The sequence below is a fragment of the Paralichthys olivaceus genome, chromosome 6 (genome assembly GCF_024713975.1).
Source record: "Paralichthys olivaceus isolate ysfri-2021 chromosome 6, ASM2471397v2, whole genome shotgun sequence".
Taxonomy (NCBI): domain Eukaryota; kingdom Metazoa; phylum Chordata; class Actinopteri; order Pleuronectiformes; family Paralichthyidae; genus Paralichthys; species Paralichthys olivaceus.
The window spans coordinates 21,525,912-21,766,965 of NC_091098.1; the positions used below are offsets into that span (position 1 = coordinate 21,525,912).

General features: G+C 42.0%; 11 protein-coding genes across 59 annotated transcripts in view; 6 read left to right on the forward strand and 5 right to left on the reverse strand.

Annotated features, from left to right (window-relative positions):
- The window catches only part of dlgap4a (discs, large (Drosophila) homolog-associated protein 4a), a 70,850-nt gene extending 64,717 nt beyond the window's left edge, over positions 1-6,133 (forward strand). For all 11 annotated transcript variants that reach the window (XM_069526481.1, XM_069526482.1, XM_069526484.1 and 8 more), the window contains 5 exons: positions 14-111; positions 913-1,349; positions 2,728-2,819; positions 3,231-3,383; positions 3,726-6,133. In XM_069526481.1, coding sequence (XP_069382582.1) covers positions 14-111; positions 913-1,349; positions 2,728-2,819; positions 3,231-3,383; positions 3,726-3,950 — 1,005 coding nt within the window. In that variant the 3' untranslated portion in view covers positions 3,951-6,133. The remainder of the gene's footprint in view (positions 1-13; positions 112-912; positions 1,350-2,727; positions 2,820-3,230; positions 3,384-3,725) is intronic.
- Positions 6,134-8,355: 2,222 nt separating this feature from the next.
- LOC109635149 (6-phosphofructo-2-kinase/fructose-2,6-bisphosphatase 2-like) lies at positions 8,356-20,715 on the forward strand. 2 transcript variants are annotated; one of them, XM_020096107.2, is made up of 17 exons: positions 8,356-8,505; positions 9,450-9,656; positions 10,598-10,723; positions 11,608-11,704; positions 11,875-11,941; positions 12,031-12,105; positions 12,194-12,250; positions 12,337-12,461; positions 13,181-13,388; positions 14,122-14,268; positions 14,358-14,462; positions 15,167-15,296; positions 16,816-16,878; positions 16,970-17,034; positions 18,186-18,386; positions 19,028-19,083; positions 19,173-20,715. In XM_020096107.2, exons 2-16 carry the CDS (start codon positions 9,578-9,580, stop codon positions 19,079-19,081), a joined length of 1,599 nt encoding a protein of 532 aa, XP_019951666.2. In that variant the 5' UTR covers positions 8,356-8,505; positions 9,450-9,577; the 3' UTR covers positions 19,082-19,083; positions 19,173-20,715. The 2 variants fall into 2 exon arrangements, with proteins under 2 accessions (XP_019951666.2, XP_019951667.2); XM_020096108.2 differs by having other exon boundaries at positions 8,374-8,505; positions 9,543-9,656.
- A 909-nt stretch (positions 20,716-21,624) lies between these two features.
- On the forward strand, positions 21,625-26,921 carry LOC109635257 (complement component receptor 1-like protein). Of its 2 annotated transcripts, none has more exons than XM_020096327.2 (11): positions 21,625-21,792; positions 21,885-22,082; positions 23,018-23,117; positions 23,190-23,263; positions 24,099-24,323; positions 24,774-24,968; positions 25,494-25,590; positions 25,687-25,760; positions 25,838-26,017; positions 26,104-26,289; positions 26,737-26,921. In XM_020096327.2, the coding sequence occupies exons 1-11, from the start codon at positions 21,738-21,740 to the stop codon at positions 26,760-26,762; spliced, it is 1,410 nt and encodes a 469-aa protein (XP_019951886.2). In that variant the 5' UTR covers positions 21,625-21,737; the 3' UTR covers positions 26,763-26,921. The 2 variants fall into 2 exon arrangements, with proteins under 2 accessions (XP_019951886.2, XP_019951887.2); XM_020096328.2 differs by having other exon boundaries at positions 24,777-24,968.
- A 2,785-nt stretch (positions 26,922-29,706) lies between these two features.
- On the reverse strand, positions 29,707-96,660 carry scube3 (signal peptide, CUB domain, EGF-like 3). 2 transcript variants are annotated; one of them, XM_069526955.1, is made up of 23 exons: positions 96,431-96,660; positions 78,192-78,314; positions 75,195-75,320; positions 66,707-66,841; positions 56,733-56,879; positions 55,263-55,379; positions 50,492-50,539; positions 45,872-45,988; positions 43,816-43,938; positions 39,260-39,376; positions 35,383-35,505; positions 34,703-34,819; positions 34,510-34,605; positions 34,299-34,415; positions 33,637-33,798; positions 33,327-33,530; positions 32,560-32,721; positions 32,293-32,460; positions 32,034-32,195; positions 31,749-31,946; positions 31,483-31,635; positions 30,993-31,072; positions 29,707-30,504 (listed from the first exon to the last, which is right to left on the reverse strand). In XM_069526955.1, exons 1-23 carry the CDS (start codon positions 96,528-96,530, stop codon positions 30,352-30,354), a joined length of 3,048 nt encoding a protein of 1,015 aa, XP_069383056.1. In that variant the 5' UTR covers positions 96,531-96,660; the 3' UTR covers positions 29,707-30,351. The 2 variants fall into 2 exon arrangements, with proteins under 2 accessions (XP_069383056.1, XP_069383057.1); XM_069526956.1 differs by lacking the exon at positions 50,492-50,539.
- An 8,780-nt stretch (positions 96,661-105,440) lies between these two features.
- On the reverse strand, positions 105,441-111,935 carry LOC109634995 (specifically androgen-regulated gene protein). Its single transcript, XM_020095872.2, has 4 exons — positions 111,799-111,935; positions 108,662-108,788; positions 107,740-107,902; positions 105,441-107,647 (listed from the first exon to the last, which is right to left on the reverse strand). The coding sequence occupies exons 2-4, from the start codon at positions 108,764-108,766 to the stop codon at positions 106,056-106,058; spliced, it is 1,860 nt and encodes a 619-aa protein (XP_019951431.2). The 5' UTR covers positions 108,767-108,788; positions 111,799-111,935; the 3' UTR covers positions 105,441-106,055.
- A 2,214-nt stretch (positions 111,936-114,149) lies between these two features.
- LOC109635140 (ankyrin repeat and SAM domain-containing protein 1A) lies at positions 114,150-172,005 on the reverse strand. Of its 30 annotated transcripts, none has more exons than XM_069527430.1 (29): positions 171,429-171,981; positions 161,907-161,987; positions 161,525-161,681; positions 160,139-160,201; positions 151,753-152,049; positions 150,719-150,794; positions 150,522-150,623; positions 150,343-150,429; positions 150,029-150,198; positions 149,602-149,664; positions 148,968-149,094; positions 147,991-148,034; positions 146,718-146,811; positions 142,683-143,176; positions 133,525-133,581; positions 132,096-132,165; positions 128,264-128,379; positions 121,265-121,363; positions 120,880-121,026; positions 120,495-120,602; positions 120,098-120,268; positions 119,860-119,997; positions 119,695-119,766; positions 119,491-119,577; positions 118,964-119,101; positions 117,909-118,091; positions 117,505-117,603; positions 116,684-116,778; positions 114,150-115,476 (listed from the first exon to the last, which is right to left on the reverse strand). In XM_069527430.1, exons 1-29 carry the CDS (start codon positions 171,605-171,607, stop codon positions 115,473-115,475), a joined length of 3,618 nt encoding a protein of 1,205 aa, XP_069383531.1. In that variant the 5' UTR covers positions 171,608-171,981; the 3' UTR covers positions 114,150-115,472. The 30 variants fall into 30 exon arrangements, with proteins under 30 accessions (XP_069383531.1, XP_069383539.1, XP_069383541.1 ...); XM_069527429.1 differs by lacking the exon at positions 114,150-115,476 and adding an exon at positions 116,093-116,251; XM_069527438.1 differs by lacking the exon at positions 117,505-117,603 and having other exon boundaries at positions 128,264-128,376.
- taf11 (TAF11 RNA polymerase II, TATA box binding protein (TBP)-associated factor) lies at positions 171,855-175,443 on the forward strand. 2 transcript variants are annotated; one of them, XM_069527453.1, is made up of 6 exons: positions 171,855-171,878; positions 173,023-173,200; positions 173,690-173,820; positions 173,931-174,018; positions 174,522-174,618; positions 174,752-175,443. In XM_069527453.1, the coding sequence occupies exons 2-6, from the start codon at positions 173,039-173,041 to the stop codon at positions 174,880-174,882; spliced, it is 609 nt and encodes a 202-aa protein (XP_069383554.1). In that variant the 5' UTR covers positions 171,855-171,878; positions 173,023-173,038; the 3' UTR covers positions 174,883-175,443. The 2 variants fall into 2 exon arrangements, with proteins under 2 accessions (XP_069383554.1, XP_019951654.2); XM_020096095.2 differs by lacking the exon at positions 171,855-171,878 and adding an exon at positions 172,550-172,817.
- bltp3a (bridge-like lipid transfer protein family member 3A) lies at positions 175,444-195,276 on the reverse strand. Of its 4 annotated transcripts, none has more exons than XM_069527421.1 (23): positions 195,154-195,276; positions 193,653-193,825; positions 191,403-193,128; positions 189,169-189,331; positions 187,374-187,412; positions 187,043-187,134; positions 186,766-186,955; positions 186,364-186,504; positions 186,107-186,277; positions 185,328-185,508; positions 185,113-185,196; positions 184,390-184,560; positions 183,729-183,847; positions 182,616-182,757; positions 182,153-182,346; positions 180,855-182,062; positions 180,540-180,721; positions 180,324-180,463; positions 180,011-180,161; positions 179,588-179,853; positions 179,174-179,282; positions 178,933-178,997; positions 175,444-178,008 (listed from the first exon to the last, which is right to left on the reverse strand). In XM_069527421.1, the coding sequence occupies exons 3-23, from the start codon at positions 191,444-191,446 to the stop codon at positions 177,892-177,894; spliced, it is 3,969 nt and encodes a 1,322-aa protein (XP_069383522.1). In that variant the 5' UTR covers positions 191,447-193,128; positions 193,653-193,825; positions 195,154-195,276; the 3' UTR covers positions 175,444-177,891. The 4 variants fall into 4 exon arrangements, with proteins under 4 accessions (XP_069383522.1, XP_069383523.1, XP_069383521.1 ...); XM_069527422.1 differs by having other exon boundaries at positions 195,177-195,259; XM_069527420.1 differs by lacking the exon at positions 195,154-195,276 and having other exon boundaries at positions 193,653-194,163.
- On the forward strand, positions 194,253-201,219 carry LOC109635275 (protein ILRUN-like). Its single transcript, XM_020096358.2, has 5 exons — positions 194,253-194,416; positions 197,018-197,172; positions 197,284-197,481; positions 198,226-198,551; positions 199,149-201,219. Exons 1-5 carry the CDS (start codon positions 194,253-194,255, stop codon positions 199,182-199,184), a joined length of 879 nt encoding a protein of 292 aa, XP_019951917.1. The 3' UTR covers positions 199,185-201,219.
- Positions 201,220-203,065: 1,846 nt separating this feature from the next.
- On the forward strand, positions 203,066-209,850 carry LOC109635292 (SAM pointed domain-containing Ets transcription factor-like). Of its 2 annotated transcripts, none has more exons than XM_069526922.1 (6): positions 203,066-203,345; positions 206,364-206,791; positions 207,439-207,636; positions 207,745-207,789; positions 207,884-208,018; positions 208,613-209,850. In XM_069526922.1, the coding sequence occupies exons 2-6, from the start codon at positions 206,374-206,376 to the stop codon at positions 208,789-208,791; spliced, it is 975 nt and encodes a 324-aa protein (XP_069383023.1). In that variant the 5' UTR covers positions 203,066-203,345; positions 206,364-206,373; the 3' UTR covers positions 208,792-209,850. The 2 variants fall into 2 exon arrangements, with proteins under 2 accessions (XP_069383023.1, XP_019951956.1); XM_020096397.2 differs by having other exon boundaries at positions 203,068-203,345; positions 207,881-208,018.
- Positions 209,851-210,025: 175 nt separating this feature from the next.
- pacsin1a (protein kinase C and casein kinase substrate in neurons 1a) lies at positions 210,026-238,432 on the reverse strand. 2 transcript variants are annotated; one of them, XM_020096393.2, is made up of 11 exons: positions 238,235-238,432; positions 232,540-232,610; positions 221,416-221,545; positions 218,480-218,636; positions 218,092-218,327; positions 216,845-217,000; positions 216,149-216,324; positions 214,860-214,980; positions 214,660-214,766; positions 214,137-214,333; positions 210,026-212,745 (listed from the first exon to the last, which is right to left on the reverse strand). In XM_020096393.2, the coding sequence occupies exons 3-11, from the start codon at positions 221,473-221,475 to the stop codon at positions 212,636-212,638; spliced, it is 1,320 nt and encodes a 439-aa protein (XP_019951952.1). In that variant the 5' UTR covers positions 221,476-221,545; positions 232,540-232,610; positions 238,235-238,432; the 3' UTR covers positions 210,026-212,635. The 2 variants fall into 2 exon arrangements, with proteins under 2 accessions (XP_019951952.1, XP_019951954.1); XM_020096395.2 differs by lacking the exons at positions 232,540-232,610; positions 238,235-238,432 and adding an exon at positions 225,038-225,273.
- Positions 238,433-241,054: the final 2,622 nt, after the last annotated feature.

Sequence of the window (241,054 nt, forward strand, 5' to 3'; positions counted from 1 at the left end):
AATGATTGTTCAGGTGGATTGCATACTTCCAAATCCAAGAGAGGAACCACTATCACTGATTGCGCCCCTGAAATTTCAGTCAATTGGAGTTCAAGTGGAGAACGGCAGGCCGTAAGTATAATCTCACATTTCACATTAACAGTGAATGAAAAGCCATAAGTGATGATTTGATAGTTTATGTGTAATCCATTCTTCAAAAATATGTTGCAAGGAGGGCAACAGGCGTAAAAATGAAAAACAAAGAAAAAGAAAACTAATATCTCCTGGTGAAAAGAGGCGTCATACACATAGAAGTCACAGGTGAAGATGTCAAGAAAGTTGGTGGTGATAAGGGCTGACGATGGTGTCTGGATGCCGTAAACATGATCTCTGCAGCAGAGTTAATGCGTCACTTCCTGTCTCTGCCTGCCATTTTATATGATATATTGATACCAGAATGTATTATAATATTCAGGCTGGTGTCTGAGTGCACTTTAGTAAGGTCATTCAGCAGCAGCAGTCAGCCTGGCAGCAGGACAGCAGCCCAGCTCCCTGATTGATGCCCTTTTGCTCTTGCTTTGACTGTAGTGAACTGAACAAAGTAAGAAACTGACCATTCTAAAATTTCCAGTACTCTGTAATGCCACTTAATCACATTTGTTTGACAGTCTGTTTCCTTTTCTCCTGCTCATTATCTCTGAAGACAGCAGCCTGCTGAGCTTTCATGTTTTATACCTGGTTTGCCGCTAATTTCCATTTCTCTTGGTGCTTCTTTGAAACACATAATGCTGCTCCATCATCAGCAGCCATGAACGTCGTCAACTAAACCCACTGACCTCAAACTGTTTCAATGGAATATATTTGATGCATCAAATCATTGTCCTATTTATGTAACTGTGTGTCAGGAGCTCATGTGTATTCATGTCTCTGCAGTTTAAGCCGAGAAAGCAGCATGGCCTCCAGACAAAACACAGAGACTGAGCCTCAGGAGCCCCAGGATGCCGCACCCACAGAAAAAAACACAGCCAACTGCACCAACAGTAAAACGGTGAATACCACTGCGCCCAATGGACCGGACAAAGCCATGGAACAGCAGCCCCTTAAACACACCTCAGCCCCACCCAGGATATCCACCTCCCCTCCGCAGAGTCTAGACCCGGCTCTAGACCCCTCCTCATTGCCACCACCAGACCCCAGCTTGGGGTCTGGAAATTGCAGCAACCACGGAGATAATATTCAAACCAGCACACCAGCTTGCCTCCGAGACGGCAACTGGTTTCTGAAGCTCCTGCAGGCAGAAACAGGCCGCATGGAGGGCTGGTGTCAACAGATGGAGCAGGAGACCAAAGACAACAAGATCTCAGAGGAGGGTAAGTGACATAATTACATGACGTAACTATCAAAACATTTAGGTCCTGATAATACATTTGCATAAAATACAGGTTCATTGTAAAATACTTTCTTTTATACTTACATAAACAGCATGTGTCTGTGTGCTACATGCAAATCATGTTTGCTGTAACTCAGTTCAGAGCATGGTGGTAATGGACAATAATCTGTAAATGTATCTTGAAGAAACACATGCATTATCCCCCTTTTCAACATTTGGCTAGACTTTGCCTTAGACCATCCTTTAAGTTAGTTTGAACAATAATACAATACTAATGTATAGTATTTTAAAGTCAAATGAAATATGGACATAATGAAATTGTCAAATTAAATGATATTTCCTGTTTTTTTTATAGCTAATTCCCTTTTGTGGGGATCATCGTTCCTGAAACAAGTTCTCCCCAAGCTCAGTTTGAACATGAAGTACAGAGAATGTTAAAATATCCTATGACCTGAAATTGTAATGTGTAGCAATAGTATATGCTAGGAAGCTTTAAGGTGCAGGAAGAGACATATATATATATATATGCACAATATCACTAGATATAATGGATAGCACAGTGGTCTTCTGTCTAGAAGAAGCCATGAATCAAACATAAAAAATTGAGGCACAATATAAAAGTAATAAAGTACAGTAAATAGCCTGTCAGTGAGTGATGTGAAGAATTGAATTGACGTCCCTGTTACTCGAGTTCACAGACAGGGGATTAGGTCAGGTGACTTCCATGTAGACTGTGGACAATGAGGCCAAACGTGATGAACTCAATCCTGCTATTGACTCACAGTATTGCTGCTCGTTAGAGAGGGAGTAAGTCTTGTTTTAGCTTTAATACAGCCACAGCAGAGTCATTTAGCTTCCTCTTCTCCCACAATACCACTCAGGCTTTTAGGCCGATGTATCTCCGCAGTGTCTTAAATATGAATGAGCACAGAGGAGACCAGCAGCCGAGGCTTCGTCACATTATCATTCCTCCTCCTCTCTGTGGACCTGAATTATGAATTTCCATTTACATGCAAATATTAGGCATAAAATAGCTGAATAATGAGCTGTTTGTTGTCCCTTAGATTGAGTTGATAAATTACTTTTAAGGAAATCATTTACTGTCACAGAATATTACATGGTAAATGTTTGCATAAATATTTCATTACTAGACCTTCTGGAATAAATTCTAAGCCGTCACCCCCACTGTCTTGAAATAGCTCCCTAGCCCCTCAGTTACAGTATCTCTCAAGTGCAAAAGGACTGGTGTCTATATCCTACAGCAGTTTGTGACCTCTTTGTGCTTAAATGTTTTTTTTCTATGCTCATTCTTGTCAACCAGTTGATGATTAATAATATTCTCTTCTCTGCTTTGGTAGTGTTGGGGACAATCCGCAGTGCTGTAGGCAGCGCTCAGCTCCTCATGTCACAGAAGTTTGAGCAGTTCAGAGGGCTCTGTAAGGAGAACTTGGTGAGTGGCTCCATTACATCCTATTGAATCTCTAACTATCTCTCTACATGTTTTTTCATTGACCCCAATTGCTTTCATCTTTGTGCTGCCAACATCATTTGTCATTCACACTGATATGCAGGAGTCGTGATTACATTACATTTAGAGAGGAAGCAGAAACAAGAAACCCTTTGATTTATTCTGATAGATGATCGCTCGGCTTACTTGACTCAATTGTCTGCTCTTCCTTCTTGTCATGCATTCTCTATCGCAGGTCTAATATTTCTGGAATGTAAAAATCTTAATAATAATTTGATTAGTGTCAATTGTCTTTTTTCTTCATCCATTTTCTTGAAGAGAAGCTGCCTGGGAAATTTGTGTGTGTTTATGGGGAAGGATGTGACTAATCCTCTCTCTTCTCTCTTTCCCCAGAACGTGAATGCCCACCCACGCCCAACAGCACAGGACCTCGCTGGGTTCTGGGATCTGCTTCAACTCACAATAGAAGACATCAGCATGAAGTTTGACGAGCTCTATCAACTGAAAGCCAACAACTGGCAGCTTCCTGAGAAATTGGAGAAGAAGGTGATGTTTGGTGCCACAGAGCATTCAAGTTATTTCAGTGATAACTTTGATAGAGGTGGAAGAATTATGTTTTATTTAATGTCGACACAAGGGGTCAAAGGGAAAATCGGCATCTGAATAGTTTCTGCCAAGTTGTAATTATTATACAAAACAACCTGTGAAAAATATTTTGTTAATTAATCAAAAATTTAAATGATTGTTGCATCGGTTAACTAGAGTATTGATGAGTTTATATTCAAGTTAGCTTACAAATAAAAATATATCAACCCCACTGAAGGTTTTGTTTTCAGCTTGTAGAATGCTGCACCTTATCCCTCCTCTTTTCTGACTTGTTTTCTTCAGGATGAAAACAAGCAGCTTCCATCATCTGTGCCAAAGAAGCAGTCAAGGCCCAAGCTGTCAGCGGGCAAGGACAGGAGTGTGGACTCGGCTGTGGACAAGCAGCGACAAGAAGCCAGGAAACGGCTGATGGCAGCAAAGCGTGCGGCGTCAGTACGACAGAACTCCGCCACAGAAAGCGCTGACAGCATCGAAATCTACGTCCCCGAGGCCCAAACCCGCCTCTGAGGGTGAACCAGCACCAATGATCGAGGAATATCATGACTCACTTTAAACATTCATTGACACAAACACACAAACAGATCTGAGACAAACACGCAGACATACAACGGATGCACAGAGGCAATCCCTCATAGCAGAGCAGCTCTTGATGGAAGAAACTTTGGGATCACACGGAAACAATCCATAAAAATACAGATCGGACAGAAATAACATTGACAGATGTTTAATACTATTGTTATTATTGTTATTATTAATGATTATTATCTCCTAAAGTATATCAAGACTGTCTTAAATGTGCAAGGACATCCTGTACTTTGTGAGCTGAAGAAACTTGGTAACCCAGACGTTTACTCTCTTAAAACTCCCTTCACTGCTGAGTCTACCGGCAAGTTGTGGCTGCCTGGTTTACGAGCCGCGCTACCATCCACACACACTCAGGACACACATGCAGGTGTACTCACTGTCCACAGAGTCTTCCTGTTCTCTGTTTGTATTAGGCTGCCCCTCGTTGGGTGTGGTGTGTACGCTTTACTCTGTAAGAATTATAAGATGGCGATAATGTACTCAGAGGTTTAAAAATGCAGAGAACCAGAGGAAGGCAGTAGCATATATATTAAAAATATCACACTACTACAATGTTCATTTTGTAAATGTTGTATACCAGATTATTTGTTAGAAAGAGGTCAGTGTTCAGTACCAAGGTAGTTTTTTATAGATCGAGTACATGTACTGTCATGATATATTAGCACTTGATGCAATCATTCACTCCACCTCTCTCTGTTTTCCTCCTCTTCACAAACACACACTGCACAGTCTGTGTCTGTGAACACCCATTGTTAAAGTCTTACATTTGTTTGTTTTTGTGAAGCGATGCGAGGACCGACTGTCCAGCCAGTGAGCTACAGAGGAATGTATGACATGTATGCATTTACGGCTCATGTTGACTTGATCACTGCACTTTCCATTCACCTCAGATCAAGTTCGCCCTCCTTTTGTTTGCCTGATAATTCTGACACTCACTGCATCCTCGTGTGATGCAGGGGACCAAGACTCACCACTTGATATGGCATTCCCATTCAACCAGACTATGTGTGATTGGGTGGGGGTTTTCTTGCTACTTGAAAGGAAATGGAATAACAAAGCAATAATCAAGATAGAACAAGCAATGCAGTAGGTACCCAGTCTTAAATTATTTAATTAAACTTCTTAGCATGAAGGATGAATGTTTATTTCTTTTCTGAACTCACTGTCCTTGGAGAAAAACCAAATCTCAGGTCTTAAACACTCGCCAGTGAAAACCACTATGAATTGATTATTTATTCTGTAACCTCAAATGAACTGGCTACACGCTCAGAGCCGTTGCCAAATTTTTCTAATCCAGACCTACTCAGTGTTCTCGAGGAAGAAAAGTAAGTTCACCCAAGGTTTGGTTCAGTGAAGCACAGGCGTAATTTGAATGCTCAAATCAGCCGCCTCCTTCACTCTCCTTTCTAGCAGCTTGAACTCCCACCCGTTTGTTGACAATGAATAACTGTGGTACATTTCTAATTTAAATTTTAATGTCATTTGACGCCTTTTGTGACTTTCATCGGAAATGAGGTGAACCCAAATAATGTCTTGACTTCTGTAATTATAAAAGTTAATGGTGCTGCGAGGGTATCGTATCGTGCCAAGACAACAATGATCATCAACATTTCAGTGTCATTTGATACAACCTTTATTTAACGTGATTATTTTATTTAATCTGCTCATGAGTTCAACTGTGTGTGTGTGCATTCTCAGCTAAGTTTGTTTGTGTTTGCATCAGCTCACTCCACATATGCCATGCCAACACGTTGAGCATGGGACCGGTATAGTTTCCATGTTTCTGTTTTCTTTCTCACAAACACAAGTGCCAAAGGAACACGAGTGGAACAAGGCATAGCAATCGTAGGTTGACTCACTAGTTTTTTCATCTTTTTTTAGTAAGAGCTGGCTCTCCCCCTACTGGTCAGTCCTTGCGCGACACTCCAGACATCTTATGCTCCATTTTGAATCCTTAATTTACATCAGACAAAAAATCAAGTTGAGCTGGGAATGCTGACACAATACCAAGTTGTTGATTTTATTATTCTCTTATTTGTATTACATCAACAGTGGACATGTGCATTTCATTGTCCAAAGAAATCATTAAACATCCCTTTGCTACATGTCCTGGTCATCATTCTTGCTGTCGTTTTTATTGCACTCATCCACATTATGACGGTAATATTAACTGCTGAGTTAATATTACACACAAATAAATCATTAGCTTTAGACGTGTTGTCATTAATGTGTAATCTCTAAAAGCATGGCCTTCTTACATATAAAAATACACTTAGATCCTTGCTGGTGAATTTTCAGTACTCCTTTAAATGGGTCTTGCAAATGATCTGAAACTATTCAGTCTGTGTGAGGCATTCAGGGTACGTACTGCACGTAAGAGTTTATGACTGTGATGAATGGTGGAAAGTCCTCTCACTACTTTTTCATATCATTTGAGAGCTGGATCCCTTTATTTGTCCACATACTGAACTTTAAGAGAGCATGACCTGATCAGGGAACTTCAGACGGTTCGTTTACCAGTACTTCCTGAGTTTCAAAGGGCTACAAAATGGACTGACGGTGACCAGATTTTGCAACTCTGGAGGCAGATTACGTGGAAGTGCTGCTCAACCACAATGTGGACAAAGCACTGGTTGAGCAAACCTTTTTCTTTTTAGAATTTACAGAACGGTCTGACACATAGTCAGTGTCAGTTGGGTCAATGTGTATGCTTAATGGACAGAAACACGCTGAGAATCATAAACCCATTATGACTTGTGCATCCACCCTTATAGCAGCCATCTGTCCCTGGCTACACATCCTCTCTTTGGCATCTGTCTTCTCAGTGATCCAGCTTCGGGGAATGAGCAAAAACTATGTAGTTCCAGATTATCTTGTACTGACAAATATTATTTTACAAAATAAGCACATATCTTACAAAGGGTTGTTTAATGTAATGGTGTATTAGTTAGACACTGTGAGGCTAGTTTCCTTCAAGAGAATAAAGAATTGTGATTGCAATGAGTTATGTGGCATATTTTCTGTATGAAATAAACTGTAGAATTAAAGGGGAATGCCACTCAATTTTTTGAAATGCATGTTCTTCCTTGGATATGTGTTAAAAACGAATTACCTCGATTCTATTCATTGTAATTAGTGAATAGAATTAGTGCCCAGAAAAATCTCTCTTTGTGATCCCAAAGCAACTTATGTTTCTTTTTTGTGCAGTTGTTTTTATTGTTTTATAACTCAAAATAAAAAAGGGTCAGCAAAACACTCCATTTGGTCCACCTTAGTATGTGGTCATACAAGCATCACTTAGAAGTAACAGTAATTCAAATTAAAGCCGCGAGCAGCAGCAAAGGGCCCTCTCACCTTTGTGCACTTTGGGGGTTGGGGTAAATGTCCCACACATCTAGTGCTGACTGATAAATTGTCTTTTCACACATAAGAACACATGGTAAAGATAAACTGAACAAATAAGAAAAAATTATTAAGTTGGGATGAAAACCAAAACCTGGTGATGTAAAGACTTCATACTTCATCAAGCAAAATTCCAAATTATGATCTCACTGTAGCATTTCACATTCTGTCTGCACACTAAATTGTATAAATGTAGTTAAACTTCCCACTACTTTTGTTCGGAGGCATTAGTGAGGACCTCACCCAAATACCATATAATCCCATCAAATATTGCACCTTTATAGCTTTCTGGAGTGTGGCCCAAATGTTCACAAAGTTATGTTATGTTAGGCCCCTCAAAAACATTAACAAGTAACATGCGATGTTTCAATATAGTGTCTGATTTCAATTTTAAAAAAAGTGAATATAGTAGTTCCCTTTTAGATTGAATATTCTTAAATAATAAGAAAACCAGTCGATGTTCAAATATTCTATATCCATCCAAAATAATTTTATACTAAGGCATTCAAAATGACTAATGTCTCAGATTCCTTGCAGCAAAAACCACAATTTATATATTTATTTCCCCTCCATTTTCACAAAAACTCTGCATGTGCAAAGTTTCATAAGAAAACTAATGGTACATTTATTTCATTATTAACATAAGATTATGATCAAACTGTGGATTCACATGGAAATAATATTTTCCCTTGCGCTGAATTCAAAAAGGACAGGAGATGTTGTACCATTAGACACATGCAGATTCTTCAGTGTCAGTAAAAGTCTATTTTCATTCAGTAAAAACTGTTTGTCCTTTCTAACCCAGCTGTTTATAAGCGATGTTTTATTTTTTAAATCTAATGTCCTCATTCCTTCACAGGAGAGATTTTATTTTGCCGGAAGTTGACTGTGGTGAACTTCCGGCAGCAACAGCCAGCACACCGGGGGGGCGGAGCTACATCAACCGAGCAGAAGAAGCAGAAGAAGAAAAAACAGAAGAAGAAGAAGAAGAAGAGTCTCCCCCGGTGGAAGCTGGTGATGGCTGCTGTTTAACAAACAGCAAAATCAATCAAATCAAACACCTGCTTCCTGTTCGGTGAGTTCACATCATTCATGTTAAATATCGACTCTTCCGGGACGTTTGTTTCCTTATTTGTTTTTAGCGACATTCGCTCTGAGAGGAGCCGAAGTGATGAAGTTTGAGAAGTGTTGCTGCAGCTCATCTGTGTGAGACAGGAGGGGGTTCTACTGACACACAATGGCGACAGGATTCCTTAAGGTCACTCATGCATCACTGATATTTTACTCTTAGTGCAAAGCTCTGACTTTGTGGTTTGCACCGTGTGAACAAAGAAAGCATCACTCATGAATCACCTGGTTGTGTTTGCTCTCATTTTATCTATCATCAAATGATCTTATTAACCAATAACTAATGTCAAATCTCTCCTGACTGCCTCCATGGAAGTCTGCTCACAGAAATGATTTATTTTTTTCATTCACATGAAACTGAATGGAACTGATCAGTTTGCAGGTTCATCTTGTTTTGTTTTCACTGCTTTTCTTGGTCTCACATCAGAGTCACTTTGATCTGTGTTAGTTTTGGACTGTTGGTCCATTCAAAAATAAATTTAATAGAACCACTTTGTCCTGTAGGATATTGTCATTTGGTGTTTTGTGTTTTATTGCTGCCTAATACTGAATATCTGAGATTTGTAACAGTCAGTGAAGAAAATGACAAACATATGGAATCAATCATTTCAGCAAAAGAAAGCGGTTCTTCTCGTCCGTTAAGCTGTCATCAACACTTGTTTTGGAATTTTTATTACACAGAATTGTAAATTAATAACTTGTTTTTCCTGTCGATCAATGATTAACGTAGGATTAAGGAACCAGTTTGCAGGTCATGTGGTTAATGTCTCCACCAGTGTCCTACAAGGAATTCTGTGTTTTTAGTTCAAAGTCTTCAGCATCTTAAAATGTATCATCATCTTGGATCAGAACACAAGTTGGCATCTGACAGTGTTTCTCTGCTCTGTGCAGTGTTTGATGTGATACAGCAGCGTCCTGTCCTCACCAGAGCAATGCTGACCTCATCACACCAGTGACCTTATAGTTTGCCATTCCCGCTTCCAGCAAGACAGGCCAGCAGGACCCAGATCAGCCCCGTCATGGCTGCCCGGCAGCAGAAACCTGCAGCTGCAGTGGAACCTAAAAGGACGGACTACAGAGCCAGCGAGAAGAAGTGCTGTGAGTGGTTTGTCTTTCCTCTGACGGTGAAATGTTGAATCATTACCTGAGGCGCTAACCTGTTCTGTATTAATGATTGAACTCTGCACGTTAACTGTGATGTTGTGATCTGATGCTGTGTCTTAATGGTTCTTTAGCAGAGAAAGATAAGGTTACAGCAGCTCTCATGTCAGCTGTGACGTACCTTCTGCCATTGTTAGGAGAAGTACAGTGCATGGGTCTGTTTGCACAAGCATACATTACCACACACACACACACACACACACACACACACACACACACACCTTTTGAAGGAAAGCACTACTGAAAAAGGTCAACACTCTGAGTCTGCCACTGTTAGAGTCACTGAGCTCAACTTAATTATAACTTCACAGTCAGATTTTGAAGAATCTGTTAATCAGAAAATATATGAATGAATTGATTTCACCAAATATGTATCTTGAGCACAAAATGGCTGCTGCCTGTTTGGTCTCAAAGTTTCAGATCTTGAGTCAAGTCTGGTCTGGCCTTTGTTTTGACTTTTTTTTTCCGCAGACACAGACAGAAGAAGGAGAATGGCTGGAATATTTTCCACTGCATGTTCCAGCCAGCACAGGACACAGGATAACTCAATTTGGTTGCTAAGCAGCAGGACTTTGTGAAACATTATCCAACAGCTGAGAGGCGACAGCGTTATGACGAATATTTTAAACTGAGAGTTAGCCAGCCGGTAGATGAACTTTGCATGTGTGACTCCGGATTATTTCACAACCCTCTAACTCCTTTGTGACAATTTGTATTTGTGTGGTTTGTTATTCAAACTATGTAAATAGTGTGTATATCTGGCCCCTTATCACCAACATCAGCTTTTAGAGTTGGGATAAAGTTAAAGTGAGGGCAAATCTGAAACTCAGCTCGCTTAATAATTAAAATCTGTGTTTGTGTATGTGCACAACCTGCAGCTTGGGCTTCCTACATGACCAATTCTCCGACTGTAATCGTGATGATTGGGCTGCCCGCAAGGGGGAAGACCTACATGGCCAAGAAGCTGACACGCTACCTCAACTGGATCGGAGTGCCAACTAAGGGTCAGTACAGAAGCAGCACATGTTTGAGTTTTCTGCATGTCCAAGCATTTGATTTGTTCACAGAAAATAAAAGACAAATAACAAAATGAAATGAAACATCTCTGCTAAGGTCCAACAATCCTCTTATCCCACATTTAAGATCACACACTAGATCTGGATTTTTGTTTGGATCCACAACAAATTTCAGACACTCAGATATCTGTCCCCTGAACACGCATGATTTTTTTTCATCAAGATCCTTGAATTCGCTCCAGCTCGCAATGTTAAAGAAAGAAACAATTCCTTGAGTCGCCTCCTGATCCGGATCCACACCAAAATTGAATGAGTTCTTTCCTGACCCATAGTGCATCCTTTCAATAAGTCTTGAAGTAATCTGTCCAATAGTTTTCCTTTAATCCTGCTAACCAACAGACAAAAATGCAGACAAAAACACAACCTCCTTGGGGGAGGTAATAGGTTAATTCTGAATTCAGCACCATTGTGAGGCCTGTGAAATGTCAGAGTGGTTTTACAAAGAAAGCACTGTGTTGTTTTTTAAAGGGACATGTCTCTGTTTTCAGTACAAACATGCAGGTAAAATAGAGCGGGGCCATGATACACACTTAACCTAACCTACAGGAAAACCGATGACCTTCAGGGATATTATGAGCCACACTCCTGTGCTTGAGGCACTGTTGTGTTAATCTGTTGTTATATTTAAGTCTCTGCTCCCATTGCATGGCTCTGTTTGTAGTTGTGCACTTAAACTGTCATTTGAAAGGAATGCAGGTGAACATGTTTTGCAGACGCAGTTGAGATGAAGGTCACCACCTTGACGGAGCTCAGACAGCACATGAATCCCCTCTCCTGTCGTTCACTGACTCTCTGGCTTGTTTCTCTTACAGTGTTTAATCTCGGAGTTTATAGGAGAGAAGCAGTGAAGTCGTACAAATCGTACGACTTCTTCAGACACGACAACAAAGAGGCAATGCAAATTAGAAAGTGAGTCATAAAAACAGATCCTCTTTACATTCATCTCTGGTGTAGCAGACTCATCCTCCACTGCTTAACACCTGCTCTGCTTTACATGTATATCATGTTATTATTATTATATGCTGCTGAAGAAGCATTCAAATAGCTCATGATTTCCCCTGATAATTGTGTTTCCACAGAAAGTGCGCTCTGGTGGCACTAGAGGATGTCAAAGCATATCTGAATGAGGAGGGAGGCCAGATCGCTGTGAGGACACACAAAAAAAACTGAAGTGAATTCTCTGTTGATTAATATTTTGTGTTATTTTTAGTTTATTTATCTAACGTTGTTTTCAGGTGTTTGATGCCACCAACACCACCAGAGAGAGGAGGGAACTCATCCTGAATTTTGCCAAAGACAATGCATGCAAGGTCAGAAATTCATTGATGATTTAATCGTGGACCTGATTTTTACACCATTTATGAACTAATAATTGATAATAACGATGTCTTTTGTCAGGTGTTTTTTGTAGAATCGATCTGTGATGATCCAGACGTCATCGCTACAAATATTCTGGTAAATTATGCATTTGTGTTTAGTTTTTTCCTGCTTTGTTATCAGTGACACAGTAAGTCATGGCTACAAATGTCTCTTTCATGAAGGATGTGAAGGTGTCCAGCCCAGATTACCCTGAGAGGAACAGAGAACGTGTCATGGAGGATTTTCTGAAGAGAATAGAGTGTTATAAAGTCACGTACCAACCTTTAGATCCTGACGAACATGACAAGTAAGAACCTTATTTTTTTGTTAAGAATGTAACTATTTAGATTTTCTGTCTTGAAATTGGTTACACCTCTCACCACGAACACAATCTATGTAAAAGTCAGTCAGAACGTTCTGTTTCTAGTCTCTAATTCTTGTCTGAAAGAACATGTTGTTGCAGAAGTTGTCCTGCAGGTGGACACAAGAGCTAAATCTGAATTCAGACGACTATTGTGCACTGTATTGTCTTTTATTTACTGACACACATTAAATCCAAAACTGGGAATGATTGGACGTCTTGTTGTCATAAATTTAGGTCATAAAATCTGATTGTTTAGAAATTAAACAATCAGAAGTTGTAACTTTTTAAACTCCTGCTCACTGGATAAACTGTAGGTGGCAGTTTGTTTTCTTTATTAATCAACTGCTGATATTTGCAAATCCAAATTACTTATTATATATGTATTTAAATAAAGTAACACAACTGAGACTCAGTGGTTACTTTCTTATGTTTAATTGCAGTCAGGAGTTGTTGATCTTGTTGCACCTTGTCACTGTTAATGAGCTGAGCTGCTGACGCACAACACTGCAGCATGTGATAAAATATCAGGATATTGTGGCTGCACTGAAAGTACAAGATATTCTTTCCTAATCCTTGTTTCCCTTTTAAATCTCTCCAGCTTTGTGTGTGTGTGTGTGTTTTTGATTCACTTTCTGTCGTCGTCTTCTCGCTCTGACCGACAGGAACCTGTCCTTCATCCAGGTCATAAACGTCGGCCGTCGTTTCTTGGTGAACAGGGTGCAGGACTACATCCAGAGTAAAATAGTCTACTACCTCATGAACATACACGTACATTCCCACTCCATCTACCTCTGTCGCCATGGAGAGAGCCATCACAACGAGGAGGGACGCATCGGGGGAGACGCTGAACTGTCAGAGAGAGGCAAACAGGTTCTTCAACATGTCCTCACACTTAAAGATATGTGGATGCTAGAAAGACCGCAAAGTCTATAGAAGTCTTAAAAGAATTGTTCAACTTATTTAATTAGTTAGATGAGAAAATGTATAACACACTCGTATTTGTCTTTATATGATGAGGTCTACAAATTGTCTGATACTGATGTCAGCATGAATAAAAGATTCTTGATTGTTTTTAGGGGTGTGATAAATGTGATGTCACCACCACAAACATTTGGCATTTATTTTTGTTCCCTGGTTGCTTGGCAACCTCATGCAGATCACTGGTGAATAAGCATCTCAACCACAGTGTGACGCTGTTACATTTTAGGGATTACACGAAGGAGATTTATCTTTCGTCTTGATCTTTAGAAGTGCTTGAAGCTAAGCTAAGGTTGCTGGCTTCACAATTACTGATTAAGAACAACTCGTCTAAATCTTGGCAACAAAGCAAAAACCAGTCCTTTAAAAATGTTCAGTACAACTCAACAAGCTTTGACAAACTGATTTTGTCCTAAACTTTAAAACAACATTCAGGCAGTCTCCATTCACCGATGACATTTAAAAGTATTAATCAATGAAATCCTGCTTCTGCAAATCAGCTTTAAAGCCTTTAGGGAAGAGCTATTATACTCTAATATTCATTTCATTTACTACGTAGTTTCTTTTTATGTGACTATGTTTCAGTTCCCCAGTGTAAACGTCCCTTTTCTCTGTCTTTCATCAGTTTGCAGTAGCTCTGAAGGATTTTGCTAAAGAACACCGCCTGTCAGACCTGAAGGTTTGGACCAGCCAGCTGAGACGGACCATTCAGACGGCAGAGGAGCTGGGAGTTCCCTACGAGCAGTGGAAGATCCTCAACGAAATAGATGCTGTATGTCTTCTTTAACGCCACAGACAGACAGATGCACTGTGAGGGCATGTCATAGGTTTTTCAGTGTTATCATTTCTTTTGTGTTTCAGGGTGTGTGTGAAGAGATGACCTATGAGATGATTGAGGAAACGTACCCGGAGGAGTTTGCGATGAGGGACCAGGACAAGTATCTCTACCGCTACCCTGGAGGAGAGGTGAAGGCTCTTTCCTTACTTTACTCTAACGGTGCTGAATAATAATTTGTGATGTTGCCAGTTTGAGTGTGTTGAGGACTTGTGTAACTGACCTTCACTGAGTTGAGGGTTTGTTAAGCTTGTTTGGGAAGTTAAGTACACTTTTCTATAGCTGCAGGGTTAAAGTTAGTGGAACTCCAACCTTTCTTTCTTTCGCTATGTGGAAATAAAAACATGCATCTGACAGGTAAAGGCTTATTTATACAGCTTTTTCCTATGAAAAGAGATTTGTCCATTTTAATCGATGTAACCATTAATGCCCAATTACATCCTTTGCATTGGCATGGTTGTAAAGCAAAATATCCACTAGAGGGCAATGCAGAGTCAAGAGTTTCTGACAACACACGGAGATGAGGTGGCATGTACCTGAGCGATACATGCCTGTAGTTTCTTACCAACTTACTCCACCATTATCGAAATTTCCTCCTTGTGTCGTCTTGATTTATCTTCTACATTGCCCTCACCCCACCCCCAATCATTTCCCGTGGTGCGCAGGACTATTGTAATTGAGTGGAGACCACAAATAATAGATTTAATATAGCGAATGTAACTTGAAGTAAAACAGCATAAGAAAGTGACATAATCCGCATTTGCTTGTACATTGTGTGTTAGTATATCTGAACCAAACCAAACTCTGTTATTGTGCCTTTCCCCTCTGTCTGCAGTCGTACCAGGACTTGGTTCAGCGGCTGGAGCCAGTGATCATGGAGCTGGAGCGACAGGGCAACGTACTGGTCATCTGTCATCAGGCCGTCATGCGCTGCTTGCTGGCCTATTTCCTGGATAAGGGCGCAGGTTACGTACATGAATGACCAGAAGATGCTGCACATTATGAAGACACGTTTACCTTATTCTGTTGACTCCTCTAGTATAATTTTACTAGAATTATATGATAATTACCACCAGGCAAGACTTCTCCAGAGAACAGTAACTGAGCTTAAACTGGCAGAACTGCTTCACTGAGTAACTCAAGCTCATATTGTTTGAGTGTTGAATGTTTCTGAGGGAGATGATAAAGACACACTTGAGAGATATTAAATGGCCCTAACGACCAATTTACATTTCTAGCACTTTAATGGGAAATAAGAGCATCTGCTTTCATGATACAAAGATAACTAGAAAATAAATGCCTCAGTCCAATTAGCAGATTTACAGAAAGACTTTTGCCAAAGTGAAGATTTTAGTGGCTGAGTGCTTTGTTGAAGCCAATACAACGATAAGGCCTCTTTTTTATTTGGGTTGTTGGAGAATGTCACATGTAGCTCGACAACATTGAGACATTTTTTTGTGGCCTTGACTTATATTTTCCCATTTCCTCTGCTTCCACTGTGCACTGTAAAGTGTGACAGCTGCTTGTATTCTGTTAAAAATAATTCGGAACAATTAAATTAATTATCGCACACTGTCGAGCACAGCGTGACTGCTCAAGCTTTATCCTCTATGGATATCTTCACTCATGCACAAGCAGCACCTGAGTCTTAGACAAAAACAATCATTTCTTCTGTGGAAATGAACTGACTGGTTTGATTAAGTATTTTTCAGGTGTCGTCCAATACAGTTTTACAGCTTGTTAGCCTGTTAGCTTGTAAGCTGCGTTAGCTCTATTCGGTGAAAGAGACACAGAGAGCAGCAGTAGATTACTGACAGAGCTGGTAAAAACTTTTTTACGGTCCAAAGAAGGAAACACTCAAAATGAACACTGTAAGCAGATAACCTGATCACTATAACCAACTTATTTAAACGATTCTGTCCAAAGCTTTTTGATCCATATAAACAGTTGATCACTATATCTGTGATCACCATACCCAGTTTCCACTCTATTCAAATTCAGGTCAGTGCCTTTAGATATCCAAGCTGTATTTATTTAAACAACAGCATCAATAAAGAAAAGAAAAATACAAAAAATGTAATACACCCAGACAAATACTGTTCCGCAAAGAATCGAGGCTCAAAACAGAAATAAATAGAATTTAAAAATAATAACATCAAAAGGCCTGATCCTTAACTTGTCATATGGCAGACAGAGGGGTGCATCAGTCAGCAGAGGAAGTGGTCATTGTTGCAGCATCTGTGTAAATGCTCAATCACAGTTAAACCAACCATTGTGGCTGCAGCTCTGACTGCTATGTTTTCCCACTGGATCCTCCCAGAGGACATGTAGCACCGCACACTTAAAATAGGCTTTTACAAAGCACAGCATGAGCTCTGCAGTAGTTTAACACTGACATCACTAACATGAGCAAAACTTCCTCTGATTTAGAAAATATAAGACGACACAGAAAGTCTCAAGTTATTTTTATTTTCCCTGTCACAGATGACCTCCCTTACTTGAAGTGTCCGCTGCACACCGTCCTCAAACTCACCCCTGTGGCTTATGGTGAGACTCACGACACGGTTCACAGGTTAACTAAATGTTTCCCGGCACATTTGTGAAGCTTTTTTCTCTCTCTCTCGTCCTCCTCTCCTAGGCTGTAAAGTGGACATGTTTGACCTGAAGGTTGAGGCTGTCAACACTCACAGGGACAGACCATTAGTAAGTTTCTTTCTTTGAATGTAATGTAATTTCTGTCTTATCTGAAGTTGTCGCCGTCCACCCAGTTCACTGCGATGCATGCGTTGAACTCAGGTCAGGGTTATATTCACAAGCTCAAACCAAAATTACACACGGCAGTTTCAGCTTTCTGGAACCAGATATAAAAGCTTCCCAGGTCCAGATACCACAGCCTAAAGCTCTGTTTGCCCAGAGGGAAATCTTCACACTCATTCTTCTTCTCAGATGAATAAGAACATGTTTACGCTTTGTCTCTTTGAAAAGTGCTTGCAGGCAGATTTTGATAGCGATGAACAGAGCTTTGTTTGCTGTTTTCACATTCCCTGGCCTTATTCCTGCTATTCTTATTACGTATTTGGTATTTTGGTGGCAGGATGTGTCTGGCGTATCTGTAAACAGGGAGAGATTGAGATGCACTGGGTGTGTTAGCTGCAGGGATTGACTTCACCAACCAGATAGTAAATATTTAATTTCATAGGATAAACGTACTTAATGGGAAAGATTAAAGTATTAAAGTATGTCTGGATATCCCGTGACTAACTCTCCCAGTACATCAGTATAAGTAACTCTCCTCAGAGACTCTTCAATCCACACCCAGAGCCACAGGATCCTCTAAGGGCACTGATTTCATGTTTCTGAAGAATTGATTGGTCAGTGGGTGGAGGTCTTATATAGCTTGATCCCTCATCTCCAACCGTTCAGCATAGTTACCATGGTGATTTACCCCGAAACAAAGTGAATGAGCTTCATAGGATTGAAAACTCTGAATTAAACCTGAAGTTACCCTGATAACCACAACTCCTGCTGTTAAGTACAGGGCCCATGTCTGTCCCCTGGTTGTCGTTTGTGGCGAGGGTTTCAATCCTAGACAGAGTGGGTGTGAACACATAAAGACATTTACTGAGAAACCCTGTTGTTAAATGGAGTGAGAGATATCCTGTCTGCTGAGACCAACATTACAATGGCTTCTATATTTAGTGCTGGTTGTCTCAGTAGCTGTTTTTCTTTCTTTGCCTTCTCACAGTCAGTTACACAGGATACAGTGATTTCAGACCGAGGAGAGATTTAATTAGTCCCACATAAAAAGATGTAAGAAGTTAATCAGTCCACCTCGTGTGTTCTTCACTGAGCAGAGTAAAGCCCGGACAGATGTTGTGCCGCCAGCTTTCCATAGAAGAAACAGCTTCACTCCACTGTCCAGCCAGGACCAGATTAAACGTCCCCGTCTTTATAGCATGGGCAACCCTCCACAGGCCCGCATGTCCCAGCCCCCCACTTTACCCAGCATGCAGTTCTCTGAGGCTTCAGAGGGGGCGGAGTTGCTGCAGAGCCAGGTCAGTGTTGTAAATATAACTGTAAATGATAGTAAAAGAATAACTCATGAACTAATCAGTGAATGAAAATTCAAATGTCAAATTAATTTAAAGATATAATCTGTAACATTTCTTCATTCAAATGTCTAAAAACAACTTTACTCTTATCTGTCAGTTGCTCATTTTATCTTTCAGAACCTCAGTTTTCCTTTTAACGAATAAAAGAGTCTGACGTCCATGTATTTCTTTGTCGTTTGCAACATCAGTTGTTAACCAGTTTTATTACAGAGTATGTATTTTAAACTATTTCATCTGTTTCAGGCCTTCATATATTCAGATGTGTGAGATCACAGCTCACATACAAAAACCCAGTTGTGCTGTTGTTTTCCTGTTAATGGATGTTGACCACAAACACCAGTGCCCTTTACAAACATGTTGAATGTGTCGAGTTAGATGTTATAGTTTTTTCCTTGTGTTGTTGCCCACAAAGTTACTTTTATTTAAGTCTTACTTCAGAAACAGGGAGTGTTTTACTTGAGCTGGTGACCTCAGATTTTAATATTAGCTCGAGCTCAGTCAGTGCCAGTCAAAACAAACTGCTCATTCCTTTTCTGGTTTGATGTTTTCCTGAAAGTCTCTGCCTCTCCGTTTGCATCTCGCAGGAGTCTCTGAACGGTTTCAGTGCAGCAGACACAGACGACTGTGTTCACAGTTAGAGGTATTTTCAGAGTTTCCCCTCAAATCTTTAATGTGCAACACCTGAACTCTCCACCAATAATATCTCACAATCTTTACCATTTATTTCAGGCTTTTCTTCACTTGAATGTCTCACCACTTCTGAGGACCAGCCGTAAAAATCGCTACCAGCTTCTGCCATGACAACTCAAACACTATAGTGTGCACCATGTCTGTATTACAGTATTTATGTGTTGTCTATTTAGTTTAGGGGTTGGAGATCTAAAGAGTTTTATTTTATGATCAATCTTGAAGTAGTCCAATCACAGAGATTGTTATATTTTATGTCATTATTTAGTTTTCTGTGAAGTTTATCTGGCAGCGGTTGACACTTCCAAAGAATATATGATAAATCTGTTTAACCACATCAGGAAGCATTTGACGGAACATGCCGAGTGTCTTTATCTCACCAGGTCCCGAAACATAAAGGATTTTAGTTGACTGACGCATCGGACCAACATTGAAAAGCAGCAAGCGATGGAAAGAGGTGGCTGAGGCCGTCACGTACATTTGCGTGACCATATTGAAAACTGTCTTTAAAGCAATATTGTGTTTCAAATGGTGCAAATAGAAAAGTCCATGGGCTGGTTTGAGTCTGGATATTCTTGACTGTAAATTTAAAAATCCACAATTGAGATCACACTTCATGATTGTGTTTAAAAAAGATTGTGATATCTTTGTTTTGTGTTTTTTGTGTGAAAGCTTGCCCACCCGTAGTTCAGTTAATGTTGGATAAGGAATGTGTGTACTGAATGAACTCAATGCCTTTGCACAACAGCCTTCAAAAGTGCTCTGTAATCCAGCTCATATTAATGTAAAGATATGTAGGGACTTTAGTTTGTACAGTAGTTCACCTGTCACGTTATGCTGTATTAGATGTAGGAAACTGTGTGAAGTGTGTACCTCAGGAGAGTGCCTCTCTAGAATGAAACTACATGCAGCCTTATTTAGTTTGAATCTTTCTTAAAATGTACTTATTTCAACATTCCCAGGTAATGTGTATCCTTCCTCTGGTTGTTTTATTTTTAGCTGTTTTTTAAGCATATTAAACGTTAATTAGATTTTTGCCGTCGGCTGGGATAAAAATGAATGAAACCTTTTTTGGCCCCTTTAAATAGTGTAGCAGCTCCAGTGTCTCTGTGACACTTATTCCACTCATTGTCTTAAATGAACAGCTTGAACACTGTGATACTAAACATGCTAATCTTATTTGAACTTTACAAAATGGATCGATATTTCAAACGTTAAATGATAAAGTTTTGAATGACACGGGGTATTTATTAAGCTTCGATGCCACCTAGGTTCTTCGTGTATAACTTACATCAATTATCTATACCACAAGAATACTGTATACTCAGTACTGCCTAAATAGTATCCATATAGATGACATCCATTCATTTGACATTTATTCCTGATGTTACATGTAATCTTTTGGGAAAGTGCCTTGCAAGGCTGTGACAGAAGTAATCAAGATTATTTTAACATGTACGCTACATGAAATTACAAATTCTGTGGATTGGCAAAACATTCGGATGTTTCTAAAAAGCTGTAATGTTATTGCACACTGTTGTGTATGTGTATCATTAAATGAAGATCAGTTTAAACTATTCTTACATGGAGTTTTGTTTTGTTCAGAGTATTTTGACCTCACTCATACACATTACATAAACACAAACAGTTCATCTCATGAAATCAGTCAAGTTCATACAGAAGAGAAACAAACTATAGTCTTTCTTTAACAGATATTGGGCAAAGCACCAGATTTTAAGGTAATTTATAATAATTAAAAATTCATAACACATTTAGTTTCCCCGTGTCTATGCATCTGTTCATATCCCATTCTCGTGAACACTCTGAAAAACCTTAACCTTCTTCAAACTTGGCACAAATATTCACTAGAAATCATAGATGAAATTATGATATTTTGTTGGTCGAATGTCGCTCTGACATCACATGATATTCCTGCAAATGGTTTATTCCACTGTGACATAATGTTCTGGGCATATCTAAGACCATCACAGAGGAACAGAAGGAAATATTGTGACCACATTATGACACAGTAACTGTAGTTAGAGATATGGAGGAGGAGGAGAAGGAGGAGAAGGAGGAAAGGCTCAAATTATCAGTTTTTATTTAATCTGCAAGTTGCTTTGACGTCTGAAATCATCTCAGAGTGGAGTCAGATAAAGAAGCTGTGATTATTTCCTATGACTTGAGCAAAAAATAGGCTACGTAGATTTAAAAGAAAAGAAAGTTCACTTGTGGGAATTTGATCTCCACATTCATGTACTCTCTACTTCTCTGGAGCAGTACAACAGATTAACATACCAACCATATCACCAGCATGCTTCTCCAGTTTAACTCCCTGAATCCAGTCTTCATGTTGTTCCCACAGGTTTAGTTTAGTCTCTTGTGTTGTATCAATGTTTTTTGTCCCTGCAGCTTCATGTTGTTTACTTCTTGTCTCTGATAGTGTGGCTTCAGTCTGCTGTGCCTGTGTGTGTGTGTGTGTGTGTGTGTGTGTGTGTGTGTGTGTGTGAGAGAGAGAGAGAGGGAGAGAGAGAGAGACACCCCTCCTGTATAAATGACTCCATCTGTTTAATCCCCTGTTCATTTAGTTTCTCACAGGACACAATCATGAGGAGCGTCTGCTGGGCAGCTCTGGGTTTATTCTCTGCTCTGCTCGCTTCAGGTAAATTTTTACCCTCAAATAAGAAACAAAACACTGAATGTGATTATTTCTGATATTGTCCATTCATGGTGGTTGATCTTCCAAAATAAAAGCCCAGATGACAAAGAGATGCTCTGCACCTCGGGAGCCGCCGCACACCAGGCTGGAGGAGAAGTTCAGCCGCAGACAGAGCTTCAGCAGCGGGGAGAAGGTTCAGTTCAGCTGCGCAGAGGACTTCAGTCCCTCCAGAGGAAGCGGCTCTGTGCAGTGTCTGGGAGGAAGATGGACCAAACTGACTCTGAAGTGCGAGAGTAAGTTAAAGACACAATTATTATCCTCTGATGTCAGAAATAAAAGACAAATACACTGTTAATGTTGACTTTACGTCATTCAGTTTGAGAAGTAGCTTAACGACCCCTGGCGGCCTGATGGGTGACCTGCATGTAATTCTAATACTTGAATTTAAGGACAACCAATATTTAACATTTGCTTTTTAACATATGCATTACAAAAGGGATGGCTATTTTTACAAATTTGTATTTTATCTTCTATAAACCTAAATATTAACACAGGATTAAAGGATGTGGTTAAAACTCGTATAGCCCAAATTCACAAATCACAATTGCTCTCATAGGGCTTAACAAGGTGCAACATCCTCTGTTCTTAACCCTCGACAAGAGTAAGAAACAACTAACAAAAAACCTTTAACAGGGGGAAAAAAACAATATGTATGTGTATATATATATATATATACATATATATATATATATATATATATATGTGTGTGTGTGTGTGTGTGTGTGTGTGCTTGGATTTATATTTGACAATGTCTTCAGATTATGGTATCCTTTAACATGTATATAACATGTTAAAGGCCTGTGTATGACAGGGGAATAGAAATAAGTGACCACCATTATCTAGTATGAAGTTATCTTTATAGGGTATTTGATGTTTAATAGCAGAATTAGTTTTTACTTGTAAAGACTAATTTATTTCCAGGATCCTCATAGATATGAAAGAAAATAAGGAATATCTCCCATTATAACAGGGAGTTGTCCCAGTGTTGGTTGAGTTGGAAGGTTGTTTGCATTACCTTAAGGCACTTTACGTTGTGAGGTCAAGACCTTTAAATATTCAGGTAATCAGATTGATTATTTGCCCCTTCCATCTCTCTCTCTCTCTCTCTCTCTCTCTGTCTCTCTCTCTCTCTCTCTCTCTCTCTCTCTCTCTCTCACATTTCTTACAGAGAGATCGTGTGGAAGCACCAGGGATCTACAGAATGGACAGTTGTTCTATGAAGGGAATTCTTACGTCGGGGAGAAGGTTTATGCAACATGCAATGAGGGGTAAGTCATACCTGAGGACGCTCATATAAAACCTGCTCAGCTGTGTTTGACTGTGCTGTTCCATGTTGACAGATACACTCTGAAGGGACTGAACTACATGATATGCAAGAAGTCTGGATGGACTGGTGAATTCCCGACATGTGAAGGTGGGCAGTGTGATTATCTGAAGCTCAGTCATGTTCTTTACACACTGTGGTTGGCAGAAACCTCGAGGTGATTTAAACTGGGAGGTATCGTGTCTGTTAGAACCAGTCCCTCCCTGAATGTGACGCACAGTGACGCTGTTTTAATGATTTAATTAATCCCTTAATTCACTATGTGAATAAAGCTGTGGAAAGTGATGAGATGAGTATGAGTAATTCAGACTAACGTCACGTCAGTGTTTAGTGATTCTGTGATAAGCACATTCTCCTGCGTGTGTGGCAAGGCTGTAAGTTTCTGATTTTCTCAGAACGCCTCCAGCAGAGTTGTGTCGTCTTCTGTAATATAAATTTTTCACAACTCCAACTTTGATGTTCCTTTAACTTCACAGTTTGCTTTCAATATTTTCAAAGCTTTAAACCTTGAGTAAGTTAAATAATACAATTACCAACAGAAGGATGGAACAAAGTACATTTACTTCAGTACAAATTTTAGGTGCGTGTACTTGAATATTTATATTTTCTACCTATTTGTACATGTCTCAGAGAAATTTTTCTACTTTTTACAAAACCCCAATAAACTGCTATTTACACATGCATGTATATGTGTAATGAGTATTCTCCTGTGTGACGACTTTCACGTTTGGTACATTTAACTGATTATATTTTGATGTGGGACCTTTTCTTTTTTTACATTGTTGTATTGTTACTCGTTAACTTTGTAAAGCAATTTCTGTAACTTACCGTGCAGCACAGCAGGTTTGCTCCTTGTGTTTAAGTAAACGATCTATTCAGGAGGATCAGAACCACATGTCAATAACTGAGATTATTGTCTCATCAGAGAGGGCGACCACCTGCTCCCCCCCTGCAGTGGCCCAGTCTGTGAAGGCCGGTGGGAATGTGTCTGTGTACCAGGCGGGAGATAACGTGACCTTCACCTGCAGTCAGGGTTTCCAGCTGGATGGAGCTCCGCAGGTCACATGTGGCCCCGGTGGACGGTGGCAGCCTGGGCTCCCTCGGTGTCTGCCTTCGGCTGAAAGACCTGATCAGTCCTCTCACAAAGAAAGTACGTTTTCTTCTGGATGAAGAATTATCGCTAGAAGTTATGTCTATTTGTTTGTTTGTGACCATGAGACTTGATGACAGGATGAAGCATGAGTCAGGAAAGAACCCATTTAATTTGGCACATATCTAGATGAAGGGAAGAATCCTGGATTAACTTTTCATTTCCTAACTCTGTGAGAGAGGAGACGTTTTATGACATTTTCACCAGTTTCCCAGGGAATAATTCATGGAACTTGAATTTTTTTTTAAACATATTTCATTCATGAGCCTTTTCAATTTGTTGCAGATCCAAATACAAATCTGGATCCAGCGGAATTAAGCATGTTTGTTTAGTGTTTTAAGGCTTTTTACAATAACAAATGAGACCACAAACCTGTAACTACAGTCAATGTGTGGGTGAGATGATGTGGATTCACTAGAAAAACATCTGAACTGACGCTTTCCTCTCCAGCAGGAACATGTGGCAAACCGCTCCCCATCAAAAACTCCAACGCCAACCTCGCTGACAAGTATATCACCATGACAACCTTTGCGTCTGGTAACAGAGTCCAGTACACGTGTGACGTTGGATACGCTCCAACTGGAGGCAGCAGATATCGCACCTGTAGGAATGGGAAGTGGACGCCGCTATTCCTGAAATGTGAACGTAAGAACTTTTAGATTCTTTTACAGTCAAACCTTGGTTTAAGGTTTTGAACATTAATGAGCAGCTTATCTTTGAATCCTAACGTCATGAGCAGTAAAGTATTGGATTCTGATAAGAAAATAAATTAAATTGGCATAATACAATTTAGTTAACTTTGTTCAACAGTTATATTAAGACAAATGCTGACTTTAATTTATTTGTGTATTACCAACCGAAGCAATTTTGTTTGAGGAAAGTTGATGCAAAATTTTTCCTTTTTCAGTGTGGCTCACTTGATGGAGGAAAACTGCACCATTTTGTATCATCTCCAATGCACACTAAAAACATTGATTACCAAGTAGTAATACCACAAATACTTTTTAGTTTTTAACTTAAAAAAATCAATTCATTACTAAAATAATACATTTTTAGTTGGTTAACATTTTTCTTTTTCGGTTCAGTGGACATAAATATAGAAACAATATTTTTCAAGTTCAAAATGTCCTGACAAATTCTAAGATTTCTTTCTGTTGTTGTTTTCAAAAGCAAAGGAGTGTGGCTCTGCAGGAGAGGTTCTGAATGGACTGTTCACGTACACTGGATTAGAGTTTGGAGACACTGCTACAGCCGTCTGTAATGTGGGGTGAGACGACACCAAACAATTCAACTCCTCTTTTATACTGACTCTTGTTTTCTACATATTTAACTCCTGCCTTCTCTTTTTATGTCCTGTCCGCAGGTATATTCTTGTCGGACAGGCAACCAGGAACTGTTTGAGTAACGGCTGGGATGGACGTGTTCCTGTTTGTGAAGGTGCTGTGAACAAACGAAAACTTTTCAATCATAAACATATCCTGAATCTCTTTGGTAATTTTTTGCATCTCCTCCAGCTGTGGTGTGTGCGGAGCCTCGAGAGGTGACAAACGCACAGAGGAAAAACTTTCAGGAGCCACCGTACACGTACAGGAGTGTGATTAACTATCAGTGTCCTGCGGGATCTCTTGTTGGACAGAGGGAGATCTGGTGCACTGAGGACGGGACGTGGAGCGCACCCCCTCCTACATGCAAAGGTCCGAGATAGACACAGACCTTTTTTTGTACAACTTTCCTTCTTCATCATGAGAAATCGTTTTAATTTAGTTCCCTGTCTTTGCAGTGATGACATGTCCATCTCCAAATGTGGCCAGCGCCTTCTGGACGGGCGCTCAGAATAACCTGTACCAACACAGGGACACTATATCAATCGAGTGTAACCGAGGCTACACATTGATTGGCCCGAGCACCGTTACCTGTGGTCACGATGGTCGATGGTCCTCTGTTCTTCCCAAATGTAGACGCGCATGTAAGTAAACAGCTATTTGTTGAAGAGACTTGATGTTTTTACTTAAAGGTTCAGTGTGTAGAATTTTAGATATCTAGTGTTGGAATTGCATGTTGCAGCTGAACACCCCTCACCTCACCCTCTCCTTCCAAACATGAAAAAGAAACTGTGGTAGCCTTTAATTGTCATAAAAACTCAAAAGGTGTTTAGTTTGTCCAGTCTGGACTAATGTAAAAAACATGGCAGCCTCTGTAGAGAGGGTCCCCATAAAGTATTTGAATATAAATGGCCTTTTCTGAGGTAAAGAAAACTAGAATTCTCAAATTTAGATGAAATGAACTAGTGAAAACATCATGAGGATTATTCTACATTCAATTTCAGCCAATAGTTCCCTTTCACCTAAATCTTACGCACTAGACCTTTAAAGACATTTTTAAAACAGTAACATTTTAATGTTTTTTTCCTCAGGGCGTCAGAGCAACCGGAGGTATTAAATCCAGAAATTCGACAGCAGTCAGAGGAAGGTGAAAATAATATCAAGTCATTCCAAAAGAAATGCCTCGTTCTTGTAAACCCACATTTCAATAATACACCAATAATCGTATTTGCTCATGAAACTTCATATAGAGACATTAAAATGTGTTTGAAATGAAGCTGAAGTACAGTTTGTTTATTTCAAGAAGCGTTCTGGGCAGCGACAAGTACAAACTTGTTCCATTCACCTCTGTACATTTTTTTTTTCTTTACAGTTGATAATGTTACTGTATGTGTATCATCTCTATAGACTAAACGGTGAGTGAGCATTTCATGGACAAACAAGCTACAAGAACATAAGAACACCAATTCCATTCATTTAAAAAGACAATACAAAATCCAGACATTTTTTTTTTACATGAGCAATAACAATTCAAGTGCAAATATCATTATCAACTCTATGATACATCATAGCAAACTCTTGTTAAAAGGCAACAATTAAAAACAAAAAACTACAGGTTGCAGGAAAAGGTGATGATTTTGGTCGGGAAGGGGGGGGGTTTGGGGGAATGAGGGCGTGTGGGCAGCAGCACTGGGACGCTGCGTGATGACGTCTGCACAGAGAAATACAAGTAAAATCAGTATTTAAGCGAAAAGTGTATAGAGGGGTTTTATTTTTTCATGGCTTGGGCCAGCATTGCCCTCAAATTTGACAATGTGGTCAAATTCCCTTTGTGTCATCCTAAAGCTCAGGTACACGATACGACTTGTACCATCGCGAGTATTTTTTTATTTACATTTACAAAACATCCTCCCTGAATTATTATTTCGTTATCAGAGAGTGAGCGCCGACTCGATTTTTAATTTCTTTCGAGGGTTGAAGGGGGTGGGGATTATCATTGTCACGTACCAACCACGTAGCCATCTGCACTGATGACACTGATATTAAAGGAGTAGCTCAGACATTTTGGGAAATTTGCTCATGCACTTTCTGGCCGAGACTCCCGTCACCACTGTGCTCGATCAACTCTCCCGTAAAAATCACACACTAAGAATTTATCAATTAAGTCAAAAAGTCAGAATGTGTTAATTGAGCTTAAGAAATGTGGTTTGCAGAGCAAGGCTAGTTTCCCTCCATTTCCACTCTTTATGCTAAGCTAAGCTAACTATCCACCAGCTGTGACTTCCATACGGACGTGAGATCAACCTCCTCCTTTTTCACAAATGCCAAATTCTACTCCTTGACTACTTACATGAAGCAAAGTGTCAGATTTTACTAAACATAAATTATTTCACCCTGTTTTGGTCGCTGTTTTAATTTCACAACATATATATCTACATATTTTTAAACACATCAAATACCTTTTTTTTTTTTAATCACATTTCGACAGACTTTGTTTTTTTTATTTTGCTCATTAAGAGTAGAATGGAAAATTCTGTCGATTCGAGAATTAAGTTGAAATATTGTGAGGATAAAGTCGTAATTGTAAAGAAAGTCATAATATTATGAGAATAAATAAAAAGGAATAAAGGAAATCAGCTGCTATGAGAAGCTGCATTCCACTTCGTCTGGATCCAATCAAACTCGTTGTCTCTTGAAACACTGTGAAACCACTTCAGATTCAACCAAAAAAACAAACTCGACCACCACACACAAGAGACAATTTCCTCCAAGTCCATGTCTGTGTACTTCTTTCTTTAAAAACAATCTTTTTAAAATCCTGATACATATATATGTTCTTATAATGTGGTGCTGATGAGCCAGAAGATTATTTTGTTATTTGTGAATGCTTTGTGAAGATGCTCCCAATTCCTCATTTTAACGTCGGCAACACTCCCCCTCTAACGTGACGCGTGGCCTAAAATATGTCTTTTTAATTGTCATAATTTTACGACTACATTTTTTAAAAAAAATCAATCTCAACCTGATAAAATTACGACTTTATTTTCGTAAAGCTCACAACTGAATTCTCCAACGATTTTCTTTCCCTTTAGGTTACCATAATACTTTGTCGTATAAGAGAGACACGATGAATCCGAAACCTCTTCTGCCCATAGCGACGCATATTTAATACGAGTCTCGACAAGACTGACGCCCACTTCAAACAACCTTTTCACAACCGTTGTGTGGGTCACAACAGAGCGTAACCAAAGTTAAAGGTGTTGTCTTCTGTCGTTCATTGCACTTGTCGTGAAAAGGTAGGATGACGGGTTCTAAATCTAGTGCACAAAACAACTTGACCTTTCCCCATTTTTGGGGCAGTCTTTGGAAGAGCTGTCTTCATTGGGACAGAATAAAATGTGAGCAGGGTGAATGGAAGGGCGGGCGGGGCGGGTAAGTACTAGGTGTCTTTGGATTTGAAGACGGGCGGAACATTAAAGGGTGGAAAGAGTGTTTTTTAGGGTGGGGGGGGGTCCTGCGTAAACAAATTAGGATTAAAGAATTCAACCCTCGTCTAATTTATTTTCATTATTTACAAGATTGTTGAAAAAAACAAAACAAGATAAAACTGGAAATCCACTGACAGGCAATGTGAGATTATCAATTTATCAACTGTGTGTGAGAAATAAAATGTTTCAGATTCCGAGCTTCCGCTGATTTTAAAACCTACAGACTATTAGTGTAGAGTAGATCAGAAAGACAATATGAGATTGAAGAATTAAAGTGACCTTTTAAAAGAAGCAGCAAACGTAATGTCCCTCAAAGACATTTCTCTCTCTCTCTCTTTCTCTCTCTCTCACTGAGACATGTTCCACCATACATCACATTATCTCATTTCTGTGGCTCTCACTATTATTATTAGTTTGTTATTCGTCTCCCAAATGATCGCGGGTGTTCCTGGAATGATATTTGCTTTTTAAGTTGGCTTGTAAAAGAGCAACAGACGTGATTTCAAGGTTGGAAAACGCCGGCGCGGTCGAGTAAACAGACGGAACAAAACATAGATGAACTGTTTTAACAGTAAAACTCATGGAAGTCGCTCTAAGAGCTCAAATATAGTAAGGCTTTAAATGACCTGGAATGCAGCTGCGACATGAGATTCAACAACGGCTCCTCCTCGAGGGCAGCACACAGACACTGAAGGTGGAACCAGGGTTACACAACACTTACACAACACTGACACAGTCATACTTAATGGTAGAGTTGGAGCTGGAACTCAGACCACTCATTTAAGCAAATACAACAACAACAAGCTCTATCAAGCTCAAACCGCACACAAAACATCACTCCTGTCTGAAGTCAGCGTTTCTATTGTTTTTTTGTGTGTGTGTGTGGTTTCGTTTCACAACACAAAAGAAACCAAACCCAGTCACACACTCTACATCACCACTGAGGGTTTGAGCTCGGGACTGCAGACCTGTGCGGAACGGAAACGGACAAAAAATTAAACCTAAAACACAAATAATGTTCTCTTCAGGTCTGCATAGTGTTTATTGTCAAAGCCTATGGAAAATACGAGAGGGTAAACACGGTGGTATGTTTTGTGTTTCATTTTCTTTCTTTTTTTTTTTAAAGCCCTGTGAGAGTAGCGGGATGTGGCCTGTAAGGCGAAGGGGGGATGTCGGGGGGAGGTCACGATCCAATGCGCCGGCGGCCGCGCGACCTTTTTACTTGTATGGTCGCAGGAAAGCGGAGACTTTGCTGCTTATGAGACGTATGAAGGAGCGGGGAAGCATCTCGTTGGACTCCCGAGTGGTGTACTTGAAGTAGTTGTTTGGGTGAGCCAGCACGTCAAAAAGAGTCTTAATCAGTTTTTTATCCTGTAGAGAAATAAAATGATGTGTTAACTTTACACAGAAACACACATTTCCATGGTTATGATTACATGTGAAGCTATTACACTATGCGAGGAAATAAATGACACCTTCTATATGACATTAACATCTTATTATTACTATTATTATTACTATTAATGCACTCATGCAATCATGCAAATGAATGGTTGATTAATCTGATGATCATTTTCTTCATTGATCTCATCCCGAAATATTTAGTTAAATGTAGGAAATCAAAATACTCAATTAAAATATATAGGAAAAATATCAAAATAAACCAAAAATGTTCATAACTACATCAAAAATAAAACTAACAATAATCAGTTAATCATATAGAAATATAATAGATTTAAACCTTATAATTTCACTTAAAATATGTAGAAATATATCAGAATAAAACCTAAAAATTATTCCGATGATATATATTAAACATTAAAAAAACTAAATATAGTCCTAATAAAAAAATTGCAAACCTTGAGGATTTCTTGGTGGTTTTCTGAAGCGTAGAGTCGTCCGTCTCGCACTATGTCCTCTACAAGCTGTTCATAGTCCTCTGAATTCACAAACACATGGGAGACAACACAGGACACAATAATTAGCCACCGTGTGACGTGCTGAAAGACATGGCATGCACATACAAAACAGGCTTAGTTGGTAAATAATATAATACACAGGCATGGCCAAAAAAACAACTGCAAAATGTCCTTCTAACTGCATATCTTATTACAACTCTTAATAAAACAAATATCAAAAGCCTGCGAGCCAAGATACTGATTCTGAAAAACATTGATATTAATAATCTGAAAACCTTGACAAAGAGAAAGAGTAAGAGGAATATTGGTATGTGGTCTTTCCAGAGCTACAGTCTATAAGGTGATAATAAACTTGTCATATTTAAAATGTGTTTTATAAAAATATTAGTAGTTAAAAACAGCGGCTGCGATAAATGGGCGTGTCTCATACCATCATAAGTAACGTAGGGGATCTGGAAGCCCCTGGCGCTGTTGGCCTCGTTGGACTTGAAGTTAATCCACAGACGTCTGGAGCGAGCTGTGAAGGCGATTGGCCGCTCGTATGTCTGACACGTCTCATAGGTGGTGATGGATGTAGCTGACCCTTGCAGGGGCACAGACGAGACAACGGTGACTAAACAGGTTTTCAGAAGCGTTCCTTACATGGTGCGCTTTCTTTTTAACAGTGAACTGAATTTGGACGGAGAGGACACTCACAGTTCTTCCTCATGACCAACACATCTCCACACTCGTCCTCGGAGGGCAGGAAAATCTCAGGCACCACGATAAGGATCTTGCGTTTGCTGGGCGGGTTGATGTTCCAGATACACTCCACGTTGGCAGGGTAATTACCGGGGTAGTTTGGTGACTCAATGTAACCCATGAACTCGCCCATCTCTCCACCGCATTGCCTGTCTAGACGTACACAAACGAATACACATTAGATTCCAGCTGCTGGTTGAGAAATCACACCCAACCCTAAACCGTCACTTCCACACTCACTCTTGCACTGCGATACACTTGTGGCACCATCAAAGTCCGTGGTGGTGTTCCCTGGGCAGGAGATACAGTAGTTCTGCCTAAACTCTGTCTGATAGGTCCCCACAGGGCAGCGGATGCACCGGTGTACTGTGGTGTTGTAGTAATGACCGGGAGAACACTGAACTGCAGGGTGAAGTCGAGGAAAAACACATCAGTGGGTGCAGCTTTGTTGATTAGAAGAATATATCTTCCTGCCTTTTCAAGAAGAGCAAAAGCTGACCTTTGACCTCGCAGTCATGGAAGGAGCTGGCACCTTCCCGCTTGGTGCCCAGTCCTCCGCCACAGGGGAAGCACAGGGTCCGTCCCAAATCTGGCTGGTAGGTTCCCTGAGGGCACGGCTGACACGGTTTGAAGCCATCGCTGGAGAAGGACCCTGTCGGACACTGGCCTGGATTCGATTTGAAGAACACAGAGTAAGTTTGCTTAGGACAGCAGCTCTTAACTCCACCAGAAATATACACCTCGTTAATATTGTCTCTGGGACTACCTGCACAGGAGGAGATGTTCCGTGCCCCGACAGGCCCGTGGCCGTCGCTGCCAGGGCAGAGGTCACAGGCCAGCTGCCCCTCCCTCTCCTGGAACGTGCCCGGTGGACACTGGATGCAGCGCTCCTGCTCTCCGTGGTAATACGACCCCGACAAACATCTGACTGAGAGAATATCCACAACGCATCCAATCAGAGATTCAAAAAACATTAATGCAAACCTTTAACTATGTTTTTATTTCAGTTTTCTTCACGACCCTGGCACAGATGATCCATCAAACATGAACTGTTCACTTTACTAGATGCATGTGAACAATCTAATGCAATTCAATGTGTAAATCCAATTATACATTTATTATCATAGAGATCATGGTTACAGTGGGAGTTGAATATATTTTCTTGAAAGGTGTTTTAAATGTTATTCTCCTTACAAATGACATCTTAGAAAAACGTCTGAATAAAATGCAGTTCTCTTCCTCCACTGACTATGACCTCACATCTCACTGTATAATTGAATTACCACTACGTGCTCAGTCACAGGAACCGGTTTGGCATCAGGAGAATAGACGTCATGGCAGAACAGATGAATTGGAATTGGTCAGTAAAGTGGATAAAGAGTGTATACTTCATATCAAAAGACACTGTATTGCAGATGATGTGTTTTTTGATATTAGATTAAATTCAGAGTCTGTGGTTATACTTCTCACATCTAACAGATTTTGCACTAAAACAGCTGGTTAGTCAGCCCTGGTCCCGCTCCAGGGTCTTACCACATCGGCCGCTTTCCCTCTCCCAGCCCGGGCCGCAGTTCTCTTGAATGGGAGCAGCCTGGGGAAGTTTTTGGGCGACCTCGTATTCCAAACCAGCGACTCGGATCAGGAAGCGCTCCTGGTTGATGGACTTCTTCAGAGCTTTGATGTACGTCTTCACCTGCTTCTCCATGCGCTGTCTCAGGCAGCTGAGATTACAACTGCCTGGTTTTAGGTACATTAATGAAAAAAAAAAGAATAATGACTGAAATCTGTGACACAATACAACAGCCCTGAGGTCAACACTGCTCTTCTGAGTGACGTGACTGACCTGTGGTGTCTCCAGGTTTGACCTCAGCCTCCAGCTCCAGAGTTATGCGAGTTACCTCTTTGTTAGACGGGTTACGAGCACGTCGTCCTTTCGCTTTCTTTGAGGAGTCACATTTGAGGTTGACAAATGTTACGAGGCAGTTGCTGCAGGGCTGCCCCCCTCCTGTAAACACATGATATCACAGTCTGTGTAAGAGCTTTTATTTATAGGTTAAACATTTGTAGTTTCATTAGAGCAACACCTAATTGATTAATATGCTGATTATTTTCTTCATTGATTAACTACACATCTCTTTTATTAAATTTCTCATAATTTGCAAAACAACATTCAATTAAAATACATAGAAATATGTACAAATAACATGAAAATATTCAGTTAAAATGTACAAAAATACATCTAAACAAAACATTAATATATTCAGTTAAACATATAGAAATATATAAGATTAAATTCTTAGAATATTCAGTTAAATTATGTAAAATATATCAGGATAAAACTGGAAAATACTCATATTAAATATACAGAAATATATCAAAATAAAACAAAAAAAACTAATTTAGATAAATATAGAAATACATCAGAATAAAACCTAGATATATTCAGATAAAATATATAGAATTATATTAAAATCAAACCTAAACAAAACACACACACAAACTGACCTGGTCCTAGTGTCCGTCCCCTGTCCTCCGTCCTGCCGGTCAGTTTGGGGTGCAGGTGACATTTGGCGTTTTTAATCTTGAAAGAAGCCGTCTGCTTCACTGGAGGAGCCAGAGTCTCTACACACAAACACAGCAACAGCGTGTAAGAGCACACAGAAACAGTGTGGAGTTGAATTGTTGTTTGATCATAAGAGTCCAGAGGGAATCGAACCTATGCAGCTCTGACTGTTGCTGGAGTTGAGCCTGGAGGGAGACTTTCCTCTGAGGATGGGGATACCACAACTGACCGAGTAGCTGTTGTCCGACTCTGGAAAAGATCACAAACAAAAATCAAAGAACTCTTTGAGTTTCAGGGTTTTACTGTGTGACATCACATGAGTAGACTCTCGCTGGGAGGGACGTACCTGCCAGATAGTGAGCTTTAGAGGCACAGGTGAGGGAGCAGCTCTCTTTCTTGCCCGTCTTGCTACAGGTCAGTGTTGCTTTTGGTGCCACTAGTCCAGGAAGACACTTCACGAGTTCTGAGGGGAAAGGTAGGTAGACACCTCATTTACATTTTAGACCACTACAGAAAATAAACAATACAAAAATAAGAAACAAAAACTTGCCAAATTGCAAAAAAGGCTTTGGAAAAAATACAGTTCACAAAATTTTATTTCAAGTAAATGATTCGATGAAAACAAATAAATCAACTAAAACAAGAACAGCGGTAGGTAAAATAAGATGAGATAAAAAACTAAAAAAGCTGAGCTTTAGATTATTCTGTGTGTTATTCCATGGATTTACTAAGCTCAGTAAAAACAGTGAACACCTGCAGGGGATGCAGTGATTTCAGCTAATTAGATGGGAGCCCACATAGACAGCAGATAAATAAAGGCCAGTGTGTTTCTGGTCATCCCACCCTGGCTTATAACGCAACATAATCTTTACAATGGCAATAAGGTAATATCTGTAAATAAAATCCACATTGTTGACGGAGAAAGCTGAGAGAGAGACACACACATTTCTTCACAGCCAGAGGAGACTGATGTGTGTAGAGTGTGACTCGGTGCATCAGCCACAGAGGGGCAGTGCTGCTACGTACCAACGCAGTCTTTCCTGTTCCAGTGCAGCTTGTACCCTGGTGGACAGGTACACTCGTAGCTCCCCAGAGAGTTGATGCAGCCATATTTACACCCCCCACGATTAATGCTGCATTCATCGATATCTGTGAATAGAAACGTTTTGCATTTAGACATTTAGTGCGTGTGCAAATATGGGAGGAAAAAGAGTCTCACAACATCAGAGGAACGGATCAAAACAATCTGGAGTTCATTTTGTCGAATGAAATAAAATAAAAGCAGTCAGTGAGGAGCTTGTATGAGGTCAGCTGGATCCATCCTGTCAGAGAGTCACATTGGGGGAAGATTAATGTGTTTGCGTGTAAACAGAAGTGATTCCGTGTTTTGATGTCGCTACATTTAATTTCATGGTCAAAACTGCTGCGCTCCTCAGTGTGGGACGACTTGTGGTGGGCAACAAATTATAATCACCTTATCAAACACATGCGGAGCTCAAACCACTAAAAGCATCCGGGATCCAGATGCAGGCTGGCCGCCATTGACGCCAGACAGAAAATTAGCCTAGCGAGTCGAGCCGAGGACGTGCCAGGCTGCGGACAAGTGGTGGAGACACCGGGAGAGAGAGAGAGGCGCAGATAATGGCAATGATAGATGATCAGGCCTGCTGATATGAAATGCTCTCCCTTGTCTCATTCAATTATTCATCCTGATTAAAAACAGTCTGTGCGCCTCTGCACTCCCAGAAGAAGATGATGACTTCATCAGCAGCGTCGTGCCAGCCGGAGCTGCTGGTGAGCGATGCGCCGCTTATCCACCGCATCAAAGCCCACAATTTAAAAGACAAAGAACTCTAATGAATATCTGATGGAAGCTGAGCTCATCTGCCAGCAACTGCTGTTTTGACTTCTTTGTTCCTCCAGCACTTGCAACCAAACAGACGTATTCTGACCTTTCCCCACATCTCTTTGGTCTCTTCATTCCGTGCTCTTAGAGAACAGAGAGAAGAGCTCAGAGGGAAAAAAGGACACAACAAAACAATCTAACCTTTAATTCAACAACTGCTTAGTGTCACGGAGAGGAATTTCAGGGCGGGTTCGGGAGCTCATGGAAACATCAACATCTTCAGATTTTAATCAATTTTGTGAGATTACTCATCAACATCAGCAACTCCCAGTGCAACCAACATCCTCATGTGAGTTTTAAACTGGCAAATCTGAACAGTCAGGTTATTGTTACCTCCGATAAGAAGGCCATGTTTTTGTCTGTTAGTTTGTTTGTTAATGAACAGCATTACGCAGAAACTACTGGACTGACGGCCTTGAAACTTGGTGGAAGGATGTGGAATGGGTCAGGGTACAACCCATTTAATTTCGGTGAGGATCAGAATCAGGTGACAGATCCGGGAATCTGGTTTTTTTAATTTTCATGAATGTGTGTAATTTGGTGTGGATTCAAATAAAAAAAAAATCCAAATCTAGTGAAATGAATGTGGTTTCATAAGGGGACTGTTGGGCGGAGGTATAGGTGAGTTACAATAACACAACTTAAACTCTTCTGAATATGACTTGGATCTATAAAAACATACATTAGCCTGCAGATGAAGCAGCTCTGTTGAGCTCCACGCTGCCTGGATCAAATGACGTAAACTCTAAATCACTTACCAAGTCGTCTTTAGCTGCAACTGCCGAGTCTATTTTCCTACCAGATAAGCAAAATATGTGTGGATTGTTTTGCTAGCTGAGAGGGAGAATGGCTGGATATACTCTCACTTGGGAGGAATGTTGACAGGCCTCGGCACAATGCTTGACAGCAGGTCACTGACCTAATTGGTTTTTTTAGGGTGAGTCTATTGTTAAACACTGAGCAAAGCTTTCTGCCTTGTTTGACATCTATATTTTGGCTGATAAACCACACTGGGAATAACTTCACCTTGGTTATGGCCAGGAGTGAAGAAAGTACAGCAGGGAGCGCCATAAATCTCTGGGGTTATCTAACAGTTCCGACAGTGCCGATGAAAGGCGAGGGAAATCATTCATCACCGCACCGCTGGTGTAGAGAGTCATTTACGCCTGACCATCTTCTCCTCACAGCAGCTCAGTGAGGCCTGATCACCGTCCATCATGTGAGTAAAAGGCCTCACAAATCTAATTCTGGAGCTTTTATTCCCTGGACTGACAGCGAATACAGCTGCCTATTGTGGAGCGGATCCTATGACCTACAGTTAAAAGGCATTGTTATCTTTATCAGATCGTGAAAGCGGAGATACAGACAGGAAACATCAGGTAACCTTTTGAGGGTGTAATTAACTGCACTGATGTGTTTGTGCAGACCTGACAATCCCACACAACTTAACTTTACCACTCTTTTGTCTTTGTTGCAACATTCCTGATCAGCAGACTTGTCAAAGTACAGGCAAAAAACCCCAACGCAGAACAAATCACTGTAGAGCTGTGTATTTTTTAGATTTGAGTGCATACGTAGTCTCTCTCTGTGTCTCTCCCACCACTACTGTGAGACCCTGAGGCGCTGGAGACAGCAGCAGATTCTAACTGGTGATACACACTCCATCAAAGAGCCGCCACAACATCCTGATGTGTTCTGGCGGGCCTCTTTCAGCTGCCTGCCAGGCAGAGCCGACGCGCCCCCGCACACCTCCTGACACCAAAGGCTACTTCTGCTATTTGTTCCACACCAGAGTACTTGTACCTGCTAATGTTTGATGGACATGGTCCTCCTCTGCCTAACGCCGATGGTTTGTCATGTTTTAGTCCATTAACTGCAGCGCAAATCGTCTACATTTTACATTACTGCCAAGTGTAGCGTAAGTTCTCAGATTGATTTCCTGCCTTCCAGGCAGCCACCTGTTTCAGCTCATTTCAGTCCATTTGAAAATCAACTTGCGTAGACTTAAAGCAGGCTTGAGATGAGTAATCCATCAGAGCGAGCATTTAGCTACATTTAGTTTTATCCTTGAACGCAGATGTATGCGGCAACTCTACCGCGCTGATGTTTTTTCAAGGACTGTGACATCCAGATTTACGAGTGAGTTGATGAAAAACAAATCGCAGTAGTGTTGGTTTCTTTAGTTTCTTGTTATTCTACAACTTGTATGTCTCTGATATTAAAATAAAATTATCTTTTTAAATGTTTAAATGTTCACTTGATAGGAACAGTAATAATAAAATACTTTGATGGACAATCTGTCAAGATGATTCAAGTTCACACATTATTCATCAATACTGATTGTGCATGTGCTCCTCAGAGGGTCCTATTCACCGGGTTGCGAAGTTGTTGAACGCTGTGAATGTGTTGCATTTATGAATTTAGGACCGTGATGCCTTTTCAATATTTACATGATAACAAAGAGCAAACACAAAGTATCAGGTGTGACAGACATATATATTATTTACAATATATATATATATATATATATATATATGTATACAATCTCAAATCAACACCAGTCGGGATATTTCACTCAAAGTCAAAAGCATTAACCCATTAACCTCATGGTGGTGCTGATTAGTTATCATTACCATTCATTCTCTACTTCACTACTCATTCAAACCCTTATGATGTTACTGACAGGAGCATCACTTAAGTCACTTTGATGGCTTAAAACACTTATAAAGTAAAAACCCAAATTAAAAGACTGAAACATGCTTCGGAAATTAATCTGAAATTATCTCAAGTCGATAAAACACTTTAATTTATCAGTTAAATCTCAGCTCTGGTCCCATATAAGCTGTCAGAAGAAGTTTAAATTAACATTAATTATCTTTTTCAAGTGTTCTAGTGTTTTTCCTGCCAAACATAACAGCGACTGATTGAAGGTTAACAAAGAAGTGCAGGATGCGGCGGAAGAGTGATGGGGAGAGAGAGAGAGACGTGCTGGCTCACCTCCACAGTGGGCCAGGCCGTACAGGACGTAGCCTCTGTGACAGAGGCACTGGAAACTCCCGGCAGAGTTGACGCAAAAGTGGTCGCAGGCGCGGTCGAAGGAGCATTCGTCGATGTCTGTGTGGACAGAAAGACAAGCTGTTAGAACCTTCTGCATCAGTTCAGCAAATTACAGAAAAGATCTTTCCATTTCAAAGAGGATTCTCCCGCATCATCACAGCATGGGTTCCTGCTTTCATGTTTTTTATTGCGTTCGTTGTTTGCGATGGGTCAAATCACAACAACCAAAAAAAGGCAGCTCTTGGGAAAAAGAAGACGTCTCCTGTTCTGCGCCTGGTGGCTGACCTCCTGCTGTCAAGCAGTTTTCCATTTTGATTCTCTAAAATGCAATTCTCAAAGTACTTTTGAAATAACAAGCGGAGACAAAGGAACGTCTGCTCTTCACCTGATAATAGGGACTAGTCCTCTTTTCTCCTCTTAACTGCAACATAAATGACCCAGAATTGTTTGAGACCCTGTAATCTGACGTTTTTACTCTTCTGTTTACACGGTCAAATAAATATATATGCATTGAAAAATCTTCTTTTTTTTTAAAGAAAAGACAAATGTAGAATGTCTCAGTGTAATCTCTGATCTCACAGAATCTGATGAGATTCTGGGTCTGGAAACATTCTGGTTTCTGTTTCTAGTTTGACAGATCAGGTTTGAGCAGGCTTTGGTTAGCTGCGGGTAAACAGTCCATGTTGAGAGCACACACGTGGACCACATTGACTGAGGTAGATCCATACTACTACATTTTCTTTTAAAAACTGTGCTTTTAGTGTTGTAAGACTTACGATTTAACTGCACAACAGCTGTTTTATTCCGGAAGGGGTCTTGGATAGTGACAAAACAGCTAGGGCCATATTCCTGCTCAAAAAAGACCCAATAAGCAAGCGGTTGTGAGCGTCTACGTCATCATTTCTGTCTGACTTAAACATATCTCAGGAGTTTTCAAACTAAAACAGGGCAAGTGGAGTTTCCCAAGAATATTGGCCCTTTCCCCCGAAGGCTAATTCGTCATCAGATGATAGCGGATTGGCCCAAGAGGTTGGTCACAGTGGGAATGAAGATAAGAAGAAACTTCAGACGTGCCAACCTCGTCAAACCTGCAGATCCACACTGCAACAGCTCCTTCCTGTCTGTCAGTATCTTATCCTCTTCAGCTCCTCTGCTCTCTTACATGTGCATGCTGATAAATTGCTTTTAAATGTCATGGGCTCAAAGTCTGTTCGGATTGATACATGAAGCTACAGGAGACGGATGACATTTGGTTTTATTAGCATCAAAGTTTCCTCTAATGTCAGCAAGAATCTGTGTCAAGCCCGGGCAGCATGCTAGGAGAAAACAGGGATGTGCTACAACTTCCCTGGATGTCTAATTGGTTAATTAAAAAAGAAAAACAAAAAGGTTTGCAGGATTTTCCCAGGAATATTGTGCATTTCATCCTTTTCATCCACTACAGCGCCAGCCACTATCAAACAGACGACACAGGTATTTCACAGCAATTACAGGAGTGCAGTTAAATAATGGGTTACCTTGAAGAAAGCAAGAAGACAGACCGATAAATGTCTGCATAAATACCCCATGCTTTTTTTTATCATAACCAAATATTCACACCATGCATAATCCTTCAGAGGCAGCACAGCTGAACTCTGTGCAGACCAGTAAAAACACTTATTGAGGTTAGTGCTTGGCAGATCACCAGAAAAAGATGAAAGGGTTCCATGATTTAAAGCTCATTAAGTGATCAGTTTACAAGCTCTGGAGGAGATCCACAGGTTGATGTTTAAACGTTTGAAAACCCCCGGATTGCTTCGTTGATGGACGCGTGACTTAACGACACCTCGTCGAGGTTAATAAATCCCCTCCTACGAAAAAAAAAAGAATCACAATTCAAATGGAACAATCTTCTAAAATTTCCAAACCTGGTGCACCCGCAGATCAAAAGTGACCTCAAACAAAAAATGAAAGCAAGAACAAACTCTTAAGAGTCCCCAGTATTTGTGGCCTCAGGTGATTAATAACAGCACTGGTAGATGAGAGCAGCATGGGCTGGCACACGCTCCATGAGCCATTGCAAAACTGATTGTTTTGGGCATATTAAGTATAAACTATGCTCGGTGCACTTTTAAGTGAAGAGTCTAAAACCCCCTGGGAATTAGGGCGTGGTGGAGTTTTCTGAGTTTTTCATTCACTAAGTGACGCCAGAAGTCGATCTGCAACTTATCATTATATTGTTCTGCGTTTTCTTTGTGCCACGCAGAAGAGTAGAGTGTGGAAGACATCTGGGAACTACAGCCCCTATTTACCAGGGATCTAAGGTGAAGTATGCAGCGGTGGGGTGGACCGCGTCATGAGGCCACGCATATGCAGGGAGTCAATGGAAAGATTAAGTGAGAGCAGTCATATTTTCAACCTATAGAGACTGACGGACTAAGATGGAGTTTCCATCAATTATTTCCTCTCTTTGTTCTCTCAGTTTATCACTTTAATCTCCGCCCTTGCTCAAAAATAAGGCAAATGGCAATCGGCTGAAATTCAGGAACAGGTCACTGCTGTTTATACAGAACAGATAAGAGTTTTATCAAAGATGTTCCTTCTGGAGAAAACACGAGGGCTGATGAACATCTCCCTAAGTGCCCTCATGGGGATTAGGAGTGAGGAGGAGGGTGTCGAGGGCGGAGGAATGCCGACAAGGGCTCAGCAGACATGTCTCGTCCTGACTCATGGGCCACGGTCCACTGACAGCAAGGAAACACCATGACTGTTTAAACCAAGATAAAGCCAGAGTTCAGTTTACATATCTCAGCACCTCGTGGAGACGGCAGACGCCTGGTTAAGTGTCACTGATGTCACCGTGACACCACTAACAAGCAGCAGCAGCATCTATTACCAGAAATACAGGGCCTTTGTAAGCAACATTACACAGAACTACAGGACAAGTCACCACAAAACTTGCTATACTTGTGGTTTATGGGTCATTCATGGAACAAGCCATTCAATCTTGGTGTGGATCAGAACCATGAGATAAATCCAGGAAGTTTTTTATCAATTAATTAAACATTGTGAGAGAGGGCGTTTTTTTTTTACATTTTCCCATCGAATCTTGACACAAAAATAAAATCAGGCATGTTTAAGGGACTGATAACCCTTTAACTCTAACCTGACCCCTAACAATTACCCCAACCCTATTATTTTTGTAATTTGGTGCAGCTGGATGAATTTGAGGGGACTGTTGGGCCCTGGTAGAGGAGTGTTCTTCGGAGTTCCATTCTGGTTAATGCAGTTTTTAATTTGTTTTTTATGTAGCCACATGCTATAAACTTTGAATACCATGATTATCCTGCCATGTCTGCCAATGTATTGTTACATTAAGGAAAATTTGAAGTTTCAAATTCAGGATATTTTTGCAGCATCGATTTTGACCATCACTTTTGATCTGAAAGTCCAAAACTAAATCCCTGTATCAAATCACAGATTTGCATACTAGCAGAAGATGGTAAAAATCCTAGAAGCAGCAGCAACAGAAGAGAAATCATTAGGATAAAGTTAAACCTCCACTGAGAGGCATTCTGCTCTTTTTTTAACCCGGCTCTCATTCAGCGAGTGAGAAAAATGACAGGAATGAGAGAAGCGAGGATAAGGAGCAGACAGGTGACTCAGTCGTGTGGAGTGTGTGAGCCTGGCAACACCTCATTCAACAGGAGGTGAGCTTTTATCACTGCCCTTCTCTCCAGACAAAACACACAACACCAAACAAGGACAACGCTGTTCCAAGTTGCCCCCTTGCACCCAAACAGCACATGGCTGAGTTGGTTGTGGCTCAGTGCCACAGAAAACAAGCTGTGATTTACATTCCTACATGCACAGACCACATTTTCTCAGTTATCGGTTATTTTGGCAAAATAAACTTTGATTGTTTGGCTCCAAATAATGAGAGAAAGGCATCCCACTAAAAGTAGATACAAAGTGACAACAAAGTGGCTGCGAAGCACAGCGACGTGGTGTATTTTTTCGTTGACCACATATGATGTTTGTGCGTAGCCGTGTGATTCAGAGCTGCATTTCTAAGCCCATTGCATGACACTGATGTGTAGCAGGCTGGATATTGATTGACCACATCAATACAGAAAGGAGAATGAAAAAAAGAAAGAAAATTGTCATCTGTTTTTCCACCCAGAGAGAGACTCTGAGCTCGGCTCCGCATTTCTCGTCTGCCGCTCTTCTTTCACCAGACTCCTCTGTAGTGGCTTGATTCTTTTAAGAGGTTTTAGAGCTGCAGCTTTAATTCCCCACACCTGTGTTCGGCCACGGCAAACTCTTTATTTGTTCTGCAGCTAGTCCTCCCGGCTCCTGCTGAGTGATGGCTGCCACCAAATAGAACAGAAAAACAAGCCAGGGAGCTCCGCTTTGGCTTCTCTGACGCCCAGGAGGGAGACGATTATTGTGCCACTGTATTGAAATGTTCAAAAACAAGATGTTGATTTAAGTGACAAATGAAATGAGCTACCTACCTTGACAGGTTCTCTCATTGGTCAGAAGCTTGTAGCCTTTCTTGCAGCTGCACTCAAAGCTGCCGACGGTGTTTCGACACACATGATCGCAGCCGCCATTGTTCAGGCGGCACTCGTCAATGTCTAGAATCGTCAAGAAGGGTGGACACATCAGACCATTACATGAGTTGAACACACAGTGTTTATGCATCATCTTTGATATGAAAAACTTGGGCGCTAACAGCTGCCTATTTGTATATCCAGCGGATGCAGAGCAACATTAGCATTGATTAGCTGGAGGTTATGTTTTCAGCCCTGTCCACTTGTTGGTTGGTTTGTTTGTTTGTAGGCAAGATTAAACCAAAACTACCCGACCATTACTACTGGAACTGGTGGAAAGATGCAGTATGGGTCAGGAAAGAATCCATTACATTTTGGTGCGGATCCAGGAATTTTTTATCGACATTATATCAACATAAATTAGATTATATTTATGAACATTGCAAGATAGATTTTGTGAGTAATAGTTCATGGATCCTGATGAAAAAACAGTCTTATTTAGGTGTATGTGTGCAATTTGGTGCAGCTTGATTGAATTTAAGGGGACATGATGTTTTTGGCCACAGTTTGCTCTGCTTTGGTCTCCACCAACTCCCGAGAAAAAGATTTGGCTCATTAGCTGCTAAATGCTCCACTATGTTCACCAGCTAGTTTCCGACTTTGGTGCTGGGTAGGTAGCATGAGCTCAGTGTATTAAAACATTCTTGCTGAAAACAACAAAACAATGAAAGCAGTGAGAGCGAAATCCAAGTGGTGTAAAGTTTTGGGCCATAAAAATGAACTGAAACGCTGCAAAGAGCTGAGAGGAACTGCAGAGTTCGGCTTTACTGATAAATAACAACCTCTCAAGTACAAGTAATCTTGATTATAGCAGTTTTAACGAAATCTAATGAAAAAGTTGTTAAATCGGAACAACGTGCTAGAAATAATAACATAGAAACAGACATTACATAAGATAATTGGGCTAATTCTGTGTAATGTCTGTACAGGCGTGTCTTGCTGAAACTAGGAATGAGCTTCAGGACTTTCCTTAATGTCCCTCAGAATGGCTGAAATCTGTTTGCGTCTGGCTGTAATGGGCTGCAGCTCTCACACAGCAAAGCCTCAACGCAGTGCGACCTCTAAATCATCATTCCGATTACTCCGCTCTTTATTTCTGCAGCCAGTATTGATATATCGTGTGCGCATTCCTGCGTTTGATGGGTCTCTGCCTTGATAGGTCTGGCAGCAGATCTAATTAAGTCTGAATTATCATCACAAATGAGGCATTTGTCTCTGGAGGGAGTCTTCATCATCTGGTTAAAATAAAATGCAACCGAAATGGAATAAAATAATCCCTTCCTCGTCTTTGTCTCTGTTCTTCAGAAGTGTCTGGCCTGCAGCGAGCCCCTGTCTTCTTTTGCCAGTGCTGCCTGGATTTGTTTTCCTCCTCTTCTTTCCTCTCAAACCAAACTAATATAAGCCAATGTATCTAGGCTTGTTGGTATAACATTATGAGCCCTAGAAAGAACACAGATTTCTATCCCCCGCTCCTCTGGAAACAAAGTTTGTCCTCAAGCTCTCCAAAATTGCCTAATTCATAACTGTCAGTGATGACTTTAATCCCTTAGTCTCCTGATATAATTCTCCGTAAAGCCTGGAATTGATTTCATAAGACATAACATAAAAAACCTGCATGTTGCATGACGTGAGAATGTTCTGTCAACACCAGAGAGGGAAGACAATGAAGTCAAGAGATCGAGTGGCATGATAAAAATATTACTATAAAGGCTGAAAACCAGAGTGTATTGAAAGATTGGTGGAGCCAGTGAGGATTTATTGATATAAATTGTAAGAGCACTTGATAAAGAGAAAATCCAACTAGCCGTGGTGTTAACGTGGACGGAGGCCACAGTGTTATTTCTCCATAATAATACCACTGATAAGCTCCAGGAGAGACGCTCTCCGACATGCAGCAGATCAATTAGATGGCCAGGTGCTGGCTGAATGCCGTTTGGAACCGTGGGCGATGCTTTACCTTTGCAGGTCTTGCGGTCGGGCTGCAGGGTGAAGCCAACGGGACAGCTGCAGCGGACCCCCGTCACCGAATCATGACACGTGCTATCACAGCCACCATTGTTCACTGCACAGGTCTCTGCAGGGGGAACAAGCACTCACAGTCAGACAAACCCCTGGAAACAAAAATAATGCTGTAGATGCTGTCCTGACCTACTTATTTCTTTCCCCATCAAAACATGCATGCTGGTGTGATAATACAAATGTGAAGACAAACCTGTATATATACAGAATTCTTAATTTTTTTTTATCTCACAGGAGATGAAAATAAGAAGCACAGCAGGGTTAAAGGTGTTCAGAGGTAGAGAGGAATGAGGAGGAATGAGATTGACAGTGAAGGGATTGGAGAATAATTAAAGGACACAGTCCTAAGGAGGAATAACACAGCCAGATATAGTGTGTACATGTGTAAATGTAAGTGTGTGCATGTTTGCTTCACTTTGGTCAAGGTGAATGACAACCTCCAGATGTCCTCAGCACTATAGGACATATGCCCCCCCCCCTTCCTCCAACGTGAGGCTTTGACTTCCAGACACACGCGGACAAAACCACCACTTTTTTCCTGATTTTGACAAAACCTTCCAGGCATTTTGGGGATAAAAAAGCAATTTCAGCTACCTGCGCCCCTGCGTTGGCCAGACTGAGTCGAGAGGAGAAAAAAAAAAGGGAGGCACTCAGTCAAGATAGCAGAGCCGCGGCCTCTTCTCTAGACAGTGACAAATTTCACTGAGACTTTCATTTTAAGCAACTGTACAGGAGAAATTCATTCTCACAGAAGAGAGGCTGGTGTCCTGCCTTAGAGAAAAGCCTCAGAACAACAGAAAATCTTTGCAACCAGGAACAATCTTTAACTCGCTGCACGGTAACCGGTCATTCACACAGCTCATCGCTCCTCACTAATGGGCTGGATGCTGGCTGGCAGCTTCTCTTAAAAAGGAGCTGGGTTAGTCGAAGGCTTCACACTGGCAACGAGATGGCCTCTCTCACACGTGGCACTAAAGAGGGAATGCAGCTGCACAGTTTCTTTTATAGGGAGTGAGGATCCCTTTGGGGAAACACCTAATCCTCTTCGCTTAAATCTGAAACTGCAGCGCCTGCAGCAGTCGTAATGAAAGTTTTTAAAGCCCTTTCTCTCAAATAAAAAAAGTGGCTTTAGATTGGAATTATGTATCAAAGGAAAACAGGTGCTTACAGCCATGTAATGGAAGGTTTTATAGCTGCTTCACAGACAGAAGCTGAAAACAGTGGATTGCATCGCTACAGGGTGAACACATACAACAATACACTGGGACCAATTTCGAGTAAATTTTAACATACACAGAGTTTAAAAGAAATAACTGAGACAACATTATAAACAGTGCTATGATGGTCATCTTGCTGTAAATGAATTGCCATGAATTTGAGGTGTTTGTTGATCCGTTATCATTTCCACGTTGGTCTTTTAGTTTAGTACAGCTTGTTGTACTAAAACTACAACGAATGGAGACATTAAAAACTATGCATGCTGCTAAAACATTTCTCAAAACAAAACTTATTTTACAGCACAGCAGAAGAAGCATTACATGAAGGTATATAAGACCTACCTAGAAGTGTACACATCTAATACAAAATGTTACAGTCAAACTTTACTTTTTAAGACCTGGTTGCTGATCTCTTTCATCAATTACACTTTTAAGTGTTTAGTTTGTGTTATTATCACAGAGACATTTTCCCTGATAATCTATATAATTCCACATTTCTTCCTGTAGCTGATCCTCCAGCAGTTAAAAAAATTATTTACTTACTTTATCAAAGTAGACAAATGCTATAATGCAATAAAATGCTCTGAACTGAGTTTATCATTGTAATTAAAGGCATATTTTACAGCCATTTAAAGAACAAAAGCACAATCTGCTTAATACCTATTCAAATTTGAATCTGCTAGATTTGGTTCCCTCGAGATGGATCAACAGAGGGCAGAGGGGGTGGAGGGGGCTTCCAGTTAATACCTCCATCACAACCCAGGCTTCAGAGCATGGCACTGTGGCTTCAAATAATTGCAAAGTGTGAGCAGAGACACTTGGCAGACGAGACAATAAGACAGTGTCAGGACATGTCTCCGAAACGCTTAGTCAGACAGCCATCTCACCAAACTGTAATGATCATGCATTAAGAGAGCAAAGAAATATTTCTGACATTATGGTTTTGTGAAGGCAGGGGAGAGACACACACGCTCTGGTATGTGTGTGGGTTTGTGTGTTTTGGATGCACACCAGCCACATCCACAGTGCACCAGGTTGGGATCTGCAATTACAGTAACAGTGGGCAGACTTTTGTAAATACTCTCTGGGGTGATGTGTCGGGTGTTTGGTCTAAGGCTGAGCCTCGGCAGTATACGTTTCATACGAAGAGGTCCAGACAGTGTGCATCATCTTTCTAGCAGAAGCCACAGGATTTATGGCTGCACCACTTCTTGCCTTACATCAGAGCTGTTGACAAGCAACTTCTGCGTGAGCTGTCATCAGCCATTTATAATGAGCATGAACAGAATGCAGCAACGGGTGAGAGGACAGAATTCACAACAAAAGAAAGGTAAAAAAAACAACAATTCGCTGAGAGTTTGTCACTGGGAACAAATTAGTTCAGTGTTTCCTTGACCAAACAGCAAACATGCAGCTATACACAGTAGAGCAAAGTCAATCTGAAGGTGCAGGAGGTCGTCAGACAAAAACTTGAATAAAGCTCTGAAGTGAATGCTCTCTCAATAACACAACAATAAAACCATTAAAAGAACTCTACTAATATTCAAACACAGGGAATCAGGGGTCTGGATGAAGCAGGATGCAACATATGTCTCCTGCTCTCAATGTTTCTATTTCAGAGAAAGAAAAAAAATAGGCCACAAAATCCTGAAATAGGGCATCATGTTGTATTGCAGCATGTGGGGAACACAGCACTTGTGTACCTACAGTCGTAACAACTACTTACTTACAAAACACTATTGTTTTTACTCCTTACCTTGAATGGGCTTCTCCTCTGGGAACAAGCCTCCTCCCTCTGTTTCTTACATGAAATAATTAAATCCCAAGTCTCTTTGATGTATCAAGGTTTGATTCATCGCTCTCAGATTTATGAGTTTATTTTCCCACAGCTCGTCCTGAAAATTCAGTCTATTTGCATTCGGGATATTATCAAAAAAAAGAGCAAAGTTTGGATTCTTTTCTCTCCCGCCACATGAGCTCCATTGTCCATGATGCAAACCCTGTGAAACAAATTACTTTTGCCCACAAAGTAGAAAAACAAACTGGACTGGAGTGATATTGATTATTTTCACTGTTTCAGGCCACAAGATTCCACATGTATGAAAGAGCAAGTTAAGAGGGATTCTGTGTTTTTATCTTTTATGTGAATTATTGCTGCATCCTGAGCTCATTACAGCTCTGTCACCACAGCTAATAGGCCACAATGATGGAGTTTAGAAACTGTGACCGAGGGTTTGAAACAACAAAAGATTAAATTCCCTCATTTCACTTCAAAACACACAAAACTGAAGTCTTTGCTCCGCCTCTTTAAAACCATCACAGTTAATCTGATAGGGTTTTAACATTTTCGACAAAGGCTACTTATGTTAATATTTATAATTTGTTTTTGGATTTGATAGGGACAGTGCTCATTAATCAAAAGACAAAATGATTTAAAGGTTAACTTATAGGCTAATTTTCATCTGTTGTCCCTATTGCTAGTTCTTACAAGGCAACCTGAAATAAAATAAATGATCTATGTTATATATTTACACATATCTATTCATAATTCATTTGAATTAAGCATATCATCAGCTAAATGTACTCAGACGTATCAAAAGTAAAAGTTGTGGCTCTGCATGAATAAATAGTATTATTATAAAGAATGATATTTATAAATCATAAAGTAATATTTAAGACTTTTCTTTGACTGTTGATGTTTTTGTGAAATAGTGACTCATTTTGCTTCTTTGAGCCTGAAGTTATTTATATGAAATAATCTAAGAGTATGGTATGGTATAAGAAGGGCATGAGGGACATGAGGGGCCCCAACTACACATCGTTTTACTATAAGGTGGCACGCGTCAAAAATATTAGGAACCACTGATTTAATCTTACATAACCTAAATTATGTTTTATATGTTTATTAGAGTTTTTTTATGTAAAATCTGAACCTGAAAAGTGACTGTCAGATGAATGTGGTGGAGTATTTGCCTCCGCTTGCTGTAAAGTATCTGAAACTGTACTTAAGTGCCGTATTTGACTCTGACGAATACAATCTGGGCCGTGTTAGATCCAGTACATCTCCATCACTTCACATGATGTTCGTAATGCTGCTCGGAGGCTCCCTGTTTGCAGCTGTGTTTGGAAAAGGTGTGGTTTGACACGGGCAGCGGTTGTTATTGAGAGGGCATTCACAGAAGGAAGAGGAGGTGTGGAGGGGGATGTCAGAGGTCAAAGGTCAGAAGGATGATGCCCCTGTGGGGAGGGGAAGGGCCCGGTCAGTGTCTGCTAGGTTAGCTTCCTCTACTCCCCACACCCACAGACCCCAAGAGAGAGGAGTCGGAGGAACACATATTTACCATTGGGGAACAGCTGTGGGGCTGCCTGGGACTGGACACTCCTCTCTCCTGCATGCACACGCACACCCACACACACGCACACATTTTAAAAACACCACTTTAGTTCTCCGTACACTTTGCGTGTTATGTAAATCATGAGCATGTGACAAGATCTGAATGTCCACCTTGTCCCGACCCCTGATGTCCTGCATGGCTTATGGACTTTAACTGAAGCAGCATCTTTGAGAGTTAGTGGAAGGCTACAGGTGTTAACCATAATAAAGTGATCAGAGCTGTGAATTCTACTGCTGAAGATATAAATATATTTCTTTTGATTCTGCTGGTAATTACAGTGAATTTTATGAAAAGCTAATTAAGTTGCACACGTTTTGTCAAATTAATTTTACTGAAAATAAAAGCAGTTTTGGATTTGTCTTCTTTGGGTAGACAACAGGATCAGTTTCTTTACATTTTTATATAATATTTGACACAACATTGTTTAAGCCACACATTTCGTTTGTGACTGTTGATGCAGAACGGAGCCCCAGAAGGGTCAGAGCAGGGATTCTTTTGAGGATTACTTTTATGGTCCCCCACAATATGTTTTGCATCTCACAATACATATTGCGTAACCTTGAGATAGTTTTGCGTCACCTCTCAATAACTTTATTCCTTCTGAGTCATATGAAGTATTGGTCCCGAGTGAGAGTTGTGTGTCCCTGAAACACATTGTTATTGCTTTTTCCCCCGGGGTCCCGATGGGTCTGCAGTATGGATCAGCTTATTGATTTTGACTTAAACGAATTCTTAAAGCAGGAGGTTTCTCCAGAAGAGCAATATGGTGATCTGCAGGATGGCGTCTGATTCATGTGGAACCAGTTACTGTTCTCGGGACAACTGCCCGGATACAGATGACTGCGCACTTGCACACCTATAATGAAATGACGATGTTGCATGATGGGAACGGGAAAGTATTAAGAGATAATGCAAAAGATATTGCGAGGGAACTTAAGAGCAATCCTCAAAAAATTCTTGTCGTGACCCATAGGGGGCTCCATAGTGCAGCCACAACTTGTCTCCGAACTTCCTAAAAGTTCAACTATCACTAACTAACTTAGTTGTGTGTTGGAAATGTCAGAGATGCGTTCACATCATCCCGTCTACCATGACAGTTTGTGTTCTAACTTCATTAATATGTAACACCTGTAGCTTTTCTGCTCCCACGCAGACACCGGTTCAGTGACGAGAATAACTGTGAGCAGAGTCCATAATTCATGCAAAGTATCATGAGCTGAGGAGCAAGGTGGATAGCATCAATGTGAGGCGATCATCTCTCCTGATTTAAACACATCATTAAAGTCCATTTATGCCCACACGAGGTGATAATGACATGAGAGAATGACGATATCTTGTCGCAGCAGAGCAAACAGCAGTGATCATTTTCCAAACGCTATAACCACGCACTGCTGATGACTGCTCCTCTTTGAAAATAAGGGAGGACGACATTTCAAGGCAAAAGTGTTACCCCTCAACATGCAGTCATGCAAGCAGATATTCCGCACGGTGCAGACAAAGTGCAGTGTTGCTGTTTCTAAGTGAGATGAGGCTTTGGCGAGTTAGTACGAGCACTGCGAGCCTTGACAGACAGAGTGAGTGGTGGTTAGTGCTGCAAGCTGAAAGACAGGGACAGCAGGAATCATGTCTGTGCTTTATGATAGCTGTTATGGTCCAATCATTTCAGGATCAATGTTATTACGCTGCTATGGCAAGTCTCTAAAGGCTGTCAGATCCAAGTGCCTTTTTGTTTATACTGATGTGAACTTTACTTTACTGCCTGTGAATTCAATAAATTCTACAAATTAGATTTTCCCACTGAATGTATATCCAGCTTTAAGTCTCAACTTCAAGTAACATAAGCATGTAGCTCATGTACATTTAATGTCTTGAAAGAATTTCAAAAATTACAGAATTTATCATAATAAAAAAAAAGAAATCACTTTCCACCCTTGGAATTATTTCACATACTCTGAGGTGGTAGTACACGGATGCCCGAGTCTGACAATGACAGGTCAACACCACAAAGCATGCTCAGCTCACATGGACCGCCATGTTTCATGTCCCAGTCCCAACATGCACCATCCAGAAACAACCATCCACAGCAGTTAGAGGGAAAGAGAGATACCTCTGAACACACAGACGTGAATCCACAGACCACCCGAAACGAGAGCGCTGTGTTTATGTCACGGGCATGTGCACGTAGAGACTACACAGGGGTTACATGCATGTGATGCATTCATGCTGGATATGTATTGTATGTTTGTGCAGGTTGTTTGTTTAGCTTTCTGTTTGTGTTATAAGATGCATCTCTCGCTCTCTTACTGTGCGTGTGTGTGTGTGTGTGTGTGTGTGTCCAACTCTTCAGATGACTGAACTCCTGAGCATGCCTGCATCTGTCTGCTATTTGTGAATGTTTATGATTTGCTGTGCTAACAGCATGAATGCTTCCACATGATGGCTGCTCCCTCCTGAAATTTCTACTTTCTTGATTCACAGTCATTACATCCAAAAAATGAACCACATTTATAGTTTTTTGGGACTATTTTAGTCAAAATCATGACTTTTGAGAAGTTGATTAAACGTGTCTCTTAAAGTGTGTGTTGACGTGTGTGTGTTTGAGAACAGTCCACGTGTGGAGTCCATACCAAGCCTTCCCAACATTAACATTCTCACCTACAGCTGGCACAGTATCAACAGGGGTGAGACAGGAAGGATGAAGCAACACTTCCCCACCGCAGCAGAAGGATATTGTGTATTATTACAAAATGCATGAACGAGCCCGGGTGAGGAGAGACACCACGAAATGAATGAAAAAGTTGCAGAATGCATATGAAACACCCGACAAGATGGATTGAACAGTGAAGCTGCAGCATATGGAAGAAAACACCGCCACAGCGACGGCAAGAGCCACTGACGAGGATGTGTTGGATCATGTGCCAGGTTCTTTTTCGTGTAGGTATTTAAATCAATACTGAGGTTAAACACGAGGGTATTTTCATTTCGTGTAGTTGCTATGGATACCATCCACATTCTTAATATTACTACTATTTCTGAATGCGGTGGCTAAAGGTTAATTATCACTACGTGCTATATGAAGACAGCAAAATATAACAACCCCAGCGAAGCCATCGTCATATTCCTTGTGACAATTAAAACAATTTCGAAACTTAATACAGGATTAAAATATGATTTCTCAGCTCCTAGAGAGACCATTTCTTTTAAGCCTTGGAATAAATAAACATGGGTTCTCTTTCTTCAAAGGAGAGGTAGCTGTTGCATTTGGTAAGAAGTCATACATTTCAAAAACAATGCCAAGGGTTGAGGTTTTTATACTTAAGTCTGGCGCAGGAACTTGGAATATGTGTTTAAACCTATGCAGCTTTTGCAGAAGTGCAGACGCTGCTTTTTAATAGTGTTTTTTATGGTGGAAACCCCTCAGAATTACAGTCCTAGTGCACAGTAGTGCTGCCTCACTGAAGGTCTTCCAACGTTCTTGTCACTCACTCTCCCGTCAGCGGCTCATTTGGCACATTGTTTGTTTTATAGAGGTTTTATTAACTAATAGAGCATCTGGGAGATGGAGCGCCCCTGTGTCGACCACAGAGCGGCTCTCCCTCCACCTCTGTAACCCCAGACTCTGTGGGGGGAAATCAGAGATCTTAACTGGAGGACTGCTTCCTAATCTGGCACACTAAATGTGCATGTGCTCTGCCTTGGAAATAAAGACGGGCTACGGCATATAATTTGGTCGCGGTCAACTTTGTGGCGTCCCCCTAGCCTAGCAGGGTACAGCAATAATGACAGGTTGGCTGACCAGACCTTGACATAGGTCTGGCTTTCATCAGTGCTGTGGTAATAGAAACACTGAGCTTATCAGCCACGGCCCAAATCAAACTCTCTAAGTTTGACAGCCACTGAAACCAAGTGACCGCCTCACCAGTCTGCTCTGCAGGCGCAGTATCTAATTCCATTACTGTGTTTGTCTTCCTGACAATGAAAATATGTCTTCCCAGAATCACAGAGGCTCACGTTACAAAACCAGCTAATTAAGACTCCAATGTCCTGGATGAATTAAAGAGGTTTGTAATGTAAGCAGAAAAATATTAATGAGACTTTAAATAGACGGATAAAATAAAGGCCTGTCTGCGTGGCTGAACACAATCCGCACACATCAATCGTGACCTCCGCTTTGACTTTTGTGCACCTGCAGGTCCCATCTGATGCACAAATTGCCCTTCAGAGCGGCTCAATATGCCCGAGTGGCCGAATGATTTTTACTCAACTTAAGTCAACCCAGGCAAACACTGATAAATGCCAGCGGAAGGTTAGGTCAGGTGTGTGAGTTAATCCCTGATGGGAAGCAGCACAGGAAGTGACCCAGGGGCTAATACAAGGTGTGCGTCTGACTGAGTGGCTGAGAAAGAGAAAAAAGGGGGAGAGAGCTGTTGCAAAGTGTCCAGTGAAGGAGAGGAGGAAGAGGAGGAAAAGCTGAAGCAGATGCAGGGACTGAGAGGTTACTGGAGCAGCAGCAGAGGGGACAGCATAGTGGGTGGTAGCCTTTTGTCCTTGTATGTCACAGATCAAGAGGAAAAGACAGAGAATCTCTCACTGTTACACCGCATTCCAGAAGTTAATTCAATTTGCTGTTTGGGCAGCGAGTTAATCGTTTGTGACTCAATATTTTCTCATTTGATTTCTTCCCCTCGGCCGTAGTATCAGGGGTGAGATGACTCACCTACACAAGTCTTTCCATCGCTGTGCAGGACAAACTTCATGTGGCACGAACACTTGGGGCCGTGGTCCGTCTCCTCGCAGATGTGCTGGCAACCCCCGTTACCATAGTTACATGTCACTATCAAAAGATACACAGATAACATACACTGTACATAAACAAATATATTTTTAAAGTATTTCCTGTGCATTTTATACCTTTTATTTAGAAGTGGGCAGCAGAGAGGCGACGTGAGGATGGAGAGTAGAGACTAATACATATTTGGTTGTATTTGTGTTTTCTTTTTTTACATTTTTTTGACATAAGTTTTGATTACAGCATCTTAGCAATCTTTTTTTTATTACATATATATATATTTATATTACTACCTACTATCAATATTGGCATCAGACCCCAAAAATCCTCTAGTTGCAGACCAGTGTCAGCTGAATGTTTGCAAAGGTATTATTTAAACTCTTCAAATCTGTTCAATGCAAAAACAGTACAGCAAACAAATGGGACCTAAAGACATTTTTAACATATCGGTTGTTTATTTAACACTAAGTGCAACTGGTCTTAGATTAAGGTCAAAATCTGTGACCCACAATATGCAGAAGGTCATGATATGATTTACATATTCGACGCCTTAAGTGGTGAATGTACAGCATGTTAATCACTGTCATAGCTTCCATTCATTACTCCACATACTAAATCTTTTCATCCTTGTGACTGAAGAATTACTTCGGGAGTTGCGAAGGATTTGAAAGGTCATATTTTAAACTCTCCAGCAGCTGAAGCGGTGGCCTTGAGCAAGAGGCTGAACTCACTCACTCTTTGTAAGTCACTCTGAAGGGTGCGATTCCTGCTCTAAGTTTGTGTGTTCATGCGTGTGTCTTTGCACATCTTTAAGTGCAAATACATTTATATGCTGGCGGCTGAAGGAAGCATTAACCTTGGCACTTTAAACACACCTGTGATGACAGAGTGAAAAAGAGCCCGAGCGAGCCAAGCCTTCCACCGCCATCCTGTCTGCACCCTACCATCCCAGCGCCTTTTGCCCTTTTCCTGGGCTGTCACAGAAAAACTATAGAATAACACTTCTCCAATCCTTATCCAAACACAGACAAATCCCCCATCAGCCCCGGCCCCAGCCCTGACAGGATGATCTCTGTTGCACAGCAACAGGAAGTGTGCGCTGTCCGTCAGAGCGGTCCCCTTCGAGTAACCTCCACACTTGCCCTGGTTGTGTAAATGATCGCTCCTTATTTGATAAACATGTTTTTCTTTTACGAGGACTATTCAGAAGATTAGTCACAGCCCGGTAATGTAACGTAAATGTCAGTAACCGGCTTCAAATCTGTTGGAGAGGCATTTGTGGAATGAGTGCAATTATCCGACATCGGCAGGTTTCCAACCCCAATCACCTTCTTCATGAGGAGCCTATAAATCCTCCCTCCGTCTGGGGGGGGGTGTGTGTGTGTGTGTTTGACTTACATTTGCAGTCCTTCATGTTACGGGTGAGCTGGAACCCAGGTCGACACTCGCAGGAGATGCCCCCCTTCTGTGTTTCCCTGCAGATGTGTGCACAGCCGTGGTTCTTGTCCATACAGGTGGGTCCCTCCTTTGCACCTTCTGGTTGCACTGTGAAGTGAACAGCACGAGGAGAGAGTTTAACCTTCACTTCATTTTGTTTATAGCCATTCACAAAGTTCAGAGATTGGTCTTAAATTAGAATTTACAGGGTTGGCAGAAGGAGTGAAAATCTTTAAATGCCCGTCATGCATTCTTACCCTGAGTACCACATACTGTATGCCTACTGCTGGTGACATGACATGCCCCGCACCCCGCTACAAAGATTCAAGCACTTGTTGGAACACGCTCACTTGTTTCAGGCTATAAAAAGGAGGCTGCCAACAGAAAGGATAAAACTCCCAGCAGGAGCTGATCCAGTAGACCTGTAATTTTAATTGAGGTAATCCCCCATAAAGAAGAGAGAGAGAAAAAAAACCCTCCTTTGTTAAAATCTCCCCGTAGAGACTGAGTTTAAAAGCACTTAAAAAAAAAGGCATCTTGAGTCAAGTCAAGGTCGAAGCACTTCAGTTAAGACTCTAAAAACACAAAGTGAGTATATAAATGATATTGAAAATAAATGCATTTAATTTTTCACAGCTTTGCTAAACATGGCACACGGCGATACATAATTCCTGTGTGATGTATAAATGCTTGATGAACAGACGACCACTACACATTTGACTTGGGACCCTCATGTCATGAATTATGATACACACACACACGCAGCCCTTCTTGCACTTCGCTCCGATCTGTAACAACGCCGCTGCCTTTGAGGAAGAACACAGATATTTGACTTATTTGTGGTGAAACCTCACCACCGCTACCGACGCAGTGACAAACCCCAGATCTCCTGCTCATTAAAACAAAACAGATCTCTCCTCCTGCTCTTCTGGTGAACAGGGAGGTGGAGGACTCCTCCATTAATGTCTCATTAACTTGCACTGAAGGGTGTTTTTAAGTGGAACTTCCTTAATTAGTCAAACTTTTCGGGTGTAAATTTGAGCGTTAGTGTCGACACCTGTGCACGGATCCTCTTACATCCAAATGTGGAGCATCGGTCCGGACAAAACCAAGAGCATTTTCAAGAAGTTTATGTTTTTGTCTGATTTTGTTTGATCATTAGCAGGATTACACATTAAACTACTCCACTGAGTTTCATGAAACTTTGTGGAGGGGTGGGGGTATAACCGAGTAAGAACCCATTAATTTTTTATGCAGCTCTGCATCAGGGCGAGATCCAGGAGTTTTATTCTACTTACTTTATATGTGAAATTTGGTGCAGATCCAAATCCAAATCTAGCAAAATTAAAATTGATTTCAAACGTGGACTCTTGGGCCTTTGTTCACGGAATTTGAGCAGCTCTTACACATTATTAAAAAATATATATGTATTTATTAAACATTTAGGATTGTAAATAAATATTAACAGATGACATTTCGGAGCAGGATAAATGGGCGAATTCCGGAATCATTTTAACTTACTCTAGAAGAGCGACATAGAACATGAGCCTTTGTGGAGGGATGCGTTCTCCATATGCTCCAATGGTTTTTTTTTTGGACTTTAATTTGTGCTACCATAACTTCTTTAATTTAACAGCTTTGATTTTCATACGTTGATTCCAAAAACAATCATGCGCTTTTATACATTTCCACTGCGGATGTCAAAATCATTTGACCAAAACCATTCTGAATTTCTCTTTCCTTCCAGGAGCTGACAACGTGAGTGATTTAGACAATTCTGACCTCCTGCTTAAATACTTTCCATCACTTTAAGTCTGTCAACGCATGTCTCAAGGTCATACAATCCTCTCAGACGTCACCCTGCCCGAGCGCTTGTCATTCTCGCAGACGGCATGAGCCTTCACACACTAACTGCAGCAGCAGCCTGTCACGCTACACAAACACTGGACCGGCACGTCAGCTGACAGGAAAAAGCCACGACACGACTGAGTGAAGTGACCGTGAATGAGCATCAACAGAGCAGCTGCAGAATTCACAGCGAGCCACATTTAAGTGGGAAGAGGAATTCAGTGGTCCCTTCTCTCCGCTCTGTGTCTTTCTGAGGCCAGCGCAAGAAACAGACATCTGTGAACTTAACAGAGGATTGAATTTCCAACCAAGCAGCCCCAACGGACTAAAGATTACTTACTAAGGTTGTGATATGGATCCCAAAACTCACTTCACTCCACCTTCATTTTCATGCAGCCCCTCTACCCAAATGCTACAGACCCATCCATCAATAGCATGTGGAGCTGGGGCCAGAACCTGGGCCTTCATCTCTCTGAGGACCAATAAAAGCCAAAGTGTTGACACAATGGCCCTTTTCTCCAGGCCAGGTCCAGCTATCATCCACCGTGTGCTGTTCCCTCTAACCGGCTGCCAAAGGCCTCCAGTTTTTATCATTACTGAATGATGGGAAGCAGGAAAAAAAAACATACATTCATTAGGAGGTGGACACAAAAAAACCCTCTAGATCACATATATTACGATCAACTAAAACAATCTGCTGACCCATAAGACATAATTCTTCATGTAGAAACTAATAAAAATTATTACAGACCACTTTATAGGCTGAGAACTGGACGGGAAATAGAGTCCAACGCCTTGGAAATGAGAATTAGTCCTTCAAATAGCTACCGAGGGATAAACCAGAGAGGATATAGGTTTTAACACAGCTTAACGTGAACAGATGCATGAAAACTACTGTAAAAAAGGACCAATGCAATAACTGGGAAAACAAGTGGGAGTGTTCCCTCTGCAAGTGACCACAACTAAAGGTCATGACCTCTGGGTCCACCACAAGAAGGCGATGCTGTTGCCAAGAGCCTGTAAATCTCGTGCTTGATTTACACTTCAGCCGCTATAGGGATCTGTTAATCAAACAATAACAGAAGAAATAGTTTGACGATGTCGTGTGCTACCAAGGAAAATTGCAAATTCAGGTGCAAATCATGCTCACGGATAAAGTGATGTATTAAAGTTTTATTCACTTTATGCACCAAACAGCAATGAATAATGGTGATCCATTACGAGTGACCAATACAAACACTGGACAGTCGACTGGCTAGCAGAGAGTTTTCCTTCATCCACAGGAATTTATAGTTATTCCTTTTCATCTGCTCTGATGTACTATACAAATAAAGTGTATTATTATTGCTGTTGTTATCTTGAATGAAACTGGAAATGTGTACCCTGGGTTTGAACATTGTTGGAAATGTTTTAAATGATGTAAGTAGTACACAACTCAACAAAATATATAACATCAAGGTAAAAATGTTTTTACATCTTTAAAGGTCCAGTGTGTCAGATTCAGGTGAAAGGGATCTATTGGCACAAAGCCATGACAAGCAGTAAGTTAGCTTAGCATGAAACCTGGAGAAAGACAGTGACAACACAAACAGAGGGGAAAACAAAGAAGAATCTCTAATGTGAAAATATCTGAGCTATGGCAGAAATGAGCGTGTTCATGCAGGATCCTTTCACTCACATTAAGAAACTGGCTGAGAAAATAGGCTCTCAGTGTCTGTAAGAACACAGCGTGACTGTAGACAAGACTTTTTTTTTAGGCATTCTCAATATAATTGACCCAGTAAGATTTTGCTGCGCAGGCGAAATATCCAGTGCGTACCTTCCCTATTCTAACCCAGAGAAACAACTGCATGATCCTCTGGGAGTAAAGTGACCATGGTATGTTCAGATTTCTTTCCATCTCAGAATCAATTTGTGTGCCTGTCACTGAGTGAGATCAGCCTCCGCACCTGCAGGACATGGCTTTAAGTTCAGGCCACATCACACCGCTCTGAAAAACCAGCAGGTCAGGACAACAGGGGACAAAACAGAAGGGACGCAAGGATTTACTGATGAAGGTAACTCCTGCAGGCGAGTCAGTGGGAATGAATAGCACTTTGGAGAGACTGATTGGAGCTCAAATCACTATCTCAGGCAGGGGCTGTAATTTAAACTCTATAGCTTCTGAGCCAACTTGTTTCTCCCGCTCCCTCAGAACCAGACGTCCACTGAGAACACAATATGCTCAGTCACAGTAAAACATCTACATCTTGCAAGAGAGGATTTGGTTGAACTACATGTTGTGCTACAGGCTCTGCTAGACTTCTTTCTGAGGTAAAACCCGCCTACCAAAAATATAAACAACAGTAAACTTTCAATAGCAGAGTGTAACTTTTAACTTGACCTTAGGGAGCTGTGCAAAAGCATGAAAAGTTAACATGGGTGCCCCAGCTGAGATGCCGACTCCTGTGATCCTAAAACAAAAGCTCAGAGGAGGCCACAAGTTCTTCACCACAGCGCTGCGAGCCCTCCTAAACCTGAGGAACATGTAGTGGAGAGACTGAAACAATGGGGCTGAAGTAGAGGAAGGCATGCCAAGGGTTTATAGTCTGTCCTGAGTGCTCAGGGCAGTGAAAAGAGGGCTCATGCTCCAGGGTTGAGACGCTGTCATACGTCTCTCAGAGGAGAACACGGTCCCCTCTTTGCCCAATGCTGGCTGGAGAACATTAAGCATCTATAGCTAGTGTTGGTTAAAGAAGGGGCCTAAGCATGGAGCCACCACACTATTAAAGCAGCATTCCTTCCTCTTAGATAATGGGCCCTTAAAAGTTTTAATGGGAGGATAAAAATGTCAGCGCATGGAAAGGAGAATGGGAAAGGAGCTGAACCGGATTGGGTTGGGCTGAGCTGCGACGCAGATGGTCAGGCAGCGACGGGGCAGCCATCTGGTCAAGAAAGTAAGAGCAGAGAGAATCCAATCCAACTGCTACTGTTTGGTCTGTCGCACAAGTGCTGATTTTCTCCTGCTCCTAAAGGCCTTGTGGAAGCTGCGCACGCCGTTTTCCAGTGGAGCCACTAAAAGAATAAACAACTGGAGAATGGAAAAGACAGCAGAGAGAATTCTGGACAGATACTTGTCACTGCAAAAGTGCTTAATGTACAACTATATATTTATATATAGCGCTCCTGAGATCCAAACTACAGACATTTAACATGCACAGTGTTCCAAACTCTAACTGGTGCAGCTGAAATACTTTGGGGGAGCAGGCTGTAAAGGAGACATGAATACAGTGGAGACGCTTATGAAAGGCTCTTGAGGATCTATGTGTATGTGTGTGCATGTAAGCATACATTAATGTATGTGTATGCATTTACACAAGTTTATTTGCATAATGTATGCATGTCGCACGGGCATTTGTGTGCGTCCGCCCATCTGTGTCACTGACAGTCGTGCAGCACCTGCTGGGGACGTTGCCACTTTTCCTTTCACTCCGATTCTATCAAGGTCACCTCATTGTGCATTCCCAAAGGGCATCCTCCCAACAGACCAGACAACACGGCCTCAGAGCACGAGCAGGGCTGCTACAGCTTTCTTTAATATAGAGACACAAAAAGATACGAGATAGTGTGTGTTATCACAGAGCTGCATTCTTTCCCTAAAATATCAAAGGGAGAGGCAAGTGAAGAAGGCGTCTGTGTCTGCAGGGCTCAGTCTGGCCCGCTGGTTAAAGCCATGACAGCCAAGTGTTAGTGGAAAAACCCCACTGGCACTCAGGCAGTCCGCAGCAGCATGCTGGGCTGGCTTAGAGATGGCCTTCAACAAACCCACGAGCAAAAGGGATGCCCATCTCAAATGAGGTAAGGAGAATTCAGTGGCAAGGCAGCCAACGTTTGCTGAAGCCCAAGCCACTGGTGTATATTTGTTCAAGGGTGGGGGCGAGGGGGGGGGGACATGGGGCCTGTGAGAGTCTGGACAAAGAGGGAAGACGAGGGGAGATCATCCCGAAGGAGACGGGCAGAGAAAGACGAGGACAAAGACAGGGCGGACCGAGAGACATGAGAGGGACATGAAAGTGTCCCGTAGATGTATGTCCTCCCTGCTGCAGAGATGTAGCAGTGGAAGCACGAGGCGTTCCTCTCGCTCCACTTCCCCAGAATAGGAAAAGAGCCTGGTTATACGGTTGGGCTGCAGAGCAATGGAGCAGCGACTTCTGCACTTGTAAAAACAGTTTTGTGGCCAATGCCCAGACAGAGAGGCAGGCCTGCTGAGAACCACCGAAGGGAACATGTAAGAACCATGTCGGCTCCTGCGTAGTGGGACAACCACACAGCACAAGACAAGAACATGCATGATAACCCATAAAATGCCTTTTCACCAACTTTTGACTATGCAATATTAAACAGTGCATCACTGGGATGATGGAAACAGGCACTTGAGCAGCGCGATACTTCCTGAAATGAAAGTGAGCAAAAGTTGGCCAATTGGATAACACAATGTAGGAATGAAAAAAACTAACTTTAAAGCAGGTTCAGTGACCCTGTGCCTGATTTCATACAGAAGGAATGTCATGGCTGCAGGGCAGAACTAACCGAGAATATGATGCAGCCATTTATTATGGATTTGATCACATTTATTGGAAAATTCCTCGCACTGCTGCAGTTCTGGCCCATAAAGATGCTGCAGTTCTGGCCAGCGAGTCGACATGCCACGCTCTGCATCTAAATGTCATAACAGAACAGAACAGTGTCTGAATGTGCCTCCAGCGGGATTAAATTGAAAATTATTGAGTTGTACGCCTGTGTGATTATGTCCGTCATGTCGGCATCTGAATTTGAGAAAGAGAGAGCAGGAGAGGGAAGAGATTGGCTGCACGAGGGGTAACAACCCCTTTGGGAAGCAAATGAAAGTTGTAAATACAGGAAGAGGTTTTCATTGACACAGTAAACATTTCCTGGAAAGACAAGGCCTAGAGAGCTGCACTCATATCCTCAGCCAGGTGCTGATAAAGAACAACAACACTGTTAGAAGAAAATTTGACACTTTTCTAATATGGTAAAGACAACTGGGACAATTGCCGTCATCGATTAACCTGCCGTTTGATTTTTCATAAACCAATTTCTCTATAAAGTGCAGCTCAGTTCATCAGCAGGAAGGTTCCCAGTTTGTTTCTGTTTTGGGACTGAGACGACCCTCAAAAAGATAAAGGAGTACAGATGATTGATGAACGGATGTAGTTTCTCTTTAAAATGTTAGGAAACGGCATTAAATTCTCTCTAATCTAATCGAATCCAATAAAATAATGTGTTTTTGCATGATAGACTTCTCTCTGGATTTAATTTATGCTCACTGGTTTGTGACTGTGCACGCTGTTTGCTTATTAGTAGATTTATACCGGCAGTGAAAGGTGACGTTGGGGCCTCAGGGTTCATGTAGTCAAAGTTTTCCCTGCAATGAGCTTCAGATCGTAATGTAATCATCAGGCTGCTGTGAACTTTAAGACTCTTTACTGATGTGCAAGTCTTTCCATACAGTCCCAGCCTCACTCTGCCATATTTATAATGATGATCTTAGTAACAATTACTCAATCTCTATATGCGTCTCTTAGGTGACTGGTGCTACTTCAACATCTCATTGAGCTGACTTTCAATCTTTTAATATTTTTGATGAAGACAAAAAGGACTGGAAACATACATTGCTGTGTGTGACTTACGTAACACCTCATCAGTGCACACTTAAGGTAACTGCCCGAGCGGATATTCAGAAATGTAGAGGGCTGAAATTATGGATGTGTGGGTTGACTGAGCCTGAAATTCCTGAATTCCAATGTGCTGGATCCCGTCTCACACACATACGTCCCTGTTATCCTCCTATATAAGAGAGACAATAAATCAAACGCAAAGAACTGGAACCTTTCTTGACCTAAATGGCATTCCTATCAACCGCTAAGCACCTTGGCTGGCCTTTCAAAGGCTTTATTTCTTGACTGGAAGAAATGTTTGGGGAGAATAAATGAACTGTTACATTCTGGCCAGCGAGACAATGGAGCCTTCATTTGGCCGGAGTTATTCCTGTTCAGGGGGGAAGGGGCAGGTCTAATAAGAGACAGGCCAGCAGCAGCCTTGTCATTAGCTGAGAGGCTGGCAGACCCCTGCTGCCTAATTGGCACCGGCTCACTGCTAACAAGAGCTCACCAGCAGGGGAAACAGCCTGGTATCACCGGGCGCTGCGGTGACCAGCTCTCCACCGTCATCAGAAAGACTCCCAGAAGTTGCCCAGGGTACACCTGACCCGTTAATGAAAGAAATGGAAAGCTGATGTCTTTTTAATGAGAACAATAAAGCTCATGAGAAAACGGCACCCGGGGCTTTGCACTTAAAAAACAGAGAGACTTGGCAGAATGGATGGAAGCGCTGTATTAAAAGCGACTTGGCTGGGAGATTAAATCAGTTTTAATTTTCTCAATAATTATTATTTTTTCTTTCTGGAGCCACCTGTGCATAATTCTTCAGTAAGCGGGGAGAGTGGCGTTTGCAACGATTCTGCCGGCTAACTGTCCAATAACTTGGCAAAGCCACATCCTCACCACCTCCATTTTCCTGCAGACACATAGCGTAATAAGAGCAGTAATAATAAGCCGATGAGTGCTTGTTCTGTCTGTTAGTCTTTCAAAAATAATGAAACAATGACAGGGCGGCTATCTGCCGAGTGGAGGAAGTTTATAGACTGATGGCAGCATTAATCTCTTGATCCAAATGGGCTTCATCTGGAAGCAATAAAGACAAAATGAATATGAAAATGGAAGATTAACGGGAACCGAGGGCATTTATTGAGAGGGAAAGAGGAGAAAGGAAGTGAAAGAGAGACAGAGGGAGCGTGGCCAGACGGGGCCGGTGCTCGCAGTCTGCCTCCAACACCGCTGATATAGTTGTGGCACTTGGAAACACATGATCCAGGTTTTCGCTCCACTCAAAAAACACTGCGTTTATGAAATGTAAACATTGACAGTTCACAGGGCCAGACTGATCTCATAAACCAGACTTCCAAGATCATCGGTTCACCATCCAGGGGACTGAGGAACATCATCGTGTAATGAGTCCCAGCACGAGCAGTTATCTCACAAAAGGCCGAGACGAGGAGGGCAGAGATGAAGAGACACTCGGGTGCTGTCAGTTCATCTCTGAGTCAGAGAGGCTCGGCTGCAAGAGACCAGGAACCTAAAATGTCCACAACCCGGACCTGTCAGGGCTGAGGAATCTGAAGACAGCTGGATAATTACTTTTTGAATAAATGTGCTTTGTGATGGTGATGGCAGCTGTTCATTTTCTCTGGTGTTGCTTTTCAGAGCAATGATGAAAACTACTGAAAAAGTGAAGCGGCAGGGTGCGCTGTGAAAATGCTTTATTTTGTAAACACTCAGCGCAACTGATCTTTTATTATGAAAAAAATTATTTATTGTTTTTGCAATTTAACAAACTGGAGTGAAATTGTTTCAAACTACAGCCACTGTTGTTGTTTTATAGACTTGTAAAATCCAGACAGAATGCAAATATCAAAACCTTATTTCATCCACGAAGTTATGAACGTTATGAATGTATGTGGTGCTGCCGTGTCTGATGAGTGAACCTCAGAGCAGGCTGGCTCTGTACTTTCTCCTGTCACGTCTCCATCCCACAGGAATGCTCTAAAAACAAGAGGCGTGTCTGCCCGAGGCTACACCTTTAATTGTTTTCTCTGCTCACAGTACCCCGCAGGCCAATCTCATACCACGATACCTTAAAATACTGCCAAGCACTAGATTGGTTCAATTTTGAAAACGGTGGGTGGAAAACAAAAAAAGAGATTCCTCCCTGCTCGTTTTATTCCCCTCAGTCTGGAGACACTTACCTTTGCTCGCCTTTCATGGACGCCTGTTATGGTCGCTCCCAGAGTTTAAATCTACACAACTCAAACCTGCAGATCCAAATATTACATTACAGATATTCCACCACATGCTTTACATTCAACCTGAAGTCACCACCACTACGTGACATGTGTCCTGCTATTCTCCATGAATAAACAGTGCGTGAGTGTGCATGCAACTGTGCATGTGTGTGTGCATGTGTTTAACCTTTAGGCCTCTGGATGCAGGTGTGCTGGTTGTCACTGAGGAGGAATCCTTCTCTGCAGCGGCACTCATAGCTGCCCATCATGTTGACACAAATCTGCTGGCATCCGCCGTTGCCTTCCGAGCACTCATCCACATCTGCCAGGAGACAGACATAAATTCAAAATTAATAACATCACTTTCATGACAGAACAAATACTACATGGAAAACTGTTTGTCTGATGGTTGTCTGCAATCAAATCAAGACCCATTTAGAGCTGTAAATCAAAAACTGCCACGGTTTATAGGAATGCATATATATATATCTATATTCTGTTCATTTACAAGTATAATGACATTAGGGAATGTAACCTACTAAATACAGGAAAAATGATTGTTTAGAAAAATACAATTTCCTGAACCAACAGCACAGTAACTTGTGAGACTGTGTCATATTTAACATTTTTCCCCTCGGCCAAGGACGTTATGTTTTTGCCCATATCTGCTTGTCTGTTTGTTTGTCAGCAGGATTACTACTGAACTGATTTCCACAAAACTTGGTGAACGGATTGGACATGAGCCAAGAGAGAACCCATTCAAAACCAGAAATTTCATGCAACTTGATTGAGCTTGTTTACAAAATAAAAACAGCGTTGGACAAACTGACTAAAATCCTCACTCCTTAAGACACGTGGATAGCATGGCTGTAAACCTGCTCTGTATTACAAATTTGAAAATGGATCCTGTGTTTCTATTGTACATTGTCATTTATTTGGCAAAATAAGCAGAGGTGGAGCTATGATTTCAAATGTCACACAAACAGAAAACGCACGGCAGGAAAAAAAAAGTGTTTGGATATTTTGAAAAGCCAGAGGAGTTTGTCTTAAGCCGTCTGAGAAGGCCATGTCTGTCTTAATGGTTATCAGAAATGGCAGCCGACCAGAGGTGCACTAAAAACCTCCAACTGTGCAGCACTAAGCCATAAAAATGCACATGCAGCACAATCCCCTGGCAAGAGGGGAACCTGATCCACCTTGGGTCAGAGTACCTGCTGATGACGAGTGTCTGTCAGCCCCATGACGGGAGGAATGCAAGGAGAGGGAGGAAGGAGGAGGATGATGAGAAGGAGAAAGAGAAAAAGTCGAGATTGGAAAGAAGGGAGCGTATTAGGGGGGTTAGTGGGGGTGTGCAAGGTAACAAGCAATCATATGAATCCACCTCAACAACTGCATACGAAAGCAGAGTGTTTACAAAGGTGTCGCCTCAGGCCTTGTTCTCCCACAGGGAACGACAGGGAAACTGGCCACAAACGAGAGCTGCTGACTTCATTTCCACTCATAATGAATTGTGCACATCCAGGTGTTCTCTACTAAAACTTTTTCCTGTTCCAAGTCAGTGTGGGACTTGACAAAAGAAGCAAATGAACATCCATTAATCTTTTCAAAAACCTTTTAAAAATGAAAGGATTTTTTTGCAGCTTTCATGGGGTATGTCGTGCTGCAGAGCTTGGCGGCCTCTGTTGTGCATGACTACGCTGTGAGGCTTCCCCCCGGAGACCTGGGCTCTGTCCCTCACCACCGACCACACTGGAACCTTATCCATCCCTCAGCTCGATGCATCAATAATCTGCTGTATACACAAGACTTTTTTTTTTTTTTTTTAATAAACCATCATGCGAAACTAATTTACTGTCTATTTGTCCAGTCTGAGACGGCCTGGAGATCAAGTTTCATTTCTGGGGAATTCTCAGCCCAGCAAAGTTAGAAGTTAAACGTTGCTCTGTCCTTTCTTCTTTTTCCACAGAAATTCAGACAAACGTGGATCCACCACGTCTCAAAACACGCACACACACAAAAAAATGGCACCTGATTAGACAGAAACCTCTGGGGGGTGATAAGTAGGTCACTGGCAGGTAGCACTCATGACCCCCATCAGTTTGCCAAGTCTCCTCTCCTCTCGCATTCCACGAGCAAAACTGTCTCGTCCCTCGAAAAACAATGCGTCATGTCAGCTGAGGTCGATGGGGTAAAGCGTCACTCTGCAGCCAGCAAAGGGAGTGTGAAGTGTAGAAATAGAAAATGTTGGTCAGACTTTCATTCAACTGTGCGGCAGCTTTGGTGTTGACCCAATGGTTTCATCTCTCCACCATGAAAGTGGCAGCAACAGAGCAGAGACCTCTGAGCTGATGAAAGCTGCCGGCAACCTACGCCTGCACCTTTGCAGATAAACTGTTCACAGGAGCCCAAAAAAAGGGAAAAACCTACAAAAAACATCCTAACACATGCAACACACACACATTAACCCCAAACATGTCAATGCTGTACACAAATACACAAGTCCTCAATGCATGCACGAAATGCCCATGAGATATGTGACCAGCTTCAGCCGCCCTGGGGGAATTCTCTTTCCAGGCCCTCAGCGCATCAATGGAGGTTTCATTTCCTGATTCCTTCATCCATTCAAATGAGGCGTCGCCTGTCAGTAGATTTCTCCTGTTTAAATAGCTTCCATAATTGCCTGTGTTGTGTGCTGGGCAAGGCTGGCGTCCAAAACAAATATTTCCAAGCGGAAAGGGGCTCTGGCATTGGCCAGAAGAAGTGCTCATGTTATTTGGACTTAAAACATATTTAAAAAATTCTCTTGAGAGGATGGGGGGAAAAAGTGTCTTAATCAAGTTAAAAGAGCTGCCTCACTTCAGAAAAATGAGACGCGTCTCTGCTCTATCCTTGCTTTACTCGGGGAGACGAAGGGAAAAAGTAAAAGGTTCAAACGGAGAGAGATTAAGAGATTGGTTGTGTTTGCAGAGGCCATGTCCGCTGGTTTCTCAGATAGCCTTGACTGTATATATAACATTTGGCCTTGTGCGGAGCTTTAGAGCCAAGTAAACACGGTGGTTGCCTTGCAGAAACTCCTGAACATATATTGGAGAAATGCTCGACTGCTCTCCTTTATTTCTAAAAGCTTGAGCAACTTTGGGGGCATTTATTGGCCCCAGAGGTTTTTTTTTTTTGCGGGGGGGGGGGGGGGGGTGAAAAACTGCTGCTGTCTGTCATCAAAGCTGTCCATGCATCCATCCCACTGCTCGCTTTCTGTGTGATTCAGACAGAAAAGTCTCTGTCGTCTAGACGGCCCAGAGACGAGGAAGTGAGTGGACGGACTCCGGCCTCTTTGGGCATTTCATTTACAGGAGTTGAGGAGGCGCGCACTCTTTAATAAGGCAGCAAATCGGAGCCATGTGCAGTGACAGGGAGCGGAGCGGCTGGCTGGTGAGGCGGGGGGGGGGATTTCTGGCTTCTCTCAGCATCAGTGAGTAAGGAGTGGCACATACACAGCCAGCTTCAATTAAAACAAGATCCTCTCTTATTTTAAACAGGATTACACAATTTCCTCCTTCTCTCCGTCGCTTCTGGAGTTCAGTGACGGTGCAGCTTTTTCAGCCACTTCACTGAATAGAGAGCAGGGCGCCGGGTTTGAACCCTGAACCTGCATGAGAGTGAGGCTGGAAATGGACTTGTGTTAACAAACTGTCAGCTGAGCTTGTATAAAATAATGCATTGCAAGATGTCGTGAACTTTCACCTGCAGAAGACGCACACTCTCTTAAATCCTGTGTGAGAGTGTGAGCGACTCTTACAGGCTGAAAGCTGAAGTATCAAAACACTTAAGTGTAGATTTATTGGATTTATTAGCTCCTGTACTTCCTGTCGGCCTGAATAACTGAGTCTAATACAACTGATTCACATCTGCTAAGCGTCTGCATAGAAAAAATCTGTAGCGTTTTATTCTTACACCAGCAGCAAGGTTGGATTTTATGCTTTTACATAAACAAAGCTCATTTCACTTTGATTGAACTCAGGCTTGTTCGACTTCAGGCCCGTCTCCCAGGTAACCACTTTGGTAAATAAGCACAGACTCTGCGTCCAATCTCTTGCTGAGTTCTTTCCTAAATGAAAAGCTATGAGCTAAGATCATGCTAAATGGCATTTCTCTGTTCCTCCAAAACAAGTCTGGAAGTATTTTAATAACAAAACCCCAGGATAAGTGTTTGGGTGGACAGCCCTATGCCAAGCAGAGAAGAGGCCCTGTGCTGACGTCTGATGGCTCCCAGTCTGCTGCATGCTTACATCCCTGAACGCAATCTCAGGCTTCAGTTTCCCCCAAAGCCCTGCCAGTGGGCGCAGCTGGAATTGTTCATTTCATGGTGCACAGGACTGAAGAATCCTGAGAGGAGCGAGACAGTGAGACAGCATTCAGGAGACGGCTAATGCACCGATCTGAAATCTAACTCATCACTCCGGCTCCTCTCCTCTGAACTGTGGAGAGACACTCGTGTCCGAACCTGATCCATGCATGTTTTCATTTGTATTAAGGGAAGTGAGGAGTGTCTGTGCAAACCCTGAGCCCCTCTGGCTGTAACAGGAGTTAATCATCATTGTCCCGACTAAATCCTACATATTCAGGAGTCAGAGGTGGAAGTTAAGGGCACCTCATCCAGGCTGGGATCAGATATTTTTGACTGGAGCGAGGGGTGCAGAGGTTATCACCACTGCCTCGACACATTTAAAAGGAATGCTTTTAAAAGGCTGCAGAGCAAATCAGCGTGATGCTCTTTGATGGCCACTTTTTCCCATCAGAACCTGGTCAATAATACATCAGTCTGAAACCTCCTGTTTGATTAGCCAATGTGGCAACAAGACCCCAAAGGACAACGAGAGCGTGGATACAGGCTCCGAGGGCGACGACTTAGAGAGACACACATGTCTGATGGAAACGCTTCATCTATCATCAAACAGTCTGAGGGAATCTTTCAAAGTGATTTGCACATAAACAACATTTCTTTACAATTAGAGAAATTAAAGACTAAAGACTGTCAACAGATCTGACCTTTTTCTTTCCTCTGCTTCAAGGCTGTTCTTCAAAAGCTCATTTCAAAGCTGCAGTGACATTGCTTTTGTGTTATAGATCACGTTACGTCTTTTGGGAAGGTGAAAGTAAAAGGGCATTCATTTCCCTATAGATTGCATGGGGAATTGAGCTCTGCTGAATCAATACAAACCAAATCACTGTTGGTCAATAGGAATCAAAGAAACATGGACTTTTGAGCTGTGTGTGTGTGTGTGTGTGTGTGTGTGTGTGTGTGTGTGTGTGTGTGTGTGTGTGTGTATGTGTGTGTGTGTGTGTGTGACCACTTCCCTGGTTACAGCGAGCAACATGTGATGAATGGATGAAATAAGGTAAGTAAACGTTTCAATGACATAAGCTCATCTTTTACAGCGTGGTGGCTCTCTGTGGAACATCTGTATTGTCCATTTGGAGCCTGCCTTTGTCTCTCCCAGAGTCACATTAAGGCTGCGTGTTATTGTGGCATTTCCACTTTATGTATATAAAGTGGAAACAAAGTGGAAATATCTCTGTTGCTCCAGATAGAAGTGCAATGTTGTGATTTGTGGTTATGAGGACTGGGGGAGTATTTGCGCAGATGCTAATGATATTAAGCTACTTGAGAGAGTTTAACGAACTAGTAATGATAAGAGGGTATTTGGGTTTCTGTCGGACCTCAACCAAAACACGTAGGTCATAAATGTGGGGACGGGGGTGCTGCAGTGGGGAACTAATAGCCTTCCTGCATCTGGTTTTCATTGAAAAGAGGATGTGTGTTTTGGATTAAATTGACATTGATTCCTCTGTTTTTCCTAAGACTCGAAAAACCCTTTACAGCCTCGCCATGAAAGAAGTGCGGTGATTAAATGCCATCCCACCCTCACCCTCAAGATAACAGTAATGACAGTTATAAAAGATGTAATCAACTTCTTATATGCTTCACTTCCTCTCTTACGTGTGAGTTTAGAGAGGGTACAAAAGCTCCCTGTGAGGTAAATTATACAGTGAGTGACATCTCACTCGGCGCAGACAGGAGCAGTGTGCTGTGATATTGCATCGCTTCCACCTTCCTGACTCCCTGACATTGTTGTGGGGTTTTAGGGCAGACAGGGGAGACCCCAGAAGCCAGAGCATCCCCAGTGAGGCGCATGAGGCAGCGTTCTGCTTCACGCTCTGCCGCCTCCTGCCACCGCCCAATGTCATTATGCTGCCAACACATCCAATTACAAGGAGCTGTGCGGCACGCGCGACAGCGAGCAAACAAAGGCGACATGGACGGGGATGCATGTGCACCAGCCGAGCTCGTGTCACTGAGCTGACAGCCCCCCGACGCAGGGTGCCGACTGGCTAAAAAAAGGCCTCAGAGGGCTGAGAGCAGGAAGTTATGTTCCACTACTGAGAATTTATACTGCAATATTAACCTGAAGAGCTGAGGAAATAAAACTACATAACCGGAGCTTGGTGGAAAAACAACATGGGGTAAATCTAAAGAGAAACACTTTAAAGATCTTAGACTCTAAACTCAGAGTGAACTTTTTAGGATCAGGTGAATGTCTCCTTCTCCGCAGCCTCGGGCACATCTGGTCTTTAAGGGCTCTGAGGGTTTGACCTTGTCTGGGAACCAGCCGCTTAGGCTCTCCACTCCACGACCAAGGGGAATAATCTTTTCTCAGGGGCCAAAAAGGAGCTTAAACCTGGAAGAGGAAGCTGGGGCCTTAACATTAAACCCCGGCTCAACCTCTTCCTCTCTTCTCTTGTGTTTGTGCTGGGGATTATTTCCTTAGCTGAGCAGCGCAGGGGCATTAGAATAAGTTAAATTCTCAAGAAAATTAAGTCTTTAGAGTCCTTTCGAGTCTCAAGGCAATAGTAGGATTTGTAGTTGACAGCTGCATATACTGTATATATCGTTTAGCATTATGCTCCATCTGCTGCGCTGAAATGAAAGACATATTTTGTCATTGAATAAATAATTGAATGGATATCTTTACAGGCATACAAGAGAAACCTTCCAGGGTCGTCTGTGCGCTCTCGCACGGAGCAGAACAAGAAAAAAAACCTCTCTCCGTGTTTGATCGTGTGCTTCACAATGACAAATGATATCAAAGCGATCAATGGATGCAACTCTTTGATGCAACAGTGGCAGCCACACAACAATATATTGCGATTACACACCTGCACGCAAGGCCAGAGCCGATCCACGGTGAAGCAAATGATCCACGCACAACTGAGCGCCATTGTTAAATGGTTTGGAAAATAGCCCTGCTTTACTCTTACACAGGAGCAGGAGAGAGAGAAGGAAAGGGATGAAGCGAGAGAAATATCAGAAGGGGCGAAAGAAAGAGAAAGCGGGCCCATCGTCGAGTCATAACAGGTTTATTATTATCGATCTAAAGACGTGTGTTTTCCATTCCAGTGTGCCTTAATCCCAGCATTACATTCACTTCATCAAGTAACTGCGGGACTGATATGACTGTTGCCTTGTGCGTGTAAAGGCTCTTTGGCAGTGAATCATTGTTAAGTGCTGACAAGTTTTTTTCTGTCATCGCTTCACCTGAATGTGAAATCCGCTGAAGCGGCCTGCTACTTTCCTCTGCAACCAACTCACAGCAGCGACCGGGGTTCGCCTGCTTTCAGTGTCTAAAACCTTTTTCAGACATGACCTGTGGAAGTCCAGTGGGTCTCTGCACAGACATGTTCACAACCGCAACAAAATCTCTGCAGCATTAAGGTAAGGGGTGGTGCATCATTCCACTGCATCTTCGTCGTGTCTTCTACATGTACGTCTCAGCTTTTTCACACTGAGATATTTGTCATGAACCCCCCCCCCCCCCACTCGGAGGCCAGAAGGAGAAAGTCCGCAGATAAACCGGAGGCTCTGCACTCTGAAGATTGCGTTATCACCTCCTCCGGAGAAAGTGTGGAGTTTAGTGCATGTGTGAAGGATGATTTCGGAGGAGCGGCAGGGTCTGACTTGGAGGGAATCATTACAGAAGGAGTGAAAGGTGGGTGGATGGGGGACAAGCAGCGAGATGGACAGAACCGGGTGGTGGGGGAGGATGATGTCTATGTTTAGCAGCTCCCGGCCGCAGGAAGAGCGCTGTTTTTGTTCCCTTCATTTCATCTCCTTTTTAAGTGTAACATGTTCTCTGTGAAGCTATATGAATGGCACACTGGTGAAATATTAAACCATGGGAAAGTACGGTCGGCTGACGGCTCACTCTGAGCTCACAGCTCAGGGTCAAGCTCACCCTCTTTCTTCAGATATATTACACAAAACGTCTCTTTTTTCACGTTTAACGAAAACACCCCAGAGACTACCTGCAACATGAAACTAGGAAATGGCTAATATGTGAAGCCGCGGCCTAATAAGAGTCCAATTCAACCCTGAAACATACATTACCATCCATGATGTGACATGAGACGTGCAGAGTGAAGAATTTATGCAACCACATGGGTGATGTCAGGTGGAGTTTGGATTTTGACACCTGCAGTTTAATGTATACGTTCTCCTGACAAAAAGCCTTTTATAACGACACGTTCCTGCATAATTAACCCAGCTGCAGAAGACATAGGGGGGGAAACAGCCCCTCACACTCACAAACTCATTATACGGCTGCACATCACATACTCACCGAGACAATTGTGCCCGTCATGTGCCAAGCGAAAGCCATCATAGCATGTGCACCTGTAATTTCCTGGGATGTTGATGCACTCATGGACACAGCCGCCATTGTACTCAGTTGCACACTCGTCCACATCTGCAGAGAGAAGATACACAAGGATGTGAGCATCTACTTACACAACTTGAAACAACCAAGATTCATGCAGGACTTGTGATTACGGAGCAGACTCAATGGAAAAGATTGAGAATATGAGAAATGCAAATTTTTACTTTGTTGTTAGATGATAAATAATAATAATAACGATAACAACTGAGCAAACTTTTCTGAAAAATTTACATTGACACATACATAAGTTTGATAAAATGACAGGCGATGGGGACTATAACCTATACTGCTGTCAGCCACTAGGAGGCAATCAATAGTATTTGGCTTCACTTTTGGGAGCCACAAACTGTCACTTTAATAATACATTATGTTCTAGTTTTGTTATATTACATTAAAACAGAGATATGTGAGCTTTACAGATGTTGGTAGATGAATTGTTGCTAGGTGATCGCTGTTTTTGGTCTTGGTGCTAAGCTAGGCTAACCAACCCGCCAAGAGCACTATTGATCTGAACATTTACTGAAATATCCATTAAAAATCTGAGCTCAGTTTATTTATTCGGTGCAGTTTTACAGAAATAGTCTGTTTTGTTCGATCTCTCGAGAGAGCAAATATGAAAACCAGGGACCACAGATGTTGAAATTTGTAAGTTCACTTGTTGCTGATGTTGCCAGAGCTTATTGTTTTATTTTTAATTCCTAATAATGATAACCAAGTATTTATGCCATATTTAACAGTCAAAAATCTGTGTGGTTTCCCACCAAGACATTCATTCTTTATGTTAACACAGACTGTATCCAATAAATTATAGAAATTATTTATATAGAACACATTTGTGGATTATTAGAAATAAAAGGGAAAGTATAGTTTGTGTTTAATATGTTTCATCAGAGAGGAATTTCCATTAAATTAGCACCGACAGTATTGACATGGCTGACATTACAGACTGACTGGCAGCCAATACTTAATAACAGGCATCAGACAGATGAATCAATGTTACCCTGAAGTTCATCTGTCCTGGTCACTGAAACTGAGGGAAAGTGATGCACAAAAGAAAGAGCAGAGGCAGAAAGATAAAGAGAGGCTGCAGATCGCTATGACAGCCTGAGTGGAGTTGTCTGTTATGGTTATGATGATGGGTGGGGGGGCCCATACTAAAGAGACCCAGACAAGGCGGATTGAGAACACAGCGCACTTCCACTCAGCACTTACTGGTCCTTTTAGGGCCGATGATCCCAGTGGTTGGGCTCCTTTCTGAGCCCGTCTCACCCTGGGACTTAATTGGACTTGACAGCAGATGGATGGGAACGCAACAAAGCAACACTCTGCAGCTCCTGCCTCTCTACTTCTTCCCACACATCTCTGTCACTCCTCCATCACAGCGCACAGTCACCCGTCAATGTCCGACCCCACTCTAAAGCTGAAACACCCACCGTGTTAATGCAGACATTATTCTCCTCCGGCAGCTTTGAATTAGTTTTTATTTCACAGCTCGTCTATGTCAACTTTATATTCACATAAGAGATGCTTCTATTATTGAAGTTTGTATATAGTTTAATTCTAAGCCCCAATCATTTTAGATTCAATATTGCATTTTAAAAAAATCTAGTATCAGTTCAAATTATAATTGTGTTGTTTAAACTTACTCAAAAAAGCGATTGAGAATGAAAAGTTTCATACTTAAGATAAATACAAAATGATAAATACGAAATAAAATGACCTTTAAATTTCATTTAAATATGATTCAGGAGATTTAGGAGTTTATTTATCATTATTATTATTATATATTGTGTTTTTTTTTCACTTTCGGCACAAAAGAACTGAAGAGTGGACGATAAATCTACACTGTTCTGTGTAATGACACATCATACTTCAACCCATACAGACAGGCCCACAGCTACACTGATCAAAGCCTTTAGTTAAAATCACTAACACTTAAAGCTCTAATCTGAATCATAGGCTGCAGAGACAGAGATTTGAGACATAACAGCTCCTCACAACCTGGAAAATAAGAACTTTTCCTTCTTTCACTGTCTTCATCCTTTTTTTTAACACAAACTGGTGTCCGCCCGCAGCACACAGACCTTTTTGTTAACATTTTATTTCGACAGACAGCTTGCTGTTAAAACCATCACCAGTTACTTAAACACTTTTTGTGTTTCTTTCTCATTTTATCAGCGCAGCTCTTGAAATTTTCAACAAGCATATCAGTCTCGAGGAGCCATCAGCTAACCTTCAGTTCAATGGAAACCCAACCTTGCATATATTTTACAAAAGACTCAATAAAGCAAACTTTTTATAACCTACGGGCAGAAGGCCATGAAAAACACTCGGTCAAGTAAATGAAAGAATAATAATAGTGGGGGGAAAAAAATGACATTGAGAAATATGGTTTTGTAATAATACTAATAAAAATTGTGGGATATAATGATCCGGAGGTTTTGGGCACATTGAACGAGGCAAGAAAAACAGATTTGTGTCTGACAGTCTACGAGGCCTGCCTCTGGCTGTGGAAATATCTCTGACTGCTTGGCAGGGCCTCTGACTGCCGTTTCAGCCGCTATCTTAATTCTCTCCTCTAACATGTGCAGGAAATTTACTGCTTCATTTCATCTTGTCACAAAGGAGCATTCTGCACCTGGCTTTCCCCTTTCTCCTTCCGCCACTCGCTCCCTCATCTCCTCCTCCCTTTTTAAGAGTCTTAAAGCTAATAAGTTGTGTTGAGTGAGACACAGGCTCTTATCGCGCCTGTCACTGGCCCAGGGGCTTACGTTCACAGAGATATGAAAAAAATCAACACTAGAAATGTGGTTTTACATCAGCGTACGGTAAAAACCCAGCAGACGTTCGTGCCTCCAACCACAGGAGGAAACAAGCACATTAATCCCGTCACTCTTTTACCTTCACAATGTTTGCCGTCCCCTTTATAGCCCGACTTGCAGATACATTTGTATGACTTCAGGGTGTTCTGGCAGATGGCATCGATGCTGCAGTTGTCAAGCGCCTCTGCACACTCGTCCACATCTAGAGAGAAGGGAAGAGGAAGGGGTGGTTAGTTAAAAATGCTGTCTTCATGCTGGAGTCACATTTTATTGATTTTCTCAAAGTCAAACATGGACTTGAGCCACTCAATTTAATAAGTGAATCACTGTCCAGAAACAATAATTAAAAAAATAAAGTTCCTGGAATTGGCTTTTGACAAACAGCTTTCATTGGACTAAAATCAAAGCAAGATTAAAAACATGGTGAAAATGTGCATTAAACCTAAGTGGAAATGAGGCTCATTCATTTTCAGTATCTGGTCAAAACACATTGGACAAATTGAAATTCTGATGGTGCCACTAGAGCAAAAATCCAATTCTTACAAAGGGGAACGCAAGTGTATGTATTGAATTTCATGGCAATCTATGAGATGTGTGTTCAGACGTTTCAATAAGACAGAAAATGTTAGTGTCAGTGCGGCACTACATGAAAAGTCAGGGGATCACAAAAGGCAATATGATTCATCCTGTGGACAACGTCTGTATAAAATGTCACGGTCGAGTCATTCATGAAATAGTTGAAATATTTCCGTCTGGGGCAAAGTAGGGGACCGACCGACAGACTGACACCGTGCCACCGTGTGCACAGGGCTATAAACCAATCAAACTGTGAAAAATCACATTTTCTCCAGCAGCACTGATTCCAAACTATAAGTATAATGTGCGGTGAGAAGTTCAAAGAATAACCAAACCTACTTACACTGAATTCTACAGCTGCTCGCCCTGAATATCTGATGTGGACAGAGACAGAATAGTATGAAAGTTAACTGTCGTGTCACTGCTGGATTGCGTTTGAAATTAAAAAAAAAACAGAGAGTGTGAAACGGTAAGAATGAAAATGGATTTAACAAGAAGAACTATGATCAGGTTTGCCTCATGGAGCCCCTAATCCCACCAAATCCCAGTTAACTAGCCCAGGTGTTTGGGATTACCCCCCTGCACACAGGGGAAGGGCAGCTTAACAAGGTTTACATAGCTTCCAGTATCCACTCTTATCACAAACCCTCTGCAGGAGCCGGCTGATCCCACTGGGAAATGACCTGCGATCTAAACCCCTGAGCTTAGTACATTGACTACATCTGCCTGTTCCTGGAGGACACGGACTCTGCTGCTGCGATGGGAAGCAGGACAATGACAGGGCAGCGTTCACAAAAACACTGTGGAAAATTTGTATCACAAAACCGAATCTAATACAGCTATGACAACACCTTTGGGCAAACGCAGTGGAAACATCACGATCGCAGTTTATTAACGCTGGGATTTGTCCTGGAGGAGCACAGAGCTGCAAGGTCAGACGTTAGACGTAGAGTCCAGTAAGACGCATCCTGCTAAGTTTAACATTTCACTAAAAGGTTTGCAGATGTTCCAGTGATACTTGATGACTGTGTGAAAACTGTTAAGGGTCTGAATCAAGGTTGGTTTAATAAGGCTGAGTCTGTGCAGCCAGGTCGGCTCAGGCACAGATTCGTTATGAGCTGATGCTGCAACAACAATAAATGAAGAATAAGTAAAAAGAACTGAGTGAAATCTTTAAAAGTGACAATTGCAGATGTGGAACTTGACAATCTATGTTATTATTTTGCAGTAGCTCTATTACTGACTACTCATTATTTGGGTTTTTTCAGCCTTCAGAACCGGTAATGATGTAAACCAAGTGGCAAAGACACGGAAAATAGACTCAGAAATGTCGCCAACTCACTTGAATGAAAATTACTTGCAGAGTGCATGAGCCAAGAAGACGTTTCCTGGTATTTGGGGGATTATTTTGTGATATGTGGCACATTTAACACTGTGTATAATACAATACTAATGAAATCATTTAAATTCAGTAAATATCAGTCCCCTGAACGTGTCCATTTTCATCAAGATCTATGAATTATTCTCAGAGAAATCAACATAAGGTTGAAAATCTTTTCTCACAATGTTAACAATGGATCTGCTTCCTAATCCTGATCCATACCAAGATTTAATGAGTTCCAAGTTTCATGGTAACACGAGCAGTAGGTTTTGCTTAATCCTGAAAACTAACAAAATAACAAACAAACCAACCAAGATGAAAACATAACCTTGTTTGCTTTAAGTTTTGAAAAAACAAAGATAAGATAATCCTTAATTAGTCCCACAATGAGGGAAATTGCAATATTACAGCAGCAAGAGTCACACATAGGCATCAGTAAGTAATATAAATAACATGCAACGCTTAAATTTAAGGATTATAATACAATAGTGCAAGGAAATATAAAAAGAAAGAAAATAAATCCATCCCCAGTGTTATTTAAAATGTCTAAGTCAGGGTTAAGCATATAAATATGAGACATGCAAAACATGTCAAAAGAACACATTCAATATCTGATTATAATAGATTTTGAACCTCAACACTGGGCTGTTGAAAGGTTCCACTTCACTTTGCACTGTTGGCCTCACTTTATCTTCAAACACTCTTTGACAGAACTTGGCATTCAAGAGACAGCCAAACAACCCAAAACCATGAAATTCCACCACCCTGCTGCACAGATCTGATCTCGTTCTTCTTCTGAAAAGCTGCTTCGCTCTTCGCAGAACATGATAACTCAATGTATGATCTGTCCAGAGCACGGAAGGCCTGGTGATGTTCACTGTATCTTGCTTTAAGTAAATTCTTTTTTGGACTGAGACGTTGTTTGCAGGTTAATTTTGTGGAATCTGACTCCAACAGATGCAAGTCACCTGCAGATCCTGCAATGAAAACTTCGTTTTGCATCTGACGATCCAGTTTTGGAAAAAGTGCAATCTTTTGAAATGATTTATTTCAAATATTTGGATATTTGTCAGACTCATGAGCATCCAAACCTTTTTCAAATAAAGGTTCTAGATCTTGGCAGGATGACACCTCACACATTAATAGCACCGTAGCCTTGATGCCAGAGGTTTGAGTGAGACAAGCACTCCCTGTAAGGAGGCTCTGATCTTTGTCTTCTCATCTGGACTCAAATTTTATAGATTTCTATAGGTTATCAGGGTGTTTATATTTGAATATATATATATTTTAAGTTTTCCATGTGACTGATCTGTTTTGTACAGCTACATTTTTTCTGTCGTTTGTTGAAGTATATCACTTTTATTAATAGCGAACATTTCTGAGGATCAAATGTTTGCCTGTTCAAACATGTTGAAGAAAAGTCAACATTTTCCATGGGGTGCACTTTTCTGCAGCACCTGGTAGAGTCGTGCAGGGCTCACTCCCTGCTAAGTTTCCACAAAGCCATTTAATGACGCAGGAGCCCTCCGAGCCCTCCATTGATTTATATTATGTGAGAACAATATCAATTCACCTGAAGAGCAGCACGGGTCCTTTCTCTTTATACCGTCTGTCTTCCAGGATAAGAGCAAGAGCTGCCAGGTGAGCAAGTGTTTTTCAATGGAGGAAGTATTAATCACTACAAAATATCTGTCTCACTGTCAGGTTTCTTTGTGCCGAGTCTCCGTGGTAATTATTATTCATTATGACAGAAACTCAAAGAATCCCTCTTTTCATCTTGTTATTTATGTTTCCATCTGGAGCATCGGTTCACTTTATCTTTCAGGTCTGCAGGGTTGTCAACTCTTGTGCTTTTACTTTGAATCGCACACACAGACACACAGACACACACAGACACACACACTGCAGCTGACACTATAACAAACATGCCTCAGGCCAGAAACTACAGTTAGGATTAACAGTGTAACACAATCAACTGTAAGTTTAAGCAGTGTTTTTCCAGAGCTGTGATACACAATATGCACACACACAAACACACAAACACACAGACACACACATATAATGTCACTTATCCATGTCTTCACCACGTCCGTGTTTTTACCTCATTCAAATTTCCATCTAAAAAGACTTTGATGCTGTGGCCGCTGCAGGCAATTGTTGAGTGCAAAATCAAAGCACCAGATACTGAGCTGAAAGCATCTTTAATGTTACGTAACTGGCATGTTATGATAACAGTAACATTTTTAATGATGGTAGAGAGCTGCTCCCTCTGCACGTCAGGTTTTAAAACCAACAAAACTGCCTCTATGTTTGGTGAAAACCACCTAAACCAGTGACATTATGTAACGAACTGTGTCAAAACCTGCTCCCTCCTCGAAAAAATTCCCTTCCAATCAATCAACGACAGCTCTACAGCACTACAACCGCATCTTTGTGCAAATATTACTTTGACACAGTTATAGCACAAGCTGACACTCCGCTCGTCTGACTCACCGGACGTAAGGCCGCGGGTACAAGCCGGCCTTTGGTCACTTATTTTAGACGTAATTCTCCTCCCCTTCCACTTCTCTCTTGTTTGATTTGAGGAAATATAAAGATGGACGACATGACTAGGCAAATTGCAGTCTGGTGGCTGGCTACAACCCTGCCTCCTCCGTGTTAATGGATGTGCCAAACTAAAAAGTCAAGATCATGTTGCCAGTAAATCTGTTTTGATTTGTTAATTGATGCTATAGAAACAGCATGAAAGTCATGAGTGACAGCTGAAACTAACTCATGATTGGTCGAGAGCAGAACCTCAAGACCGCAGCTCCATCCCCCGATCACTACAGCGTAGACTCTGGCTCCAGAGGAGGAAGTGGAGACGTGTTGTCCATCTTTATATTCAGTCTATGATTGCACCAAATCAAGTTTCTCCCCGACATCTTCTCGATGCATTATCGCTGCGTCCTGGATTAAGTGCCACCCAGGAGAATTGTGATTGGTTAAAAAAAGAAAACACAAACAAGCCAGAGCATTTTTTTCTCCTACAGCAGAATGATAATGGCTTCAACCAGAACACTCCCCAATGCTGACACAACACTTCACTAACAACGAAAATCAACATCTGAGAAATAATTTAACAGCCAGTGTAAACAGAGAGGGATCTGTGCATTAACAGGGACTCCAGGAACTGATCACACATCCACAGTCCTTTGACTTTGGTGTGAGCTCCACAGAATGAAATAAATACAAATTTAGAAATCCTGGCCAACAAATCACAATCATCCATGTCCGTCAAAGCATTGTTTAAAAGATCCAGCCATGAAAGTTACTGTTCTGATGGACACGTGAACAACAAAGGCTGAACATGCTGCTCTTGTTGGACACCCAAACTGCCTGTGCCATGGAAATAAACATGTCAGAACGAATACGTCTTTTGGTTCAGTCCAGAGGACGCTCCTGTGAGAGCTTGAGAAAAATACAGAGTTTCAGTAATGCTGGCCTGGTAATTGACTCATGCCTCAGATGAAAAGATTGTGTTTTTCATTGAGAGTTTATTTCATTCTTTTGAGCTGAGGAGTCACAGTTGTTGGGAACAAGTAAAGGCAGCGGAAGACGGAGCCAGCGCTTCCAGACAAGGATGAATAAACAAAGTCCAAACAACAAAAACTGAAGAAGAAAGAGATGTTGGGCAACGCTCAAATGTTTTAAACAGTTTCCCCCGGGGGGGATGTGTCATTTTGAATATTGCTGCTGCTGTAGCTCTCCCCTCTGGTTCATGCACTTGAGCATATTAAATCCACAAATAGCTCGAGTCTGTGTTTAAACCCACTGACATTCTTGGAATATTGAATTCAATGATTTTGTTGGATGAAACCGAGTCGTACAAAAAAAACGACGCATGTTTTCTCTCTCCTGATACCGATTTACTTCATGCTCCATTTGTACGCTCAATAAAACTCTAAATTTGCAGTGTGTCAAACGTCCAAATCCCTCAGTGAATTGTTGCATAGTCCAGAGCAAACTTTTCATTTGTGGAGAGAGGAGGAAGGAGGGATGCAGGCCGAGACGGGCCTATAAATGGGATTTATTAGAATTGTATTAAAAGTTGCTGGATAAAACATTCTTAAATCCTCAGAGGTGACAATCAGGAAAGTTAGTCTTTAAAGTCATTGGTTCATTTATTCCAAAGCAGTCCCCACATGTAAATCGGAGGGGGCTGCTAAGGGCTGCTGGCCATGGAGGTGAGACCTTGTCAGAGTTGCTTTCCTCCCTGATTAATGGGGAGGCTCTGGTATAAGCAGTGTATTTAACTGGGCCAGCTTGAGGGGGTGCGACCAGGAATCAGACTCAGAGGGGAAAGCGCGAGTGTGTGGGAGAATTGTCGGGCTGAAGGTGTGCAGTTCAAACATAGGGTAATGTTTACTTTGAGTGTTGAGACCCTTGCTGTTTGCTTTGCCCCCCCCCCCCCCCCAACCCATCACCTTTCCTTTAGATACAGAAATAGACTGAGTGGAGCTGGGACACCCATAGGTGTAGCTTTACTCGCACCGCCTGCAGCCAGCTCCAAAATAAGGGTCAGAAATATGGACCAAGTGATGCATTCAGTCAGTGAGAGCAATAAAACATTCAGCTGTGTTTTCCTGACAGAGTGACCGTGTGCAACATTTGAACATTTGCTGGCTTTTTTGCATTCGAGACAAAATATTCTTTCATGACATTCTCAGAAGAAATGCTTCATTTTCATGAGCCCCTCGCAGCAGAGGAGGAAGGGTGTCGGGTTCAATTCCATAAAAAAGGTGTTCTTGGGATCACAGTGTTTGTCATATATGTATAATTACACAGGAACAAGTATTGTAATTATCCCTCTTAGAACCACACTTACACTATACTTAGGGTTGCGGTCTTGCAGGATGGGGATAAGGTCAGGATAATTACTCTAGGTACAGAGCAGTATGGCTATAGTGTGTATATGCAAACCTCTCTTGTCTATTAGTTCTAAATTATCCATATTCTAGTCAAACTACTTCAACTTGTTGTAAAGCAAAGCAGCAGATCTGTAAACATGACTCATTTCTGCACACACCACCAGACATATTTAGAGACAAACATATTCTACACTGATTCATTTTTTTCTTAAAATCCCATTTGACTGGTTTACAGCCCCTGCAGTGTCGCCAACAGGAGGGTGCGTGCGCCAGAAATTATGTCATGATAGTTTTCACTTCAAGCACCACAGCTCCAAAACCAGTGGCAGCTCTTGGTCTTGCATCTCAGTCTTTCCAAAATGGATGCATTTGAGGGAAGACTGGCAGACTGGCTGAGCAGGTTCCCCTTTACGAGCATCTCTGCGACTCATTGAGCTGGGATGACTGTTCCAATTCATCAAGCACCAAGAAACTGAAAACTATTTTGACTTGGAACTAAGCCACAGTAAAGATTCACATACAATAATAAAATGTTTGGCAGCGTTTACTATTGTTGTTAAGCTGCCTTCTTTCCTTAATTTCTTAGGTCGTTACCAACAGATGATTTAGTTTGTACGCCCACTAGTGGTTCTGAGCATATTGCATCACAGAGTGCATTGAGTGCATGCTTGTAGTTAGCGCACCACATGTGGAGCATGAACATGGCTTTACTCTGTCTCCTCACAATGTAGGAACATGCAAATATTGTTGATCTAAAAAAAAAATGACTATGAGACACAAGATGTCTCCATCTTCAGGGAAAAAGTCAATTCTCAGTGTGTGTGCACTGATGGCTTCAAGTTTCCACGTCACACTTGTGTAAGTGATGTCGTATGTTCACTTTGCAAAGATAGATTCAAGGCAAGCACAAAGAAACTTTTCCCTGTTCTGCAGATGAATGTATAAAATCTACATCATTCTGCAGAGTGAAGCAACAAGACCTTGTTTCCATTGGTTAAGTGTATTTATAAAATATGTGACATTTAAATTAGCATACATAGTGTGAATACATCCAGTTCTATTTGTAGCACACGCTGATATAATGTGATGTGAGTCCTTCCTTTGGTCCGGGGGCCTGAAAGGAAGTGAGGACCAGGTTGCGGACAGGACAGGAACTACAGCTGCTTGTCGCAAAACATTATCACAGCACAGTGTGAAAATGTCGCAGATTTCTCAAGTTGTGCAGGACATGAGACTCGCTCAGCTCCCCCTTCAAAAAAAAAAAAAAGTGGTTTCGATGAAATGCAGACGTCAACATTAACACAAAATTTAGCATCTAACCCCCCCCTCGGCTGCCCAGATCCCCCTCAAGCTAATGAAGGGACACACTGTTGGCTGTCCGGCAAGGCTCTACAGAGTTGTGAATAAAAATATCAACTGCTTCCATTCGGGATATTTACACTCATCCTTCACACACTCTAAATGTTTAGGAATCATGACCACTGACTGATCCTGTGCTTTCAAAATCTGTGATCACAACTTCAAAACCCCGGGGCCCTCCCTGCTTATGTCCACCAACCATGAAGCCTCAGATTAATCTGAGGAACATGCAGCTTCAGCAGAGCGACATTATGTTCACATGCATACAGACTTTAACTGTGTCAAATCTATGCCTTGTTTATACCGACCCATGCTTTCCTATTTATTCCTTATGTCTTGTGTTTTTATTAGTGTGTGCAGCACCTCGCGAGGTACAGTTTACTTTACACAATGATTACTACTCGGATCATCGTGTAACGTCCCAGAGAGAGTTTTCCAAAATGTGAAAAATAAAAAAGACCCATGATGATGTCATAGTGATGTTATCAGGGTCTCTTTCTCGGCCGGAGCTGGAGGCACTTTTTAGAGGAAGCATAACTGCTTTAGCTGCCTTTGCTATAAATATGAAAAGGGAAAAACACACAGTTAGCCAGTCGGCTGTTTTTCTTTCCACTGTTTGTATAAAGTCACTTGTCATAACTATTCATTTCCATTTGCTTCTGTCACTGAAAACTCCCCGAGCAAAGTGCAAACACACACAGAAACCAGGTGACCCAATCAAAACTCCCATGATTCCACGCTGCTTCACAATATCATCTAACTAATTTAGGTCTTTTGATTGGTTTGTTGTTCTGACTGAGAGACCCCTAGTTGCATATTATGCATTTAAAATTTCATTTGAAAGAGGTAGAGAAGACTGCAGGGCCGGGTTCAAACCTGCAACTTCCGTACATGGGTCGCCCACTCAACCAGGTTATGAGTTATTGGATGACCCCGTTTTTATGGTTTTTGAAGTTTGATCCAACCTATGCTGCAATAATCGTCCCAATTCTGTTTGATTCAAATTAATATAATTCCTCCAACTGCAATATCAATTTTCTGAAATTTAAAGTGACTCTAATGTCCATCAAGTAGGTCATGTCAGCAGAATAATGCCAAAATTACAGAACTGATTTCCATGAACATTTTGTAAAGGGCTGCGGCTTCACTCAAGGAAGAACTACATGTACTTCTGGTGCAGATCCAGACCAGTTGGCAAATCCAGGATTTCTATTCATTAACATTGTGATGCCATTTGTTGACATTTTCCTTGATTCCTCTGAAGAATTCTTGGATCATGATGGAAAAAAATCTGAGATTTATATTTATGAGTGTGTTTCAATTAGGGGAAGATCCAAATAGCAAATCTGGATCGAGTGAATTTTAAAATGTGGTTACATAAGAGGACTGTTGGGCCTTGGCGGAGGTATGTGATAAAGCGAGTTCTGCTTCTCGCTTCCCCTTTATTTTCTAAATTAATAATTTGGTCTTCATTACCTCAGCGCATAATCGACCTGCAATTAATTAGTGTCAGTGTTTTCATTCAGTGCAAAATAAATTCTCAATGTTTTTATTTGTTCATTCACTCATCAACATCATTTAAACCACAACATATGCCAAACAACTGTCTATTCAGTCACATGTAATATTTTGGTGCACACAAACAATTGAGTTTCCATAATGAAGTTTATTAAAGTTTATCTAATCTAAATATTTACTTTGTAGCTAATTCATTTCCCATCAATCAAAAATGGAAACTATGGAAGCCATTGTTGACTTGAATATTTACGTTTTGCTCCGCTTCAATCCAAAGTAATAAAGTACTTAATTTTTTTAATATTCTACATCTCTCAGCTTCTGTATTCAACAAACTTGTATATAATGGATGTGCACTCTGGGATGCCCTTATTACAACTGCTTGACAATAGTTTGAGCCAACACATACAAGGTCTTTGCACTTCCTCAATCTGTTACTGCTATCATGAGACTCTAATGGTGTGTGTTTTCCAACAGCACAGGCAGCGACAGTGACAGTGATGAATCCGGCGACTGCAGAGTAAAGAGCGAAGTGAACTCACCTCGTGTCATTTATAAAACATCTCTCGAGGAAGCTCAGGCTCGAGCTGCGTGAATAAATAATGGAGATTCTCTGTGATTTTGATCATAGACCGAGCATCTGGTGCTGGTCCTTTAGCATGTGTGGCCTTAATAGACTGTGACTCACAGACCTCCGGACCACCTCCAGAAGGAAAACACTTATTACAGTAATTAAGTGAATCATAGAGTAATACCCACAGAGCACAGAGAGAGGCCGACATGACACACACATCAGTGTCAGGGGTCTAATACATACAACACTGAATAATTGAGCGTAACTTGTAAGCGTTTCCCATAAGGTCCCGAAGAGACAAGAAAATAATTTGTTTTTTTTAACCCTCCATGTGGCATGTGTCCTTCACAGGTAATGATTTCTTGGCCTCATGCAGCATATTTTATACACGGGAAGGGTGGCACTTAGTCCAGCTGTGTACCTTATATTTATACAACCAGAGCTAACTGACATGACACCCCCCCTCTGCACACAGCAATTACATTCATTGGTGGTTGCTTTTGCCAGATACAGTACCATCTATAAAGATGGCAACGCAGCAATTACAGCACAAGTGTGATATTTTTAGATGTTTCCTGTCAAACTGGGGTATAAAGTGGTTCTCTGTGTAAGCTGTGAAGCAGGCATTAACTACTAAAGCTCAGAAAATGTGAAGTTCAGTGGGCTGGAACTGACTGGATGTACGCGTCGTTTGAATGCTGAGAGACAGCACCATCACTCCGGGCAAACATTTCACTTTAACAGAAGTATCAAGCGTTTAATGGCCTCTCAATCAAAGTTGGTACTGTATTTCTGCCAGACTGCATATGTAGGACGCCACAGCGAGAAATAATAGAATCTGTAAAGTTATACCTTTGCAGAGCGAGGTAAAAAAACAAAGGGTTCATGTGGAGATGTAATCGGGTCCGAACTTTACCGCAGTTTGCTTTTCACACATCGTGAGGTTCTCAGCAACAAAGCTGCCACATTATTCAGGCGAGAGGTGGAGCAGCCGAGTGCAGCAGGCAGAGGCAGGAAGTGACACATTAATTCCACCGCAGCGATCAAGTGATTTTCTTGATAACACACAGACACTGGCATCAGCTGTTATCAAACTCTCTTGACATCTTCGTCAGTGACTTCTACATGTACGACTCCCCTTTTTCAAAGAGATTTTTGTTTTCTTTTTGATGTTTTTTTTATTTTTGCATCGGTCATCACTCGCTTCTTCTCCTGACTTTCTGCAGCATTTATGCTAAGAGGCTAGGTGCAGATAATCTGGAGGCTCTCACTTTGACATTGATGTTCACACATACACCTCCTCCAGAGAAAATACAGAGAATCTCTGGAGTTCAGAGTATATCTGAAAGTACTATTACAAATATTTACATAGGACTGAGATGTGAAACAACAAGAGTGAATCAGCAGCCAACTGAAGGATGTAGGGCTGCAACTTAACATTGTTTTCATCATGGAGTAATAATTTTGCCAGTAAAATATAAAAAAATAGACCACATGCACAAAGAGTACAGATACAAAAAGGGCCAATTAACAAGTATAGCAAAGGAAATGTCAAGCATTATCTTGGTCTTCTGTGATAGTAAACTAAATGTCTTTGGGTTTTGGACTATTATCTGCTCTGGGAACCGATGAGCATTTTCTGTTATTTGCTGACATTTAATAGAAAATAATCAAGTTTTCCATAATGAAAATAATTGTTAGTTGGAGCCCATAAATGCCTGTATGACGAATGGTTACAATTTAAACACAAGAACAAACATTACTTGCCATTAATCATATTTACAAGCTATTCCAGTCTACAATAAATATATATTTGGAGTTCAGCAGAGGTGATTAAACACTGCAGAGGGTCATATGGTTTTTCCCAGGCCTCTGTCCATTGAGGAAGTCTCAAATTCATCAGTGAAGTCATTCCTCTTTCTACCCAGAATGCATTGGCCAGGGCCCACCACATAAATAACTTTCCTCTTTTTTTTTTCATCTGGATTCCTTGATGTATTGGGTTGGATTTTTCCATTACTAAGCAGAATAAGAGCATTTCCTTTCACTTCCAGCAGTCTCTAAAGCTGGCGCTCACCATCAGGAATGTAAACACACACAGTCTGTAAACAAGGCTCTCTCTGACCCCCAACCCCCCTCCGACAACGCTGACCACCGCAGACCATCCTAATGATGTCCCTCGCGGACCCCCCCACCCCCCTTCAAACTCTCAAATAGAGACGCAGACCCATTATTCAGCCAAGAGGTCACAGGAGGGAGCGGGGAAGAGGGCACGAGAGGAGGAACGATGGTGTGGAGTCAGTTGTGGGCCTAAGAAAGTGCAGAGGCTGAGGTGACAATCTCACTGATACCTTCTCCTGAATCACACTGTCCCCAATCAGTGAGTAATGGAAAAGAAAAACAAATGTGGGCTCAGCAGTGGGAGGGAGCGGTTAGAGAATTAATGATCTAAGAGTCACTGCAGCTGGTTAAGGGAAAGCACTGAGGCTCCTCAGCGAGCCATCAGTGCTCGTGGAGGGGGCTCGAGACTGCGGGGTCAGAGCGCTGTCGACACCGACTCCATCCTCCCCCGAAACCAACAGGGAAGTTGTCAGCGCAGCGCCGCATCTGCACGGAGAACAAAGGCCAGTGACGGGGTGAGAGGGAACGAGAGGGGAGAGATGGGAAAAGGGGAGAGTTTTCGGATGTTAACCACAATGCCACAGTTGAGAGAAGCATCACAGGCCTCATTTGGAACATATTGTTCAGTTTAAAGCCTCGATAAATAAACAACCTCCACACAAGCTCCGCACTCCTTCCTCATGAGTGCGAGGGTTCGAATTTTCTTCACCGCTGGACACTGGTGCAAAACACAAAGCGGTTTGGACGACTGAAATTATATTTATTCCCATTGTCTGTGGCACAACATGAAATGTGGTGACAAATAGGGTCATGAGGGCCTGATTGTGTGACTTTCTGCTCAAGGAGAGGAGAAAAGGAACCATGACAGAGGGATCTCAACAGCTGATGGGGTCCCCTGGGGAGCAACAGGGAATCTGCAAGCAGGGGTGTTGTAGTGGGGGGGGGGTGGGATGATCTACCCAGGACCCCACTGAAGGAGGGGCTTCAAAAAGCCTGGAATTAAATGTTTGTCTTGGTTTTATTCCTAAGTAATTAATATCATGAGTAAATTCTCTCAGCTGCTTAAAACAGTTGAAAGATCCAGTATCCAAAAAATAGTAGCGGCTCTCTGAGGTCTCCAGCTGCACCAAAGGTATAAAACGGTTTGGTGTGTCCGACCGCCCGCGCACTGCTCTAATCGCAGCTAATCGAGCAGAGCGATGGCTGAAGCTGGAGTTAACGTGTTGTGAGTCAGGTCTCTACCCGAGAAAGCAGAATCAGGATATCAAAAAAAATGAAAGAGAGGAAAGGGAAAGAAAGCAAAGTGACTGAAAACTGACAATCTTATTTGAGTTTGCTTTCTTTCCAATTGATTGAAGGCAAGAGCATATTTGCATTAAATGAATCCATCCAGCTATACTGCTTGTCCTTTGAGGGTCATTGGGGAGCTGCAGCCAATCCCGGTTGACAATGGGCAAGAAGCCGGGTACACCCTGGAGAGGTCCATAAATGAATCAATGTCATAAATGAATCAATATCATATGTACATATATGACGACATGAAACATGTGAACCTCAGTTACAGAAACGCACATCAAGAGCAGCAGCAGCAGGTCCCCCATGTATTGACAAGGATGTGAAGCTTATGAAGTATAGTGTTGGGTAAAGTTCGTACAAGCAATCATTTTACATGGAGGTGCTGAGGAGCTCGTGGTCAAAACCTTGCATCAATATTTATTCCCTTTTCCAGTAAGCTAGTACAACATGTTTGGTAACAGTGCTGTTGTTGTAGTCTCAAGATTCATATGATACCACTGTCTTCATGCTGGTTTAAACACTAAGGGGGCTTTCATATCCACCTTGTCGGGTCCGGACCTTCACAACTTTTGATGTCTAAACCTAAATATCAGGTGTGAGAGGTTGTTTGCCGTGTGGAAATACTTTGTTGGATTACTGCAGGAAGTTGAGACAGTTCAACAATAGAAGAAGAAAAATCAGCTCGCAGGATTGCTTGTAGTCTTCACCTCTGACAATATAATAAGTACAATAAACAATAAGGATGTTCATCTTGCTGGTAGTGAAAACATATTGATATTACACTGGCAATGAAATAAAAAAACAGATTAATTTATCATTTATTCATCACTTTGTTTTGTGTATTTGTTTAAATGTAAACTCATTTGGAACTGCACTTGAAATTCTTCTTTTCGAGACCTTGAGTGGGGGAAGTCAGATATTTTTAAGGCCAGAATCTTTGACACTCTGTTGCAGAGAGGAAAATGTCTTGGTTTCACATTCCAGCAGCACAGGATGAAAGTGAGCGACTGTCCAGAACGAAGGCCCTGTGAATTGCCTTGGGTCACCGCTTGTGCCAGACAGCTCTGACTTTACATGTGCCTGTAAACATGGTGCTCGATCTGGACGTAGCTGCAGCCTGCCCTAAAACTCAACTCAAGTGTTTGTATAAAGCTGCGGCTTGGCCACACCGAAGCGAGGAATTAGATGAACTGAGCACAATACGCCAGAACCGCTCGGTTTTTTAAGGATTCTTCCAATGTAGTGGAGCCTCCTCTTGGGAAGTGAAAGCTCTTCTGCCTGCTAAGTGCAATCATTAACATCCAGCCTCAAATCACTCATCGCCGTCATTCACTCACAACACACCCATAGATCAAAGTCGCCTTTGTGATTATTACCACATTGCTCTTGGACAGAATCTTTACCAAATGTTTTCACCATTCACATAATGCCAAGAAAATAATCTCCCTGCTCTCTCGGCTGCTTTGTAACAACATGTACAGTGGTGCCGGCGCACCACTTGTCAAGCTGATGCTTTTTCTGAGTGTGTCTACTGAGCAGTGAGTGAAGCTGGATTAATCCCCTCCGCTCTCTCATCAGCGGGTGACCGAGGGCTACCCTGAGGCCTCACCTGCCTCCGTTGCTCTGATCGTGGCAAGAACACAAACGTCTGACACTGCGAGTCTGCTGCAGAGAGCGGGAACGACAGACTGAGACGAGCTCGGCTCTCGTCACAGGAGGGTTCTTGTTCAGGGGAATATTCACACGTTGGGAGCTCATCTGCTTTGATTGGGATACACAGGGAGAAGCAGATGAGAAAAAATAAAGTCTGACACGTCACCGGAGTCACATCCTGATCCACAGTGTTCTTTACTTCTCAAAGTCACAGGGCATCCCGATGAGGAGAGGAAAAGTATTTTTTTCCTAGTTGACCTGAATACATCTTCCATTCGCCAGCTGTTTAAATTACTCTGAAGAGGAATTGCGCTCCGTTACCCTGGCAGACAGTTGGGACTTTTGTGTCTGCTTGGTTTTAGGCACATGGAGTCTCTGAGGGGATAAGTGTCGCAGCTCGACAAATACCACTGTCAGGACTCGGGGCGACGCAGAAACCACACCGCCCGAGTGGAGGGGATGTCAAACTGTTAAACGAGGCGACCAGCCATTTTCAAAGAAGATGGTGCAGCGGTCTCGGTCTGTCTGTCATTTTTTCACCACCTCTTTTTCCAGCTGAAGGACAAATGCTCATGAGTTCAAGGCCAAGGGGACAAAGTAAAAGCCCAGTTTGAATGGTTCTCTTATGCAGGTGTAGATAATGTATAAACCACCGCAGATACAGCCCACACACACAATGACACTTGCATTCTTACACAGACCTGCTGCATATCCAGCCAACGCAAAGTGGGCTGGACGGGCCTGGAGGAAGCATGGCGAAGGGGGCAGAGGGGAGCTGTGCACGTCCTTTATGTTGCAAAAAATATAAATAGCACACTGGCCGCCGGGGAGCTTTCTGACACAGTGGGTGTAATGCAGTCGTTGCTTATGGCTGACAGAGAAAAAAAAGCGCAGCTACTTCATTAAGTGGAAAGGAAAGGAAGCTGGGACAAAGCAAACAAAGCAGGAGTTGGGTGAAAAAGAAATGGGGGTGAGTGGGTGTTGGGGGTGGGTGGAAGGGTGGTGGTGGTGGTGGTGGTGTGTGTTTGGGGGGGGGGGTCGTTCACACTCGGGCAGCATCTTGAGGTAAGCCTCCCCGTCACTTGGGCCTCATATTGCCAGGGCTGCTCGGTTCCCACAGTGTGTCCGGGCCCCGACTCTGGCCTTCCTCCCCGCTCAGGCAGCCCTGCGTCTTTAGACCCCCAGGCCCCGGAGCAGAGGTTACACCAACACAGCCAGCCACAGCAGCATGTCAGCCCCACACCAACCGTTGCCTTGGTGCCGCTGCATTAGCGAAGGAGCTCCCCGACTCTGTTCGAGGGGAAAGTGATTTGCCATGACGTCTATGGCTCTCCCCTCTTTCCTCTCCTTCTCTGTTCCTCGCCTGGTGCCGATCGCTCACACTGTCTCGTCTCTGCACCCTTAATCTCTCCTGTTTCCCCCGGTCTCATTTTTCCCCTCTTTGTCATTCCCTCCGCCACATCCTTAAATCTTCCCTCCCTAATTCCACTGCTCCTTCACTTTTTTTTTTTCCTGGAGTAATGACTGATGCCTGAAACTCTGAGCCACGATCAGACTGACAATGACGAAAAAAAGAGACATCTGCGTTAAATAAATATTCAGCTGATAAATTGTGCGTTTTTCACCTCTCCCTTTCTGCATTTTTCAAAATTGCTCCCAGCTTGCCAACGTGTCGGTGCCACAGAGTTGCCACCAACGTCAAACGCTGTATTTATTTTCAGTCAGGCACAAAATATGCTCACAAATAACTTCAGAGCCGCACAGTTAGTGTCACTGCAGGGCTGCTGAACAGGAACCGGAGAAGAAGCCTACCAAGTGGCCAACTACGGCGTTTCACTGTGTGACCAGCAAACAGGTGCACGCCACCACAGAGCGACTCTCATACAGAAGCATTCCACACCACAATGAAGTGTGTAATCGATGTTGTGGAAAATAAAGTGAGAGAAAAGTAGTTCTAATTGCAAAATGTAAATATTGAGTTTTCCCACAAGTGGGGGCAGACCACCCAGGATGCAAAATAGTCACCCACCCCCTTTCTCTTTTTGCCTTGTCGACCGCCTGAGAGATGTCTTTTTGTGTGTGTGCAAAACATCACCAACCACAATCAACACACACCCTCACACAAACCGTGATGTGTCTTTGCATGCAAATACTTTCTGGCAGCTCCGGCTTGGCATTTGTATTGTGGGAAAATTAAGTGATGAAAACCTGCAGGGGGAAAGAGGGCTGAGTGGATCAGAAATTGAGTGTATAACACCGTGTCTGTCTTGTTCCTGTAAGGTGCCAGACTTTTGATTCAGGGCGGCCTCTCGTCTGCTCTGAATAATTTCTCACAAGACAGAGGAGCAAGAGGGCGGCCGGCCGGGAAGAACTGTACTGTAGCTGCAGTGTCTGACAGACACAGGCTCCTCCATGTGTGTGTTACAGGCCGGTGTCAAATACTTGTCTGGACTGAGACAAATACCTCCTGCTAGTCCCACTTCAATTACCTGCAGGATTAGCTATGACACATAACCGTTCACACTGCTGATGCTGTTTGAAGATCACAGACAACAGCAAACTCCCAGTGAAACTTCATTTAAGCCTCATTATGTTTCCTTCCTTCTCTGCTTTGGTAAATCTGCATGAATATAAGGAGCTGAGCAAAGTGGCCCAACAGGAAAAGAAATGGATCTAGAGAAGGTGGCTGCTGGGTTTAAACTAAGAAGTAAAAAAAAAAAAAGAAGATGGACCAAAGTCCACATTCCAAAATAATCAATTTACAACTTCATTTCCACTCATTTAAACAACTGATCCTGATATTAGTGCCATCTTTCCAAACGCATCCAAATAAACCCATCTAAGCGGAACCCAGCAGTCCAGCAGGAGCCAGTAAATGTTCCCTGGACACACCACGAGAGAAATAAAAAAGCTGCATTGAGGTGAAAACTTACCTTGAGTGGTTTTACTTCCTGAAGCAGACTGTTGGACAAAAGCGACCAGGCAGAGACCTACAAATCCAAGGCTTGCGCGTATCAAAGCGTGCACGTACATGTTAACTTTCACTGTAGTTGAACACGAGCACTTTCTGAAGGTCTGCGATGCGCAAGGAGCGAGTGTGTGTGAGAGAGAGAGAGAGAGAGAGAAAGAGAGAGAGGGAGAGGGGGAGAGGTATAAAGGTCTCTTGTTATTCCCTCTGAGCACCCGCTGACAGTGTCCTGTGCGATCCTCTTCCCTCCGTGCGCCTGCTTGTTTGAGTTTGAAGTGATCGGGGTTGCGGAGCGGAGGAGGAAGGATTTTCTGTTGTCATGTTTCGAGTCAGACCCAGTGTCAGTTTAAGAAAGGAGAGAGAGGGAGAGATGGAGTGCAGCGGTGGGGTCTGAAGGGGGAGGAGAGAAGAAGACGCGTCCTCGCCGCGCTCCTGACTCCTCCGCCGCTCCTTCCCTCCTCCATTGATCCCCCCCCCCCCCCGTTTTTTATTTTTTTTATTTTGTTCTCGTTCCGCCGGACCTCTCTCTCAGGTGCCGGTTGGACTGAAGGAGAACCTGGGGGGTCGACCCCATGTGGGCTCACCTGGCCATGTGCTGTGCCACCTGCGCCACCAGGGGGGAGAGAGCGCGTGGCCGGTCACGTCTGCGCAGTTAGAGCCATGGCTGAAGAAGAGGAGGTGGGGGGACGAGAGGGCGGATGGATTCTTAAACGACACAGATGGAAAAAGTAATAGCCTCGAGATTGCATTTTGTCCTCACTCCGGCAGAATGTGCAGGAGCTCATTCAGTCCACCTAATAAACCATTAAACGCGTATTTTCATGGGGTCACGGGTGCAGCATTGGTTTGGTGGTGTCTACCATATCTCACATTAATGCTGCCAATAAAGAAGAGCCTCAACAATAACTGTTGACATTTGAAAAAGTCAAATTAAGACACAAACAGTTTAATCAAGGGGAGTGAGATGAGAAACAACCCTCGTCCTCTCTGCCCAGCACCACGAGGGAAGTGAAAAGTTCAACACACAGAGCAAAAGAACTAAATTGCAAAACTTTATTTGAAAATAGAAAATGAAAGCCTACTTTTTTTTTATTTCATACCTCATGATTTCCCTGCATGTCGTCCTTATTCCAAGGTCAATTGAGGGCTCGAAGCAATTTCATGTTCCTGTAACAAGTGGAACTGGCCCCGCGTGAAGAACCGAGATCCAGGTGAGCCTGTAACTTGTTAGAGGAAAAACGCATTCGAAGGAAAACTCTTTTTCTTTTCTCAACAGAAAAGGGCCCTGCAGATATTAAGTTAAGTTGAATGAATAAACGACACCAGCTGTTAAAAATGAACCAGCTCCTCAGGTATGAAAACTAACAATCAGTAATTGTTTACAGGAACGCTGATGAAAGCCTTGTATGATAATCATATGGTATAAAACAAAAATGCAAATTATATCTTGTGTAATCTGGTTGCAAAACCATGACCAGCACAACATTAGTCACCCATTGGTCCTGAGCATTGAGTTCTTCTCTACAGGAGATCCAACTCTACTGCCACATTTCCCCCCCCATCGATTCTTGCTCCTGGCTTTAAATGACTAAACTCTGCTTGGTGTCATAACTCAGTCATAATGAGCTCCACTCAGGTACATTTGAGGCATGTTGGGAAGAAAACTTTCATGCCAATTATTTCAATAAAGGAGCTGGTATCATGCATTTTTAAGAGTTTTGAAGCTGAAGATGCTTTTTCTCTCCTCACCCACCGTCAGCTGTATATTCCTACAAATCACTGATCATGAGGCACAGTGTGCACACCATTACCCCCCAAGACCTGCAGAGGAATGAGACCCGAGGAGTCACATGAATCAAAACAGACCTCTCTCCCATTACCAGCAGCTCGACCCACTGTTCCACGTCGCACAGACACTAACATTTGATTTCAGGAAGCGTCCTGCAGAGGAATCTAGTCCCACACCTGCTTCCACCTCCTGCATTAGCACCTTAATGAATCTGCTGTGTTGATGCATTTGTGTTTCCATTTCAATGTACAGGCAGATTACACTATAATTATCACTCCTACACCCGTGTGTAATTTTTTTTCTCAATCAAATATAATTAGGAGCTCACAAAGATGCTGATTGGAGATAATAACTCTTTATTCAGATGATGCAGAGGATCTGAGCCACACACACGCATGCACGCACGCAAACACACACACACACACACAAACACAAACACAAACACACACACACACACACACACACACACAAACACACACACTCTGAATCGACTGATGCCACAGGGAGAAAAGAAGATTGTTTCTCATTATCTTGCATCTTATCAAAATAATGTCATTACCTGCACTTTATTACATGTCAAATTGTAACCGCCTTCAATTCAAAGGCAGATATTTCATGAACAGTTGTTTGTTATGGATGGTTTTTTTTCATGCTACCTCTTGTTTTCGCCGGAGACTTGAGGCCCTAAATAAACAAGAGATTTAGTACAGGGAGAATAACCTGAGAACACCCCTTCGCATCCACAGAAGAAGAAAAAAAAACATGTAAATCCACAGCACAAAGTCAAGGAGTTCAGTGTAATTAAAACAACATCCGTCAGGAATATGGAAATATCCCATGTCCCTGTGTCCAAATCTCTGGGTAATTGTGAGCACTTGTATAACCAAATGAGCTCAGAGTCACTCGGGGAGTTTGAGAAAGTCAGAACACTGCTGCCACTGAGCCTGCGTACGAGTCACACTGGAGGATCAGTGCGTTTTTTCATGGCAACACTTCATTAAAGACAAAGGGCTGGTTACACTACACACCAAAACCGAGCTATTTTTTCACCAACACACACCCAAGGGAAACACAGGCTATGTTTAATTTATGATGCGCAATGTAAAAAAAAGGCCTTTGGCGACACGCTGGGTGTCTGGAGACCGGCGAGGATCTTTTGTGGATGATAAGTCAAATAAGACTTTATTATTTTTCTGCTTCACAAACAGAGAGACTGTTTTCGTGCAACATGTTCATGAGATTTTCTGCAGACTGACTGACCACAACCTGCCGGGACTTAGTTCACATACAGACCCAACTGCATTCACGCATTATCTGCTCGGCACTGTGCCAATGGAGGGGTGGGTGAAGTCTTTGAGTCCACAGAACACTTTGGGATTTTCAGGGCTAAACAGTGTTGCAGCAAAATCCAATATAATTGAAGTAACTGGCGAACACTTCTTCAGATATAAAAAAACAAAAGAAGAAAATCATAAAAAACCCACGGTAAGTAGTGAACATGAACGCAGCTTGGAGGCGTTTTACATTATTCTTCTGTAGGTTGCAAGTTTCTTCACTTGTATTGGATTTGGCTGTAACGCTGTTTACCCCTGAGACTTCACCCACCCCTCCATCGTCATAGTGGTGAGAAGATAATGAGTGAATTTTCATTTTTCGGTGAACTATCCCTTTAAGGGCATTGACAGTTTGCTCCATTTTCTCTTTTCATGAGCTGAAGCGTGGCACTATCTGGATCTTCATGAAAAATGTATGATTGTCAGAGATATACCGCGTTTAACGACCGCCACAGCTGATCTGTCACCGCCGGCAGTTGTTTGGAAAGTCCAACATTTTTTCCAGTTCTCAGGAACCAGGAGGCAAAACATATCTTTAGACAGTTGATTTAGTTGTTGTTGTCATCGGCTTCTTTTAATTTTTGACTCTGAAAAACACAGACAACACCCCAACAGCTGTTGCTGTGAGATAAATGCAAGATGGATGCATGTTGGGAGCCGTCTGTGAGAGCCACCACTGTACCTCACTGCATGCTAATGAGCTGAGAAGTGAGGTGCCCTGCAGAGAGCCTAATGTTCTCCTCCAGATGGTCATACACAGGGACACATCACCTCCGCTCCTCATTTACTTTCTTCCAGTTCCACATTTACACTCTCCGATTGTCAGAAAGATTTATGTGTGAGAATGCTGAGGCTTACAACTCGGAACCTTTTTACTCTTTCTCCCTCTCTGCTCTCTTCTCTGCGGGGGCTTCATATGTGAGGTTACCAACACCACCGCAGGCCCAGCGGGGTCTCTTGGTACTCACCATGCCAGCACCACAGGGGAGCAGAGTGGCTTGCTGAGTTCCACACTTTAGTGCAGGCATCCCAGCGAACACTGTGGGCTTGCCCCAGGAATGCCTTCTGACCACAGCCTCAGTCACTGGCACTAACAGGGAGCAGGAGAGGGAGAGTGGAGAAGGAAATGCAGTTATCAAGTTGGATGAAACAGAGGTGACACACACACACACACACACTCACTGTAACTTAAAGCATCACGACGGCTCCAGTGGCACAAGTGCATTGAAGTTGAGTTGCATTTGTAATACCACACCACTGGAAGTGTCACATGAGTTGAAAGCTAATGAGTGTTATGACCGCAGTACCCTCAGGCCGGGGGTGCATGAGGGATTGTTTTTCTTGAGTCCCAGTCCCACATCACTTTATGCAGCAGCAGCAGCAGCAGCAGCAGCAGCAGGGAGGTAGACGAGGTACGGACCGGCTTGTTAGCTGCGTGAGTGAGCGTGCGAGTTGCTGGAGGAGATGCAGGCCTGTGTGCGTAAACTCTATCTGGTGCGTGTGAGTGTACACCTGTAATCAAGTGGACCCATCACGATCAAATGAGACAGGGAGGCAGGGAGACATTGTCCTGGTTGGATCCATGTAAGCCCCACTGATGAGCCCGCATCATTCAAAGTATCAATCATCATCATCATACAACAAAATGCTATAACAGCACACACCGGCCCACACAGAGGAGAGAGATAATACCCGTATATTTTAAGTAAACTCTTGATGACACAGAACTGGGCCGGGCAAGCTTAAACCCCAGCACACTCAGCAGTGGCTCTGTGCCACTCTGTCTCCACTAATCCTCCATGATCAAGTCATATCTGGAGAAAGGGCCGAGGCGCTCGGCGGCCTCTTTCAGACAGACAATGTGCACTGTAAGTAGGTAAGTACAGAACAGGACCAGGACGATGGGGAAGTCCCATGAGCTCACTGTCTAGCCTGATTGTGCTGCAGCTACGCCTACCTGCTCCACCAACTAACAGCAGGGAGTGTCTCTGGGGAGCTTTGTAGATGTGTCGTAAAATATTACAAAACCTAAAATATTTTGGGAGTGAAAGACCAAATTTAAGATCCCATTCAAACCATGTCAGGCTCTCAAAGCCAATCACGAGTTATGGTTGTGTTTAAGGGTCGTTGTGACACTCGTTTGAGTAAAACCTTCCAAAATATCGCCCACGTTCAGCTCTTACATTCTTTGCTAATACTCCGACCTGATTCATTTCCTCTGGAGGGAACAAGACAAAGTGATTCTGTTTGGAAAGATTAAAAAATGCAACTGAGCTCTCGGAATCACTCTGGTTCAGGCCCATGGTCTGTCTGACCACATAATCAGTATGAGAAATAAATAATGACTTGTTCTATCCTCAGACAAAACGAGTATCTGTAAATAAACTTAAGACATGAAGAAGCAGCAGGTCCTGTGCTTAAGTTTCATGAGACAATTCAGGGATCAACAGCAGAACCAAATTCTTTTTAATTACTGAACCAAAATTCATTATTGCAGAAATCCCAGATTCTTTCCACATTTTTGACCGACCGCACTTCTTGGCAGTGACGGGCAGATAAAATGGAAACTGCGTCGAAGTCATTTATTTGGGTTCAATTTTTCTGTTTAGCATTTTTGGCACCGAAGGACTCAATCTGCAAAGTTATGTCCCTTTGGCTGAATTCACAGGAAACGGACTTGTTACTCTTTCCCCACTTTTGTTTGGATGATAATAAAAATATCATACTGCTGTTTATTATGAAATATGAATTTTTAAATTCCTGTCTGGTCTGAACCTTGTGACGTTGATGCAGCATCATGAACCGAGGTTGGAAGAGTTCACTTTGATTCATAAGGTCATGTCTATGTTCTCCAAAATGTCAAACTCTTGTCACTGTGCGTTTTTGTATATAAAGATGTTAACTCTAAGTGTGAGCATGTACATTTATAAAGCTGAAGAAAGTCCTTTATTGAGCACATGAAGACAAAGTGCAGGTTTTTCTCTTTCTTTTAAAATGTCTGGCAAATAAAATGTAAACTGATTCAAGGTTTAATTGTGATTTGCTTTGTTTTGTTTAGCATTTTTGTCTCCAAAGGACTCGATCCAAAGTTATGTCCCTTTGGCTGAATTCACAGGAAACTGACTCTCTCCCAGTGTTTGTGTGGATGATAATAAAACTGTTATATCGCTGTTCATCATAATCTAATGAATGTTAAAACAAATCTAACACAGTCTAATCATTTATGCCCTTTCAAAACAAATTGTCTGCTTGCATGACCCCATAGGACTCATGTATGAGTGTGAGGAGATTTTCATCATGAATCTTCAGGGTTTGAACTCGTCAGGAAAAATAATGCAAACAAATGACATCTGTTGAGTTTCAACACAGATGCAGAAAAATGTATCATGTGACATGTTTTGCAATTTGGAATTCATGTGAGTTGTAAAATAGAAATGTTTAAACTTTGGCAGAATATAATGTGAAAAACCATGTCTCTGAATGTATAGTATTAAATCTTACCATCACATGAACAGTCTGGAGACACAAACATCAATCTGCACTGCCCTCTAGTGGTGGAGCTGTTTCTGTGGAGCAGTGTGACACTGAGGCCCAATCCAGACAAACTGAGACCACAAAGCCCCCCCACTTCTGATGCTGAAAGAAAATCAAATAGAATCACAGTTAGACCATTGTTGTGTCACATGAGTTGAATGTTGCTTGTTAACCTGAATTTGTTCTTCTCTTTTTAACTGATAGTCAGAATAATAACTTTATTTGAACTATATAGCAAACAATAGAAATAAAAATAATACAAATACAGATAACAACAGCAACAGACGTCACATTATATTATGAAAGCTAATTTATGATCTTGTCTAATATCTCAAGTCTCATGGCCAAAATAATATGCTCACTCATTCTCTCTTTTCTCTTTCATATACACACGTGTGGAAAACAGATACAGATATAAGTGTGCACATTATTTTTGCCACCTGATAAAAAAAAAGTCACTGAATGAAATCAAACCTTGTCCCTTGAGCCTAACTATTAAAGTTCTATGATCTCAGATCGGATCATAAACCAGTGAATAAGAAAACTACAACTTACTAATACTAATAATCTACAGTTTTCTTACATTTGTCATAAAGTTGTTTCCTGTTTACTGTTACATCAGCTTTTCTCATCTCAGATTCCATCTTGTGTCTTTGTTACTTCTTTCACATGGAGAACGCAGCATGTAGACGTTGTTGGTCACAGCTGAGCTATGGAGCCTACCAGGGTGACAGTGAAAGTGACAGGAGCTGTCACTGAGTCCTCGTCAGTCAGGTCTGCTGGCAGCGGGTCAACAGAGCAGGTGGAGGGGAGAGACAGCTCACATACCAACATGCCGCAGAGCAGCACAAAGCCGCCTGTGTAGGTTCGACAGCACGAAGCTGCTTCCTCTTCCACTGGCTTTCGCTTCAGCTACACGACAAACTGATGAAAATGCAGCCCAATGATTGTGACTCTGATAACAGCTTGTGGTGTCTGAGTACAATGAATACCCACACGTCTGCATATCTTTCATTTACAATATTCAAAGCAATATTCAAATTATTTTTCCACCTAGCTCTCATAACCTCTGACTGACAACAATAAAGGGTTTAATACATACACACAAGCATATCATGAAAAAATTCTCCTTATAGATGAAAGTAGATAGTGAATGGAAACACATGCAGAAAGGAAATGTTGGGTGTGATCAAGAAAACAAAAGCCTGAAGAAGAGACGATGGGCAGGGCAGGGCAGGGCCACTCAGAGTTGCACTTGGCATGGAAGGAGTTATTTGGAGACCAATTTAGAAATGAATGTGTGGATTTAATTAGATAAATAAAAGCGCACATACCTCCGCCAAAGCAACAACATTCAATTCAATCAAGCTGCAGCAAATTTCACACACTCGTAAATGTCTGTTCCCTGAATGAATTTTATTTCAATTATTCTCTGGGAAAACAATGAAAATGATGAAAAACGCCTTTTGTCACAATGTTAAAGAAAGCGAAATAAAAAATCCTACATTGAAAGGTTTCCTCCCTCACACACATCACATTCTTACACCAAGTTTCATGAACATCCGTTCAGTTTCGTGTAATCTTGCGTACAAATGAACCAACAAACAGGGAAGGGGTTAAAACACGACCTCCACGGTCATAAGAGTAATGTCACAGCACTGCACCACCTGTAAAATGCTGGTTACTTGGATGTTGCTGTCTGAAAATCCAAAAAAGGGACTTGGTGATTCTAAAAGTTGTGCCATGTTCTCTACAAGTTATAGAGTGTATGAACCTGGGGACTAACGCCTCAGAGAAATATCTTTCAAATTAATCAGCAGCTGACCTTCACAGCAAATTACAGGTAAGAGCAAATCTATTTGTCTCTAAAAGCCTGCAGCAGTGATAAAATATTTTTTTCCAGACAGGCGGCCCGGCGGCTCATAAACGTACCAGCCGGAGCAGCGGAGGTGTTGCATAAAGGCTGAGGCAGGAGCTGAGACAAACAGGTTGCACCAGTTCTCTCACCATCTCATCAGATAAAGGTGCTGAAGCTGGACCAGAAAACAGGAGCCTCTGTATGTGATTTGACATGAGGCCGTCACATGTCACTAGTGAGTAATGTAGGACGGAGTATGATCAAGACTAAAAAGGAAGAAAATAAAAGTGGTTCAATCAGCTCGTGTACGACAGACCCACAGTGATGCTGCTCTGTAACAAGCTGGTGTGTTTTGACGGCTGCGTCACTGCAGCCATGAAATCCTCGTGTCTCAGATTCTTATCACTGTGTGGCCAGGGACTATTTGCATTGAGTTTCAGTGACCTAGAAAAGCACAATGAACTGTTTGCATTTTTATTCATTTAAGATCAAAATCCTTCATTTACAAACCAAACTACAGTCAATAAATAGATTGGATTAACTTAGAATTAAACCTGAATATTGGCCAGTGCTTGTTGGAACCAAACCAGACTAAACCTTTGAGAGAAAGCACCATGACCTTTTAAAGTATATCAAAAGCAGAAGTTAGACGGGAACCAGCCTCACATTGGTTCCACTGAAGAGCCTGTGAAACCAAACAGTGATAAGGACATGTCATACCTGCAGTATACAAAACAAATTAAAATGACAAGTTATTATTACCTCTTGACAGAAACCGCTTTTAATTTACAAAGAGAACCACAGGGACCGTGAGAGAGTCAGGAATGTCCAAACAGTTCTTGCCAGTATCGCAGAAATAAAAACACTGTACAATATCAGTAACAAGTGGACTTAAGAGGTGTGAATGACAGTTTTCAGGTCACGTCAGTCCGTCTCTGGTTATAAAAGCTTGATGCAGTAAAATAGAAAAAGCATAAATATGTAGTAAAGATGCTTCCCCAGAGGTTTGCAATGCCTTCGTCCTGTGTATGAAAGAGAGTCTGCAGGGACACGAGTAGATGAGGTGCACGATGCATCAGTCCCTGAGCAGCCCCAGCTTCTTCAGGGCCTCACGGCGATCCTCCTCATTTTCTGAACGGGGGCAGATCAGCACGCTGATGCCTTCTGATCGAGGCAGCTTCTGAGTGTCTCTGGAGTGCTGATAGACAGTGGGGCCCGGCAGGGACCTCCGTGGAACCTGCAGGGACCTCAGTGAGTCTGGATCTTGATGGGTGACCGCCCCTCTCTGAGTGCTTGAAAACTCCTTCCCGCTCCCCAGGGACGCTGGACGGGGCCGATTGTTACGCAGCTGCCTGGGGCTCAGCTCACCATCGTTGCTGGAGCCTTCCATTGCCAAAGAGCTCCTTAGACCCGGGCCGGCACGTTCCAGGGTGGCCGATTTGACACCTACAATCCTGGGTGGGGTTAATTTCAGTGGGGTTAGAGGAGGCGTATTCTGCTGTGCCTGAACGTCAGCATTGGAAACGCCTATGGCAGCAGACGGTTCATAATCAGACGTCAGAGGTCCGATTGGGTCACTGAAATCTGCAGGTGCTGGGAGAATATCTGGAGCTTCAGCTTCAACTGATGGTGGCACAGCAGCTGGAGACAGTAGGGGGAAGGAGACTGGAGGTGGGCTGTTGACATGAGTGATAGAGGGCGGTGTGCGTGGAGCTGCTTGGCTGCCTGGAGAATGAGAAGCTCCCCATGAGCTCCTAGTTCTGGGAGACAGTCCGGGGCTCAGGGCAGGACCTGGATCTGCCTCATCACCTTTTAGCAGGCCGAGCTTTCGGAGCGCCTCAAAGCGGATTGGGTCCAACATCCGGTCACTGCTGGAGGCGAAAGAATGTCCTGAGTTGCCATCAGAGCCGGACGCTGACGCCTTGTGTGACTTCAGAATAATGTTGGCAGGAAGCTTCTTGGGCTTTGGGGCCACAGCAGGTGGACTTCTGGGCTCAGCAGCCATGGGAGGACTCATCTGGGGCTCAGCAGACATGGGAGGAAGACTCATCTGGAGACCAGCAGCCATGGGAGGAGGACTCATCGGGGGACCAGCAGCCATGGGAGGAGGACTCATCTGGGGCTCAGCAGCCATGGGAAGACTCATCTGCAGACCAGCAGTATTGGAAGGAGGACTCATCTGGGGACTAGAGATGATGGCTGGTGGACTCAGACCGGGCAACACTTCAGGTGGGGGCATGTTTGGACTTTCCTGGGTCATAGAGGAGCTCTCTAAAGTCCTCTTCACTGTTGCTCTCTGACGTAGTTGTTCTAAGTCGATAGGTCCTCGTGGCTTGTTACTGGACAGATGAAGTTCCCTGAGTTTGTCTAGGTGCACATTAGGGCGTGGTTTGTCCATGAAGTCTGAGGGAGGTGGGATCAGAGCCAGATGTTTTGCAGAGGCCACATTGGACTGACCTTGGCGAAGCCTGGAACTAGTGACAATTTTAGGATTACCATTTCCATCTGTGGTTACGCAGAGAGCCTCAGACTGAGGAGCTGATGGGGGGGTTTGAGAACCACTGGGCTGAGTCATGACGTCCAGCGATGATGGGATGAGATCTTCTGTGGCTGCTGCCGAAACAGGATGCGACGGTGGTTCATGATCAGGCTTGATGCTGAAAATGTCTGAGAAAAAGAAAAACACAATTCCTGCAGTTAGTTCACAGGAACGAGACACGACAAAGATAATCCCTGAGCAGAATGTCATGAACACTCACCATTCACATTTGTCCGACCCATTTTGTCTGCCTGTAACCCAGCATCTGGTTCATCGTTGGAGAAGCCGCTGTCCTCCTGCACCTCCAGAGCCTCGATGGTTTCCTCCAGATACATGAGACAAGCTCTCTCTTCTGCAGATAAGTGCTCCATGCTGTCTTCACTCTGCACACGGAACAAGACTAGTTTTAGTATTTGGTATTTTAAACTCTTCAGTCACCATTTCACCCTGAACACAGCCATGAGGGACAACACAGCAGGAATAGGTCAAAGTTGTTTAGTGTTCAAACAGCTACAAAGGAACAAGTAATCACAGCGCAATGTTTCTTTCACTGCACTTTGACTTGTCAGAGGAGTTTCAGGTGAGTCCAGGAGCCTGGGTACAGCTCCTGATCGTCTCACCCCTGGGCATCTAAAAAAAAAAAACTCGACTCTCACTGGAACCTCCAGTCTGAGCAAATATTAGCATTCAAACAGATTCACTTCCTCTCATCGTCTCTCGTGTATCTGTCTCACAATGACTGTAAAAGTGTTACGTTGTTTCATGAAACAAGTGTCATGGTGAAGAGTTTGAATATGTTGTGTCTGACAATAAACAGAAAAGCTACAGAGTCACTGAAGGTGACTGGAGCACGAGTGATTGAACTGGTTGGCTGATAAATATATACATTTTATTTTCACAGTTCAAGCTCTATAGGTTTGATTCCATATGTATTTTTCAACGTTTTCACTGTTTTCCCAGGGACTGATTCATGGATCTTGATGAAAAAACTAAATCAGGCATATTTAGGGAACTGATATCTACGAGTTTGTGAAATTTGGAGCATTTAAAAAAGAACTGTTGGGATTTGGTGGAGGTGTGTGCTCTAGTGCTCATCCTCCCAAAAAATCCATCTCAATCAGGCGATCTACTGCTGCACTTACATAGCCAGAGTTCATGCTGATTACACTCTCGCAGCTCCCAGCACTGTCCATATTGCTCAACGATTCCATGGCAACACCGCGTGGCCACGTGTCATTCTTCGTCATTGCATAAGGAAGACGACGAGGGCTGAGGAAAAAAGAGAGAAAAGGAGGCACAGTTACGACAAAATGTTTAACTTGCAGGTTTGAGACGGTTTCAGACGAGAAAGTTTCAGAAGAGAAAAAGCTGCAGTTTGAAGTCTGTCACAAAATTAGTCAGCAAACGAAACAGCTATTAATGTCAAATCTTTCCATTAGTGAGACAAATTTATGCCATAAATGAAAGCTCACAGTTAAATGATCCTCCTAACGTAATAACTCTCCTATTAACGTAACAAGAGGCAGTTGAGGAGCTGAATGCCAGTCACTGTGATGTACTGAATATAACCAGATATGCTAATTGAGTCGTTAAACAAATTAATGGACGTTTTATTTACTGACAAGACGTGGCCTGTTTCAAAACGAAGACATTAACACGAAGATGGATTTTCGTGAGATACAAAAAATATCAAATAATAATCCCCTGTGATCCAATATGTTTATGTTATAGAGCTGACACAACAAGTTCAACAAAAATCGTGAATCCTTTGTCATTTCAGTCGCTTTGTCGCTTTGCCATGTCACCCAGAGAGAAATGCTCATCTTTGTTTGTGAGCATGTGTGACATACTTCCTGTCATGTTCAGTTTGTGTAAAGACAGTTGATATGAGCGGATCACGTTGCAGCACTACGCTGCTCGAGTGTCTCCTGCACATTCTCCTGAGTCAGGTCGGAGTACAAGCGTGCAGCCACAACCTCAGGGGATTATTACAGAATCCTCATCTGCTACAGGAACAACAAGGACGAGGGATTTTCAGAAATCCAAACTAAAAACACTTAGTAAAACAAACAGGGTGGGAAATGAATTCACACGAGCTGGCATAAAAGACCACTTAATGCAAAGCAATGACTGTGCCAGAAGCAAAGAGCCGAAGTGAGCGATAGTAAAGAGGAGATCGTATTTGATGAAGTCAAGTTCAAACACTCACACAGTGGATTTTAGTTAACTAGGTCACACAAATGCAATATCCTGCATTCAGGCCGCACAATCAGGCTCAGGTGTGCGTGAGGAAGTAGAGCAAAGTTAACTTTATTGTTCGTTTTTATCTCAGAGAACGTTTGATTAAACCTGAATAAGTGTCCAGATTTTCCTGCATGGGAATGTGGGGATTTTTCTGCTCTGGGAAAATTTTGATTCCACAATTCAAAATGAGCACATGGTGGATAATTTAGAAAATGTGTTTTGATTAAATGAACTACCTTTAGGCCAAAAGTTAATAAATTCAGTATTTTTCCAACCCAGCTGCATTCCTGGCAGTGAAGGGAAACGAGTAATTCATAAATAAGATCTGTGAATGAACTAAGTAGGAAAATTCAATTCAATTCAAATGATTCATGCATTTTATAGTTCTTATTAAAATCTTCTGAATTACGGCATTTGGACCGCAGAGTTTCATGAAACTTGTTTTACATTTTGGACGTTTCCCACCATTCTGTCGTAAGCATGGATAGAACGTTTTGTTAGCTCTGTTGATCTATTCTAGAAGCAGTGGATCCCCAACATGTACGCTTGTAACTACAAAAGTAAAGAGTTTGCAAACAGTTCAAATAGACATGTTTGTCTTTCATATCACTTTGATTATCACTGTTTAAATAAATCCTGTCCACAGCCAAACCCTAAACAAATCCTCATTGTCTTGAAGCGAGCAGCAGGTGCAGTGAGATCTTCAACGTTTAACAAGAGATAAGTGTTGAAACGAGAAAGAGGAGGAAGTTGCTGCTCTGAGAAAAACAAAACCAGATTAAAGTTAATGGATTTCGAAAGACTCTTGTCATGGTCAGATTTTTTGTGACTCTGTATGAGAAAGATTTTTTGCAGTCATCTCTCTGGGGTCTGACCTCTGGGTGGGTTAATCTAGAGTCGGCCTGCTGGTAGAGGACACTGACATTTTGGCCTGTTGACATGGAGACAGTGGGGACAAACCTGATGACCAACACCCACATTCACACATGTTTTCTGGCAACAAAAGCAGCCACGAGCCCCGCAGAGAAAGCTGCTAATGACTGTAACCTCCAATTAGAGCTGTTCGGATCAGCAGAGCCACAAAAATCCAAACCTCCAGCAGCCAACACCTCTCCACGCTGAACGAGGCAGCAAACCTGTAGGGCAGCCGCGGAGGTAAAGCTGGTTCACTACACCCACAGCTGAGTCAGGGATTTAATAGAGACAGGAATGTCACTTTGCTTGCTTCCATCGCTTTTCAAGGAACTCTTTAATTCAACCAAGTGTTCTGCTGGGACTGGGCGTTCCACCTGAGTCACATCTTGGCAGATGAGGTGTTTGCAGCCCCGGGTCTTTTAATGAGTTTTGCTGTGAGAGAACTCAGACTCATTACAAAACCCAGGAATCATCATTTAGAGTCGATGATGACAGAATCAAGCATGTTCCTGAATCGGGGTCCAACAGAGCTATGTGAGGTATGCGTTCAAGGGCAACCAGTCAGAGAACTGGTTTAATGATTAACAGTAAACACAAAGCTCGTGTATGAACAGCAGGTTGTGAAACTCTCAACCTGAACAGATATATTCCATTAATGTTTAGCTTGTCCCACTAAAACCAACATTATTGACACATATGTACAAATATTTGATCGTTTCTCTGACTCACTGAGCCACGAAATGTTGGGTGATTACACATTTCTCACATATTTGGAAAAGAAACACGAGCTTTAATAGAATGGGAACTTATTAAACACTGTTACTCAGGATTTCTCCATTTGTTCTGAACTTCTCTCGACCCAGATATTGAACTCAGGACCATACTGATATTTTGTGCAAATAGGGACAACTGTCATTCACACCCCCACAACTACAGGAATGAAAAAATAAAAGCCTGGGTGAGTGTAACTTCCTGTCAAAGTTTGTGCAGAACAAGTTAGAGGCTGGTTCCATTTCCAGAAGGCAGCAAAACAACTTTTCCCCCTGAACTTGAAACAGCCTCAACAGGAAATACCCCAGAAAAACCAACTCTCACTTCAGAGTCACTTCCTCAAACTCACCGGAGATGTCACAGAGGAGAAGTTCCAGCTGATCTAGGAGCAGTTTTCAGGTCTCAGTCCATGTTGGGGGTGAAACTTTCTCCTCTCTCCTGCAGCTGCTGCGTTCCAAAGAAACTACAGACGACCACAGACAGAACAGGTACTAACACTGACAGGTGAACCAATTAGCGTCGAGACAGGTTAGTGAGTGGCCAATCAGCGAGCACCTGAGTGAGACGTCATCAAGGAAGAGCCCAATGGCAGCAGGCGCTTAGAAACTCTATACATTTATGTCTGTGCATTGATGGTGTAGTTTATAGACTATATATATATATATTAATATGTATTATTATTATATAGTTTGTTGAAACATATTTATAGACAATTATTATGGCGCAACAAAAACTGAATCTATATTAATTCTTGAATTTTAGGACAAATATGTTCCATAAATACAGAAAGAGTTATGGGTTATATATAATGTATGTCAAGTATATTATATCGAATAATAATAATAATACTAGTATTAGAGCCAATCATGAGAAGAGGATGACTTTGTTTTTCTTTTTGCATATCAATAAAAAAAGATTTACATATTTCTTGTCATTTGTTTCGTTGACAGGGACGATGCTCATCAATCAACAGCAAAATGGCTGTAAATGAGCAGAGTTATCTCAACAGGCACTTTTTATCTGTTTTTAAAAAGGCTAACCTAAAATAAAATGGCTGGTCATAGTCAACACTTATAAGCAATACATACAGGCTAATATCCAGTCAGGTACAATGCAATAATAAGTAACAACACGGTTTGTTTAAATTTATGCCTGGAAGTAAAACTCTCCTCTACATGTGTGAGCCTGTTTTCAAACACAAAATCCAGCTGGGGGACGTGTCATTAGTGTGTCGGTGTTAGGTTATAAAACAAAGAATTGAACTAAATTACATTTTGGTCTAATGAGGGAACAAGATGTCCAAGGAACAAGAGGATTTTACATTTCAGCCTGCAGGGAAACAAACTTGAGTACAATTCATCCAATTGTGTTAATGGTATAATTCTTATTAATGCCCTGATTTAAAACTTATAAAGTATAATTAAAAGGGCTATATTATGTATGAGGCTGTCTCATTAGGAGTTGGTACCATAAAATTGTGTATCCTAAAAACAAATTACAAGTGATTAGTTTTACTACTTATTTCCATTGACCACAGGCTGGTTTGTGACTGATGGAGTTCATGAATCTCAGCACGCAACAAGCTGATGTGTTTTTCCAAGAAATAGCATCTAGCATAGCAACATATATATACGATACTGAATATCTATGAAAGTTTGCAGATGCAGATGGTTCATATTCACGTCTGGCACAGAACAAATCATCATTTGATAGAATCTTACTTAACCAGCGTCATTTTCTGTGTCCTGAAGCAAGACCCAAGAAAATAACATTTTATGAGATTAGTTCTATGATTGTAAAAATTATTTAAAAAAGACCAAACAAATAATGGGAATCAGATGAAGAATACAACATAATCATGGACTATTGTCTTTTAAAACAAGTTTTGTTTTAACGTTTACTAGAATGACATTAGATACAACACAAATATACAACGACCCGTTCCAGGTGTAACCCGCCTCTCACCCAGTGTCAGCTGGGATTGGCCGGTGACAGATGGATGGATGAGTCATTACTGCTGCGATATATTGCAGAAGTTGGCTTTTTAATTATAGCTGTGGGTATTTTCTCCTGTTTACTTACTTCCCTTCCTGACAAAGACGTAAATTACCATCATGCACAACTAGGAGATAACATTTGAATAATGTTCAAAATTTAAATTCCAGACACGGAGGTTTCAACAACAGTCTTGGCTTAAATTTAAAAGTATTAAAGGTCTTTAAATGCAAACATTTTGTTAAATGCATTTGGTTGTATCCATTAAAAGTGCTAATTGTATGTGCTACATTAATTTGAATGCAAAGAGTTGTACTGTAGAAACAGGTTTGCTCTGTTTAAGTAATGCCGTCAGTGCAGCTTGTACCTGCTGCAGTATTTTGACACTTGGACTGACAGGAGAAGCTATGAGGAGATTTTACAGTCGGCTTATGTGCGTGTTAACACCTGCACTGGGCTCTGAGAAGCTGCTGTCCATCCTCCAGCAGAGAAGTCTTTATGAAAAGAACGTGGAGGGCAGAGAGCAAATATTTCCTCTTGGCACCGACCTTGTTTACCCTCCGAATATCTGAAGGCTTCAAAACCAAGCGTCGGGTTGGCTGCGATACCTGTAGTGCAACTGTGGGTCGTCAGACTCTGTTCCATTGTTGCAGTAAACAAGATCAGTGACAAGACAAAGAGACAAGAGGGAAAACAGGGACAACATTTCTAATTGAGCCATTTATTAGTTGAACAATTATGAAAAATATTCATAAAAAAGACTGGAAGCCCAAGATTATTTACAATCTTTTTTTTCTGAAGTGAGGTCCCTCTTCTGAGTCATAGTTTTCTTAGCCTTTTTTTTTAATCACAGGGTATTTATTCACGATATGTTTAACTTTATAAGACATAGTCCTTTTCTCTCTTTTGACAAGCGTCAAAAATTACATACATACATACATACATATACATATATATATATAGATATCTATAAAAGCAAAAATCATTCAAGTATCAAAATACAGACTGCTAGATTCATGTACAATATCATTCTCATCATTGTTGTCATCAGATTAGTCCCAGAAATATCTCTATCTCCTGATCCTCAGCGATGTGCAAAAGCAGAATGGAACCAGGCCGATGGCTGAAGGTGCCAACACCAGCGAGCCGAACACAGCATACCATAAACTTAACGAACTGGCCTGACAAGGTACCACATAAACAACAGTTAAACCAAAACGACCTGACTACAGACCCATAAACACATGAGCCGACAGAAATAAAGTACCATTAACAGTCAGCGCACTGGGGAGTTAGTTTGGAGAGACTTGCCCTATTGTTCTGTTCTGAGGCTAAAAACTAAAGACGTACCAGCCTGCGTGGCAGGTTTGGTGAATAATCTTGTCTAGATTAACAAAGACGCAGGGAGGGAGAGAGAGAACCACGCCTGATCCAGTTCCTGCATCAGGACACGTCATTGTCCTATAAAACAATTAAAACATACAAAAACAAGACGAGAGAAAACTTTCAAATCATATAAAAGCCCCCCCCCCCGTTACATCACCGTAAACCAGTGTTTGTAGTGTCACTTCCTCCGCCCTTTCTAAGTTTATCACAGTTATATACGTATGTTGTGGATGAGAACTTGAGTTCATCAAAAGACGCTACAGTGTTTTGATCAAGGAGAAATAATCCAGGAGGGAGTGTGTACCGACAGTGTGAGGTCTCTTACCGATAGTTTGTACCTTTTTATCATAACAACAACAAAAATCATCTGCTTCCACTTTAATTACAGGTTGTGCATTAAAACCTGCAGGTACATCCCCCGACGAGCAGGAAGTTAATGGAGGCGTGTGTGGAGTGATATGGGTGAGGTGAGGGAGCGTGCAGTGTTGAGAGAGTCTCCGGACCCGTGCGTTACTGAACCATCCTGATGTGATCTGCTGCGTGGCAGGTGGCTCACGTTTCCAATGAATAGAACAAACAAACAAACATCCAACCCACCATGCAACAGGGCTCTTTCTTACTGGCTGGGAGGGGCCACAGTGTTCAGCTATGGGGAAGGGAAACAAACACAAAACAGGGAGGTTACGACAAAGCAAAAATAACAACTGAACATGATGGTGATGGATTATCCCCAAGTTATAATCTCGTTTCACTGTCGACAGTGATATTAACACAGTGGTGAAGACACAGAAGGCATTTGTTGTGAAAAGAAGAGAAAAAACAGACGAGACAGAGGAAGATGCACTTGTTCTCACACACTTGGGGATTTGGTAAAAGTGCTTAGTTACAGTTAGTTCACTCCAGAAGAAGCAGCAGGTTTGAATCCTGCTCCTCTGATTGAAAGAGAAAGGAGGGCATGCCAGTCTTATGACAGATGGGGCTGTCTATTTTCTGGAGCAACATGGACCTCTTACATGCAGGTCCATATCAAGCTCTGTGCCCTGTTTTGTACCCCACGAGAACCCCCCCCCCCCATGATAACTTAAATAGCTCGTAAAGGACTTATCACAGTGCTACGATCTCATCCTCCTTTGGCTTTGAGCAGCACCACCAACTGTGAAGAACACCCCCCCCCCCCGACTGTGTAACCTCCACATAACCACCACGACCTGCAACCTGCACCCCGCCGCTTCAGAAAACAGTCTGCAAATTCCAACAGATGCAAAGAATTACAGGAGCAGTTTCTCCGTTCCCTCTGGAAACACGTCCATCCGGGTACGAGCGTGTGTGCTGCCTGCGGGGGGGTCACTCTCGGCTGAAGTAAATCAAGCACCGGTCAGGAGTCGAAAGATCAGAGTGACAAGCCTCAGAGTGGCCGTCGCCTAACAGAGCAGGAAAAGCACCAAGAAGAGCTTATCACCGAGAGTTAATACCAGGATGTGGACGTGGAGGGGAGGGGGGGAGAAAAGGAAACAATGTGCACAGAGTTCAGGAAGCAGGCAAACAGAAGGAGTATAAGAGTGGAGGTGAGTGGCAGAGACTGGTGAGTGATACCAGCGAGAGGAGGGTTGATAGCGTGGAAGGGTTGCACTAGTAGCGTGTTGTTGTTGTTGTTGTTGTAAAAGCAGGACACGCGTGGCGGCCGAGGGGAGACGGGGGAGGGCGGGGGTCCAGCCCAGAAAGAGAGAGAGAGAAAGAGAGGCAGAGTGAAAGGCACACAGAAGGAGGGGGAGGTGGGGAAGAAAGGTGAGAGCAGGCCCAGGTTGAGAGGTCAGGAGGAAGAGGGGTCCACTCAGAATATGGTGGTCTCATACTTGGTGCTGATAGTGCGCTTGGATTCCTTGGGGTCCACGAGCCATGTGGCGCTGCCCTGGGACTGAGCGTCCCCCTCCTGGTCCACAATGTCCCCCTGTGAACACAAACAGCATTTATATGAAACATATCACCTTTCAATAAATAGTTAATAACCTGGTATAATGTAGTTTTAAACAGACAGAAGTAATGTCAGGGAAGAACTATTCAAATTTGATTCAGAGACAAATAAAAGTTACATCCAAATCCAAACTTGTTCGTAAATTGTTTTTGAGTGTTTACTCATATCACCTCATCAGCAGCTAGAGGCCTCCACTGTTTTGTCAATGTTCAAATTTTGTCCGACGACAAGTTGAATTTGATTTAAAGGACCATTTGTCTATTGGTGATTTCAAGACTAAGAAAACTAATTTAAACTAATTTAACTTACTTACCATTTTTTTTTAAAACTTTTAATAATGGGATTTTATACAAGTCCTGTATTCAGGTCAGTTAACACAGTCACTCTAATTTAGTTACACATATAGTGACATTCTCTCTACACCAGGTACTGCAAGGACTTCTCTATGCGGATATGTAGTTCTGTGTTACTACCAAACTGTCACTAGAGGGCGCTCAAGTTAAACCTGACATTCAAAACATGTATCCATACACATAGTATAACTTATTTTTATATATACATGTATATAAACTAAATAATTTCACAAATAAATAAATTGGAAACGTGCCATGTGAGATTTTCTGGGAAGTGAGTGTGAAGATAAAATCTATAAAAGCAGAAAAAGCATGAGGATGAAGCTGTGACAGGAGGAGGAGGCAGCACCTGGGCAGCAGGGCTGGAAGAGTGCAGCAGTGGGCAGGAGGGACGGTGGGAGGTGCAGGTGTAACAGTAACAGCAACGACTGTCGACAGGAGGAGAGTCCTGGGAGAGATAAACACCACCAGGAGGAGGGAGAGAGGGAGAGAGAGAGAGAGAGAGAGAGAGAGAGAGAGAGAGCGAGGGAGAGAGAGAGAGAGTGAGAGAGAGCGAGGGAGAGAAGAGGAAGAGGAAAAGAAACAGAAGTAGAGACAGAGAAAATGACACAGATATGAGCAGCAAGCATGAGACAGGAGGCGTCTGGTTAGCGTGTGGTTGTGCTGGGCAGCTCGCAGCTTATCTGCAGATTTATGTTGATGCACAATCAGAGTTGCTGTGTAGTGATACAATATGTTCCACGTCAAACTCACCCCTGACTTTCGCACGCTGCCTCGTGGTTTGGGAACCGGTCGGCTGGACTTGATCTCTGTGATCTCCGAACCAGGTCCCGCTGGGAGGCTGTGGTGCTGTTTGGTCCTCTGGGCCTGCAGAGCCAGCTGATATGCCACCTCGAACGCCTGACCCAGGGTCAGTATAATCTCATAGGTCAGATTCTATGGAGAGAAAAAATTGTGTGAAAATATTCTGATTTCGAGCCTCAAGGTCAGTTTTATTTTCTGCCAGGAGGAAAAAAAATTGTACTCAGTTTGCAGCAAGACAGCAAACAGCTTCTCTCAGTACATACACCTACTGCATCTACAGCTTCCAAATATGAACAAGCACTCAAGACAGATGATTTAAGATTCAAACTACACGGCTTAAGATTTAAACAACTCATCTGCTCTATGTTCCCACTTGTGTCTGAGGATTGTGTCTGGTTGAAAATAACAGATTTCAACTAATGCGTGTTTTCAATCAGCTTTTTTTTCCATCCCAGCAGAAGAAATGACAGAGCTCAGAAAACTACAGTAACTTCCACAAAAAGTGTGTCACTGAGAGCTGCCTGGAATGACCGCGGCTGCATCATGAGGCAGATCAGCAGGATGATCATCGGATCTCTGGGAGAGGGACAGAGTAGGTAACGGACGACTGGTTATCATGGCCAAGAGTCGCACACGTGTCTATAAGGAGGCAATCAACCGCTGCTGAAGCGTGACACCTTAAAGAGATAAGGCCGTCTGGAGATAAGAGTGTTGATTGTGAAGCCTGTCGCATCTGCTCCGAGTAAGGACAGGAAACGATGCTGGCGGAATTCAAATGAGCCAGAGGGGAAAGTTTTTGAACACTTCCCAGAAGTTACTTTCATTTTTAATCTGGCTTCTTTTAGACATGCACTGAACTATGGATAGTTTTTGAAAGGGGCTGTATGTGAGAACGCAAATGTCCAAGTCAGTTGCTATGGACATTTTCTGAAACATTTCCTGCCCGAGCACAAGTTAAATGCATTCTTCATGTGTGAAAGGAAAATTGCGAGCACCATCCTTACCACGTCTACTGTGCTGAACACGTGGCAGTAGTGGTGGCTGGTCTGCAGGTCCTTGGTGATGTAAGCAAACGTACACAAGTCCTCTGGGTCCTGGGCTGCACATGAAATATTCCGGATCTCGTGCTCTGCAATGATGTTCTGCACCGAGAAGAGATGTATGAATCAGTAACGGACTGAAAATGACACTTTAACAAGAAAATGAGGTTTTGTCACAAGTCATAACACATTGTGAAAATACGAGGTGACAGGAGACAGCCAGTAAAAAGACACTGCGGCATAAAATGTGTTTCACAGCCATCAGAGGAGAGTGCAGACATAAAAATGAAAAGACGGCTTCCATTTTTTTTATTAATGCCAAATAAATGTCAATATGAAGAGACTTTCATCAGAGAAGGAACAGCGTGATGTCTGAGTGTCATACTTTCACAAAATATTACTAGAATACTGAGTTCAAAAGAATGTGCAACACTGAAGATAAGAAGGGTGGAGAAGTTAACTTCAGTTCGATTAGACATGTAGAAATAAACCTTATTGGCTGCATCGATGAACTTCACACCCTTGTAGGTGATTGAAAGGACGATGGTCGGGACCTTCCTCATTTGTTCCGTCGACTTCTGGGGACCACAACAACATTATAGATCAGAAAGGAGGACACATTGATTTAAAGTTCGTTCATACGCACAATGTCATGTTTTTGTTCACTGAGAATGGAATAGCAAATTTTAGCATACCCGCATTTTGGCACAAGCATCCTGCGTGGACTCGGTACCCCGCAGATCCTTAATTAGCATGGAACCCAGGTACTGAACAGGGAAGAGCAGAGAAGAAAACTCAGGCTTGTTGTTTTTGTTAAGTGAAAACTGGATAATTGAGGAAAGAGAAAGGCGTAAATGTACACTGGCTTCGTAAGCGCAGGATTCGAAGATGAGCTTCTCAGGTTGGTGATGCCAGTTCTGGACGGGGGCGTAAGGCGCAGCCAGACTTGGAGGACGCAGGGTCAGACGGGGCTCTCGATGCCGCTCCTCATGCCGCTCCTGGATAATCAATGAAAGTGTTATACAATCACTGGATCACATAGAGATCCTGGACCGTATGCACTGCTGAAATGTCAGGTGCAGGTAAAACCACACATACATGAGTTCTGTGTCGTTCACTGTGATATCTCTGGGTAACGTCATAGTCGGTATCTGGTGCTTTTTTCCTCCCTGGCTCTACTATAGGCAGCAGAGGGTCCATGGATCGACCCGCGTAGGACTCCATCTGACTGAGGGGAGACGAGGTGTGGGATCCAGGCAGGTCTTGGCACTGGAGAGAGTCGGACATAGTTAGTTGACTAAAACAGTGATTGTACTTTAGCTTTTAACAAAAACTTTGCATTGAAGGCTTAAATCAGTGAATGAATCCAACAGAGCTGAGTCAGACCGAAGTGAAATCCATCAAACTCCTGTTTATCCCTTTTTAAAACATGTCATTTCAAAGTGTATGAAGATAATATGTGAGCATGTTGGTGCTTGAGTCTACAGGTTCTCACCCTGATCTGAGACAGGCGGGGAGGTTTGACTGGAGGCTCCTCATATGGTCTCTCTGCTAAAGAAGCAATGATGCGTTTCCTGTGACCCAGTAGGGAGATCTTTAGAACCTGAGGAAAAAGAGGAAAATACTGAGCGACACAAGAGGAGGTAGGTGCTAGAGAGGTGGAGACATACCAAGGAAAAACAGACACTCCTACTAAACATATCCTAACAACCTTTGACCAGTATTCAAGCTTTGAACTAGTCTATGTGTCTTCACCTTCAGAGTTTGAGTCTCCTCTGATTTCACAGTCAAACTTTTCTTCATTCTGAATTTTCACAGTTAAGAAAACTTATTTCATCCTGTGATACCAATCATAGTGCAAGTATGTCACTGGGACTCACGTTGACAATCTCTAGTTCCCACAGGTTCTTCACACAATCCAGAGTGCGGTAGCCGCTGGCCAGGAAGTTGTGCAAGTACTCGTGCAGTCCCAGATTCTCCAGCCAGGAGGACAGGGTGCTGCTGCCATCACAGCCCAGAGCTTTCACCTGGAGGAGAGAACTAGTTACACATATAGTAGTACTATATATTTTAGTATGTTAATCCCAAACTATATCTATTAGATGTTATAAGGCACTAGGGTAATTGTACTGTAATGTTCTGTCAGGGTACTGAGGGGAGATTATCATCTTGTGTTCTAACACCAGAGACAATGCAGGACCTCGTATCAAAGTCGGAAGTAGTAATGAGTGATTCTGAAGTAATAATAATAATTTGCTTTGTCACCTTAGGTAACGACCGTGCTGCGTGCAGGATCTTCTTCCTGTGACTTGGGTCTGTGATCCCGATCTCTCTCAGGTCCTGGTCCTCCATGACATTACTGCCCTGCACAACAAAATATAGAGAACAGCACAGTTTAGGGAAATGTGAATGAACTTGAATCCCGGTGCCTGTGAGAGACGTCTGAGGAAATCAAACATAAAACATGATGCCACCTGCCAAATAATGTACAACCCTGTAAAAGAAATCAAGTCACATTACATGATCAGGCATTTCTATGTGCGTTACACTGCAATCATCTGTGAAAATCTAAAACACACTTGTCAATAAAGGTTAGACAAATCATCCATGAGAAGAGCCTATGCTGCAGGGTAAATATTGATCATGGGCAAATGCTGCCATCGCAGAAAGAAGGTCAATTATTCTAGCGTGAGATGTTTAAACTCCTTCCTGGAGTCCAGCCCACTGACTGTCGGACCGGGGCCATGTCGATAACCCCTTAAATGAGACGTAAGCGTGTGTGGGGGAGGGGGCCCACGGGGATGTGTGTGTGAATTATGGCCAAACTCATCTCTGGTTACACAGAGTACCACCTCTGAGACCATGTGGCAGGCGATTGGATAATGGAGAATGGAGCGATAAATCAATGTCAGGGCTGCAGAGTGGTCAGCGATGTGTGATGGATGGGATGAAAACGTTGCTTCGATAGCTGACTCTATCTTCAGGCTGTGAGGAGAGAAGTCAAAACACCCCCCCCCCGACTTGTGAAGGGAGAATACTTCTACATTAAAAGTTATTTAATATGAGCAAAGTCCTGATAGCTGAGCTCACAGTCGAAACAAAAATAAATGATCACAAAGCATCATGGGTCAGATCACGGGTGAATAAGAGGGGAGGGTGTTGAGCCATTAACACTCACTGTGTTACCTCCACACGAGGGGTCAGCAACCAAATCTCATCTGTCAAAGTATCATGATGGGAGCTGCTGCCCTCAGGGAAATGTGACGGCCCCATGCAGCTGACTCCTCAACACGAATCTCAACTTAATCCTATGGTGCTCACCTCTACACACACACACACAGGCACAGCAGCGACGGGACAGAAGAGGAAGCGTCTGTAGGTCACAGCTGAAGGCCTGTTTTTCATGCAGGAGCCGTCGATGTAAATGACGGATGAGGAGAGGGGAGGAGGGGGCCTGAGTGTGTGAGGGAAGAACCGCAGAGTAATGCTGCCTGTGGTATCACAACATTGATTACAATTTTGCTCAGTAATCTGCCTAATATGATGGTGATTAGCGGCTTGCATTCTAAAATCTGAGTCAGACAGAAAGACGGGATGAAAGAAAGAGTGTCCGCACCATCTGGGCAGATTGTCGTTCATAACTATGACGTCCAGTGTTTTGACATCGTGACGCAGCTCTTTCTCTCTCTTAAACCTTCTTCGCACTAAACTGACAAACTAAAGCCCGTTATCTCTGAGCGGCGCCGCGCTGATCGCTGCCTCTCCACCTGAGGATTGAATCTATTTGGGGAGCTGGATGGATAATTGTGCTTTCACAGTGCATGGATCATTGCTTTATTGTCCCGCTGGAGATTAACTGATAAATTGCTGTGTGTTGTGTTGCTGTGGATAGGTAGACGTGTTTCATGCATATTTTGGGTTATGTTTCCACCCTGATTACGGATGACAGATTATGATGACATTCATGGTACGGATGAGGGAAGAACCCATTAAATGTTGGTTCAGATCTGGATCAGGAAATCTTTTTTTTTTCTTTCTTTAACATTGCAAGATAATGTGTTTTTTTTTTTAAGTTTTCACAGAATAATGGATGGGTCTTGATCAAAAAAAGATCAAGCATGTTTCTGAAACTGATATCTGTGAGTCTGTGCAATTTTGTCCAGCTGGATTGAATTTACGGAGATCGTTGGGCCTTGGCTGAGTTATGAGCTCTCCCGAGTGCTGCTCTAGTTTATTTTGTTGCTCCTAAAGTTTCCTGTTTATTGGGATTCACTGACATTTCAGACAGCAGATATCACCTGTCAAAATGATTGTTGTGAAAAGAGACACTTATGTTTTCAGAATGAAATGTCTGTTGTGAATAAAAACAAAAATAAACTGTCTGATTTCAGACCCTTAAATATGAGGATTTGCTGCTTGTCTTGGTCTTATAAAGTAACCTGAGCTTCACTTAAAGTGTCACCTTGGACTCAGGGTAAGCACAATGAAAAATTCATTAAACAATATAAACAAAAAATATTGGGCAGATTAAATAATAATGGAATAATCCACATTTCGCTGCCTGAGAGAATGCATGGACTTTAAATGTGAACCTTCTGAGGTGAAAGTCATTTGAAAGGGATCATCTCGCCTTTGAAAGTTTAACAAACATAAATATTCTGTTCACCTCTGCACTATCTTGATCAGCCGTTCATCTCCACAAAGAAAAGACAAAGGGACTCAACAGGTTTAAAAAGTGAGGACGCACAACAGCTGACTTCAGCACAACATGGGTGAAAATAATACATTAGAGTAGCGTGACCTCGGCGGTTCTATGTCTTTGCTTGTGTGGCCCATCCATCTCTGCGTCTGCCTCGCCCTGTGCTCTCATTAAAATGCTGCTGCTCTCTTCTCGGTGTAGCCACAGAACAGCCACGCTGGTCCCCCTGGTTTAAAAAGCACTCTGAATCCAGGCCAGGGGCTCGGGGGCACGGATCATTCTGACCGTCTGAAGGACAGATAACAGCCACACTAAAAGTCATAGTTTGTCGTCCTTCACAGGTTGTCATCAAAACACATGGGCCTGTAAAAATATACCTGTGACACAACGTCCAGAGACAACACACAAATCTGTGTATTTGATCCATATCCTGCATTACGTTTTTAAATAGTTAAATGGATGAATACATCACCACCATCAGCACACAAGAAAAAAATCTATTAATCATCCCAAAGCTTTCAGCTTCTAATGTGCGAGGCCATTACTGAGTTTCCAATTTGTCCGCAGGCTTCAGTGGCATCGACTTGTCTCAGCAGCGCTGTGGCAGAAAACAGGAGGTAGAAGACTCTGCTGACTGGAGATATCATGTGGTCTGATGTTTCTCAAACTTTTCTGATTCAAATGTATTTTTTGTTTTCATCTGAGCTTCTTAGTTGGCAGGATGATGCAAAAACTACTGGACAGATTTCCTGAAACCAGGGGAAGGATGAGGTATGGGTCATGAAAGATCCCTTTATATTCTGGTGTGGATCCAGATCAAGGCGACAGATCCAGGAATATTATTCCACTTTCTTTAACATTATGATTTGAGAAATTTGAAAGAAATATCACAGATGTTGACTTGTTTGACATTTAGGGGGCTGATAAGAGTGTCATTTGGTGCAGCTTGATTGAATTTAAGGGGACTGTTGGGCTGTGGTGGAAGTATACGCTCTGCTGAGTGGGATTCTAGTTCTACGCACCAAATCACCTCCACCAATTCAGCACTTGAATTACATTTGTTCCTCTCTGGATGGCTCCATGATTGAACACCACACTCGACGTGTTGGTTGCATACAAAGTAACTTGGAGCTCCGTTGGCCGACCCTGTCACAGCTGAACAACACATTTTCCAGAAGCTGAGCCCAGGAGCCAAAGCAGAGCAGCAAAAAGAGCTGTTTTCTTTCTAACAAGCATTACCTGTCAGGGCCGGTGGAGGTCTGAGAACAGCTCGGCTGCACGGGAGCTTGTTTCATCAGAACATTTGCTCTAAGAGTCAATAAAAAGAATCTAATTGGTTTCAGAAGAGGCTCGTCTCTGCCTCGGTGCTTGAACACAATACAATCACTGCAGCCATCGATCCGCAGACAGAGACGGCAGCAGTCTGACCGGCTGAGTAAACACTGTTTAATTAGTGATCTCACTGCACAGGGGCAACAGCAGACAACCCATTTCTCAACCCATGTTTTTCTGGGTTTTTTATACCCAAGGGAAGATTAAACAGAGCCTGATGCTGAATCTTTACATTTGATGAGTGAGAGAGTAAATTAATTCAACATTCTCCGTTTTTGGGTAAATGATCTGTATTTATATATCACTTTTCTCAAAGTGCTTTAAAGATCAGTTTTAGCCATTCACCCACACATTCATACAGAGCATCTATGTGCAACACTTTCTCTGTGACTGTTGCAGCTACAGAGGAGAGGTCATGGAAGTATTAGAGTCTTAATTAGGTTCCAGTCATCCTTGACGGTCCACAAATTGTGTATACTTGCAATATCGTTGTACGCATGTGATTTAGATTGTTTAGAGTTGATACCCTAGAGATTATGTGTGAGGCTTTGTTGCATTAGACAATAATATCTGTCTGGCTACAGAGCCCACAATGCAACATTACCTTTCCTCTGCTGTATCCACTCTAATACCCAAGCGCACATTAAAGACAATTAGAAAAAGTTTAGCCCAGACAAGGTGACTCGTGGCGTTATTCTCAACCAAATTGTGATTTTTAAAAGGTCAACATTTGCTGTGGAGAAAGACGCGTGTTTAAAGGTTACGGTTCGTTTCCAAATCCTCAAGCGATCTCGGGGGAGCCAGGTGGTTTGTAAGCCGTGTTTAAAGATAGAAATGTTGCCAGCTCTCCGCTCAGATGACTCGAGGCTGAGGAGGGAGGGTATGAAAAACTAAAAAAAGACAGAAAGAAGATTAAAACTGGAAAGTAACTTCAGAGGCTTCAACACAGACTTAAACATGGCTGTCGTTGATGCTGGGAGAGTCGGAGATAGAGGGAGAGAGAGGGAGGAATTTGCTCATTCGGAGGTTATGTAAAGTAGATTAAAGGTTTTTTGTATCATTGGAGAGTGAAATGAGTCAGACATAGCTGGCACATAGGTCCACAAGAGTGTAAAATGTTCTCATGTGTCTTAGTGTTCATTGGTGTGATGTTTCTGGTTTTGTAATGCTTGTTCCACAACAGTAGCTGACAGACATCAACATTGTTGTCCCTGGTTAGTGAGACAATTCTGCTCTCTGGAGGTCAATAAGTCCAAACAAGGTGAGTGTGACACTTCCAGACGGAGGACAAACCAAAAGAAACACAACTCTCTACTTTGACTGAATTTCATCATAATGGTAACTACTGAGAGAACGGGGGCTCAGATTATTTAGCATGAAGATTAGTGTCATTTCTCATCTGCATAGGCAGTGCACTGTGTTCATTTCATTTCACTGTACGTTGGGTTTAGTTTATGGCTGCAGTTGTTATACGTTTTGAAGTAGCTGCTTTTGAATTTTAATAATTTCACGGCCAGTAAAGTCTGTACAAGAACTGGAGTTAAACATTTATTCTGCTCTATAGGCTCACAGGATATCAACTGGATCACAAAAATGCCATTGTGCTTCAACATAATAATAAATTGCAGATATCTACATTTGATCACACAAGTTTTTAAAAGATATGTCAAGAGGACAAGAGTTTGATGTGTGGCTTCCATCAGCAGTAGACATAAAAAAAGAAAAGATAATGACTTTAATTATTCAAACGCTGGTTTGTTGCTACATATTTTTACATTCTGTCTTTAGAAAGGTCACAATTCAGTGAGATAAAGATAAAACTCCTTCAGTATTATGTCAAATACAAGGATTGCTGTGTATATCACATCCCATGTCTGGAATGAGGGCAGAGCTGTGGCCCATGTACCCATACTGTTTAAGATCTTCAGAAAATGGGGACATGTTAGACTTTTTGAGACTAGCACTGCACTAATTATGATGATTTAAAAAGGCTCAACAAAAACCTGATTTACTCTGATGTATAAATAAGAAAACACTGGATGGTTTTGTCAGTATTTACTTGGATTTCTTTGTAGTAAATAGTAAATGCATTGACGTGATGTTATGTATTTTGTTGTATAAAGTAATGAAAGTCATTAAAGTTTGTTTTCCCTTATTTTTTTAAATGTATATGCAGATCTGGGATTTGTGGTGTACTGTAATCCAATGTGCGGTAACTAGTTGTAAACACAACACATCATAGATTCTTTAAAGCATGTAATGTTTACTGGACATGTAAGGACAGATGGGAAAGATGCTGGGAGTTGTGTTCTGCCTGCATGAGACCGTTTACTGTTTCTCACCAAACACAATCAGTTTGAAATGAGATGAAAAGCTGAACACATATGGCTCTTTATTAAAAGACAAGGCGCGTGATGGGCCTGATGGAGGAGGAGAGAGTTTTCTTCCCGACACATAAGGTGACTGTCTCACTTCCAACATTCCCGCTGGCTCAGCCCAACCAGCTGGGTCCCCCATCCTCTCCTCCATCAGTCCTCATTAGTGACAAAAGCACCAGCGCCAACTCATAGTGGCGTCGCTCTATAAACTTGTCGGCTTGGCAACTGCATCCCATTGCTCACTGAGACGCTCCTCCATTCCGGGCGGGCAGCAGCTGCCTCTCAGTGACTGTAAGTGAGAGGCCATGACAGCGGCCTCCTGAGCTGAGACAAAGTGTCTGAGAGTCTGACAGGACGAACCTGACTCACACAGAACCAGGCGATAGGATATTAAACCTGATGTAAACAAGACATCTGACGACACAGATCAGGCTGCATGTTGTCTAGTTGAATGGAAACATCTTATAACCGATCAAAAGACACAGAAAGGTTGTGTTGGGAATCAAATAATGAATATTGAGAAGATTATAAAACATGAGATGTAATGAGTGATTTTGAATTATGTGTTGAACCCACCCAGAAAATAACTGTTCATATAATTAAGTATCATAGCTACTGAAACACAAGCCAGACTCACGGTGGGAGAGGTTGAGTTTCAACTAATTAAGAGTCAGGTGCAGGTAATGGGATCATCTATCAACTAATGGTGAGTAACATCAGCTGGATTAATGCACAAATATGCAAACTGGACTTAAGTAGTAGTAAGTAGTGACAGAAGATTATAGAAGTGAGAAGACCACTGTCAACAGAGTTAAGGACAATTTGGACATTATATAAAAGAAGTAAGGAACTCACCATATAGTGCAGGTCGTCGAACCCGTTGAGAAGCAGCTTGCTCTCGTACTGTGGGAGCCCCACATGCTCGAGCCAGTCTCCCACGGGCTGGTCCAGCAGCCGTCCCGCAGCACCTGCTGACAGGGGAAAGCGCTTCAGGAGGGAGAAACCTTTCAGCCGGACACAGCGGCACTCTGACGATGAGACGTGGCATTGCCACATCATTCTCGGCCAGCAGAGCCGGGCGCACCAGCAACAGGAGGGCGGAGGAGACAGTGTCCTCTGAGGACAGGGCGTCGGCTCCCGCAGGGAAGCGGGGGCCGAACCAGAGTCACCCAAGATGGATTATAGCACCCCTGATCTCAGGGGTGAGGGGGATGATAAAGGGATATGAGCTGGTTGACTACCAGCTAACAACAACAACACAGTGCTGCCTCACCTAAATAAAGAAAACGAGTAAAAAAACAGTTCATATCCAGCCATCAGAAAAATTCTAAATGTCCCATGTCAAGAGATAGAACTTTTTTAAAAGCCTGCAGCTGATTTAAATGAGCTCCAGTTCTGTCATGTAGAAAAACTCACAGGAGTCAGAGGAGAGCCGCCGCTCATAACAGCTTTTTTCAGGGAGAGTGATTTGTTTCGGCTGAGTGTGAAGTTGTTTGGAAACTTGCGGACAGAAGCGAGAGACAGTTAATTATCAAAAAGGCTCATCCCTGAATCGCAGATGCAGCTCACTCAGCATTTAATCCACAGGACAGGAATCCTGCACACATGGACAGCAGCAGGAAAATGTGAAGCAGCAGAGACTAACCTGGGACACGACTGCAATGAGCAAAGACTGATCACAAGCAAAAGCTGTAGTGACGTCTGTCAGCAGCCACAGCTGACAGGAGTCTAACCTATAGAAGGGACATGATTTCCACTTCTCCTTTTACCAAGTTACTGTTTTAACTCACTTTGAAAATGCAAAAATGACATGAATGTATTATTACTAGTTTGGTGAGGTTGTTTTTAACTATTGATTTGATCACCAAATTTTGAGTGCATGGCAACACATAAGGAAATCTGCCAACTCACAATAACAAACTAAAATAGAATGAATGTGTAAAATAAACATTTTAAAGCTTTGCATTCCCTTGTCGCCGCCCTCATCTCCTTCTCTGCTCCAGAGAAGTCTCATTTTTGATCACTCCAGAAACTCGGAAATGTGTCAAGGTAAAAAAAAATCCACTCAGGGATCCAATCAGCTTCTTCAAAGAGCACTTCAGTAATTGCTGGCCCAGAGACTGAACTCCTCTGCAGACGAAAGAGTGTTCAAAGTGTCTCGCCTCAGTCTGGCAGTTTGTGAGATGTGTTCAAGTCCAGTAAAAAAGAAAAAGCTTGTGTCGTCGTCTCCAGGCTGAAGAATGGACAGATTCCGAGGTGGCGTCCTCCTATTGTCCTGACTGTTCACAATGCTGCTGCCTGCAATTCCTCTCTCCTCCCTTACTCTCTCTCTCTCCCCTCATTGCATGCGCTTCCCCACTCCTCCCTCTCTCCCTCACCACCACCACCTCTCTCTGAAACACTGCAGGTGGCTGCTCTTTGTCAGTGCTAGCTACAGACCCCCCACCCCTCATCACTAGCATTGGCTGCAGCTTCCTTTCTTGTATCGCATCATACTCTTCCACTGCATCTGTCACTCTAATGTAGAAGTCGATCAGAGGGGAGAACAGTAAAAGAGTGGCTGCAGGCACAGAGTCATTCAGCTAGACACATCACAGCTTTCTACTCAACGCTGGACTGAATCAGAGAGGGGAGGGGGTTGACGGTGATGCGGCTTCTCGCATGTGCATCACACAGAGAGCTGCTTCTCCAGCGAGTCCCTGAGTGGCCTCGGTGGGCTTCTTCATTGAGATGGAGCTGTGAGCATGGTGGCTGATGGGCTGAGGCTCGACTGCACAGAGGAGTGGCACGTTCAGAGCAGACAGATGCAGCCCGTAGAGGGATGCTCACTATGTTGCTGCAGTGGTCTCAGCTTTCCTTAAGTCTACAAAGCAAAATGAGCTCATCCCCCTGACATACAGTACGTAGTGGTTAATATTTAAACAGCTCGCTCAGGCTGGGAATAAAGAGACTGCAAACTTTGTGCTTAGGTACAGTGGATCTGCGGCAATACTTAAATATATTATAATGTGGCTCAAGCAAAGAGTAAACTGAGAGGGAATGTGGAATAATTTTGCTGAAGAGAGGGAGTCGATTGTCTGGGATACAGCTACAGTCCCCGGGCTACGTCCATCAACCCAGACGACAGGCTTTGCAAAAGCCCGGTGAACATGATGTGAACAGGTACGGAATCCTTAACACAAAGACGTGGCCCGGCCCTTTGGTTTAAAAGCAGGCTGGTGTTGTGTTATACAGCACAGCTTGGAAGCACTGCCTGAAAAAAACCTGGACACAAAACCTGTGGTTTTCCAGTCGACTCTCTGACCACAGGGCAAAAAAGTCTGCTCAACAGCATTGATCGGGCGAACGAAGACCCCCCATTTTTTCCATCATAGTGAATAACCTTCAGTGGTACTAAGGTAAGGTGTAGACTGCCCAAAAGTAAAAGTTTATTTCACCCAAAACTGAAAAATAAAGTCAGAAGTAGAAAAAAGGCCTTATTCAATACATGAATAGTAAGTGGGCTTGTTAATGAGAATAAGGCAAAAATAAGGCAACAGCTTTCTGCAGCAAAGGAAACAAATGAAACCCTTTAAGCAAAAACAAAGCTCCTTCTGTCGATGACTTAGAAACTGTCTGTGCAATACTGTGCTGCAGGAAGTTGTACTGTATACTGTTATCAGGAGGGTGAGGAAAAGGCAGACTGGGTGGTCATGAGTTCATCCTACAATAAGTCCCAGATCATTTGTCTCCAGACTTAAACCTCACAGAGCTGGTGTGAGATTAACTGAGCAACCTGTGAGTGCAACACTTTTGTGGGAACTTGTGCAACAGGATGATCTTTTATGAACAACAGTGAAACCCTAAAAAAAACAAGTTCAACAAGAGGATTTCTTAATATCTTTCTTTGTTTGTTTTTTTTTAAATCTCTCAATTAGTTCAAGTCTTTCATTTTAGGAACACTGAGAAAGTATGGACATTTGAATAACAGCTGGGAAAGTTTTTTCAAATAGGACTTCTTCCAGCCGTGTAACTTACTCTACAGCTGCAAATACCAATTCCCTTCCTCGCCTGCTCTATTAAAACAGACCAACTGTCAGCCTGCATTATGCTTTAGCAACCGATTCTCTGTTGTTAACTGAATCTCAATTTGTTTCCAGCTGCATCCTTCATTGACCGTGTCTCTCAGACGCCGATTTGATTTTCCCTGAGGGCCCCGATAAGGATAAAATATTGGGGATGATAAAGAAAATTCAAGCAGGTAACGGGTAAAGAAAATGTGAGTTCTAGGTCCATAGGACGGCAAGTAAGGATCCATTGTCCTGTGATAATACACACATATGTGTCACAAACTTAGAAAGGCTGGTTAAAGGTTTAGAGGAGATGCATGCGAACAAATGGAGTCTAAATCTGTCCACTAAAATCGCTGCCTACAGCCAAATGGGCAATTAAGGTTTTTTATGTTGAAACCTAAAGAGTTCTCATGAGATTAATAATACAACATGAGGTGAATTTATAACAGAGGTGAGTAAAAACAGATAAAATCTGCACAAGGAGCTAGAAAACTGGAGCATGAAAAAAAGGTTATTTGTCCACCTCACAAATTCAGCCTCCATTAATAACTCATGTTTGAATTCAAACTATTTAAAAGTGTTTCATTCTAATTAACATTGGATATCGCTAAAGGGGAATAATGATCATACTCTACCTGGCGTAGCATATTGTTGATCTCTGGAAAAATCAATGCCGGCACCAATCAGTGTCATGATCTTCTCGATCTGAGGACAAAGATTAAAAGAGAGAAAGAAATAAGAAGCTGCAGAAGCCGACACAATTTAACCTCCACCTCTCACCAACAAAATGCAGAAACCTCCCCATGCCTTAAACAATACACCACCAAATACAGTCACTCTGCAAAAGCAGTGTTGAACTTCATTGAGAGAAGAGTCAGTTTTATGAAGACACATAAAGTGTATTTGAAGGGCATCTTGAGCAGCTGCACTATGGCTGCATGGTTGCATTTATGCCTCGTTTATTGCCACAGTATTACAGTGACTTACACAGTCTTATATTGGAGGAGTAACTGACACCGGGCTGCAGGTATAGCAGCATCTCAACTGCTGCCTGCAGCCAAAGCAATAATGATTTACACTGACACTCGCTGGTCTCACCATCCGGCATCAGGAATTACAAAGCAAAAGGTTTGTCAGGGCGATAAAAAAAGAGAGAGAAGGTGTGACAGTGTCAAAAAGTGTTTAAAAAACCAAGTCAGGTTAAACTATGACTATAATACAAATCACAAAAAGAGTTTAATTCATAGAAGCTACAGAAAAAAAACTACAAACTAAAACTGAAAAGGCCCAGAGTCCCATGTTACCAACAGTTTCATGCATTTCCACAGAATGCATGAGAGCATCACTAGAGTGTTGTCTCCCAGCTTAGCCCTTGATATCAACATGCCATACACATGCACAAATGCAGATGCAACATATCACAACAGTGTTTACTTAGAATGCGTTCATAAGGGCACCGCAGCAGCATTGGGTCATTGAGCTGCAATATTACACCTGTCACAGCACAGAAACATGGCTCACGCCCTTTCCACCAGTCCAGGGTTGAGTATGCAAAGACTATGGGAGTGCAGAAAATGAAAAGGTAGAAACTGACAGCGCTGCTATCACACCTGTCAGGTAATGTCGCTCCAACTCTTTTATAAACTTGAGTGAATTGCTATTTTTTATGCCATTTTGGAAATGTTTTAACTGAAAGCAATCCCTGATGACTGAGTATAAGTCCTGCCTGCTCCTCTAAAAGCCCCAGACAGGTTATTGGTGTAGTCTACATGTGTAAGGGTCCTCTCATCATCAATCCGTTTAGTCGTGAAATAGAAGAGAAATGTCTGTCAGACTGATGCTTCTTTTCAAATGTGCTGCTGTTAGACTGGATAGTTAATAGAACCTTAAACTCCTCGACTTGGATGGAAGAAGAAATGAATAATCACTGAGATTATGTCATTCCACCGGAGTTCATTAAGCCCAAAGGAATCCCATCTACCTCTACCAAGAACTCCCCCGGAAGAGGACAGATCCAAACCCCAAAAGGACCAGGAAATGATTTTATGAAGATGGACTTCTTACGCTGTCAAAGGAATTAGGTCTTCGTTGTTTTGTGGTGGGACAGGCCGTCGGTGTCTGCTGAGAGAGAATTCAGGGTTTTGTTTTGTCCCAGGTCTGTAAACTGTGCCAGTAATCCACCAGCAGAGTTGTTTTAACTTTTCTGTTTGATATAAAGATCCTTTACACGGTTGATCCTGAAAGACTTTTTTTAAATAGACAACTGTACAATGCGATTAAATTATTGAATAATTACTGAGGTTGAAGAAAGTTTTGGAACGAAAGAGTCAAAAAAACAAAACATGTAGCATCAATGAACCTGAGGACCACACTCTGGACTACAGCGTACAGAATAATACATCGCTCTTATTTCAAAACTTTCTTTCCTTAAAGATATTTTTCAGGGCATTTCGCCTTTATTGATGGGACAGTGCAAGTGTGAAAGTGGGAGAGAGAATGAGGGTAAAGGGCTGAGTCGGAAATCGAACCTGCGGCTGCTGCAGGAAGACTCCGTATGCAGGGCGCACACAGGCACCTCTAGTTATTTTCACATTCAACATGAATCCTCAGCACAGAATAAAGAATGATGATATGAGGTCTGATCATTTTAAATTCAATTCATCTGCCGGATGCCACTTCTCCATACTGTCGATAAGAGACCATATGGTGGGGAACTCAAACGCACTCAACAAATAACCTCCATCCATCAGCAGCTCACGATCACTTCAAGAACTTTGGTGGTGAATTGGCAGAATTTCTTGTACCGGAGCTATAGACCCCAATGAGTCAGCAAAACAGGTTGCTGTTTGTTCTGTGTGTGTGTGTGTGAGACCAGCACTTTTAAAGCTGCATTAGTCACAATGTTATATGTCATTTGTTTATTCGGCATAGTAAACACAACGAATAAAAAGCACTAGTTTAACTGAGGGATATGATCTATTATTTCTTGGCTTTGCTTTAAGGAAACAGTCAACACCAGGAAGTCACTGCTACTGGCCACGAAATCATCAGTCACACAACCCCCTGTGGTTTTTCTAGACATGAGATAAAATCTGTTAATTAAAGCTTCGCCCCTGAAATAGTCCACTGAGGCGTCATACTTATATTTAAACATATTTACTGTTTGAGGGAGGTATTGACCTTCTAACTCTCAGCAAGTAAACAAGTGTATTCCCGACTATTCAGTCAAGAATATTCCTTTTCTCAGTACAAACAGCTGAAACAATAAAAATAGCACGAACAAAGTGACCTATCTCTCGCTGCAATGAGGTAACTCAGTTGTAAATGAGAGACGTAAAAGAGAAAAATATCCTGCATGTTCATTGGCTATCGCTCGTGTGCAGCTGGGCAAGGATATCGATTTAATAATAAATACAAATCAGAGAAATCTTAATGTGACGTGTGCATTTAAGATAACCAACATTTTTAGGCTGTCAGCAAAGCCAATTATTAAGCTGCTGATGAACAGAGCTCTGCGAAATCACGCTCACTCACACAGCTATTGTAAGTCCTGAGATAAGGAGTGCAGGGTAATGCTGGTGTCTCATAAAGTGGTGGAGGTCTGTACTGAAGGGAGGATAATGCTCCTGTCAGGGGCATCACTGCAATGAGCAGAGTGGTACCAACATGTCCTACAATACTGAAGCAGGGGCTGTAATAATCTGTTCTCCTGATTGTCACATCTGCAACAACCTCAGGGTGCCTTTCTGAACGCCTCGAGCTGCCATGCATAAGAACAAAGAGGAGAGTGGTCGCATTTTAAACACGCTCACGCTGCAGGTAAGGTCAGTGTATCGAGCTTTGGCATTTAAACGCAATGCAAATGAATGTGGATCGTAGACTGTGTATAAAGATGGATGATGTGACAGCTCCCAAAAAAATGACACCACTTTATTGTCCCACTTGGTTGGGCTATAGTTTAGGTTATTAATCCCACCTCCTCCATGTTAGTGGATGGGACATGGACCAAACTCAACTTCCATTTTTCTTGTAACCTTGGTTTTAATTATTTATTTGATGCCATAAAGAGGGAAACATCATGACTGACAGAGACTGAGCTGCAATCAGTGGGACCTCGATACCTTGGCTCCACAACACTATCACTGCTGCATAGATGTAGCTCTAAATTATGGCTGTGGGTGAGTCTATGGTGTGGATGCAATAACAAAAAACAGAGCTGCACACAGTCTTGCTGTGTTGGCTTCGCTTGTCCACTATAATGGAAAAGGGAATTCAGCTGGGCCAGTGAGATTCAGAAGCAGCTACCGTGACAGGCAGGTGTGATACACAGTCGTGTTGGAGCTAGGTAAATATATCCTATCAGGGGACACAGCCCTGTGATTTCCTCAAGGTAAAACACATCCACAACAAGAGAAAGCCGCTGAGTGTCATGGCCGAGGACTGAGGAGCCGTGAGAATGAATAGAGGAGCGAGGGAGAGGAATGTGTTTTTGTGCTGCAGGATGGAATCAATGCAGGGAAGTAAGATGGAGAGGCGTCCATTGTGAGGGGGGCTCACTAGAACAAGGGGAAACAAGGAGGGTCAGAAGTCAGCAGCAGGGTGGAGGTCAACAGCTGAAGAGCCAGCAGTGATGAAAGTTAGTCAGAGTGAGATTAAAGACACACAGACCCGTTTATCATGCTTCTCACAGCAGGCCTTCTGCACTGCCATGACACCGGAGAAAAACTCGACTGCTATTTTACCGGTATTTGAAAGCATAGCTTTTTTTTCCATTAACAGCCTTGACAAACTGGAACAATACGCAACTGAGGCGCAGAAAGGAGGGCAGTGGGAGAGCTAAGCTAAAGGACGCCTTGTTAGTGCCTGTGCAGGGGGAAACAAAAAGCTGCTGCAAAGAAAGTGTGCCCGCACCACCGGCCTCAAATTGGCCAGCTGGCACCAAAACAAGCGTTGGAATTAAAACTGTTGACCAGTGAATGGCATCAAGGGTAACACAAACACACCATCATCTAAAAGGAGGTGCCAACATCTCAGTGCTACATTGGGACAAAGCAGTGTCAGCAGTGCCATTAACATCCTCCTGAAATAGCGCAACGTCACGCTTGTGCTTTTAGGAGCAATGTCCCTCACAAACAACTCCAAAACTTTGTCTCCTCATCCCTCAAAGGACGTCAGAATATAGATTTTCCAATAAGTTAAAATTCTTCATTCAACTTAGAGCGGAGAAGGCTACAGACTCTCTCCACAGACTAGAGGTCTGAGCCCCCTGTGGCCGTCCAGTGCTGGCAGTACCAAGCCATGACCCACACCAACAGGCAAGTCATCTTCATGAGTGCTCCCCACAACAAACCACAAGGCCTCACACAGAGTAAAATCTACCACAAGTCCACAACGAGGTTCTGAACATTACAACACAAAACAAAAAAAACAAAGAAATGTTGCATGAACTGTGGCAGTAAAGAAAACACTCATAAATTAGACAACAAAGGCTTCAATTAGCACATAATCAAACTGTCTTTATAAGAAACATAATATCCACAGAAAGGCTAGAAAGCATCAATTCTTTTTTCATTCAATTGATTCAGTGCAGGTAGACAAGATTAATGAGCCTCCAGTGAAGCTGCTGCCTTTAAGGGAATCAATACTCACAAAAGCTGGTTTCATAGTGACTACTGGATCTGTGGAGTGCGAATGGCAAATGAGGTTAGAAGAGAAGTGGGGCTGCGGATGACGGGCAGCCCTCTCCCTCTGTGTCCGTCTACAGCCGTCTGTTTCCCTTTCTCTCCTCCCATTCGTGGAGCTCAGTTTGCTGGCCCACACAATGTGCCCCCTGGATTGTCATCTCAAGTCTGATTCCAAGGACCAAGACCAACCCACATTAGCATGCGCTTTACACACCAGCACGCACACGCACACGCACACACTCAGAGCTCCTTAAATGGAGAGATGCATAGGCCAAGACCTCATGCAAGTCAAATCTCCTTGTCTTGAAACCAGAGGCAGAGTATCCGAGGGTGTAGCTCAAGCGGAGAGGGGGGGTGGAGTGAGACGGATATAGAAAAAGAGAAGATGAAGTGAGAACTGGAATATTTAGAGTGAAGATTAAAAGAAAAAAAAGATGTTCTTTGAAAAGAATGTGTGCATGCGTCAGGGGTTGGGTTCGGTAACGTTCTGGGACTCCTTGGGCCAAATGCTGTCATACAGCTCAGTAGAGTGTTGCAGAGCAGTCATTCGTGACAGGCAAGATGGCTGCCACACAGAGAGCGGCTGCAGATGGAGTGATATGGGCCGAAGAGAAGTTGGAGAGAGCAAATAGAGAAAGGGAGTTTTCAATTTCCAGTGGACAACTCCTCTAACATCATTAAAGAGAGTGCAGGCTGGGTTACGCCCAATCAAACTTTAACTACTTTCCCCACACACTCCGCTCATTTGCTATGCACTTTATGTCGCCAGTGTGAATATTTCCATTTCAAGCGAATGCAGGCTTATTTTCTGAAAGGAGAGGAAGAACGATCCGGGGCTCTCGTCTCTCTCGCCTCTTGCATTCAGGCATCTGAATCACTATTCAAGTGAGAAGAAATAGGCATCCGGGTTCATTAATATTAACTACATCCCCTAAATTGCACAAAAGAGATTGCCTCGTCAAAAACGTCAAATCTCATTTGGGAAAATAAGTGTCAACACGCACCCCATCATGGAATCATTAGAAAAGGTGGAGTTAACCACAGGAAACTGCTTCTTCTTCGTATCCTCTCTGAGGCAGCAGGGCTCACATTTTGTTCTCTGCAGCTTAGGGCTGCTGCTTTTAAAATTCAGTAAAGCTTTCTTGCATAAGATGTGAGATGTGTTCACACACAAATACAGTCTGTACCCAGTGTGACAGAGAACATGACAAGGGACCTGCACATACTGTTACTGATATCCATCAGAGGCTCAGTTTCTGTTTCACATTTTATTCTGCAGTAGTTTTTTTTAGACATCAACTAACTGCATTGAGTCATTTGTTATTATGATCTTAAAAAAATCTTATTTTATAGCCAACAGACTGGAGAGTAAATAAGATGCACTCCCATGGGATGAATGAATAATTAAGGGTGAATTGTGGTCCTCTATGCCAGCAGCCTACTTTAAGATTTCAAACACGCCTTTGAGCATTCTGTTGAACTTCAAGCTGGTCAGTTCACTGGGTAACATACGCCAGTATGGTGCATACAGCAAATGAGGCCACTGCCTGACATGAATCTCCATTTCCCTGATGAGAGCTTCCTCAGTAAGAAGCCAATAAAACAGCTTGTTCTCCAAGAGGACAGAGATACCTGCTGTTCGGCCTCTTCCTCTACAGACATTCTCTTTAACAACCAGATCAATTCTCATGCTCATCAGTGCACAAGCACCAGGGAGAAGACAACACACCAGCACCAGGATTTTTTTACTGGCTGCTGAGAGCAACAGGGAAGAGCAGCAATCTCCAATAACAAAGGAATGTCATGGCTGCATTACTGCTGTCACGCTCACCGAGGCCACGTCCCTCAGGTGCAGTCTGAGGAGGTGAGGTGTTCGTTAAACTGGGTAACTCGACTGCACAGTGCCACTGACCACAGAGTGTGAGAGGGGAAATAAAAGATTCAGGCTCTCATGATGTTCCCTTCACTTGACCTTCTACTCCACTGGACCATAATGTTCTGCAGAGGGAGGATGATGTCTGGGATAAAGTCTCTATATCATCGATAAAATGATCAATAACTTAATAATATTACACTATTCATTTTTGATTTAAATATGTAAGTACTCCTGATAGAGCTGGAGCGATAAAGCAATCAGGATGATGTTAACTCAAAGCTAACAGGTCTGACATGTTGATTTTATATAATTGTAAAATGTGCTGTTTGGTATTTATCACATTTCTTTGAAAAACAAATCCAAGGGATGAGTCTCAAGATGTTTAAATTGTACGCCTATGAAACAAACAGTCACTACTGGTCATTGTGGGTGGGTAATTTGAAAGAAGCATGCGATCAGCAGACTATGCCACTCATCTCGACACATTTCTGTATAAATGATAGTTAACAGTTATTGCAAAACAAAAGTTGCAACCACAAATAGTTTCATGAAGATCTGAACAACTATTATGTTAAAATCTAAAATATTGCTAACAGTATCTACCTCAAGAATCCAGAAATGCTCAGGCTTCCATTTGTGACACGTGTGGTATAAATAATGAATCACATTATTGAGGATTCATTGATCTCATTGAGCCTCTAGTTGCAGTCATAAGTACTACAAACAAACAGAATGTAGAGAAGCACATTGCAACAGCATGCAGGAATGTCGTGATGATTACAGTAAGGCTCCTGTTGGCTAAAATTGAAAGGCTTAAGAAATCTTAACAAGTAAACAGGTCAAACTGTGGTGATGCTAAGTGTTTCACAATACAATGGAGCTGAGGTGTTTACCATAACAGTCAAATACTATAAATTAATTTCTCTGTGAGTGTTTACTTGGCAGATGTGTGAGTTAAAGTTATGCTGTTGATGAGGGCTGAAGTAAATCAAAAACACCTTCGTTGTGCTGCTCTCAGAGACCAACTTACATACACTGACTGAACACAGCAAAGGATGAGTCATGCAGCCGAGGTTCTGTGTTTTACCCTCGGGCCAGAAAGGTGTTCTGAACTTTTGAACTCTCCTTTGTATATTAACTTCTCTCCATCTGAGCGTTGATGGGACCATTTCCAGACAGAACAATTATCCGGGGTCGATTTGCTGTTGTGCATAAAAGTGCTTCAAAGAAACTCCTCAATTACAGCCTCCTTGTTGTGGACTGGAATACTGCATCACTAACAAACAGCTGCAGCAGCAACATCCACATCTGGCTCAGTTCATGACAGTCACACGCTAACTATAGGCATGAGTAAATTAGCACATTTAAGAAGCAAGCACATGTCTACAGTGGAGGCCAGTATTGCAAAAACACTGCAAAAACAATAAGTGTGTAATTCAGGTGTGGTTGTGTGGTGAGTCGGCCCAAACACGATTGGACCAGAAAACACAAATCTCACATATGACATCACATTTGTGCAATTGGCAAAGGCTTCTCTCTGGGGGAGGGACAACAATAAAGTTTCAGTACAGAAGCACAATAACACATCGCAAACTAATATTTGCATCAGTGGTGCAAGTCAACAACAAAGTTTTATAGATGTTTTTTGTATTTCATTGAATTCTCCTCCACAGACTCACATCTACAACTCAGACCTGCCCTGCCCACTATAGAACCACCTCCACTCAGACCGTCTGAAAACAAACCACGGCCCACAGAAGCCGAGACATCGACCTCAGAGTCTCTACCATCTCTTCTCACCGAGGCCAATCTGAAAGGGCCATGTAAAGAAACACTAGGCAGCAATACGATCTCCTCACTGTGGGGAGAAAAAAGCATCAGGGCTCATGATCAGTTCTGGATGGTCTGGCATCAAAACTGCAACGTGTAAGTTATCTCTCCTCAACTGTCCTGCACTGCGATTGGAGTGAAGGGAAATTGTAAGATATAAAAAAAAAAGAGTATGTTTTCAATAGAGCAGAACACAAACAATACAAAGGAACATTAGTGAGACAACAGTGGATACGCTAGATGAGGGTGGATTACATTAGAACTTAACTGAGAGGCTTAGAGGAAATCATTAATCTTGCCAACTGTAAGAGGATTGTTGAAAGAAATGGTGAAAGAGCATGAAGAGGAAACTATGTGTACGCTTATATGACTGCATATACCTCTGCTCACTCGTTGTGATATATATGTTCTATTATTCACAGCCCATACATGTTATTATTACCTCCGCCGAGCAGGCTGTGCTTTCACCCCTTCTTTGTTTGGTAGAAGGGTTACGAAAAAACCACCTGATGGATTTCCACGAAACATGGTGGGAGGATGGAATTTTGCCTTGATTGAGACAAAAGCGCCAATCCATGATTTTCTGAAATCACATCTTGAGATGTTTTTGACTGTTTATTTTGACATTTCCATAATTAATGGGCCCCAGAATTGGTGGAATTTGGTGCAGCTTGATAGAATTTGAGGGAACGTTTGGGCCTCAGCGGAGATATGTGCCATTCTACTCATTTAAAAGAATTATATTGAAATGCTATGATGCTTTATATCGTTATTTTTAAATGATCCCATTTTTGCTTAGTGATGTAGTTTGTGTGTTGTGTTTGTACGACTGGTCGTCCATCTGAACTGAGACTCAAGGTGGAGTCTCAAGCCTGAGGGGAGACGGATCAGCAGCCTGTGCGTTCTCTCTGAATCTCAATTTCTAAATCTCTGTCTCTTGTCTTGGTCTGTGGTTTTATCTCCATCCCCTCTCGCTGCATGTGGCTCTACTCAGCTCTTTATCTTCATCCCAGACAAAGCACTTAGGGGCTAAATGGAAGGCTGTTTGCTAAACAAGACAATATTGAGGACAAAAGTTCATCATTTTATTAAACATTTCTGTTTTAATTAAGAGATTTCTGTGCGACATTAGCAGTAAATATATTTTTTAAGAAACAAACTGTACTAATATGGTTTCATGAACCGGTGCTAACACACTTTCCAACACAGTCACTGTGCTCGCCGATGGTTTGTGTTCAAGACAAGGTGAAGCTCAAATTCCACAGCGTCCCCCTCTGGACAACAGGTGGGCTTTGTGTTGACAGAGTTCACTACAGTCAACAGAGTTCTCCTTTTCATTCATGAGCGTTTCAGTTGTGAACTTGTGGCTCCAGCGTAAACACAAGCTGAGTCAGGACTAACAACTGAAGCTTTGTCTTTTTTTTTTTTTTTTTAAGTATAAGAGAGGAATCCTGCACAATATGTTCTTTGGATTCATTCTCTGAATCTACTGAGATTTAACATGTTTAGTTCTGTACAGTCTGTGTATATGAACTCTTATTGTAGTAGGCTTTAAGTCTGAAGGAACAATAAATATAAAATTATGTTTAAATGTGTTTTTTCACATTTTGTTATTGTATCTTGCTCATTTCTTTGTTTTTGATGGTTCCCACTTGTCAAGTATTTTGAGTTTTTTTAAAGAAAAGTTTTATTATTGTTTTATAATTGTTTTTCAATTTTTGAAATAGAAAATATTGTTGTGATTACTGAAGAAACTGTTGTATTTATATATATTTAACCTTCAAAGTACACAAGCACAAAATCCCTAATAAGGTCAAAGACCAAACACTTACCTCGTCCCATTCTGAAGTGAAAGAGGGAGATTTCTCAAGCCTCTTCTTGCCAGTGCTACAGTTAGAAACAGACTCGCTACGGCTCCCCAGTCCTCCGTCCTCCTCGCTGGGAGGTGACACCAGTAAGTCTGAGTCAGACTTGGAGAGGCTGCGTGCCAGTTTCAGGTCCCCAGGAGGGCGCATCCTTCCGGCAGACAAAGCCGCGGCCCCAGAGTCCCTGTGATCCTTGTTCACAGTTGCATAAATTGCTTTTGGGTCACAGTCTGTGAGGATGGCAGCCATACTGGGACGGCTAGGTGGCGGCGTGGCTGCTGCTACTTCCTCTTTTACTTTGGCAGTTTTCCTTGATTCTTTCTGGCCCTTGGTGGGGGGCAGAACACCTGGGAGCCTGAAGGGCTCCTCGCCGGAGTCTAAGACAGGAGAAGATCCGTGCAGGAGGCCAGTGAACTGCTCCGGGACACCTGATCCCTGATCCTGGCTGAGCTGGGAGTTATCTAGAGGGAGAAAGATACAAGGAATGAACAAAGTTAGGGAAAAAAGTGAGCAGTTTGTAAAGGGTTGGAGAGTGGACTTCTAACTGAGGGGCAGATCCTTAGAGCAGAGCTAATAAGAAACCGCCCACACAAGCCCTGAAACAGATCTGTAATTGTTTCCTACGGGGAGTGACGGAGAGAAACAAGAGAGAGAGGAGAGATGGAGCAAAGAGAAGGCGTATGTTGGCTGAAGAAATAACAAAATTCCAAACCCAGCTTGCAGCCGTCTGACGATGATGTGCTGGTGCCTGAATGCCTGTGTTTTGTAACAGGGAGATGAGGTTAGTCATCTCTGAGACTTGCCTCACCTCAGAGGCCCACATGTCTTTTAAGTTCTGACCCACAAAACGACACAACACTAAAAATCCCCCCTAGGAAGCATCGAAACCTAAAATTATAAACAACATACAACAAACAGACCAGAATAAACAACAGAAAATGACTGAAAGCAGTTGGAAATATCAACAAGAGGAGTGAAACTTACATTGGCAGGCTTCTCCAAAGAAAACAACTCCTTAATGAGGCCAAGCAGCAAGTGCAATTAAAAACAATTTGATTTTTCTCCTCCCTCTCCCTGAGGAATTACTGCCACCTAAGCCTCTTTTCCACAATCAGACAGACCTCGGCTTGACGGTGCCTGGTAGAGGCGACGCTTCACCAAAAACACGACGCGGTTCCCGGTTCATCTCTCATCTTCCTCTGCACTGCAGCGATGGCTGTTGTTGTCTGCCGTGTGACCATCAGCCCTCTGTGTTTTCTGGCTTCTAATTCTAGACCCTAATGGTGGTTCAGGAATGGAAATTTGAATCACCCCATCCTCCTGCAGCCAGACTCCTGATAATTAGCCCTGTGACACATGGTGAAGGAGGCTGTGTGTGTGTGTGTGTTTGTGTGTGTGTGTGTGTGTGTGTGTGTGTGTGTGTGTGTGTGTGTGTGTGTGTGTGTATGTGTGTGCGGACCGTCTCTGTCAGGGTGACAGGGTCATGGTGTTTGGTGACAGGGAATCTGGGGCAGTCGCACCACAAGAAAAGCAGCGACCTGTTGCAACACTACGTTTGTCCTTCACGAAAACACAACCTGCTGTTCATGGAAAGATCGGGCTAAGATTAAAATGTTACAGTCCAGGAGGGGGGTAATCTTACAACTGTTTGACACGCAACGGCACTCTTCACCAAAATGCCTCATTACTGTTTCAGGGGCAATTTACAGTGAGGGCGGGTGCCAACGCCCTGGAATCCCTTTTCAAGAGTCGCTACAGACTTGAACATCGAGGGGAAAAATGTGTGAGGGTGTTTGTTATAATAGTGAGTGAGTGAACTGTGCACATATGTCAGGATCACAGCCAACTTCAAACACCCACCCTCTCCTTGGCAGCGAGGAGTGTGAACGCCCTATGAGCACATCAGTGTGGCTCCAACAATCTCACACCGAGTTAACCCTTGCCAAGGCCACGGCATCCCTCGCCTATATGTTTCTGTTGTGGAACATGCGTACGGACAGTCACAATGCATGAGGTCACCACAGCGGTGAGACGTGTATTTAATTTGGCTCTGTGAACTCCATATCTCAGTAATGATGTCATGTTTGTTTTGCAGACACTGCAGTGCCGGTGCTGGCTGTCACTCCACCATCTGCGTGGTCCAAAGTCAATTCCAGCTCTGCCCTGGGAAGAATAGACCTGTTTTTATAGGATATTAAAAGATATTCTTGTCTCCAGGTCATACGCTGCTGAAAGTCAATGAGGAACTAAAAACCATCTATATGTTGATATGTAGACATTTTACGGTAAAGCAAGTAAACAAACACCTCTATTGACAGGACCGATCAATACAGAACAATATTCCCTTTACTGAAAGCCACTGCGTTGTCATAGTCAACTGTACCTAAAGGAATCGAAACTGACATTGTAACCTCTAACCGACCTAATCCTCACTTGTTAAAGGTTCAGTGTGTAAGATTTAGGTGAAAGGTAGTTCTGGCAGAAATGGAATATAAAATATTCATAGTGATGTTTTCACTGGTGTGTTTCATCTAAATTGTAGGAATTGTTGTTTTCCTTACCCTAGAATGGGCCTTTTATTTTGAAATAGTTGAAATACAAACTGGATAAACTGAAACCGTTTGAGTTTTCATGATAAATGAAGGCTACCACAGGTTCCCTTTCATGTTTAGAAGTGGAGGATGAGATGAGGAGTATTCAGCTGCAACATGCAACTCCACCTCTAGATATCACAAAATTCTACACACTGTACCTTTAAGTCGGGCTTGCGCAAGGTTCTGTTACAAACGTTAACAAACAGACTGAGGAAACTATCACTAACAATCACAAGTAAACAAGCAAACTGTGGTACTTGACCTGGCATCATGGTGAAAGGAAGGGTTGAGTTTATTTATTATGCTCACTGCCCATCTTGTGGCTAACCTGTGTTTTCTGTCTTTACATCCATCTGTTGTTGTTTCTCTGATGCACCACAGTTTATTACAGCAACACCAACAAGTGTCCACTTCTGGAACAACCATTCAAAGGTTGGACTGCAGAGGGCCAAACCAAAACTGTAAAAGCTTTACGTCCAGTAAATGAAACTGAACCCCAGCCCCAGTCCTATGTTTACCCTTTTTTTATTACTGCCTGTGGAGAATCATAGGATACTACTACCCGTGAGAAATGTCCCCTGGAAACCCAATAAAACCTCTACACAGAGGTGGAAATCTGGGGGCAATATATTCCTGCTGAGGACAGCAATGTGTTTGTGTCAGATGATACAACGCCCTGTTATCGCTGACCATGCACGTACAGTATCCTCCACCTGCTACAGAGTGTACTGAGGTCTGGGCCCTGATTTTTCCACACAGGGGAAGAAATCAGACCTGAGATTGTTACGAGAACCACATTCACACAAGTCTGCATGTCCCCATTTAATGTAAAACATTAAAGAAGGAACCCTCAATTTAACTTAGCTGATGTGCAAAAACAGAGGATATATTTTCACATCAAGCAAGCTTGTGGTTTTTGTGGCTTTAGAAAACAGGAAAGGAGAATACTGTTTGAGTCACACAGGCCAATATGCAAAGAAGGCAGTTCCTCCTGTGAACAACACTAACAACAGGGTTCTCTCTACACTTCAAACAGGCTGCAAAAACATATAATACTCAATAAAAAGAGATCTGTACGTATCTTACCATCTGATCAAGAACTCAGTTTCATATTGGCTATGAAATAAGCTTGTCCACATGCCTGGGAACGTCAATCAGCCGGCTCCTGACAAGCCAAATCCACCCTGTTGCCTGCGGATGCCAATCACGCACTCCCTGGCACGGCTAATCCAAGCCAGGCCATCTCAGTGTGCAAACTCAAACGCATTTCTCCCATTTCACTGACATGCCTCGCCCGTGATTCTCAACTGTAATGTGACCAGTCTGTCGTTATGTAGCCTCACAGCGTTGCCGGCTGCAGTTGTTCCTCATTACGTTGCAAAAACCTGAGGACGGTGGTCACACTCACCTCCTGATAGCCGTGGGCCGACTCGTCCAGGGGGGTGCAGGGAGTCTTTCGTCTTGCTCGGGGCTCTGAGGTCGGTTGGGGCAGTGGGTTTACGCTAAAAGAGGAGGAAAGAGTTTACTAAGTGGGCCAATGAAAACACACCTTCCAAACATGTTATGTGGAGGCAAACAAACGTACAGGCATCATCCACCTTGCCAGTTATTCATCCAGGATAATCATCTAGCTAGCCTGACACAAAATAACGACACCATCCAACTGATTTCCTGCGTTTCACTCATGGTGGTAGTTTTGTTTTTATGAGCCATTACGTGGCTCTGCTCAGGAGGCTGCACAGAGGACACGGACCTGCTCGTTTATTATGATTAGGCGGCTGAGGAGCACAGCTAATCCAATAGGAGCTGGATATAAAAGATGTGAGCTGATATTGTGGGCAGCAGGTGTGGTTGCAGATGGGTGGCAGCAATAATAAAATCTACTAACCGTATGATAAATATGAAAAGGCAATAAAATAAGATGTGATGGGCCAATAAATAGAGGAGGCAGGTTCACAAAAGGACATTCAGTTATGAGGGCCAGTTTAAGACAGCCTCTGCTACTGCCTGACATATGACTCAATATCTGACTGTGAAGAAGCAATCGTCTCTATTATATAACTCGCTGTGGTCACACGGTCATGCTCCAGATATGAAATTCAAATTTCAGCTGGGATACTGTTCTCTGGCTGTCAAAACTCAATCCATATGTTTTTTTGTGCAACTTGTGCTTGTGGAGTTCCCACAAAAGCAGACGGGGGAAAAAATGTGGGAGTCATTTTTGAAGGGGTAAAGATGTGAAGACACAAGAAGAATGAATAGATAGAAAGTAATCTATAGAGTTTTAGTTAGTGACATAAATAATAAACTTGAACTATATTGGTGACACCTTCCCCCACCCCAAAGCAAATCATTGAGAAGACTTTCAGTAGAAATAAATCAATCTAATCAGTTCATTTTCTTTGAGTCCAACTGAACATTTCTACCAAATGTAAAGGAAATTGACATATTGTGTTCACAAGAATGGAACCAACGTCGGACAACCAGAAAACATAATGGCCTCAAGAGTAAAGGATCGATTCTAAAATCCTATTAAGTGTCCAGGATAAGACAGCTCCCTCTTTAACCAGTCTCACACTCGCAACATAGAGATGAACGAGTAGCCACTGAGATGTAAACAGTATACGGAAAACTCAACCGTAATGCAAACAATAGAACACATAAGGATAATGAATAGATACCTGAGGTAGGACACTGTTGGAAGACTGTATAGTGGTATTCTCATCTGTGGAGACAGAGAACATAGAGTTAGGACAATGACAGATTATCTCCACAGTTCAATTACTCAACATAACTTCAGCAGTTGTGATTGTCAGGAGAGAAAATGTGAAAGTGATGTAGAATTAGATTGTGTATTATGCATGGAGACATTATCGGCCCACAAGTCAGACAGACTTTAGATTTATCTTCCTGCCATTTAAACTTTACTGCGTGTGCCGACATGATAAAGCAGTTTAAAGAGAAACAGGCAGAAAACGAATCGTCCAACTCTTCTATCAAACTGAAAAGAAGACGGCGGCGTCTTTCCCCTAATGGCATCGTTTATCCACACAGGGGAGGCTTGATGACATCAGCCATCAAACTCCAAGCCTTCAGCTCAGTGACGTTTTTCTACTGGTGCTGGTGAAGCTGAGTAGTGGAGGGCCCAAGGGGACGCTATTAAAACCACTACATTAACAGCTAGGGATCAAAATGGCCTCCTAATTTAATCCCATTTAATCCAATTACATGCTGTGCCATTCACCGGCCACAACTGAGGAGGGTCTGCTCTTGTACAGCACAGGCAGTCGTGGTGAGGTTGACAGTGTGCATGGGCTCCGCTGATGATCGGGATGGAAGAGTATCGAGGCTCAGGAAGCAATTTTTTAAAGATTTTGGAAAATGGACCTTAGATTTACGGGCATATCCCTCATAAAGTTTAAGATCTCATGCACACACAAATAACACTTTTTTAAAACCTGACCCATTTAATAGTTATTATTGTTTATTATTTATATTATTGACAATTTAAGAATTATTGCAATATTCTTTTCAATTCTAAATATATCTGCCAATGACAGAATTGGTCATTTTTGACTCCTAAAACATTTGGCTCAGGCTCTAGACTTTTTCATACACTACTTCCCTTCTTAAGCGTGACATTAAAGCCCACTATTACCTTTGTGTGAGTGGTACTCCTGGCTGGGCGGTGGGACTTTGGTCTGTGCAGTCAGCAACAACTCATACGTGTGATCCTCCTCCACCGGCTCGCCTCTTTCATCAATGCTGCTGTTAGTATACAGCGCCTGCAGTAAAATATACAAAGAGAGCAGAGGAAAGGATGACGTTAAGGGAAGAAGGTGACAGTCATTTCTCATTCAAGTGTTCACAGAGACGGTTTTATGTAAGATCCAAATGTGTCCTTCAGTGAGGAAAAAGCAAAGATGAGGAAAAGTTTTTGTATGAAATCACTTCCTCAAAGTTACTTCCACAATGAATCCTCTGTGGTCAGCCACAGTTAAGACCAGACAGATTCTTTTATTTTGTCCTCACTCCTTTTCCACTTCACTTCTCCTTTTACGCCCCCACTTCCATTAATAAGAGAGAAGAGAGAAATCCAGAGGTGACCGTCAACAGTCCCCTTGTCACTGTACAAACCCACCACGTCCAATGCCTTTGAAAATTATAACTATATATAACTGCTAGTGATACTATCCTGACCATTCATGCACTGCTACAAATTGTACAAATGAATATCTGTAGTGTTATAGGTGCCGACACATTCTACTGGATTTAAGCTCTTGGTTCCTCACCTCTGAGCTCACCTCCTCTTCATGACCAGGACCAGGATGTGATGTGTGGACATGACGATCTTTCTAGAAATGATAAAGAATATCATTTCTAATAAATGTATGATTGCTACTTGTGTCCTTATTACTTCAATGCAAGAGCAAGGCTCAGATATGCAATGCAAAGTCCCCGTGCACCACAGAGCAGAGTGTAATGCTGGAGGGGTTTAGTAGCCCAGCTGTGCTGCCAGAGGAACACTATCACCCTCTAGTGGGAGATCAGTATTCTATCTCCCATAAACCCCTGAGATGAGCTACCCATTCTAGTGTGTGTGTGTGTGTGTGTGTGTGTGTGTGTGTGTGTGTGTGTGTGTGTGTGTGTGTGTGTGTGTGTGTGTGTGTGTGTGTGTGTGTGTGTGTGTGTGTGTGTGTGTGTTAAACCTCTGCTGACCTTGCCAGCTTCACTATCCGGCCGTCCAGAGTCTCTGTCAGAGGACTTGCCGCTGGTGAGGCTGTCCAGAGAGTGACAGGAGGTGGCTTCAAACAGAGCCTCGTATGGGCTCTCCTCCTCGGGCCCCAGGGTCAGCCCCGAGATCAACTCACTCACCTTCTCCAGATCACCTAGGTCCAAATATACACAGACACACAGAGTTTTTAGCTGAAAAATCAAAGATAACTCTGTTGTTTTTTCTTATCCATTGTTTCCTGTTTTATTTGCTGACTGAATTGTTGCTACCGCAGTTTAACCACTTTTTCCAGTCTTACCCTTTTTGCGTGGGCTTGGACTCTCCTGAGGCGGCGGTATCGGTGGAGGGGGGAGGTCAATGTCAGGGGGTTTCCCAGTCATGTGACCTACAAAAAGACAAGCAGGAGATTGTACCACAGCTGGCAGATGTAAAATCAAGAGGACGCTTCCTTCCACAGCTCTGTGTTTTCACATTTACCTAAAATTAGAGCAACTATTTGTCTGCTCTTCTGGGAGGGCATGTCCTTGACAGTGTCCAGTGCTGACAGGCCCTTCTGGTCAACGATGTTCACGTCGATACCTGGAGAATGACGACAAGTATAGTTAATGGAGACAAAAGCCAAGTGTCGTGAGGGGATTTTTGCTGAATCATTTATTGTGGCACTGAGGTCTGACCTGCACTGAGAAGTTTCTGCACCACATCCGCCTTCCCAAACAAGGCCGCTTCATGGAGGGCGCTGCCTTTCTCTGTCTGAGCAGAAAAAAGAAACCACAAGCATTAAGCCAGAGGCAAAGAGAGAGCTGGGACAAAGTGAGGACACTGATCTGGATATAATTATTTGTCTCTATATATCGGCCCTGTGTTACACTGGCGACTTGTCCAGGGTGTAAACCCGTCACTTGTCCAATGTCAGCAGGGAGTGATCCAGTGTGACCCTCAAGGGATAGGTGGTACCTGTAACAATCTTGTTTCAGCTACGTCACTATGACGGACAGTGTAGAGCAACTACTGAGTTTATGCCCACCGGCTGGTCCACTTCTCTACTGAAAATGATGTGGCTGAGGAATCAAAGTGGATCATTTCGCAGTTCACAGGGCCATGCTAATTGAAACCTGTGGGGTGTAAGGCCTGAAGGACGCTGGATAGATACCCCATCCTTGACTCTGAGAAAAGTAGGGCGAAGTAAAAGGGGAAAGTCTCTCCAGACAGATGGATGGCACAGTTTGGTGCAGTGTCAGAGCCACAGGGTCTAACCAGTGGGAGCAAGGCTGGCTATGCTTAGATATCACATCAGTTCCTTTGCAAACTGAGAGCTTAAGAGTTTTATATTTAACCTGGTAGGGTTAGTAGGAAGTAGTGAGAGGAAGTCGTGCAAGACCAGATTAGGTAACACAACATGATTTGTGCCATTACAGAACATTAAGAAACACATGCACGCTGAAGCTTTTAGCTCCACACACATACTGTATACACACATATAGATCAAAGCAACACTAGGTGGTTTTTATATATTAAAACAACAGCTTCAAAATAATTTTTACAGCTAATACACAAACTTATAACAGGGCGAATAGCATGTCTGTCATTGCCACAGTGCTCCCTGGAGGCCTGGAACTGCAGTAGACTCTAGTAAACCGTGCTGGAACATAACGACCTGCTTTTTGGCATACGTCACAGACCAACCAGAATATTGGAGCATATTTCATACCTCATAGTTGATGTCCATGCCGGCGTCCAGCAGCACCTCCACCACAGACAGGTGTCCATTCCTAGAGGCCAGGTGAAGTGGTGTGTGTTTCTTGGTGTTACAGCTGAGCAGGTTGGGGTGGGCACAGAGCAGCAGCTTGACCACCTCCAAGCGCCCATAGAGAGCCGCCAGGTCCAGTGGGGTCTCGAACTTGTTGTTCCTCATGGTGGGATCCGTCAACTCCTCTAGCAACAGCCGCACCACCTGGAAGTGGCCGTACTGGGCAGCACAATGCAGCGGCGTCTCGTTGTCATTGTTCTGTTCAAGGGAGGGGGGGCAGATAGACGAGTGAGAGGCGGCACAGGAAAGAAACGCAGCAAACAAAACAATAACTAGATGTAAGTAATGAAGAAAGGAAGGGTCATAGTTTGATGAAGGAGGAGGAATAAGTGTCTCAGAGGAGTCATTGGGAGGGTCAACCAATCAGTGCAGATATACAGCCCACCACATTAGAAGGTTAAAAGGTCATAAAAAGCACCAACCACAGTGAAACACATAGTCAGGCCTGAGGGGGAGGTATCTGGCAGAGTGGGACTCTGGCTCGGCCTGAGTGGAGGACTGGCAGACATGCGTGGACTAATGAGGGCAGGTGTTGGGGGCTACGCTAAGCACCACGGGCAACGGGGCGCTAGCAGAGGGGCAGAGGCACCGAGGCAGGCGGAGAATTAGCAGACATGGGTCAAGAACAGCAGTGGTGTTGTGTAGTTACAAAGAGTGAGACTGGTGTTCATTATTCTCCTCCTGTCACGTTGGAGCGTCACATCCATGAAGCACAACTCTCGTTCATCGCTGGTCCCTGCACACCAACAACAACAACCATGGGAGATTTCACGTGTGTGGAATATTGATGACTGCTGCACAGAGGCCTGAACTGTTGAGTTAAGATTTAAAAGTGTCATTAAGACTTTTTTCTATTAATTATTATTTTCTTCATGAATAATTCCCAACGCAATTTCCAAACCCCCAGATCTCCTGATTTGTCTGATCAACAATCCAAAACACAAATAAAAACAATTTACTAAATGTAAAAAAAACTGCATATCATCATATTTAAAAAAGCTGGAGAATATTCTGCATTTTTCTCAATTAATGACTGAAGACTTCAACAATTAATTGATTGTAAAAACTGTTGCCTGTTAATGTACTGTCAAAAAACAAATCTAGGAATAAGACAATAGTATAAAAACTTATCAACAGCCAGTAAACAACTGGTGTTCTTCATATTCAAAGCGACAAATCATCCAGAGCAAAGAATAATCTCATCTCTGCAGCGTGACAGTTTTCCTACAGTGCAGATTTTTTATCTGAAAACAAGCGAACACATGAGCCGACGAAGCAGCAACAAAAAAAAGCAGTAATTAGAGCGTTAACTCTGTAAGTGGTGCTTATTGGATCTAATGACTCTCGTTCAACAACAAGATCAATGCCTGAACAGACCTGAGATCCTCCAGCAGTGTTGATGACCTCTACCATGAAGAGCCAGCAGGGGGCAGACCCTGCAGCCCTGGAGCTTAAGTAAGGTGATGGCATTGGGAATACTCATAACAACAACATGGATATGGGGGGGGGGGGCAGAAGCAGACTTCAGAAAAACATACAGGAAAAAACCACTATGCTACTTTTAGTGGAAAGTATTAGGTGCATATGTCGCTGCTCTTAACCACTAAAGGTGACAAAACTGCAAACATGATGTAAACAAAGGCTGAATAACCCCACAGCTCCTCTAAAGCACTTTGTGACAGAAACATCAGCCATTGTGGAACCACATGCTCCGAGAGTCAGTCATTCCAGACGCATAGAGGCACCTACAAAGGGCCGACAGCTGGCACGAGAAGCCTCCACTCCCCCTTCTAACATGGACATGCATGATGCCAGGTCGGGCGCCTCCCACAGTAACATGCCAGCTGTGCCACAGAGGACAGGGGATCATGGTGCGGACGGGGGCAACGGAGCAGATTTAGACAGGTGTCAGTCAGCCCTTTCACAAAGATCTGGGACCAGATGGGATCAGCAGGTATCTCCTTCATTGTTACAGAGAGAGAGAGTATTGTGCTCGTACTGGCAGAGCAGGTTGCAGCTTGATCCGAGAGAAGAGGTGGAGCTTAGGGACGCAAAAACAGGACAACTGCCTGTCAAAGGAGAAAGCACAGAGGCTGAAAGAAAAAAGACAGACGACAACTCCTCTGGGGGGAAATCCACTGAGCTAAACAAATAGAACAAAGGTTTTAAAACATTTTTTTCTGAGGACTGCCGTCAGATTTTGATTTATGGGAAATCAGGTCGACTGACTGAGCAAATTCCCGTCTTAAAATAATTTTATCGCAGAGCTTTACATGACTTTACCTTAAATCTAATCATTGTTTTCACTCAGCTCTGTATATGTGGACAAAATAACTCAACAATGCAAGGATGCTTTTCCCCCAAACTTGGTGCTAATATTACTCTGAAAATCACATTACAAATAAAGATTATTATCATTATTTTTCGGAGGAACAGTAGTAGAGGTAATAATAGTAGAAGAAATGTGTTTGATTTGTTATCAGGATACTTGTTCCTCTTCTCTACAGTCCTTGAGTCAAAGCTAAATCGCATGTACACACACACGTGAAAAATCCAAATAAACCAACTCTAGATGGATTGAAAGTTTGTAAATGTGTGTATTCGTGACAGATGAAGTATTTGTGTGCAACGGCCTGATACTTTGAACAGAGTGCTTATGATCATGTTAATAGTGTCGCTCTTGCCAGTGTGGTGGTCAGTGCTAGGTCGTGATGTGTCAGCCAGCATCTGATCTTATTAAACACGGCTGAACAGCCGCTTGACCCACAGACAGGAATCAAGCAGACGTGTGACACCCAGCCTGGCCCCGCCTCTTCTATTGCAAGGTATGCTAGGCATGTACCTCGCACAGGCGCCTTCCACTGAGGTGAAGTACCCAACACCTCCACGACCTGTGTTTTCACTTTATTGTACACTTATAAATGTGAAAATATAATCCTTCCAATTGGGGACAGACCAGGAGCATCTTTAGATTTAAGAACCAACTTTTGCTTTTAACATTGAACCTTTTTAAAACTATTATTAGTTAGAAAGCCCAGCAGGATAGAAACAAATCCAAACTTAGTATTATATGTTATACTAAAAGATTTTCAATGCAACATTCTTGCATAAGAAAGGCACCGTGAGGAGATTCCACATGAAATCCCACGACATGAAGACCAGGATCAGCCTCGTCTCCACTGTAACACCACGTGCCGCATGAGCAGTCAAACAATGTACCAACAAGACAGAGCTCTGAGGGCTTTTAGGCAAAATGGCACCAATGACTCAAGGCCTAGCTGGGAAAAAGATTAGAATTCATATGATGCAGCCAAGGCTTCCTGGACAGTCCATGTTTTTATGGAAATCCTGTCCTTACTGTGGCGTCGCAGGCGGTATAAAACCTCATCCTGATTTAGACCTCAGCTCAGTGCATGTCAAACGAGAACAGATTAAGATCTCCACTGGCGTCTGCTGATGATTGATAAACGCTGCCTTAACCAGCAACATCTGGAGATTACACTGCATTGTGTTGTCATGCTGCACAATATTCTGACAGGGGCAAAGAGGTAAAACAGCGGCAGAGAGAGAGAGAGATAGAGAAAACCGAGGATGTTACAATTCTCACAACCTGAAGCTGGGAGATGGTAACACGGTTTGACTGGCGACCTCTGTCACGTGATACGCTGGCTGGCAGCAGAGCGAGGCAGCGGTTACGTCATCCTCGCCTCCGGTAGTGGTTGTAGTAGCAGCGGTGGGTGGTAGTGGTGGTGAAGGGGTGGGCAGAGCAGCTGTTGCAGCCAGTGTGCCAAAGGCCTCCCCGTGCTCGCTGCCTGCTCCCCGTGCTCCACCTCATCTGTAATCCCACCAGTTTGTGTGCATTCATATAAATAATAGATCTCACACACGCACGCAAGAGGGTTTTCTGACATTTTCCATTTGTGAGATTAATAAACAAATATTTGGATTATTATTTTACTATTTAAGATAAATCTCGATTCTAAAACCAAGCATTGTTAAATTACTATTTTATACAGATGGGTGTTTGTGTTGATGTATGTGTCAACAATTCTAACTTCTCCCATCAATACATATTTGATATTACTATAAATGTGTTTTACTATATTATCTGTCCAAGCCTCCAATTAACGGTGCTCACAGGAGGTGTTACAGCTGTTGATAACATCAATGACCAAATATATCTGCTTATATCTACATATAACAAAGTTATAAACACATTACATGTTTAGATGTGAACGTTGCATGGGGGGTTCACACATTTGTATACATGTTTTTAATGTATTTGCAAATGCTGAAGGAAGTGAATGAATTGATCAGTCAATGCAGTGAATATATATATATATATATATCATTTCACTGTCAAAGGTTTTTATTGAAGAACAATGCAGAATGTTTCTTGGTTTCCAGTGTAACTTTAAACTGCTTTTCTCTCTTTGGTATTTTGAATTCAATATATTTTTGTTGTTAGCAGCATCGCCTTGTTCTTTAGGAAAGTGAGTTAATGTTTATGTTAATGTCTGTTTCTCAACATTTGTCGTTGACCCAAATTCCAACTGTATTTTGCAATAAAAGCAGAGAAACCGTAACGTAAATGCTGACTCTAATTATAGATTTTTGCTTGGACACCGTCACGCATTCCACAGTAACCAGACCTTGCAGTCCTGTAATGAAATGACTGTCTGACTGGCTTCCGGCCATAGATTGTGAATCTCTGTACAGCCAACTCTCTCCCTCTCTTTTACAGTAAAGATAAATTTTACTCTTCATATTCCTTCACTGGTGCGACCGGTCCAACGTGTACCCCGCCTCTCGACCAATGACAGCTCCAGTCCCATGGCGGCCCTCAGAGGACAAGGGCCACAGTTAACTGATGGATACTCAGCTTGATTAAATTGGACACACTTTCCCAACATAATTTAAAGGCCTTGAAGTAGACGATTTACTGCAGAGCAGCTCTGCTCTGAATCTCTTCTCATCCAGGGAGAATTGGCTGTTACCAACATAAGAGTCGTCCTAAAATGTGCACAGATGAAAGACAGTGAGAATAAATTCTGATCCATCTTTTAAATAACAACACGTCCCCCTGAGCGCTCCGACCACTTCTTGGCACAACATTTGTGGAGGATGAGCAGAGAGCAGAAGGTAAAGGGGGGGGGGGCTATGATGATGTGTTGTAGAGGGAAGAGCTGGACACTGAGGTGACACACAGATAAATGAGCACGCTGGCAGACTGTGAGCAATGTGCCTGCAGGAAAGAAGGGAAACTCTGCTCCACTTGATAATGAGGTGACCGAACAAACGACTTCTGGTGCTGCCATCAGAAACTTTTGCCCACATGTCTGAGATGCTGCACTGAGAAAGATGCACGACCCATCCATCTTTAACAATTCACCTCTATTTCTATTTTGACTTTTCTCGAGCAGCAGTTTGAATTTGTCCGGGGTAGTGTACAGTGCATGATGCCGTCTGGGTTCACGTTGATGGCAGAGAGTCTTAACATCTGAGCCTGGGTAAGAGGATCTCATCTGAACACATATTGTATCAGACATGTGACCTATATAGGAAGATGAAGCCTGGGTGAAAGGGCTACGGCTTGTTATGAAGTAATAAACAGAAATATGGTAATTAACAGAAATTAGGTCAATAAAAACATTAATAACCAGCAGTTGCTCCTGGAAACTGGATTTGTATGTATTTTTCTCATATTAACTTTTATGCATAATTTTTAATTGTGGTTCATGTTTTTTTGCTGAAAGCTTCATTCTAAAGGCTTTAGTCACATTTTTAGTTTTATTAATTTCCTTTGCCATTGTTCCTTAGAGATCATCCTTAATAAACAATAACATTTGGCAGCTATGAGTGGTAAGAAGCCCACTCGTCCAATCAAAGTCTGAAGATATTTTATTTAAAATGGCCTAAAATCCTCACATTTGTGTGCCTGGAATGACTCTACTTATCAATAGAATGATATTAACATTCTCCAATTGAACTTATTCAAATTTGATGATCTTGTGCTTTTTCATGCTGTTAAAACATTTATCAATTCTGTATATTTCATAGTCTAACAGAAGAATTGATTAGCCTAGGATTTGATTCTCAGATTAATCCACAACAAAAAGTTAATCTTTAGCTACAGTCTTAATTAAATAAATCAAAATAGTTATTATTATTTTTTAGCGCCTAAGTCTACGCTTGTTTTTAAGTCAAATTCAGGAAGAGTTTTCAGATGCAGTGGTCAGTGGAGGTCAGATCCTCTGGTTGGTGGTTAATCCTCCCTTATTGAGGCATGTGAAGCATCATCAAAGTAACCAGCTCTCCCTGGACACAATGAGTGAGAGAGCACAGAGGTGAAATGAATAAACATGAGTCTGACTGGCTTCCTGGACCAGGATGAGAGAGAACTGGATCCGGTCCAGACTGATTCCTTGAGTGTCCCTGATGGGGACCACTGAAGCCTTATCACACACCTTTCATGTCTGACAAGCTCACTCCGCTCAAACACCACATGTCTCCACTGGGGAAACTCACCAACACTGTACGGCCAATAAGCCGTGACACTGTTACTATGACAACGTCACCTCTTCCTCTCTCGAGCGAAGCAAGTTCAGGAGCACAAACTGGGAGGAGGAGGAGGAGGAGGAGGAGGAGGAGCAAATTCACCCATTTACACACTCAAAGCATGGACATCTCTTTGATGCTGATGCAAAGAGACCGGTGCGGCAAAAAAAAACTCCCATCCTCCTCATGAGAAGAGGCGCTCTGCACCCCACCCACCCAGTCACATGATGCCATCAACCATGACCACAACCAGGGCCAGAGGCTCCACACCGCATCCACGATTTTGTTTTATTCATAACAGGGCATCAATTATTCAGGCCCATAACCAGGTAGGGGCTCCCGAACTATCCTGAAAGTGTTTGCATTAAGATATCATTCACAACGAACCACAAGAGTCAATATGAAACGCCTCAAATAGACTAAATGAAAAGAGACAAACGCAGCCACTGCAGGAAACTTTAACACATGTATGTATAAATTATTAAATTATCTGATCGTATTTCTCTTTTAGTTTTGTTTCAACTTTAAGGAGTCACATATTTTTTTCATATTTGAAATAATTATTAGTTCCATTTCAAACATGCTCTGAACTCAGCATATTGTCCTAAAATTTAAGAGGCTATATGTGAGAATGCAGATGTGTGAGTCAGCTGCTCTCTATATTTTCAGGAACTTTTCCTGCCAGTCCCCCAGAAAAACTTCCTCAAAATTTACCGTAAGAGAGTGAATGTTGTTGATGATGCAAAACTGAACAAAAAACCCCCAAAAGTATAAATAGGTCTCAGGGATGAAAGAGAGAAGTCAAACACATAGAAGAATCACTAAGATGTCAACTTTGAAAGACAACAAGATCCGAGAGCTTATGGTGATAATATTTTCATGTCTGAAAACAGATTTTTATGACAACCTACTTCCATATTGGAAAGAAATTTTATCTCATCACACGTCTGCCTCTTAATTTCTTTTTTAATTTAAGGAATTATATATTTTATTCTTTGAAACAATGTCTTTGAAATAATACAGTAGAACTGAACACTTAATCAGACGAAAATGAACTGACTTCAACTAAATTGTATTAATCACAGTATCCTGCAGCCAACAATCAGGATTTATAGAAGACTTCCTGTAAGCTACCCCATCGTTCAACCTTCCACTGTTGATTTTCTAATACGGTAATGGGTGTCGGAGTTTTAATTAAGAGAGCGGTTTGAATCAGTCAATATTTTCTCCTCCTGCAGCCAAAGACTTTGGTGACTGAGGCTGCATATTACACCAGTTTTCACTTAATGTTCACTGAATTTTTCCTCAACCAGAGGAGAAGAGCTCCAACACACAAACTCGAAAGTCACCTACTGGGACACGGAGGCATTAACGAAAACTTTCTAGGGCATTTCCATCCAGAGCCCAGTTTATTCCTGACCCTGATCAAAAAGGCTGCAACAAGAGTGTTGTAACATGTGATGGGAAGATTAACATCGGTGGAGGGCATGCTGTAAATGCAGTGTCACTTACGTCAAACATAACAATTTAGAGATCACAAGCAAACATGAGTAGAGAGCCAGAGGACAGAGATGTACTGATAGCCAGGGAAATTAAAAGCCTCCCCCATATCTCCAGAACAGCAGCAAGCAGCAACAGACCAAACCCAAGCACATCAAGCCAACACAGCAGTAAAGCGAAGGAGCACGTCAAAAAGGAAATTGTTGTTTCTGCAGCACTGTGTACACACCTTGGCATTAATATAGGGGTCAAAGGGCCCACAGCGTTTGAACTCTTTATGGTCTAGAGAGCTCTGGGAGGGAGAAAGAGAAGAAAGGCTGATGGCTTCTGTTCAGACAAGCGATGAACGAACGAATGATGATCACAAATGAGTGCAACTAAAGGAAAATGGGAACTTAAAAAAAATCAGATTTGAGTTAATGAACAGTCAGATGTCATGAACAGGCAGTGAGAGATGACACAAAATGAGACAGACACCTTTTTAATCTACTTTTTGTTAAATCTCAGATTGGCCTGTTATGGTTTTAATTTCTGATGCTCATCATGGGTCATTTCTCCTCATCACAAATGGGACAAGCTGGAGAGTTTGGAAGCAACCAAACTAAAAATCAAACACATGAGTTAAAACAGTTAAAATGGTTAGAGCAAACAAGCACTTATCACACTGACATGGCGTCAATGCTTCAAACTGAGGAGTCACGGTAAACTTCACAAAGCGCTGAGTTTAATGCACACTTCCTCTTTCAAATATAAAGCAAGCCATGCTAAAGTAGAATTAACAGCAAAACATTTAACTGTGCTTTTAGTTGCTAAAAATATATCCTTCCTCCTTACCAAAAAAACAAAATCAACTTCTTTAATTCCCTGACTAAACCATATGAACTGTCATAATGAAAGTTCAAGAGGTGGACAAATCTGCTGAAAAGCTGAACTTAAACGTCTTTAAAAGAAGAACCTTCCACAAAGTGCTAATGTGTCAGTCACACAGGCTCAGTTCAGACCTGGTGTTCACATCTGCCCCGAGAGTCTCCTGTGACCACTTGTCATCAGATCTCACTTCCCTGCTCTATATGGAAATAAACAAGTAATTTCTGTTTGCTGTTAAGTTTGAGTTTGCAGACGAGTCCTGTGTCACTGTGTCTGTGTGTCAGCGTGTGGGTGTGAGAGATGTCGCCAGAGAGAGGTGTCAGGAGAGGGAGTGAATCTGAAAGAAAGATTTTATCAATTTGAGAAGTTTCAACCATGCAGTGTTCAGTGTGGTGGTATTGTGGTGGTGGCTACAAACAGCTTCACATATGGGCAATAAGAAATTGAAACATTTATGAAACTGTAGTGGGTCAGATCTAAGACCTCCTCCACATGTGGTCTGAGTGATCGGATCTTGACCCACTTGGCCTTAACCAGACCACCTGTGATCGGATCCCTCAGCACGGACGTTAATACCAGGTCTGAACGGGGTCACTGGCTCTAAACAAGCTGAGGAACAAATCATTGACGTCAATTCTCACATATTATCATCAAATAAAAATGTGTTTGAAAACCCAAAACCAGAACTGCAGTAGTCAAATCAGATACACACACACACAAGCATAAAAGAGAAAACGCTGTGCCTGACCTGCTCGTTGAGCTTAGGGTTTGACGGTCCTTGGTGAATGAGCAGCTTGACAATATGTTCGTCCCCCTTCCACGCTGCCAGATGGAGCGGGTAGCAGCCCTTGTTGTCGGCGATGTTAGTCGAGGCCTCGTTTCGTAGCAGCGCCTCCACCACTTCGCTGCGGATCAATCGAGGGACAACGTGGGTCAGAGAATGGCAGGAGCTTAAACCACACTAATAAATACACACTCGTCCTTGACAAACACTCAATCAATAGCTTTAGTTTCCCCCGTGGGACAATTGTGTGTGAGGGCAGAGCTCATTCAATGTAGAACATAATGAGACGCTGCACAGTCATTTCTTCAATTCTCCAATTCCCAACAGTTATTTATCACTGATCTACCTGTGTCCATTCAGGGCAGCGTGGTGGAGGGGGGTGTATCCAGTGCTGTCCACACAATTCACATTGGAGCCTCTCCAGATACTGTTGAGAGGAGAGACGATTGTTATTTTGGTTCCATAACAGACTCAAACACACACACACCAAATAAACAGTGCCTATCCCTGTGTACAGTCTCTACTTGTAGGTGTGACTGATCACTATCTCAGCGGCTCGTTCGCATTACACAGCCCAACCTCCTGCCAGACGACAGGGATATGAAAACATGGGGCCGGGAACAGCAGCAGCATCGACTGGGAGGAACCAGGAAGGACAAGAAACACCAATACCACAGAGCAGCAGCTACGGTGAGCTAATTTTATCTAGTTATGCAGATATGCAACCCAAGCCTGATCGTTCTGAGCCAAGCACTGAATTAGAATGGGCTTTGTGTCATGCAGCGTAAGAAACAACAAACAAAGCTCTGAGGCCGAGCCAAAAACAAGCAGCGGAGGGGTAAAGTGTAAAGCTGGCCCAGCATCAGCCCGGCACTCTCATCCACTTGAGCTGAACTCGAGCTGTCAGCTCAGATTGGCTTGTTTCTTTTAATTCACAAACAGCTCTGTGGTGAAGGCGGAAGAGAGCGGCGATGGGGGGGCGGGGGTTAAGAGAGATGGAATGAGTAATTCAAGAAGCTGAAGGATGTCTGGTGAGACTGAGTGCCAGGCCGGGGATGTGAGGCTCTCTGAAAGACCTTAACACATCCTAAATAAATCATTCGATGTGGAAATCCCAACACTAGTGAACCAAATATCTAAAACCAGGGTCTGAAAAACAACGGGAGCAAAGCAGTCGGGCCTCACACAGAATCCAACATGAATGGAAAAGAAATATATTTTTCTTTTTTTAGAATCTATTTACTTAGCTTTTGATATATTATAGAAAATTGTCTTAAAAACCAACGAAAGAGACTGATTTGGCAGCAGGAAGAATTAATTAATTATTACTGGCTTAAATTTTAATGCAAGCAAGAAAAACTTCTATGATTGAAGCGTTTGGAGAGAGCTCTGCTGGGAGGACGAACAGCATCAGAGGCTATTAGCTGGGGAAAAAACAACAGCTCCAGCAGCAGAACACACTCACAGACACAGTATGAATTGATCCGTGATGTAATCGGTGTAGAAGGTGTGGCAGCAGCATGCTCGGCCTCCTCGCATCAGCTTCAGTGCAACTCTTGTGACTTTGCCTCACTCGGTTTTGTCGCAGTAATGGCCATTTTGCCTCCCCTCCCCTAAAATACATCTCCCATAATAGCTCTCAGAGCAGCCTGCAATTACACAGTCAGAGCTGTCTCATTAAATAAGTATCTCGGAGGGCTCCACAGCCTGCGGAACAATGGGCCTGACGGAGCACAGACACACAGGGATGCACCACTCTCCTAGTCATAACCTAAGCCGTTTATTTCTTACAGCAAACCCCCCCCCCATCTCTTAACCGACTCAGGGAGCCATGAAGACATGAGACATCAAACGCAGGGTGAGCTCAAAGGAAACACTACAGTGGGAAAACGTGGAGGAAGGAAATGCTGGGGATTGATGCGTTTCACTTCAAATAACTGTGAGTTCAGATCATGTCAGCTCGTAAGGAGTCATACGTGCACACTTCCTCTCTGTTCCTCCTCTGGACCAGCAACCAAATTCGTAGTAAAGAGGGAGGCAGCCCTGGCTTGCATGTGCATGGCCGCTGAACACATCAAAGTGGAAAACGGAGACAGAAACAGACCTTTCGTTGCTGTCCCAGATAAAGGAGTTATGTAACGGCTTACAGCAAAACCCCCACATACACAAATTAACATAAACACGAACAGCAGCAACGGCGACTTTAGAATTCAACAAAATCAGGCATGGGGCAGTAATGATTATCTGAGTAATGCAAGGAGGCATGCCATGGGGTCAGGCATATAATTAACATGGCTGTGATTTTATTGCAGTGATTGTCATATCATGCAAGTGAGCATCAGGACGTTTACTGTTACACTACGGTGGAAATGTGAAGTTTTCATCTTGTTTTATTTTAGACAATCAACTGCTTAGTCATGCGAGCTAAACCTCCAGATGTATCACAAGATAAATTCCATGACGTCTCTTTCCTATTCTGATTGTAGAGAAGTCCAGAATAAAGGGTCAGATTTACGCTGCGTTTGACACTGGACAGTCTCAGCAGTTATGACACAGATGTGACATTGCCAGAAGTTCCACAAATGCCACTCAGAAACACAAACACTCACTGTCACATCAGCCCAATGATCAATGAAACCTCAACAGGGGTGAAAAGCATCACAAAGCACAATAATATGCAACTCTGTGGTTTTTCCGGAATATTAGGGCTCTAATCAGACACACGGGTGTTAATTAATCCTATCAAAATGATCTCCATGTAGAGGAAATGAAGCTGTCTGCCTCTCTACTGTCATACCATTTAAATGTGCTTTAAGCAGGGCTGCCTGTAGCAGCAGCTTTAAGTGAAGTCAGAAAGTGTTACGTCCTCTCTGCATTTTGGCAGCATGGCACTCAAGGGCATGAGTCAGAGTGGTGCTCGACAATCCACTTCATCCTCTTACTACGGCTCACAACCAACCTATCTGGGGGCCGGGGCTTAGGCCCGGAGCGGGGCAATGGGCAAAACAGAGTTGATTTAGTTGGGGAGGGGGCACATTCATGGGAACTGACTGAGGAATTCCTGTTTGAAAAGCTGTGCTAATCCTTAATTTCCCTGAGGGAATATCAACGGGATGAAGCTGAAGTTTGAAAGAGATTCTGGGGGGCTGTAATTCTGTGTTGTGCTGTGTGTAGCCAGTGTGAGAGCAGGAAAGATAATAACATTCTCCCTCTTTTATACATTATCTACATTAGTTTGCTAATGTTAGTCACACATTGTGAATACTGCTATTTTAAACAGATGATTTACAAAATATGTTGGTTTAAACATTAATCTCCACTGGGTTTTTTTTCCTGAAGTTCAAATGTCATAGATCTCCCGCACATAACACTGCATTTTAGTATTAACTCAAATACCAACTCACTATGGGCTCCATTAGATGATGCACTTCCATCACATTTGTATCGATAATATAATTCTCTCTCCGTCCATAGATGAGTAGTTCATTTGTGACCATTTGTGTATTTACCTCTGCCAAGGAGGAGATGTTTTCATGTTAGTGTGTTTGTCTGTTAGTTAGCAGCTTTACACAAACATTTCCAACAGATAACCACAAAACTTGGTGGAGGGATGCAGTTATGGGCCAGGGAACTGTGATCATGACACAACAAGCTGGATGTTAAGTGGATGTTTGAAACCAAATAAATATTCCAAATTCAATTCTAGAAGAAACACTGTTATGGTCATTAAAGTGCCTTTAATACCTGCTGTATCAAAACAAAAAAACTGTTTTTGTCTTCAAATTAAAAAATTGAGAAATGATGTGTCAGGCTGCACAGGGTTAAAATGTTATTCAGTTACCTTTCCTAATATAATGTAGAGGACTAATAGAGCCACTGCCTTCCAGAGCAGCTATTTTTGTGCCATTTATTCCGTTAGGCTTGAACATGTTGAATATTTTAGCAACAGCAGGTATTCAGAGTAAATGTTTGTATTTTAGCCATATGCCACAAACCCAAGATAATTCCACTGGAAATAAAAGCCATGATATACGATAACTTGTTTACTTGTGGAGCCCTGGGGAAAATTCAAGGCAAAATGCAGCAGTGAGTTTCAAATAAAAACCCAGGTGAGTGTGAATCCGGTGTCAAATAAACAGATTTGTCCTGCAGCCTATTAGCAGTGTGACCACACTGCCAGGGGATTACTCTCGCCCGGGGCACTGAGCCCAGCAGTGACTGGCGCATGTCAGCCACCGTGAGGGAAAATTGGGCTTAATTATGCATACGGCTGGCGGGTGCCGAAACCAGATGCCCTGCTGCCAAACCGCCAACCTGAGCATCTGCTCCTCAGCGGGAGAGAGTGAAGTACCTGCCAGAGTCCTGCAGGCCTGCTGAAGACTCCACTCACTGACTTAATGAGCTACATCTCCCTCAACATGCCAAGTTAGAACTACAACTGTAGTGAAGCAGTGCACGCTCATCACGGAGGCTGTGACAGGACAGATTAAAAGGATGACACATCTACAGTCGTGAAGCAGCATTACAAGTTAAGCAGAAACAGATATTGAAACAAACCTAAAATATATGACACAAGTCTATGACATGTCTTCAAACTACTAAAACGTTGATGTTTGTAAGTGATTATTCGTAGGCTAAAAGAAAATGTGTGATAAACCTTTCAACAACCCAAACGTATGACCATTTAGAGGTACAGAAACCGCTCCAAGTAAATCTTGAAACAAAACTGAATGAAATAAAGCCAAAGAAATGGAGGCTCATTTGCCAATTCAGTCTTAACAAAACCTGATTGAGCCGTCGTGGCCTGGAAACGCACCATAATGAGCATCTGTGCTGCAGCAGGAGGTGTGAATAAACTGGGAACCCCCACAGTCTATGATGAGAGCAGTCCAATGAGCTCCAGCACAATCAAAGTGATGGGCATGAAAAAAACTAATCGCAGGATGAAAAGATGGAATTAATGTAGAAGAAAAGAAGAAAAGCGATCAGGAAGAATGAGATGGGACGGAAAAAACGAGGAAAACACTTTAAATCTCACCCTGTCTCAGAGAAGCTGCCATTTCCCACAAATTCACAGCAGACGACACTGCACGGCTACACAGATCTCACTTTGTCACACCAGCATTCGCTGAGCAACTTGCTTAGAAGAGCGAGTTGATATTCAGTACGTCTGACAACCAACTTCTGGAAATGACATTTTTCTAAGTTTAATCATTTAACTTTTAAACTTGTATTTTTGTGAGTATGAAACAAAACAAATTCTGTATGAGATAAAATAAGAAAAGAAGCATTTCATGGTCACAGTCTGTTGCCAGTCTGCTTAGTCATGCTAAGGCTAACACAGCCCAGAGCATGCCTCTTTTATATGGTTTGCAGAAACAGCAGAGCAAAGGGGAAATTTAAAGTAAAAGATCTGGGCTTGATAGTTTCCTTCGCGAACAGACTGAGGGCAGTGCCATGAGTCTGTACAATGTGTTTGAAGTCTGGAGGTGTAGTGGAGGTGGGCTTGGGCCCAGCAGGTGGGCAACAAGGCTGCTGAGAGAGGCAGAGTGGGAGAGAAGGGAGACGACGCCAACCAGGAGGCCAGACAGACTGAAGTGTCTGGGTCTGGAGGCTGCAAACACATGTGGGACTGCACAGGACACGGAGGTCTGATGTCTCGGGTCAATGTGGTACTTTCCTCCTATTAGTTGGTTAAAAAAAACAGACGCCACACACGTAGATAAACCACAAGCTCAGCAGCCTTATCTTTTCGTCCGTTTGTTATTATAAGGTTTTCAGTGACTGGGGTGAAATAGAGTTCACATAAACAAGCACATAGAAGAGTCTGTACACATGTCTGTGTGTCTCTGTCCTGCTCACACATGAGCAACTTCCTTTTAATACAAGAAGCACAGTAAAATGGGAACTGTAAAAATAACAGTGACTTTTCTAAGAGACAAGAAAATATGGGAACTAAGGGAGCCTTAATTGTTAAGCACTTTACTATTAATAGGGTTATTAAAATAATGTAATTGTATAGTTATAATTGGGAACATTGCTTGGTTTTCCTACAAGATATATTTTCTACTTCCTACAACTCAAGGGCAACCATTTCCTCTGCAACCTAATCAAGAATCCCCTGACCCACTTGGATGAAAACTATTTTTAAACTAACACCATTAGGTTAAAATAAAAATGGACACTACATTTGTCAGTTTATGCTCCCTCCACACACACACACATATGTGGAATTCATCACTGCTACTAAGTGCTTGCTTTCTCAGACTACACAAACGGGCCGTAAACATAATGTGCCGAGCAGAGCATCCCGAACTCAGATGCTCCAGGAATGCTAACAGAGTGGTGTTAGATTTCCCAGCTTCCACCGCTCCCTCCTGCGTTGAACCAGCTACAGTTTCTTTCAGTTCACAGGTCAACAACTGATGAAATGTGACTGCCAGGCCTGCTGCGTGCTAGCTTTGAGCTACCTAGTGGGGATCTGAGGATCTGGCCATTGCTGTAAAAGTGAGAGAAACCGCCTTGTTAACACTGTGGCTGCACATACAGCAGGGATCAACATTGATAGCTACTAGGAAACCGAGCCAGAAATGGCGGATGTAATGGGACGGAATGATCTGGAGTTGTGCCCGAGTCTCTTAAAATGCAAACCGAGCCATCACACTGATAGAAAGTCTTCCCTCCCTAGCGTTTAGAAAAGACAAAACATAATACAGAAACGATGATTCCAAAGGAATTCTTCATCGCAGCAATTTTGAGACCGCCTGACTTGTTTCAGCCGATATTAATGGCAAACATTAGCCTGAATCAGGCTTCTCTAAATAGGTGGTCCAAATGACAGCTCAATTTTCTTTGTAACTAAAAAGTATATAATGGTCTTTAGGGACTCATATGAATGTAAAAAGCCGCCATTCTGCGCTTTGTCAGCTGGACAAAGGACACGGCTGTGAATCTGGGAGACGAGTCCTCATCTGGCTAAGCTCTCAGAGCGTCTGTCCAGAACCCCGTGCATTCCTCCTGTTAAGTTCCCCTCAGTGGGCAGGCACTCTCCCTGCCAGGGACTTGTCTTACCTCCAGTCTGATTGGAGCAGTTGCCTGTGTTTGGACAACCTGGACCAGGAAGTGCTGCTGAAGAGCTCTTCCTGTACACCTCCAGGATCTAAACAGGTCATGGGACCAGCATATTGAGGTAAACAACCCCTCAAGTTCGCCCTGTGAGAGGCCACAATATGGACTTACCAATTCCAACACACAGTATTGGTACAAGCTATTGTAACCACCACTGCACGGTGGCACTATAAAAGCACAACCATGACCTTCCTACTTGAAGAGAAGCCCTGCCCAGCTCATTCTGGTGTTAATGGAGCACCACAGAACAAATGTTTGGGGCGGCGACAGTGTTAAACATGCAGGGGTCAGTGCTGATCCCATGGCAGCCGCCGGGATGCAGCCTCCAGGGAAAGCAGACATTCCGTAGAGCAGAGCTGTACAACTGCCTGGTTACAAAAACACAACAAGTCTTGACATGCGGCCCATTCCAGAGCAAGAACACTAAAAAAACCAGTAGAAACACACACAACATGCCTTCAAAGCATGGTGATGAAGGCCATTAGGTTTGATCGTATATCTGGATGACCTGTGGTGGCCCACATAAGGCCTAACTTCCTGCTGTCACAACACAGCAGCAGAGAAAATCTAATTCAATGACTGTCTCTGGCTACAGAGCAAAATTGTGAAATAACACAGAAACGTTCCTACGTGATGACTTTACAACCACAACAGGCTAAAAATCTGCTAAAGACAGCCGTCATCCCTACAGATCAAATCTCCTTTGACAGGATTACAAGTCTACACTTTCCAACTATGGATGATTAATAAATTACAAAGACATTCTGGTAAAAAAGGAAAAAACACACACATACACACATAAACGCCCACAGCCACTGTAGTCATTCACTGTGAAGCTCTTAAACGTATATTGACATTTACATCATGCAAACTAAATCAAATGCAGACAATAACAACAAATCCCTGGGCGGCCCTGTGGTCAATAATCTCACAGCTTGTTATATTCTGAGTCTTTCCTCTAAACTCAGGTGTCAAGACGCAACATGGTCTGCTAGGTACAACCACCATTAGTCAATTCATTTCCAACAAAGACTGGCCAATAATTTCCTAGACTCAGCATTGCCTCACATTGATTGCTCAAATCCGAGCAGATGACACAAGGGCACTTCGGTCCGCCCACAGATCTGTTAGCAGAAGACAGATCCAGCATCGACTGTACAACATCACTGAATTGGATTCTGGATTTTTACAAGGGGTTTAATGTAATTACCTTGAATACACTGAACGATCCGCGCTGAGTAACACAGTGATGCATCACCTCGGACCACGTCATCACACTTGTCCCTCAGCAATACTCTGTTTTGATTGAGGGACGTTCACCTACATTTGCTCCGTACTAAAATAAGGAAGCTTTTGACACACAGCTCTTACTGAGCATAAGTTTACCAGCTGCAGTTTGATTTTATGAATAAGGCAGACGTGAGTGGGCTCTGTCTCAACAATAACACTGTTAACATTGCATATAGCACGCTGGTTATCTCAGTTAAGGCTATGCTGTAAAACTGGAGCACATGCTTACTCTCTACAGCCCAGGGAAATTCAGCAATTGTGTTGTGGTAAGCCAATAACTCTGATAACATCAGCAGGACAAAATGAAACTCACAACTTATCAGATCAATTATATTCGGGCTGTGCATTAGAGGGAGGTCTGTCCAAGCTTTATCTTATTAATACAGTGAAGAATTTGATGCCATCTTAAATTACCAAAAACAGCACAGGACCATGGACTAGTCACAATTTGACCAAAGCCTCTTTCGATATGTCACAATCAGACTAGGGCTGGTGATGCTATGGCCATATCAGTCGATATTGATAATTATCACAATAAAAGTCACATTACTATTTAAGTGTATTAATATAAAAGTTATTTAAAGGGTTTACACTCTTCTTTATGGACAGAGAATAACAATAGCAAATCAGTTTACAGATCTGATGTACAGTAGATCAATTTATGTGTTGTACCTCGGCACTGTCCTTGTACAATGTATAACCAATACATCAATGTACAATGAACCTTTCTTATACTGATATAGATGAAAATGAAATTATTCTAATTAAAATCACATTTTAATCTGAGTATACACAAACTGTGGTATGTGAGGAGGTGACAGATATTGTGTATTGACTGTACTTTGCTTTATTCTATGGAGATTAGTAATTATAAGGAGAAATGAGCAGGACAAAAAGAAAAAACCTCATGTGAGCAGCTAAACCTCTCTAACCTTCATGGTAGGTCCTTTTCATGATGTGAAACCCACATCAAATGCTAACCTCACCAAGGCCTTTGGTCTTTGAGGTAAATAGATGGTTAAAGGGATTTTTCTTTTTAAGCGGTACAGTAAAGCTTCTGACAACTGGATCTCTACTCCTCCTTCCCCACTGAGAGCTCTCAGGTCTAGACTGTGTGTAAGCTATTAATAATACATGTGCGCCCGTTTTTAAAGGGAGAAATCATGGGCTGCTTTATTGCACATTTCTCTAGTTAAATTGCACAATTGCCTTCTGGGCTGTTGGTGCACATTACAGTGAAGCTGGCAGGGACTGAGCTGCCTGGGAGCTAACAAAGAAGCATGGCTCTGCTCCTGCGAGGCTGGTTCGGTTTGTTTGTTTGGCAAATGCAAAATCATGACTGTGACTAACACTGATATGGGAAATATAACCAGCTGTAATAGTGACCGATCAGGGAATATTAGACGGGGAAGACATTGGCTCCCGGTCAGGTACACCCGCCTCTGCCTACCTGAGCAGACTGGAGAGCGTGTGAGAGGAGGCTCCGTGGCCGCCGCTGTTGCCACCTCCGCCGGTGCCGGACGACCCGCCGCCGATGCCCGCTGACTGTCGCTTCCCGGATAAAAGCTTCTCCACGGCGGCCAGGTTCCCCGTGCGCGCCGCTTCGAGGAGCTCCTGCTCCTTCCCCATCGCGGATCCCGGAGAGAAGAAGGAAAAAAAAGAACCCGGAGGAGGCGCGGGGAAGAGAAGGAGAAGGGAAAGGGGGGAGGAGGGGGAGTCGGTTGCGGGAGTAAAATTCCTCTGCGATCCCGATGTCAAGTTATTCCTCACGGCTGCTGCTGGAGCTGGAGCTGGAGCTGCCGCCGCTGGATCCGTGAGTCCCGGTCCACGGTGCCGCCTCCGCTGCCGCTGGAGCTGCCGGGGAGAAAAGTTTGGTTCAGCCACACGGAACCAGCATCGAGTAAACTTCCTCTGACCAGTCCGCTGCGCCTCGTCCGTCACTTCCTTGAAACTGCCCTTTCTTCGTTCTGCTCAAACCTCAAACCCTCCACACACACACACACTCACACACACACTCTCTCACTCACACACGAGCCCGAGCTGCTGCACACACCAGCTGGATGGGTGAAAGTAAAATGGTGCCTGTGCTCCATAGACGCTCCTGCACCCATCCAGCTCTTTACAGATCTGTTCTACCACCACTCCTACTTTCCACATTTCCAAAACCTAATCTCTTTAACTTTGTGTCACTCACCTACGTCATCATCATTATTATTAAACTTGAAGTTTGAATGTATTCTTTAAAAAAAAATGCAGTCACTTAATTAACATGGTAGTAAGCAATGAGGGAAATAAAAAATAATTTAGCTCTTCAGATTTACACATGAGTGTAAACTGGGACATTTCATCACATGTTATCAGGTGACAATTAACAGTTTATCAGGAAAATTAACGGAAAACATCGAGGAAAACTGTAAAAGTTTAATATGTAGTGTGATGCAAATGTATGCACACGATTGTTTTACTAGATTATAGCAGAAATAAACTGTACGTTTCTTGTTTAGTGTTTATTTTTCACGTATTTGGCACAAGTAGTTCTCGTTGTGCCTGCTTGGTGTTAATAAAGTTCTTACAAAGCGGAAGCGGAAGTTAAGGGTACATGCTAACGAAAGTTAGCATTTTCGTTGCCACCGGTGCTCCCAGGCTTAGTCTGTGCTTGTAGTGAATTTGCGGTGTTCACAGAAGAGTCGCGTGTATTTGTGTGTATGTTTTAAAGCGTTAAACTGCGTAAACTAAATGTGTTTCGCTAACTAGCGCCAATCACCGAGGTAGTGTTAGCTTAGCTCCACTGTTAGCTTGGTTGTCGCTAATGCTTTGTTGACGCCTGGCTGCAGAGACGGTAGGTGCATCTTTTAGATGTTCATCCAGAGGTTTTATATATAAATGTCACAATTAACACCAGCTCTCAAACTATTTGTTCGTTGGGAGTTTGTAAACATGTCGTGCAACGTTTGTTGAGACTTGAGCTGGGCACTGAAGTTAAACTTAAATCTTATCCTTTGTCAAACTAGTGATTTATCATCCATGTCGTTGTCATTTCACAGAAAGTGAAGCTGCATCATGGCGGACCCTGCACGTATCAAATCTGATGACAAACCTGAGAGAACAACTTCTGCCGCAGAGGATCATTCTAAAGCAGAAGAAACCGAAGATGCAGCAAAACCCGCGCATGAAAGCAAAGAGTCGTCCTCGCAAGATCAGTCCAAACAGGAGGTTAAAGCTGTGAGTTGTGCTGCTTCGTTTCTCTTATCACCAGAGGAAGAAATGGATTTCATATTAAAACACCTGTGGACCCTTCCTCTTATTACTAAATAGCTTCACACCACCTTAAGACACATTTGTTCACACTAGTGTCAATATGATGCTAGAATGGTTCCAATAAAAGAACACTACTACTACTACTACTACTACTACTAGTACTAGTACTACATTATCTCATTGTAAGTATTGAAATGACAACATTCTTTATATCCTGAGTTAGATAAACAATAATTATCTAATTTCCCATTCAACACAATTAGCTAAACACAATGTAAACATCTTACTTGTTAGATGTTGCTTTAGTACAAGCAGCCATACCAAACATTTTTAATGAATGAACAAACAAAAAGGCTAATTAGGTGTGGGGTGTGTGTGTGTGTGTGTGTGGTTTCACAAATGTCATCCCCTTGTTTTAAGTAGCTATAAATAATTTCATCTTCCTCTGTGAAGGAAACAGCAGCTGGAGAAGATGAGGAGGAAGGAACCTCCGGCCAGCCTTCTTCCAAAAGACTGAAGGTGGAACCAGAGAAGAAGAAGGAGAAACGTCTCAAGGTTGATGAGGATGAAATACAGAAGATGCAGTAAGATCAACATTTTAACTGAGCAGAACATTCTTCTAATTCTTGAAATTTGAACAAGCTTCTTTTTGCTAAACTTCACCATCACATTCTGCTCCTCCTGTTTTTCTAAGGGTTCTGGTTTCGTCCTTTTCTGAGGAGCAGCTGAATCGCTATGAGATGTACAGACGCTCGGCCTTCCCCAAGGCTGCTATCAAAAGGGTATGCTGTTAAAAACATTGACACATTGTTCTTAATTTATGAAATAATTTTACTAACTCATTATTATTATGACTCATTATCAGATTAACTCAGAAAAACTTCAGAAGTTTTTGAAAATGTTCTGAAATTCATCATCATGTCACCTATAGCACTCAACAGGTTTCACTTTGTGAAAATAAATCACAGACATCTCTATACTATCTAGATGAAGAACAGGAATGATCCATTATATCTAGAATACTGAATTGTTTCCAGTAGTAGTAGACTGCGATGCTGCAGACTGCCTTTAGTCACAGTGTGAAGTTACATCATGAGTGTAGTAATCTCAGCCGGCAGGCATCTCATCGAGGTCACGACCTGCCCTCAATGTCTGAAGTTGTGAGTTCAAATCCTGGTTCTTAACTCTGCTCATGTCTGTTCAAGCAAAATGCATCAGGAAATATTCTTCCCCTAAATGCCCGGCACCCTGCTGCTTATAACAGCTATAATTCTTTTTCTTTCAGCTGATCCAATCCATAACAGGATCATCGGTGTCTCAGAATGTAGTGATTGCCATGTCTGGTATTTCAAAGGTTTTTGCTGGGGAAATTGTTGAGGAAGGTGAGTGGCCGACTTACAAAGATTGTTCAGACAAAATAATTTTAAATATATATTTAAATAAGCTGACTTTATTTGAACTATTTCCCAGAGTGAACAATTTTCATTGTCATGTCGTTTTTCTTTGTCCTCACAGCATTGGATGTTTGTGAGAAGTGGGGAGATACACCACCTCTTCAGCCCAAACATATGAGGGAAGCAGTGAGGAGGTTGAAGAGCCGAGATCAGATTCCCAACACCAAGTATAAGAACATTCTCTTTCACTGAGGCACCAGAGTTTGACATTGTTTGGGGATCATGGAGACAGAGGATCAGCTGCGATGAAAACGTTGGGCCATCACATGTCAAAATCCGGTCACGGGAAACCACGTTAACGATGCTGCAGCCGACCAGTGGCTGATAACTCTAGCTCAGTGTTGACTGCAGCTCTGAAGAATGGTGAACGCAGCAGCAGAGTAAACCTGCCATTCACCTCTTGTTGTCAAAGCATAATTACATTTAAATTTTATAAAATTATATTCATGTATTATGGTTGTAAATAGTTTTTCCTTGAAAAGTAGTAATGTTTTGTTTTGGTGCCATAGTTATTCTTTATGACTCAGTGAACTTTGGACACATGGTCACACATAAGATTGCATCAGTGGTGAACCTTTGTCTCTTGTTAATTTCCAATCTGTGAGCGTGAGGAGGACATTAGGTTTTATTTGGAAATATGTGACACTAACTCCTCCAGTACTAGTTCAATGACTGTAACGACAGTTTGAACAGACCATGTTTTATACCTCTGAAGAATTGCGTAATCTATTAAATCACAAAGGCACAACTGAAGAGTGTTCAGCAATTCATTTATTCTGTCACTGTTTTAAAATATGTTCCACATACTTTGGTTCACAGAACCAGTTTTATATCAGTCTCGATGAAGTGGTAAAGACGATACAAAATTCAATGTAATTCTACATAAATGACAAAAAAATACTGTCCACAGGGGCTGCGACATCTGCGCCACTCTGGAAGATATCACAAGGAGTCCGCTGCAATCCTCTGAAGTGATTTACATTAAAACAAGTGCAATCTCCAGTGAAGTTACTACACAAGTGCAAGTAATTCACAAGGCATATACAACATACACGACTTCAGCACATGCATCTGGAGAGAGAAACACCCTGAAGTGAGTCCTGCTTCACCCTCTGTCCATCTCCCTTTTTATTTTATTTTTTAATGGCACACTGGGTTAGGGTTGAGTTGTCATGGAAACCCAGGCTTGCTCTGGAGTGCAAAAGGAAGTCAGCAGTTATCAGAGCACCAGTTTATCTGCAGATCAGGGAAGCTATGTTACACTGAGGCCTGACAGAGGAGAGAGAAACTCTACAGCTACATATGTTGCATCCAGAATGGGACGTTCAGTTTCGTACCACCACATCTTTGTTTACTGAGGCCATGCAAAAACATAAAACACCAAGAGCTGAGAAGAAGATCACAACTACAAGTGACACTGAGGTTAAAGGGCAGAATGACTGCCTTGTTACACCGACAGATTGAGGGGGAACAACACTAAAGCCTAACAGACGAGTAAATTGATTTTCTTTGATTTAAGTATTAAACGTCAAACGTGTAGTGTTACTGTTCGTTGTCATGTTTTTGGTTAAAACTATCTGTCTTTCTATTGCTTCAATATTTTACATTCCTCCTTAAGAATGGAAAAACATCATTCATAGCTTGCAAGGCAACCACAGATTAAAAAAAGAATTATGAATACTAATGAAGTTAGAATGAGCAGTGCTGTGGTGAAACACAGCCACCAGAGGTCTCCAGGGTACAGAATGAGACACTGACATGAACTGTGGATGAAACAGCTTCAAATCGGACAAAGTACCTCCTGAAAGGGAAAAAACACTGAACAACTGATTTAACAATAACATTTGTACCAAAATTTGAGATTTAACACTGTGAAATATAGGTTTTTGTTGTGGGTTTGATAACATACATAAAACTGTGAGTGTGAGCAGTACCGTAGCTTTTTTAAATGTCACTTTCTGTGATTGATATGGCTTCAATACACTGTCGTCAATCTGGTCGTACAAAAACACAAATCTAAATAAATACACATGTAAACCAACAAACACAGTGAGTTCTAAGTGGATCATGTCTGATCACTCAACAGGATCAATGTGTACAGAGGTAATAACACAAGCAGTCTGACTTGTTTCCTGGCAAGCTACAAAAACAAGTTTAACGAGGGTCAAGTATTCTATCTCTGGTTTGCTGGTAAAATCCCAAACCTCTAACAGCAGAGAGTGAAAACCAGTTACAATACTGAAGGTACCGTGCAACCTGCTCTCCAGAGCCCGGGGGGGGGGAGAATGAAAGGCGTGTCGTCTTTTGAGTGGACGCTCACCCACAGAGACGCCGTTTCACAGTACAAAAGAAAAATGATAAACATTTCACAACTCGGAGAATAAAATAACACTGGGGAATGATTCGACCTGCTTTCTCAGAACAACGAGAACTTGATATGTTTGTGTGACAACTGGTGTTAAAAGAACGCAGGTACTAACTGTGAAACATCCCTCGCTCTACGAAAGCAATGTCGTAATGCTTCTTCTTTTGTATTAAATTAAAAAGTGCATTGATTTCCCTACCTATTAAATCACATCAACAACAGGTGATATCTTGTTATAATACTTTTAAAAGAAAAGAAATAAAACATGGATCTATTGTATGTTACACTCAAACTGAGGAACTCTACATCACTTAGTTATGACTATCTGTAAATGTGCTATGTGTAAATTAGCACTGTTCACAAAGCATGCTTGACAGTTATGTGTTTTTTGTAGAAGGAGCAACTGGCGGCTGTCTGGCAGTGTCATGTGAAGAGGAGGTTTTGGCTTGTGCCTGACTCAACAACTTCGTAACACTAATATTAAAGTGGAGAGGATTAAAGCTTAATGATATTTACTCTTGCATGCTTTGTGACAAACACTGAAACCACACACTGAGTTTACTGTCCACACTAATTTGAATGAGAAATAACCACAATAATGTACCTATAAGTTAGTCCACTAGCTTTAAGTAGTTGTTATAAGGGCTCTTGTAATCTCATGAGTTGCATGATAATAGAATGAGATGTGATCCAAAGCCTCAACGTTCATTTTCTTCTCAAACATGACTTGTGCCCTGACATCGTCTTTACGTGAGTCTTCATGTTTCCTGACCTTCCTCCCGATACATCTGATCACAGTCAGACAGCAGGAGCACTGATGATCACTGGCTCACGGGTCAGAGAGTAAACGTGGGGTCATACTTTCTGACTTCCAGAAGGAGGCGCTCTCTGTCATTGAGGGCCTGGGTGAGGACAGCCTGGGCATCAGAGAGCTGTGACTCCAGAGTTTGTCTCTGTAAGCGCAGGATTATTGAATCGGTTAGTTTCAGCTGCAGGTAATGGAGGCGCTGCCTACGTGCTACACGCCAAGAGGGCAGATATCAGATTCTGATAGACAGCAGCAGGTGTAATTACGATACCATTACACAATCTTGTATACAGAGATATTCAACACCTCTGCTGTGTGTATCTTAGAGCTGACCAGAGACCAGACATCAGTAAACAGCTGTAATTAAGACATATATCTGAAACTAATCTGAAGGAATCAAACTCAAACAGTTTGACAGTTTGACTTTTAAGTTCTAAAGAACAACACAGAGCCCTACAAAGCTTCAGTTGACTTCACTGTTGCTTGTTATCAAGGTTTCCTGGAAGCTTTACGTTGACTCCACACCTGAAATCTAATAAAAAATTACTAAAACTAAAATTTTCCTTATTTTCATTTGATGCAAAAACCGTGACAGTGCTACAGACACGACCGCTGCACTGTTAACACCAAGGTCCTGTCCTCAGGTTTATCATAAGTGACCATATTGACTCTTTGAGAATGTGGCCTCAGCTTTGCAGGTCATGCCTTGCTGCATATGTCTTTGCATAATCTTTTTTGTGTGTGGTTGTGAAATATACTTTACCATCTAAATTGTTGTTTCATTTTCAGATCAATCTTTGTTCCACAAATATTAAAACATATTGAGTGACTCTTTGGGAAGTGCATCTCAAAATTAACTTAATAGTAAAACTCCAACTGGGACTGTAATGCTTAGGTTTTTTTTAAAGCACTATCAGATAAAATAAAACAATATATCCACAAAAACAACCTCCACAGTATTCATGTTCTAATTATTTATAAAACCTTGTCTGTGGCTCACTGCTGCAGATACACTAAGCAGATGCACAGAAGTATATAGTTGTATTTTGTTGGTTTAGTTTTCTCCTACCTCTTTCTTCTGTTGAACAGCACAGGAAGTGTCTGTGTTGTCTGGTCCAGCCACAGGAGCACCTGCTAAGGATTTAATTAAAAAAGAAACTGTGACTATCACTTTCTGTTCATCACTCTGTGACTATGATACAGATGCTCTAAGCCTGAGAACGTGTGACTTCAAGGTTCACAAACCTGACGAGCGTTTTGTTATGGTGAGCAAAATGAAAATAAAAAATAATGAGTCTTTTCTTGCCGACCTTTAAGCCTCATGATGCCATCGTCACTGCGCTCCAGGAGAAGCTGATCTACGATGAAAGTGGCTGGGACAGGTTGAGGGGCTGTGGGATAGTTTCTAGGGCCATCATCCTAAAAAACAAAGAAAAAGGGATCCTGGTAATTCACATATCACCACATAAATCAACATTGGCTGCCCATTACTGCTTCATGCTTTTTTACTCCAAGAGTCTGTGCACAGATTCAATTTCATTTACTTTTAAAAACCAGGATGAGCTACAACAAACAACAAAACAATGGTTGAGGTTGTTCAGTTCAGTGGAGAAAAACATGTTTACATCCAATCATGTAAAATATTTAACCTAGATGTAAAATGCATTTTCTACAAACATCTGAATTTAGCTTGACCCCAAATCCAAACATTATCAAGAACCAACCTTCATAGTGATGGTGATGTTGCTCATGTGTAACTTCATCGGTTGACCATCAACACTGAATTCGTCTTCGAGGAAAGGCCCAATGTTAGTCACCGTGGAGGCTAACAGCTCTGCCTGACAGTTTTGAACTCTCATATCCAGGAATCCCAGAGACTCAGCCAGAGAAGAGTGTCGGGCTGCAGACGGACCCATTTCTGCTCGCATGCGCAACACTGGAGACGTGCTGCTACCTCGCTTGTCCTTTTTCTGGACTGGTCCATCTGGAGCTGCAGAAACAAAGGAAAAGATGCATTTGTGTGAAAACGTAACGCTGCAACCAGTTACTGCAGGTTTTCTTTTTTTAGTTGAGAGAATATACAGCAATGTTTTTTAAGATTAAATGTAGAATATTGTAGAATATGATGTCTACAATAACCAGTTTACCTTGTATGAGTCCAGTCAGCACGTCAGACACCCTGACGGTACCCATCTGCACAGGGCTCAGATTCTGGGCTTCAACAGCCAAAACTTGGTTTTCTCCCTTTACTTCCATGGTACATGCCGCTCCACTCATGATCAGTAACAACACCGAGGACTGTAACAACAGCACAATGAAGTCACACTGTAATTGATTACTCTTTGAGATATTATTTGTTCAGGCACATAAAAGAACTTCAATGTTGAACTCAATCTATTCATGAAAGTAATCAATTAATCATTTATTTGTATAGATCTTTATAGTAGAATCTTAACCCACCATGTCCTGAGACACGTCCTCAGTACTTTGGGACAGGGAGCTGCTGAGGTCAGCTGAGGAACCTCCCTCTGTCCCTGGGGCGGGGCTTCCCCGGCTGCCTGCTGGAGTGTTGTTGGGACGCATGGACTCCACACCTGACTCTGGAAACAAAATACAAAGCATCAGTTGGTGTCACCTGAGATACGGAGAGAATTTGTTCTGGAAACTTTCAAGTACCTGAGTCCATGAGAATAACAAAATTTTCGCTGACATCACTATCCACATGATTTTCATCAGGTAGGCTGCCCTCCAAGATTGCACTATCAAAGGAATGCTGGGAAGGCGACTGCTTCATGGATTGGTGACGCAGGCTGGCAGCCAACGAGGGGGAGGACTCCTCCGAACGCTGGACCTGTTCCCTATGAAGACACAAATAACACACAGTGGTTAAGGGACAGCCAGTGAAAGCATGCAGTGCACAGTAGGGGTCCAAGCACACAAACAATGTTATTGTTGTTACCAACAGCCCAGCAGGAGAGCATTAGCACTTACTTTGCCTGTGGACTGAACAGTTTGCTCATCCCGGAGCCACGACTCAGGATGCTAAATGCATCTTTTGTTATTGAAAATGCCCCTTTTGTCAGGTCCAGCGAGGCACTGATGGCATCTTTAGTCGCATCCTTGGTGACGTTAATGGCGCTTGACAGCTCTCCCTCCAGGCTAAAGGTGGACGGCTCACGGGAGAGGGCAGGGGAGTGTCCAGGTGTCAGGGGAGGTGAGAGGACAGCAGTGTCCACTTGTGTTTTCAAACCGTCCTGCTCCGCCCCCTCCTCCACAGCCTCACACGCCTCCTCCACCACGCCGTCGTGTTCATCCTGATCAAACGCAGTGACGGAGGAGATGCCGTTTTCCAACCCACTGTCCTCCAGGACCAACTCTGCTGAGTGATGAATCGGAGAAATATCAGAGTCTGTCATGCTGTCTGTTTCTGGAGTGTGGGGGACCTCTTCCTCTGGCTCTGAGCTGACTGGTGGCAACAGGAGACCTAGTTCTGCTGAGTCCACCACAAGGGCAACGCAAACAGAAGCAGGTTTGTTTGTCTTCTGGCCACGAGCCTGTTTAACATCTCGCAGATCCCGGCCCAACTCTGCCCCCAACCGAGCCATGGAATCCTTCATTCTCAGCAGTGCTACATACTGGTAGTGGTTGAGCCACAATTTCACTGGAGTGATGGTGTGAACCAGGAAGTGGATAGAGGCAAGCGAAGCCTCTTCCTGTTCTGGAGAATGCTGGTGGGCTCTGCTGGGACTGGAGGAGGAAGACGATGAACCGTTTTTAAAGGCAGCAGGCTGACACATCCACACAGACACGGCAAAGGGCTCGACAAAAGGCTGGGTCCTGCCTTTGGGGAATCGCCGAGCTCCATCAAAACCCAGGGTTACACGGGACAGACTGAGGGACCAGACGTCCTGGGATCGTAACTGCTTTCCATCTAGAGGTTGGGGCTCCGTCTCTTGAGAGTGATGTAGGAAGGAGGATGGGATGGGGTGGAAGGCACTAAGGTCTCTGGGGTAAGAGCAGCGTGATTCGGGTTGGAACAAAGAGCAGCTGGCAAACTTGTCATAGATGGTGTGGAGGTCAGCTTTAGAGCCATGGGGACAGAGGCGAGTGTTGCTAAGAACCATCTGGGGAACAGTAATGCATAGAGACTGTGGACGCTCTGGATGGTCCAGTATGGAAGAATCCAAGGGAACGATCAACTACAAAACAAAAAATGACATTACTTTTAAAGATTTTTTGCAACAAATACTAAAAAAAATAAAAAAATAAACACATACTACAAACTCCACCTTAAGCTGAACTGCATCCATGCGGACGTCTACATGCTCTTCAGCCTTGCTACTGTCTTGCAAATGGTAGAAAGCTTTGACCTGGTCCAGCGTGTGCAGCAGACCCCTGGAAAACAGATTGATCCACAGCACACTGGCTGGGTCCACACACAGCTGCAGGCTGTTTAACTGGGCATACAGGTTTGAGGTGGGCACTGGAACAAAAGAAGGCAGGAGATCATAAATTATAAACATAGGACACAACCAATCACACAAGAAAGTAAAAATAGCTTTAACATATCCAAAATAAATATGTAGGTGGTGACTAGTTTTAAAGCCTTCTGTCATGTATTAAAGCAGAAGCACACATCTGTTTTGAAATATAACACAATAAGTGTCCTCTGACGAAAATAGTTCCAAAGAATGTGAGTAAAACAGACACATTTCTCATAACTGTCTCATAAACAAAAAGATAAGTTGAAACCTGAGAGACTTGGGTTGTCAGGAAAGTAGTACTCAGTGAACTGCAGATGAATTGCTGGTACGCTGTCTGGCAAACGCAGTGCTTTACGATTACAGGATAATAAAGACTGGGTCTTCTTGTTCTGTCGGCCCCTGGTAGACACCTGCAGGTTGAGGGGCAGAGGATAGAAACAGTGGTGGAAATATCTGAATATGGGATTTGAGACACAATAAATCAATTTCTTAACAAAAGTAAAAATATGCTGCACTAACCAGAGCTAAAACATCAGTGACTTCCTGTCATAAAGTGGGGGTGGTGTCCACATATACAGAATTTCCCCTGAGAGTCTCTTGTTCTGACAAATGAGGAACTACAAGTGTTTTTTACTGGAAATAAACCCGAAAGTTTCATGAATTGAAAAGTGAAAATGCAGAAAGTGCCCCAGGGAGTAACTCTAATAGAAGGGGGGTTTCTCCGTCTTGGATGGGTTTTAGTAAAGCAACACCAATAAGTAGTCTTTGGTTAAAAGGGTGATTTGATGCCAAATATTTACACATCATCACATTAATATGTAAAATCAGCTCCTGATCAAACAGACTGAATGGCTGAGGACTTTGATCTGTTCCCTCCATAAGATCTGTCATGCAGATGCTTCAAGGCTGATAATCTCACACACAAGTGATGTTCACACTGCAGCACATGCGACTACTTTCAGCAGGCTAGCTAACTGTGGAGTGAACGTTAGTAGGAAGAGCAGACTGTCCATCTCTCTCCATCTTAAAAATGTCCACGGCAACTGTGTGACATGGTTTTAATATTTTTGAAATTGGAGATTTCATATCTGCAGTATATTTAGTGTTAAAGGTTCAGATACACTATTGTCACAGAACTATTTTCAGCGCCCACTCATGTAATCTACTGTATACTGTCATTAATGTAATCCACAGTGGGGACCTGATGGTCACGTCTGGGAATCATTCAATCACTTTTTGAGTTAATTCTTTAAGATACAATTTTACAGGAGTTGCTGATCTGTTCTCTGTGGTATGATCCACGGTAGATAACCGCCTTTTATTGAACAGTAAAGCTTCTGTTAAGGCAGGTAAATCAAATCAGCTGATGATAAAGGCTTGCCTGGTGTATGTCCACGTCATCCATTCTGACAATTACGCAGCTCGATCGCAGCCTCTTCAGTGATGACCCTGTCGGAGCAGTGTTCCTGGCGGTCGTCTGTTCTTTGTCAGACTGTCCATCTGAGTCATGTACACAGGAGAGTAAACACTGAAAATAACTCGCTTCTGCACAAGCATAAGAGAATAGACTGATTTTACAGATTACAAATCATAAAAATGTTATTCTTAGAGAACCATATGTAGATTTGTATGTCGTGGTGTCTAATCACCACTGTGCAACAGTTGTTATTTATATTGTGGTGTTTACAGCATCTTAGTTGTTTTTCTGGCATTTGATTGTAGCTATGCAGATTCAATATAAGCACAATTTTAAGTCCACTTCCCTTTTTCATCGCTTTCAATCATATCACGCAGTCTCCCGCAGCTGGTGGAGTTTCCTCAGTTGCCATGGAGATGGACTTTTTGACATATGTTTGTTATAGCATTTTCCAGACTATTTACTATCAGTGTCTTAAAGATGCCAACAGATCCATCTCCAACCAAATTTTAGAAAGTGGATTTTAAGTTTGAACTGTAATCAAACCATTAGTCATTGTATATGTTTGTCTCTATGTTCAGCAATGAGGATTAATGAAAATTCAAACCTTTACATTGATTCCTACCTTGGCCTGCCTTGGCAGGAGAGTCTTTGGTTGGCCGGGGCACCTCAGAGTGTGGCCCTGGTAACCCAGAGGCCTCCACTCTCCTGTGGTACTCCTGCAGCAGTTTCCCAGCCCACTGGGCCTGAGCCTCCATGGCTCCACTGTGACGCTCCCAGTGTCGACATCCATCAGCTGTGTTGGAGAAAGATGGAAAAGCAGCTCTGATTCAGCAATCTCTTAAGAATAGTTTTAAATTATTACCTGCTTCAGTCTGCAAATGATTATAACAATTACTGGATTAAAATATATGAAAAATAAACAAACCAAAATGGCAATTGATGGCTAAAATGTTGGAAGTCATGCTTTACCTAAATAAGGTATTTAACCATTTAAAACTTAATTAGATCTCTTGATGCAAGTCTACAACCCAGTAAAATATAGAAAAGCAAAGGAGTCATAATCCAAACATGTGGATATACAGAATAGAAACTGTGTATTCAAAAGTCTGTAATCTAAAATAAAAGCTTTTTTAAAACTTTGTTTAATTGACCATAAAGGGCTTGGAGCAATTCAGGAATTTCACAAAGACTAATGGCCCAGGGCACACTCTCTCAAGCCATTAGTCTGCTTGAATAGTAATCCTCCTAACAGCCACTCTTAACTGGACGCTGTGGTTTCAGTCAGTCAAGTGCAGAGTCTCAGGGTAAGCTGCAGTTAAATTATGGTCGCAGTCATCACACTCACCAGGTCTGTGGATGGGGTAGTAATCAAAACCCAGCTTCCTGAAGGTCAGCTGCATCGCACCCTGCAAGCCCGGAGGAGGCTCATCTGTGCAATATCACATTACCGTTAAAACCACCACCACATAAAATACTAAGCAGTTTACTTAAATGTAAGGGTTATAGGAGAATTTATGCACGCTGGTACTTTTAGCACATGGTGAGTTCTTCCCAACAAACCTTCATCCATTGAAGAACTATCGTTGCATATGTGTAAGTCCAAGCGGGATATGAAGGTGTGGTAAGAAGACTCCTTTACATCGTAGAGATCAAAGTATTGACTCATGTTGTTGGGGGTGCCAGTCGGAGCAGGCGGGGGCTCCGTCCACAAGCTGTGGAGGCCAGGAGATGGAGGAGCCGTCTGAACAACAGAGGAAGGAAAACATCTCAAAATAAACAACCAACAAAATTAAGAAAAGAAAAAGTTTCTTGCAAAACATATTCTCTCTGCAGAAAGCTCCTGAGTCTTTCTCAGTGTCATCGTGACACTGAATGAATACATAACTGCAAACCAATCTGGAGTCTGACATTTTATTGGTGGATGCACTGAGCATGTTTTATTTTTAGTAGCAACTTTATTTATACATTATGCATAGACAAGAACAAAATCAGCTGAAAGTGGCTTTCACACAGTAATTTTCTTCATGTGTGAAGAGTGTAACTTTAAAAAAAAGACATAAAAATGAGTTGGTATAATGAAACACTTGAAAAAATAGTGGAACTTCTTTAATTTAAATAAACCTACAATTATAAGTGTAATATTTTGAGTGATTATCGCTAGTTTTGTTTGTTGTTGTGTCACTTTTCTTGCATTTGGGTTTCATTGGCAGCTTAATGCTTGAAGTTAAATTGAGGTTTGTCAAACATCAAAACTTAGCTTAGATGTTTTAATCCCGACATTGGCCAAGATTATCCTGTAAAGACGTGATGTAGTTCAGTGAGCAGGAAGGAAACGGTACCTGCAGGGATTGAGCCGTCATGCTCTTCCTCTGCTGAGCCGACTTCTCCATGGCCTCGCTGAGAGATTTGGCGTAATGAATGATTGCTTTGAGTTGAGAGTCGGTCAGCACCCACAGCAGGTCGTCCAAAATAAAAAGCAGCTTGGACGCCAACACATTACAGTCCTTTATCTAGATAGAGCAATGAAGAATTAAAGTTAGGACAAATCGCTTGTGATATTTAACCAATTCCATGAATAGTAGAAACACAGTCGTACTTTGCGTTTTAGAGCGATGCGAATGCGTCCTTGGTTGGTGATGAGACGTAACGGGGTGCTGCCGAGGTCCTGCTCGTCACTCTCAATGGCATCAGCCTCGATTCGCAGACTCTGCCAGTTGATTTCTTTGAATGTCAAAACCTAATAGAAACAATAAACTAATCAAACAATTCAACTTCGATCAAATACAAATTTCCATTATATAAATGTTAAATGGAATTATTGACACTGGTGTGGTAAGGCTAATATATATTTTTAGACAAACAGAGAAATAAAAAGCTATTCCCTCTAAGTGGATTGTAAGATCTCATTCTGAAAGGTTGCTCATCTCAAGAAGACAGAAGATTGTATGTAGTTGGGCATTACTTTCAGACACCTAGGGGACAGGGGAAAGAAGTGTACCTCTCCCCTCTTGGGGTCGGTGATGCGGGTGTAGCGAAGGTCACTGCGCTGCCATTTGGGGTTGAGGCTGTTGCCTTGTAGCTGCCAGAGCTCAAAGGAGGCGTGGAAGGCTTGAGCCTGCACCTTGATGGTAATGGAGTTGATTCTAACAGACATGCCCTCCACCACTTTCTCAGCGAAGCCGTACTCACTGTGAATGCACGATACAAAGATAAATGAAGGCACTGTCTACTAAGTACATGACATGTGACATTTATCGTCAGATACACAGACTTACCTCTGGCCTGCTGTTATAGCGATAGGAGAGGGGCCGTTGGGTGGACGAGGCTCTTCACATGTCCTCATCTCCACCTCTACCTTATCCAAGAACTGCACAAGAGAGGAAACCGATACACAGCATACCACTGAGATAGGGTACATGGAGACGGCCTAATATTTACAGATGATAAGCACAAAGGACGCAGTCTATGGTGCAGTATAACAGTAAAATATCTGTAAAGGGCACTGCTGGAGCCAGATTTCACTTATTTTGGATTAGAACACAGGGGAAGCTTAGTGTTTAGCATTTTTGAAAGGGACAAGAATAACATTGTTTTTTTTTTTTTTACCAGGCAGATAGGGCTCGTTTTCAACTTCGTCCATTGTATCTGAAAAGAAAGGACAGCAGGGTCAAGAGCGTCAGTCACGAACACATTCTGCACTGTTTGTCATTCACTGAGCACAACGACACAGTGAAGCTCCAGCTCCCACAACATGAAGCAAGGGCAACAACAATAACAGTCATATCTGTCAAACTGCCTGTGCTGCTTTACAAACAGCAGCAAAGGCACAACACAGGAAATTAGAGAAAAAAATTATGATTTTATGATAAGACAAAGTAAAATAAGGACAATTTAGAATAAATAAATATCTTAAAAGATACTAATGTCCATTATGTTTGGGATCGAACAAGGTTAACAAATATCAAAAGGAAGAAAAGAGGATTACAGTCAGATTGTACAAAAGACAATTTATAAAAAATGTTATGACATGACATTTTTAAATACGTAAATTGACCCACCCACTGTCTGAGCATGATTAACTGGAATTACCACCTTGCAGTTGTATGCCTCTGTTAACCATATACGCTTACTATCTCCCCTGAAATCATAATGCGTTGTGTCACGGCTGTTTCCATCACTGAGGCATTGAAATCAACTAACAAACACACTTTATCTCTGGGAGCCTCACAACAAAAGAGTGTTTGTATAAACTAATATTATGGTTCAAGATATCTGGGTTTTCAAATTAAAGCTTTTTTTGAGACGTAAGCCTGAGGCTTTTCTGAAAATAGAAAAAAAAAAAACATTTTAAGAGTGACAACAAACCTCTTTATTGGGATGAACTGTAATTATTGCATCAAGGTTGTAGGCATCCACCAACAAATCAAGTAACAATTCACATTCAGGTCAATCCAGAGATGACTTGGGAGGAATTTAGTGTCTGAGGTTGCAGCGACCTTGACCTTTGACCACCAATTCCCATCAGTCAAAGGGACAGCTTGTGCCAGAACTAATGAAAATCTCTCTCGCAGTTCCTGATGAATCACGTTCACAGAACATCAGGTTCATCTTGAGTCCAAGTGAAGTTTGGAGCTCAATTTGAAGTACAGACGGGACGGACAGATGGACGAATATATTACCTCTAGCTACAGCTGTCACTGGTGTGGAGACAGATAAAAAGAATGCTATAAATGAAAGCTATAAAAATAGCTTTGGGTTTATTTGGTCAATAAAATACAATACAGCTGCAAGCATAAAACAAACAAAGATACATACATATGTTATACATATGTGTCATAAGACAGACTACTTTAAAGCTGCTTTTAAATCAAATCCAGGAGAAATTGAAGTTCAAATTGTAAAAATGTATAAAGCACATTAATGGCAATATGAGCAATGTTACTGAATTTAACAAATTGCTTATATACTTCATACATGTAATGTTCTGGGGATTATTTGAGAGCACAAAACAGTGATCATTAAACCTCAATGTACACCAGCAGCCAGTATATCTCAGGATCACTTTAGCCTCTGGCCTGTTGTGTCCCTCTGAATCACGACATGCCTCTCCATTATCAACAACCAGCGCTGGTCTGGGAGATCACAACATCCTCTGTGGTGCCTCCAGCAATTGTGGTACTGCCACTGCTTATTTGCTCAATGACTCTACACACTTTGAAAAGCACCTCTTTGGCATTAATAAACAGGAAACCTTTGATTAGTATGAAAGTCAACAATGAGAAAATAGTCAAATTTACATAATTCATGCAGCATTTCTGTAGCAGGTGTTTCCATAGAAAAGAGAGAAAGCCTCACTCGTCAGATGAGCTACACAATCAGGTTTGACTGGTCAGGAACATACCCTGATGGCGGCTTTGTTGCAGTAGACCCGTGTGACAGCCAGCCAGGTCGGCAGGTCCAGCATGTTCTGCAGAACCTCTTCATCGAGTTCAAGGTTGGACAGCTGCCCCTCCCCCTTCAACGTGCTCAGATTGATCTTGTCCGGGGACAGGTTCTTGGTGAACCTGAGAAAAGGAACCCGATAAATATGTTCAAGCTGTTTGCTTTAGAGGTGAAAACACAACGTAACTTTTATCAGGGAAACACCAGCATACGTCACTGATGACAAAGGAGATAAAGATGAATTATGCAGCTTGACTAAGATGGAATGCATCTGAATGAGTCATCCTGACTCCTTTACTTGAGCCGCACACAGCTGTGCTCCTCAAGTAGGTTAAGAATGCTAACACAGCGAGCTCCAAGACCCGACAGTCTGACGCACAGTGAATATGGAGCAATCCTAGCAAAATTATTCGTCACAAATTTTAATTTTGCATACGACACATGATCGAAAACTCTTCTGATAAATCCATGTGACGTTTTGGAAAGCCACCAAGAAATGTTGCTGAAAAAGCCACAGAATAAGTGGCATTCATGAAACTTGAGTGTGGCTCACAGCTTGAAGACATGAGAATAGAGTCAACTGTTAACACTGTTTGGCCCAACTCCACGCCGCACCTGATAAACCTGATAAGCCGGTCAAAAGCTACTCAGCATAAAAATAACGGCTCAACACAACCTGATCTACTGCTTTCCTAAAACTAATGTTTCATATTAACTCCTACTCGTCAAGGGCCGTACATAAATCAAGCTCGAGGTATAAAAGCACGTTGACATGTCTGAACATACAAAACAGGTTTGACTCAACCGTACGACTTAATCAGTTTTCAAACAATCAGAATAGATAAGAACATAAAGACGTGATTTGTTTAGTTTGCATGATTAAGAATTAAACATTAAAACAAAGACCATAGTGTTTCTGTTATTTCTGAAATTAAAAGGCTAATTGCTGAGATTAGCATGGTTTAAAAAAGGCAGAAATTCCAGAGATTCTTTAGGTAAGAATAGAAACCATTGTGATAGTATCCTGCAAAGCACAAATGTTTAGTTGAATAATTGCAATATCAAAACAGTTTTTTAAAGCAATCAACACAGAAGGATCAGCCTTAAATTCCATTTAAACCCAACAACCTCCACAAGACCTGTAAATGTAATGCTCCATCTGTGTGTTTACGGCAAAACATACAGTGGCTGTGAATTCGTAGATGTATTATTGCCCATTAACGCCGATGCTGAGTCCTATCTGGTGCAAATAACGGTTTTAATCATTCAGTGACAACAAGGAGGAAAATAACACTCAGTTAAAAGAAAGCCTCTGATTCAGCAAACACATACTGTACACACTCAAGATCACCTTTAGCCTCCTTTTAAACACATTTCACCCAAATGACATTAGCTCACCGTCAGCTGTGCTAAACTGAGAGCGACAGAAAACACAACACACTCTGCCTCAATAACAACTAAGAAAGGAAAAAGACCCAAGAGCGAGCACGGCCCTGTGAGGAGGGTATCAGCAGACATTCAGGGTAAAGACATGGTGTAGAGGACCTCACTGATGAAACCACAGGAGCAGTACGGAGACATTTGATGTTGTTTTTACGTTTGAAGAATCGGTCACCATTTACTTGACTGCAACACTGTTTACCCCTGAAACTCCAAAAGTGTTGTGTGGACTCATCCACCTCTCCACTGTCATAGTGGTGTGTAGATAATGAGTGAATTTTCATTTTTGGGTGAACTATCCCTTTAATGTGTCCACAGACAGACATGGGGGGTTATTGCTACTTCAGGTGCAGCAATTAAATAATAATAGTTATATTTAGGGCCCAGAACCATTAGGATCTATAAGTAGACAGTTGAGTACAAGTAGAGGAAGCATTAGATCATTGAATGTAATATATCAGCTTTCTAAAGCACATTTAACTCAGAATACAGACGCTGTTATTATTCTTATATTCTAATAATTGTTATTGTTAACAACACACACACACACACACACAGTTGGTAAAGTAAAGGTGTGTTGAGGTGATGTGCTGCCTTCACTGTCTCTGTGAAACCTCCTCATGTCCCCTCGTGTTCCGCGGTGACCAGAGTGTGAATCAAATGACCAACACAGTTCTCTGAGTTTCTCACTGACGTTCGAGCCATCCTGCAGCCGAGCTAACAGGCTAACACGCAGACAAACCGGACACTCACCGGGACAAATGTTTCAGGATTTGCTTTTTGATGATTCCGGCCATCTCTCCTCAGCTCCGCGTCGCAGCGGAGCAGCTTCTCCCGGTCAAATAAACATGTATCAGCCTGAGGGAGCCTCCATACTGAGCAGGGAGCTAACTGTGAGCATCTTCAGCTAACTGCTGCTGCTGCTGTTGCTGCTGCACAGCTATACTCCTGAACACTGGACACACACACACACACACACATAAATACACACACACACACACACACACACACACACACACACACACACACACTAAAGCAAGAAAACAAAGCGATGCTAAAAACACGATGCTGCCATCTGTCGGATATTCAGGGAAAAAACGTGTGGGTGATAATAATAAAAATAATTATAATAATAATTATAATAAATATAAACTTAATTTCTATTACACTTTTTCAGAACTTAAAAATAATAGAAAAAGACAGATCATACTTCGTCAATGCAACAAAACAAAACTGATGAAATAACAGACAAAAGAAGAATTAAATATAAAAAACTATGAAAATAATTTTAAATATATAATTGCTTGTCTCTAGAGGTAAGTTTTTAAGTGCTTTTTAAACTGACACAGTGATTCAGCTGAGGAGCTAAAACCAGAGGTTCCCCCATGGTGAATTGAAAGCTGTGCTCTCTAACCTAAGATTGTCACACTTGAATAATAATGACAGAGAGAGGCGTGAAGGTGAATCACTGCTTAAACTTAAAACTTGACAATTCATCCCCTCATTTACTGACAGTTATGACCGTATGAGAGAGCACATCGATTCCTAGATCACCAAAACTTACAAAACAACTACAGGACTGGTGTGAGGCAGAGAGAAGAGTTACGGTCAGAACAGCATGTGACTCAATATTTCTGAACGCTAGACGTGCCAGTTAAGAAATAAACAGCTCAGGGGAGATTTTTCTCCCACTCCATATAAGTGCAGAGGGGTAGGAGCAGTTGAGTGGGTGATGGGACCATGTAATTTTCTATGTTTGCTTGTATTCAACCTTGGATATTGATTTATGGAGATAACTAGTGACTTTCAAATAAAAACAGGAGTTTACCCAGTTTTTTTTCAAGCACAGCAAGTGTCAGTGTTTCAAAGTATATGTGGTATTTCTCCAAATACATATAGCACATATACTGTGACTTTTGGAATTTCCCTCCGGGGATTAATAAAGTAGTTTTTCATCGCTATGGCAAACCATGCAAGGAGCCTGCAGTCTTCTGGTGACACGTGGCTGGGATATGCTGGGTTCGTGAATGGTTCTGGCCTAATGGCTCTTTCTCGCCAGGGGCTGTCAGTCTACGTGGGGCCTGCTTGGTTTGCTGAGTAAAGGTCAGGGATTATGAATCAAGCCTATAAACGGTCATTAATGCTCAATTTTCAAGATTCTGATGCAGAAATACAAACAACGGCAATGTCACAAAATCCAAAGACAGAAAACCCTCATAGTGTATAAATGTGAGGGAGACAATCTTTTAAAGGAAATTAGTTTATTTTGAATCGTAAGTGACAAGTTACAATCCAACTTGAAAGACTTATCTTCTTCTTCTTCTTTTTCTCCTCCATTTGTTTCCTCTCCTCTTCCAGCTCTTCCTTTTGCTCCTCTCGTTGTATCTTATAGTCATTGAGTTCCTTCACCTCCTCCTCCATTTGCTTCCTCTCCTCATCCAACTCTTTCTTTTGTTCATTGAGTTGTTTCTTGTTCTCTCTGAGTGAGCGTTTTTAAGAGAAAGACATGAAAATAAAAATATATAAGAAAGAGAAACAAAGGGACAAAGAGAAATGGTAATCATTTTTAAAAGTATATTTTGTTATTATTTCTGTAACTCCATAATTGACCTCCTATTTCCTTGTGTGTTATCTTCTCAAATAAAACAAGATATAAGACAGAGGCCTATCATCAACTTAACCCGAGATCCTGCTGAACAGGTTATAGACAGATCTTCCATGTGAATGGACAATATGGTACATTCTTCCTGTACAGAGATCATATTGTTCATGAAAATAAGATTTTACTGTGAGTGCAAGAAGTTACAAGTAGGACTTTCTTAGATAAACAAGGATTGAAAACAGATGGAGAACAACATATTTGGTGGGCTCCATGCCTGTGTTTGCCTTGGGCAAATTGCTAAATCTGCCACTGACCAGAACTCATAAATTATAATCATGGTTTGGACAATAAGTCAGTATCTAGTACTTAGAAGAGAAGTTAAGAAATATACTTTCTCTTACCAGATTTATTGTCTGTTGTCTGGCTGCGAGCTGTAATTTGTGTAGACTTTTTATGACAACTGAAGGCGACCACAGGTTCTCCTTCATGTTTGGAAGGGGAGAGTGAGGTGAGGGGTATTCAGCTGCAACATGACACTTCACCACTAGATGTCACTAAATTCTACATCCTGAACCTTTAAGGAAAGGAAAAGCTATTTTATTTACTAAGCACCTTTTATACAGGGACATAAAAAAATAAATAATAATAACACAGAAATCGCAGATAAGTACAATTTTTTTCCTAAAACAAATAAAAAAGAAAATGTAAAAAGAAGTAGAACGAAACAAAAAAAATAGATCCGTGATATAATACAAATAGAATAAAATAGCTCAGTTCATGAGTTGACAGTGGAACCACAGTGTGTTTATATAAAGATAAATAGTTTGTACAGAAAAGCAGAAGTGAAGGACAGAGGTCAGTGTTTCCAGGCTGCAGGTGGACGATGAAATCATGTGACATGCGCACTCGGCCCTGTTGTTTGAGTTTTGTTATGACAAGTCGAGGCCTCGGACTAAATTAGTAGCGTCGCCCCCCTCCGTGTCTGTCCGGGCGAATCCGCGATGGAGGGCATGGAACTGGACCTGGACCTGGACCAGGAGCTCATGCAGAAATTCAGCTGCATGGGAACCACGGACAAAGACATCCTGATATCGGAATTCCAGAGGCTGCTCGGGTTCCAGCTCAACCCCGCTGGATGCGCCTTCTTCCTGGACATGACCAACTGGTGAGCCCGGGGACTCGCGTGGCCTGCGGTGCGCCTCTCGGTGTAGATACACCGCGCTAGCTAGCTTCTGGCGCCGCTGCTCCCGTCGTACAAGGTCACATCGTGAATAAAACAGCGATTAAAACCATCGTTATTAGTGTTTTCCTTCGCGGTGACACGCTGATTTACGTTAGCTGCGTAAACGTGGGGGCTGACAGCTGAATACGTTGTAGCAACGTAACCAGCTGAGTCAGTGTAGCTCCGACTCCTGATTTCCAGGGACGGACACAGTGCTGGCTAGTTAGCTCAGCAGGGTTTATTTCACAATAATCCAAGTCAACAACACAAGCTGGCATTAAAATGTCTGCGTTTATTTCGAATGGATGTAAACGAAAGTACATTTTAAGGGTGGGGGGGGGGGGTTCCTGGTTGCTGTGCGCTAGCTCGCTGCCTGCGCCACTTTAGCATCAAGCTAGCTCTGGAGTCGTCACGTCACTGGACTGACACTCGTGATTAAAATGTCTTTTCTCTAAAGATTTGGTTTATTTATATCGATCGACTACAGGAGACACCGATCGCTTCTGTTATCGACTAACACGTCGATCGCATGATGATTGTCTCTGACGACAGCGAGGATCGCTTCGGTTGCGTAATATCGGAGACTCTCGGTAGTAATGTCCTCCCGAGGTGTGTGTGTGTGTGTGTGAGCCTGGTTAGTGTTGTACGTGCAGATCGCGTGTTAATGTGCAAGTCTTCACCTTGTTAGACTAATAGTTGATACCTGCAGCAGCTTGTACAGTGTCCCTGAGTGTCAACAAACACATCAGGTCATTCTGAGATCCTCCTTCCATGTTCATATCTTGTCAAGTGTGTGTGTGTGTATGGAAACCGAAAGATAAGATGGTCATGAATTGTCACATATAAATCATATATCTAGAAATTCAAACGAAATGGATGAAAGCAGCAACAAAGGAGAAATAAAAGAAACAAACAATTAAAGGTACAGTTTGTAGAATTTAGTGATATCTAGTGTTGAAGTGTCGTGTTGCAGCTGAACACCCCTCTCCTCACCCTCTCCTTCCAAACATGAGAAAGAACCTGTGGAAGCCTCCAGTTGTCATTAAAACTCAAAAGGTGTTTAGTTTGTCCAGTCTGTACTAAACATGGCGGCCTCCGTAGAGAGGACCCCTTCGATGTAGTATTGGAATATAAAGGGCCTTTTCTAGGCTAAAGAAAACTACAGTTCATTCAATTTAGATGAAATGAACTAATGAAAACATCATGAGGATTATTCTACATTAAATTTCTGCTAATACTTCCTTTTCAACTAAATCGTACACACTGGACCTTTAAAATGAAGATGTGACAGCTTATTTTTCATTCATCAACCAAACCAAACAATTTTAAATGCAAAAGCATCTCAAATCTTGAATGCAAAGGAGCAGAAAGAAGAATTATCTTATATGATCTGGCCATTTTTCACAAGACATTAATTAACAAAGCAAATAATTAAAACCATTTAAAAGTTAAGATAGCTGTAGGCCAACACAGTCCCTCACATCCCTCTATTAGTTCCTAAGTTTCAATTCATTTTCAATCCATTTAAAGCAGCTCACAAAATGATTTACCTGCCAAACTGTACTTTAAAGGTTTCGCAAACAATTGTTTTAATCGCTTTTTGGTTTTTGGAGAGGGAAGTTGTTGACACATACTGTTTCATCTCTTTCATAAATACAAAGAATTAGGCTTTTTTCTTTGTTGGTGAACTTACAGAGGAGCAGGCTGTGGGCAGTGCTGTAGACTGCCTGTAGTAGAATCACGTGATGTTGTGTAATAGCTCCTCTGCAGCGGGCTGGCTAAAAATAAAAACCACTGGTTTATGGAGGAGCAGCACGTCAGGGAAGCTCCTCGTCTGCATCTCGTCTGCAGACATCTTAGCTGTGGTTGCCCTCAGTATTATGCATTTGGATCAGTCAACATGCTGCCATGAATGATTTACTGTAGTGGGTATTGTACAAATCAGAGTCACACTAATAATAACATCACTGTCACTAGAAGAATATTTCTATTTTTCCAGAGATCCAGGTACTCAAAGGCCCGGGGCACTACTAGAGTCTTTCAAAGGCACAAGTGCGCTCTTGTTGTTTCCACCATTCAGAGCTAAAAGAGCTACATTCAATAACTGAAGCTTCCATGCTGCTTTACAGTAGCTAAGAGATATGCTAAGAGATATGCTGCATGGGAATTGTATGCATGACATTCGTGTTTTTGTCTTATGAGTTTGTTAATAAAATATGTTAGTTTAACAAAACAAGTCATTTGAAGATATCAGCTTTGATCCTAATCAAATTATAAAATGCTTTTTGTTACTTCTAAATATTTATAGATCAAACAGTCAATCAAAACAAAACAGATAGAAGGTTAATTGATAATTAAAATAATCCTGCATGTTGTTATATAATGCTAACAAAATGTGTTTTATTTTCTTGGTTAAAATTATGAATTAAATGTCCACACTCTGTATGGATCCCATATTTGGCCTAAGCTCATTCGTAACTGTGCAGTTATACTTTACTTAAGATCTGGACTGATCCCCTCGATCTCTGCCTTCTGTTGTCTCAGGAATTTACAGGCAGCCATCGGAGCCTACTATGACTTTGAGAGTCCCAACATCAGTGCGCCGTGCATGTCCTTGGTGAAGGATGTGACGATCGGTGAGGGCGAATCAGTTCCACCTGACACAGCTTTCACAAAGACCTGGAGGATACAGAACACAGGTAAGTCTGCTGGATTAATGATGTAACACCGAGCTAATTCTACATCTAAATGTAAAACAACTGCACTCTCATGTCATGTTGAGTTCAGCAGAGTTGTGTGCTTGTTTTCAGGTGCAGAGTCGTGGCCTCCTGGGGTTTGTCTGAAATATGTGGGAGGAGATCAGTTTGGTCACGTGAACATGGTGGTGGTGAGATCTCTGGAACCGCAGGAAATGGCTGATGTTAGTGTACAGATGCAGAGCCCTGTGTCTCCTGGCATGTATCAGGGTCAGTGGAGAATGTGCACAGCTACAGGACTATACTTCGGAGGTGAGGACAGCAGCCATCACACCACAGAATTATTGCTTCTCAGTAGACATGTATGATAAAGAACGGTATGTAGTATCAAACTCAAATTAAACTAAAATGTACTTATTGAAAAGCAAGAGAGACAAAGTATATATAAGTACCTCAATGCCATTGGTTTGTAAAGTAACATTGAAGTTACCAAGACAGTGCAGCTCCCATCATCATTAAAGGTTGTCATCCTGACTTTTGAGCTCCCAGGCTTATTGAGCCATCTTTTTATTATTATAAGTCAACATGCAGATGAATGCAGCCAAGTAGCATTAGGGAGCAGTCATCATTTAAGATTAACTACCAGATAATACCGTATGCATTCACTGCAGTGCAAACTGCAGTACGATAGGCCACTATTAACACTCACAAATTCAATTAAGAGCCATTAATTCACTGATTCATGTCATCCTACAAATTCAACATGTATGATGGATCCTAACAGGAAGTCCCTCAGGACTCGCCCAGTTACAAATTTAGCAGTGGGGGGATAAATTCTACTTAACCTTAATATTTAATTCGGTGTTCATAGCGATAATTCATCACCTAACACCATCAGTGTCTTAGTGGCTTTAAGAGAAAAATAGAACCAGACACCTCGAGCACTAATAATATCCAAGGATTTCTGAGATGTGTGGTCTATTCACATGATACGTATCTTTTTTTCGTCCTTCTGCTGGTTAATGTAACCTTTGGGGTTTTTGTTTCTCTTGACAGATGTGATCTGGGTGATCCTGAGTGTGGAGGTCGGAGGCCTCCTCGGCGTCACACAGCAGCTCTCCTCTTTCCAAGCTGAGTTCAACACCCAGCCTCACCGCAGCCTGGAAGGAGACTACAACCCCTTCGCCTCGCCAGAGAAAAGCAAGTGCCCCAACAGCAACAACAACAGCCTCCATGATGACAGCGGTCACCGGGTCGAGGAGGAACATTGGCAGGGAAACCCAAACCAGCAACAGCAAGATCAGAACGGACTTTCACACAACTCTGTGGATCTAGTAGCAAACAGTCTACAAAGCAATCTATCAGTAGTCTCTTATAACCAGGTAAGATATGATCATAGAGGAGAACATATTGAATCAGGGTCAGGGACTTTCTTCTTTTCTTATGTTGTTTCATATTTCTATAAAATAAAGTGAAAGATTAAATTCAAAACCTGAATTAAAAAAATAATCTATAAAACATTAGTTAGCTAGCAATGCAAACTCATCACTCTGCATTTATCTAAATCAATATGTGTATATTTTCCAATAGAAATATGCTGTTTTGTGTTAAAGTAAAACACAAGATGAAAATATTAAGGTATTATACAACTAATAGTCCAACAAACATTACATTTTTATAATTAATCTATTGATTATTTTCTTAATAGATCAATGTTATGGTCTATAAAAGTGATGTACTGTCAAAGAAACAACTGAAATGAGGAATCAATAATCAAAATAGTTGCTCATTAACTCTCCTTCTACGAACTAATCATTACAGCTCCACAGTCAAGATTTTGACCGCACAAAAAACAAAAGATTTAAATGTGTGCATGTATATATGTTCAGATCTGAGCCACTGTAAAGTCTCATTTAATCCATGTCCTTCTCACCCTGCAGCGTTACTATCTGTGCTTTAACCTTTTCCCTTCCTTGCAGGGTATACAGGAGTCCTACCCTTTTGGGCACTCCTAAACCATGGGACTTGTAACAGTGCAGCAGCACTAAACCGTACCTCCAGAGTTTGTCACCCCCATAAGAGAAAGAAGAGGCTTTATCAGATGCTGCTGGAGATTCAAAAACACTTTATGCAAAGTCCAGCTCCACTTTGAGGAACCAGAGGCTGACGCTCCTGACATGCAGCTCAACTAACATCCCACACCCACTGTATGCACGTGTGAATGCTAAGTTAAAAATGAGTGCTATGAGTCTTTTGAGTGATTTCTTTTTTTCTTTTTTTTTTAGTTGTCAGAGTGCAAATGAAATGACGATGACAGGATATATTTGTGAAGTTTAGTGTATAAGTAGTGTGTGTGTGCATTGTGCAACCTGAAAGACTTTGGAGGAAAAGCCATTTATTTTGCCAACTGATTCTCCAGTTTCTGCTCTGACTCTTCAAAAAAAAAAGTTCATTTCTGAATCAGTTCCCTTTAACTAAATCTAATAATATAAGTTTCTCTTAAACTAACCATTGGATATCATCATTTACTTTTCATCTTATTCATTTAGTATACACATTTTATTTTTTGAGAAGGGGAACGGCTACATCCTCCAGAGATATATCTAAGGCTCATTTAAAAGCCAGTCGGTTTTTATCAGTGTTTTTTCAACATGACTTGTTCATTTATGGGGAAAAAAATTCTATGCTATTATTGTACCTGCAGTGATATTTCCCTCCAGTTGAGGGAGTCAGCAATCTAACACGAAGACACAAGATCTGAGAAACAGAATATATTTTATATTTATAACATGGCTCCTATGATTTGGGGAAGCTTAATCTCAATTATTTTACAGAAACATTATTTTCTAAAGCTAGAATTAAGAGCAAGGTAAACTAGACTATAATGAAAAGTAATCTGATTTGGTATGAAAGGTTTTTAAAACAGGAATTATAGACTCATTGCTGACACTTGGATAATACATATCTATATAACATTAGAGGAATATTAGCAGAGTATTCATTATTGCAGTATTAGAGGTTCCCCCAGTCATTGTCTTGACAAAAGATATAGTTGAATTTTACATGCTTGAATTAAATTATAACTAAAATAAGAAGATAAATGACGATGATGCTATAAGACACTGAATATAAATGGTGGTAAATACACACAGTCACATCACACCATGAATACATTTTTTTTTTTTGTTGCCCCGCTTTGAATTTTCATTTTAAATCTGTCTTGGACTTTTTATCACGTTAAGTTGAATGTATCCGATGAATGTAGACGTTTTTGGAGACATTCATTTTCCCAAAGATTTTACATTGTAAATTTTTAATGAACTGGCTGTTTTATGAGTGTAATTATTATTCTGCATTTTCTCGTCTCTTGTTACAATTATTCTTGGGATTCTTTGAAGACGCATTGGAAAAATTTAACCTGTTTTTTTTTTTTTATTATGGCATAAACGTAACATCAGTAAAATTAAAAAAATACAATATCATGTTTTGTTTTGGAATTGTTACGGCTTTACTTACTTGCACTATCAAGCTGATCTATGCACTGAGTAAGGTGACCTCCATTGGAAAGGTCTGTGCGTATTGTCCTCCTCCACGAGTACAGTTAAGTCCTGAAGGGTTTATCAACTCTGTGATTTTATCTGTCATCCAGAGCCACAGTGTTAGAACACCCTTCTATGAAGGAGCTAACTGTCGGCTCCAGGGTTACATAGCTCTCACGGTGTGGCGATAACAGCCCCATGCTACATCTGTCAGGAACCTTTGGGCTCTTTGTTGTTTCACAGAATGTTTTATGTTCCCTGTCCAATTGAGAAATGATTCTCTCCACTGTCAGTGTCACTTCATCAAGTGCTTAGTGCATTTTGTGAGTGTGATGTCTCTGTCTAAAGTTTCTACTGGCCAGATTGCAGAATGGATCAGTTGGCATTAGACTATTAAAACAGCACATTTGTAAGAGTGAGGAAGTGCAAACAGATGAACAAATGAAAGCTTGTTTCCTGTATGGATGTCTGGTGAATGTTTGTATGATTAAATTATCACTGAAAACTGAAATGATGGGATTTTGTGTCATGTTTGTGCGACAGCTTTGGTTCACACTTACCAGGACGGAAAATAGCTTAATATTTCCACCACCACTAAAACATAAAATCTTGCTATTTGAAATGTGTAATTTGTGTTGCAGAAATGACTTCATGTTACTGGTTTCACCAAATGTACCTGGGCACAGTGATGCATTTTATTTTATTGTAACTGGGAATTTCCTGTTTAAGCAATTTATACATACATACAATTATCTGTCCAATATATGATTAAACTTGGAATTAATCAGGTTTCCATGCACTTGCTTTGCCGTTTTAAGGATAAACAAACATTCAAATTAACGTGAAAAGCACAATAGAAGACACCACTCAATAAAAATATATTCTCTGTTTTATAGACAGCATTAATGTGTTGTGCAGCACTTGAGGGCTCAGTTGACATTTACTGCCTGTTCTCTTTCTCATCACCTTTTACATGCAACAAAAACAAATATAAGGGTGATGACAGAACTCGAAGTTCAGAGACACTGGATGGACAGTGGATGCACTGAAAGCTCACTTTTTTGCATCGCTGGAATCAGATTACATGTTAGCCTGGAGGTGTACTGGTCAAATGCTGCAAGCAGCCCCTCAAAGGGGCACCTGCATTTTTTAGGGGCTATTGAACCTGTCAACGTCTCCAGCGGCAGCAGCAGCAGCAGCAGCCTCCTGCAGATCTGCCTGAGGCGGCAGCACTTTTATTCACTTGCTCTGGCTGAATTTTACATGTAAATGTGTCCGTGCAAAAGAAAGACGAAGGCAGCACAGTATGAGCGAGATTATCTTATGAAAGACTCACTGCAATTATCCAACCGACTAAACACTTGTTGTGGTTCAGGCAGAAGTGTGACCCTTAGCTCATTTTTAACTTTCTCAATCAAGGCTAAAAACTCACAGAGCAGCTTTTTTAAATTGCCATTCTACAATATTCAGGAAAGCCCTTGAAAGATGATTTATGTGGGTGGATACTCCAGCTGCAGCTCTTTGGAATATTTCCACACAATCACATAAACATTACTGTTTAGTTTAAGCAAACATTTACTCACTCGCACTTTCTCGTTCCCTCTCTCTATCTCTCGTACTCTCTCTGTGGACCAGTTATTCAACTTTTTTGCAAATCGTTTTCCACCTTTGAAACAACCATCTCTTGAGAAGGTTTATTGATATCTCACCGATGTTATGATACATGCTCCAGATCCCATGTATCCTCAGCCAGAGAAAGTCAAAGCCCACAAAATACACACTAACCTCACCATCCTGACAAAGGCCATTTGTCACTGTCCATATAATCGCCTCTGTCCCACAGAGGTAATCTACAAAAGAGCCAGATGTGGATGATATGTCAAGAAGTTTCAGAACATTTCTACACCATGAAAGTTCACTTTAATCTTCCTCTGTCTTCAAGGGAATTGAAAATCTATAATATGCAAATGCTGAGCTAATCCTCAGTGACGTATAAAAACCTGCCTGATAAAGTTTGATGAAACATTTTCTGCAGAGTTTCCCAGTTGTTTTTATGTTAAATACAAATTGCATGAATTATTCCCCACCTCATGGTGAACTCTGACTCAATTTCCAGCAGATCAGATTAGATAAAATAAGAGTTCACTACAGAGTATATTTAAATTCCCCCATAAAATGGAATAAGCTCCTTAGAAACTGCCTCTCTTGAAAATGACACCAAACACTATAGGTGCCCTCACAGCTTCTCCCCCAGGCTGTTCAGGCCCAGTCTGTCAAGACTCACCAAGTTTGTTTACTTAAGGAACAAGTGAAAACTGCCCCAAGTCATTATTAAATAAGCACTTACAGCAAACTCCCTCATTGAGACACACCCTTTCTTTCAGAAGTGATATGTCACAAAGGCTCTGTGTCCAAAGTAAGTGCTACTGCTGCGAGTCAAACGAGGTGTCTCAGTGGCTGGAGAGAACTGAAGCGATCCAGCTCTGAGGTGCTGGTGGGAGAAGAAACGTACGGTGCATCCTCACCTGAGGACGAGAGTCCCAGTCTCCTGAGGACCTGGAGATTCAGTTCACACTTCAGGCAGAAGGGAGAAGAAGCCTCAGTTCCCTGAAGCAACTTTATTCAAACTCTAACAAGGTAAGACTTTCATGATGAGGCCAATACTGCTCCAAATATCTACTTTTACTTATATGATGGAAGCCACCTGTCAAAACTGCCTCCTCTTCTGTTACCAGTAGTAGAAGATGGATGCAGTTTATCTAACAGAGCAAAAGTAGAAATGGTTTGTATTTAAATAAGCGTTTTTCTAGTCTTGATGACCACTCAAAGCACTTTACAGTACAGTTTGCCATTCACACACACATTCATACAGTGCATCTATTAGCAGCATTGTTCATCATAAATCATGACCCAGTCTGACTCAAGTCAGTTGATGACATGTCACGAAAGTGTCACCGTCCATATCTTATAGAGGAAGTCTCCAAAACACCCGGGGTGACTGATTAGTGAGGTAGTTTGAGAGGATTTACATAACATGGAAATTTGCTTTTAGCTTTCTCAACACTTTGCTGATTCTCTAATGATGCAACAACTTGTTTCTGAGAGCTGATCATGTCATGGTTTATAAACAGTTTGTGCAAATGGATCTGGGAAAAACCAATTAGCATCAGGTATAAATACTGTGATGTAAGATCATTTCTATTCACTGTAATAAATATCATAAAGTTCCTTTATAGTGACATTATCTTGTTAGTGACACGACAGCGTTTCCTGTTGTGAAAAAGACAGATTTGGAAAAACATCACAACAAATAAAAGTTGTGCTTTCACAGACTTGATAAAAAAAACTTAATCTGCAGTTTTATGTTGTGGCTTTAAATATTTTGGACTTTAGACGAAGAGTTTTTTTTTTATCATTTACATTATTAGTTTTTTATTCAAATATTCAGTTGCATAAAATGAAAATACTTTCCTCAAAATTGTAAATAAGTACACTTTTAATTACATGTACTTATACTCAACAACTTTTCTCTCATTATTATTGTTACTGTATTGCACTGTGTTTATTATTATACAGCAAACAACCCCTATGTGTGATCCAAAAATAATTGTGCTATTTATTAGTATAACTAAGTATTTCAACTACAACTGACGATAGATGAACATGGGTGATTATTTAGGATTCTGGATTTTCTCTCTCTCTCTTTAACAATCCACTCCGAACTGAAACAAACACACACATGCACTCGCACAGGCTCATTCACATAGCCCCACATGTATAGATAGAGGTGTGATATTAAGCCACGGTTCTACATTTTTAAAAGGTCTCGACCTCACTGTGTAAAGAACCTTGAGATAATGTATATCAGCATTACAAAAATACAATTTAATTGAACTTAATTATTTTGTCCAAAGAACTGTGGACCGAGTGAAACACAAGGAGCAGTGAACAAACTTTTCATATCGACCGAATGCCTCTCATATCAGACTGACTGCAATCTAACAAGGTTTTAAACACTGCAGCAAAAGCCTACAAATAAAAGGCTTGATTTCATGAGAATAATGCTTTCATTTGAGCAGTGCACACACACACACACACGCAGATCAGGCGTTCGTTTTAGAAAAAAAAACGTAACCTGGACGAGCAAGTTTCTGTCAGAGCTTAACATCTTAACAGCTAATGCCTGCAGGCGAGAAAAAACTAGAGAGGTGGACGTGTGTCGTGACATCACAGCATAATTACAACAGTGTCTTCTTTTGGCATTAAATAACGTACAATATAAATGCTGGTGTCAATAGACTTTTAAACAATATATATATATATTTATATTTTGTTCTAAAGAAAACTCCACTGTCTCTCAGTGTTTACCGAGAGATAAGCTGTAAATAATAATGTAATGTACCTTCGTGTGACACTGACATGCTTCACATCAAATACAAGCAAACATTAGCAAAAATGTACACTCAGCTTTAAAAGAAACATATTTAAATGTTTTTTGTATGTTTGTTTTTGAAAGATTTCTCCTAGTAGAAACTCAAACATGTTGTATTTAGTTTTGTTGCAGATGCATAAAATTATAGTTGCATGTCGTACCACTCCAAGACTGCTGATCTGTTCTCTTACTCACTGTACAATGCACATTCCAGCTACTTATCAAGTTCGATGTGTCCCACCCTGTAAGCCTTATCACGCTCCCCTTTGTGTTTAACTTGAGATCCATCCTGACGACCTGATGATATTTTCTTTTTTTAAAGGAATGGCTGTTACAACGTAAAAGCAGCCAAATAAGATTTTAATGTAATAACTAACAAACACAATTCAAGAGTTTGATCTTCTTCTTTATCTGTATTTATGAACTGGGGGTGGAGCAGATTGATATCAATGAGTCACGTTGAACGATAATGGAAGAAAGGGTCAGAATTTGGTCCCTGCTGAACTCATTTGACCTGAAAGTTTGAACATATAGATTCATGAGAGCATCTGGAATTAAACGTCCAGTGTGTCCAGATTTAGGTGAAAGGGAACTATTGTAAAATATTTAATGTAGAATAATCCTCATGATGTTTTCACGAGTTTGTTTCATCTAAATTATATGAATTGTAGTTTTCTTTACCCCAGAAAAGGCCCCTTATATTCAAATACTTTATATTTACATGGAGGGGCCCCTCTCTACGGAGGCTGCCATGTTTTTACATTAGTCCAGACAAACTAAACACCTTTTGAGTTTTATGACAGCTGAAAGCTGCCACAGGTTCTTTTACATGTTTGTAAGGAGAGGGTGAGGTGAGGGTTGTTCAGCTACAACATGCAATTTCAACTCTAGATATCACAAAATTCTACACACTGTACCTTTAAAACAGACTAGTGGTGTGTTAAAACACTTGGAGGGACAAACAATGGCCTCAGTGGATTTAACTGTCACAAAGATTCCAGTTTGCTTAGCTGGGATAAGCGATCCCTTGTTTCAAAGTAAGTTCCAGCTAAGTAAATATTACAGAACAAATGTCAGGTTTACTTTAGGATTACTCCTGTTTGGATATGTGTCAGAACCACATCAGTGCCACTCTGTCTCACAAGAGAATGTTACTGTTCAACGGGGAAAATATCTGACACCAATGACCAACATGTCTGAAAACCGCTGCTTTCTTGTTCAAGGAGCCTGAGCATGGGGAGTCCAGGTTGTGAGCACACGGGCTGCAGCACACGCTCGCCTGTCTACATCACTCACCCCCACACTAACCCCAGGGTGGCCTGGCTGGACGAGGCCGAGGACATCAAACCGCCCCGCAGTTTGCTGGGGCTTCCTGAGCTCAGCTGGCCTGGGGTGTACCTCCCCTGCTACGACCGATTAGTCATAGAGGAGAACCCCTGGGTGCTGGGGATGACAGAGGCCTCCACTCCTGCCGCTCCCTCCTGCAGGACTCTGGAGCAAAGCCCACCTGCCCCCGGCCAGGCCCACGCTTCCTCCCCTGAAGCGGAAGGTCAGGTGGAGGAGCGCTGCCTGGAGCAAGTCCAAACCATGGTGGTGGGAGAGGTGCTGAAAGATGTCGACACGGCCTGCAAGCTGCTCAACATCGCACCAGGTAAAACTGGACACAGCAGGTAGAACTCAACACAGCAGTTAAAACACAACATTCCAGTTAAAACACAACACTCCAGTAAAAACACAACACTCCAGTTAAAACACAACACTCCAGTAAAAACACAACACTCCAGTTAAAACACAAAACTCCAGTTTAACGCAACACTCCAGTTAAAACACAACACTCCAGTTAAAACACAACCCTGCAGTTAAAACACAACACAGCAGGTTGTTTGCAGAAGATTTAATCAAAATAATTCTACTTTTTGAAGCCTCCATTTGTTTCTTTGCTCTGACAGTGACACTGAACTGAGGCACTGCCCACATTGTGCAAACTCACATGTTGACACAGGATCATCTTCACTTCTCATGAGCAGAGTAGTCATCAAGAGCCTGAACATCACACACTGTACGCCTGATTATTTGCTTTTGTTGCAGCGTTTTTTCTTTACTTAAAGCACGATACATGTAGCATATAGGCTGACACATTCATAATGCAGCCATGTTTAAGTTAGCTAGACTTTAGCTGGCTGTTAAATTCCAACATATTTCCAACTCTGACTTGTTTTCAGCATCGGGTATCCAAGCTGAACATGTGGGGAGTTGTGTGACCTAAAACAAATCGTCTCTTTGTGTTGTCCTCTACAGACCCGTTGGACTGGAGCTGCATGCATGTTCAGAAGTGGCTGCTCTGGACAGAGCACCTGTACAGGCTGCAGCAGGTCAGCACCATGTTTCAGGAGCTGACCGGGAGGGATCTGTGCTCCATGACCGAAGCAGACTTCAGACAACGCTCTCTGCAGTTTGGAGACGTGCTGTACGCCCATCTGGACATCTGGAGATCTGGTGAGAGGGACACTGGAAAATGGAAATGCATGAACTCTACTGTAATGTTAGCAGCTTGTTTGCTAATCCGCTACTGAATTTTGCTATTATTTTTGTTTGTTTCCTTAGCGGCTGCAATGAAGGAGCGCTGCCCACCAGAAGAGAGCAAGTCTGGTGAGTTTTGGGTGCAGATTCAAGAAGCTGCAGTGATATGTGACAAAACATCGTTCAGGTATTAATGCGTCATGTGGTTTCTGAATGTCAGTAGCGGACGAGGGTTCCTGGTCAGAGGTGATGTGTAACTACCCCAGTCAGCCCATCCACTTGTGGCAGTTCCTCCAAGAGCTGCTCCTCAAACCACATAACTACAGCCGCTGCATCCGCTGGATCAACAAAGAGAAAGGTAACAGTTCCAGATCCGATATTTGCCTAATGTTGACATAGTATCCGAAGTTAGTCAAATGCATTTAAAGGGATAGTTCACCCAACAATGAGAATTCACTCATTTTCTACTCACCACTATGCCTATGGAGGGGTGTAGGAAGTGTTTGAGTTGACAAAACACTCTTGGAGTCTCAGGGGTAAACAGTGTTGCAGCTAAATCCAATGCAATTTAAGTAAATGGTGATATTCAAACGTAAAAAGAAACATAAAATACCTCCATACTGCTTCTGTGATGTCATCCAAGTGTCCGTAAGTCCAGACATTCACATTCTACTTCAAACATTTACGTTTTTAGCCGAAGTGTTTGTTCTCCACCTCTAGAGCCATGGTCCCATCAGACATTTAGGCTGAAAACATGGTGTACGATAATATGATTTAGTGATTAGGAGTTGTAGTTTTAAAGATTCAGTGTGTAGAATTTAGTTACCTCTAGTCGTAAAGTTGCATGTTGCCACTGAATACCCCTCAACTATATATAAAGTATTATATAAAGGGTTCTCTCTCATGCATTTCAAAATCTAAACAAAATGAATTTTCTTTCCTCTGTCCACAGGAATATTTAAAATCGAGGACTCGGCTCACGTGGCCAGGCTGTGGGGCATCAGGAAAAACCGTCCGGCTATGAACTATGACAAACTGAGTCGCTCCATACGCCAGTACTATAAGAAGGGAATCATCCGGAAGCCCGACGTATCCCGCAGACTGGTCTACCAGTTCGTCAACCCTGTATGATGGACGAGGATCAGCCGCTCAGACTGAGCTCATGGCCATCCAAAGATATGCTGGACATACAGTCGAATAACATGAACTCTGACGCTGTTTGAATTTGATGTTTCGTGTCACTTGTAAAGACTGCCTACAGAAACACGCACTCCTGCCTATGATAGTTTCACTCTACTTTACAGTTCTTAAAAGAAGTGGATTTACTTTTGTTTGTCTCTTTATAGTCTTCAGCACTTGTGTCTCTTTGGTGCAATGTCCGGTTTCTCAAATGACCATTTTTCACCTGACAGTGGAAAAGAGCTTTTTCTCTTTCCTGCAGAGAGTCAGATGAAAAGACAGCGCACATGTTTGCGCTCTAAATACTGGAGGGAGCAGTTAACTTAACATCGATTCTGGAAGCCAATCTACAGCCAGATCTATCCAAAGGTAACTAGAATGGCCCTGAGTGGAGCACATAACTCCACCAAGGCCCAACACTCCCCTTTTTATACCACATAGAAATGTACTAGATCTGCAACAAACTGCACAATATTAGTACCCAAAACATGTCTGATTTTCTTTTGCATTAAGATCTGTGAATTATTTTCTGAGAAATTACAGAAAATGTTGCAAAAAAATCCACCCTGTTCCAGATCTGCAGCAAAATTGAATGGGTTCTTCCTTGAACCATACAGCAACCTTCCGTTTTGTGGTAATCCGCCCAGTAGTTTTTTGTGATCCTGCTAACAGACAAACAAACATGGATTAAAACATACCCTCCTACACAAAGCGTCCGTGAGCATACTTGTATTTATATGTTATACTCTATGCTCTTTGTGTAATAAGAGGATTGTGTTTCCGCATGTCCGTTGCTCGTGCCAAGCTAAGCTAACTGGCTGCTGGCTCCAGTTACATATTTATTTATTCATTCTGACAATTTTTATCTTCTAATTAAACTTTTTATGGAGTTAGTGTAATTCTCAAAATGTCAAACTTTTCATTTAAAATCTCTTTGTTTTTTTAACAGACTTTTCCAATTAGTCCAGTAATTATTACACAGCAATGAAATACGTGGATATTTTATCAAACCTGCAGTGATTAATATTCCTATGCATTTCCTCCTTAGACTTTATGTTCAAGCTCTATAATAAAGAAATACATTATAACCTGGTGTTGTCCTTTTGAAAGAAGAAACGATAAATAGCCTGATAAAACACTGAAGCTCACACGTGCAGTCCATAACAAAAAACACACGGACACTAACTTTTTCAACAAACTTGTTTCCCTTTCAAACCAATATCGCAATATTGACACCACCACAACAAATTCGATTTGGGTTTTTCATCACTATCATCAATATTATCTGTGATCATAATCATTTTTATGCATATTTAAATGAACTTCTTGTTACATCAAGATGAACAGGCACTACACCAGTTAGGAGATAAAAGTACATCACTAACTATGAACATACATCTTCTAGACCGCTAATATAGGGTTTCCACAACGTGAGCTGCTGTCCCCTGTGTGCATAAGGAAGAGATCATCAACATAAAAAAGCATTTACATGTACACCTTTTTACTGCCTCAACATGGTTAGGTCTCATTTTCAACTCAACACAGTTGTACAGTTACAATAGAATATAATCTTTAAATTACATCATCATATACAAATCTGACAGCGTGGGATAACGTCACGCTTTTATGATACACTGACAATTCCATTGCAATGAAATTCATACGATATGGTTCCTATTACTTAATATGTTTTCCATTGCTGTTATTTAAATGAAACACATTTACATGTATAACACTACATTTTGTCTTAATAGTCAATCACTTGCATTTTTTTTTTTAAAACATTTTTTCTGTTACATTTACACAACTCATACACACTGGATGATGAAGATGTTTTCCCCCAAAATATTAACCTGGTCAGGTGGATTATGTCTTTGAACTTGCATGTATTGTGTAAATTGTGTGTTTAATGAAGGTGTATTTGTGTGAATGTGTGTGTGTGTGTGTGTGCGTGTGTGTGCGCATATCAAGGATGTGGGACAGTTTGATGTAAGAAGTCCTTTTTGCTATGCTGGACAGCTGTTACTCTAAGACACAACTTGTGAGCTGGTGATGTGTTTCTCCTCATGTGTGTGACCCAAACCTGTCAAATCCTAAACACATCTGCTGACTGCTGTTGGTCTGCTGAAATTTTAAAACTCCAGGACAACTAAGTTAAAAAAGTGTCTCTCTTGTCTAATCAGAGATTTAGGTGCAACTTGTAGCAAGACGATGAACTAATCAGCATCTGATGAATGCCAATTCCTGTGATAAATCTTATTTCTCTGGAGCAAAGATTTTAAGAATGTAATGTGCTGTGTAAGCATCGTCTTACGTGCACTGCAGAACGGGTGATGAGCGTTTTCACTGTGTCGTTGCGTTGTGTTTTGCAGACAAATGAGGTTTGGGTGGACTGGGAGGCAGCTACAAGTTGATCCTCACTGAAGCGGTTTTTCTACGTGATATGTGAAGTTATTGCATGGAGAGAAAACAGATAGTTGATGGTACTGGGTCATTCTTTGGCTCAGCAGGGAAACAGGCCACATAACTAGTGCTTTTTGCTAGTTGGGGCTTTAACTGACAGTGGAGAGCCATGTTTAGACAACATGACCTCTTTCAAGCCCAAACACTAGTACATTCATGTCCTGTTGAAGAGGCTTCAATCTTCAGACAGCAGTCTGTAGCACAGTAACACATTGACATGCCTCCATTGGCCCCTCTCTCTCGAAGAAGAAAAGTGCCTGGCACAGGCATTGGTCATAACCCTCCTCTCATACAACGGTGGCACCTTTAAAGAAGATGTGATCCGGCTTCGCTCAGAGGGAAAGTATCACTCCTCTCTCCTGTTAGCAGTAAAGATGATTAAAGTGACTCCTGAATGAACCAAAAATGAGAGCTGCTGCAGAAACTGTGCATCATTTCCATGGATTGCATGAAGATGATATTGTTGAATGATTTGTGATGCTAAGAAAAAACAAATCAATGTCAAAAACAAAACATAGAATCAGTTCATCAACACGCTTCCTCACATGAAAACGGAAGCATGTGCATGTCCAGAAGCATGTGATGCTAAAAAAGTGACTCTCTGCATTTGTAGTTGAAGTGTTGCATCAGGTTGTAGCCCACACAAGGCTGCAGGATTCAGGGAATGCAAGTGGTTGCATAGCACATGCTGCTATGCAAGCTTAGAAACAGTTAAAAACACATAGCACTGCACACACCGGAAAAGAGGTTGGACCAAATCACAAAGAAAAACAGAAAAGAAAAAAAAAGAAAAACGGGATACTGTCTGTGGTACTTTTAACACTACACAGCATTCCTGATGTAAGAATGACGACTGACCACACAGCATTAAAAATGCTACACAAAAATGGCATCACACTGTATATACACAATGCAGGTGAGAGAAGCTCGTCTTTGTCAAATGGGTTTAACTGATTATATCTTCCCATTTTTCACGAGAGAACAGACTGCAGTGTACTGCAAGTTTAAATAAGCTGCATCATATGTTACATACAGCTATACAGAGAAGCAATGTGTTCCTGCACTGTGTGGATGTTATATCTGAGTGTGTATATACTGGAATAACTGCTGCTCCTGTTTTTAAATGTGTAAGTCCACCCACCTCGAACGCTGGATAAAATATATAATACTGATATATTGTCTTTTACGTTACTAAGTTTTTATTTAGGCAAGACTGCTTGGCGCATCTGTTGGGCAAGGGATGTGTTGCTCTTAAGTCTCTGGCTATGTGCGGTGCAATCGGACGGGACAGTTCAAGCTGCCTCCAATGGCTTGTCCTTGTCCAATCACGGGACTAGATTGGCTCGACGTAATTGGCCGGGTACAGTCCCTCTCGGCCGTTGTCCAAACGACCTCTACACCAGCCCTGCTCGTCCTCGTCCTCGGTCTTGGTCAGTTCGTCACCTGCGGAGGAGACGCCACTCTTTAATTAACATGTGTAAGATATTCAGTGTGACTCTGGAAGGAAAGGACGATATTTAAAAATATATTAAAAAAACACTTTTACATTTCTGCAGATCATGTCTCTCTAAATTATTATTATATAGTACAGTACAGACCCAGAATAATGTGACTTAAGAACATAGTTTTTGATTATTTGGAATTTTCATGTTCTACTCAGATAAAGAAGGAAAAGACTGACACGACATTTGTGATTGTACATCAAATATGAAAATACTTCCAGCAGCTGGTTCCTCTTAGCATAAAGAAGAAAAGAAAACTCTGCACCAGCACGTACAGAGTCAAACTGAGTCATTAACATGTTCCTAGGAAAAGTCTGGCAAAACACAGCTTCTCATGTTTACACTGTTTTCCACTGATTAAACAAATGAGAGATAATGTTGCTGGTGGGTGGAGCTTGTTACTTTTGGATGAATTTGTGCTAAGCTAAAAAACCACCTGCTTGCTCAAGCTACACATTTAACTAAGTGTAAAAAAAATTCTCATCTGACTCTTGAAAAGAAAGCAAATGAGCTGAACTTTTCATTTGCTCTTATATTTCAAATGGTTTTAATTCTGTTTAAAGACTCTAACGCGCTGTTAGGAAACTGTAGCAGGAAAATACTGTTTTCAAATTGTTCTTGCAGGTGTTAAAGTCAGCATCCTCAGGACACACACAAGCTCAAGGGTAACAAAATACAATTGTGCAGATTATTCCACTGATTTACAGGTGGCAGTTAAAGAGTCAGGTGACAGGATAATGCAGGGAAGATTAAGAAGATAGCTCAGAACTTTCAAAACAAAACACAAATCTCAAAGTTTTCTAGGTAAAGAAATGCAGTCACACGTCTCTTCGGCCTCAGGGGATCACAAAGTGTAAACATACAGTATCTTTTGTTTGTTTGCAAGAAAACTATATAGGGCCCTTACAGTTGTTTTTTAAAGAACCATCATGTACATGCAGGAAAACGTCTTTAAATATTCCCTCCAGCCACACATCCCTGACACCTTATTTCACACTGTGGGGTTAAAAACAGCCGGTGGACACAGGATGCACAGCTGTGGCTTCATCAATAGTAGTTTTTCGGTGTAATGCTCGTCTTTAAATCGTTAGTCACGTCACCCTGTGAGGCTCTGAAGCACTTTTTCAGACCAGTTCGTGTTAATTGGTGGCAAGTGCCTGTAATTTGTTTTCCATGTGGCCATTATTAACTAATCACTGCTATCGTCTGAAGAGGAAGGCAGCTTCAGAATAGAAACCAGGACAGAGTTGGAGCTTTTCATCTCATCCTGACTCTCCTGCTTTCGTCTGACAGGAATCACTGACCCTGTGTCACATGGTCGCTGATAATTACCGGCTTTGAAGGTGAGCTCGTCCTGTTCCTGGCCGTCATAATCATAGAGAGCGCGTACACGGACGCCTTTGCCAGTGCTGGAGTCATCTTCGAACGAATTCCCGTTCCCACCATTTTCATTGCCGGAGTAGCCAGCGGGCTGCTCGTCGTCAGACCATTCAGTCGAGTAAGCTTGATTCTTTTCATAGCTGCTCACACTGGAGGTGGGAGAAAACGCAGGGTTAGGTTTAACTTCAGACGATCCCATAAGACTAAGGATTAACGTGACATCATATTTTTTGTCTAACTGTTCTCAATCTCATGAGAAGGTCAAAACCAAGAATCAACCGATTTTACTGTTTAGTATTTATCTATAGCTAAGTATGCCATGAAGCTTATTGGCCGTAGACCTTCATTGTTGTCCATAACAATTAAATAAATGATAATGAGCTGCAGGACGACATGTTCCTTTATCGCCTTGATTCAAAATATCACTTCATGTTTAAATTGATGGCGTTTCTGTGCATCGATTCCTTGAACTAACCTGCTACGATCACCAGGTGGAGCCACATGGTCAGTGCTCGGAGTGGGTGGGGCTCCGTCTGGTTTCTTCTTCTTAGGAGGAGCACTGGCCTGGTCTGGGTTGTATTCCTGGTAAAAGAGAGAGGGGAAACGAATGACAGCAGAATAAGTAATAGTCTTAAATAAATGAAGAAAGAGTTTTGGAATGTTTTGATTCTGTACCTCAAACACAGGCCAGTTCATATGCATCCCAGGGCCGTGGTTGTTGCTGAACCACTTCAGGTCCTCTTGTGTGTTTGCACCCAGGATGGTGCGCTCCAGTTCTCTGTATATTGTGCCATAGCTAAGGAGAGAGAAGTGGAACAAATGGTGACAATGAAAGTGCCAGAAGGGGCCTGGAGGGGCCGTGGTGCCAATTTGGCAACAGACCCTACAGTGAAGTTCAAGAGAGAGATCCAACACTGGGGTGTGACCAAAATGAAGTGTCTCCCTGAGTTTTCTGCTGGAGCTGAGGTACTGGACTGACTGTATAGTTGTGACATCACAAAGTTATGTAAGAAACTCAGTTTAACACAGTTTCTGAATATTGGCTCGGTGCTTTATGATAGAAAACAAGGACATCTCACTTTCTACAATATAGCACCTTTAAGCAAATACAAGATCCTACACCTCGAACTCTGAGTAAAGTGATATATATGTGTGTGCATATTCAAACTAAAGAGAAATCTTTCACTGTGGTCGTGATCAGATAGAATCTAGTGGCTTGGCTTTCATCACACAGACATTATTTCATGAATCTAAGCACATCAGTTTCTTCTCAGTGCTCATCTTCTCCTTTTAATTTTCAATATGCAGCCACACATGAGATATCATAGTTGTGGGACGTCATTTACAGAAAACTAATGTGTTGAACTTGTTTTGTTGTTCAGGATGAACGCACCCGTATCTCCACTCTCTGAGAAGCTCGACTAGACAACAGAAGATGGCAGCTTTGGACAAATAGTCTGATAATCACTTTGTCACGGGGGGGGCCATCTTTGTTGTAACACACAGGTTAATAAACGCCTGGAATGTGACAAGCATTCACTCTGAGTAAAAATCAGTTTGACAGAAACGTCATTGACCGAATCATCCATTAATTAAGTGCTGTGAGTGTAAAGGCTCATTAGAAACGTGTGGCTGGTTATGAAATGTGTTGAAATTAATCAATTTGAAGAGAAATGAACTGAACGTGACAAAACAAATCAAACTCATCTATTAGAGATTCAAAATAAAGAACTGTGGTTCATGAGGAATTTGTTTCCCTGTTGCTTGTTAACATGGTACATAGAAATATTCTGTACATTCTTAATGAATATTAACAAAATTGGATCTCACCATATATACAATTACATGATGAAAAACCTGTGAGGTCTGTTTTCTCCGTGTATACAGCTTCATATGTGGGAGTAAACAGAGAAGTGATGGGAAAACAGCGGCTCGATGAGTCTTTATTAATAAAACTCACAAACCTTTGGTTCTCGGTGAGGTTAAGGTGGCGTTTGATGTCCAGCAGCGCCTCCTTCAGGAAGGTCAGCCTCTTGACTTCATGCTGCTGGCACTGGTCAAACACCTGCTCCATGCACTCCATGTACTGAGGGGTGCACTTGTTCAGCTCCTCCAGAGACTTCTCATACTTTTCTTTAGCCTTTGATAGAAAAACCAAAACACAGCTAACAATTTAAAAACAAGCTTATTCCTATTTGGAACTTGAAATACTGAAAGTAAACTGAACCCAATCGTATTCTGTAAATCTCGTTTTAACGTGGCTTCGATTGCAGCTTAAGTCAGAGGGTTTTAAAGTATTTTGCTGTGGTGACAATTTTGTGCAAATAAATACTGTGACTGTCCCTATAAGCAAATATATAATAATACAAAACCCATTCTTGCCTTCACACTGTATATATCAATCTGATAGAAAAATTTATCTTAATCCAAAGCCATAAAAACCCAGCAGCAAGACAGAACATGAACCAGTAACAAAAGACAATATGATACTGGATCTGTTTTCATAGAGACTCGACATCTACTGAAGAATTAAGCATGTACTTGTGTAGAACATAATCTTCCATCTTGTGCCAAATGTGTTCTTAACTTGTTTTGCCTTCAAAATATTTGAATTAAAACACTAATAAGCCCTTCACTTGCTTTTCTGGTCTGTTTCTCACCTTCTGCATATCCTGTTTGCATTTGTCTACTTTCTCGTGGAGCTTCTTCTGCTGGTCCGGTGTGACAGACGCCTCCGTCTTGCCGTTGGCCTCTCGGGTAGCAGCCAGCTTCTCCTCCTTGCAGGCCATGTGGTATCCTTTCTTAGCCGTCTCCATCTGTACGTCCAAACACACACGTTCTCATTGCAATTGTCACGTTTCATCATCTCAGAGCAGGAGTGACCTTGTCCAGACTGGATACATTTTATTGTGATCACTAAACTGTTCATAGCTACATAAATATTATTATGCTCTTTTATCTGGGACCAGAGACATATTTACTATTTAGACTTAAAGACCAGAGCAAGTACAAACATATAAGACTCACTGCACAGGAAGGGAAGTCATGTTTGTCATAAAAACACAATTAGATTAGATATGAGGTATCTACTGAGGTCTAAGCCCTCGTCTGTGCTCTCTAGTATCACATGGAGCCACCTGGAGATAAAACATCAACAATCAAACCCATGACAGTCAATCGTGAATGTTACACATAAATAAGCTGTGATTAAACATAAGGCTCGTAGCTGTGAATCAGGAAACGCCAGTGTCACCACCACTGGTCTCTAGATTGAATCATAAGTGCAGGCAAAGTAAAACTCAACTGTCCACTATTATAGAAATAAGAGTGATATTCCACTTTCTTTTAAAGCATAGCAGGAACTGGGGTGACTTTATTTAATGAATTTCTGCTTCCTGTATTTTATTGTTATTTATAATTTTTAGGTAAAAGAAATTTTGACATTTCGGGGAATTGTATGGTTTGAGTTTATCGATCCACTGTATAAAAATTGACCGATACGACCAGTGAATTTGGTTTAAATTAGTTATTTGATGCTAAACTAGTTGAAACGTCATGATTGACAGCTGAGACTGACTCTGTGTCGGCAGAACCTCAATACAGCAGCTAAACTCCACCATCTCTGCAGCACAGACTCTGCCCCAAATGACATCAAATGCACAAGATGGCCGCCCCTGTATCCAGGATGTTTTACATTTGTGTCTTTATTTACAAGCACTGATCCCAGAACAGCGTGAAGAGAGATTAGAGTGTTTATGTGACACAAAGCAACAAAACAACATCACAAGTAGATGCTGTGTCTTACATCTGTGACATTCTTACTCACATCTCTTCCAACTCTATTTTACCAACACAATGATGATGACTGATAACAAGTGATGATGAATATTCATTCCATCCTCCTCACCTCCTTGAGCTTTTTGGCCCACGGTTTCTGAGCCTTCTTGAATCCCTCCTCCGCCTCCTTGGCCTCTTTGAATCCTCCGATTATTTGCTTGTGATACGCCTCCTTCTGCCAATTCTTCACTTTCTCCACGTCGTCGTTCACCAGGTTGTTCTTCACGTCTTGGTGCAGCTCACTCACCTTGTCTGCCTCGGTCATCACACCCAGCCAGGCTCTCTCCACCGAGCCGTACTGTGGGCCTGCGGATCAGAAGAGAAAAAAAGATTATGCAAATATTCATAGAGAGCAAATATCAGACTGTGTAAATGGAGCTTTGGCAAATTGACAGACATGATTAAGTATATTCAGTTGCCGAGCTATTTATTTTATTGACCCTCCTCCACAGGCTGACCTTTCTCAATGAGCTGTCTCCATCTCTTGGACCAGGCCGTTAGCTGATCACCATAGGCTTTTTCTATCTTGGCACGTTCCTGCAGGCAGCCCATGAGGTCATTGCAGAGCCGATGGCCGTCATCAAATCTCTTGACAGCACGTTTGTAGTTCCCCACCTGAGACAGACGGACACATACAGACAAATATGTCAAAACAAATATATAAATACACAAAAACTGACCAGAGGCAAATGAGGAAAATATACCACGATACAAGTGTATATAATGATTGGGTAGAATATTAAAAGCAGTTGTCAACGGTCATTATGATCTCATAGTGTTGAAACAGTTTTAGAAAGAGCAGCTGTAGGAGGCTGATCGTGGGATCGACTGAAGCACTGCAACATTAAACTGCATATTTAGTTGAGTTGTCGAAACCTTCAATACTGACTATTCATATTGCACTTATCTTTTTAGATTAATGTCAGCTGTATCTATATTTGTCTATCATATTTATATTGATTTATCTTTGTACTGTGTGCACTATATTTTCTATTCTATCATTTTTTGTCCATTTTCTTTTAGATCTTGCCACCTTAAGTGAGGCCGCCTTAACAAAAACAATGCCAGACTGTGTGGCTCCACCTCCTCAGTGCCTGCAGGGGGCGTGAGCTCATGGTGCATGATGATGGGAGGGTAGTAAGTGGGGGAGGGGGCTCGTGCCTGTGCATGTGTAGTTATGCAATGACATGGGCCTGTGTTTGCGCATGTATGCCAGTGTGTGTATAGATGCTAGCATGTGAGTGTGTGTTTGTGTGTGTGTGCACAAACTGTGACTGCTTTAATCCTCTTGAGTGGTGTAACGCAGGCAGACACATTCTCAGAGAGACAGAGAGAGAAATACACAGAAACCACAGACATTGTGGAGCACATGAATAAAAACTGTCCTGTTCATCTTCACGCAGACATGAAGTCATGAGGAGCAGGTCTGATGCGCTCGCTGGCTGCGGAGCTGCACCGTGATTGGTCCCGACATGAGGATGCATGTGTGGGTAGTGTTGGAGCTGCAGGGAGGCAGTGAGACAGGTGTGTGACGGTGTGAGCTTTGCCCCGTGTGACAGAGCGCCAAGTCACACCAACAACAACACACAGGTGGACTGGTACCGCACATGAAAACACACAAGCCCTTGTTTTTCAGCAGCCTGGTGATTATCTCATGGTTATAATAAGGTCAAATGTTGATGTTTCTGATGACAACATCTGAGAATAAAGCTATTTTCCGGCGTTTATAAACCACGATCTGACCCGAGCTGTGTTGCTGGGTACGGATGCTATAGGCAGGTGCATGAAGTGAAAGGACGTCTCATAGCAGCTGATGACTGAAGCTCTTTGTCTGTGTCTCTGTGTGTACGAGCCATGATACAAAGAAGACTCTGTACCGAGGGAATTCATTAACGCTAATTTGGTGGGTTTGAAAAGCAAGCAAGCGCACATGCACACGCACACACAGACACACACAGACACACATATGCAAGTTGCCTTTTCATCACAAGTGAAGATGGCTATCACTTATATGACGTTAATATTTTTGTGATATGTTCTATCATTGTACAATCATTACAAACAGGACAACAAACATTCTCTCACTAAGACCGCCACATTTGATATAACAAAGTAGAAGTACTTATTGTAAAACTATGAACAAATAAAGAATTGTGATAACTATTTGAAATTATATTCACATCATTAATCCATTTATTCGTCTTAAATACTTAGTTAGAACGACAGACGCCCATTCACACCACAAAAACAACTCCTGCATTATAAGAACCTAACCTTATAGATATATAATACTGATGGTTAATTCAGCCCAGTTCTGTTAGGAAAAGAAAGATTCATTAAAAGTATGAGATGCTTTAGAACCTTAGAATATTTCTTCATCGTAAGAAGAGGAAATAAGAGGCGCAGCACGGAGGGGGTTTAAACTATCATCATCATATCGTGCTCTCTCCTGTCTTTCTGACTGGCTTTGGCGACTGTGATAAACAGTGAACTGCAGATGGTTCACACTCACCTGCCAAGTATATTTGCCCTTTTTCCAAACTGTTGCAAAACCATCTGGTGCATCAGATTACATATCTTTTGCCACGGTGACCACAATCACAGACGATGCAGCTTTATATCCACATGTCAACATGTTTGTTAGCTGCACGTCGGGATAATGAGGTGGAGAAATAACTAAACGGGTCACTTTTGACACGCTTCTCTTTTAAAGCAGTGGTTTGACACTTCTTTGAATCCCTGTAAAGTTTCAGAGGAGAAGTTTGATACCATTTTGTGTCTGTTATATGTGAAGCTACGACCAATAGCTGGTTATCGTGAAGTAGAGTGGGATGATGGGAGTTGCTGATGAAATTCTGCCTGACGTGACTCAGACATAAATCATGTTCACACATGAGGTCATGTGTTAAAGTTTTTTTTACATGTTAAGCATCAAACTGTGATGAATAATCATGGTCCATTACAAGTGACCAATACAAACTGTGGAAGGAAAAACAACTGACTGGCAAACTGGCCAGTGTGTTTCTGCTTCGTCAAGTGTAATTTGTAGTTTGAGGAAATGACGTAATTAAAAGGCGACAAAATTATACAATTTGGATTTCTCTGGGTTTGAACATTGTTGGAAGTATTTTGGAAAATGTAAGTACTCAAGTAAAACATATAAATAACAAAGGTCTAGATGTCACCCTCAGTCACCCTCTGCTTCAAATCTCAAAGGGTATCAAACGACATCACCGGGACTTAACGAGCTTCATGACTAGTAATCTAATTTTGAATGGTTTCATTGGAGACTGCCTGATTAGGCAGCCAAATCAATACAAGACAGGGAGAGGGTGAGGGGTAGTGTTGCAGGTTGCCACCAGACATCAGAACAGACGCGACGTGTCCTCCTTACCTCCCAGAAGCTGTCCATGGTGTCGTCAACACCTGCACATTCATCGTAGGAGCCAGACATTTTGTTGGATGTGAAAAAGCACTCTAATGACTAAACCTGTCCTCTGCAGCAGAGCTGGGTTCCTCATGCACTGAAAGAGACAGAGAGAAAGACGCTGTGAGACAGTAACTTAACACAAAGCAGTAGAGTGTGTTTGAACGCACATTGGAAGGAAAACATGGCCTCTGTGTTACACTTCACAGCAGCAGAGGGGTGATTTTCCCCGGGGCAACTGCAGGGGAATCTTTCAGAGTGAAGGTTTCTATTTGAGACGTTTATAATAATGGAATAAAAATAGTCTCCTCCACCAAGCATATAGCTCCCTGCCCTGAGGAATGAGCCGGAGCATCTTCTATGTGTGGTGTCCTAGAAACGACACCAGAGAGAGTGGAGCCTCACACAGCGCTGACCCGGAATCCTTCCACACTGCAAACCTGCGTCATTTTGAGACCTTACATCTGAGAGCGAACGCTCGACAACACACACACACACACACACACAATAAACACATGCTACACATGCATCTTCATGAACTCCAGCAGCCCAGAAACACACTTTACGTGTAAACACTAGAAGACAGAATAGAAACAGAGATCTACATGACTATTTTTACACCTCCCTGTGTCCTTTAATGATGCGGTTTAATCACCTCTTACTCCATAAAGCTGCAGAATACAGTTCCTGCAGGATTTCCTCGAGCATTTAGGGTGATTTATATTTATTTGTTTGACGTCTGGTCGATATCTTACCACCAAGGTTAAAAGAGAAGAGACTGCTCGACGCTCTATTGGTATCGAACCCTTTTGAAGCCTAATCCATTTTGCTCACATGACTAATGCTTTTCCTTGACAGAGAGGTCTTCATTGCACTGCAACATCCAAATATGACAATGCATTTTAGTGTCAGTGCCTAATAATAAGAGTAACAAGGGTTTGTTGATGACATTTCTGCTCTCACATGGTTTCTTAGTCGTTATAATTAAATATAGTTGATTGTGATCATTATCTAATTCAGCACATCGTCTCACAGTCATTCTTCATGTGCTCGCTCCAAATGAAATTTTGGTTTTGCACGCTACGTAGAGGTCAAAGCAGATGAACGATGATTCATGAGCCATTTTAGATGAAATGCTGAGTCAGCACTCTCCTGTCTGCAGCACCACCATGAATGTTTGGTTCAAATATTAACAGTGTCCTCGATAGTTCCTCCGTCAACCTCCCTCTGCAGTCAAGTGCAAATTAACTCCTACAACATCCTTCATCCCTGGAATGAGTCACGAACAACGACTCCCTGTGTTCGGCTCAATTTGAACACGTCTGGCCTCACTTTTCTCTACAGCACAACAGTGTTATTGTCCTTGTAAGATAAATAAAGAGAAACTAGGAGGTGAACCTGTGAGTGGAAAGCAGTTTTAACAGCAGCTCCTAAAACACGCTCCAATCAAAATGTTGTCTGAGGAACACATCAGTCAGTGCTTTCTGAGACGAGGTGTATTTTATCGAAGGCCTCGATGACTGTCAGCAACCTTCACACTAGTTGCCTGTGACAGTCATAATGGTTGCACTCTGCGCTGGATGTAAGACCAAAGCATGAGTTCATGATTTAACAATTTTCAAGTCAGTGTGGAAGTCCATTTGTGTCTTTCAGCTGCTCAGATCAGCAGCTAAGTGTTTTTCTGGTAATTCACATGAAAATGGGGACAACTGCTTAAACCAGTCGTGTACTGGGACACCAATACAAAGTTGACAAGCATTATATCGCACAGTTTCTGTCCTTCCATCCCTTCATTATCATCTTTTAAACTTTGTTGAATGGTTAATAGTGGATCTTTTAGACCTTCTACTAAATGTGTGACTTCACATGAGTTGGGACACACCCTCAGTAATCCCCTTCTTCAAAATAGGAACATGACCCCTTTCTGTAAATCCAACACCAAGGAGACATGGCAGCCACCACAACAGCCTGCTGTACAGACTAAAGAGCTGGATATGTAATCCATACCTCCACTGAATACAACTCATGACAATAAAGAAACAGTTACATCACTGATCTGTGCTGTGAGGACAAGAACCTGTCAGGATTTCCTGATGACAAACAGTATATGTTTATATGAAGAACAGTTAGACATTTTGGGAACTACACCTTCTTGCTGGGTGTTAGATTAGTAGAGTTACATCATTGTCAGGAGACATTTTCACTTGTTAGATATTAGCTCTCTACACATGACAGATTTTTCTCATAAAGCATTGTTGCTTCAGAAATTCACAAAAACGCCTGATCTCAAAATGTTCAACAAAAACAATCCTGGATCCGCCCCTGATCCAGATTTACACCAAAAGCTAAAAGGTTTGACCCTGAACTTCATACTTCCACTATGTTTAAGTCATCCATTGCTTTTTGTGTAACCCTGCTAACTAACAGACAAGTACAAGAGGAACTTGTTCTACTACTATGAGATCTAACAGTTTGCCTGAAGATGAAAATGCTTCCATCTGGGGTGGTCTTCTGAGGCCCCCTCACAGCAGAACTGTGATGCACCATAGACCCTGCCTTTGTGAAGATATTAACGAAGAATAGAAAGACACTTAGAGCTTTGACAACACTTGAATACTCATCTATCTGATACGTGTCATGCAGCTACACGGTAATGCAGCCCTAAAGTAGCATTTCTTAATCTCTGCAACAAATAAAGACCCATTGATCAAGCTACCAACCCATTATCCTGGTCATCCAATAAGCTTCAGCATCTGTGACTACGACACCTTATGACATCAAAGCCTGTTAAGCTGCGGCACAATGCCAGAATCCCATCTCACAACAACACATCCACTGTTTCCTCAGCCAGTGTTCCCACTTAAACCAACACCTGATGACATACGGAGAGCATTTGGAACAAAGTAAAACAATTCCAACAGCCAGGTCCATGAATTTTATCAAATAATCTCAATATAAGACTGCAGCCAACCCATGTAGCATGTGCATGTGAGACAAAAGCTGGGGAACTGAAGAAGCTTTCAATTTCTAAATGGATTCTGACGTCCTGGTTAGTTTGTTCTTTCCTCTGACAGTGTGGACAGAAACCTCATCCGCTCTAGTTGACTATAGGTGATACAGCGGAAGGAGGATTCATCACAGAAATGTCACAGGTGGGCTGCACGGTGGGAGAGTTGAGTGTGTCTCATTAGAATGATAAGCGTTGGGGGCTGGGAGTGGTAAGTGTCCTGAAAAGGGGCTTATGCTGCAGTCATGGAGGTCAATCCACCTCCAAGACTATAGTGTTTCTAACATTAGCCTGCTCAGGCTATATGGGATAGAACAATGAAAACGATCTGTCTATAAATGCAAAGAAACAGCAAAAATATTGCACACAGGTAAATAATCGTTCCTGTAAGAAACATAAATCCACTTCAGTTCAAAACCAACAACAACCCACTCTCTGACCGAAGCACCTGCTGCTGTCAAATCAATTGCTTTTGTAGTTCACAGTCAAATAGGAATCTGATGAAATAGCAGATGTTCTCACTTTTCTCTGAAGTTGACAAAGTATGTGAAAGACTAAACATTCTTCAGCAGGATCACTTACCACTGTTGGCTCCATCATTGCAAAAAAAAAAATTGTAATCAAACAACTCAGAGAAACGCAGACTCCTCGTGGACGTACGGTTGTTCTGTCCCAATATATATCTCTTCTTCACGGACTGTTCTCTGAAAGGTTATAGATGTGCTGCAAATTAGTTTTGCAGCTTTGACCTCTGTGGCCAGAGCGAACCTAGAGAGGACGATAAGTCTGACCACACCAGCATGTCTCAGAGGCTGAGGGATAATCCTGCAGTGTGCCACTTGAATAGCTTTAGAGGGGGAGGGAAGAGGAGAAGTGGATAGGATGAAGAGAGACAGAGAGATAAAAAGTGGGACGAGGAATATGATATTGACATGAAACCATAATTAGCTATTTACTGACAGGATGGCACAACCGTGAGAAGCCGATACAGGAGCTTTAGGTTGTGTTTTCTAATCTTTATTTTATTTTTACACACATTATGAATTCATGGTTGGCTGCAGGAGCTCACAGCAACATGACTCAACCCAATTCTGCAGGTACTTTATGAAGATGAATGTTCTTAAGTGAGTTAAAGAGAACTCCTTTTACAAATGTTCATTACACAGTCAGCTGGTTTTAAAGCGCTGAATGGGAACCACAACAAACATGTAAGCTCGTTAGAGTAAGAAGATTTTAGAGAGATGAACTAACTTTACTCCAGCACATTATTAAGCTCACTGTCTCCTGACTGACAGCAGCGTAAAGACTAAGCTGCTAAACAAACGCTCTCTAGAAACGTACAGTGATTGAAAAACAATAAATCTAATTTGGCTAGTTATCGGATGTTTCGATACAGTTGGTTTACGGTGACTTCTGGTTGTCCGGTGATTCTGTCAGATGAGAACAGTGTTTCCTCATCTTTTACTGACTGAGGATCAACGACGAGCAAAGAGAGAGACGGTGGGAGGCCTTCCATTGACATATGGCGAGAGACAGAGAGACAATGGGGGCAAGGAAGGGTGAGATGGAGGTGAGGGCAAAGAAGTTCTGGAAGAAGAAGCAGAATGTTCAGGATGCTGTGGTCAGACGTCCGGAAAGATCCTGAGTGGAACAGAGAGAGAGAGCCGAGGGGCCGGGACGGCAGCTGAACACATCAGGACAGAGATGTGATTCATCTCACGGTGCAGCACAATATAAGCGGGCTGGTTGGATGTTGCCAGGAGACAGAGCTGCCTTGTGCAGACTTCACACACACACACGCCATAACAGCCCAGGCCGTCATTAAGATGGCCATGTGACCATCGCTTTGGACAAGAGCAAGAAGCTTGAGTGACGCAGTGTCAGCTGTCACTCACACTCGTGGGACGTCCTCAAGTGAGCACCAACACTCACAAGAGAGAGAACCTGGTGGAGAGTCAATGAGTACTGAGGCAAAAAGGAAAGATGGAGATCAGGGGATAATAAAAAGATGCAGCGATCAGAGTTAAAGGAGAAATAGTGGAAGAGACTCTATGAGCGTGGAGGGTGATGGTGTTCATCAGCTGAACGTGTTGTGCTGTGAGCCCTCTTCTGTGCTTGCTGGGGCATAGAGGAGGAGAGTCAAATCTGAACTGACGTGTTGATTCAGACGGGGAATCTGCAACAGAATTTATAAAAACAACCCCTCATACCCTCTCACATCTTCCTCAGCTCAGTGGCCTATAGCCACCAGAGCAGAGCCCCTGAGAGGTCGGTGTATGAAGAAACAATTCATTTGTTTAGAAACATCGTGGCAGAGAAGAGGACAAGCATCATAATCTGAAATAAAGAATGTGCTACAGGTTTCCAGAATCAGGAAATGCTTTTTCTTTGAATCATCCTGCAACTAAGCTTGAGGCTGAGAGGCTCTGCATGGGCACTGTGGTGCTTTGATGCTGATGTTAGCTAACACAAGCCAATGTTTAGCAAGTGTCATGTTTGGCATGCTTACCATCTTGGTTCAGCATGTTAGCATGATGAAATATGCTGTTAGTTGTGTTTTGTCTCATAAAACCATATATAGAACCAAATAATAGAAAGTATATTTCAGTCTGAACCAAAATGGAGGACATACATCTGTGCCATATTGCTAATGCGGCAAAACAGTGTTAAAATAGAGTCTGAACGGCCTCTATCACGTGACAAGCTGGCTGTCATACACAAGCTGACGAGAGTGAGACTATAGCTTCACAATAAGCTGAGATCAGTTCTCTCAGATGTGACTCTTACAGCCTGTATCACTAAAACGTCACTTTCAATCTGTCTCCCACATCAAACACACGAGACATTCTGTAAATAACTCAGCAGAGCAGCAAGTGATCCAACACATATTTCATTGATATGAGTTTATTGCAACAGCCAGATGCAGAACAATGTCCATGTGAGCAGACTAGCTGTGTGAGTGTGTGTTTGATTTCAAACACACAAGAGCAGGATGACTCAGCTATCTGATCACGAACGCCTCCAGAGGTTCTGGGTTGGGTCACTGCAGAAGGGTGGGGGGTAGTTTTTAATCAATATTAATTTTGTGTGGCTGTGTGAGTCAGCCAGGTGTGTTATTGCTCAACTCAAAACTGATCGGACGGTAATTCATTATCAGTGGGATTAAAATGAGAAAAAAGACGCCGGTGTTATTCATTAATATCAGACGTCATTGACTTCTGGAGGGAAATATTCTCTCTCTCTTCCCCCATCCCCACAGGGAGGTCAGAGGTCATGATCAGCCACAAGTCATAGGAAGCTGCAGAGCAGAGTGACTGCTGTCCGTCATGTGCAGCCCTTCAAACAGTTTCTACACAGGTTCAATCCTCAGAGTCTGGTTTGATAAAAGCACGATTCAGATTCACCAGAGATTTGATGTAATGGCACCATGAAAGAAATTGGTTCATACCAGCAAATAATCAATAAAAGAAATAAAAGATTTAATTAGAAAAGATGGTTTCTAAAGCACATTATCACATCTCATAGCTAAACTAACTAACCACAAAATGAACAATAAAACAACTGATGAAATAAAATATGCGTCAAAATACAAAAGAATGAAACAGGGGCGTCCTGGTAATGAGGTGGTTGAGGTGTGTATCATGTAACTGCAAACTTTCTGGTTCAGTCTTTGTCACATGTTGTACCATCTCTCTATCTCTCTCTGGTCCCGTGTCTATATGCTGTTATACTATCAAATTAAAGAGTCAAAACACTGACTAAACCACATGTTTGAATCTCAACAGACTAAAATTCAAGGGCTCTAATCTCTTATAAATTCAAACCCTTGACTGCAGCCTTGTGTTAGATGGAAACACTCTATGTGAGTTCTAAAGTCAATTTATTATCAACACAGTATGAACATCAACAGCCAATCTGTGCACTCCATTCAAGCAAATCTAAAATATCAAACCTCAGATAAAGTGAGTCTTACCTATTAACCCTGTGGCACTCCTGAGACACAGACTGATTCAACTCATCAGTTCTTATTGAGATGTTTCTGTGCTGTTCTCTTTCTTTCCTCTGCATGTCGTCTTGTGTTGCTTTTATCAAACCTCAGCAGTCTGATGTCACTGTTATTATGCTCCTAAAGCTCAATACTGCAGCACCTCTCTGATTTAATACTAGACTCACGAGCTTAAAAAGCAAAAAAAGGTGAAAAACTTTTAATGAAACATTCCTTCAGATAGATCAATCAATGAGCTGTAGTGAGTCGTTGACATTCTCTCAGACCTTGTGAGTAATATCACTACAAAGCCGACACTGTGCAACTGTGCAGGCCTTACTTGAATCATTTCAATGAGAGATAGGCATTGAGCATTTATCATACATTGTATTATACAGCTAATTCAGAGTGGTGCAGTACGATGCATTCAAAGATCCAGGAGTAAAGGTTGCATTCATTCAGTCTATGCACAAAGTTTCACCTCTCTCTCCCAGATTAATTTAAATAGCTGTACAAGCTACTATCAGCAGAGGCACTGACATGAATTAGTTCATTGAAAAAAAATCATACATACAAGATTGAGTACAAATACTGGTATGACTAAAATAGGCAATAAGCAAAAGCCAATGAGGGGTTTGAATTTACTCACTTTCAATAATTAATCAATTGCTGTCATTAGTTTGCAGGTTTCTGGTCATATTAAGTTTTAGGTTAATTGACATTTTGACGTGAAGATATAAGATTTAGAGGAAAACAGATTCATCATGAGGTGAACATGAATCTTTTTTGTCAATCCAGTCAGAAATTATCTATTTGAAAAAAGATAAAGATTCCACTGTTAAATGATGCAAGAGATTTCTATGTTTCTTGGATTAATGTGGATTTACAATAGGGAAGCTAATATTGCTAAAGGCTAATCAATGTGTACAGAGACTTTGGTGAAAATCTTTTTTGAAGAGCAGATAAACAGTGAGAGATCCCAGACAGCTGGAAACAAACAGGGAGCCGGTGGGAGACAGGAAGAGACTATTGAATAGTTTAGTCTCTGTGATTCATCCACAAACTTGGCTGTCAAGCAGAAAAATATATTTCACAACTGGCAGCAGTATTAAGACACACACACACACACACACACACACACACACACACACTCACACACACACACACACACACACACACACACACACACACACACACACACACACACACACACACACACACACACACACACACACACAGAACAGAGTTGTGATTTAACACAGTGTCCTGAGCGCTGCTGCAGTGGTTATGTAACTATCAAGCCTCTTGCCACAAGCCTCCTGGTGACAGTGTGGTGGAGACGGGGGAAACTGCAGGGGGAGGGCAGAGAGAGATGGACAGGAGAGGCAGAGTAGAGCAGAGGAGGCAGTGATGGGGAGGTGATGGAGGAATGAACTGCAGGAATGCAGCAGTGGCTGTGAGATGGAGCAGAGAGGATGGAGGCCCTGGTTCCAGTCCAGATTTTCCTGATGTCCAGGCGGAGAGGAGCCGAGGAGCAAGGGAGGGAGTACATGAGCAAAGCAACAGTCAATCCGAGAATGTTGCTCTTCAAACACAACAGCGTTCCGCCTTCTTACTGCTGAGCGGTGTGATGCTGCACTGAATACTGATGGGCCTCCTCCAAATGCATCGTGTGTGTGAATATTCTCGAAAAGCAGGGAGAGTGAGAGGTGGAGTCACAGAGAGGGAGACGATGCTACAAATGATTGTGACTGAAAAGAATATAAACATTGCAAATATCAAAAAGACTCATTCACTGTGTATTATTATATAAATAATAGATGGGAGGTTTTAAAGAGTCATTACCCATCAACAGCAGAACAGAACCTCTACTGGTTCTTTTGAAATGAAATGTTTCAGCTAAATGCAATGATTGAATGAACCTAACATTTGGAAGCTTGATAAAAATCTACCTTTGCTTTTATTAGTACATGAGAGGATAGAAGAGAGGGAAAGAACATCTATCACAATCAGCATTCATGGCAATCCAGCCAGAAATTGTCAAGAATGTTAAATATCAATCTCATGGTGGCTCAGAATCACTACATTCATTATGGTTCATCCTATAGGGACCATGAATGGCCCATAGCCTTTAAACAATGCTGATAGATATATACTGTAAGAAAAGTAAATTGGTGTTGTGCTGTATATTGTGTCGTTGCAATGAAGATCTGACTGTACCATCACTATGACAGGAAACTGACCGGAGAACACGAGCAACAGCACCAGTTTGCCCAGAGATGCATCAACAATGTCCAGACCATAATCACCTTACGTCCCTATTTATACCCTCCTCTAATACCCGGAGGCCGTTTAGGAAGAGTGAGTGACTGATTCCACCGTGTGATAAGAGACAGAGCGGGAGACCAAAGACCTGACGCTCAAATCTTTCAAAGTTACAAAAATCAAGGGGTTGGACCGGCAGGCGAGTCAACTCAAAGCAAACAAGCATTTTGACTTGAATTTAAAAGAACAGCAGGCGATAGATATTTTGAAACTTTTATTTGGATCCTTATTATGTTCTTAGAATTGGCACACACGTGTGGTATTTATTTGAGGCAGCCCGAACCAACGTTGCCAGTTTGGCTTGCAGAGTGATGGATGGATACTAACTATGAGCCAAACTACTGCTGTTAGTTGTCAAATAAAGAAGCAGATAAAATAAATAAGTATGGTGTGAATGTTTCTATGCAAGTGTTGGCAAAACCATCCTGAAGGCATAAACAAGCAGGGAAGCTTGGGCGACCTCCTCATCTGGCACCGGGAGGAATCACTTTCACTGACTTTAACAAATTAGATTAAATTCAACATTTAACGATTAAATTAGATTGCGATCCTACATTCACGCAGCAGAGTGTGGCTGAGCACAGATACAGATTGTTTATGCTATTATTTATTCCTGCAGCAACAAACTCATTCTAATTCACAATCGTCCTCCCTCTTAGTCAACAGAGGTCTGTATTTGAAAATACAGCAGAATAATACAGATGATAGAAGCCAGAGAGGGTTTCACAAAATAAAAAGACTAACAGGTATCATGTTGCTGACGGTGATCTTGTTTTCTTTTAAACTGTGTTTCCCTCAGTTTCTTTCAAATACATACACGTTCTTTGTTTATACTCGTCTATATTTCTCTGACCCAGCTTCCCTTCCCAGGCTGAACTGCACAGGATCCCTCGAGAGGCCTTTCTGAACTGGGCCATGATGTTCTGATGAGCCTCCTTCAGACAGTTACTTAACCTCCCTGCTGCATCGAGGTTCCGTCATGAGTCACACAAAATGAAGAGATCAAACCAGAGAATCAATAACTACCCCTGCGTTGTCATTCTTCTCCGAGAGACAGCAGCAGCTGCTCTTAGAGACTCGAGAGATAATCAAAGAAGATTATGAGATAATCTCCAAAAAACAAAATATATGAGAGTACAACTGGACAATAAGACCCAGGTCTAATATGTGTCTGAATGGGTTTTCTCCAGGTACTCCGGCGCCCTGCCACCATCCAAAGGTGGAAATTGGAGACTCTGAATTGATCGTAGGTGTAAACCTGAGTGTGAATGATGTATACCATCAGCTGGGACTGGCTCCAGCTCTAAATAATAAGATGTACAAGTTGAGTCAAGTCTTGGTCGAAAAAGGGGCATCAGAGTGAAAATGCTGTCGCTACCTTAGAGACATCAGATCAGTAGATTCAATCAACTAGCTAGAAAGCTGAAATGCAACCCTCGGACGGCTCTGTAATCCCATATGTAATGTTGCACCTGCTCATGCACAAGGCAGAGAACACGAAGAGCAATCTGAAATACACGTCTCCAATAAGAACCAAACTTGACCCCTGCTAGTTTACCCACGGTCAGACTGGAACACCGTCATTAAATATTAACAGCACTGGCAAACAGCTATTAATTACCTTAAGTGGTGTGTGTAGCATAATATTCAAAACAAAAGTATTTGGGTCTGTGCTAAAGCCTGATATTTTTTACCTGTGCAACTTCAGACAAAATTAAGTCGAGGGAAAAAAGATTTGTAACGTGAGACGACACAAACAAGAAAAACAACTCACCTTCTCCACCAATGGGAGGTCAGGTTTCCATAAACCTGAGAGAGAGCTGTTGGTCCCCTGCAGGAGATCACCTGTGGAGAGAAACACACGAGAGGAAGCTGTCAGTCCGTCCGGCTTCAAGTGAGAGTTGAGTGCTGCTGAACTGCTCTTAGATGCAAATCAGCCCGACAGTGTCACAACACCAATTATCTTTACAGAGAATAAAACGTTTAGAGATTAGTAGAATTTTATTTTGAACTTTCACGATCAACGGGAGATTAGTCAACTGTGAGAGGCGGAATATTTAATTCTATTACTGTTCTGCTATGAAGAAGCAGAACAATGATAGACAACAAGTGTGCTGAGGAACTAATGTTGACGGAATCATAAACCAGAATCAACTGATGACCTTGAATATATTTGTTGACGTTCTTCAAATACAGTAAATGATGATTATGCATTGAACCATGGAAGTCACTCTGGTGTAAAGATAATGTACATTTTCAGCATTTGTTTTAAAAAGTGCAACCTTTCTGCTGCCACTAACACATTCCACATTTTAACGGTGTACAGCCCACACAGAATTCAACACATACAGCTCACCCACACCACGAAACAAAACTTTAAACAGAACCATATAACTGGAATTAGTGGGTGGGGGGGTATTAGCTAATGTAATGTACTAAAAAACAACCGCACCAGGAACATTAACTCCAGTTCAGAATAAGGGATAATAAACCTCAGAAAGGTAGTAACTTGTTCACAGCAGGGTTTCATTTAAATGTCTTTTTCAAGGTAAAAATCTTTTGACAGTAAGTGAAAGTCAATGAACTCAACTCACTTCAGGCTTTGAGCTTAATTTTGATGTGAGAATGCAACATGCTTTTCTTAAAATACTCTTTCCGCTAAAGATAGTCATTTTGTTAAAATATTAAAGCACCAGGTAATTTAAGCAAATGGGTTTGAATCCATTGCACAACCCCCTGATGCCGGGATTGTTTCAGACATGTTCATTGTCTATTATCTGTTGATTGTAGCAATTTAGTAGCAAAAAACAATTTGTCAAATGATAATTCACTGTCATTTAAAAATCACAAGTTCCACCTTCTTATTATTTGAGGTTTTGTTGGTTAAGAAAATTATTAGCTATATTTTTTGGTTTTAGGTGGTGAAAGAAAATTGAAAGTGTCAGTTGGGTCCCTTGGAAATCTAATAATAATAATAATAATAATAATAATGATAATAATAAGATGAATCCATGATGAAAACAATCATCAGGGAGCAAATTCATGGAAAATTGTTGAGTCATGGTCAGCTTGTCATTTTCCACACATGAGTCACCGATGATAGTTCTGAAGGATACGCAGTCTCTGAATGAAGCAATCACTCAAAGAAAGGCTAATGGTTTAACAGCAGTTCTGATGGAGATGAATCCATTAGCAAATAAACAGGAGATTAATCAGCTTTTGACGACTGAGATCTTTTTTTTACGTCCTAAACGATGTGATTCTTTCACCGAGTCTTCCTCTGGGAAACTGGGACGAACATTTTTTTAACGTGTCAAAGACCATTTATCAAACACGGGCTAATTGATGGTGAAAATAATGGTTATTTGCAGCCCTGGCAACACACTGTTGAACACGTCATCCGGTCAAGTGGCCTCTCCGTCTCTTTGAGTATGTCCATGAGGAACACACCCTCTAGTGTTCAGAGCAATGACCTGAAACTGCTGCATTCCCCAAACTAAACCCCACTGATGATGATGATGATGATGATGATGATGATGATGATGATGACTATGTTTCACCATTCAATCCAGTATTGATCCACGTGCTTGACGCGGCACACCGGGACTCCATTTTGAATTCCCCGGAGGATCATGACACACACGGGGAGGGTGCTCGGCCTCAGGTTGAGCCACGGCTACATGGTGATGATTCAGAGCAGACACTGACATGTGGTGACGCTGCATGAAGCCCACACTGTTCTACTGAGAGAAACACACTGTGTGCTGTGTAAGTGATATTTACAGCAACCCCCTTTTCAGTTTAATGGTAAATATTGATGTTCTATTTGTCCATATTACATCTGGTAGATGGATTATTCCATAAATATTTCAATAACGTCATCTTTGTTTATCTCTGTAAATTCATGGACACAGAATGAGAGATAGAAAATTCGATTATTTCTGTTGGGAGACGAGAGCAGTGGATGTTTTCCGTCATTTCCAACATCATAAATCTTCTGGCGAGGATGTGGAGTCTTCCCCTGCGTGTGTTCTCCTCTGCATCGACAGATATTCGACACTCCGGCTGCCCTTCAGACTCTCTGTTCCTACACGGCCTCTTTTTTCACACCTTGTCAGACACCATCATCTCGTCTTTTCAGAGAGGGACAGCAGCGTTTAACCCTTTCATCAGCCAGCACGTTAGAGAAGGTTTCAAAAACAAGAAAAAAAAAAAGGAAAAACAACAACCTCACTATTTCACAGGTTGTCCTCTGTCCCTCACACATGATGTCTCGGGAACATCCTCAGACAACTGACGACAACATGCAGGTCACCAACTCGACCAAACACCACTTTCCCTCCATGTGGAATCTATTGAGACGTGACAGATCCAAACCAAAACCTGTTTCTGTCTCTGTGGTTGTAGATTTGCATCTAAACATGTATCTGTCATCAGTTTGTTTTCAAAGTCAAAAACACAAACTCAGATTTACCTCATTATAGATAGAAACGTATATATAGTTATTAAACTAGACAGGCTAAAATCTTCATCTACCTTCATTTAAAACATCTCATGGTCGGTTCTCTAGTGTGATCAGTTTTATATTTAATTCATCTTCCATTTAACAAACCAACCCTCACTTGGCAGAAGTATGGCACCTCATTTTAAACAGGATGACGACAACTTGAACTCCCACAAAAGCTAATGCTCCAAATTACATAATCAGTTATTATGTAAATGTCCAAAAAGAACCCAGTTGAAAAAGAGTCTGATTAAAAACCTACAATCAATTCGAAAAGAAGCTTAAATCTATTGTTATTTTTACTGGAGATCTAATATCACTACATTCCCTGTGGTAGATAAACACTCACCACACAACTATTCTATTAACGGCTCAAGATAACAGTGAGTCAAAGCAGTGGTTACACAAGTGAAAATCATAATTAACAAACCTCCTGAGCAGGAAGATGCTGCCCCGTGCACCGCAAATAGAAATACAAGACAAGTCAAGCGTGGAGACACGAAATGAACGGTACCGCAGATACACTTGCAGGCACGGCAGGAAGTCAGGGAGGACAAACGTGTGGCTTTAGAAATGAAACAGCCATCTCAAAGGAGAAGGGATGAATAGTTTGTGACTTAATTAATAGCTCTTTGTCTCTCAAGGACTCAGACAAGCACACACAGACTCACAGAGACACGTCAGAGCAGGAAGTTTAACAGCAGTTGAATCACTTTTGTAATAGTTTCGATACCAAACTATTTCTGCCAATATTTGAATTCAAGAATTAAAGACAATAAGCTACTAAATGTACGAAGTTCTCCAATAAACAAAATAGAAAAAAGTAAGATGTTGCATAACAGATAGATTTTATATTTCAGACTTTTCATTTTCAGACTTTTAAAGGACTTAATTGGCAAATGTTTGATTTATTTATAGGAGAGATTTGTTGAGACAATTTTCCATTCATTCTTTTTATTTTGGTCCACATACTGTTGTGTATTTTACAATAAATGTGGTGCACAACAATAAAGTAATAGATAATAAATAATAAATATAGCGATATATATACATTTATATTTATAGTAGGTATGTGTAGACAAAAACATGTAGGCCGAAGCGACATCTTATTACACCTGCCCTGTCTACACAATCACACGTCAGATGGTACCAAACTATCAGTAATCATACTTATGACCCAGAATCTAGGCCCAATTAAACTGATCTGTGGTTCCCAGTTTGGGGGTAAATCTCAAGATAAATGGTTAAGAGAGAAAATACATAAATAAATTACTACTACTGCAACACAAAATGATGTTTACTCCGATGTTTTTTTCAGCCAAATACAAAATATTTCTCCTCTTACTCCTCGTGAAATCCTCCAAATGAAATGAGCAGGGAGAAAAACTACTCCAGGCCACAACTTGAGGGAAGAGATCACAGCTACTTATTTCTTTGAAGATAAACGAGCCAAAAAAACTTCTGCCTCCGGTTAAAATGTGAAGGAGTTCCTGGTGAGACACTTTTGACTTGGCTGCACAGTGAGGAGTGAGGAGTCTGCTAATAAATAGGAGGTACTCTTTAACTCTCGTCTCCGCGACACAATTGGATTACCCCCCCACCTCCCCGTCCCCGTCCCAGTGGATGTATCATCGTCTCCTCTCTGCAGCCCTGCATGTGTCAGGCTCTCTTGGGGGCACCTTGGCCGCTGACAGACGTGCTCTTCAGCAAACTGTGGATTCAGCTCAGAACAAACCAGCACAGTGATCAGGAGCTGTCGCCTGCTGAACGTCACCTCCATCACACAGAGCAACACTAACATATAAACACAAACAGAGCTGTGGAGAGAGGCGGCATGTTTACAGGGATGTTTTTAGAGGACAGGAGCGGCATGGTTTAGAGGAGTGATGCCCCAGCCTCCATCACAACCACCATCCTCCTCCTCCTCCTCCTCTTCATCATCATCATCATCACCCACCACCACAACATCTCTGCTGCAAATGTGGCTCAGTGTGATCCTTCAGTCAGCTGAAAGCCTGGATGCATTTCAGCTGGGGAGCAGATTTGATGAATGATTAAACGACCACATGCACCTAATCCCATGAAGAAGACAAGGATGCTCCTCCTCTGTTCGTGGAAAAAAAACAACACAGTGACGGTGGAGATGGCTCATCGCTCTGCTGTGACAACCAATTACATAACGTCAGAGCTGAGTGCTCTCATTAACATTCGCGTCCATTTCACCGAGAAACACTCACACATACACAACGAGGCGATTCCTGACTCCTGCTCACTGCGCCCGTATCGATGAAAAGCATAAAAGTGCGCATGGTTACGACATAATTGCTCGACGTATGGTTCATATTCCCAGTGTTGTTTACCCATTTGGCGCATGGCAGCGAACATGAAATGGCAATCCTTCATCTCAGCCTTTGCCACCACCTCCATCCACTGTGGTGCCCTTTACCTAGCAACAGCCTGCTGTCATTTCTGTGCTGGGCTTTCTGCATAGAATAGGTTGTGCGAGTAAACAAGCTGCATAGGATTTGGATGCTGAGGTCAAATTTGCTCGTCGAGGGGATAAATGGGAGGGGGGGGGGGGGGAACAACACCCTGCATCATCCAGAGGAAGTAAAAGCATTAGTGCAAAACCAAACTAAACGGTTCATTCATTTAGTTTCGTTGAGAAGCTGAAGCCTCTGATATTAATCCTCGGGATGATGCAAGATGGTTCTCTTCACCCTTGGCGCATATGCAAACAGCGGTACATCAGATAAAATGACGCATGCATGATTGAGAGCAGCCACGGTGCTGCTGGTGAATCTGTAGTAATCTGTAGTACTCGGTGGGTCTCGCATGCAGCAGAGACATTAATCAAACGATGGGAAATGATGCGAGGTTTCTTCATCCCTGCGTCGCCCTTATGCTAAAAGGATGCTGAGCTTCTCCTCATCCAAAAACACACACATACACAGATCGGACTCACCAGAGATGATGCTGCAGCCGCCGAGCTTCACTTACTGCCCGAGAGAAGTGCGCTGCAAATCATTCAGTATTTCCCCTTGCAGCGACAGAAGGTGACCCTGCGTTCTCTGCAAGTCTCTGCATCCACCAGATCACGATGCGCGCAGCGAGGGGGAGCTCCACGGCACAGGCGCGCGTCGGGGGGATGGCCCAGCGATTTCCTTTCAATGGACGACAGAGCTGCAGGGGGAGAGAGAGAGGCTGAGCTAACGCTGCTGGGAAACTGCTTTTAAATCCTCACAACATTAACCACATGAGCTTATAGGGGAGCTTTGCCAGATGTGTCCACATGTGCAGGTGCGAGTGGGTCCTTTGGAGTTTTAAGTTTTCATCAGCTTGATATATGAGTGTGAATAATTTTTTATATTTTCTGCTGTATAAACATGCACACCAGATATTGGAAGGTGTTGTTTTTTTTAAAATATAGAGAATAATTAATATCTGAAACTATATGGGAGTTTCTGTAATGGGGGGAGGGGGGTCCCAAATGTGACTTCCACTTTCCAACCAATGAGGAGAGAGGGGTGGTAAGAGTGGGCGTCCCCTCTTTTATTGTCAATCACGTCCACATTGCACTACACTGCAGGGGAGGTGGTGTTTTTGTCCTCTGGCTGCCCAACAAGTCATATTATATATATACACACTGTTCCAAGCACATATAAGGAAAGTATTTTCACCTGCTGTTTAAAATGTTTCTCTAAAAGACAAAATACATTAACGAGAACGGCACTGGGCGGAGCGCTTGTCTCTGGGAAGGCCCAATAGTCGCATTAAATTCAAATAAGCTGCACCAAACTGCACAAATCAGTTCACTGAATATGCCGGATGCTTGAAAATCTTGTTGAGAATCTTCTCTAGGGAATCAGTAAAAATATCCAGATGTGTTAAGTTATGTATCTCAACAATGTCAGAATTTCATTGACATTAAAATCCCAAAATAAAAAAGTTTGTTCATTTGATGAGTTTAATCAGTGCGTCAGAAGTGAAGTGAGTTGTGTAGATGAAAACGTTGTCTCTGTACACTTCACAGGTTATTACAGTGAGGCAGATGTATGAAGGCTGTAAACTGATGCATTTTTAAACAGCAGAGCAAGATGTGAGGTCAGCAGACAATATTCTTCTACTTTCTTGTCTCAATCCCACATTACAAGTGATCAGGAAACTGATCTCAAACCACACCTAAGTAGTCATTTATCAGGGCTGATAATATCCAGAAACACCAAATACTAAATGCATATTTTGGCTCCTACTGTGTCAAAGAAGCAGATAAGATTCAATTTAGAGCTCTTCATCATTTCATAATATGCTATTAAACTTGTGTCTTTATTGGCAAAATGAACAGATGGCAGAGAAATGTCATGTGTGCTGTTTTGTGCACAAATACCATATCACTCGGCAGGGCACGCTCACAGTGCAGCCTCTTTCCATTACCCTTCCCTTTTGAGTGCACTTTGTATTAAATGCACAAACAATTAGACATAACACCATCTGCCTTTGTGCTTTATGGACCGGTGCAATCACAACACTTCTGAAATGTGGCCAAACACAGGAAATTATATAATCCATCAGAAACACTGAAGTTAGGAATCACCAAACATCTCTGTTCTGGTCCTTTCATACGTCAGTGGAGCTACGTGTCAAAGCCACTCGAACATCCAACACAGGCAGGGTGAGGACACGAGGTGTCTGGTTCTGTGGAGGCGAGATTCGTGGAGGAGAAAATGCCTTGAAGCAGATTAATAGCATTGAGCTACTTTTGGTCTGACTCAATAAATGTTGTGCCAATGATTTAATGAAAGCAGCATCAAAATATAGACTTTTTATTTGATCACTCTACATCACACTACAACACATATATTCAATAACACACACACACACACACACACACACACACACACACACACACACACACACACACACACACACACACACACAATGCCACTATGTAATACTCACTTACATTACTTGAACTATATTAAAGTTTCTAATAAACTGAAATTACAATCCTATCTTTTATTTCATGTAATGCCTATACTGTGATCTACTGTTTTACTGTTATTAGATTTATTAAATATACATTTAATAAATCTAATAATTACTACATTCCTACACTGTCACGTTTACTCTTTCATCTCTTACTTATTTTTTATGTTTTTACTCTCTTTGTAAAACTTTTCAATTTCTTTTAATTTGTTAAGTTGCTTTTACTATTTGAAACGATTCCTTTTACTTTTTATATTAAGCACATTAAATTGTGTTGTTGATTTATCTAACAAACGTTCCTTGTTAACACACTGGAGGGTAGTGACATCTTGTGGCGATGAACCAACAACACAAAAACTATGAGATAAACACAGTGAAGAGAGGATGACATGCATTTCTCTTCTCTGACTGAAGACAAGAAATGTTTTTATGACATGTGTTATATTCTTTTAGTATTCTTTAAAATCTTTTTAAGAGGTTTCAGGGCAGATGCAATATAACACTCACTTTTATTCTTCTTTATTGTTCTGGGTCTCGCGTGACATGTTCTTGAGTACTGTTGTTTTGTTGCTGTTACACAATGTACTGTTCTGCAGCTGCTGTGGACCTTTGGCCCAAGAAACGTCCCCCGTGGGAACAATAAAGAATTTTTGATTTGATTTTACATACTGATATATGCAAACACTTAAACAATTCAACACAATATCATCATATTTGTAATACACAAAAACTACTGATGTTTTCAAACTAAATGATTCCAATGTAGTGTGACACTGAAGCTGCTGTGAAGACATTTCTG

Bases quoted from the DNA above. Each gene is read 5' to 3' on its own strand.
- LOC109635149 (XM_020096107.2), top strand. From the start codon at position 9,578: ATGGCTGCCCGGCAGCAGAAACCTGCAGCTGCAGTGGAACCTAAAAGG. The intron at 9,657-10,597 runs GTGAGTGGTTTG...CACAACCTGCAG, and splicing joins AGCCAGCGAGAAGAAGTGCT to CTTGGGCTTCCTACATGACC. The intron at 11,942-12,030 runs GTGAGGACACAC...CGTTGTTTTCAG, and splicing joins AGGAGGGAGGCCAGATCGCT to GTGTTTGATGCCACCAACAC.
- LOC109635257 (XM_020096327.2), top strand. From the start codon at position 21,738: ATGAGGAGCGTCTGCTGGGCAGCTCTGGGTTTATTCTCTGCTCTGCTC. The intron at 23,264-24,098 runs GTGGGCAGTGTG...TTGTCTCATCAG, and splicing joins TGAATTCCCGACATGTGAAG to AGAGGGCGACCACCTGCTCC. The intron at 26,290-26,736 runs GTAAGTAAACAG...TTTTTTCCTCAG, and splicing joins TCCCAAATGTAGACGCGCAT to GGCGTCAGAGCAACCGGAGG.
- scube3 (XM_069526955.1), bottom strand. From the start codon at position 96,530: ATGTACGTGCACGCTTTGATACGCGCAAGCCTTGGATTTGTAGGTCTC. The intron at 33,799-34,298 runs GTCAGTTTGTGT...ATGTGTTTACAG, and splicing joins GGGACGGACACTAGGACCAG to GAGGGGGGCAGCCCTGCAGC. The intron at 31,947-32,033 runs GTGAGTGTGGAA...GTGTACGTCTAG, and splicing joins AAGTGTATCGCAGTGCAAGA to ACAGGCAATGCGGTGGAGAG.
- LOC109634995 (XM_020095872.2), bottom strand. From the start codon at position 108,766: ATGACGAAGAATGACACGTGGCCACGCGGTGTTGCCATGGAATCGTTG. The intron at 107,903-108,661 runs GTAAGTGCAGCA...TTCCGTGTGCAG, and splicing joins TCAGCATGAACTCTGGCTAT to AGTGAAGACAGCATGGAGCA. The intron at 107,648-107,739 runs GTGAGTGTTCAT...TCTTTTTCTCAG, and splicing joins GGGTCGGACAAATGTGAATG to ACATTTTCAGCATCAAGCCT.
- LOC109635140 (XM_069527424.1), bottom strand. From the start codon at position 171,607: ATGGGGAAGGAGCAGGAGCTCCTCGAAGCGGCGCGCACGGGGAACCTG. The intron at 161,988-171,428 runs GTAGGCAGAGGC...TCCTCTCAACAG, and splicing joins ACGCTCTCCAGTCTGCTCAG to TATCTGGAGAGGCTCCAATG. The intron at 150,199-150,342 runs GTAAGACTGGAA...ATTTGGACCTAG, and splicing joins TCCAAGCCCACGCAAAAAGG to GTGATCTGGAGAAGGTGAGT.
- taf11 (XM_069527453.1), top strand. From the start codon at position 173,039: ATGGCGGACCCTGCACGTATCAAATCTGATGACAAACCTGAGAGAACA. The intron at 174,019-174,521 runs GTATGCTGTTAA...TTTTTCTTTCAG, and splicing joins CCAAGGCTGCTATCAAAAGG to CTGATCCAATCCATAACAGG. The intron at 174,619-174,751 runs GTGAGTGGCCGA...TTGTCCTCACAG, and splicing joins TGGGGAAATTGTTGAGGAAG to CATTGGATGTTTGTGAGAAG.
- bltp3a (XM_069527421.1), bottom strand. From the start codon at position 191,446: ATGGCCGGAATCATCAAAAAGCAAATCCTGAAACATTTGTCCCG. The intron at 184,561-185,112 runs GTGAGTGTGATG...TCTCCAACACAG, and splicing joins CTACCCCATCCACAGACCTG to CTGATGGATGTCGACACTGG. The intron at 178,998-179,173 runs GTCGGCAAGAAA...TTAAATCCTTAG, and splicing joins TGGCATCATGAGGCTTAAAG to CAGGTGCTCCTGTGGCTGGA.
- LOC109635275 (XM_020096358.2), top strand. From the start codon at position 194,253: ATGGAGGGCATGGAACTGGACCTGGACCTGGACCAGGAGCTCATGCAG. The intron at 197,482-198,225 runs GTGAGGACAGCA...TTCTCTTGACAG, and splicing joins TACAGGACTATACTTCGGAG to ATGTGATCTGGGTGATCCTG. The intron at 198,552-199,148 runs GTAAGATATGAT...CCTTCCTTGCAG, and splicing joins CAGTAGTCTCTTATAACCAG to GGTATACAGGAGTCCTACCC.
- LOC109635292 (XM_020096397.2), top strand. From the start codon at position 206,374: ATGGGGAGTCCAGGTTGTGAGCACACGGGCTGCAGCACACGCTCGCCT. The intron at 207,637-207,744 runs GTGAGAGGGACA...TTGTTTCCTTAG, and splicing joins TCTGGACATCTGGAGATCTG to CGGCTGCAATGAAGGAGCGC. The intron at 207,790-207,880 runs GTGAGTTTTGGG...TCTGAATGTCAG, and splicing joins ACCAGAAGAGAGCAAGTCTG to TAGCGGACGAGGGTTCCTGG.
- pacsin1a (XM_020096393.2), bottom strand. From the start codon at position 221,475: ATGTCTGGCTCCTACGATGAATGTGCAGGTGTTGACGACACCATGGAC. The intron at 218,637-221,415 runs GTAAGGAGGACA...CGTCTGTCTCAG, and splicing joins CCATGGACAGCTTCTGGGAG to GTGGGGAACTACAAACGTGC. The intron at 214,334-214,659 runs GTTAGTTCAAGG...TCCCACCTCCAG, and splicing joins CCACCTGGTGATCGTAGCAG to TGTGAGCAGCTATGAAAAGA.